Genomic DNA, 269,294 nt, shown 5'->3' on the forward strand with positions numbered 1-269,294 from the left:
TGTGTAATGTGCGGAGCGGAGCCGAGTGTGTAATGTGCGGAGCGGAGCCGAGTGTGTAATGTGCGGAGCGGAGCCGAGCGTGTAATGTGCGGAGCGGAGCCGAGCGTGTAATGTGCGGAGCGGAGCCGAGCGTGTAATGTGCGGAGAGGATCCGAGTGTGTAATGTGCGGAGCGGAGCCGAGTGTGTAATGTGCGGAGCGGAGCCGAGTGTGTAATGTGCGGAGCAGAGCCGAGTGTGTAATGTGCGGAGCAGAGCCGAGTGTGTAATGTGCGGAGCGGAGCCGAGTGTGTAATGTGCGGAGCCGAGTGTGTAATGTGCGGAGCGGAGCCGAGTGTGTAATGTGCGGAGCCGAGTGTGTAATGTGCGGAGCGGAGCCGAGTGTGTAATGTGCGGAGCGGAGCCGAGTGTGTAATGTGCGGAGCGGAGCCGAGCGTGTAATGTGCGGAGCGGAGCCGAGCGTGTAATGTGCGGAGCGGAGCCGAGCGTGTAATGTGCGGAGAGGATCCGAGTGTGTAATGTGCGGAGCGGAGCCGAGTGTGTAATGTGCGGAGCGGAGCCGAGTGTGTAATTTGCGGAGCAGAGCCGAGTGTGTAATGTGCGGAGCAGAGCCGAGTGTGTAATGTGCGGAGCGGAGCCGAGTGTGTAATGTGCGGAGCGGAGCCGAGTGTGTAATGTGCGGAGCCGAGTGTGTAATGTGCGGAGCGGAGCCGAGTGTGTAATGTGCGGAGCCGAGTGTGTAATGTGCGGAGCGGAGCCGAGTGTGTAATGTGCGGAGCGGAGCCGAGCGTGTAATGTGCGGAGCGGAGCCGAGCGTGTAATGTGCGGAGCGGAGCCGAGCGTGTAATGTGCGGAGCGGAGCCGAGCGTGTAATGTGCGGAGCGGAGCCGAGCGTGTAATGTGCGTAGCGGAGCCGAGCGTGTAATGTGCGGAGCAAAACCGAGTGTGTAATGTGCGGAGCAAAACCGAGTGTGTAATGTGCGGAGCGGAGCCGAGTGTGTAATGTGCGGAGCGGAGCCGAGTGTGTAATGTGCGGAGCGGAGCCGAGTGTGTAATGTGCGGAGCCGAGTGTGTAATGTGCGGAGCGGAGCCGAGTGTGTAATGTGCGGAGCCGAGTGCGTAATGTGCGGAGCGGAGCCGAGCGTGTAATGTGCGGAGCGGAGCCGAGCGTGTAATGTGCGGAGCGGAGCCGAGCGTGTAATGTGCGGAGCGGAGCCGAGTGTGTAATGTGCGGAGCCGAGCGTGTAATGAGCGGAGCCGAGCGTGTAATGTGCGGAGCGGAGCCGAGTGTGTAATGTGCGGAGCCGAGCGTGTAATGTGCGGAGCCGAGCGTGTAATGTGCGGACCAGAGCCGAGTGTGTAATGTGCGGAGCCGAGCGTGTAATGTGCGGAGCGGAGCCGAGCGTGTAATGTGCGGAGCGGAGCTGAGTGTGTAATGTGCGGAGCGGAGCCGAGCGTGTAATGTGCGGAGAGGAGCCGAGAGTGTTATGTGCGAAGCCGAGCCGAGCGCGTAATGTGCGGAGCCGCGCCGAGCGCGTAATGTGCGGAGCCGAGCCGAGCGCGTAATGTGCGGAGCGGAGCCGTGCGCGTAATGTGCGGAGCGGAGCCGAGTGTGTAATGTGCGGAGCAGAGCCGAGTGTGTAATGTGCGGAGAGGATCCGAGTGTGTAATGTGCGGAGCGGAGCCGAGTGTGTAATGTGCGGAGCGGAGCCGAGTGTGTAATGTGCGGAGCAGAGCCGAGTGTGTAATGTGCGGAGCAGAGCCGAGTGTGTAATGTGCGGAGCAGAGCCGAGTGTGTAATGTGCGGAGCGGAGCCGAGTGTGTAATGTGCGGAGCGGAGCCGAGTGTGTAATGTGCGGAGCCGAGTGTGTAATGTGCGGAGCGGAGCCGAGTGTGTAATGTGCGGAGCCGAGTGTGTAATGTGCGGAGCGGAGCCGAGTGTGTAATGTGCGGAGCGGAGCCGAGTGTGTAATGTGCGGAGCGGAGCCGAGCGTGTAATGTGCGGAGCGGAGCCGAGCGTGTAATGTGCGGAGCGGAGCCGAGCGTGTAATGTGCGGAGAGGATCCGAGTGTGTAATGTGCGGAGCGGAGCCGAGTGTGTAATGTGCGGAGCGGAGCCGAGTGTGTAATGTGCGGAGCAGAGCCGAGTGTGTAATGTGCGGAGCAGAGCCGAGTGTGTAATGTGCGGAGCAGAGCCGAGTGTGTAATGTGCGGAGCGGAGCCGAGTGTGTAATGTGCGGAGCGGAGCCGAGTGTGTAATGTGCGGAGCCGAGTGTGTAATGTGCGGAGCGGAGCCGAGTGTGTAATGTGCGGAGCCGAGTGTGTAATGTGCGGAGCGGAGCCGAGTGTGTAATGTGCGGAGCGGAGCCGAGTGTGTAATGTGCGGAGCGGAGCCGAGCGTGTAATGTGCGGAGCGGAGCCGAGCGTGTAATGTGCGGAGCGGAGCCGAGCGTGTAATGTGCGTAGCGGAGCCGAGCGTGTAATGTGCGGAGCAAAACCGAGTGTGTAATGTGCGGAGCAAAACCGAGTGTGTAATGTGCGGAGCGGAGCCGAGTGTGTAATGTGCGGAGCGGAGCCGAGTGTGTAATGTGCGGAGCGGAGCCGAGTGTGTAATGTGCGGAGCCGAGTGTGTAATGTGCGGAGCGGAGCCGAGTGTGTAATGTGCGGAGCCGAGTGCGTAATGTGCGGAGCGGAGCCGAGCGTGTAATGTGCGGAGCGGAGCCGAGCGTGTAATGTGCGGAGCGGAGCCGAGCGTGTAATGTGCGGAGCGGAGCCGAGTGTGTAATGTGCGGAGCCGAGCGTGTAATGAGCGGAGCCGAGCGTGTAATGTGCGGAGCGGAGCCGAGTGTGTAATGTGCGGAGCCGAGCGTGTAATGTGCGGAGCCGAGCGTGTAATGTGCGGAGCAGAGCCGAGTGTGTAATGTGCGGAGCCGAGCGTGTAATGTGCGGAGCGGAGCCGAGCGTGTAATGTGCGGAGCGGAGCTGAGTGTGTAATGTGCGGAGCGGAGCCGAGCGTGTAATGTGCGGAGAGGAGCCGAGAGTGTTATGTGCGAAGCCGAGCCGAGTGTGTAATGTGCGGAGCCGAGCCGAGTGTGTAATGTGCGGAGCCGAGTGTGTAATGTGCGGAGCCGAGTGTGTAATGTGCGGAGCGGAGCCGAGTGTGTAATGTGCGGAGCGGAGCCGAGCGTGTAATGTGCGCAGCCGAGCGTGTAATGTGCGGAGCCGAGCGTGTAATGTGCGGAGCCGAGCGTGTAATGTGCGGAGCCGAGCCGAGCGTCTAATGTGCGGAGCCGAGCCGAGCGCGTTATGTGCCGAGCCGAGCCGAGCGCGTAATGTGCGGAGCGGAGCCGAGCGCGTAATGTGCGGAGCGGAGCCGAGCGCGTAATGTGAGGAGCCGAGCGCGTAATGTGCGGAGCGGAGCCGAGTGTGTAATGTGCGGAGCAGAGCCGAGTGTGTAATGTGCGGAGCCGAGTGTGTAATGTGCGGAGCGGAGCCGAGCGTGTAATGTGCGGAGCGGAGCCGAGCGTGTAATGTGCGGAGCGGAGCCGAGCGTGTAATGTGCGGAGCCGCGCCGAGCGTGTAATGTGCGGAGCCGCGCCGAGCGTGTAATGTGCGGAGCGGAGCCGAGCGTGTAATGTGCGGAGCCGAGTGCGTAATGTGCGGAGCGGAGCCGAGCGTGTAATGTGTGGAGCCGAGTGCGTAATGTGCGGAGCGGAGCCGAGTGTGTAATGTGCGGAGCGGAGCCGAGTGTGTAATGAGCGGAGCTGTGTGTGTAATGTGCGGAGCGGAGCCGAGTGTGTAATGAGCGGAGCTGTGTGTGTAATGTGCGGAGCAGAGCCGAGTGTGTAATGTGCGGAGCCGAGTGTGTAATGTGCGGAGCGGAGCCGAGTGTGTAATGTGCGGAGCGGAGCCGAGTGTGTAATGTGCGGAGCAGAGCCGAGTGTGTAATGTGCGGAGCGGAGCCGAGTGTGTAATGTGCGGAGCGGAGTGTGTAATGTGCGGAGCGGAGCGGAGTGTGTAATGTGCGGAGCAGAGCCGAGTGTGTAATGTGCGGAGCGGAGCCGAGTGTGTAATGTGCGGAGCGGAGCTGAGTGTGTAATGTGCGGAGCCGAGCGTGTAATGAGCGGAGCGGAGCCGAGTGTGTAATATGCGGAGCGGAGCCGAGTGTGTAATGTGCGGAGCGGAGCCGAGTGTGTAATGTGCGGAGCCGAGTGTGTAATGTGCGGAGCGGAGCCGAGTGTGTAATGTGCGGAGCGGAGCCGAGTGTGTAATGTGCGGAGCGGAGCCGAGCGTGTAATGTGCGGAGCAAAACCGAGTGTGTAATGTGCGGAGCAAAACCGAGTGTGTAATGTGCGGAGCGGAGCCGAGTGTGTAATGTGCGGAGCGGAGCCGAGTGTGTAATGAGCGGAGCTGTGTGTGTAATGTGCGGAGCGGAGCCGAGTGTGTAATGAGCGGAGCTGTGTGTGTAATGTGCGGAGCAGAGCCGAGTGTGTAATGTGCGGAGCCGAGTGTGTAATGTGCGGAGCGGAGCCGAGTGTGTAATGTGCGGAGCGGAGCCGAGTGTGTAATGTGCGGAGCGGAGCCGAGTGTGTAATGTGCGGAGCGGAGCCGAGTGTGTAATGTGCGGAGCCGAGTGTGTAATGTGCGGAGCGGAGCCGAGTGTGTAATGTGCGGAGCCGAGTGTGTAATGTGCGGAGCGGAGCGGAGTGTGTAATGTGCGGAGCAGAGCCGAGTGTGTAATGTGCGGAGCGGAGCCGAGTGTGTAATGTGCGGAGCGGAGCCGAGTGTGTAATGTGCGGAGCGGAGCCGAGCGTGTAATGAGCGGAGCGGAGTCGAGTGTGTAATATGCGGAGCGGAGCCGAGTGTGTAATGTGCGGAGCGGAGCCGAGTGTGTAATGTGCGGAGCCGAGTGTGTAATGTGCGGAGCGGAGCCGAGTGTGTAATGTGCGGAGCGGAGCCGAGTGTGTAATGTGCGGAGCGGAGCCGAGTGTGTAATGTGCGGAGCCGAGTGTGTAATGTGCGGAGCGGAGCCGAGTGTGTAATGTGCGGAGCCGAGTGTGTAATGTGCGGAGCGGAGCCGAGCGTGTAATGTGCGGAGCGGAGCCGAGCGTGTAATGTGCGGAGCGGAGCCGAGCGTGTAATGAGCGGAGCGGAGCCGAGTGTGTAATATGCGGAGCGGAGCCGAGTGTGTAATGTGCGGAGCGGAGCCGAGTGTGTAATGTGCGGAGCCGAGTGTGTAATGTGCGAAGCCGAGTGTGTAATGTGCGGAGCGGAGCCGAGCGTGTAATGTGCGGAGCGGAGCCGAGCGTGTAATGTGCGGAGCGGAGCCGAGTGTGTAATGTGCGGAGCCGAGCGTGTAATGTGCGGAGCCGAGCGTGTAATGTGCGGAGCAGAGCCGAGTGTGTAATGTGCGGAGCCGAGCGTGTAATGTGCGGAGCGGAGCCGAGTGTGTAATGTGCGGAGCGGAGCCGAGCGTGTAATGTGCGGAGCGGAGCCGAGCGTGTAATGTGCGGAGCGGAGCCGAGCGTGTAATGTGCGGAGGCGAGTGTGTAATGTCCGGAGCGGAGACGAGTGTGTAATGTCCAGAGCGGAGACGAGTGTGTAATGTCCGGAGCCGAGTGTGTAATGTGCGGAGCGGAGCCGAGTGTGTAATGTGCGGAGCGGAGCCGAGTGTGTAATGAGCGGAGCGGAGCCGAGTGTGTAATGTGCGGAGCGGAGCCGAGTGTGTAATGTGCGGAGCGGAGCCGAGTGTGTAATGTGCGGAGCCGAGTGTGTAATGTGCGGAGCCGAGTGTGTAATGTGCGGAGTGGAGCCGAGTGTGTAATGTGCGGAGCGGAGCCGAGTGTGTAATGTGCAGAGCGGAGCCGAGTGTGTAATGTGCGGAGCGGAGCCGAGTGTGTAATGTGCGGAGCGGAGCCGAGCGTGTAATGTGCGGAGCGGAGCCGAGCGTGTAATGTGCGGAGCGGAGCCGAGCGTGTAATGTGCGGAGCGGAGCCGAGTGTGTAATGTGCGGAGCGGAGCCGAGCGTGTAATGTGCGGAGCGGAGCCGAGCGTGTAATGTGCGGAGCGGAGCCGAGCGTGTAATGTGCGGAGCGGAGCCGAGCGTGTAATGTGCGGAGCAAAACCGAGTGTGTAATGTGCGGAGCAAAACCGAGTGTGTAATGTGCGGAGCGGAGCCGAGTGTGTAATGTGCGGAGCGGAGCCGAGTGTGTAATGTGCGGAGCGGAGCCGAGTGTGTAATGTGCGGAGCCGAGTGTGTAATGTGCGGAGCGGAGCCGAGTGTGTAATGTGCGGAGCGGAGCCGAGTGTGTAATGTGCGGAGCGGAGCCGAGTGTGTAATGTGCGGAGCCAAGTGTGTAATGTGCGGAGCGGAGCCGAGTGTGTAATGTGCGGAGCCGAGTGCGTAATGTGCGGAGCGGAGCCGAGCGTGTAATGTGCGGAGCGGAGCCGAGCGTGTAATGTGCGGAGCGGAGCCGAGCGTGTAATGTGCGGAGCGGAGCCGAGTGTGTAATGTGCGGAGCCGAGCGTGTAATGAGCGGAGCCGAGCGTGTAATGTGCGGAGCGGAGCCGAGTGTGTAATGTGCGGAGCCGAGTGTGTAATGTGCGAAGCCGAGTGTGTAATGTGCGGAGCGGAGCCGAGCGTGCAATGTGCGGAGCGGAGCCGAGCGTGTAATGTGCGGAGCGGAGCCGAGTGTGTAATGTGCGGAGCCGAGCGTGTAATGTGCGGAGCCGAGCGTGTAATGTGCGGAGCAGAGCCGAGTGTGTAATGTGCGGAGCCGAGCGTGTAATGTGCGGAGCGGAGCCGAGTGTGTAATGTGCGGAGCGGAGCCGAGCGTGTAATGTGCGGAGCCGAGCGTGTAATGTGCGGAGCGGAGCCGAGCGTGTAATGTGCGGAGGCGAGTGTGTAATGTCCGGAGCGGAGACGAGTGTGTAATGTCCAGAGCGGAGACGAGTGTGTAATGTCCGGAGCCGAGTGTGTAATGTGCGGAGCGGAGCCGAGTGTGTAATGTGCGGAGCGGAGCCGAGCGTGCAATGTGCGCAGCCGAGCGTGTAATGTGCGCAGCCGAGCGTGTAATGTGCGCAGCCGAGCGTGTAATGTGCGGAGCCGAGCTGAGCGTGTAATGTGCGGAGCCGAGCCGAGCGTGTAATGTGCGGAGCCGAGCCGAGCGCGTTATGTGCGGAGCCGAGCCGAGCGCGTAATGTGCGGAGCCGCGCCGAGCGCGTAATGTGCGGAGCCGAGCCGAGCGCGTAATGTGCGGAGCGGAGCCGTGCGCGTAATGTGCGGAGCGGAGCCGAGTGTGTAATGTGCGGAGCAGAGCCGAGTGTGTAATGTGCGGAGAGGATCCGAGTGTGTAATGTGCGGAGCGGAGCCGAGTGTGTAATGTGCGGAGCGGAGCCGAGTGTGTAATGTGCGGAGCAGAGCCGAGTGTGTAATGTGCGGAGCAGAGCCGAGTGTGTAATGTGCGGAGCAGAGCCGAGTGTGTAATGTGCGGAGCGGAGCCGAGTGTGTAATGTGCGGAGCGGAGCCGAGTGTGTAATGTGCGGAGCCGAGTGTGTAATGTGCGGAGCGGAGCCGAGTGTGTAATGTGCGGAGCCGAGTGTGTAATGTGCGGAGCGGAGCCGAGTGTGTAATGTGCGGAGCGGAGCCGAGCGTGTAATGTGCGGAGCGGAGCCGAGCGTGTAATGTGCGGAGCGGAGCCGAGCGTGTAATGTGCGGAGCGGAGCCGAGCGTGTAATGTGCGGAGCGGAGCCGAGCGTGTAATGTGCGTAGCGGAGCCGAGCGTGTAATGTGCGGAGCAAAACCGAGTGTGTAATGTGCGGAGCAAAACCGAGTGTGTAATGTGCGGAGCGGAGCCGAGTGTGTAATGTGCGGAGCGGAGCCGAGTGTGTAATGTGCGGAGCCGAGTGCGTAATGTGCGGAGCGGAGCCGAGCGTGTAATGTGCGGAGCGGAGCCGAGCGTGTAATGTGCGGAGCGGAGCCGAGCGTGTAATGTGCGGAGCGGAGCCGAGTGTGTAATGTGCGGAGCCGAGCGTGTAATGAGCGGAGCCGAGCGTGTAATGTGCGGAGCGGAGCCGAGTGTGTAATGTGCGGAGCCGAGCGTGTAATGTGCGGAGCCGAGCGTGTAATGTGCGGAGCGGAGCCGAGCGTGTAATGTGCGGAGCGGAGCCGAGCGTGTAATGTGCGGAGCGGAGCCGAGTGTGTAATGTGCGGAGCCGAGCGTGTAATGAGCGGAGCCGAGCGTGTAATGTGCGGAGCGGAGCCGAGTGTGTAATGTGCGGAGCCGAGTGTGTAATGTGCGGAGCTGAGTGTGTAATGTGCGGAGCCGAGTGTGTAATGTGCGGAGCGGAGCCGAGCGTGTAATGTGCGGAGCAGAGCCGAGTGTGTAATGTGCGGAGCGGAGCCGAGTGTGTAATGTGCGGAGCGGAGCCGAGTGTGTAATGTGCGGAGCAGAGCCGAGTGTGTAATGTGCGGAGCAGAGCCGAGTGTGTAATGTGCGGAGCGGAGCCGAGTGTGTAATGTGCGGAGCGGAGCCGAGTGTGTAATGTGCGGAGCCGAGTGTGTAATGTGCGGAGCGGAGCCGAGTGTGTAATGTGCGGAGCCGAGTGTGTAATGTGCGGAGCGGAGCGGAGTGTGTAATGTGCGGAGCAGAGCCGAGTGTGTAATGTGCGGAGCGGAGCCGAGTGTGTAATGTGCGGAGCGGAGCAGAGTGTGTAATGTGCGGAGCGGAGCCGAGTGTGTAATGAGCGGAGCGGAGCCGAGTGTGTAATGTGCGGAGCGGAGCCGAGTGTGTAATGTGCGGAGCGGAGCCGAGTGTGTAATGTGCGGAGCCGAGTGTGTAATGTGCGGAGCCGAGTGTGTAATGTGCGGAGTGGAGCCGAGTGTGTAATGTGCGGAGCGGAGCCGAGTGTGTAATGTGCAGAGCGGAGCCGAGTGTGTAATGTGCGGAGCGGAGCCGAGCGTGTAATGTGCGGAGCGGAGCCGAGCGTGTAATGTGCGGAGCGGAGCCGAGCGTGTAATGTGCGGAGCGGAGCCGAGTGTGTAATGTGCGGAGCGGAGCCGAGCGTGTAATGTGCGGAGCGGAGCCGAGCGTGTAATGTGCGGAGCGGAGCCGAGCGTGTAATGTGCGGAGCGGAGCCGAGCGTGTAATGTGCGGAGCAAAACCGAGTGTGTAATGTGCGGAGCAAAACCGAGTGTGTAATGTGCGGAGCGGAGCCGAGTGTGTAATGTGCGGAGCGGAGCCGAGTGTGTAATGTGCGGAGCGGAGCCGAGTGTGTAATGTGCGGAGCGGAGCCGAGTGTGTAATGTGCGGAGCCGAGTGTGTAATGTGCGGAGCGGAGCCGAGTGTGTAATGTGCGGAGCGGAGCCGAGTGTGTAATGTGCGGAGCGGAGCCGAGTGTGTAATGTGCGGAGCCAAGTGTGTAATGTGCGGAGCGGAGCCGAGTGTGTAATGTGCGGAGCCGAGTGCGTAATGTGCGGAGCGGAGCCGAGCGTGTAATGTGCGGAGCGGAGCCGAGCGTGTAATGTGCGGAGCGGAGCCGAGCGTGTAATGTGCGGAGCCGAGTGTGTAATGTGCGGAGCCGAGCGTGTAATGAGCGGAGCCGAGCGTGTAATGTGCGGAGCGGAGCCGAGTGTGTAATGTGCGGAGCCGAGTGTGTAATGTGCGAAGCCGAGTGTGTAATGTGCGGAGCGGAGCCGAGCGTGTAATGTGCGGAGCGGAGCCGAGCGTGTAATGTGCGGAGCGGAGCCGAGTGTGTAATGTGCGGAGCCGAGCGTGTAATGTGCGGAGCCGAGCGTGTAATGTGCGGAGCAGAGCCGAGTGTGTAATGTGCGGAGCCGAGCGTGTAATGTGCGGAGCGGAGCCGAGTGTGTAATGTGCGGAGCGGAGCCGAGCGTGTAATGTGCGGAGCCGAGCGTGTAATGTGCGGAGCGGAGCCGAGCGTGTAATGTGCGGAGGCGAGTGTGTAATGTCCGGAGCGGAGACGAGTGTGTAATGTCCAGAGCGGAGACGAGTGTGTAATGTCCGGAGCCGAGTGTGTAATGTGCGGAGCGGAGCCGAGTGTGTAATGTGCGGAGCCGAGTGTGTAATGTGCGGAGCGGAGCCGAGTGTGTAATGTGCGGAGCGGAGCCGAGCGTGCAATGTGCGCAGCCGAGCGTGTAATGTGCGCAGCCGAGCGTGTAATGTGCGCAGCCGAGCGTGTAATGTGCGGAGCCGAGCTGAGCGTGTAATGTGCGGAGCCGAGCCGAGCGTGTAATGTGCGGAGCCGAGCCGAGCGCGTTATGTGCGGAGCCGAGCCGAGCGCGTAATGTGCGGAGCCGCGCCGAGCGCGTAATGTGCGGAGCCGAGCCGAGCGCGTAATGTGCGGAGCGGAGCCGTGCGCGTAATGTGCGGAGCGGAGCCGAGTGTGTAATGTGCGGAGCAGAGCCGAGTGTGTAATGTGCGGAGAGGATCCGAGTGTGTAATGTGCGGAGCGGAGCCGAGTGTGTAATGTGCGGAGCGGAGCCGAGTGTGTAATGTGCGGAGCAGAGCCGAGTGTGTAATGTGCGGAGCAGAGCCGAGTGTGTAATGTGCGGAGCAGAGCCGAGTGTGTAATGTGCGGAGCGGAGCCGAGTGTGTAATGTGCGGAGCGGAGCCGAGTGTGTAATGTGCGGAGCCGAGTGTGTAATGTGCGGAGCGGAGCCGAGTGTGTAATGTGCGGAGCCGAGTGTGTAATGTGCGGAGCGGAGCCGAGTGTGTAATGTGCGGAGCGGAGCCGAGGGTGTAATGTGCGGAGCGGAGCCGAGCGTGTAATGTGCGGAGTGGAGCCGAGCGTGTAATGTGCGGAGCGGAGCCGAGCGTGTAATGTGCGGAGCGGAGCCGAGCGTGTAATGTGCGGAGCGGAGCCGAGCGTGTAATGTGCGTAGCGGAGCCGAGCGTGTAATGTGCGGAGCAAAACCGAGTGTGTAATGTGCGGAGCAAAACCGAGTGTGTAATGTGCGGAGCGGAGCCGAGTGTGTAATGTGCGGAGCGGAGCCGAGTGTGTAATGTGCGGAGCCGAGTGCGTAATGTGCGGAGCGGAGCCGAGCGTGTAATGTGCGGAGCGGAGCCGAGCGTGTAATGTGCGGAGCGGAGCCGAGCGTGTAATGTGCGGAGCGGAGCCGAGTGTGTAATGTGCGGAGCCGAGCGTGTAATGAGCGGAGCCGAGCGTGTAATGTGCGGAGCGGAGCCGAGTGTGTAATGTGCGGAGCCGAGCGTGTAATGTGCGGAGCCGAGCGTGTAATGTGCGGAGCAGAGCCGAGTGTGTAATGTGCGGAGCGGAGCCGAGTGTGTAATGTGCGGAGCCGAGTGTGTAATGTGCGGAGCTGAGTGTGTAATGTGCGGAGCCGAGTGTGTAATGTGCGGAGCGGAGCCGAGCGTGTAATGTGCGGAGCAGAGCCGAGTGTGTAATGTGCGGAGCGGAGCCGAGTGTGTAATGTGCGGAGCGGAGCCGAGTGTGTAATGTGCGGAGCAGAGCCGAGTGTGTAATGTGCGGAGCAGAGCCGAGTGTGTAATGTGCGGAGCGGAGCCGAGTGTGTAATGTGCGGAGCGGAGCCGAGTGTGTAATGTGCGGAGCCGAGTGTGTAATGTGCGGAGCGGAGCCGAGTGTGTAATGTGCGGAGCCGAGTGTGTAATGTGCGGAGCGGAGCGGAGTGTGTAATGTGCGGAGGAGAGCCGAGTGTGTAATGTGCGGAGCGGAGCCGAGTGTGTAATGTGCGGAGCGGAGCCGAGTGTGTAATGTGCGGAGCGGAGCCGAGTGTGTAATGAGCGGAGCGGAGCCGAGTGTGTAATGTGCGGAGCGGAGCCGAGTGTGTAATGTGCGGAGCGGAGCCGAGTGTGTAATGTGCGGAGCCGAGTGTGTAATGTGCGGAGCCGAGTGTGTAATGTGCGGAGTGGAGCCGAGTGTGTAATGTGCGGAGCGGAGCCGAGTGTGTAATGTGCAGAGCGGAGCCGAGTGTGTAATGTGCGGAGCGGAGCCGAGCGTGTAATGTGCGGAGCGGAGCCGAGCGTGTAATGTGCGGAGCGGAGCCGAGCGTGTAATGTGCGGAGCGGAGCCGAGTGTGTAATGTGCGGAGCGGAGCCGAGCGTGTAATGTGCGGAGCGGAGCCGAGCGTGTAATGTGCGGAGCGGAGCCGAGCGTGTAATGTGCGGAGCGGAGCCGAGCGTGTAATGTGCGGAGCAAAACCGAGTGTGTAATGTGCGGAGCAAAACCGAGTGTGTAATGTGCGGAGCGGAGCCGAGTGTGTAATGTGCGGAGCGGAGCCGAGTGTGTAATGTGCGGAGCGGAGCCGAGTGTGTAATGTGCGGAGCGGAGCCGAGTGTGTAATGTGCGGAGCCGAGTGTGTAATGTGCGGAGCGGAGCCGAGTGTGTAATGTGCGGAGCGGAGCCGAGTGTGTAATGTGCGGAGCGGAGCCGAGTGTGTAATGTGCGGAGCCAAGTGTGTAATGTGCGGAGCGGAGCCGAGTGTGTAATGTGCGGAGCCGAGTGCGTAATGTGCGGAGCGGAGCCGAGCGTGTAATGTGCGGAGCGGAGCCGAGCGTGTAATGTGCGGAGCGGAGCCGAGCGTGTAATGTGCGGAGCGGAGCCGAGTGTGTAATGTGCGGAGCCGAGCGTGTAATGAGCGGAGCCGAGCGTGTAATGTGCGGAGCGGAGCCGAGTGTGTAATGTGAGGAGCCGAGTGTGTAATGTGCGAAGCCGAGTGTGTAATGTGCGGAGCGGAGCCGAGCGTGTAATGTGCGGAGCGGAGCCGAGCGTGTAATGTGCGGAGCGGAGCCGAGTGTGTAATGTGCGGAGCCGAGCGTGTAATGTGCGGAGCCGAGCGTGTAATGTGCGGAGCAGAGCCGAGTGTGTAATGTGCGGAGCCGAGCGTGTAATGTGCGGAGCGGAGCCGAGTGTGTAATGTGCGGAGCGGAGCCGAGCGTGTAATGTGCGGAGCCGAGCGTGTAATGTGCGGAGCGGAGCCGAGCGTGTAATGTGCGGAGGCGAGTGTGTAATGTCCGGAGCGGAGACGAGTGTGTAATGTCCAGAGCGGAGACGAGTGTGTAATGTCCGGAGCCGAGTGTGTAATGTGCGGAGCGGAGCCGAGTGTGTAATGTGCGGAGCCGAGTGTGTAATGTGCGGAGCGGAGCCGAGTGTGTAATGTGCGGAGCGGAGCCGAGCGTGCAATGTGCGCAGCCGAGCGTGTAATGTGCGCAGCCGAGCGTGTAATGTGCGCAGCCGAGCGTGTAATGTGCGGAGCCGAGCTGAGCGTGTAATGTGCGGAGCCGAGCCAAGCGTGTAATGTGCGGAGCCGAGCCGAGCGCGTTATGTGCGGAGCCGAGCCGAGCGCGTAATGTGCGGAGCCGCGCCGAGCGCGTAATGTGCGGAGCCGAGCCGAGCGCGTAATGTGCGGAGCGGAGCCGTGCGCGTAATGTGCGGAGCGGAGCCGAGTGTGTAATGTGCGGAGCAGAGCCGAGTGTGTAATGTGCGGAGAGGATCCGAGTGTGTAATGTGCGGAGCGGAGCCGAGTGTGTAATGTGCGGAGCGGAGCCGAGTGTGTAATGTGCGGAGCAGAGCCGAGTGTGTAATGTGCGGAGCAGAGCCGAGTGTGTAATGTGCGGAGCAGAGCCGAGTGTGTAATGTGCGGAGCGGAGCCGAGTGTGTAATGTGCGGAGCGGAGCCGAGTGTGTAATGTGCGGAGCCGAGTGTGTAATGTGCGGAGCGGAGCCGAGTGTGTAATGTGCGGAGCCGAGTGTGTAATGTGCGGAGCGGAGCCGAGTGTGTAATGTGCGGAGCGGAGCCGAGGGTGTAATGTGCGGAGCGGAGCCGAGCGTGTAATGTGCGGAGCGGAGCCGAGCGTGTAATGTGCGGAGCGGAGCCGAGCGTGTAATGTGCGGAGCGGAGCCGAGCGTGTAATGTGCGGAGCGGAGCCGAGCGTGTAATGTGCGTAGCGGAGCCGAGCGTGTAATGTGCGGAGCAAAACCGAGTGTGTAATGTGCGGAGCAAAACCGAGTGTGTAATGTGCGGAGCGGAGCCGAGTGTGTAATGTGCGGAGCGGAGCCGAGTGTGTAATGTGCGGAGCCGAGTGCGTAATGTGCGGAGCGGAGCCGAGCGTGTAATGTGCGGAGCGGAGCCGAGCGTGTAATGTGCGGAGCGGAGCCGAGCGTGTAATGAGCGGAGCCGAGCGTGTAATGTGCGGAGCGGAGCCGAGTGTGTAATGTGCGGAGCCGAGCGTGTAATGTGCGGAGCCGAGCGTGTAATGTGCGGAGCAGAGCCGAGTGTGTAATGTGCGGAGCGGAGCCGAGTGTGTAATGTGCGGAGCCGAGTGTGTAATGTGCGGAGCTGAGTGTGTAATGTGCGGAGCCGAGTGTGTAATGTGCGGAGCGGAGCCGAGCGTGTAATGTGCGGAGCAGAGCCGAGTGTGTAATGTGCGGAGCAGAGCCGAGTGTGTAATGTGCGGAGCAGAGCCGAGTGTGTAATGTGCGGAGCGGAGCCGAGTGTGTAATGTGCGGAGCGGAGCCGAGTGTGTAATGTGCGGAGCCGAGTGTGTAATGTGCGGAGCGGAGCCGAGTGTGTAATGTGCGGAGCGGAGCGGAGTGTGTAATGTGCGGAGCAGAGCCGAGTGTGTAATGTGCGGAGCGGAGCCGAGTGTGTAATGTGCGGAGCGGAGCCGAGTGTGTAATGTGCGGAGCGGAGCCGAGTGTGTAATGAGCGGAGCGGAGCCGAGTGTGTAATGTGCGGAGCGGAGCCGAGTGTGTAATGTGCGGAGCGGAGCCGAGTGTGTAATGTGCGGAGCCGAGTGTGTAATGTGCGGAGCCGAGTGTGTAATGTGCGGAGTGGAGCCGAGTGTGTAATGTGCGGAGCCGAGCGTGTAATGTGCGGAGCGGAGCCGAGTGTGTAATGTGCGGAGCGGAGCCGAGCGTGTAATGTGCGGAGCCGAGCGTGTAATGTGCGGAGCGGAGCCGAGCGTGTAATGTGCGGAGGCGAGTGTGTAATGTCCGGAGCGGAGACGAGTGTGTAATGTCCAGAGCGGAGACGAGTGTGTAATGTCCGGAGCCGAGTGTGTAATGTGCGGAGCGGAGCCGAGTGTGTAATGTGCGGAGCGGAGCCGAGCGTGCAATGTGCGCAGCCGAGCGTGTAATGTGCGCAGCCGAGCGTGTAATGTGCGCAGCCGAGCGTGTAATGTGCGGAGCCGAGCTGAGCGTGTAATGTGCGGAGCCGAGCCGAGCGTGTAATGTGCGGAGCCGAGCCGAGCGCGTTATGTGCGGAGCCGAGCCGAGCGCGTAATGTGCGGAGCCGCGCCGAGCGCGTAATGTGCGGAGCCGAGCCGAGCGCGTAATGTGCGGAGCGGAGCCGTGCGCGTAATGTGCGGAGCGGAGCCGAGTGTGTAATGTGCGGAGCAGAGCCGAGTGTGTAATGTGCGGAGAGGATCCGAGTGTGTAATGTGCGGAGCGGAGCCGAGTGTGTAATGTGCGGAGCGGAGCCGAGTGTGTAATGTGCGGAGCAGAGCCGAGTGTGTAATGTGCGGAGCAGAGCCGAGTGTGTAATGTGCGGAGCAGAGCCGAGTGTGTAATGTGCGGAGCGGAGCCGAGTGTGTAATGTGCGGAGCGGAGCCGAGTGTGTAATGTGCGGAGCCGAGTGTGTAATGTGCGGAGCGGAGCCGAGTGTGTAATGTGCGGAGCCGAGTGTGTAATGTGCGGAGCGGAGCCGAGTGTGTAATGTGCGGAGCGGAGCCGAGGGTGTAATGAGCGGAGCGGAGCCGAGCGTGTAATGTGCGGAGCGGAGCCGAGCGTGTAATGTGCGGAGCGGAGCCGAGCGTGTAATGTGCGGAGCGGAGCCGAGCGTGTAATGTGCGGAGCGGAGCCGAGCGTGTAATGTGCGTAGCGGAGCCGAGCGTGTAATGTGCGGAGCAAAACCGAGTGTGTAATGTGCGGAGCAAAACCGAGTGTGTAATGTGCGGAGCGGAGCCGAGTGTGTAATGTGCGGAGCGGAGCCGAGTGTGTAATGTGCGGAGCCGAGTGCGTAATGTGCGGAGCGGAGCCGAGCGTGTAATGTGCGGAGCGGAGCCGAGCGTGTAATGTGCGGAGCGGAGCCGAGCGTGTAATGTGCGGAGCGGAGCCGAGTGTGTAATGTGCGGAGCCGAGCGTGTAATGAGCGGAGCCGAGCGTGTAATGTGCGGAGCGGAGCCGAGTGTGTAATGTGCGGAGCCGAGCGTGTAATGTGCGGAGCCGAGCGTGTAATGTGCGGAGCGGAGCCGAGCGTGTAATGTGCGGAGCGGAGCCGAGCGTGTAATGTGCGGAGCGGAGCCGAGTGTGTAATGTGCGGAGCCGAGCGTGTAATGAGCGGAGCCGAGCGTGTAATGTGCGGAGCGGAGCCGAGTGTGTAATGTGCGGAGCCGAGTGTGTAATGTGCGGAGCTGAGTGTGTAATGTGCGGAGCCGAGTGTGTAATGTGCGGAGCGGAGCCGAGCGTGTAATGTGCGGAGCAGAGCCGAGTGTGTAATGTGCGGAGCGGAGCCGAGTGTGTAATGTGCGGAGCGGAGCCGAGTGTGTAATGTGCGGAGCAGAGCCGAGTGTGTAATGTGCGGAGCAGAGCCGAGTGTGTAATGTGCGGAGCGGAGCCGAGTGTGTAATGTGCGGAGCGGAGCCGAGTGTGTAATGTGCGGAGCCGAGTGTGTAATGTGCGGAGCGGAGCCGAGTGTGTAATGTGCGGAGCCGAGTGTGTAATGTGCGGAGCGGAGCGGAGTGTGTAATGTGCGGAGCAGAGCCGAGTGTGTAATGTGCGGAGCGGAGCCGAGTGTGTAATGTGCGGAGCGGAGCCGAGTGTGTAATGTGCGGAGCGGAGCCGAGTGTGTAATGAGCGGAGCGGAGCCGAGTGTGTAATGTGCGGAGCGGAGCCGAGTGTGTAATGTGCGGAGCGGAGCCGAGTGTGTAATGTGCGGAGCCGAGTGTGTAATGTGCGGAGCCGAGTGTGTAATGTGCGGAGTGGAGCCGAGTGTGTAATGTGCGGAGCGGAGCCGAGTGTGTAATGTGCAGAGCGGAGCCGAGTGTGTAATGTGCGGAGCGGAGCCGAGCGTGTAATGTGCGGAGCGGAGCCGAGCGTGTAATGTGCGGAGCGGAGCCGAGCGTGTAATGTGCGGAGCGGAGCCGAGTGTGTAATGTGCGGAGCGGAGCCGAGCGTGTAATGTGCGGAGCGGAGCCGAGCGTGTAATGTGCGGAGCGGAGCCGAGCGTGTAATGTGCGGAGCGGAGCCGAGCGTGTAATGTGCGGAGCAAAACCGAGTGTGTAATGTGCGGAGCAAAACCGAGTGTGTAATGTGCGGAGCGGAGCCGAGTGTGTAATGTGCGGAGCGGAGCCGAGTGTGTAATGTGCGGAGCGGAGCCGAGTGTGTAATGTGCGGAGCGGAGCCGAGTGTGTAATGTGCGGAGCCGAGTGTGTAATGTGCGGAGCGGAGCCGAGTGTGTAATGTGCGGAGCGGAGCCGAGTGTGTAATGTGCGGAGCGGAGCCGAGTGTGTAATGTGCGGAGCCAAGTGTGTAATGTGCGGAGCGGAGCCGAGTGTGTAATGTGCGGAGCCGAGTGCGTAATGTGCGGAGCGGAGCCGAGCGTGTAATGTGCGGAGCGGAGCCGAGCGTGTAATGTGCGGAGCGGAGCCGAGCGTGTAATGTGCGGAGCCGAGTGTGTAATGTGCGGAGCCGAGCGTGTAATGAGCGGAGCCGAGCGTGTAATGTGCGGAGCGGAGCCGAGTGTGTAATGTGCGGAGCCGAGTGTGTAATGTGCGAAGCCGAGTGTGTAATGTGCGGAGCGGAGCCGAGCGTGTAATGTGCGGAGCGGAGCCGAGCGTGTAATGTGCGGAGCGGAGCCGAGTGTGTAATGTGCGGAGCCGAGCGTGTAATGTGCGGAGCCGAGCGTGTAATGTGCGGAGCAGAGCCGAGTGTGTAATGTGCGGAGCCGAGCGTGTAATGTGCGGAGCGGAGCCGAGTGTGTAATGTGCGGAGCGGAGCCGAGCGTGTAATGTGCGGAGCCGAGCGTGTAATGTGCGGAGCGGAGCCGAGCGTGTAATGTGCGGAGGCGAGTGTGTAATGTCCGGAGCGGAGACGAGTGTGTAATGTCCAGAGCGGAGACGAGTGTGTAATGTCCGGAGCCGAGTGTGTAATGTGCGGAGCGGAGCCGAGTGTGTAATGTGCGGAGCCGAGTGTGTAATGTGCGGAGCGGAGCCGAGTGTGTAATGTGCGGAGCGGAGCCGAGCGTGCAATGTGCGCAGCCGAGCGTGTAATGTGCGCAGCCGAGCGTGTAATGTGCGCAGCCGAGCGTGTAATGTGCGGAGCCGAGCTGAGCGTGTAATGTGCGGAGCCGAGCCGAGCGTGTAATGTGCGGAGCCGAGCCGAGCGCGTTATGTGCGGAGCCGAGCCGAGCGCGTAATGTGCGGAGCCGCGCCGAGCGCGTAATGTGCGGAGCCGAGCCGAGCGCGTAATGTGCGGAGCGGAGCCGTGCGCGTAATGTGCGGAGCGGAGCCGAGTGTGTAATGTGCGGAGCAGAGCCGAGTGTGTAATGTGCGGAGAGGATCCGAGTGTGTAATGTGCGGAGCGGAGCCGAGTGTGTAATGTGCGGAGCGGAGCCGAGTGTGTAATGTGCGGAGCAGAGCCGAGTGTGTAATGTGCGGAGCAGAGCCGAGTGTGTAATGTGCGGATCAGAGCCGAGTGTGTAATGTGCGGAGCGGAGCCGAGTGTGTAATGTGCGGAGCGGAGCCGAGTGTGTAATGTGCGGAGCCGAGTGTGTAATGTGCGGAGCGGAGCCGAGTGTGTAATGTGCGGAGCCGAGTGTGTAATGTGCGGAGCGGAGCCGAGTGTGTAATGTGCGGAGCGGAGCCGAGGGTGTAATGTGCGGAGCGGAGCCGAGCGTGTAATGTGCGGAGCGGAGCCGAGCGTGTAATGTGCGGAGCGGAGCCGAGCGTGTAATGTGCGGAGCGGAGCCGAGCGTGTAATGTGCGGAGCGGAGCCGAGCGTGTAATGTGCGTAGCGGAGCCGAGCGTGTAATGTGCGGAGCAAAACCGAGTGTGTAATGTGCGGAGCAAAACCGAGTGTGTAATGTGCGGAGCGGAGCCGAGTGTGTAATGTGCGGAGCGGAGCCGAGTGTGTAATGTGCGGAGCCGAGTGCGTAATGTGCGGAGCGGAGCCGAGCGTGTAATGTGCGGAGCGGAGCCGAGCGTGTAATGTGCGGAGCGGAGCCGAGCGTGTAATGTGCGGAGCGGAGCCGAGTGTGTAATGTGCGGAGCCGAGCGTGTAATGTGCGGAGCGGAGCCGAGTGTGTAATGTGCGGAGCCGAGTGTGTAATGTGCGGAGCTGAGTGTGTAATGTGCGGAGCCGAGTGTGTAATGTGCGGAGCGGAGCCGAGCGTGTAATGTGCGGAGCAGAGCCGAGTGTGTAATGTGCGGAGCGGAGCCGAGTGTGTAATGTGCGGAGCGGAGCCGAGTGTGTAATGTGCGGAGCAGAGCCGAGTGTGTAATGTGCGGAGCAGAGCCGAGTGTGTAATGTGCGGAGCGGAGCCGAGTGTGTAATGTGCGGAGCGGAGCCGAGTGTGTAATGTGCGGAGCCGAGTGTGTAATGTGCGGAGCGGAGCCGAGTGTGTAATGTGCGGAGCGGAGCGGAGTGTGTAATGTGCGGAGGAGAGCCGAGTGTGTAATGTGCGGAGCGGAGCCGAGTGTGTAATGTGCGGAGCGGAGCCGAGTGTGTAATGTGCGGAGCGGAGCCGAGTGTGTAATGAGCGGAGCGGAGCCGAGTGTGTAATGTGCGGAGCGGAGCCGAGTGTGTAATGTGCGGAGCGGAGCCGAGTGTGTAATGTGCGGAGCCGAGTGTGTAATGTGCGGAGCCGAGTGTGTAATGTGCGGAGTGGAGCCGAGTGTGTAATGTGCGGAGCGGAGCCGAGTGTGTAATGTGCAGAGCGGAGCCGAGTGTGTAATGTGCGGAGCGGAGCCGAGCGTGTAATGTGCGGAGCGGAGCCGAGCGTGTAATGTGCGGAGCGGAGCCGAGCGTGTAATGTGCGGAGCGGAGCCGAGTGTGTAATGTGCGGAGCGGAGCCGAGCGTGTAATGTGCGGAGCGGAGCCGAGCGTGTAATGTGCGGAGCGGAGCCGAGCGTGTAATGTGCGGAGCGGAGCCGAGCGTGTAATGTGCGGAGCAAAACCGAGTGTGTAATGTGCGGAGCAAAACCGAGTGTGTAATGTGCGGAGCGGAGCCGAGTGTGTAATGTGCGGAGCGGAGCCGAGTGTGTAATGTGCGGAGCGGAGCCGAGTGTGTAATGTGCGGAGCGGAGCCGAGTGTGTAATGTGCGGAGCCGAGTGTGTAATGTGCGGAGCGGAGCCGAGTGTGTAATGTGCGGAGCGGAGCCGAGTGTGTAATGTGCGGAGCGGAGCCGAGTGTGTAATGTGCGGAGCCAAGTGTGTAATGTGCGGAGCGGAGCCGAGTGTGTAATGTGCGGAGCCGAGTGCGTAATGTGCGGAGCGGAGCCGAGCGTGTAATGTGCGGAGCGGAGCCGAGCGTGTAATGTGCGGAGCGGAGCCGAGCGTGTAATGTGCGGAGCGGAGCCGAGTGTGTAATGTGCGGAGCCGAGCGTGTAATGAGCGGAGCCGAGCGTGTAATGTGCGGAGCGGAGCCGAGTGTGTAATGTGAGGAGCCGAGTGTGTAATGTGCGAAGCCGAGTGTGTAATGTGCGGAGCGGAGCCGAGCGTGTAATGTGCGGAGCGGAGCCGAGCGTGTAATGTGCGGAGCGGAGCCGAGTGTGTAATGTGCGGAGCCGAGCGTGTAATGTGCGGAGCCGAGCGTGTAATGTGCGGAGCAGAGCCGAGTGTGTAATGTGCGGAGCCGAGCGTGTAATGTGCGGAGCGGAGCCGAGTGTGTAATGTGCGGAGCGGAGCCGAGCGTGTAATGTGCGGAGCCGAGCGTGTAATGTGCGGAGCGGAGCCGAGCGTGTAATGTGCGGAGGCGAGTGTGTAATGTCCGGAGCGGAGACGAGTGTGTAATGTCCAGAGCGGAGACGAGTGTGTAATGTCCGGAGCCGAGTGTGTAATGTGCGGAGCGGAGCCGAGTGTGTAATGTGCGGAGCCGAGTGTGTAATGTGCGGAGCGGAGCCGAGTGTGTAATGTGCGGAGCGGAGCCGAGCGTGCAATGTGCGCAGCCGAGCGTGTAATGTGCGCAGCCGAGCGTGTAATGTGCGCAGCCGAGCGTGTAATGTGCGGAGCCGAGCTGAGCGTGTAATGTGCGGAGCCGAGCCAAGCGTGTAATGTGCGGAGCCGAGCCGAGCGCGTTATGTGCGGAGCCGAGCCGAGCGCGTAATGTGCGGAGCCGCGCCGAGCGCGTAATGTGCGGAGCCGAGCCGAGCGCGTAATGTGCGGAGCGGAGCCGTGCGCGTAATGTGCGGAGCGGAGCCGAGTGTGTAATGTGCGGAGCAGAGCCGAGTGTGTAATGTGCGGAGAGGATCCGAGTGTGTAATGTGCGGAGCGGAGCCGAGTGTGTAATGTGCGGAGCGGAGCCGAGTGTGTAATGTGCGGAGCAGAGCCGAGTGTGTAATGTGCGGAGCAGAGCCGAGTGTGTAATGTGCGGAGCAGAGCCGAGTGTGTAATGTGCGGAGCGGAGCCGAGTGTGTAATGTGCGGAGCGGAGCCGAGTGTGTAATGTGCGGAGCCGAGTGTGTAATGTGCGGAGCGGAGCCGAGTGTGTAATGTGCGGAGCCGAGTGTGTAATGTGCGGAGCGGAGCCGAGTGTGTAATGTGCGGAGCGGAGCCGAGGGTGTAATGTGCGGAGCGGAGCCGAGCGTGTAATGTGCGGAGCGGAGCCGAGCGTGTAATGTGCGGAGCGGAGCCGAGCGTGTAATGTGCGGAGCGGAGCCGAGCGTGTAATGTGCGGAGCGGAGCCGAGCGTGTAATGTGCGTAGCGGAGCCGAGCGTGTAATGTGCGGAGCAAAACCGAGTGTGTAATGTGCGGAGCAAAACCGAGTGTGTAATGTGCGGAGCGGAGCCGAGTGTGTAATGTGCGGAGCGGAGCCGAGTGTGTAATGTGCGGAGCCGAGTGCGTAATGTGCGGAGCGGAGCCGAGCGTGTAATGTGCGGAGCGGAGCCGAGCGTGTAATGTGCGGAGCGGAGCCGAGCGTGTAATGAGCGGAGCCGAGCGTGTAATGTGCGGAGCGGAGCCGAGTGTGTAATGTGCGGAGCCGAGCGTGTAATGTGCGGAGCCGAGCGTGTAATGTGCGGAGCAGAGCCGAGTGTGTAATGTGCGGAGCGGAGCCGAGTGTGTAATGTGCGGAGCCGAGTGTGTAATGTGCGGAGCTGAGTGTGTAATGTGCGGAGCCGAGTGTGTAATGTGCGGAGCGGAGCCGAGCGTGTAATGTGCGGAGCAGAGCCGAGTGTGTAATGTGCGGAGCAGAGCCGAGTGTGTAATGTGCGGAGCAGAGCCGAGTGTGTAATGTGCGGAGCGGAGCCGAGTGTGTAATGTGCGGAGCGGAGCCGAGTGTGTAATGTGCGGAGCCGAGTGTGTAATGTGCGGAGCGGAGCCGAGTGTGTAATGTGCGGAGCGGAGCGGAGTGTGTAATGTGCGGAGCAGAGCCGAGTGTGTAATGTGCGGAGCGGAGCCGAGTGTGTAATGTGCGGAGCGGAGCCGAGTGTGTAATGAGCGGAGCGGAGCCGAGTGTGTAATGTGCGGAGCGGAGCCGAGTGTGTAATGTGCGGAGCGGAGCCGAGTGTGTAATGTGCGGAGCCGAGTGTGTAATGTGCGGAGCCGAGTGTGTAATGTGCGGAGTGGAGCCGAGTGTGTAATGTGCGGAGCGGAGCCGAGTGTGTAATGTGCAGAGCGGAGCCGAGTGTGTAATGTGCGGAGCGGAGCCGAGTGTGTAATGTGCGGAGCGGAGCCGAGCGTGTAATGTGCGGAGCGGAGCCGAGCGTGTAATGTGCGGAGCGGAGCCGAGCGTGTAATGTGCGGAGCGGAGCCGAGTGTGTAATGTGCGGAGCGGAGCCGAGCGTGTAATGTGCGGAGCGGAGCCGAGCGTGTAATGTGCGGAGCGGAGCCGAGCGTGTAATGTGCGGAGCGGAGCCGAGCGTGTAATGTGCGGAGCAAAACCGAGTGTGTAATGTGCGGAGCAAAACCGAGTGTGTAATGTGCGGAGCGGAGCCGAGTGTGTAATGTGCGGAGCGGAGCCGAGTGTGTAATGTGCGGAGCGGAGCCGAGTGTGTAATGTGCGGAGCGGAGCCGAGTGTGTAATGTGCGGAGCCGAGTGTGTAATGTGCGGAGCGGAGCCGAGTGTGTAATGTGCGGAGCGGAGCCGAGTGTGTAATGTGCGGAGCGGAGCCGAGTGTGTAATGTGCGGAGCCAAGTGTGTAATGTGCGGAGCGGAGCCGAGTGTGTAATGTGCGGAGCCGAGTGCGTAATGTGCGGAGCGGAGCCGAGCGTGTAATGTGCGGAGCGGAGCCGAGCGTGTAATGTGCGGAGCGGAGCCGAGCGTGTAATGTGCGGAGCGGAGCCGAGTGTGTAATGTGCGGAGCCGAGCGTGTAATGAGCGGAGCCGAGCGTGTAATGTGCGGAGCGGAGCCGAGTGTGTAATGTGCGGAGCCGAGTGTGTAATGTGCGAAGCCGAGTGTGTAATGTGCGGAGCGGAGCCGAGCGTGTAATGTGCGGAGCGGAGCCGAGCGTGTAATGTGCGGAGCGGAGCCGAGTGTGTAATGTGCGGAGCCGAGCGTGTAATGTGCGGAGCCGAGCGTGTAATGTGCGGAGCAGAGCCGAGTGTGTAATGTGCGGAGCCGAGCGTGTAATGTGCGGAGCGGAGCCGAGTGTGTAATGTGCGGAGCGGAGCCGAGCGTGTAATGTGCGGAGCCGAGCGTGTAATGTGCGGAGCGGAGCCGAGCGTGTAATGTGCGGAGGCGAGTGTGTAATGTCCGGAGCGGAGACGAGTGTGTAATGTCCAGAGCGGAGACGAGTGTGTAATGTGCGGAGCCGAGTGTGTAATGTGCGGAGCGGAGCCGAGTGTGTAATGTGCGGAGCCGAGTGTGTAATGTGCGGAGCGGAGCCGAGTGTGTAATGTGCGGAGCGGAGCCGAGCGTGCAATGTGCGCAGCCGAGCGTGTAATGTGCGCAGCCGAGCGTGTAATGTGCGCAGCCGAGCGTGTAATGTGCGGAGCCGAGCCGAGCGTGTAATGTGCGGAGCCGAGCCGAGCGCGTTATGTGCGGAGCCGAGCCGAGCGCGTAATGTGCGGAGCCGCGCCGAGTGCGTAATGTGCGGAGCCGAGCCGAGCGCGTAATGTGCGGAGCGGAGCCGTGCGCGTAATGTGCGGAGCGGAGCCGAGTGTGTAATGTGCGGAGCAGAGCCGAGTGTGTAATGTGCGGAGAGGATCCGAGTGTGTAATGTGCGGAGCGGAGCCGAGCGTGTAATGTGCGGAGCGGAGCCGAGCGTGTAATGTGCGGAGCGGAGCCGAGTGTGTAATGTGCGGAGCCGAGCGTGTAATGAGCGGAGCCGAGCGTGTAATGTGCGGAGCGGAGCCGAGTGTGTAATGTGCGGAGCCGAGCGTGTAATGTGCGGAGCCGAGCGTGTAATGTGCGGAGCGGAGCCGAGCGTGTAATGTGCGGAGCGGAGCCGAGCGTGTAATGTGCGGAGCGGAGCCGAGTGTGTAATGTGCGGAGCCGAGCGTGTAATGAGCGGAGCCGAGCGTGTAATGTGCGGAGCGGAGCCGAGTGTGTAATGTGCGGAGCCGAGTGTGTAATGTGCGGAGCTGAGTGTGTAATGTGCGGAGCCGAGTGTGTAATGTGCGGAGCGGAGCCGAGCGTGTAATGTGCGGAGCAGAGCCGAGTGTGTAATGTGCGGAGCGGAGCCGAGTGTGTAATGTGCGGAGCGGAGCCGAGTGTGTAATGTGCGGAGCAGAGCCGAGTGTGTAATGTGCGGAGCAGAGCCGAGTGTGTAATGTGCGGAGCGGAGCCGAGTGTGTAATGTGCGGAGCGGAGCCGAGTGTGTAATGTGCGGAGCCGAGTGTGTAATGTGCGGAGCGGAGCCGAGTGTGTAATGTGCGGAGCCGAGTGTGTAATGTGCGGAGCGGAGCGGAGTGTGTAATGTGCGGAGCAGAGCCGAGTGTGTAATGTGCGGAGCGGAGCCGAGTGTGTAATGTGCGGAGCGGAGCCGAGTGTGTAATGTGCGGAGCGGAGCCGAGTGTGTAATGAGCGGAGCGGAGCCGAGTGTGTAATGTGCGGAGCGGAGCCGAGTGTGTAATGTGCGGAGCGGAGCCGAGTGTGTAATGTGCGGAGCCGAGTGTGTAATGTGCGGAGCCGAGTGTGTAATGTGCGGAGTGGAGCCGAGTGTGTAATGTGCGGAGCGGAGCCGAGTGTGTAATGTGCAGAGCGGAGCCGAGTGTGTAATGTGCGGAGCGGAGCCGAGCGTGTAATGTGCGGAGCGGAGCCGAGCGTGTAATGTGCGGAGCGGAGCCGAGCGTGTAATGTGCGGAGCGGAGCCGAGTGTGTAATGTGCGGAGCGGAGCCGAGCGTGTAATGTGCGGAGCGGAGCCGAGCGTGTAATGTGCGGAGCGGAGCCGAGCGTGTAATGTGCGGAGCGGAGCCGAGCGTGTAATGTGCGGAGCAAAACCGAGTGTGTAATGTGCGGAGCAAAACCGAGTGTGTAATGTGCGGAGCGGAGCCGAGTGTGTAATGTGCGGAGCGGAGCCGAGTGTGTAATGTGCGGAGCGGAGCCGAGTGTGTAATGTGCGGAGCGGAGCCGAGTGTGTAATGTGCGGAGCCAAGTGTGTAATGTGCGGAGCGGAGCCGAGTGTGTAATGTGCGGAGCCGAGTGCGTAATGTGCGGAGCGGAGCCGAGCGTGTAATGTGCGGAGCGGAGCCGAGCGTGTAATGTGCGGAGCGGAGCCGAGCGTGTAATGTGCGGAGCCGAGTGTGTAATGTGCGGAGCCGAGCGTGTAATGAGCGGAGCCGAGCGTGTAATGTGCGGAGCGGAGCCGAGTGTGTAATGTGCGGAGCCGAGTGTGTAATGTGCGAAGCCGAGTGTGTAATGTGCGGAGCGGAGCCGAGCGTGTAATGTGCGGAGCGGAGCCGAGCGTGTAATGTGCGGAGCGGAGCCGAGTGTGTAATGTGCGGAGCCGAGCGTGTAATGTGCGGAGCCGAGCGTGTAATGTGCGGAGCAGAGCCGAGTGTGTAATGTGCGGAGCCGAGCGTGTAATGTGCGGAGCGGAGCCGAGTGTGTAATGTGCGGAGCGGAGCCGAGCGTGTAATGTGCGGAGCCGAGCGTGTAATGTGCGGAGCGGAGCCGAGCGTGTAATGTGCGGAGGCGAGTGTGTAATGTCCGGAGCGGAGACGAGTGTGTAATGTCCAGAGCGGAGACGAGTGTGTAATGTCCGGAGCCGAGTGTGTAATGTGCGGAGCGGAGCCGAGTGTGTAATGTGCGGAGCCGAGTGTGTAATGTGCGGAGCGGAGCCGAGTGTGTAATGTGCGGAGCGGAGCCGAGCGTGCAATGTGCGCAGCCGAGCGTGTAATGTGCGCAGCCGAGCGTGTAATGTGCGCAGCCGAGCGTGTAATGTGCGGAGCCGAGCTGAGCGTGTAATGTGCGGAGCCGAGCCGAGCGTGTAATGTGCGGAGCCGAGCCGAGCGCGTTATGTGCGGAGCCGAGCCGAGCGCGTAATGTGCGGAGCCGCGCCGAGCGCGTAATGTGCGGAGCCGAGCCGAGCGCGTAATGTGCGGAGCGGAGCCGTGCGCGTAATGTGCGGAGCGGAGCCGAGTGTGTAATGTGCGGAGCAGAGCCGAGTGTGTAATGTGCGGAGAGGATCCGAGTGTGTAATGTGCGGAGCGGAGCCGAGTGTGTAATGTGCGGAGCGGAGCCGAGTGTGTAATGTGCGGAGCAGAGCCGAGTGTGTAATGTGCGGAGCAGAGCCGAGTGTGTAATGTGCGGATCAGAGCCGAGTGTGTAATGTGCGGAGCGGAGCCGAGTGTGTAATGTGCGGAGCGGAGCCGAGTGTGTAATGTGCGGAGCCGAGTGTGTAATGTGCGGAGCGGAGCCGAGTGTGTAATGTGCGGAGCCGAGTGTGTAATGTGCGGAGCGGAGCCGAGTGTGTAATGTGCGGAGCGGAGCCGAGGGTGTAATGTGCGGAGCGGAGCCGAGCGTGTAATGTGCGGAGCGGAGCCGAGCGTGTAATGTGCGGAGCGGAGCCGAGCGTGTAATGTGCGGAGCGGAGCCGAGCGTGTAATGTGCGGAGCGGAGCCGAGCGTGTAATGTGCGTAGCGGAGCCGAGCGTGTAATGTGCGGAGCAAAACCGAGTGTGTAATGTGCGGAGCAAAACCGAGTGTGTAATGTGCGGAGCGGAGCCGAGTGTGTAATGTGCGGAGCGGAGCCGAGTGTGTAATGTGCGGAGCCGAGTGCGTAATGTGCGGAGCGGAGCCGAGCGTGTAATGTGCGGAGCGGAGCCGAGCGTGTAATGTGCGGAGCGGAGCCGAGCGTGTAATGTGCGGAGCGGAGCCGAGTGTGTAATGTGCGGAGCCGAGCGTGTAATGTGCGGAGCGGAGCCGAGTGTGTAATGTGCGGAGCCGAGTGTGTAATGTGCGGAGCTGAGTGTGTAATGTGCGGAGCCGAGTGTGTAATGTGCGGAGCGGAGCCGAGCGTGTAATGTGCGGAGCAGAGCCGAGTGTGTAATGTGCGGAGCGGAGCCGAGTGTGTAATGTGCGGAGCGGAGCCGAGTGTGTAATGTGCGGAGCAGAGCCGAGTGTGTAATGTGCGGAGCAGAGCCGAGTGTGTAATGTGCGGAGCGGAGCCGAGTGTGTAATGTGCGGAGCGGAGCCGAGTGTGTAATGTGCGGAGCCGAGTGTGTAATGTGCGGAGCGGAGCCGAGTGTGTAATGTGCGGAGCCGAGTGTGTAATGTGCGGAGCGGAGCGGAGTGTGTAATGTGCGGAGGAGAGCCGAGTGTGTAATGTGCGGAGCGGAGCCGAGTGTGTAATGTGCGGAGCGGAGCCGAGTGTGTAATGTGCGGAGCGGAGCCGAGTGTGTAATGAGCGGAGCGGAGCCGAGTGTGTAATGTGCGGAGCGGAGCCGAGTGTGTAATGTGCGGAGCGGAGCCGAGTGTGTAATGTGCGGAGCCGAGTGTGTAATGTGCGGAGCCGAGTGTGTAATGTGCGGAGTGGAGCCGAGTGTGTAATGTGCGGAGCGGAGCCGAGTGTGTAATGTGCAGAGCGGAGCCGAGTGTGTAATGTGCGGAGCGGAGCCGAGCGTGTAATGTGCGGAGCGGAGCCGAGCGTGTAATGTGCGGAGCGGAGCCGAGCGTGTAATGTGCGGAGCGGAGCCGAGTGTGTAATGTGCGGAGCGGAGCCGAGCGTGTAATGTGCGGAGCGGAGCCGAGCGTGTAATGTGCGGAGCGGAGCCGAGCGTGTAATGTGCGGAGCGGAGCCGAGCGTGTAATGTGCGGAGCAAAACCGAGTGTGTAATGTGCGGAGCAAAACCGAGTGTGTAATGTGCGGAGCGGAGCCGAGTGTGTAATGTGCGGAGCGGAGCCGAGTGTGTAATGTGCGGAGCGGAGCCGAGTGTGTAATGTGCGGAGCGGAGCCGAGTGTGTAATGTGCGGAGCCGAGTGTGTAATGTGCGGAGCGGAGCCGAGTGTGTAATGTGCGGAGCGGAGCCGAGTGTGTAATGTGCGGAGCGGAGCCGAGTGTGTAATGTGCGGAGCCAAGTGTGTAATGTGCGGAGCGGAGCCGAGTGTGTAATGTGCGGAGCCGAGTGCGTAATGTGCGGAGCGGAGCCGAGCGTGTAATGTGCGGAGCGGAGCCGAGCGTGTAATGTGCGGAGCGGAGCCGAGCGTGTAATGTGCGGAGCGGAGCCGAGTGTGTAATGTGCGGAGCCGAGCGTGTAATGAGCGGAGCCGAGCGTGTAATGTGCGGAGCGGAGCCGAGTGTGTAATGTGAGGAGCCGAGTGTGTAATGTGCGAAGCCGAGTGTGTAATGTGCGGAGCGGAGCCGAGCGTGTAATGTGCGGAGCGGAGCCGAGCGTGTAATGTGCGGAGCGGAGCCGAGTGTGTAATGTGCGGAGCCGAGCGTGTAATGTGCGGAGCCGAGCGTGTAATGTGCGGAGCAGAGCCGAGTGTGTAATGTGCGGAGCCGAGCGTGTAATGTGCGGAGCGGAGCCGAGTGTGTAATGTGCGGAGCGGAGCCGAGCGTGTAATGTGCGGAGCCGAGCGTGTAATGTGCGGAGCGGAGCCGAGCGTGTAATGTGCGGAGGCGAGTGTGTAATGTCCGGAGCGGAGACGAGTGTGTAATGTCCAGAGCGGAGACGAGTGTGTAATGTCCGGAGCCGAGTGTGTAATGTGCGGAGCGGAGCCGAGTGTGTAATGTGCGGAGCCGAGTGTGTAATGTGCGGAGCGGAGCCGAGTGTGTAATGTGCGGAGCGGAGCCGAGCGTGCAATGTGCGCAGCCGAGCGTGTAATGTGCGCAGCCGAGCGTGTAATGTGCGCAGCCGAGCGTGTAATGTGCAGAGCCGAGCTGAGCGTGTAATGTGCGGAGCCGAGCCAAGCGTGTAATGTGCGGAGCCGAGCCGAGCGCGTTATGTGCGGAGCCGAGCCGAGCGCGTAATGTGCGGAGCCGCGCCGAGCGCGTAATGTGCGGAGCCGAGCCGAGCGCGTAATGTGCGGAGCGGAGCCGTGCGCGTAATGTGCGGAGCGGAGCCGAGTGTGTAATGTGCGGAGCAGAGCCGAGTGTGTAATGTGCGGAGAGGATCCGAGTGTGTAATGTGCGGAGCGGAGCCGAGTGTGTAATGTGCGGAGCGGAGCCGAGTGTGTAATGTGCGGAGCAGAGCCGAGTGTGTAATGTGCGGAGCAGAGCCGAGTGTGTAATGTGCGGAGCAGAGCCGAGTGTGTAATGTGCGGAGCGGAGCCGAGTGTGTAATGTGCGGAGCGGAGCCGAGTGTGTAATGTGCGGAGCCGAGTGTGTAATGTGCGGAGCGGAGCCGAGTGTGTAATGTGCGGAGCCGAGTGTGTAATGTGCGGAGCGGAGCCGAGTGTGTAATGTGCGGAGCGGAGCCGAGGGTGTAATGTGCGGAGCGGAGCCGAGCGTGTAATGTGCGGAGCGGAGCCGAGCGTGTAATGTGCGGAGCGGAGCCGAGCGTGTAATGTGCGGAGCGGAGCCGAGCGTGTAATGTGCGGAGCGGAGCCGAGCGTGTAATGTGCGTAGCGGAGCCGAGCGTGTAATGTGCGGAGCAAAACCGAGTGTGTAATGTGCGGAGCAAAACCGAGTGTGTAATGTGCGGAGCGGAGCCGAGTGTGTAATGTGCGGAGCGGAGCCGAGTGTGTAATGTGCGGAGCCGAGTGCGTAATGTGCGGAGCGGAGCCGAGCGTGTAATGTGCGGAGCGGAGCCGAGCGTGTAATGTGCGGAGCGGAGCCGAGCGTGTAATGAGCGGAGCCGAGCGTGTAATGTGCGGAGCGGAGCCGAGTGTGTAATGTGCGGAGCCGAGCGTGTAATGTGCGGAGCCGAGCGTGTAATGTGCGGAGCAGAGCCGAGTGTGTAATGTGCGGAGCGGAGCCGAGTGTGTAATGTGCGGAGCCGAGTGTGTAATGTGCGGAGCTGAGTGTGTAATGTGCGGAGCCGAGTGTGTAATGTGCGGAGCGGAGCCGAGCGTGTAATGTGCGGAGCAGAGCCGAGTGTGTAATGTGCGGAGCAGAGCCGAGTGTGTAATGTGCGGAGCAGAGCCGAGTGTGTAATGTGCGGAGCGGAGCCGAGTGTGTAATGTGCGGAGCGGAGCCGAGTGTGTAATGTGCGGAGCCGAGTGTGTAATGTGCGGAGCGGAGCCGAGTGTGTAATGTGCGGAGCGGAGCGGAGTGTGTAATGTGCGGAGCAGAGCCGAGTGTGTAATGTGCGGAGCGGAGCCGAGTGTGTAATGTGCGGAGCGGAGCCGAGTGTGTAATGTGCGGAGCGGAGCCGAGTGTGTAATGAGCGGAGCGGAGCCGAGTGTGTAATGTGCGGAGCGGAGCCGAGTGTGTAATGTGCGGAGCGGAGCCGAGTGTGTAATGTGCGGAGCCGAGTGTGTAATGTGCGGAGCCGAGTGTGTAATGTGCGGAGTGGAGCCGAGTGTGTAATGTGCGGAGCGGAGCCGAGTGTGTAATGTGCAGAGCGGAGCCGAGTGTGTAATGTGCGGAGCGGAGCCGAGTGTGTAATGTGCGGAGCGGAGCCGAGCGTGTAATGTGCGGAGCGGAGCCGAGCGTGTAATGTGCGGAGCGGAGCCGAGCGTGTAATGTGCGGAGCGGAGCCGAGTGTGTAATGTGCGGAGCGGAGCCGAGCGTGTAATGTGCGGAGCGGAGCCGAGCGTGTAATGTGCGGAGCGGAGCCGAGCGTGTAATGTGCGGAGCGGAGCCGAGCGTGTAATGTGCGGAGCAAAACCGAGTGTGTAATGTGCGGAGCAAAACCGAGTGTGTAATGTGCGGAGCGGAGCCGAGTGTGTAATGTGCGGAGCGGAGCCGAGTGTGTAATGTGCGGAGCGGAGCCGAGTGTGTAATGTGCGGAGCGGAGCCGAGTGTGTAATGTGCGGAGCCGAGTGTGTAATGTGCGGAGCGGAGCCGAGTGTGTAATGTGCGGAGCGGAGCCGAGTGTGTAATGTGCGGAGCGGAGCCGAGTGTGTAATGTGCGGAGCCAAGTGTGTAATGTGCGGAGCGGAGCCGAGTGTGTAATGTGCGGAGCCGAGTGCGTAATGTGCGGAGCGGAGCCGAGCGTGTAATGTGCGGAGCGGAGCCGAGCGTGTAATGTGCGGAGCGGAGCCGAGCGTGTAATGTGCGGAGCGGAGCCGAGTGTGTAATGTGCGGAGCCGAGCGTGTAATGAGCGGAGCCGAGCGTGTAATGTGCGGAGCGGAGCCGAGTGTGTAATGTGCGGAGCCGAGTGTGTAATGTGCGAAGCCGAGTGTGTAATGTGCGGAGCGGAGCCGAGCGTGTAATGTGCGGAGCGGAGCCGAGCGTGTAATGTGCGGAGCGGAGCCGAGTGTGTAATGTGCGGAGCCGAGCGTGTAATGTGCGGAGCCGAGCGTGTAATGTGCGGAGCAGAGCCGAGTGTGTAATGTGCGGAGCCGAGCGTGTAATGTGCGGAGCGGAGCCGAGTGTGTAATGTGCGGAGCGGAGCCGAGCGTGTAATGTGCGGAGCCGAGCGTGTAATGTGCGGAGCGGAGCCGAGCGTGTAATGTGCGGAGGCGAGTGTGTAATGTCCGGAGCGGAGACGAGTGTGTAATGTCCAGAGCGGAGACGAGTGTGTAATGTGCGGAGCCGAGTGTGTAATGTGCGGAGCGGAGCCGAGTGTGTAATGTGCGGAGCCGAGTGTGTAATGTGCGGAGCGGAGCCGAGTGTGTAATGTGCGGAGCGGAGCCGAGCGTGCAATGTGCGCAGCCGAGCGTGTAATGTGCGCAGCCGAGCGTGTAATGTGCGCAGCCGAGCGTGTAATGTGCGGAGCCGAGCCGAGCGTGTAATGTGCGGAGCCGAGCCGAGCGCGTTATGTGCGGAGCCGAGCCGAGCGCGTAATGTGCGGAGCCGCGCCGAGTGCGTAATGTGCGGAGCCGAGCCGAGCGCGTAATGTGCGGAGCGGAGCCGTGCGCGTAATGTGCGGAGCGGAGCCGAGTGTGTAATGTGCGGAGCAGAGCCGAGTGTGTAATGTGCGGAGCGGAGCCGAGTGTGTAATGTGCGGAGCGGAGCCGAGTGTGTAATGTGCGGAGCCGAGTGTGTAATGTGCGGAGCGGAGCCGAGTGTGTAATGTGCGGAGCCGAGTGTGTAATGTGCGGAGCGGAGCCGAGTGTGTAATGTGCGGAGCGGAGCCGAGGGTGTAATGTGCGGAGCGGAGCCGAGCGTGTAATGTGCGGAGCGGAGCCGAGCGTGTAATGTGCGGAGCGGAGCCGAGCGTGTAATGTGCGGAGCGGAGCCGGGCGTGTAATGTGCGTAGCGGAGCCGAGCGTGTAATGTGCGTAGCGGAGCCGAGCGTGTAATGTGCGGAGCAAAACCGAGTGTGTAATGTGCGGAGCAAAACCGAGTGTGTAATGTGCGGAGCGGAGCCGAGTGTGTAATGTGCGGAGCGGAGCCGAGTGTGTAATGTGCGGAGCCGAGTGCGTAATGTGCGGAGCGGAGCCGAGCGTGTAATGTGCGGAGCGGAGCCGAGCGTGTAATGTGCGGAGCGGAGCCGAGCGTGTAATGTGCGGAGCGGAGCCGAGTGTGTAATGTGCGGAGCCGAGCGTGTAATGAGCGGAGCCGAGCGTGTAATGTGCGGAGCGGAGCCGAGTGTGTAATGTGCGGAGCCGAGCGTGTAATGTGCGGAGCCGAGCGTGTAATGTGCGGAGCAGAGCCGAGTGTGTAATGTGCGGAGCCGAGCGTGTAATGTGCGGAGCGGAGCCGAGCGTGTAATGTGCGGAGCGGAGCCGAGTGTGTAATGTGCGGAGCGGAGCCGAGCGTGTAATGTGCGGAGAGGAGCCGAGAGTGTAATGTGCGAAGCCGAGCCGAGTGTGTAATGTGCGGAGCCGAGCCGAGTGTGTAATGTGCGGAGCCGAGTGTGTAATGTGCGGAGCCGAGTGTGTAATGTGCGGAGCGGAGCCGAGTGTGTAATGTGCGGAGCGGAGCCAAGCGTGTAATGTGCGCAGCCGAGCGTGTAATGTGGGGAGCCGAGCGTGTAATGTGCGGAGCCGAGCGTGTAATGTGCGGAGCCGAGCCGAGCGTCTAATGTGCGGAGCCGAGCCGAGCGCGTTATGTGCGGAGCCGAGCCGAGCGCGTAATGTGCGGAGCGGAGCCGAGCGCGTAATGTGCGGAGCGGAGCCGAGCGCGTAATGTGAGGAGCCGAGCGCGTAATGTGCGGAGCGGAGCCGAGTGTGTAATGTGCGGAGCAGAGCCGAGTGTGTAATGTGCGGAGCCGAGTGTGTAATGTGCGGAGCGGAGCCGAGCGTGTAATGTGCGGAGCGGAGCTGAGTGTGTAATGTGCGGAGCCGAGTGTGTAATGTGCGGAGCGGAGCCGAGTGTGTAATGTGCGGAGCGGAGCCGAGTGTGTAATGTGCGGAGCGGGGCCGAGCGTGTAATGTGCGGTTGGAGCCGAGTGTGTAATGTGCGGAGCCGAGCGTGTAATGTGCGGAGCGGAGCCGAGCGTGTAATGTGCGGAGCGGAGCCGAGCGTGTAATGTGCGGAGCCGCGCCGAGCGTGTAATGTGCGGAGCCGTGCCGAGCGTGTAATGTGCGGAGCGGAGCCGAGCGTGTAATGTGCGGAGCCGAGTGCGTAATGTGCGGAGCGGAGCCGAGCGTGTAATGTGCGGAGCCGAGTGCGTAATGTGCGGAGCGGAGCCGAGTGTGTAATGTGCGGAGCGGAGCCGAGTGTGTAATGAGCGGAGCTGTGTGTGTAATGTGCGGAGCGGAGCCGAGTGTGTAATGAGCGGAGCTGTGTGTGTAATGTGCGGAGCAGAGCCGAGTGTGTAATGTGCGGAGCCGAGTGTGTAATGTGCGGAGCGGAGCCGAGTGTGTAATGTGCGGAGCGGAGCCGAGTGTGTAATGTGCGGAGCGGAGCCGAGTGTGTAATGTGCGGAGCGGAGCCGAGTGTGTAATGTGCGGAGCCGAGTGTGTAATGTGCGGAGCGGAGCCGAGTGTGTAATGTGCGGAGCCGAGTGTGTAATGTGCGGAGCGGAGCGGAGTGTGTAATGTGCGGAGCAGAGCAGAGTGTGTAATGTGCGGAGCGGAGCCGAGTGTGTAATGTGCGGAGCGGAGCCGAGTGTAATGTGCGGAGCGGAGCCGAGCGTGTAATGAGCGGAGCGGAGCCGAGTGTGTAATATGCGGAGCGGAGCCGAGTGTGTAATGTGCGGAGCGGAGCCGAGTGTGTAATGTGCGGAGCCGAGTGTGTAATGTGCGGAGCGGAGCCGAGTGTGTAATGTGCGGAGCGGAGCCGAGTGTGTAATGTGCGGAGCGGAGCCGAGTGTGTAATGTGCGGAGCCGAGTGTGTAATGTGCGGAGCGGAGCCGAGTGTGTAATGTGCGGAGCGGAGCCGAGTGTGTAATGTGCGGAGCGGAGCCGAGCGTGTAATGTGCGGAGCGGAGCCGAGCGTGTAATGTGCGGAGCGGAGCCGAGCGTGTAATGTGCGGAGCGGAGCCGAGCGTGTAATGTGCGGAGCGGAGCCGAGCGTGTAATGTGCGTAGCGGAGCCGAGCGTGTAATGTGCGGAGCAAAACCGAGTGTGTAATGTGCGGAGCAAAACCGAGTGTGTAATGTGCGGAGCGGAGCCGAGTGTGTAATGTGCGGAGCGGAGCCGAGTGTGTAATGAGCGGAGCTGTGTGTGTAATGTGCGGAGCGGAGCCGAGTGTGTAATGAGCGGAGCTGTGTGTGTAATGTGCGGAGCAGAGCCGAGTGTGTAATGTGCGGAGCCGAGTGTGTAATGTGCGGAGCGGAGCCGAGTGTGTAATGTGCGGAGCGGAGCCGAGTGTGTAATGTGCGGAGCGGAGCCGAGTGTGTAATGTGCGGAGCGGAGCCGAGTGTGTAATGTGCGGAGCCGAGTGTGTAATGTGCGGAGCGGAGCCGAGTGTGTAATTTGCGGAGCCGAGTGTGTAATGTGCGGAGCGGAGCGGAGTGTGTAATGTGCGGAGCAGAGCCGAGTGTGTAATGTGCGGAGCGGAGCCGAGTGTGTAATGTGCGGAGCGAAGCCGAGTGTGTAATGTGCGGAGCGGAGCCGAGCGTGTAATGAGCGGAGCGGAGCCGAGTGTGTAATATGCGGAGCGGAGCCGAGTGTGTAATGTGCGGAGCGGAGCCGAGTGTGTAATGTGCGGAGCCGAGTGTGTAATGTGCGGAGCGGAGCCGAGTGTGTAATGTGCGGAGCGGAGCCGAGTGTGTAATGTGCGGAGCGGAGCCGAGTGTGTAATGTGCGGAGCCGAGTGTGTAATGTGCGGAGCGGAGCCGAGTGTGTAATGTGCGGAGCCGAGTGTGTAATGTGCGGAGCGGAGCCGAGTGTGTAATGTGCGGAGCGGAGCCGAGTGTGTAATGTGCGGAGCGGAGCCGAGCGTGTAATGTGCGGAGCGGAGCCGAGCGTGTAATGTGCGGAGCGGAGCCGAGCGTGTAATGTGCGGAGCGGAGCCGAGCGTGTAATGTGCGGAGCGGAGCCGAGCGTGTAATGTGCGTAGCGGAGCCGAGCGTGTAATGTGCGGAGCAAAACCGAGTGTGTAATGTGCGGAGCAAAACCGAGTGTGTAATGTGCGGAGCGGAGCCGAGTGTGTAATGTGCGGAGCGGAGCCGAGTGTGTAATGTGCGGAGCGGAGCCGAGTGTGTAATGTGCGGAGCCGAGTGTGTAATGTGCGGAGCGGAGCCGAGTGTGTAATGTGCGGAGCCGAGTGCGTAATGTGCGGAGCGGAGCCGAGCGTGTAATGTGCGGAGCGGAGCGTGTAATGAGCGGAGCCGAGCGTGTAATGTGCGGAGCGGAGCCGAGTGTGTAATGTGCGGAGCCGAGCGTGTAATGTGCGGAGCCGAGCGTGTAATGTGCGGAGCAGAGCCGAGTGTGTAATGTGCGGAGCCGAGCGTGTAATGTGCGGAGCGGAGCCGAGCGTGTAATGGGCGGAGCGGAGCCGAGTGTGTAATGTGCGGAGCGGAGCCGAGCGTGTAATGTGCGGAGCCGAGTGTGTAATGTGCGGAGCGGAGCCGAGTGTGTAATGTGCGGAGCGGAGCCGAGTGTGTAATGTGCGGAGCCGAGTGTGTAATGTGCGGAGCGGAGCCGAGTGTGTAATGTGCGGAGCCGAGTGTGTAATGTGCGGAGCGGAGCCGAGTGTGTAATGTGCGGAGCGGAGCCGAGTGTGTAATGTGCGGAGCGGAGCCGAGCGTGTAATGTGCGGAGCGGAGCCGAGCGTGTAATGTGCGGAGCGGAGCCGAGCGTGTAAGTGCGGAGCGGAGCCGAGCGTGTAATGTGCGTAGCCGAGCCGAGCGTGTAATGTGCGGAGCAAAACCGAGTGTGTAATGTGCGGAGCAAAACCGAGTGTGTAATGTGCGGAGCGGAGGCCGAGTGTGTAATGTGCGGAGCGGAGCCGAGTGTGTAATGAGCGGAAGCTGTGTGTGTAATGTGCGGAGCGGAGCCGAGTGTGTAATGAGCGGAGCTGTGGGTGTAATGTGCGGAGCAGAGCCGAGTGTGTAATGTGCGGAGCCGAGTGTGTAATGTGCGGAGCGGAGCCGAGTGTGTAATGTGCGGAGCGGAGCCGAGTGTGTAATGTGCGGAGCGGAGCCGAGTGTGTAATGTGCGGAGCGGAGCCGAGTGTGTAATGTGCGGAGCCGAGTGTGTAATGTGCGGAGCGGAGCCGAGTGTGTAATGTGCGGAGCCGAGTGTGTAATGTGCGGAGCGGAGCGGAGTGTGTAATGTGCGGAGCAGAGCCGAGTGTGTAATGTGCGGAGCGGAGCCGAGTGTGTAATGTGCGGAGCGGAGCCGAGTGTGTAATGTGCGGAGCGGAGCCGAGCGTGTAATGAGCGGAGCGGAGCCGAGTGTGTAATATGCGGAGCGGAGCCGAGTGTGTAATGTGCGGAGCGGAGCCGAGTGTGTAATGTGCGGAGCCGAGTGTGTAATGTGCGGAGCGGAGCCGAGTGTGTAATGTGCGGAGCGGAGCCGAGTGTGTAATGTGCGGAGCGGAGCCGAGTGTGTAATGTGCGGAGCCGAGTGTGTAATGTGCGGAGCGGAGCCGAGTGTGTAATGTGCGCAGCCGAGTGTGTAATGTGCGGAGCGGAGCCGAGTGTGTAATGTGCGGAGCGGAGCCGAGCGTGTAATGTGCGGAGCGGAGCCGAGCGTGTAATGTGCGGAGCGGAGCCGAGCGTGTAATGTGCGGAGCGGAGCCGAGCGTGTAATGTGCGGAGCGGAGCCGAGCGTGTAATGTGCGTAGCGGAGCCGAGCGTGTAATGTGCGGAGCAAAACCGAGTGTGTAATGTGCGGAGCAAACCGAGTGTGTAATGTGCGGAGCGGAGCCGAGTGTGTAATGTGCGGAGCGGAGCCGAGTGTGTAATGTGCGGAGCGGAGCCGAGTGTGTAATGTGCGGAGCCGAGTGTGTAATGTGCGGAGCGGAGGCCGAGTGTGTAATGTGCGGAGCGAGTGCGTAATGTGCGGAGCGGAGCCGAGCGTGTAATGTGCGGAGCGGAGCCGAGCGTGTAATGTGCGGAGCGGAGCCGAGTGTGTAATGAGCGGAGCTGTGTGTGTATGTGCGGAGCGGAGCCGAGTGTGTAATGAGCGGAGCTGTGTGTGTAATGTGCGGAGCAGAGCCGAGTGTGTAATGTGCGGAGCCGAGTGTGTAATGTGCGGAGCGGAGCCGAGTGTGTAATGTGCGGAGCGGAGCGAGTGTGTAATGTGCGGAGCGGAGCCGAGTGTGTAATGTGCGGAGCGGAGCCGAGTGTGTAATGTGCGGAGCCGAGTGGTAATGTGCGGTGCGGAGCCGAGTGTGTAATGTGCGGAGCGGAGCCGAGTGTGTAATGTGCGGAGCCGAGTGTGTAATGTGCGGAGCGGAGCGGAGTGTGTAATGTGCGGAGCAGAGCCGAGTGTGTAATGTGCGGAGCGGAGCCGAGTGTGTAATGTGCGGAGCGGAGCCGAGCGTGTAATGTGCGGAGCGGAGCCGAGCGTGTAATGAGCGGAGCGAGCCGAGTGTGTAATATGCGGAGCGGAGCCGAGTGTGTAATGTGCGGAGCGGAGCCGAGTGTGTAATGTGCGGAGCCGTGTGTAATGTTCGGAGCGGAGCCGAGTGTGTAATGTGCGGAGCGGAGCCGAGTGTGTAATGTGCGGAGCGGAGCTGAGCGTGTAATGTGCGGAGCGGAGCCGAGCGTGTAATGTGCGGAGCGGAGCCGAGCGTGTAATGTGCGGAGCGGAGCCGAGCGTGTAATGTGCGGAGCAGAGCCGAGTGTGTAATGTGCGGAGCGGAGTGTGTAATGTGGCGGAGCGGAGCCGAGTGTGTAATGTGCGGAGCAGAGCCGAGTGTGTAATGTGCGGAGCAGAGCCGAGTGTGCAATGTGCGGAGCAGAGCCGAGTGTGTAATGTGCGGAGCGGAGCCGAGTGTGTAATGTGCGGAGCGGAGCCGAGTGTGTAATGTGCGGAGCCGAGTGTGTAATGTGCGGAGCGGAGCCGAGTGTGTAATGTGCGGAGCCGAGTGTGTAATGTGCGGAGAGGAGCGGAGTGTGTAATGTGCGGAGCGGAGCCGAGTGTGTTAATGTGCGGAGCGGAGCGGAGTGTGTAATGTGTGGAGCCGAGCGTGTAATGTGCGGAGCGGGAGCCGAGTGTGTAATGTGCGGAGAGGAGCCGAGCGTGTAATGTGCGGAGCGGAGCCGAGCGTGTAATGTGCGGAGCGGAGCCGAGCGTGTAATGTGCGGAGAGGAGCCGAGTGTGTAATGTGCGGAGCGGAGCCGAGTGTGTAATGTGCGTAGCGGAGCCGAGCGTGTAATGTGCGGAGCAAAACTGAGTGTGTAATGTGCGGAGCAAAACCGAGTGTGTAATGTGCGGAGCGGAGCCGAGTGTGTAATGTGCGGTGCTGAGCCGAGTGTGTAATGTGCGGAGCGGAGCCGAGGTGTGTAATGTGCGGAGCGGAGCCGAGTGTGTAATGTGCGGAGCCGAGTGTGTAATGTGCGGAGCGGAGCCGAGTGTGTAATGTGCGGAGCGGAGCCGAGTGTGTAATGTGCGGAGCGGAGCCGAGTGTGTAATGTGCGGAGCCAAGTGTGTAATGTGCGGAGCGGAGCCGAGTGTGTAATGTGCGGAGCCGAGTGCGTAATGTGCGGAGCGGAGCCGAGCGTGTAATGTGCGGAGCGGAGCCGAGCGTGTAATGTGCGGAGCGGAGCCGAGCGTGTAATGTGCGGAGCGGAGCCGAGTGTGTAATGTGCGGAGCCGAGCGTGTAATGAGCGGAGCCGAGCGTGTAATGTGCGGAGCGGAGCCGAGTGTGTAATGTGCGGAGCCGAGTGTGTAATGTGCGAAGCCGAGTGTGTAATGTGCGGAGCGGAGCCGAGCGTGTAATGTGCGGAGCGGAGCCGAGCGTGTAATGTGCGGAGCGGAGCCGAGTGTGTAATGTGCGGAGCCGAGCGTGTAATGTGCGGAGCCGAGCGTGTAATGTGCGGAGCGGAGCCGAGCGTGTAATGTGCGGAGAGGAGCCGAGTGTGTAATGTGCGAAGTCGAGCTGAGTGTGTAATGTGCGGAGCCGAGCCGAGTGTGTAATGTGCGGAGCCGAGTGTGTAATGTGCGAAGCCGAGTGTGTAATGTGCGGAGCGGAGCCGAGCGTGTAATGTGCGGAGCGGAGCCGAGCGTGTAATGTGCGGAGCGGAGCCGAGCGTGTAATGTGCGGAGGCGAGTGTGTAATGTCCGGAGCGGAGACGAGTGTGTAATGTCCAGAGCGGAGACGAGTGTGTAATGTCCGGAGCCGAGTGTGTAATGTGCGGAGCGGAGCCGAGTGTGTAATGTGCGGAGCCGAGTGTGTAATGTGCGGAGCGGAGCCGAGTGTGTAATGTGCGGAGCGGAGCCGAGCGTGCAATGTGCGCAGCCGAGCGTGTAATGTGCGCAGCCGAGCGTGTAATGTGCGCAGCCGAGCGTGTAATGTGCGGAGCCGAGCTGAGCGTGTAATGTGCGGAGCCGAGCCGAGCGTGTAATGTGCGGAGCCGAGCCGAGCGCGTTATGTGCGGAGCCGAGCCGAGCGCGTAATGTGCGGAGCCGCGCCGAGCGCGTAATGTGCGGAGCCGAGCCGAGCGCGTAATGTGCGGAGCGGAGCCGTGCGCGTAATGTGCGGAGCGGAGCCGAGTGTGTAATGTGCGGAGCAGAGCCGAGTGTGTAATGTGCGGAGAGGATCCGAGTGTGTAATGTGCGGAGCGGAGCCGAGTGTGTAATGTGCGGAGCGGAGCCGAGTGTGTAATGTGCGGAGCAGAGCCGAGTGTGTAATGTGCGGAGCAGAGCCGAGTGTGTAATGTGCGGAGCAGAGCCGAGTGTGTAATGTGCGGAGCGGAGCCGAGTGTGTAATGTGCGGAGCGGAGCCGAGTGTGTAATGTGCGGAGCCGAGTGTGTAATGTGCGGAGCGGAGCCGAGTGTGTAATGTGCGGAGCCGAGTGTGTAATGTGCGGAGCGGAGCCGAGTGTGTAATGTGCGGAGCGGAGCCGAGTGTGTAATGTGCGGAGCGGAGCCGAGCGTGTAATGTGCGGAGCGGAGCCGAGCGTGTAATGTGCGGAGCGGAGCCGAGCGTGTAATGTGCGGAGAGGATCCGAGTGTGTAATGTGCGGAGCGGAGCCGAGTGTGTAATGTGCGGAGCGGAGCCGAGTGTGTAATGTGCGGAGCAGAGCCGAGTGTGTAATGTGCGGAGCAGAGCCGAGTGTGTAATGTGCGGAGCGGAGCCGAGTGTGTAATGTGCGGAGCCGAGTGTGTAATGTGCGGAGCGGAGCCGAGTGTGTAATGTGCGGAGCCGAGTGTGTAATGTGCGGAGCGGAGCCGAGTGTGTAATGTGCGGAGCGGAGCCGAGTGTGTAATGTGCGGAGCGGAGCCGAGCGTGTAATGTGCGGAGCGGAGCCGAGCGTGTAATGTGCGGAGCGGAGCCGAGCGTGTAATGTGCGGAGAGGATCCGAGTGTGTAATGTGCGGAGCGGAGCCGAGTGTGTAATGTGCGGAGCGGAGCCGAGTGTGTAATGTGCGGAGCAGAGCCGAGTGTGTAATGTGCGGAGCAGAGCCGAGTGTGTAATGTGCGGAGCGGAGCCGAGTGTGTAATGTGCGGAGCGGAGCCGAGTGTGTAATGTGCGGAGCCGAGTGTGTAATGTGCGGAGCGGAGCCGAGTGTGTAATGTGCGGAGCCGAGTGTGTAATGTGCGGAGCGGAGCCGAGTGTGTAATGTGCGGAGCGGAGCCGAGCGTGTAATGTGCGGAGCGGAGCCGAGCGTGTAATGTGCGGAGCGGAGCCGAGCGTGTAATGTGCGGAGCGGAGCCGAGCGTGTAATGTGCGGAGCGGAGCCGAGCGTGTAATGTGCGGAGCGGAGCCGAGCGTGTAATGTGCGTAGCGGAGCCGAGCGTGTAATGTGCGGAGCAAAACCGAGTGTGTAATGTGCGGAGCAAAACCGAGTGTGTAATGTGCGGAGCGGAGCCGAGTGTGTAATGTGCGGAGCGGAGCCGAGTGTGTAATGTGCGGAGCGGAGCCGAGTGTGTAATGTGCGGAGCCGAGTGTGTAATGTGCGGAGCGGAGCCGAGTGTGTAATGTGCGGAGCCGAGTGCGTAATGTGCGGAGCGGAGCCGAGCGTGTAATGTGCGGAGCGGAGCCGAGCGTGTAATGTGCGGAGCGGAGCCGAGCGTGTAATGTGCGGAGCGGAGCCGAGTGTGTAATGTGCGGAGCCGAGCGTGTAATGAGCGGAGCCGAGCGTGTAATGTGCGGAGCGGAGCCGAGTGTGTAATGTGCGGAGCCGAGCGTGTAATGTGCGGAGCCGAGCGTGTAATGTGCGGACCAGAGCCGAGTGTGTAATGTGCGGAGCCGAGCGTGTAATGTGCGGAGCGGAGCCGAGCGTGTAATGTGCGGAGCGGAGCTGAGTGTGTAATGTGCGGAGCGGAGCCGAGCGTGTAATGTGCGGAGAGGAGCCGAGAGTGTTATGTGCGAAGCCGAGCCGAGCGCGTAATGTGCGGAGCCGCGCCGAGCGCGTAATGTGCGGAGCCGAGCCGAGCGCGTAATGTGCGGAGCGGAGCCGTGCGCGTAATGTGCGGAGCGGAGCCGAGTGTGTAATGTGCGGAGCAGAGCCGAGTGTGTAATGTGCGGAGAGGATCCGAGTGTGTAATGTGCGGAGCGGAGCCGAGTGTGTAATGTGCGGAGCGGAGCCGAGTGTGTAATGTGCGGAGCAGAGCCGAGTGTGTAATGTGCGGAGCAGAGCCGAGTGTGTAATGTGCGGAGCAGAGCCGAGTGTGTAATGTGCGGAGCGGAGCCGAGTGTGTAATGTGCGGAGCGGAGCCGAGTGTGTAATGTGCGGAGCCGAGTGTGTAATGTGCGGAGCGGAGCCGAGTGTGTAATGTGCGGAGCCGAGTGTGTAATGTGCGGAGCGGAGCCGAGTGTGTAATGTGCGGAGCGGAGCCGAGTGTGTAATGTGCGGAGCGGAGCCGAGCGTGTAATGTGCGGAGCGGAGCCGAGCGTGTAATGTGCGGAGCGGAGCCGAGCGTGTAATGTGCGGAGAGGATCCGAGTGTGTAATGTGCGGAGCGGAGCCGAGTGTGTAATGTGCGGAGCGGAGCCGAGTGTGTAATGTGCGGAGCAGAGCCGAGTGTGTAATGTGCGGAGCAGAGCCGAGTGTGTAATGTGCGGAGCAGAGCCGAGTGTGTAATGTGCGGAGCGGAGCCGAGTGTGTAATGTGCGGAGCGGAGCCGAGTGTGTAATGTGCGGAGCCGAGTGTGTAATGTGCGGAGCGGAGCCGAGTGTGTAATGTGCGGAGCCGAGTGTGTAATGTGCGGAGCGGAGCCGAGTGTGTAATGTGCGGAGCGGAGCCGAGTGTGTAATGTGCGGAGCGGAGCCGAGCGTGTAATGTGCGGAGCGGAGCCGAGCGTGTAATGTGCGGAGCGGAGCCGAGCGTGTAATGTGCGTAGCGGAGCCGAGCGTGTAATGTGCGGAGCAAAACCGAGTGTGTAATGTGCGGAGCAAAACCGAGTGTGTAATGTGCGGAGCGGAGCCGAGTGTGTAATGTGCGGAGCGGAGCCGAGTGTGTAATGTGCGGAGCGGAGCCGAGTGTGTAATGTGCGGAGCCGAGTGTGTAATGTGCGGAGCGGAGCCGAGTGTGTAATGTGCGGAGCCGAGTGCGTAATGTGCGGAGCGGAGCCGAGCGTGTAATGTGCGGAGCGGAGCCGAGCGTGTAATGTGCGGAGCGGAGCCGAGCGTGTAATGTGCGGAGCGGAGCCGAGTGTGTAATGTGCGGAGCCGAGCGTGTAATGAGCGGAGCCGAGCGTGTAATGTGCGGAGCGGAGCCGAGTGTGTAATGTGCGGAGCCGAGCGTGTAATGTGCGGAGCCGAGCGTGTAATGTGCGGAGCAGAGCCGAGTGTGTAATGTGCGGAGCCGAGCGTGTAATGTGCGGAGCGGAGCCGAGCGTGTAATGTGCGGAGCGGAGCTGAGTGTGTAATGTGCGGAGCGGAGCCGAGCGTGTAATGTGCGGAGAGGAGCCGAGAGTGTTATGTGCGAAGCCGAGCCGAGTGTGTAATGTGCGGAGCCGAGCCGAGTGTGTAATGTGCGGAGCCGAGTGTGTAATGTGCGGAGCCGAGTGTGTAATGTGCGGAGCGGAGCCGAGTGTGTAATGTGCGGAGCGGAGCCGAGCGTGTAATGTGCGCAGCCGAGCGTGTAATGTGCGGAGCCGAGCGTGTAATGTGCGGAGCCGAGCGTGTAATGTGCGGAGCCGAGCCGAGCGTCTAATGTGCGGAGCCGAGCCGAGCGCGTTATGTGCGGAGCCGAGCCGAGCGCGTAATGTGCGGAGCCGAGCGCGTAATGTGCGGAGCGGAGCCGAGCGCGTAATGTGAGGAGCCGAGCGCGTAATGTGCGGAGCGGAGCCGAGTGTGTAATGTGCGGAGCAGAGCCGAGTGTGTAATGTGCGGAGCCGAGTGTGTAATGTGCGGAGCGGAGCCGAGCGTGTAATGTGCGGAGCGGAGCCGAGCGTGTAATGTGCGGAGCGGAGCCGAGCGTGTAATGTGCGGAGCCGCGCCGAGCGTGTAATGTGCGGAGCCGCGCCGAGCGTGTAATGTGCGGAGCGGAGCCGAGCGTGTAATGTGCGGAGCCGAGTGCGTAATGTGCGGAGCGGAGCCGAGCGTGTAATGTGTGGAGCCGAGTGCGTAATGTGCGGAGCGGAGCCGAGTGTGTAATGTGCGGAGCGGAGCCGAGTGTGTAATGAGCGGAGCTGTGTGTGTAATGTGCGGAGCGGAGCCGAGTGTGTAATGAGCGGAGCTGTGTGTGTAATGTGCGGAGCAGAGCCGAGTGTGTAATGTGCGGAGCCGAGTGTGTAATGTGCGGAGCGGAGCCGAGTGTGTAATGTGCGGAGCGGAGCCGAGTGTGTAATGTGCGGAGCAGAGCCGAGTGTGTAATGTGCGGAGCGGAGCCGAGTGTGTAATGTGCGGAGCGGAGTGTGTAATGTGCGGAGCGGAGCGGAGTGTGTAATGTGCGGAGCAGAGCCGAGTGTGTAATGTGCGGAGCGGAGCCGAGTGTGTAATGTGCGGAGCGGAGCCGAGTGTGTAATGTGCGGAGCCGAGCGTGTAATGAGCGGAGCGGAGCCGAGTGTGTAATATGCGGAGCGGAGCCGAGTGTGTAATGTGCGGAGCGGAGCCGAGTGTGTAATGTGCGGAGTCGAGTGTGTAATGTGCGGAGCGGAGCCGAGTGTGTAATGTGCGGAGCGGAGCCGAGTGTGTAATGTGCGGAGCGGAGCCGAGCGTGTAATGTGCGGAGCAAAACCGAGTGTGTAATGTGCGGAGCAAAACCGAGTGTGTAATGTGCGGAGCGGAGCCGAGTGTGTAATGTGCGGAGCGGAGCCGAGTGTGTAATGAGCGGAGCTGTGTGTGTAATGTGCGGAGCGGAGCCGAGTGTGTAATGAGCGGAGCTGTGTGTGTAATGTGCGGAGCAGAGCCGAGTGTGTAATGTGCGGAGCCGAGTGTGTAATGTGCGGAGCGGAGCCGAGTGTGTAATGTGCGGAGCGGAGCCGAGTGTGTAATGTGCGGAGCGGAGCCGAGTGTGTAATGTGCGGAGCGGAGCCGAGTGTGTAATGTGCGGAGCCGAGTGTGTAATGTGCGGAGCGGAGCCGAGTGTGTAATGTGCGGAGCCGAGTGTGTAATGTGCGGAGCGGAGCGGAGTGTGTAATGTGCGGAGCAGAGCCGAGTGTGTAATGTGCGGAGCGGAGCCGAGTGTGTAATGTGCGGAGCGGAGCCGAGTGTGTAATGTGCGGAGCGGAGCCGAGCGTGTAATGAGCGGAGCGGAGTCGAGTGTGTAATATGCGGAGCGGAGCCGAGTGTGTAATGTGCGGAGCGGAGCCGAGTGTGTAATGTGCGGAGCCGAGTGTGTAATGTGCGGAGCGGAGCCGAGTGTGTAATGTGCGGAGCGGAGCCGAGTGTGTAATGTGCGGAGCGGAGCCGAGTGTGTAATGTGCGGAGCCGAGTGTGTAATGTGCGGAGCGGAGCCGAGTGTGTAATGTGCGGAGCCGAGTGTGTAATGTGCGGAGCGGAGCCGAGCGTGTAATGTGCGGAGCGGAGCCGAGCGTGTAATGTGCGGAGCGGAGCCGAGCGTGTAATGAGCGGAGCGGAGCCGAGTGTGTAATATGCGGAGCGGAGCCGAGTGTGTAATGTGCGGAGCGGAGCCGAGTGTGTAATGTGCGGAGCCGAGTGTGTAATGTGCGAAGCCGAGTGTGTAATGTGCGGAGCGGAGCCGAGCGTGTAATGTGCGGAGCGGAGCCGAGCGTGTAATGTGCGGAGCGGAGCCGAGTGTGTAATGTGCGGAGCCGAGCGTGTAATGTGCGGAGCCGAGCGTGTAATGTGCGGAGCAGAGCCGAGTGTGTAATGTGCGGAGCCGAGCGTGTAATGTGCGGAGCGGAGCCGAGTGTGTAATGTGCGGAGCGGAGCCGAGCGTGTAATGTGCGGAGCGGAGCCGAGCGTGTAATGTGCGGAGCGGAGCCGAGCGTGTAATGTGCGGAGGCGAGTGTGTAATGTCCGGAGCGGAGACGAGTGTGTAATGTCCAGAGCGGAGACGAGTGTGTAATGTCCGGAGCCGAGTGTGTAATGTGCGGAGCGGAGCCGAGTGTGTAATGTGCGGAGCCGAGTGTGTAATGTGCGGAGCGGAGCCGAGTGTCTAATGTGCGGAGCGGAGCCGAGCGTGCAATGTGCGCAGCCGAGCGTGTAATGTGCGCAGCCGAGCGTGTAATGTGCGCAGCCGAGCGTGTAATGTGCGGAGCCGAGCTGAGCGTGTAATGTGCGGAGCCGAGCCGAGCGTGTAATGTGCGGAGCCGAGCCGAGCGCGTTATGTGCGGAGCCGAGCCGAGCGCGTAATGTGCGGAGCCGCGCCGAGCGCGTAATGTGCGGAGCCGAGCCGAGCGCGTAATGTGCGGAGCCGAGCCGAGCGCGTAATGTGCGGAGCGGAGCCGTGCGCGTAATGTGCGGAGCGGAGCCGAGTGTGTAATGTGCGGAGCAGAGCCGAGTGTGTAATGTGCGGAGAGGATCCGAGTGTGTAATGTGCGGAGCGGAGCCGAGTGTGTAATGTGCGGAGCGGAGCCGAGTGTGTAATGTGCGGAGCGGAGCCGAGTGTGTAATGTGCGGAGCAGAGCCGAGTGTGTAATGTGCGGAGCAGAGCCGAGTGTGTAATGTGCGGAGCGGAGCCGAGTGTGTAATGTGCGGAGCGGAGCCGAGTGTGTAATGTGCGGAGCCGAGTGTGTAATGTGCGGAGCGGAGCCGAGTGTGTAATGTGCGGAGCCGAGTGTGTAATGTGCGGAGCGGAGCCGAGTGTGTAATGTGCGGAGCGGAGCCGAGGGTGTAATGTGCGGAGCGGAGCCGAGCGTGTAATGTGCGGAGCGGAGCCGAGCGTGTAATGTGCGGAGCGGAGCCGAGCGTGTAATGTGCGGAGCGGAGCCGAGCGTGTAATGTGCGTAGCGGAGCCGAGCGTGTAATGTGCGGAGCAAAACCGAGTGTGTAATGTGCGGAGCAAAACCGAGTGTGTAATGTGCGGAGCGGAGCCGAGTGTGTAATGTGCGGAGCGGAGCCGAGTGTGTAATGTGCGGAGCCGAGTGCGTAATGTGCGGAGCGGAGCCGAGCGTGTAATGTGCGGAGCGGAGCCGAGCGTGTAATGTGCGGAGCGGAGCCGAGCGTGTAATGTGCGGAGCGGAGCCGAGTGTGTAATGTGCGGAGCCGAGCGTGTAATGAGCGGAGCCGAGCGTGTAATGTGCGGAGCGGAGCCGAGTGTGTAATGTGCGGAGCCGAGCGTGTAATGTGCGGAGCCGAGCGTGTAATGTGCGGAGCAGAGCCGAGTGTGTAATGTGCGGAGCGGAGCCGAGTGTGTAATGTGCGGAGCCGAGTGTGTAATGTGCGGAGCTGAGTGTGTAATGTGCGGAGCCGAGTGTGTAATGTGCGGAGCGGAGCCGAGCGTGTAATGTGCGGAGCAGAGCCGAGTGTGTAATGTGCGGAGCAGAGCCGAGTGTGTAATGTGCGGAGCAGAGCCGAGTGTGTAATGTGCGGAGCGGAGCCGAGTGTGTAATGTGCGGAGCGGAGCCGAGTGTGTAATGTGCGGAGCCGAGTGTGTAATGTGCGGAGCGGAGCCGAGTGTGTAATGTGCGGAGCCGAGTGTGTAATGTGCGGAGCGGAGCGGAGTGTGTAATGTGCGGAGCAGAGCCGAGTGTGTAATGTGCGGAGCGGAGCCGAGTGTGTAATGTGCGGAGCGGAGCCGAGTGTGTAATGTGCGGAGCGGAGCCGAGTGTGTAATGAGCGGAGCGGAGCCGAGTGTGTAATGTGCGGAGCGGAGCCGAGTGTGTAATGTGCGGAGCGGAGCCGAGTGTGTAATGTGCGGAGCCGAGTGTGTAATGTGCGGAGCCGAGTGTGTAATGTGCGGAGTGGAGCCGAGTGTGTAATGTGCGGAGCGGAGCCGAGTGTGTAATGTGCAGAGCGGAGCCGAGTGTGTAATGTGCGGAGCGGAGCCGAGTGTGTAATGTGCGGAGCGGAGCCGAGCGTGTAATGTGCGGAGCGGAGCCGAGCGTGTAATGTGCGGAGCGGAGCCGAGCGTGTAATGTGCGGAGCGGAGCCGAGTGTGTAATGTGCGGAGCGGAGCCGAGCGTGTAATGTGCGGAGCGGAGCCGAGCGTGTAATGTGCGGAGCGGAGCCGAGCGTGTAATGTGCGGAGCGGAGCCGAGCGTGTAATGTGCGGAGCAAAACCGAGTGTGTAATGTGCGGAGCAAAACCGAGTGTGTAATGTGCGGAGCGGAGCCGAGTGTGTAATGTGCGGAGCGGAGCCGAGTGTGTAATGTGCGGAGCGGAGCCGAGTGTGTAATGTGCGGAGCGGAGCCGAGTGTGTAATGTGCGGAGCCGAGTGTGTAATGTGCGGAGCGGAGCCGAGTGTGTAATGTGCGGAGCGGAGCCGAGTGTGTAATGTGCGGAGCGGAGCCGAGTGTGTAATGTGCGGAGCCAAGTGTGTAATGTGCGGAGCGGAGCCGAGTGTGTAATGTGCGGAGCCGAGTGCGTAATGTGCGGAGCGGAGCCGAGCGTGTAATGTGCGGAGCGGAGCCGAGCGTGTAATGTGCGGAGCGGAGCCGAGCGTGTAATGTGCGGAGCGGAGCCGAGTGTGTAATGTGCGGAGCCGAGCGTGTAATGAGCGGAGCCGAGCGTGTAATGTGCGGAGCGGAGCCGAGTGTGTAATGTGCGGAGCCGAGTGTGTAATGTGCGAAGCCGAGTGTGTAATGTGCGGAGCGGAGCCGAGCGTGTAATGTGCGGAGCGGAGCCGAGCGTGTAATGTGCGGAGCGGAGCCGAGTGTGTAATGTGCGGAGCCGAGCGTGTAATGTGCGGAGCCGAGCGTGTAATGTGCGGAGCAGAGCCGAGTGTGTAATGTGCGGAGCCGAGCGTGTAATGTGCGGAGCGGAGCCGAGTGTGTAATGTGCGGAGCGGAGCCGAGCGTGTAATGTGCGGAGCCGAGCGTGTAATGTGCGGAGCGGAGCCGAGCGTGTAATGTGCGGAGGCGAGTGTGTAATGTCCGGAGCGGAGACGAGTGTGTAATGTCCAGAGCGGAGACGAGTGTGTAATGTCCGGAGCCGAGTGTGTAATGTGCGGAGCGGAGCCGAGTGTGTAATGTGCGGAGCCGAGTGTGTAATGTGCGGAGCGGAGCCGAGTGTGTAATGTGCGGAGCGGAGCCGAGCGTGCAATGTGCGCAGCCGAGCGTGTAATGTGCGCAGCCGAGCGTGTAATGTGCGCAGCCGAGCGTGTAATGTGCGGAGCCGAGCTGAGCGTGTAATGTGCGGAGCCGAGCCGAGCGTGTAATGTGCGGAGCCGAGCCGAGCGCGTTATGTGCGGAGCCGAGCCGAGCGCGTAATGTGCGGAGCCGCGCCGAGCGCGTAATGTGCGGAGCCGAGCCGAGCGCGTAATGTGCGGAGCGGAGCCGTGCGCGTAATGTGCGGAGCGGAGCCGAGTGTGTAATGTGCGGAGCAGAGCCGAGTGTGTAATGTGCGGAGAGGATCCGAGTGTGTAATGTGCGGAGCGGAGCCGAGTGTGTAATGTGCGGAGCGGAGCCGAGTGTGTAATGTGCGGAGCAGAGCCGAGTGTGTAATGTGCGGAGCAGAGCCGAGTGTGTAATGTGCGGAGCAGAGCCGAGTGTGTAATGTGCGGAGCGGAGCCGAGTGTGTAATGTGCGGAGCGGAGCCGAGTGTGTAATGTGCGGAGCCGAGTGTGTAATGTGCGGAGCGGAGCCGAGTGTGTAATGTGCGGAGCCGAGTGTGTAATGTGCGGAGCGGAGCCGAGTGTGTAATGTGCGGAGCGGAGCCGAGGGTGTAATGTGCGGAGCGGAGCCGAGCGTGTAATGTGCGGAGCGGAGCCGAGCGTGTAATGTGCGGAGCGGAGCCGAGCGTGTAATGTGCGGAGCGGAGCCGAGCGTGTAATGTGCGGAGCGGAGCCGAGCGTGTAATGTGCGTAGCGGAGCCGAGCGTGTAATGTGCGGAGCAAAACCGAGTGTGTAATGTGCGGAGCAAAACCGAGTGTGTAATGTGCGGAGCGGAGCCGAGTGTGTAATGTGCGGAGCGGAGCCGAGTGTGTAATGTGCGGAGCCGAGTGCGTAATGTGCGGAGCGGAGCCGAGCGTGTAATGTGCGGAGCGGAGCCGAGCGTGTAATGTGCGGAGCGGAGCCGAGCGTGTAATGTGCGGAGCGGAGCCGAGTGTGTAATGTGCGGAGCCGAGCGTGTAATGAGCGGAGCCGAGCGTGTAATGTGCGGAGCGGAGCCGAGTGTGTAATGTGCGGAGCCGAGCGTGTAATGTGCGGAGCCGAGCGTGTAATGTGCGGAGCAGAGCCGAGTGTGTAATGTGCGGAGCGGAGCCGAGTGTGTAATGTGCGGAGCCGAGTGTGTAATGTGCGGAGCTGAGTGTGTAATGTGCGGAGCCGAGTGTGTAATGTGCGGAGCGGAGCCGAGCGTGTAATGTGCGGAGCAGAGCCGAGTGTGTAATGTGCGGAGCGGAGCCGAGTGTGTAATGTGCGGAGCGGAGCCGAGTGTGTAATGTGCGGAGCAGAGCCGAGTGTGTAATGTGCGGAGCAGAGCCGAGTGTGTAATGTGCGGAGCGGAGCCGAGTGTGTAATGTGCGGAGCGGAGCCGAGTGTGTAATGTGCGGAGCCGAGTGTGTAATGTGCGGAGCGGAGCCGAGTGTGTAATGTGCGGAGCCGAGTGTGTAATGTGCGGAGCGGAGCGGAGTGTGTAATGTGCGGAGCAGAGCCGAGTGTGTAATGTGCGGAGCGGAGCCGAGTGTGTAATGTGCGGAGCGGAGCCGAGTGTGTAATGTGCGGAGCGGAGCCGAGTGTGTAATGAGCGGAGCGGAGCCGAGTGTGTAATGTGCGGAGCGGAGCCGAGTGTGTAATGTGCGGAGCGGAGCCGAGTGTGTAATGTGCGGAGCCGAGTGTGTAATGTGCGGAGCCGAGTGTGTAATGTGCGGAGTGGAGCCGAGTGTGTAATGTGCGGAGCGGAGCCGAGTGTGTAATGTGCAGAGCGGAGCCGAGTGTGTAATGTGCGGAGCGGAGCCGAGCGTGTAATGTGCGGAGCGGAGCCGAGCGTGTAATGTGCGGAGCGGAGCCGAGCGTGTAATGTGCGGAGCGGAGCCGAGTGTGTAATGTGCGGAGCGGAGCCGAGCGTGTAATGTGCGGAGCGGAGCCGAGCGTGTAATGTGCGGAGCGGAGCCGAGCGTGTAATGTGCGGAGCGGAGCCGAGCGTGTAATGTGCGGAGCAAAACCGAGTGTGTAATGTGCGGAGCAAAACCGAGTGTGTAATGTGCGGAGCGGAGCCGAGTGTGTAATGTGCGGAGCGGAGCCGAGTGTGTAATGTGCGGAGCGGAGCCGAGTGTGTAATGTGCGGAGCGGAGCCGAGTGTGTAATGTGCGGAGCCGAGTGTGTAATGTGCGGAGCGGAGCCGAGTGTGTAATGTGCGGAGCGGAGCCGAGTGTGTAATGTGCGGAGCGGAGCCGAGTGTGTAATGTGCGGAGCCAAGTGTGTAATGTGCGGAGCGGAGCCGAGTGTGTAATGTGCGGAGCCGAGTGCGTAATGTGCGGAGCGGAGCCGAGCGTGTAATGTGCGGAGCGGAGCCGAGCGTGTAATGTGCGGAGCGGAGCCGAGCGTGTAATGTGCGGAGCGGAGCCGAGTGTGTAATGTGCGGAGCCGAGCGTGTAATGAGCGGAGCCGAGCGTGTAATGTGCGGAGCGGAGCCGAGTGTGTAATGTGCGGAGCCGAGTGTGTAATGTGCGAAGCCGAGTGTGTAATGTGCGGAGCGGAGCCGAGCGTGTAATGTGCGGAGCGGAGCCGAGCGTGTAATGTGCGGAGCGGAGCCGAGTGTGTAATGTGCGGAGCCGAGCGTGTAATGTGCGGAGCCGAGCGTGTAATGTGCGGAGCAGAGCCGAGTGTGTAATGTGCGGAGCCGAGCGTGTAATGTGCGGAGCGGAGCCGAGTGTGTAATGTGCGGAGCGGAGCCGAGCGTGTAATGTGCGGAGCCGAGCGTGTAATGTGCGGAGCGGAGCCGAGCGTGTAATGTGCGGAGGCGAGTGTGTAATGTCCGGAGCGGAGACGAGTGTGTAATGTCCAGAGCGGAGACGAGTGTGTAATGTCCGGAGCCGAGTGTGTAATGTGCGGAGCGGAGCCGAGTGTGTAATGTGCGGAGCCGAGTGTGTAATGTGCGGAGCGGAGCCGAGTGTGTAATGTGCGGAGCGGAGCCGAGCGTGCAATGTGCGCAGCCGAGCGTGTAATGTGCGCAGCCGAGCGTGTAATGTGCGCAGCCGAGCGTGTAATGTGCGGAGCCGAGCTGAGCGTGTAATGTGCGGAGCCGAGCCGAGCGTGTAATGTGCGGAGCCGAGCCGAGCGCGTTATGTGCGGAGCCGAGCCGAGCGCGTAATGTGCGGAGCCGCGCCGAGCGCGTAATGTGCGGAGCCGAGCCGAGCGCGTAATGTGCGGAGCGGAGCCGTGCGCGTAATGTGCGGAGCGGAGCCGAGTGTGTAATGTGCGGAGCAGAGCCGAGTGTGTAATGTGCGGAGAGGATCCGAGTGTGTAATGTGCGGAGCGGAGCCGAGTGTGTAATGTGCGGAGCGGAGCCGAGTGTGTAATGTGCGGAGCAGAGCCGAGTGTGTAATGTGCGGAGCAGAGCCGAGTGTGTAATGTGCGGAGCAGAGCCGAGTGTGTAATGTGCGGAGCGGAGCCGAGTGTGTAATGTGCGGAGCGGAGCCGAGTGTGTAATGTGCGGAGCCGAGTGTGTAATGTGCGGAGCGGAGCCGAGTGTGTAATGTGCGGAGCCGAGTGTGTAATGTGCGGAGCGGAGCCGAGTGTGTAATGTGCGGAGCGGAGCCGAGGGTGTAATGTGCGGAGCGGAGCCGAGCGTGTAATGTGCGGAGCGGAGCCGAGCGTGTAATGTGCGGAGCGGAGCCGAGCGTGTAATGTGCGGAGCGGAGCCGAGCGTGTAATGTGCGTAGCGGAGCCGAGCGTGTAATGTGCGGAGCAAAACCGAGTGTGTAATGTGCGGAGCAAAACCGAGTGTGTAATGTGCGGAGCGGAGCCGAGTGTGTAATGTGCGGAGCGGAGCCGAGTGTGTAATGTGCGGAGCCGAGTGCGTAATGTGCGGAGCGGAGCCGAGCGTGTAATGTGCGGAGCGGAGCCGAGCGTGTAATGTGCGGAGCGGAGCCGAGCGTGTAATGTGCGGAGCGGAGCCGAGTGTGTAATGTGCGGAGCCGAGCGTGTAATGAGCGGAGCCGAGCGTGTAATGTGCGGAGCGGAGCCGAGTGTGTAATGTGCGGAGCCGAGCGTGTAATGTGCGGAGCCGAGCGTGTAATGTGCGGAGCAGAGCCGAGTGTGTAATGTGCGGAGCGGAGCCGAGTGTGTAATGTGCGGAGCCGAGTGTGTAATGTGCGGAGCTGAGTGTGTAATGTGCGGAGCCGAGTGTGTAATGTGCGGAGCGGAGCCGAGCGTGTAATGTGCGGAGCAGAGCCGAGTGTGTAATGTGCGGAGCGGAGCCGAGTGTGTAATGTGCGGAGCGGAGCCGAGTGTGTAATGTGCGGAGCAGAGCCGAGTGTGTAATGTGCGGAGCAGAGCCGAGTGTGTAATGTGCGGAGCGGAGCCGAGTGTGTAATGTGCGGAGCGGAGCCGAGTGTGTAATGTGCGGAGCCGAGTGTGTAATGTGCGGAGCGGAGCCGAGTGTGTAATGTGCGGAGCCGAGTGTGTAATGTGCGGAGCGGAGCGGAGTGTGTAATGTGCGGAGGAGAGCCGAGTGTGTAATGTGCGGAGCGGAGCCGAGTGTGTAATGTGCGGAGCGGAGCCGAGTGTGTAATGTGCGGAGCGGAGCCGAGTGTGTAATGAGCGGAGCGGAGCCGAGTGTGTAATGTGCGGAGCGGAGCCGAGTGTGTAATGTGCGGAGCGGAGCCGAGTGTGTAATGTGCGGAGCCGAGTGTGTAATGTGCGGAGCCGAGTGTGTAATGTGCGGAGTGGAGCCGAGTGTGTAATGTGCGGAGCGGAGCCGAGTGTGTAATGTGCAGAGCGGAGCCGAGTGTGTAATGTGCGGAGCGGAGCCGAGCGTGTAATGTGCGGAGCGGAGCCGAGCGTGTAATGTGCGGAGCGGAGCCGAGCGTGTAATGTGCGGAGCGGAGCCGAGAGTGTAATGTGCGGAGCGGAGCCGAGCGTGTAATGTGCGGAGCGGAGCCGAGCGTGTAATGTGCGGAGCGGAGCCGAGCGTGTAATGTGCGGAGCGGAGCCGAGCGTGTAATGTGCGGAGCAAAACCGAGTGTGTAATGTGCGGAGCAAAACCGAGTGTGTAATGTGCGGAGCGGAGCCGAGTGTGTAATGTGCGGAGCGGAGCCGAGTGTGTAATGTGCGGAGCGGAGCCGAGTGTGTAATGTGCGGAGCGGAGCCGAGTGTGTAATGTGCGGAGCCGAGTGTGTAATGTGCGGAGCGGAGCCGAGTGTGTAATGTGCGGAGCCGAGCGTGTAATGTGCGGAGCGGAGCCGAGTGTGTAATGTGCGGAGCGGAGCCGAGCGTGTAATGTGCGGAGCCGAGCGTGTAATGTGCGGAGCGGAGCCGAGCGTGTAATGTGCGGAGGCGAGTGTGTAATGTCCGGAGCGGAGACGAGTGTGTAATGTCCAGAGCGGAGACGAGTGTGTAATGTCCGGAGCCGAGTGTGTAATGTGCGGAGCGGAGCCGAGTGTGTAATGTGCGGAGCCGAGTGTGTAATGTGCGGAGCGGAGCCGAGTGTGTAATGTGCGGAGCGGAGCCGAGCGTGCAATGTGCGCAGCCGAGCGTGTAATGTGCGCAGCCGAGCGTGTAATGTGCGCAGCCGAGCGTGTAATGTGCGGAGCCGAGCTGAGCGTGTAATGTGCGGAGCCGAGCCGAGCGTGTAATGTGCGGAGCCGAGCCGAGCGCGTTATGTGCGGAGCCGAGCCGAGCGCGTAATGTGCGGAGCCGCGCCGAGCGCGTAATGTGCGGAGCCGAGCCGAGCGCGTAATGTGCGGAGCGGAGCCGTGCGCGTAATGTGCGGAGCGGAGCCGAGTGTGTAATGTGCGGAGCAGAGCCGAGTGTGTAATGTGCGGAGAGGATCCGAGTGTGTAATGTGCGGAGCGGAGCCGAGTGTGTAATGTGCGGAGCGGAGCCGAGTGTGTAATGTGCGGAGCAGAGCCGAGTGTGTAATGTGCGGAGCAGAGCCGAGTGTGTAATGTGCGGAGCAGAGCCGAGTGTGTAATGTGCGGAGCGGAGCCGAGTGTGTAATGTGCGGAGCGGAGCCGAGTGTGTAATGTGCGGAGCCGAGTGTGTAATGTGCGGAGCGGAGCCGAGTGTGTAATGTGCGGAGCCGAGTGTGTAATGTGCGGAGCGGAGCCGAGTGTGTAATGTGCGGAGCGGAGCCGAGGGTGTAATGTGCGGAGCGGAGCCGAGCGTGTAATGTGCGGAGCGGAGCCGAGCGTGTAATGTGCGGAGCGGAGCCGAGCGTGTAATGTGCGGAGCGGAGCCGAGCGTGTAATGTGCGTAGCGGAGCCGAGCGTGTAATGTGCGGAGCAAAACCGAGTGTGTAATGTGCGGAGCAAAACCGAGTGTGTAATGTGCGGAGCGGAGCCGAGTGTGTAATGTGCGGAGCGGAGCCGAGTGTGTAATGTGCGGAGCCGAGTGCGTAATGTGCGGAGCGGAGCCGAGCGTGTAATGTGCGGAGCGGAGCCGAGCGTGTAATGTGCGGAGCGGAGCCGAGCGTGTAATGTGCGGAGCGGAGCCGAGTGTGTAATGTGCGGAGCCGAGCGTGTAATGAGCGGAGCCGAGCGTGTAATGTGCGGAGCGGAGCCGAGTGTGTAATGTGCGGAGCCGAGCGTGTAATGTGCGGAGCCGAGCGTGTAATGTGCGGAGCAGAGCCGAGTGTGTAATGTGCGGAGCGGAGCCGAGTGTGTAATGTGCGGAGCCGAGTGTGTAATGTGCGGAGCTGAGTGTGTAATGTGCGGAGCCGAGTGTGTAATGTGCGGAGCGGAGCCGAGCGTGTAATGTGCGGAGCAGAGCCGAGTGTGTAATGTGCGGAGCGGAGCCGAGTGTGTAATGTGCGGAGCGGAGCCGAGTGTGTAATGTGCGGAGCAGAGCCGAGTGTGTAATGTGCGGAGCAGAGCCGAGTGTGTAATGTGCGGAGCGGAGCCGAGTGTGTAATGTGCGGAGCGGAGCCGAGTGTGTAATGTGCGGAGCCGAGTGTGTAATGTGCGGAGCGGAGCCGAGTGTGTAATGTGCGGAGCCGAGTGTGTAATGTGCGGAGGAGAGCCGAGTGTGTAATGTGCGGAGCGGAGCCGAGTGTGTAATGTGCGGAGCGGAGCCGAGTGTGTAATGTGCGGAGCGGAGCCGAGTGTGTAATGAGCGGAGCGGAGCCGAGTGTGTAATGTGCGGAGCGGAGCCGAGTGTGTAATGTGCGGAGCGGAGCCGAGTGTGTAATGTGCGGAGCCGAGTGTGTAATGTGCGGAGCCGAGTGTGTAATGTGCGGAGTGGAGCCGAGTGTGTAATGTGCGGAGCGGAGCCGAGTGTGTAATGTGCAGAGCGGAGCCGAGTGTGTAATGTGCGGAGCGGAGCCGAGCGTGTAATGTGCGGAGCGGAGCCGAGCGTGTAATGTGCGGAGCGGAGCCGAGCGTGTAATGTGCGGAGCGGAGCCGAGAGTGTAATGTGCGGAGCGGAGCCGAGCGTGTAATGTGCGGAGCGGAGCCGAGCGTGTAATGTGCGGAGCGGAGCCGAGCGTGTAATGTGCGGAGCGGAGCCGAGCGTGTAATGTGCGGAGCAAAACCGAGTGTGTAATGTGCGGAGCAAAACCGAGTGTGTAATGTGCGGAGCGGAGCCGAGTGTGTAATGTGCGGAGCGGAGCCGAGTGTGTAATGTGCGGAGCGGAGCCGAGTGTGTAATGTGCGGAGCGGAGCCGAGTGTGTAATGTGCGGAGCCGAGTGTGTAATGTGCGGAGCGGAGCCGAGTGTGTAATGTGCGGAGCGGAGCCGAGTGTGTAATGTGCGGAGCGGAGCCGAGTGTGTAATGTGCGGAGCCAAGTGTGTAATGTGCGGAGCGGAGCCGAGTGTGTAATGTGCGGAGCCGAGTGCGTAATGTGCGGAGCGGAGCCGAGCGTGTAATGTGCGGAGCGGAGCCGAGCGTGTAATGTGCGGAGCGGAGCCGAGCGTGTAATGTGCGGAGCGGAGCCGAGTGTGTAATGTGCGGAGCCGAGCGTGTAATGAGCGGAGCCGAGCGTGTAATGTGCGGAGCGGAGCCGAGTGTGTAATGTGCGGAGCCGAGTGTGTAATGTGCGAAGCCGAGTGTGTAATGTGCGGAGCGGAGCCGAGCGTGTAATGTGCGGAGCGGAGCCGAGCGTGTAATGTGCGGAGCGGAGCCGAGTGTGTAATGTGCGGAGCCGAGCGTGTAATGTGCGGAGCCGAGCGTGTAATGTGCGGAGCAGAGCCGAGTGTGTAATGTGCGGAGCCGAGCGTGTAATGTGCGGAGCGGAGCCGAGTGTGTAATGTGCGGAGCGGAGCCGAGCGTGTAATGTGCGGAGCCGAGCGTGTAATGTGCGGAGCGGAGCCGAGCGTGTAATGTGCGGAGGCGAGTGTGTAATGTCCGGAGCGGAGACGAGTGTGTAATGTCCAGAGCGGAGACGAGTGTGTAATGTCCGGAGCCGAGTGTGTAATGTGCGGAGCGGAGCCGAGTGTGTAATGTGCGGAGCCGAGTGTGTAATGTGCGGAGCGGAGCCGAGTGTGTAATGTGCGGAGCGGAGCCGAGCGTGCAATGTGCGCAGCCGAGCGTGTAATGTGCGCAGCCGAGCGTGTAATGTGCGCAGCCGAGCGTGTAATGTGCGGAGCCGAGCTGAGCGTGTAATGTGCGGAGCCGAGCCGAGCGTGTAATGTGCGGAGCCGAGCCGAGCGCGTTATGTGCGGAGCCGAGCCGAGCGCGTAATGTGCGGAGCCGCGCCGAGCGCGTAATGTGCGGAGCCGAGCCGAGCGCGTAATGTGCGGAGCGGAGCCGTGCGCGTAATGTGCGGAGCGGAGCCGAGTGTGTAATGTGCGGAGCAGAGCCGAGTGTGTAATGTGCGGAGAGGATCCGAGTGTGTAATGTGCGGAGCGGAGCCGAGTGTGTAATGTGCGGAGCGGAGCCGAGTGTGTAATGTGCGGAGCAGAGCCGAGTGTGTAATGTGCGGAGCAGAGCCGAGTGTGTAATGTGCGGAGCAGAGCCGAGTGTGTAATGTGCGGAGCGGAGCCGAGTGTGTAATGTGCGGAGCGGAGCCGAGTGTGTAATGTGCGGAGCCGAGTGTGTAATGTGCGGAGCGGAGCCGAGTGTGTAATGTGCGGAGCCGAGTGTGTAATGTGCGGAGCGGAGCCGAGTGTGTAATGTGCGGAGCGGAGCCGAGGGTGTAATGTGCGGAGCGGAGCCGAGCGTGTAATGTGCGGAGCGGAGCCGAGCGTGTAATGTGCGGAGCGGAGCCGAGCGTGTAATGTGCGGAGCGGAGCCGAGCGTGTAATGTGCGGAGCGGAGCCGAGCGTGTAATGTGCGTAGCGGAGCCGAGCGTGTAATGTGCGGAGCAAAACCGAGTGTGTAATGTGCGGAGCAAAACCGAGTGTGTAATGTGCGGAGCGGAGCCGAGTGTGTAATGTGCGGAGCGGAGCCGAGTGTGTAATGTGCGGAGCCGAGTGCGTAATGTGCGGAGCGGAGCCGAGCGTGTAATGTGCGGAGCGGAGCCGAGCGTGTAATGTGCGGAGCGGAGCCGAGCGTGTAATGAGCGGAGCCGAGCGTGTAATGTGCGGAGCGGAGCCGAGTGTGTAATGTGCGGAGCCGAGCGTGTAATGTGCGGAGCCGAGCGTGTAATGTGCGGAGCAGAGCCGAGTGTGTAATGTGCGGAGCGGAGCCGAGTGTGTAATGTGCGGAGCCGAGTGTGTAATGTGCGGAGCTGAGTGTGTAATGTGCGGAGCCGAGTGTGTAATGTGCGGAGCGGAGCCGAGCGTGTAATGTGCGGAGCAGAGCCGAGTGTGTAATGTGCGGAGCAGAGCCGAGTGTGTAATGTGCGGAGCAGAGCCGAGTGTGTAATGTGCGGAGCGGAGCCGAGTGTGTAATGTGCGGAGCGGAGCCGAGTGTGTAATGTGCGGAGCCGAGTGTGTAATGTGCGGAGCGGAGCCGAGTGTGTAATGTGCGGAGCGGAGCGGAGTGTGTAATGTGCGGAGCAGAGCCGAGTGTGTAATGTGCGGAGCGGAGCCGAGTGTGTAATGTGCGGAGCGGAGCCGAGTGTGTAATGTGCGGAGCGGAGCCGAGTGTGTAATGAGCGGAGCGGAGCCGAGTGTGTAATGTGCGGAGCGGAGCCGAGTGTGTAATGTGCGGAGCGGAGCCGAGTGTGTAATGTGCGGAGCCGAGTGTGTAATGTGCGGAGCCGAGTGTGTAATGTGCGGAGTGGAGCCGAGTGTGTAATGTGCGGAGCGGAGCCGAGTGTGTAATGTGCAGAGCGGAGCCGAGTGTGTAATGTGCGGAGCGGAGCCGAGTGTGTAATGTGCGGAGCGGAGCCGAGCGTGTAATGTGCGGAGCGGAGCCGAGCGTGTAATGTGCGGAGCGGAGCCGAGCGTGTAATGTGCGGAGCGGAGCCGAGTGTGTAATGTGCGGAGCGGAGCCGAGCGTGTAATGTGCGGAGCGGAGCCGAGCGTGTAATGTGCGGAGCGGAGCCGAGCGTGTAATGTGCGGAGCGGAGCCGAGCGTGTAATGTGCGGAGCAAAACCGAGTGTGTAATGTGCGGAGCAAAACCGAGTGTGTAATGTGCGGAGCGGAGCCGAGTGTGTAATGTGCGGAGCGGAGCCGAGTGTGTAATGTGCGGAGCGGAGCCGAGTGTGTAATGTGCGGAGCGGAGCCGAGTGTGTAATGTGCGGAGCCGAGTGTGTAATGTGCGGAGCGGAGCCGAGTGTGTAATGTGCGGAGCGGAGCCGAGTGTGTAATGTGCGGAGCGGAGCCGAGTGTGTAATGTGCGGAGCCAAGTGTGTAATGTGCGGAGCGGAGCCGAGTGTGTAATGTGCGGAGCCGAGTGCGTAATGTGCGGAGCGGAGCCGAGCGTGTAATGTGCGGAGCGGAGCCGAGCGTGTAATGTGCGGAGCGGAGCCGAGCGTGTAATGTGCGGAGCGGAGCCGAGTGTGTAATGTGCGGAGCCGAGCGTGTAATGAGCGGAGCCGAGCGTGTAATGTGCGGAGCGGAGCCGAGTGTGTAATGTGCGGAGCCGAGTGTGTAATGTGCGAAGCCGAGTGTGTAATGTGCGGAGCGGAGCCGAGCGTGTAATGTGCGGAGCGGAGCCGAGCGTGTAATGTGCGGAGCGGAGCCGAGTGTGTAATGTGCGGAGCCGAGCGTGTAATGTGCGGAGCCGAGCGTGTAATGTGCGGAGCAGAGCCGAGTGTGTAATGTGCGGAGCCGAGCGTGTAATGTGCGGAGCGGAGCCGAGTGTGTAATGTGCGGAGCGGAGCCGAGCGTGTAATGTGCGGAGCCGAGCGTGTAATGTGCGGAGCGGAGCCGAGCGTGTAATGTGCGGAGGCGAGTGTGTAATGTCCGGAGCGGAGACGAGTGTGTAATGTCCAGAGCGGAGACGAGTGTGTAATGTGCGGAGCCGAGTGTGTAATGTGCGGAGCGGAGCCGAGTGTGTAATGTGCGGAGCCGAGTGTGTAATGTGCGGAGCGGAGCCGAGTGTGTAATGTGCGGAGCGGAGCCGAGCGTGCAATGTGCGCAGCCGAGCGTGTAATGTGCGCAGCCGAGCGTGTAATGTGCGCAGCCGAGCGTGTAATGTGCGGAGCCGAGCCGAGCGTGTAATGTGCGGAGCCGAGCCGAGCGCGTTATGTGCGGAGCCGAGCCGAGCGCGTAATGTGCGGAGCCGCGCCGAGCGCGTAATGTGCGGAGCCGAGCCGAGCGCGTAATGTGCGGAGCGGAGCCGTGCGCGTAATGTGCGGAGCGGAGCCGAGTGTGTAATGTGCGGAGCAGAGCCGAGTGTGTAATGTGCGGAGAGGATCCGAGTGTGTAATGTGCGGAGCGGAGCCGAGTGTGTAATGTGCGGAGCGGAGCCGAGTGTGTAATGTGCGGAGCAGAGCCGAGTGTGTAATGTGCGGAGCAGAGCCGAGTGTGTAATGTGCGGAGCAGAGCCGAGTGTGTAATGTGCGGAGCGGAGCCGAGTGTGTAATGTGCGGAGCGGAGCCGAGTGTGTAATGTGCGGAGCCGAGTGTGTAATGTGCGGAGCGGAGCCGAGTGTGTAATGTGCGGAGCCGAGTGTGTAATGTGCGGAGCGGAGCCGAGTGTGTAATGTGCGGAGCGGAGCCGAGTGTGTAATGTGCGGAGCCAAGTGTGTAATGTGCGGAGCGGAGCCGAGTGTGTAATGTGCGGAGCCGAGTGCGTAATGTGCGGAGCGGAGCCGAGCGTGTAATGTGCGGAGCGGAGCCGAGCGTGTAATGTGCGGAGCGGAGCCGAGCGTGTAATGTGCGGAGCGGAGCCGAGTGTGTAATGTGCGGAGCCGAGCGTGTAATGAGCGGAGCCGAGCGTGTAATGTGCGGAGCGGAGCCGAGTGTGTAATGTGCGGAGCCGAGTGTGTAATGTGCGAAGCCGAGTGTGTAATGTGCGGAGCGGAGCCGAGCGTGTAATGTGCGGAGCGGAGCCGAGCGTGTAATGTGCGGAGCGGAGCCGAGTGTGTAATGTGCGGAGCCGAGCGTGTAATGTGCGGAGCCGAGCGTGTAATGTGCGGAGCAGAGCCGAGTGTGTAATGTGCGGAGCCGAGCGTGTAATGTGCGGAGCGGAGCCGAGTGTGTAATGTGCGGAGCGGAGCCGAGCGTGTAATGTGCGGAGCCGAGCGTGTAATGTGCGGAGCGGAGCCGAGCGTGTAATGTGCGGAGGCGAGTGTGTAATGTCCGGAGCGGAGACGAGTGTGTAATGTCCAGAGCGGAGACGAGTGTGTAATGTCCAGAGCGGAGCCGAGTGTGTAATGTGCGGAGCCGAGTGTGTAATGTGCGAAGCCGAGTGTGTAATGTGCGGAGCGGAGCCGAGCGTGTAATGTGCGGAGCGGAGCCGAGCGTGTAATGTGCGGAGCGGAGCCGAGTGTGTAATGTGCGGAGCCGAGCGTGTAATGTGCGGAGCCGAGCGTGTAATGTGCGGAGCAGAGCCGAGTGTGTAATGTGCGGAGCCGAGCGTGTAATGTGCGGAGCGGAGCCGAGTGTGTAATGTGCGGAGCGGAGCCGAGCGTGTAATGTGCGGAGCCGAGCGTGTAATGTGCGGAGCGGAGCCGAGCGTGTAATGTGCGGAGGCGAGTGTGTAATGTCCGGAGCGGAGACGAGTGTGTAATGTCCAGAGCGGAGACGAGTGTGTAATGTGCGGAGCCGAGTGTGTAATGTGCGGAGCGGAGCCGAGTGTGTAATGTGCGGAGCCGAGTGTGTAATGTGCGGAGCGGAGCCGAGTGTGTAATGTGCGGAGCGGAGCCGAGCGTGCAATGTGCGCAGCCGAGCGTGTAATGTGCGCAGCCGAGCGTGTAATGTGCGCAGCCGAGCGTGTAATGTGCGGAGCCGAGCCGAGCGTGTAATGTGCGGAGCCGAGCCGAGCGCGTTATGTGCGGAGCCGAGCCGAGCGCGTAATGTGCGGAGCCGCGCCGAGCGCGTAATGTGCGGAGCCGAGCCGAGCGCGTAATGTGCGGAGCGGAGCCGTGCGCGTAATGTGCGGAGCGGAGCCGAGTGTGTAATGTGCGGAGCAGAGCCGAGTGTGTAATGTGCGGAGAGGATCCGAGTGTGTAATGTGCGGAGCGGAGCCGAGTGTGTAATGTGCGGAGCGGAGCCGAGTGTGTAATGTGCGGAGCAGAGCCGAGTGTGTAATGTGCGGAGCAGAGCCGAGTGTGTAATGTGCGGAGCAGAGCCGAGTGTGTAATGTGCGGAGCGGAGCCGAGTGTGTAATGTGCGGAGCGGAGCCGAGTGTGTAATGTGCGGAGCCGAGTGTGTAATGTGCGGAGCGGAGCCGAGTGTGTAATGTGCGGAGCCGAGTGTGTAATGTGCGGAGCGGAGCCGAGTGTGTAATGTGCGGAGCGGAGCCGAGGGTGTAATGTGCGGAGCGGAGCCGAGCGTGTAATGTGCGGAGCGGAGCCGAGCGTGTAATGTGCGGAGCGGAGCCGAGCGTGTAATGTGCGGAGCGGAGCCGGGCGTGTAATGTGCGTAGCGGAGCCGAGCGTGTAATGTGCGTAGCGGAGCCGAGCGTGTAATGTGCGGAGCAAAACCGAGTGTGTAATGTGCGGAGCAAAACCGAGTGTGTAATGTGCGGAGCGGAGCCGAGTGTGTAATGTGCGGAGCGGAGCCGAGTGTGTAATGTGCGGAGCCGAGTGCGTAATGTGCGGAGCGGAGCCGAGCGTGTAATGTGCGGAGCGGAGCCGAGCGTGTAATGTGCGGAGCGGAGCCGAGCGTGTAATGTGCGGAGCGGAGCCGAGTGTGTAATGTGCGGAGCCGAGCGTGTAATGAGCGGAGCCGAGCGTGTAATGTGCGGAGCGGAGCCGAGTGTGTAATGTGCGGAGCCGAGCGTGTAATGTGCGGAGCCGAGCGTGTAATGTGCGGAGCAGAGCCGAGTGTGTAATGTGCGGAGCCGAGCGTGTAATGTGCGGAGCGGAGCCGAGCGTGTAATGTGCGGAGCGGAGCCGAGTGTGTAATGTGCGGAGCGGAGCCGAGCGTGTAATGTGCGGAGAGGAGCCGAGAGTGTAATGTGCGAAGCCGAGCCGAGTGTGTAATGTGCGGAGCCGAGCCGAGTGTGTAATGTGCGGAGCCGAGTGTGTAATGTGCGGAGCCGAGTGTGTAATGTGCGGAGCGGAGCCGAGTGTGTAATGTGCGGAGCGGAGCCGAGCGTGTAATGTGCGCAGCCGAGCGTGTAATGTGGGGAGCCGAGCGTGTAATGTGCGGAGCCGAGCGTGTAATGTGCGGAGCCGAGCCGAGCGTCTAATGTGCGGAGCCGAGCCGAGCGCGTTATGTGCGGAGCCGAGCCGAGCGCGTAATGTGCGGAGCGGAGCCGAGCGCGTAATGTGCGGAGCGGAGCCGAGCGCGTAATGTGAGGAGCCGAGCGCGTAATGTGCGGAGCGGAGCCGAGTGTGTAATGTGCGGAGCAGAGCCGAGTGTGTAATGTGCGGAGCCGAGTGTGTAATGTGCGGAGCGGAGCCGAGCGTGTAATGTGCGGAGCGGAGCTGAGTGTGTAATGTGCGGAGCCGAGTGTGTAATGTGCGGAGCGGAGCCGAGTGTGTAATGTGCGGAGCGGAGCCGAGTGTGTAATGTGCGGAGCGGAGCCGAGCGTGTAATGTGCGGTTGGAGCCGAGTGTGTAATGTGCGGAGCCGAGCGTGTAATGTGCGGAGCGGAGCCGAGCGTGTAATGTGCGGAGCGGAGCCGAGCGTGTAATGTGCGGAGCCGCGCCGAGCGTGTAATGTGCGGAGCCGTGCCGAGCGTGTAATGTGCGGAGCGGAGCCGAGCGTGTAATGTGCGGAGCCGAGTGCGTAATGTGCGGAGCGGAGCCGAGCGTGTAATGTGCGGAGCCGAGTGCGTAATGTGCGGAGCGGAGCCGAGTGTGTAATGTGCGGAGCGGAGCCGAGTGTGTAATGAGCGGAGCTGTGTGTGTAATGTGCGGAGCGGAGCCGAGTGTGTAATGAGCGGAGCTGTGTGTGTAATGTGCGGAGCAGAGCCGAGTGTGTAATGTGCGGAGCCGAGTGTGTAATGTGCGGAGCGGAGCCGAGTGTGTAATGTGCGGAGCGGAGCCGAGTGTGTAATGTGCGGAGCGGAGCCGAGTGTGTAATGTGCGGAGCGGAGCCGAGTGTGTAATGTGCGGAGCCGAGTGTGTAATGTGCGGAGCGGAGCCGAGTGTGTAATGTGCGGAGCCGAGTGTGTAATGTGCGGAGCGGAGCGGAGTGTGTAATGTGCGGAGCAGAGCCGAGTGTGTAATGTGCGGAGCGGAGCCGAGTGTGTAATGTGCGGAGCGGAGCCGAGTGTGTAATGTGCGGAGCGGAGCCGAGCGTGTAATGAGCGGAGCGGAGCCGAGTGTGTAATATGCGGAGCGGAGCCGAGTGTGTAATGTGCGGAGCGGAGCCGAGTGTGTAATGTGCGGAGCCGAGTGTGTAATGTGCGGAGCGGAGCCGAGTGTGTAATGTGCGGAGCGGAGCCGAGTGTGTAATGTGCGGAGCGGAGCCGAGTGTGTAATGTGCGGAGCCGAGTGTGTAATGTGCGGAGCGGAGCCGAGTGTGTAATGTGCGGAGCGGAGCCGAGTGTGTAATGTGCGGAGCGGAGCCGAGCGTGTAATGTGCGGAGCGGAGCCGAGCGTGTAATGTGCGGAGCGGAGCCGAGCGTGTAATGTGCGGAGCGGAGCCGAGCGTGTAATGTGCGGAGCGGAGCCGAGCGTGTAATGTGCGTAGCGGAGCCGAGCGTGTAATGTGCGGAGCAAAACCGAGTGTGTAATGTGCGGAGCAAAACCGAGTGTGTAATGTGCGGAGCGGAGCCGAGTGTGTAATGTGCGGAGCGGAGCCGAGTGTGTAATGAGCGGAGCTGTGTGTGTAATGTGCGGAGCGGAGCCGAGTGTGTAATGAGCGGAGCTGTGTGTGTAATGTGCGGAGCAGAGCCGAGTGTGTAATGTGCGGAGCCGAGTGTGTAATGTGCGGAGCGGAGCCGAGTGTGTAATGTGCGGAGCGGAGCCGAGTGTGTAATGTGCGGAGCGGAGCCGAGTGTGTAATGTGCGGAGCGGAGCCGAGTGTGTAATGTGCGGAGCCGAGTGTGTAATGTGCGGAGCGGAGCCGAGTGTGTAATTTGCGGAGCCGAGTGTGTAATGTGCGGAGCGGAGCGGAGTGTGTAATGTGCGGAGCAGAGCCGAGTGTGTAATGTGCGGAGCGGAGCCGAGTGTGTAATGTGCGGAGCGAAGCCGAGTGTGTAATGTGCGGAGCGGAGCCGAGCGTGTAATGAGCGGAGCGGAGCCGAGTGTGTAATATGCGGAGCGGAGCCGAGTGTGTAATGTGCGGAGCGGAGCCGAGTGTGTAATGTGCGGAGCCGAGTGTGTAATGTGCGGAGCGGAGCCGAGTGTGTAATGTGCGGAGCGGAGCCGAGTGTGTAATGTGCGGAGCGGAGCCGAGTGTGTAATGTGCGGAGCCGAGTGTGTAATGTGCGGAGCGGAGCCGAGTGTGTAATGTGCGGAGCCGAGTGTGTAATGTGCGGAGCGGAGCCGAGTGTGTAATGTGCGGAGCGGAGCCGAGTGTGTAATGTGCGGAGCGGAGCCGAGCGTGTAATGTGCGGAGCGGAGCCGAGCGTGTAATGTGCGGAGCGGAGCCGAGCGTGTAATGTGCGGAGCGGAGCCGAGCGTGTAATGTGCGGAGCGGAGCCGAGCGTGTAATGTGCGTAGCGGAGCCGAGCGTGTAATGTGCGGAGCAAAACCGAGTGTGTAATGTGCGGAGCAAAACCGAGTGTGTAATGTGCGGAGCGGAGCCGAGTGTGTAATGTGCGGAGCGGAGCCGAGTGTGTAATGTGCGGAGCGGAGCCGAGTGTGTAATGTGCGGAGCCGAGTGTGTAATGTGCGGAGCGGAGCCGAGTGTGTAATGTGCGGAGCCGAGTGCGTAATGTGCGGAGCGGAGCCGAGCGTGTAATGTGCGGAGCGGAGCGTGTAATGAGCGGAGCCGAGCGTGTAATGTGCGGAGCGGAGCCGAGTGTGTAATGTGCGGAGCCGAGCGTGTAATGTGCGGAGCCGAGCGTGTAATGTGCGGAGCAGAGCCGAGTGTGTAATGTGCGGAGCCGAGCGTGTAATGTGCGGAGCGGAGCCGAGCGTGTAGTGTGCGGAGCGGAGCCGAGTGTGTAATGTGCGGAGCGGAGCCGAGCGTGTAATGTGCGGAGAGGAGCCGAGAGTGTAATGTGCGAAGACGAGCCGAGTGTGTAATGTGCGGAGCCGAGCCGAGTGTGTAATGTGCGGAGCCGAGTGTGTAATGTGCGGAGCCGAGTGTGTAATGTGCGGAGCCGAGTGTGTAATGTGCGGAGCGGAGCCGAGTGTGTAATGTGCGGAGCGGAGCCGAGCGTGTAATGTGCGCAGCCGAGCGTGTAATGTGCGGAGCCGAGCGTGTAATGTGCGGAGCCGAGCGTGTAATGTGCGGAGCCGAGCGTGTAATGTGCGGAGCCGAGCCGAGCGTCTAATGTGCGGAGCCGAGCCGAGCGCGTTATGTGCGGAGCCGAGCCGAGCGCGTAATGTGCGGAGCGGAGCCGAGCGCGTAATGTGCGGAGCGGAGCCGAGCGCGTAATGTGCGGAGCGGAGCCGAGCGCGTAATGTGAGGAGCCGAGCGCGTAATGTGCGGAGCGGAGCCGAGTGTGTAATGTGCGGAGCAGAGCCGAGTGTGTAATGTGCGGAGCCGAGTGTGTAATGTGCGGAGCGGAGCCGAGCGTGTAATGTGCGGAGCGGAGCTGAGTGTGTAATGTGCGGAGCCGAGTGTGTAATGTGCGGAGCGGAGCCGAGTGTGTAATGTGCGGAGCGGAGCCGAGTGTGTAATGTGCGGAGCGGAGCCGAGCGTGTAATGTGCGGTTGGAGCCGAGTGTGTAATGTGCGGAGCCGAGCGTGTAATGTGCGGAGCGGAGCCGAGCGTGTAATGTGCGGAGCGGAGCCGAGCGTGTAATGTGCGGAGCCGCGCCGAGCGTGTAATGTGCGGAGCCGCGCCGAGCGTGTAATGTGCGGAGCGGAGCCGAGCGTGTAATGTGCGGAGCCGAGTGCGTAATGTGCGGAGCGGAGCCGAGCGTGTAATGTGCGGAGCCGAGTGCGTAATGTGCGGAGCGGAGCCGAGTGTGTAATGTGCGGAGCGGAGCCGAGTGTGTAATGAGCGGAGCTGTGTGTGTAATGTGCGGAGCGGAGCCGAGTGTGTAATGAGCGGAGCTGTGTGTGTAATGTGCGGAGCAGAGCCGAGTGTGTAATGTGCGGAGCCGAGTGTGTAATGTGCGGAGCGGAGCCGAGTGTGTAATGTACGGAGCGGAGCCGAGTGTGTAATGTGCGGAGCGGAGCCGAGTGTGTAATGTGCGGAGCGGAGCCGAGTGTGTAATGTGCGGAGCCGAGTGTGTAATGTGCGGAGCGGAGCCGAGTGTGTAATGTGCGGAGCCGAGTGTGTAATGTGCGGAGCGGAGCGGAGTGTGTAATGTGCGGAGCAGAGCCGAGTGTGTAATGTGCGGAGCGGAGCCGAGTGTGTAATGTGCGGAGCGGAGCCGAGTGTGTAATGTGCGGAGCGGAGCCGAGCGTGTAATGAGCGGAGCGGAGCCGAGTGTGTAATATGCGGAGCGGAGCCGAGTGTGTAATGTGCGGAGCGGAGCCGAGTGTGTAATGTGCGGAGCCGAGTGTGTAATGTGCGGAGCGGAGCCGAGTGTGTAATGTGCGGAGCGGAGCCGAGTGTGTAATGTGCGGAGCGGAGCCGAGTGTGTAATGTGCGGAGCGGAGCTGAGCGTGTAATGTGCGGAGCGGAGCCGAGCGTGTAATGTGCGGAGCGGAGCCGAGCGTGTAATGTGCGGAGCGGAGCCGAGCGTGTAATGTGCGGAGCAGAGCCGAGTGTGTAATGTGCGGAGCGGAGTGTGTAATGTGCGGAGCGGAGCCGAGTGTGTAATGTGCGGAGCGGAGCCGAGTGTGTAATGTGCGGAGCAGAGCCGAGTGTGCAATGTGCGGAGCAGAGCCGAGCGTGTAATGTGCGGAGCGGAGCCGAGCGTGTAATGTGCGTAGCGGAGCCGAGCGTGTAATGTGCGGAGCAAAACCGAGTGTGTAATGTGCGGAGCAAAACCGAGTGTGTAATGTGCGGAGCGGAGCCGAGTGTGTAATGTGCGGAGCGGAGCCGAGTGTGTAATGTGCGGAGCGGAGCCGAGTGTGTAATGTGCGGAGCCGAGTGTGTAATGTGCGGAGCGGAGCCGAGTGTGTAATGTGCGGAGCCGAGTGCGTAATGTGCGGAGCGGAGCCGAGCGTGTAATGTGCGGAGCCGAGCGTGTAATGTGCGGAGCCGAGCCGAGCGTCTAATGTGCGGAGCCGAGCCGAGCGCGTTATGTGCGGAGCCGAGCCGAGCGCGTAATGTGCGGAGCGGAGCCGAGCGCGTAATGTGCGGAGCGGAGCCGAGCGCGTAATGTGCGGAGCGGAGCCGAGCGCGTAATGTGAGGAGCCGAGCGCGTAATGTGCGGAGCGGAGCCGAGTGTGTAATGTGCGGAGCAGAGCCGAGTGTGTAATGTGCGGAGCCGAGTGTGTAATGTGCGGAGCGGAGCCGAGCGTGTAATGTGCGGAGCGGAGCTGAGTGTGTAATGTGCGGAGCCGAGTGTGTAATGTGCGGAGCGGAGCCGAGTGTGTAATGTGCGGAGCGGAGCCGAGTGTGTAATGTGCGGAGCGGAGCCGAGCGTGTAATGTGCGGTTGGAGCCGAGTGTGTAATGTGCGGAGCCGAGCGTGTAATGTGCGGAGCGGAGCCGAGCGTGTAATGTGCGGAGCGGAGCCGAGCGTGTAATGTGCGGAGCCGCGCCGAGCGTGTAATGTGCGGAGCCGCGCCGAGCGTGTAATGTGCGGAGCGGAGCCGAGCGTGTAATGTGCGGAGCCGAGTGCGTAATGTGCGGAGCGGAGCCGAGCGTGTAATGTGCGGAGCCGAGTGCGTAATGTGCGGAGCGGAGCCGAGTGTGTAATGTGCGGAGCGGAGCCGAGTGTGTAATGAGCGGAGCTGTGTGTGTAATGTGCGGAGCGGAGCCGAGTGTGTAATGAGCGGAGCTGTGTGTGTAATGTGCGGAGCAGAGCCGAGTGTGTAATGTGCGGAGCCGAGTGTGTAATGTGCGGAGCGGAGCCGAGTGTGTAATGTACGGAGCGGAGCCGAGTGTGTAATGTGCGGAGCGGAGCCGAGTGTGTAATGTGCGGAGCGGAGCCGAGTGTGTAATGTGCGGAGCCGAGTGTGTAATGTGCGGAGCGGAGCCGAGTGTGTAATGTGCGGAGCCGAGTGTGTAATGTGCGGAGCGGAGCGGAGTGTGTAATGTGCGGAGCAGAGCCGAGTGTGTAATGTGCGGAGCGGAGCCGAGTGTGTAATGTGCGGAGCGGAGCCGAGTGTGTAATGTGCGGAGCGGAGCCGAGCGTGTAATGAGCGGAGCGGAGCCGAGTGTGTAATATGCGGAGCGGAGCCGAGTGTGTAATGTGCGGAGCGGAGCCGAGTGTGTAATGTGCGGAGCCGAGTGTGTAATGTGCGGAGCGGAGCCGAGTGTGTAATGTGCGGAGCGGAGCCGAGTGTGTAATGTGCGGAGCGGAGCCGAGTGTGTAATGTGCGGAGCGGAGCTGAGCGTGTAATGTGCGGAGCGGAGCCGAGCGTGTAATGTGCGGAGCGGAGCCGAGTGTGTAATGTGCGGAGCGGAGCCGAGTGTGTAATGTGCGGAGCGGAGCTGAGCGTGTAATGTGCGGAGCGGAGCCGAGCGTGTAATGTGCGGAGCCGAGCGTGTAATGTGCGGAGCGGAGCCGAGCGTGTAATGTGCGGAGCGGAGCCGAGTGTGTAATGTGCGGAGCGGAGCCGAGCGTGTAATGTGCGGAGAGGAGCCGAGAGTGTAATGTGCGAAGACGAGCCGAGTGTGTAATGTGCGGAGCCGAGCCGAGTGTGTAATGTGCGGAGCCGAGTGTGTAATGTGCGGAGCCGAGTGTGTAATGTGCGGAGCCGAGTGTGTAATGTGCGGAGCGGAGCCGAGTGTGTAATGTGCGGAGCGGAGCCGAGCGTGTAATGTGCGCAGCCGAGCGTGTAATGTGCGGAGCCGAGCGTGTAATGTGCGGAGCCGAGCGTGTAATGTGCGGAGCCGAGCGTGTAATGTGCGGAGCCGAGCCGAGCGTCTAATGTGCGGAGCCGAGCCGAGCGCGTTATGTGCGGAGCCGAGCCGAGCGCGTAATGTGCGGAGCGGAGCCGAGCGCGTAATGTGCGGAGCGGAGCCGAGCGCGTAATGTGCGGAGCGGAGCCGAGCGCGTAATGTGAGGAGCCGAGCGCGTAATGTGCGGAGCGGAGCCGAGTGTGTAATGTGCGGAGCAGAGCCGAGTGTGTAATGTGCGGAGCCGAGTGTGTAATGTGCGGAGCGGAGCCGAGCGTGTAATGTGCGGAGCGGAGCTGAGTGTGTAATGTGCGGAGCCGAGTGTGTAATGTGCGGAGCGGAGCCGAGTGTGTAATGTGCGGAGCGGAGCCGAGTGTGTAATGTGCGGAGCGGAGCCGAGCGTGTAATGTGCGGTTGGAGCCGAGTGTGTAATGTGCGGAGCCGAGCGTGTAATGTGCGGAGCGGAGCCGAGCGTGTAATGTGCGGAGCGGAGCCGAGCGTGTAATGTGCGGAGCCGCGCCGAGCGTGTAATGTGCGGAGCCGCGCCGAGCGTGTAATGTGCGGAGCGGAGCCGAGCGTGTAATGTGCGGAGCCGAGTGCGTAATGTGCGGAGCGGAGCCGAGCGTGTAATGTGCGGAGCCGAGTGCGTAATGTGCGGAGCGGAGCCGAGTGTGTAATGTGCGGAGCGGAGCCGAGTGTGTAATGAGCGGAGCTGTGTGTGTAATGTGCGGAGCGGAGCCGAGTGTGTAATGAGCGGAGCTGTGTGTGTAATGTGCGGAGCAGAGCCGAGTGTGTAATGTGCGGAGCCGAGTGTGTAATGTGCGGAGCGGAGCCGAGTGTGTAATGTACGGAGCGGAGCCGAGTGTGTAATGTGCGGAGCGGAGCCGAGTGTGTAATGTGCGGAGCGGAGCCGAGTGTGTAATGTGCGGAGCCGAGTGTGTAATGTGCGGAGCGGAGCCGAGTGTGTAATGTGCGGAGCCGAGTGTGTAATGTGCGGAGCGGAGCGGAGTGTGTAATGTGCGGAGCAGAGCCGAGTGTGTAATGTGCGGAGCGGAGCCGAGTGTGTAATGTGCGGAGCGGAGCCGAGTGTGTAATGTGCGGAGCGGAGCCGAGCGTGTAATGAGCGGAGCGGAGCCGAGTGTGTAATATGCGGAGCGGAGCCGAGTGTGTAATGTGCGGAGCGGAGCCGAGTGTGTAATGTGCGGAGCCGAGTGTGTAATGTGCGGAGCGGAGCCGAGTGTGTAATGTGCGGAGCGGAGCCGAGTGTGTAATGTGCGGAGCGGAGCCGAGTGTGTAATGTGCGGAGCGGAGCTGAGCGTGTAATGTGCGGAGCGGAGCCGAGCGTGTAATGTGCGGAGCGGAGCCGAGCGTGTAATGTGCGGAGCGGAGCCGAGCGTGTAATGTGCGGAGCAGAGCCGAGTGTGTAATGTGCGGAGCGGAGTGTGTAATGTGCGGAGCGGAGCCGAGTGTGTAATGTGCGGAGCGGAGCCGAGTGTGTAATGTGCGGAGCAGAGCCGAGTGTGCAATGTGCGGAGCAGAGCCGAGCGTGTAATGTGCGGAGCGGAGCCGAGCGTGTAATGTGCGTAGCGGAGCCGAGCGTGTAATGTGCGGAGCAAAACCGAGTGTGTAATGTGCGGAGCAAAACCGAGTGTGTAATGTGCGGAGCGGAGCCGAGTGTGTAATGTGCGGAGCGGAGCCGAGTGTGTAATGTGCGGAGCGGAGCCGAGTGTGTAATGTGCGGAGCCGAGTGTGTAATGTGCGGAGCGGAGCCGAGTGTGTAATGTGCGGAGCCGAGTGCGTAATGTGCGGAGCGGAGCCGAGCGTGTAATGTGCGGAGCGGAGCGTGTAATGAGCGGAGCCGAGCGTGTAATGTGCGGAGCGGAGCCGAGTGTGTAATGTGCGGAGCCGAGCGTGTAATGTGCGGAGCCGAGCGTGTAATGTGCGGAGCAGAGCCGAGTGTGTAATGTGCGGAGCCGAGCGTGTAATGTGCGGAGCGGAGCCGAGCGTGTAATGTGCGGAGCGGAGCCGAGTGTGTAATGTGCGGAGCGGAGCCGAGCGTGTAATGTGCGGAGAGGAGCCGAGAGTGTAATGTGCGAAGACGAGCCGAGTGTGTAATGTGCGGAGCCGAGCCGAGTGTGTAATGTGCGGAGCCGAGTGTGTAATGTGCGGAGCCGAGTGTGTAATGTGCGGAGCCGAGTGTGTAATGTGCGGAGCGGAGCCGAGTGTGTAATGTGCGGAGCGGAGCCGAGCGTGTAATGTGCGCAGCCGAGCGTGTAATGTGCGGAGCCGAGCGTGTAATGTGCGGAGCCGAGCGTGTAATGTGCGGAGCCGAGCGTGTAATGTGCGGAGCCGAGCCGAGCGTCTAATGTGCGGAGCCGAGCGCGTTATGTGCGGAGCCGAGCCGAGCGCGTAATGTGCGGAGCGGAGCCGAGCGCGTAATGTGCGGAGCGGAGCCGAGCGCGTAATGTGCGGAGCGGAGCCGAGCGCGTAATGTGAGGAGCCGAGCGCGTAATGTGCGGAGCGGAGCCGAGTGTGTAATGTGCGGAGCAGAGCCGAGTGTGTAATGTGCGGAGCCGAGTGTGTAATGTGCGGAGCGGAGCCGAGCGTGTAATGTGCGGAGCGGAGCTGAGTGTGTAATGTGCGGAGCCGAGTGTGTAATGTGCGGAGCGGAGCCGAGTGTGTAATGTGCGGAGCGGAGCCGAGTGTGTAATGTGCGGAGCGGAGCCGAGCGTGTAATGTGCGGTTGGAGCCGAGTGTGTAATGTGCGGAGCCGAGCGTGTAATGTGCGGAGCGGAGCCGAGCGTGTAATGTGCGGAGCGGAGCCGAGCGTGTAATGTGCGGAGCCGCGCCGAGCGTGTAATGTGCGGAGCCGCGCCGAGCGTGTAATGTGCGGAGCGGAGCCGAGCGTGTAATGTGCGGAGCCGAGTGCGTAATGTGCGGAGCGGAGCCGAGCGTGTAATGTGCGGAGCCGAGTGCGTAATGTGCGGAGCGGAGCCGAGTGTGTAATGTGCGGAGCGGAGCCGAGTGTGTAATGAGCGGAGCTGTGTGTGTAATGTGCGGAGCGGAGCCGAGTGTGTAATGAGCGGAGCTGTGTGTGTAATGTGCGGAGCAGAGCCGAGTGTGTAATGTGCGGAGCCGAGTGTGTAATGTGCGGAGCGGAGCCGAGTGTGTAATGTACGGAGCGGAGCCGAGTGTGTAATGTGCGGAGCGGAGCCGAGTGTGTAATGTGCGGAGCGGAGCCGAGTGTGTAATGTGCGGAGCCGAGTGTGTAATGTGCGGAGCGGAGCCGAGTGTGTAATGTGCGGAGCCGAGTGTGTAATGTGCGGAGCGGAGCGGAGTGTGTAATGTGCGGAGCAGAGCCGAGTGTGTAATGTGCGGAGCGGAGCCGAGTGTGTAATGTGCGGAGCGGAGCCGAGTGTGTAATGTGCGGAGCGGAGCCGAGCGTGTAATGAGCGGAGCGGAGCCGAGTGTGTAATATGCGGAGCGGAGCCGAGTGTGTAATGTGCGGAGCGGAGCCGAGTGTGTAATGTGCGGAGCCGAGTGTGTAATGTGCGGAGCGGAGCCGAGTGTGTAATGTGCGGAGCCGAGTGTGTAATGTGCGGAGCGGAGCGGAGTGTGTAATGTGCGGAGCAGAGCCGAGTGTGTAATGTGCGGAGCGGAGCCGAGTGTGTAATGTGCGGAGCGGAGCCGAGTGTGTAATGTGCGGAGCGGAGCCGAGCGTGTAATGAGCGGAGCGGAGCCGAGTGTGTAATATGCGGAGCGGAGCCGAGTGTGTAATGTGCGGAGCGGAGCCGAGTGTGTAATGTGCGGAGCCGAGTGTGTAATGTGCGGAGCGGAGCCGAGTGTGTAATGTGCGGAGCGGAGCCGAGTGTGTAATGTGCGGAGCGGAGCTGAGCGTGTAATGTGCGGAGCGGAGCCGAGCGTGTAATGTGCGGAGCGGAGCCGAGCGTGTAATGTGCGGAGCGGAGCCGAGCGTGTAATGTGCGGAGCAGAGCCGAGTGTGTAATGTGCGGAGCGGAGTGTGTAATGTGCGGAGCGGAGCCGAGTGTGTAATGTGCGGAGCGGAGCCGAGTGTGTAATGTGCGGAGCAGAGCCGAGTGTGCAATGTGCGGAGCAGAGCCGAGTGTGTAATGTGCGGAGCGGAGCCGAGTGTGTAATGTGCGGAGCGGAGCCGAGTGTGTAATGTGCGGAGCCGAGTGTGTAATGTGCGGAGCGGAGCCGAGTGTGTAATGTGCGGAGCCGAGTGTGTAATGTGCGGAGAGGAGCGGAGTGTGTAATGTGCGGAGCGGAGCCGAGTGTGTAATGTGCGGAGCGGAGCGGAGTGTGTAATGTGTGGAGCCGAGCGTGTAATGTGCGGAGCGGAGCCGAGTGTGTAATGTGCGGAGCGGAGCCGAGCGTGTAATGTGCGGAGCGGAGCCGAGCGTGTAATGTGCGGAGCGGAGCCGAGCGTGTAATGTGCGGAGCAAAACTGAGTGTGTAATGTGCGGAGCAAAACCGAGTGTGTAATGTGCGGAGCGGAGCCGAGTGTGTAATGTGCGGAGCGGAGCCGAGTGTGTAATGTGCGGAGCGGAGCCGAGTGTGTAATGTGCGGAGCGGAGCCGAGTGTGTAATGTGCGGAGCCGAGTGTGTAATGTGCGGAGCGGAGCCGAGTGTGTAATGTGCGGAGCGGAGCCGAGTGTGTAATGTGCGGAGCGGAGCCGAGTGTGTAATGTGCGGAGCCAAGTGTGTAATGTGCGGAGCGGAGCCGAGTGTGTAATGTGCGGAGCCGAGTGCGTAATGTGCGGAGCGGAGCCGAGCGTGTAATGTGCGGAGCGGAGCCGAGCGTGTAATGTGCGGAGCGGAGCCGAGCGTGTAATGTGCGGAGCGGAGCCGAGTGTGTAATGTGCGGAGCCGAGCGTGTAATGAGCGGAGCCGAGCGTGTAATGTGCGGAGCGGAGCCGAGTGTGTAATGTGCGGAGCCGAGTGTGTAATGTGCGAAGCCGAGTGTGTAATGTGCGGAGCGGAGCCGAGCGTGTAATGTGCGGAGCGGAGCCGAGCGTGTAATGTGCGGAGCGGAGCCGAGTGTGTAATGTGCGGAGCCGAGCGTGTAATGTGCGGAGCAGAGCCGAGTGTGTAATGTGCGGAGCCGAGCGTGTAATGTGCGGAGCGGAGCCGAGTGTGTAATGTGCGGAGCGGAGCCGAGCGTGTAATGTGCGGAGAGGAGCCGAGTGTGTAATGTGCGAAGTCGAGCCGAGTGTGTAATGTGCGGAGCCGAGCCGAGTGTGTAATGTGCGGAGCCGAGTGTGTAATGTGCGAAGCCGAGTGTGTAATGTGCGGAGCGGAGCCGAGCGTGTAATGTGCGGAGCGGAGCCGAGCGTGTAATGTGCGGAGCGGAGCCGAGCGTGTAATGTGCGGAGGCGAGTGTGTAATGTCCGGAGCGGAGACGAGTGTGTAATGTCCAGAGCGGAGACGAGTGTGTAATGTCCGGAGCCGAGTGTGTAATGTGCGGAGCGGAGCCGAGTGTGTAATGTGCGGAGCCGAGTGTGTAATGTGCGGAGCGGAGCCGAGTGTGTAATGTGCGGAGCGGAGCCGAGCGTGCAATGTGCGCAGCCGAGCGTGTAATGTGCGCAGCCGAGCGTGTAATGTGCGCAGCCGAGCGTGTAATGTGCGGAGCCGAGCTGAGCGTGTAATGTGCGGAGCCGAGCCGAGCGTGTAATGTGCGGAACCGAGCCGAGCGCGTTATGTGCGGAGCCGATCCGGGCGCGTAATGTGCGGAGCCGAGCCGAGCGCGTAATGTGCGGAGCGGAGCCGTGCGCGTAATGTGCGGAGCGGAGCCGAGTGTGTAATGTGCGGAGCAGAGCCGAGTGTGTAATGTGCGGAGAGGATCCGAGTGTGTAATGTGCGGAGCGGAGCCGAGTGTGTAATGTGCGGAGCGGAGCCGAGTGTGTAATGTGCGGAGCAGAGCCGAGTGTGTAATGTGCGGAGCAGAGCCGAGTGTGTAATGTGCGGAGCAGAGCCGAGTGTGTAATGTGCGGAGCGGAGCCGAGTGTGTAATGTGCGGAGCCGAGTGTGTAATGTGCGGAGCCGAGTGTGTAATGTGCGGAGCGGAGCCGAGTGTGTAATGTGCGGAGCCGAGTGTGTAATGTGCGGAGCGGAGCCGAGTGTGTAATGTGCGGAGCGGAGCCGAGTGTGTAATGTGCGGAGCGGAGCCGAGCGTGTAATGTGCGGAGCGGAGCCGAGCGTGTAATGTGCGGAGCGGAGCCGAGCGTGTAATGTGCGGAGCGGAGCCGAGCGTGTAATGTGCGTAGCGGAGCCGAGCGTGTAATGTGCGTAGCGGAGCCGAGCGTGTAATGTGCGGAGCAAAACCGAGTGTGTAATGTGCGGAGCAAAACCGAGTGTGTAATGTGCGGAGCGGAGCCGAGTGTGTAATGTGCGGAGCGGAGCCGAGTGTGTAATGTGCGGAGCGGAGCCGAGTGTGTAATGTGCGGAGCCGAGTGTGTAATGTGCGGAGCGGAGCCGAGCGTGTAATGTGCGGAGCGGAGCCGAGCGTGTAATGTGCGGAGCGGAGCCGAGCGTGTAATGTGCGGAGCGGAGCCGAGTGTGTAATGTGCGGAGCCGAGCGTGTAATGAGCGGAGCCGAGCGTGTAATGTGCGGAGCGGAGCCGAGTGTGTAATGTGCGGAGCCGAGCGTGTAATGTGCGGAGCCGAGCGTGTAATGTGCGGAGCAGAGCCGAGTGTGTAATGTGCGGAGCCGAGCGTGTAATGTGCGGAGCGGAGCCGAGCGTGTAATGTGCGGAGCGGAGCTGAGTGTGTAATGTGCGGAGCGGAGCCGAGCGTGTAATGTGCGGAGAGGAGCCGAGAGTGTAATGTGCGAAGCCGAGCCGAGTGTGTAATGTGCGGAGCCGAGCCGAGTGTGTAATGTGCGGAGCCGAGTGTGTAATGTGCGGAGCCGAGTGTGTAATGTGCGGAGCGGAGCCGAGTGTGTAATGTGCGGAGCGGAGCCGAGCGTGTAATGTGCGCAGCCGAGCGTGTAATGTGCGGAGCCGAGCGTGTAATGTGCGGAGCCGAGCGTGTAATGTGCGGAGCCGAGCGTGTAATGTGCGGAGCCGAGCCGAGCGTCTAATGTGCGGAGCCGAGCCGAGCGCGTTATGTGCGGAGCCGAGCCGAGCGCGTAATGTGCGGAGCGGAGTTGAGCGCGTAATGTGCGGAGCGGAGCCGAGCGCGTAATGTGAGGAGCCGAGCGCGTAATGTGCGGAGCGGAGCCGAGTGTGTAATGTGCGGAGCAGAGCCGAGTGTGTAATGTGCGGAGCCGAGTGTGTAATGTGCGGAGCGGAGCCGAGTGTGTAATGTGCGGAGCGGAGCCGAGCGTGTAATGTGCGGAGCGGAGCCGAGCGTGTAATGTGCGGAGCGGAGCCGAGCGTGTAATGTGCGGAGCCGCGCCGAGCGTGTAATGTGCGGAGCGGAGCCGAGCGTGTAATGTGCGGAGCCGAGTGCGTAATGTGCGGAGCGGAGCCGAGCGTGTAATGTGCGGAGCCGAGTGCGTAATGTGCGGAGCGGAGCCGAGTGTGTAATGTGCGGAGCGGAGCCGAGTGTGTAATGAGCGGAGCTGTGTGTGTAATGTGCGGAGCCGAGTGTGTAATGAGCGGAGCTGTGTGTGTAATGTGCGGAGCAGAGCCGAGTGTGTAATGTGCGGAGCCGAGTGTGTAATGTGCGGAGCGGAGCCGAGTGTGTAATGTGCGGAGCGGAGCCGAGTGTGTAATGTGCGGAGCAGAGCCGAGTGTGTAATGTGCGGAGCGGAGCCGAGTGTGTAATGTGCGGAGCGGAGTGTGTAATGTGCGGAGCGGAGCCGAGTGTGTAATGTGCGGAGCCGAGTGTGTAATGTGCGGAGCGGAGCGGAGTGTGTAATGTGCGGAGCAGAGCCGAGTGTGTAATGTGCGGAGCCGAGTGTGTAATGTGCGGAGCGGAGCCGAGTGTGTAATGTGCGGAGCCGAGCGTGTAATGAGCGGAGCGGAGCCGAGTGTGTAATATGCGGAGCGGAGCCGAGTGTGTAATGTGCGGAGCGGAGCCGAGTGTGTAATGTGCGGAGCCGAGTGTGTAATGTGCGGAGCGGAGCCGAGTGTGTAATGTGCGGAGCGGAGCCGAGTGTGTAATGTGCGGAGCGGAGCCGAGTGTGTAATGTGCGGAGCGGAGCCGAGCGTGTAATGTGCGGAGCGGAGCCGAGCGTGTAATGTGCGGAGCGGAGCCGAGCGTGTAATGTGCGGAGCAGAGCCGAGTGTGTAATGTGCGGAGCGGAGTGTGTAATGTGCGGAGCGGAGCCGAGTGTGTAATGTGCGGAGCAGAGCCGAGTGTGTAATGTGCGGAGCAGAGCCGAGTGTGCAATGTGCGGAGCAGAGCCGAGTGTGTAATGTGCGGAGCGGAGCCGAGTGTGTAATGTGCGGAGCGGAGCCGAGTGTGTAATGTGCGGAGCCGAGTGTGTAATGTGCGGAGCGGAGCCGAGTGTGTAATGTGCGGAGCCGAGTGTGTAATGTGCGGAGCGGAGCGGAGTGTGTAATGTGCGGAGCAGAGCCGAGTGTGTAATGTGCGGAGCGGAGCCGAGTGTGTAATGTGCGGAGCGGAGCCGAGTGTGTAATGTGCGGAGCGGAGCCGAGTGTGTAATGAGCGGAGCGGAGCCGAGTGTGTAATGAGCGGAGCCGAGCGTGTAAGGTGCGGAGCGGAGCCGAGTGTGTAATGTGCGGAGCCGAGTGTAATGTGCGGAGCAGAGCCGAGTGTGTAATGTGCGGAGCAGAGCCGAGTGTGTAATGTGCGGAGCGGAGCCGAGTGTGTAATGTGCGGAGCCGAGTGTGTAATGTGCGGAGCGGAGCCGAGTGTGTAATGTGCGGAGCCGAGTGCGTAATGTGCGGAGCGGAGCCGAGCGTGTAATGTGCGGAGCGGAGCCGAGCGTGTAATGTGCGGAGCGGAGCCGAGCGTGTAATGTGCGGAGCGGAGCCGAGTGTGTAATGTGCGGAGCCGAGCGTGTAATGAGCGGAGCCGAGCGTGTAAGGTGCGGAGCGGAGCCGAGTGTGTAATGTGCGGAGCCGAGCGTGTAATGTGCGGAGCCGAGCGTGTAATGTGCGGAGCAGAGCCGAGTGTGTAATGTGCGGAGCCGAGCGTGTAATGTGCGGAGCGGAGCCGAGCGTGTAATGTGCGGAGCGGAGCCGAGTGTGTAATGTGCGGAGCGGAGCCGAGCGTGTAATGTGCGGAGAGGAGCCGAGTGTGTAATGTGCGAAGCCGAGCCGAGTGTGTAATGTGCGGAGCCGAGCCGAGTGTGTAATGTGCGGAGCCGAGTGTGTAATGTGCGGAGCCGAGTGTGTAATGTGCGGAGCCGAGTGTGTAATGTGCGGAGCGGAGCCGAGTGTGTAATGTGCGGAGCGGAGCCGAGCGTGTAATGTGCACAGCCGAGCGTGTAATGTGCGCAGCCGAGCGTGTAATGTGCGGAGCCGAGCGTGTAATGTGCGGAGCCGAGCCGAGCGTGTAATGTGCCGAGCCGAGCGTGTAATGTGCGGAGCCGAGCGTGTAATGTGCGGAGCCGAGCCGAGCGCGTTATGTGCGGAGCCGAGCGCGTAATGTGCGGAGCCGCGCCGAGCGCGTAATGTGCGGAGCCGAGCCGAGCGCGTAATGTGAGGAGCCGAACGCGTAATGTGCGGAGCGGAGCCGAGCGCGTAATGTGCGGAGCGGAGCCGAGCGCGTAATGTGCGGAGCGGAGCCGAGCGCGTAATGTGAGGAGCCGAGCGCGTAATGTGCGGAGCGGAGCCGAGTGTGTAATGTGCGGAGCAGAGCCGAGTGTGTAATGTGCGGAGCAGAGCCGAGTGTGTAATGTGCGGAGCAGAGCCGAGTGTGTAATGTGCGGAGCGGAGCCGAGTGTGTAATGTGCGGAGCGGAGCCGAGTGTGTAATGTGCGGAGCCGAGTGTGTAATGTGCGGAGAGGAGCCGAGTGTGTAATGTGCGGAGCCGAGTGTGTAATGTGCGGAGCGGAGCCGAGTGTGTAATGTGCGGAGCGGAGCCGAGTGTGTAATGTGCGGAGCGGAGCCGAGCGTGTAATGTGCGGAGCGGAGCCGAGCGTGTAATGTGCGGAGCGGAGCCGAGCGTGTAATGTGCGGAGCGGAGCCGAGCGTGTAATGTGCGTAGCGGAGCCGAGCGTGTAATGTGCGTAGCGGAGCCGAGCGTGTAATGTGCGGAGCAAAACCGAGTGTGTAATGTGCGGAGCAAAACCGAGTGTGTAATGTGCGGAGCGGAGCCGAGTGTGTAATGTGCGGAGCGGAGCCGAGTGTGTAATGTGCGGAGCGGAGCCGAGTGTGTAATGTGCGGAGCCGAGTGTGTAATGTGCGGAGCGGAGCCGAGCGTGTAATGTGCGGAGCGGAGCCGAGCGTGTAATGTGCGGAGCGGAGCCGAGCGTGTAATGTGCGGAGCGGAGCCGAGTGTGTAATGTGCGGAGCCGAGCGTGTAATGAGCGGAGCCGAGCGTGTAATGTGCGGAGCGGAGCCGAGTGTGTAATGTGCGGAGCCGAGCGTGTAATGTGCGGAGCCGAGCGTGTAATGTGCGGAGCAGAGCCGAGTGTGTAATGTGCGGAGCCGAGCGTGTAATGTGCGGAGCGGAGCCGAGCGTGTAATGTGCGGAGCGGAGCTGAGTGTGTAATGTGCGGAGCGGAGCCGAGCGTGTAATGTGCGGAGAGGAGCCGAGAGTGTAATGTGCGAAGCCGAGCCGAGTGTGTAATGTGCGGAGCCGAGCCGAGTGTGTAATGTGCGGAGCCGAGTGTGTAATGTGCGGAGCCGAGTGTGTAATGTGCGGAGCAGAGCCGAGTGTGTAATGTGCGGAGCGGAGCCGAGCGTGTAATGTGCGCAGCCGAGCGTGTAATGTGCGGAGCCGAGCGTGTAATGTGCGGAGCCGAGCGTGTAATGTGCGGAGCCGAGCGTGTAATGTGCGGAGCCGAGCCGAGCGTCTAATGTGCGGAGCCGAGCCGAGCGCGTTATGTGCGGAGCCGAGCCGAGCGCGTAATGTGCGGAGCGGAGCCGAGCGCGTAATGTGCGGAGCGGAGCCGAGCGCGTAATGTGAGGAGCCGAGCGCGTAATGTGCGGAGCGGAGCCGAGTGTGTAATGTGCGGAGCAGAGCCGAGTGTGTAATGTGCGGAGCCGAGTGTGTAATGTGCGGAGCGGAGCCGAGTGTGTAATGTGCGGAGCGGAGCCAAGCGTGTAATGTGCGGAGCGGAGCCGAGCGTGTAATGTGCGGAGCCGCGCCGAGCGTGTAATGTGCGGAGCGGAGCCGAGCGTGTAATGTGCGGAGCCGAGTGCGTAATGTGCGGAGCGGAGCCGAGCGTGTAATGTGCGGAGCCGAGTGCGTAATGTGCGGAGCGGAGCCGAGTGTGTAATGTGCGGAGCGGAGCCGAGTGTGTAATGAGCGGAGCTGTGTGTGTAATGTGCGGAGCCGAGTGTGTAATGAGCGGAGCTGTGTGTGTAATGTGCGGAGCAGAGCCGAGTGTGTAATGTGCGGAGCCGAGTGTGTAATGTGCGGAGCGGAGCCGAGTGTGTAATGTGCGGAGCGGAGCCGAGTGTGTAATGTGCGGAGCAGAGCCGAGTGTGTAATGTGCGGAGCGGAGCCGAGTGTGTAATGTGCGGAGCGGAGTGTGTAATGTGCGGAGCGGAGCCGAGTGTGTAATGTGCGGAGCCGAGTGTGTAATGTGCGGAGCGGAGCGGAGTGTGTAATGTGCGGAGCAGAGCCGAGTGTGTAATGTGCGGAGCCGAGTGTGTAATGTGCGGAGCGGAGCCGAGTGTGTAATGTGCGGAGCCGAGCGTGTAATGAGCGGAGCGGAGCCGATTGTGTAATATGCGGAGCGGAGCCGAGTGTGTAATGTGCGGAGCGGAGCCGAGTGTGTAATGTGCGGAGCCGAGTGTGTAATGTGCGGAGCGGAGCCGAGTGTGTAATGTGCGGAGCGGAGCCGAGTGTGTAATGTGCGGAGCGGAGCCGAGTGTGTAATGTGCGGAGCGGAGCCGAGCGTGTAATGTGCGGAGCGGAGCCGAGCGTGTAATGTGCGGAGCGGAGCCGAGCGTGTAATGTGCGGAGCAGAGCCGAGTGTGTAATGTGCGGAGCGGAGTGTGTAATGTGCGGAGCGGAGCCGAGTGTGTAATGTGCGGAGCAGAGCCGAGTGTGTAATGTGCGGAGCAGAGCCGAGTGTGCAATGTGCGGAGCAGAGCCGAGTGTGTAATGTGCGGAGCGGAGCCGAGTGTGTAATGTGCGGAGCGGAGCCGAGTGTGTAATGTGCGGAGCCGAGTGTGTAATGTGCGGAGCGGAGCCGAGTGTGTAATGTGCGGAGCGGAGCCGAGCGTGTAATGTGCGGAGCGGAGCCGAGCGTGTAATGTGCGGAGCGGAGCCGAGCGTGTAATGTGCGGAGCGGAGCCGAGTGTGTAATGTGCGGAGCCGAGCGTGTAATGAGCGGAGCCGAGCGTGTAAGGTGCGGAGCGGAGCCGAGTGTGTAATGTGCGGAGCCGAGCGTGTAATGTGCGGAGCCGAGCGTGTAATGTGCGGAGCAGAGCCGAGTGTGTAATGTGCGGAGCCGAGCGTGTAATGTGCGGAGCGGAGCCGAGCGTGTAATGTGCGGAGCGGAGCCGAGTGTGTAATGTGCGGAGCGGAGCCGAGCGTGTAATGTGCGGAGAGGAGCCGAGTGTGTAATGTGCGAAGCCGAGCCGAGTGTGTAATGTGCGGAGCCGAGCCGAGTGTGTAATGTGCGGAGCCGAGTGTGTAATGTGCGGAGCCGAGTGTGTAATGTGCGGAGCCGAGTGTGTAATGTGCGGAGCGGAGCCGAGTGTGTAATGTGCGGAGCGGAGCCGAGCGTGTAATGTGCACAGCCGAGCGTGTAATGTGCGCAGCCGAGCGTGTAATGTGCGGAGCCGAGCGTGTAATGTGCGGAGCCGAGCCGAGCGTGTAATGTGCCGAGCCGAGCGTGTAATGTGCGGAGCCGAGCGTGTAATGTGCGGAGCCGAGCCGAGCGCGTTATGTGCGGAGCCGAGCGCGTAATGTGCGGAGCCGCGCCGAGCGCGTAATGTGCGGAGCCGAGCCGAGCGCGTAATGTGAGGAGCCGAACGCGTAATGTGCGGAGCGGAGCCGAGCGCGTAATGTGCGGAGCGGAGCCGAGCGCGTAATGTGCGGAGCGGAGCCGAGCGCGTAATGTGAGGAGCCGAGCGCGTAATGTGCGGAGCGGAGCCGAGTGTGTAATGTGCGGAGCAGAGCCGAGTGTGTAATGTGCGGAGCAGAGCCGAGTGTGTAATGTGCGGAGCAGAGCCGAGTGTGTAATGTGCGGAGCGGAGCCGAGTGTGTAATGTGCGGAGCGGAGCCGAGTGTGTAATGTGCGGAGCCGAGTGTGTAATGTGCGGAGCGGAGCCGAGTGTGTAATGTGCGGAGCCGAGTGTGTAATGTGCGGAGCGGAGCCGAGTGTGTAATGTGCGGAGCGGAGCCGAGTGTGTAATGTGCGGAGCGGAGCCGAGCGTGTAATGTGCGGAGCGGAGCCGAGCGTGTAATGTGCGGAGCGGAGCCGAGCGTGTAATGTGCGGAGCGGAGCCGAGCGTGTAATGTGCGTAGCGGAGCCGAGCGTGTAATGTGCGTAGCGGAGCCGAGCGTGTAATGTGCGGAGCAAAACCGAGTGTGTAATGTGCGGAGCAAAACCGAGTGTGTAATGTGCGGAGCGGAGCCGAGTGTGTAATGTGCGGAGCGGAGCCGAGTGTGTAATGTGCGGAGCGGAGCCGAGTGTGTAATGTGCGGAGCCGAGTGTGTAATGTGCGGAGCGGAGCCGAGCGTGTAATGTGCGGAGCGGAGCCGAGCGTGTAATGTGCGGAGCGGAGCCGAGCGTGTAATGTGCGGAGCGGAGCCGAGTGTGTAATGTGCGGAGCCGAGCGTGTAATGAGCGGAGCCGAGCGTGTAATGTGCGGAGCGGAGCCGAGTGTGTAATGTGCGGAGCCGAGCGTGTAATGTGCGGAGCCGAGCGTGTAATGTGCGGAGCAGAGCCGAGTGTGTAATGTGCGGAGCCGAGCGTGTAATGTGCGGAGCGGAGCCGAGCGTGTAATGTGCGGAGCGGAGCTGAGTGTGTAATGTGCGGAGCGGAGCCGAGCGTGTAATGTGCGGAGAGGAGCCGAGAGTGTAATGTGCGAAGCCGAGCCGAGTGTGTAATGTGCGGAGCCGAGCCGAGTGTGTAATGTGCGGAGCCGAGTGTGTAATGTGCGGAGCCGAGTGTGTAATGTGCGGAGCGGAGCCGAGTGTGTAATGTGCGGAGCGGAGCCGAGCGTGTAATGTGCGCAGCCGAGCGTGTAATGTGCGGAGCCGAGCGTGTAATGTGCGGAGCCGAGCGTGTAATGTGCGGAGCCGAGCGTGTAATGTGCGGAGCCGAGCCGAGCGTCTAATGTGCGGAGCCGAGCCGAGCGCGTTATGTGCGGAGCCGAGCCGAGCGCGTAATGTGCGGAGCGGAGCCGAGCGCGTAATGTGCGGAGCGGAGCCGAGCGCGTAATGTGAGGAGCCGAGCGCGTAATGTGCGGAGCGGAGCCGAGTGTGTAATGTGCGGAGCAGAGCCGAGTGTGTAATGTGCGGAGCCGAGTGTGTAATGTGCGGAGCGGAGCCGAGTGTGTAATGTGCGGAGCGGAGCCGAGCGTGTAATGTGCGGAGCGGAGCCGAGCGTGTAATGTGCGGAGCCGCGCCGAGCGTGTAATGTGCGGAGCGGAGCCGAGCGTGTAATGTGCGGAGCCGAGTGCGTAATGTGCGGAGCGGAGCCGAGCGTGTAATGTGCGGAGCCGAGTGCGTAATGTGCGGAGCGGAGCCGAGTGTGTAATGTGCGGAGCGGAGCCGAGTGTGTAATGAGCGGAGCTGTGTGTGTAATGTGCGGAGCCGAGTGTGTAATGAGCGGAGCTGTGTGTGTAATGTGCGGAGCAGAGCCGAGTGTGTAATGTGCGGAGCCGAGTGTGTAATGTGCGGAGCGGAGCCGAGTGTGTAATGTGCGGAGCGGAGCCGAGTGTGTAATGTGCGGAGCAGAGCCGAGTGTGTAATGTGCGGAGCAGAGCCGAGTGTGTAATGTGCGGAGCCGAGTGTGTAATGTGCGGAGCGGAGCCGAGTGTGTAATGTGCGGAGCCGAGCGTGTAATGAGCGGAGCGGAGCCGATTGTGTAATATGCGGAGCGGAGCCGAGTGTGTAATGTGCGGAGCGGAGCCGAGTGTGTAATGTGCGGAGCCGAGTGTGTAATGTGCGGAGCGGAGCCGAGTGTGTAATGTGCGGAGCGGAGCCGAGTGTGTAATGTGCGGAGCGGAGCCGAGTGTGTAATGTGCGGAGCGGAGCCGAGCGTGTAATGTGCGGAGCGGAGCCGAGCGTGTAATGTGCGGAGCGGAGCCGAGCGTGTAATGTGCGGAGCAGAGCCGAGTGTGTAATGTGCGGAGCGGAGTGTGTAATGTGCGGAGCGGAGCCGAGTGTGTAATGTGCGGAGCAGAGCCGAGTGTGTAATGTGCGGAGCAGAGCCGAGTGTGCAATGTGCGGAGCAGAGCCGAGTGTGTAATGTGCGGAGCGGAGCCGAGTGTGTAATGTGCGGAGCGGAGCCGAGTGTGTAATGTGCGGAGCCGAGTGTGTAATGTGCGGAGCGGAGCCGAGTGTGTAATGTGCGGAGCCGAGTGTGTAATGTGCGGAGCGGAGCGGAGTGTGTAATGTGCGGAGCAGAGCCGAGTGTGTAATGTGCGGAGCGGAGCCGAGTGTGTAATGTGCGGAACGGAGCCGAGTGTGTAATGTGCGGAGCGGAGCCGAGTGTGTAATGAGCGGAGCGGAGCCGAGTGTGTAATGTGCGGAGCGGAGCCGAGTGTGTAATGAGCGGAGCCGAGCGTGTAAGGTGCGGAGCGGAGCCGAGTGTGTAATGTGCGGAGCCGAGTGTAATGTGCGGAGCGGAGCCGAGTGTGTAATGTGCGGAGCAGAGCCGAGTGTGTAATGTGCGGAGCGGAGCCGAGTGTGTAATGTGCGGAGCCGAGTGTGTAATGTGCGGAGCGGAGCCGAGTGTGTAATGTGCGGAGCCGAGTGCGTAATGTGCGGAGCGGAGCCGAGCGTGTAATGTGCGGAGCGGAGCCGAGCGTGTAATGTGCGGAGCGGAGCCGAGCGTGTAATGTGCGGAGCGGAGCCGAGTGTGTAATGTGCGGAGCCGAGCGTGTAATGAGCGGAGCCGAGCGTGTAAGGTGCGGAGCGGAGCCGAGTGTGTAATGTGCGGAGCCGAGCGTGTAATGTGCGGAGCCGAGCGTGTAATGTGCGGAGCAGAGCCGAGTGTGTAATGTGCGGAGCCGAGCGTGTAATGTGCGGAGCGGAGCCGAGCGTGTAATGTGCGGAGCGGAGCCGAGTGTGTAATGTGCGGAGCGGAGCCGAGCGTGTAATGTGCGGAGAGGAGCCGAGTGTGTAATGTGCGAAGCCGAGCCGAGTGTGTAATGTGCGGAGCCGAGCCGAGTGTGTAATGTGCGGAGCGGAGCCGAGCGCGTAATGTGCGGAGCGGAGCCGAGCGCGTAATGTGCGGAGCGGAGCCGAGCGCGTAATGTGAGGAGCCGAGCGCGTAATGTGCGGAGCGGAGCCGAGTGTGTAATGTGCGGAGCAGAGCCGAGTGTGTAATGTGCGGAGCCGAGTGTGTAATGTGCGGAGCGGAGCCGAGTGTGTAATGTGCGGAGCGGAGCCGAGCGTGTAATGTGCGGAGCGGAGCTGAGTGTGTAATGTGCGGAGCCGAGTGTGTAATGTGCGGAGCGGAGCCGAGTGTGTAATGTGCGGAGCGGAGCCGAGTGTGTAATGTGCGGAGCGGAGCCGAGCGTGTAATGTGCGGAGCGGAGCCGAGTGTGTAATGAGCGGAGCTGTGTGTGTAATGTGTGGAGCAGAGCCGAGCGTGTAATGTGCGGAGCCGAGTGTGTAATGTGCGGAGCGGAGCCGAGTGTGTAATGTGCGGAGCGGAGCCGAGTGTGTAATGTGCAGAGCGGAGCCGAGTGTGTAATGTGCGGAGCGGAGCCGAGTGTGTAATGTGCGGAGCCGAGTGTGTAATGTGCGGAGCCGAGTGTGTAATGTGCGGAGCGGAGCCGAGTGTGTAATGTGCGGAGCGGAGCCGAGTGTGTAATGTGCGGAGCGGAGCCGAGTGTGTAATGTGCGGAGCGGAGCCGAGTGTGTAATGTGCGGAGCCGAGTGCGTAATGTGCGGAGCGGAGCCGAGTGTGTAATGTGCGGAGCGGAGCCGATCGTGTAATGTGCGGAGCCGAGTGTGTAATGTGCGGAGCGGAGCCGAGTGTGTAATGTGCGGAGCCGAGCGCGTAATGTGCGGAGCGGAGCCGAGCGTGTAATGTGCGGAGCGGAGCCGAGCGTGTAATGTGCGGAGCGGAGCCGAGCGTGTAATGTGCGGAGCGGAGCCGAGTGTGTAATGTGTGGAGCCGAGCGTGTAATGTGCGGAGCTGAGCGTGTAATGTGCGGAGCGGAGCCGAGCGTGTAATGTGCGGAGCGGAGCCGAGCGTGTAATGTGCGGAGAGGAGCCGAGTGTGTAATGTGCGAAGTCGAGCCGAGTGTGTAATGTGCGGAGCCGAGCCAAGTGTGTAATGTGCGGAGCCGAGTGTGTAATGTGCGAAGCCGAGTGTGTAATGTGCGGAGCGGAGCCGAGCGTGTAATGAGCGGAGACGAGCGTGTAATGTGCGGAGCGGAGCCGAGCGTGTAATGTGCGGAGCGGAGCCGAGTGTGTAATGTGCGGAGCCGAGCGTGTAATGTGCGGAGCCGAGCGTGTAATGTGCGGAGCAGAGCCGAGTGTGTAATGTGCGGAGCCGAGTGTGTAATGTGCGGAGCCGAGTGTGTAATGTGCGGAGCGGAGCCGAGTGTGTAATGTGCGGAGCCGAGTGTGTAATGTGCGGAGCCGAGTGTGTAATGTGCGGAGCGTGTAATGTGCGGAGCAGAGCCGAGTGTGTAATGTGCGGAGTAGAGCCGAGTGTGTAATGTGCGGAGCGGAGCCGAGTGTGTAATGTGCGGAGCGGAGCCGAGTGTGTAATGAGCGGAGCGGAGCCGAGTGTGTAATGTGCGGAGCGGAGCCGAGTGTGTAATGTGCGGAGCCGAGTGTGTAATGTGCGGAGGGGAGCCGAGTGTGTAATGTGCGGAGCGGAGCCGAGTGTGTAATGTGCGGAGCGGAGCCGAGTGTGTAATGTGCGGAGCGGAGCCGAGTGTGTAATGTGCGGAGCGGAGCCGAGCGTGTAATGTGCGGAGCGGAGCCGAGCGTGTAATGTGCGGAGCGGAGCCGAGCGTGTAATGTGCGGAGCAGAGCCGAGCGTGTAATGTGCGGAGCGGAGCCGAGCGTGTAATGTGTGGAGCAAAACCGAGTGTGTAATGTGCGGAGCGGAGCCGAGTGTGTAATGTGCGGAGCGGAGCCGAGTGTGTAATGTGCGGAGCGGAGCCGAGTGTGTAATGTGCGGAGCGGAGCCGAGTGTGTAATGTGCGGAGCCGAGTGTGTAATGTGCGGAGCGGAGCCGAGTGTGTAATGTGCGGAGCGGAGCCGAGTGTGTAATGTGCGGAGCGGAGCCGAGTGTGTAATGTGCGGAGCCGAGTGTGTAATGTGCGGAGCGGAGCCCAGTGTGTAATGTGCGGAGCGGAGCCGAGTGTGTAATGTGCGGAGCGGAGCCGAGTGTGTAATGTGCGGAGCGGAGCCGAGTGTGTAATGTGCGGAGCCGAGTGCGTAATGTGCGGAGCGGAGCCGAGCGTGTTATGTGCGGAGCGGAGTCGAGCGTGTAATGTGCGGAGCGGAGCCGAGCGTGTAATGTGCGGAGCGGAGCCGAGTGTGTAATGTGCGGAGCCGAGCGTGTAATGAGCGGAGCCGAGCGTGTAATGTGCGGAGCGGAGCCGAGCGTGTAATGTGCGGAGCCGAGCGTGTAATGTGCGGAGCCGAGCGTGTAATGTGCGGAGCAGAGCCGAGTGTGTAATGTGTGGAGCTGAGCGTGTAATGTGCGGAGCGGAGCCGAGCGTGTAATGTGCGGAGCGGAGCCGAGTGTGTAATGTGCGGAGCGGAGCCGAGCGTGTAATGTGCGGAGAGGAGCCAAGTGTGTAATGTGCGGAGCCGAGTGCGTAATGTGCGGAGCGGAGCCGACCGTGTAATGTGCGGAGCCGAGTGCGTAATGTGCGGAGCGGAGCCGAGTGCGTAATGTGCGGAGCGGAGCCGAGTGCGTAATGTGCGTAGCGGAGCCGAGAGTGTAATGTGCGGAGCCGAGTGCGTAATGTGCGGAGCGGAGCCGAGTGTGTAATGTGCGGAGCGGAGCCGAGTGTGTAATGAGCGGAGCTGTGTGTGTAATGTGCGGAGCGGAGCCGAGTGTGTAATGAGCGGAGCTGTGTGTGTAATGTGTGGAGCAGAGCCGAGTGTGTAATGTGCGGAGCCGAGTGTGTAATGTGCGGAGCGGAGCCGAGTGTGTAATGTGCGGAGCGGAGCCGAGTGTGTAATGTGCGGAGCGGAGCCGAGTGTGTAATGTGCGGAGCGGAGCCGAGTGTGTAATGTGCGGAGCCGAGTGTGTAATGTGCGGAGCCGAGTGTGTAATGTGCGTAGCGGAGCCGAGTGTGTAATGTGCGGAGCGGAGCCGAGTGTGTAATGTGCGGAGCGGAGCCGAGTGTGTAATGTGCGGAGCGGAGCCGAGTGTGTAATGTGCGGAGCCGAGTGTGTAATGTTCGGAGCCGAGTGTGTAATGTGCGGAGCGGAGTGTGTAATGTGCGGAGCCGAGTGCGTAATGTGCGGAGCGGAGCCGAGTGTGTAATGTGCGGAGCGGAGCCGATCGTGTAATGTGCGGAGCCGAGTGTGTAATGTGCGGAGCCGAGCCGAGCGTGTAATGTGCGGAGCCGAGCCGAGCGTGTAATGTGCGGAGCCGAGCCGAGCGTGTAATGTGCGGAGCCGAGCCGAGCGCGTTATGTGCGGAGCCGAGCCGAGCGCGTAATGTGCGGAGCCGCGCCGAGCGCGTAATGTGCGGAGCCGAGCCGAGCGCGTAATGTGAGGAGCCGAACGCGTAATGGGCGGAGCGGAGCCGAGCGCGTAATGTGCGGAGCGGAGCCGAGCGCGTAATGTGCGGAGCGGAGCCGAGCGCGTAATGTGAGGAGCCGAGCGCGTAATGTGCGGAGCGGAGCCGAGTGTGTAATGTGCGGAGCGGAGCTGAGTGTGTAATGTGCGGAGCCGAGTGTGTAATGTGCGGAGCGGAGCCGAGTGTGTAATGTGCGGAGCGGAGCCGAGTGTGTAATGTGCGGAGCGGAGCCGAGCGTGTAATGTGCGGTTGGAGCCGAGTGTGTAATGTGCGGAGCCGAGCGTGTAATGTGCGGAGCGGAGCCGAGCGTGTAATGTGCGGAGCGGAGCCGAGCATGTAATGTGCGGAGCCGCGCCGAGCGTGTAATGTGCGGAGCCGCGCCGAGCGTGTAATGTGCGGAGCGGAGCCGAGCGTGTAATGTGCGGAGCGGAGCCGAGCGTGTAATGTGCGGAGCCGAGTGCGTAATGTGCGGAGCGGAGCCGAGCGTGTAATGTGCGGAGCCGAGTGCGTAATGTGCAGAGCGGAGCCGAGTGCGTAATGTGCGTAGCGGAGCCGAGAGTGTAATGTGCGGAGCCGAGTGCGTAATGTGCGGAGCGGAGCCGAGTGTGTAATGTGCTGAGCGGAGCCGAGTGTGTAATGAGCGGAGCTGTGTGTGTAATGTGCGGAGCGGAGCCGAGTGTGTAATGAGCGGAGCTGTGTGTGTAATGTGTGGAGCAGAGCCGAGTGTGTAATGTGCGGAGCCGAGTGTGTAATGTGCGGAGCGGAGCCGAGTGTGTAATGTGCGGAGCGGAGCCGAGTGTGTAATGTGCGGAGCCGAGTGTGTAATGTGCGGAGCTGAGTGTGTAATGTGCGGAGCCGAGTGTGTAATGTGCGGAGCGGAGCCGAGTGTGTAATGTGCGGAGCGGAGCCGAGTGTGTAATGTGCGGAGCGGAGCCGAGTGTGTAATGTGCGGAGCCGAGTGTGTAATGTGCGGAGCGGAGCCGAGTGTGTAATGTGCGGAGCCGAGTGCGTAATGTGCGGAGCGGAGCCGAGTGTGTAATGTGCGGAGCGGAGCCGATCGTGTAATGTGCGGAGCCGAGTGTGTAATGTGCGGAGCGGAGCCGAGTGTGTAATGTGCGGAGCCGAGTGCGTAATGTGCGGAGCGGAGCCGAGCGTGTAATGTGCGGAGCGGAGCCGAGCGTGTAATGTGCGGAGCGGAGCCGAGTGTGTAATGTGTGGAGCCGAGCGTGTAATGTGCGGAGCTGAGCGTGTAATGTGCGGAGCGGAGCCGAGCGTGTAATGTGCGGAGCGGAGCCGAGCGTGTAATGTGCGGAGAGGAGCCGAGTGTGTAATGTGTGAAGCCGAGCCGAGTGTGTAATGTGCGGAGCCGAGCCGAGTGTGTAATGTGCGGAGCCGAGTGTGTAATGTGCGGTGCCGAGTGTGTAATGTGCGGAGCGGAGCCGAGCGTGTAATGAGCGGAGCCGAGCGTGTAATGTGCGGAGCGGAGCCGAGTGTGTAATGTGCGGAGCCGAGCGTGTAATGTGCGGAGCCGAGCGTCTAATGTGCGGAGCAGAGCCGAGTGTGTAATGTGCGGAGCCGAGTGTGTAATGTGCGGAGCCGAGTGTGTAATGTGCGGAGCGGAGCCGAGTGTGTAATGTGCGGAGCCGAGTGTGTAATGTGCGGAGCGGAGCGGAGTGTGTAATGTGCGGAGCGGAGCCGAGTGTGTAATGTGCGGAGTAGAGCCGAGCGCGTAATGTGAGGAGCCGAACGCGTAATGTGCGGAGCGGAGCAGAGCGCGTAATGTGCGGAGCGGAGCCGAGCGCGTAATGTGCGGAGCGGAGCCGAGCGCGTAATGTGAGGAGCCGAGCGCGTAATGTGCGGAGCGGAGCCGAGTGTGTAATGTGCGGAGCAGAGCCGAGTGTGTAATGTGCGGAGCCGAGTGTGTAATGTGCGGAGCGGAGCCGAGTGTGTAATGTGCGGAGCGGAGCCGAGCGTGTAATGTGCGGAGCGGAGCTGAGTGTGTAATGTGCGGAGCCGAGTGTGTAATGTGCGGAGCGGAGCCGAGTGTGTAATGTGCGGAGCGGAGCCGAGTGTGTAATGTGCGGAGCGGAGCCGAGCGTGTAATGTGCGGTTGGAGCCGAGTGTGTAATGTGCGGAGCCGAGCGTGTAATGTGCGGAGCGGAGCCGAGCGTGTAATGTGCGGAGCGGAGCCGAGCATGTAATGTGCGGAGCCGCGCCGAGCGTGTAATGTGCGGAGCCGCGCCGAGTGTGTAATGTGCGGAGCGGAGCCGAGCGTGTAATGTGCGGAGCGGAGCCGAGCGTGTAATGTGCGGAGCAAAACCGAGTGTGTAATGTGCGGAGCGGAGCCGAGTGTGTAATGTGCGGAGCGGAGCCGAGTGTGTAATGTGCGGAGCGGAGCCGAGTGTGTAATGTGCGGAGCGGAGCCGAGTGTGTAATGTGCGGAGCCGAGTGTGTAATGTGCGGAGCGGAGCCGAGTGTGTAATGTGCGGAGCGGAGCCGAGTGTGTAATGTGCGGAGCGGAGCCGAGTGTGTAATGTGCGGAGCGGAGCCGAGTGTGTAATGTGCGGAGCGGAGCCGAGTGTGTAATGTGCGGAGCGGAGCCAAGTGTGTAATGTGCGGAGCGGAGCCGAGTGTGTAATGTGCGGAGCGGAGCCGAGTGTGTAATGTGCGGAGCCGAGTGCGTAATGTGCGGAGCCGAGCGTGTTATGTGCGGAGCGGAGTCGAGCGTGTAATGTGCGGAGCGGAGCCGAGCGTGTAATGTGCGGAGCCGAGCGTGTAATGAGCGGAGCGGAGCCGAGCGTGTAATGTGCGGAGCGGAGCCGAGTGTGTAATGTGCGGAGCCGAGCGTGTAATGAGCAGAGCCGAGCGTGTAATGTGCGGAGCAGAGCCGAGTGTGTAATGTGCGGAGCCGAGCGTGTAATGTGCGGAGCGGAGCCGAGCGTGTAATGTGCGGAGCGGAGCCGAGTGTGTAATGTGCGGAGCGGAGCCGAGCGTGTAATGTGCGGAGAGGAGCCGAGTGTGTAATGTGCGAAGCCGAGCCCAGTGTGTAATGTGCGGAGCCGAGCCGAGTGTGTAATGTGCGGAGCCGAGCCGAGTGTGTAATGTGCGGAGCCGAGTGTGTAATGTGCGGAGCGGAGCCGAGTGTGTAATGTGCAGAGCGGAGCCGAGTGTGTAATGTGCGGAGCCGAGCGTGTAATGTGCAGAGCGGAGCCGAGCATGTAATGTGCGGAGCCGCGCCGAGCGTGTAATGTGCGGAGCCGAGTGCGTAATGTGCGGAGCGGAGCCGACCGTGTAATGTGCGGAGCCGAGTGCGTAATGTGCGGAGCGGAGCCGAGAGCGTAATGTGCGGAGCGGAGCCGAGTGTGTAATGTGCGGAGCGGAGACGAGTGTGTAATGTGCGGAGCGGAGCCGAGTGTGTAATGTGCGGAGCCGAGTGTGTAATGTGCGGAGCTGAGTGTGTAATGTGCGGAGCCGAGTGTGTAATGTGCGGAGCGGAGCCGAGTGTGTAATGTGCGGAGCTGTGTGTGTAATGTGTGGAGCAGAGCCGAGTGTGTAATGTGCGGAGCGGAGCCGAGTGTGTAATGTGCGGAGCGGAGCCGAGTGTGTAATGTGCGGAGCGGAGACGAGTGTGTAATGTGCGGAGCGGAGCCGAGTGTGTAATGTGCGGAGCCGAGTGTGTAATGTGCGGAGCTGAGTGTGTAATGTGCGGAGCCGAGTGTGTAATGTGCGGAGCGGAGCCGAGTGTGTAATGTGCGGAGCGGAGCCGAGTGTGTAATGTGCGGAGTGGAGCCGAGTGTGTAATGTGCGGAGCCGAGTGTGTAATGTGCGGAGCGGAGCCGAGTGTGTAATGTGCGGAGCCGAGTGCGTAATGTGCGGAGCGGAACCGAGTGTGTAATGTGCGGAGCGGAGCCGATCGTGTAATGTGCGGAGCCGAGTGTGTAATGTGCGGAGCGGAGCCGAGTGTGTAATGTGCGGAGCCGAGTGCGTAATGTGCGGAGCGGAGCCGAGCGCGTAATGTGCGGAGCGGAGCCGAGCGTGTAATGTGCGGAGCGGAGCCGAGTGTGTAATGTGTGGAGCCGAGCGTGTAATGTGCGGAGCTGAGCGTGTAATGTGCGGAGCGGAGCCGAGCGTGTAATGTGCGGAGCGGAGCCGAGCGTGTAATGTGCGGAGAGGAGCCGAGTGTGTAATGTGCGAGGCCGAGCCGAGTGTGTAATGTGCGGAGCCGAGCCGAGTGTGTAATGTGCGGAGCCGAGTGTGTAATGTGCGAAGCCGAGTGTGTAATGTGCGGAGCGGAGCCGAGCGTGTAATGAGCGGAGCCGAGCGTGTAATGTGCGGAGCGGAGCCGAGCGTGTAATGTGCGGAGCAGAGCCGAGTGTGTAATGTGCGGAGCCGAGTGTGTAATGTGCGGAGCCGAGTGTGTAATGTGCGGAGCGGAGCCGAGTGTGTAATGTGCGGAGCCGAGTGTGTAATGTGCGGAGCCGAGTGTGTAATGTGCGGAGCGGAGCGGAGTGTGTAATGTGCGGAGCGGAGCCGAGTGTGTAATGTGAGGAGCAGAGCCGAGTGTGTAATGTGCGGAGCGGAGCCGAGTGTGTAATGTGCGGAGCGGAGCCGAGTGTGTAATGAGCGGAGCGGAGCCGAGTGTGTAATGTGCGGAGCGGAGCCGAGTGTGTAATGTGCGGAGCGGAGCCGAGTGTGTAATGTGCGGAGCCGAGTGTGTAATGTGCGGAGCCGAGTGTGTAATGTGCGGAGGGGAGCCGAGTGTGTAATGTGCGGAGCGGAGCCGAGTGTGTAATGTGCGGAGCGGAGCCGAGTGTGTAATGTGCGGAGCGGAGCCGAGTGTGTAATGTGCGGAGCGGAGCCGAGCGTGTAATGTGCGGAGCGGAGCCGAGCGTGTAATGTGCGGAGCGGAGCCGAGCGTGTAATGTGCGGAGCGGAGCCGAGCGTGTAATGTGCGGAGCGGAGCCGAGCATGTAATGTGCGGAGCGGAGCCGAGCGTGTAATGTGCGGAGCAAAACCGAGTGTGTAATGTGCGGAGCGGAGCCGAGTGTGTAATGTGCGGAGCGGAGCCGAGTGTGTAATGTGCGGAGCGGAGCCGAGTGTGTAATGTGCGGAGCGGAGCCGAGTGTGTAATGTGCGGAGCCGAGTGTGTAATGTGCGGAGCGGAGCCGAGTGTGTAATGTGCGGAGCGGAGCCGAGTGTGTAATGTGCGGAGCCGAGTGTGTAATGTGCGGAGCGGAGCCGAGTGTGTAATGTGCGGAGCGGAGCCGAGTGTGTAATGTGCGGAGCGGAGCCGAGTGTGTAATGTGCGGAGCGGAGCCGAGCGTGTAATGTGCGGAGCGGAGCCGAGTGTGTAATGTGCGGAGCCGAGCGTGTAATGAGCGGAGCCGAGCGTGTAATGTGCGGAGCGGAGCCGAGCGTGTAATGTGCGGAGCCGAGCGTGTAATGTGCGGAGCCGAGCGTGTAATGTGCGGAGCAGAGCCGAGTGTGTAATGTGCGGAGCCGAGCGTGTAATGTGCGGAGCGGAGCCGAGCGTGTAATGTGCGGAGCGGAGCCGAGTGTGTAATGTGCGGAGCGGAGACGAGCGTGTAATGTGCGGAGAGGAGCCGAGTGTGTAATGTGCGAAGCCGAGCCGAGTGTGTAATGTGCGGAGCCGAGCCGAGTGTGTAATGTGCGGAGCCGAGCCGAGTGTGTAATGTGCGGAGCCGAGTGTGTAATGTGCGGAGCGGAGCCGAGTGTGTAATGTGCAGAGCGGAGCCGAGTGTGTAATGAGCGGAGCTGTGTGTGTAATGTGTGGAGCAGAGCCGAGTGTGTAATGTGCGAAGCCGAGTGTGTAATGTGCGGAGCAGAGCCGAGCGTGTAATGAGCGGAGCCGAGCGTGTAATGTGCGGAGCGGAGCCGAGCGTGTAATGTGCGGAGCAGAGCCGAGTGTGTAATGTGCGGAGCCGAGTGTGTAATGTGCGGAGCCGAGTGTGTAATGTGCGGAGCGGAGCCGAGTGTGTAATGTGCGGAGCCGAGTGTGTAATGTGCGGAGCCGAGTGTGTAATGTGCGGAGCGGAGCGGAGTGTGTAATGTGCGGAGCGGAGCCGAGTGTGTAATGTGCGGAGCAGAGCCGAGTGTGTAATGTGCGGAGCGGAGCCGAGTGTGTAATGTGCGGAGCGGAGCCGAGTGTGTAATGAGCGGAGCGGAGCCGAGTGTGTAATGTGCGGAGCGGAGCCGAGTGTGTAATGTGCGGAGCGGAGCCGAGTGTGTAATGTGCGGAGCCGAGTGTGTAATGTGCGGAGGGGAGCCGAGTGTGTAATGTGCGGAGCGGAGCCGAGTGTGTAATGTGCGGAGCGGAGCCGAGTGTGTAATGTGCGGAGCGGAGCCGAGTGTGTAATGTGCGGAGCGGAGCCGAGCGTGTAATGTGCGGAGCGGAGCCGAGCGTGTAATGTGCGGAGCGGAGACGAGCGTGTAATGTGCGGAGCGGAGCCGAGCGTGTAATGTGCGGAGCGGAGCCGAGCGTGTAATGTGCGGAGCGGAGCCGAGCGTGTAATGTGCGGAGCGGAGCCGAGCGTGTAATGTGCGGAGCAAAACCGAGTGTGTAATGTGCGGAGCGGAGCCGAGTGTGTAATGTGCGGAGCGGAGCCGAGTGTGTAATGTGCGGAGCGGAGCCGAGTGTGTAATGTGCGGAGCGGAGCCGAGTGTGTAATGTGCGGAGCCGAGTGTGTAATGTGCGGAGCGGAGCCGAGTGTGTAATGTGCGGAGCGGAGCCGAGTGTGTAATGTGCGGAGCCGAGTGTGTAATGTGCGGAGCGGAGCCGAGTGTGTAATGTGCGGAGCGGAGCCGAGTGTGTAATGTGCGGAGCGGAGCCGAGCGTGTAATGTGCGGAGCGGAGCCGAGTGTGTAATGTGCGGAGCCGAGCGTGTAATGTGCGGAGCGGAGCCGAGCGTGTAATGTGCGGAGCCGAGCGTGTAATGTGCGGAGCCGAGCGTGTAATGTGCGGAGCAGAGCCGAGTGTGTAATGTGCGGAGCCGAGCGTGTAATGTGCGGAGCGGAGCCGAGCGTGTAATGTGCGGAGCGGAGCCGAGTGTGTAATGTGCGGAGCGGAGACGAGCGTGTAATGTGCGGAGAGGAGCCGAGTGTGTAATGTGCGAAGCCGAGCCGAGTGTGTAATGTGCGGAGCCGAGCCGAGTGTGTAATGTGCGGAGCCGAGCCGAGTGTGTAATGTGCGGAGCCGAGTGTGTAATGTGCGGAGCGGAGCCGAGTGTGTAATGTGCAGAGCGGAGCCGAGTGTGTAATGAGCGGAGCTATGTGTGTAATGTGTGGAGCAGAGCCGAGTGTGTAATGTGCGGAGCCGAGTGTGTAATGTGCGGAGCGGAGCCGAGTGTGTAATGTGCGGAGCGGAGACGAGTGTGTAATGTGCGGAGCGTAGCCGAGTGTGTAATGTGCGGAGCCGAGTGTGTAATGTGCGGAGCTGAGTGTGTAATGTGCGGAGCCGAGTGTGTAATGTGCGGAGCGGAGCCGAGTGTGTAATGTGCGGAGCGGAGCCGAGTGTGTAATGTGCGGAGCGGAGCCGAGTGTGTAATGTGCGGAGCCGAGTGTGTAATGTGCGGAGCGGAGCCGAGTGTGTAATGTGCGGAGCCGAGTGCGTAATGTGCGGAGCGGAGCCGAGTGTGTAATGTGCGGAGCGGAGCCGATCGTGTAATGTGCGGAGCCGAGTGTGTAATGTGCGGAGCGGAGCCGAGTGTGTAATGTGCGGAGCCGAGTGCGTAATGTGCGGAGCGGAGCCGAGCGTGTAATGTGCGGAGCGGAGCCGAGCGTGTAATGTGCGGAGCGGAGCCGAGCGTGTAATGTGCGGAGCTGAGCGTGTAATGTGCGGAGCGGAGCCGAGCGTGTAATGTGCGGAGCGGAGCCGAGCGTGTAATGTGCGGAGAGGAGCCGAGTGTGTAATGTGCGAAGCCGAGCCGAGTGTGTAATGTGCGGAGCGGAGCCGAGTGTGTAATGTGCGGAGCGGAGCCGAGCGTGTAATGAGCGGAGCGGAGCCGAGTGTGTAATATGCGGAGCGGAGCCGAGTGTGTAATGTGCGGAGCGGAGCCGAGTGTGTAATGTGCGGAGCCGAGTGTGTAATGTGCGGAGCGGAGCCGAGTGTGTAATGTGCGGAGCGGAGCCGAGTGTGTAATGTGCGGAGCGGAGCCGAGTGTGTAATGTGCGGAGCCGAGTGTGTAATGTGCGGAGCGGAGCCGAGTGTGTAATGTGCGGAGCCGAGTGTGTAATGTGCGGAGCGGAGCCGAGTGTGTAATGTGCGGAGCGGAGCCGAGTGTGTAATGTGCGGAGCGGAGCCGAGCGTGTAATGTGCGGAGCGGAGCCGAGCGTGTAATGTGCGGAGCGGAGCCGAGCGTGTAATGTGCGGAGCGGAGCCGAGCGTGTAATGTGCGGAGCGGAGCCGAGCGTGTAATGTGCGTAGCGGAGCCGAGCGTGTAATGTGCGGAGCAAAACCGAGTGTGTAATGTGCGGAGCAAAACCGAGTGTGTAATGTGCGGAGCGGAGCCGAGTGTGTAATGTGCGGAGCGGAGCCGAGTGTGTAATGTGCGGAGCGGAGCCGAGTGTGTAATGTGCGGAGCCGAGTGTGTAATGTGCGGAGCGGAGCCGAGTGTGTAATGTGCGGAGCCGAGTGCGTAATGTGCGGAGCGGAGCCGAGCGTGTAATGTGCGGAGCGGAGCGTGTAATGAGCGGAGCCGAGCGTGTAATGTGCGGAGCGGAGCCGAGTGTGTAATGTGCGGAGCCGAGCGTGTAATGTGCGGAGCCGAGCGTGTAATGTGCGGAGCAGAGCCGAGTGTGTAATGTGCGGAGCCGAGCGTGTAATGTGCGGAGCGGAGCCGAGCGTGTAATGTGCGGAGCGGAGCCGAGTGTGTAATGTGCGGAGCGGAGCCGAGCGTGTAATGTGCGGAGAGGAGCCGAGAGTGTAATGTGCGGAGCCGAGCCGAGTGTGTAATGTGCGGAGCCGAGTGTGTAATGTGCGGAGCCGAGTGTGTAATGTGCGGAGCCGAGTGTGTAATGTGCGGAGCGGAGCCGAGTGTGTAATGTGCGGAGCGGAGCCGAGCGTGTAATGTGCGCAGCCGAGCGTGTAATGTGCGGAGCCGAGCGTGTAATGTGCGGAGCCGAGCGTGTAATGTGCGGAGCCGAGCGTGTAATGTGCGGAGCCGAGCCGAGCGTCTAATGTGCGGAGCCGAGCCGAGCGCGTTATGTGCGGAGCCGAGCCGAGCGCGTAATGTGCGGAGCGGAGCCGAGCGCGTAATGTGCGGAGCGGAGCCGAGCGCGTAATGTGAGGAGCCGAGCGCGTAATGTGCGGAGCGGAGCCGAGTGTGTAATGTGCGGAGCAGAGCCGAGTGTGTAATGTGCGGAGCCGAGTGTGTAATGTGCGGAGCGGAGCCGAGCGTGTAATGTGCGGAGCGGAGCTGAGTGTGTAATGTGCGGAGCCGAGTGTGTAATGTGCGGAGCGGAGCCGAGTGTGTAATGTGCGGAGCGGAGCCGAGTGTGTAATGTGCGGAGCGGAGCCGAGCGTGTAATGTGCGGTTGGAGCCGAGTGTGTAATGTGCGGAGCCGAGCGTGTAATGTGCGGAGCGGAGCCGAGCGTGTAATGTGCGGAGCGGAGCCGAGCGTGTAATGTGCGGAGCCGCGCCGAGCGTGTAATGTGCGGAGCCGCGCCGAGCGTGTAATGTGCGGAGCGGAGCCGAGCGTGTAATGTGCGGAGCCGAGTGCGTAATGTGCGGAGCGGAGCCGAGCGTGTAATGTGCGGAGCCGAGTGCGTAATGTGCGGAGCGGAGCCGAGTGTGTAATGTGCGGAGCGGAGCCGAGTGTGTAATGAGCGGAGCTGTGTGTGTAATGTGCGGAGCGGAGCCGAGTGTGTAATGAGCGGAGCTGTGTGTGTAATGTGCGGAGCAGAGCCGAGTGTGTAATGTGCGGAGCCGAGTGTGTAATGTGCGGAGCGGAGCCGAGTGTGTAATGTGCGGAGCGGAGCCGAGTGTGTAATGTGCGGAGCGGAGCCGAGTGTGTAATGTGCGGAGCCGAGTGTGTAATGTGCGGAGCGGAGCCGAGTGTGTAATGTGCGGAGCCGAGTGTGTAATGTGCGGAGCGGAGCGGAGTGTGTAATGTGCGGAGCAGAGCCGAGTGTGTAATGTGCGGAGCGGAGCCGAGTGTGTAATGTGCGGAGCGGAGCCGAGTGTGTAATGTGCGGAGCGGAGCCGAGCGTGTAATGAGCGGAGCGGAGCCGAGTGTGTAATATGCGGAGCGGAGCCGAGTGTGTAATGTGCGGAGCGGAGCCGAGTGTGTAATGTGCGGAGCGGAGCCGAGTGTGTAATGTGCGGAGCGGAGCCGAGTGTGTAATGTGCGGAGCGGAGCTGAGCGTGTAATGTGCGGAGCGGAGCCGAGCGTGTAATGTGCGGAGCGGAGCCGAGCGTGTAATGTGCGGAGCGGAGCCGAGCGTGTAATGTGCGGAGCAGAGCCGAGTGTGTAATGTGCGGAGCGGAGTGTGTAATGTGCGGAGCGGAGCCGAGTGTGTAATGTGCGGAGCAGAGCCGAGTGTGTAATGTGCGGAGCAGAGCCGAGTGTGCAATGTGCGGAGCAGAGCCGAGTGTGTAATGTGCGGAGCGGAGCCGAGTGTGTAATGTGCGGAGCGGAGCCGAGTGTGTAATGTGCGGAGCCGAGTGTGTAATGTGCGGAGCGGAGCCGAGTGTGTAATGTGCGGAGCCGAGTGTGTAATGTGCGGAGAGGAGCGGAGTGTGTAATGTGCGGAGCGGAGCCGAGTGTGTAATGTGCGGAGCGGAGCGGAGTGTGTAATGTGTGGAGCCGAGCGTGTAATGTGCGGAGCGGAGCCGAGTGTGTAATGTGCGGAGCGGAGCCGAGCGTGTAATGTGCGGAGCGGAGCCGAGCGTGTAATGTGCGGAGCGGAGCCGAGCGTGTAATGTGCGGAGCGGAGCCGAGCGTGTAATGTGCGGAGAGGAGCCGAGTGTGTAATGTGCGGAGCGGAGCCAAGTGTGTAATGTGCGTAGCGGAGCCGAGCGTGTAATGTGCGGAGCAAAACTGAGTGTGTAATGTGCGGAGCAAAACCGAGTGTGTAATGTGCGGAGCGGAGCCGAGTGTGTAATGTGCGGAGCGGAGCCGAGTGTGTAATGTGCGGAGCGGAGCCGAGTGTGTAATGTGCGGAGCGGAGCCGAGTGTGTAATGTGCGGAGCCGAGTGTGTAATGTGCGGAGCGGAGCCGAGTGTGTAATGTGCGGAGCGGAGCCGAGTGTGTAATGTGCGGAGCGGAGCCGAGTGTGTAATGTGCGGAGCCAAGTGTGTAATGTGCGGAGCGGAGCCGAGTGTGTAATGTGCGGAGCCGAGTGCGTAATGTGCGGAGCGGAGCCGAGCGTGTAATGTGCGGAGCGGAGCCGAGCGTGTAATGTGCGGAGCGGAGCCGAGCGTGTAATGTGCGGAGCGGAGCCGAGTGTGTAATGTGCGGAGCCGAGCGTGTAATGAGCGGAGCCGAGCGTGTAATGTGCGGAGCGGAGCCGAGTGTGTAATGTGCGGAGCCGAGTGTGTAATGTGCGGAGCGGAGCCGAGCGTGTAATGTGCGGAGCGGAGCCGAGCGTGTAATGTGCGGAGCGGAGCCGAGTGTGTAATGTGCGGAGCCGAGCGTGTAATGTGCGGAGCCGAGCGTGTAATGTGCGGAGCAGAGCCGAGTGTGTAATGTGCGGAGCCGAGCGTGTAATGTGCGGAGCGGAGCCGAGTGTGTAATGTGCGGAGCGGAGCCGAGCCTGTAATGTGCGGAGAGGAGCCGAGTGTGTAATGTGCGAAGTCGAGCCGAGTGTGTAATGTGCGGAGCCGAGCCGAGTGTGTAATGTGCGGAGCCGAGTGTGTAATGTGCGAAGCCGAGTGTGTAATGTGCGGAGCGGAGCCGAGCGTGTAATGTGCGGAGCGGAGCCGAGCGTGTAATGTGCGGAGCGGAGCCGAGCGTGTAATGTGCGGAGGCGAGTGTGTAATGTCCGGAGCGGAGACGAGTGTGTAATGTCCAGAGCGGAGACGAGTGTGTAATGTCCGGAGCCGAGTGTGTAATGTGCGGAGCGGAGCCGAGTGTGTAATGTGCGGAGCCGAGTGTGTAATGTGCGGAGCGGAGCCGAGTGTGTAATGTGCGGAGCGGAGCCGAGCGTGCAATGTGCGCAGCCGAGCGTGTAATGTGCGCAGCCGAGCGTGTAATGTGCGCAGCCGAGCGTGTAATGTGCGGAGCCGAGCTGAGCGTGTAATGTGCGGAGCCGAGCCGAGCGTGTAATGTGCGGAGCCGAGCCGAGCGCGTTATGTGCGGAGCCGATCCGGGCGCGTAATGTGCGGAGCCGAGCCGAGCGCGTAATGTGCGGAGCGGAGCCGTGCGCGTAATGTGCGGAGCGGAGCCGAGTGTGTAATGTGCGGAGCAGAGCCGAGTGTGTAATGTGCGGAGAGGATCCGAGTGTGTAATGTGCGGAGCGGAGCCGAGTGTGTAATGTGCGGAGCGGAGCCGAGTGTGTAATGTGCGGAGCAGAGCCGAGTGTGTAATGTGCGGAGCAGAGCCGAGTGTGTAATGTGCGGAGCAGAGCCGAGTGTGTAATGTGCGGAGCGGAGCCGAGCGTGTAATGTGCGGAGCCGAGTGCGTAATGTGCGGAGCGGAGCCGAGCGTGTAATGTGCGGAGCCGAGTGCGTAATGTGCGGAGCGGAGCCGAGTGTGTAATGTGCGGAGCGGAGCCGAGTGTGTAATGAGCGGAGCTGTGTGTGTAATGTGCGGAGCGGAGCCGAGTGTGTAATGAGCGGAGCTGTGTGTGTAATGTGCGGAGCAGAGCCGAGTGTGTAATGTGCGGAGCCGAGTGTGTAATGTGCGGAGCGGAGCGGAGTGTGTAATGTGCGGAGCAGAGCCGAGTGTGTAATGTGCGGAGCGGAGCCGAGTGTGTAATGTGCGGAGCAGAGCCGAGTGTGTAATGTGCGGAGCGGAGCCGAGTGTGTAATGTGCGGAGCGGAGTGTGTAATGTGCGGAGCGGAGCCGAGTGTGTAATGTGCGGAGCCGAGTGTGTAATGTGCGGAGCGGAGCGGAGTGTGTAATGTGCGGAGCAGAGCCGAGTGTGTAATGTGCGGAGCGGAGCCGAGTGTGTAATGTGCGGAGCGGAGCCGAGTGTGTAATGTGCGGAGCCGAGCGTGTAATGAGCGGAGCGGAGCCGAGTGTGTAATATGCGGAGCGGAGCCGAGTGTGTAATGTGCGGAGCGGAGCCGAGTGTGTAATGTGCGGAGCCGAGTGTGTAATGTGCGGAGCGGAGCCGAGTGTGTAATGTGCGGAGCGGAGCCGAGTGTGTAATGTGCGGAGCGGAGCCGAGTGTGTAATGTGCGGAGCGGAGCCGAGCGTGTAATGTGCGGAGCGGAGCCGAGCGTGTAATGTGCGGAGCAGAGCCGAGTGTGTAATGTGCGGAGCGGAGTGTGTAATGTGCGGAGCGGAGCCGAGTGTGTAATGTGCGGAGCAGAGCCGAGTGTGCAATGTGCGGAGCAGAGCCGAGTGTGTAATGTGCGGAGCGGAGCCGAGTGTGTAATGTGCGGAGCGGAGCCGAGTGTGTAATGTGCGGAGCCGAGTGTGTAATGTGCGGAGCGGAGCCGAGTGTGTAATGTGCGGAGCCGAGTGTGTAATGTGCGGAGCGGAGCGGAGTGTGTAATGTGCGGAGCAGAGCCGAGTGTGTAATGTGCGGAGCGGAGCCGAGTGTGTAATGTGCGGAGCGGAGCCGAGTGTGTAATGTGCGGAGCGGAGCCGAGTGTGTTATGAGCGGAGCGGAGCCGAGTGTGTAATGTGCGGAGCGGAGCCGAGTGTGTAATGTGCGGAGCGGAGCCGAGTGTGTAATGTGCGGAGCCGAGTGTGTAATGTGCGGAGCGGAGCCGAGTGTGTAATGTGCGGAGCGGAGCCGAGTGTGTAATGTGCGGAGCCGAGTGTGTAATGTGCGGAGCGGAGCCGAGTGTGTAATGTGCGGAGCGGAGCCCAGTGTGTAATGTGCGGAGCCGAGTGTAATGTGCGGAGCGGAGCCGAGTGTGTAATGTGCGGAGCCGAGTGTGTAATGTGCGGAGCGGAGCCGAGTGTGTAATGTGCGGAGCCGAGTGTGTAATGTGCGGAGCGGAGCCGAGTGTGTAATGTGCGGAGCCGAGTGCGTAATGTGCGGAGCGGAGCCGAGCGTGTAATGTGCGGAGCGGAGCCGAGCGTGTAATGTGCGGAGCGGAGCCGAGCGTGTAATGTGCGGAGCGGAGCCGAGTGTGTAATGTGCGGAGCCGAGCGTGTAATGAGCGGAGCCGAGCGTGTAAGGTGCGGAGCGGAGCCGAGTGTGTAATGTGCGGAGCCGAGCGTGTAATGTGCGGAGCCGAGCGTGTAATGTGCGGAGCAGAGCCGAGTGTGTAATGTGCGGAGCCGAGCGTGTAATGTGCGGAGCGGAGCCGAGCGTGTAATGTGCGGAGCGGAGCCGAGTGTGTAATGTGCGGAGCGGAGCCGAGCGTGTAATGTGCGGAGAGGAGCCGAGTGTGTAATGTGCGAAGCCGAGCCGAGTGTGTAATGTGCGGAGCCGAGCCGAGTGTGTAATGTGCGGAGCCGAGTGTGTAATGTGCGGAGCCGAGTGTGTAATGTGCGGAGCCGAGTGTGTAATGTGCGGAGCGGAGCCGAGTGTGTAATGTGCGGAGCGGAGCCGAGCGTGTAATGTGCACAGCCGAGCGTGTAATGTGCGCAGCCGAGCGTGTAATGTGCGGAGCCGAGCATGTAATGTGCGGAGCCGAGCCGAGCGTGTAATGTGCCGAGCCGAGCGTGTAATGTGCGGAGCCGAGCGTGTAATGTGCGGAGCCGAGCCGAGCGCGTTATGTGCGGAGCCGAGCGCGTAATGTGCGGAGCCACGCCGAGCGCGTAATGTGCGGAGCCGAGCCGAGCGCGTAATGTGAGGAGCCGAACGCGTAATGTGCGGAGCGGAGCCGAGCGCGTAATGTGCGGAGCGGAGCCGAGCGCGTAATGTGCGGAGCGGAGCCGAGCGCGTAATGTGAGGAGCCGAGCGCGTAATGTGCGGAGCGGAGCCGAGTGTGTAATGTGCGGAGCAGAGCCGAGTGTGTAATGTGCGGAGCCGAGTGTGTAATGTGCGGAGCGGAGCCGAGTGTGTAATGTGCGGAGCGGAGCCGAGCGTGTAATGTGCGGAGCGGAGCTGAGTGTGTAATGTGCGGAGCCGAGTGTGTAATGTGCGGAGCGGAGCCGAGTGTGTAATGTGCGGAGCGGAGCCGAGTGTGTAATGTGCGGAGCGGAGCCGAGCGTGTAATGTGCGGTTGGAGCCGAGTGTGTAATGTGCGGAGCCGAGCGTGTAATGTGCGGAGCGGAGCCGAGCGTGTAATGTGCGGAGCGGAGCCGAGTGTGTAATGAGCGGAGCTGTGTGTGTAATGTGTGGAGCAGAGCCGAGCGTGTAATGTGCGGAGCCGAGTGTGTAATGTGCGGAGCGGAGCCGAGTGTGTAATGTGCGGAGCGGAGCCGAGTGTGTAATGTGCAGAGCGGAGCCGAGTGTGTAATGTGCGGAGCGGAGCCGAGTGTGTAATGTGCGGAGCCGAGTGTGTAATGTGCGGAGCCGAGTGTGTAATGTGCGGAGCGGAGCCGAGTGTGTAATGTGCGGAGCGGAGCCGAGTGTGTAATGTGCGGAGCCGAGTGTGTAATGTGCGGAGCGGAGCCGAGTGTGTAATGTGCGGAGCCGAGTGCGTAATGTGCGGAGCGGAGCCGAGTGTGTAATGTGCGGAGCGGAGCCGATCGTGTAATGTGCGGAGCCGAGTGTGTAATGTGCGGAGCGGAGCCGAGTGTGTAATGTGCGGAGGCGAGCGCGTAATGTGCGGAGCGGAGCCGAGCGTGTAATGTGCGGAGCGGAGCCGAGCGTGTAATGTGCGGAGCGGAGCCGAGCGTGTAATGTGCGAAGTCGAGCCGAGTGTGTAATGTGCGGAGCCGAGCCAAGTGTGTAATGTGCGGAGCCGAGTGTGTAATGTGCGAAGCCGAGTGTGTAATGTGCGGAGCGGAGCCGAGCGTGTAATGAGCGGAGCCGAGCGTGTAATCATGCGGAGCGGAGCCGAGCGTGTAATGTGCGGAGCGGAGCCGAGTGTGTAATGTGCGGAGCCGAGCGTGTAATGTGCGGAGCCGAGCGTGTAATGTGCGGAGCAGAGCCGAGTGTGTAATGTGCGGAGCCGAGTGTGTAATGTGCGGAGCCGAGTGTGTAATGTGCGGAGCGGAGCCGAGTGTGTAATGTGCGGAGCCGAGTGTGTAATGTGCGGAGCCGAGTGTGTAATGTGCGGAGCGTGTAATGTGCGGAGCAGAGCCGAGTGTGTAATGTGCGGAGTAGAGCCGAGTGTGTAATGTGCGGAGCGGAGCCGAGTGTGTAATGTGCGGAGCGGAGCCGAGTGTGTAATGAGCGGAGCGGAGCCGAGTGTGTAATGTGCGGAGCGGAGCCGAGTGTGTAATGTGCGGAGCCGAGTGTGTAATGTGCGGAGGGGAGCCGAGTGTGTAATGTGCGGAGCGGAGCCGAGTGTGTAATGTGCGGAGCGGAGCCGAGTGTGTAATGTGCGGAGCGGAGCCGAGCGTGTAATGTGCGGAGCGGAGCCGAGCGTGTAATGTGCGGAGCGGAGCCGAGCGTGTAATGTGCGGAGCAGAGCCGAGCGTGTAATGTGCGGAGCGGAGCCGAGCGTGTAATGTGTGGAGCAAAACCGAGTGTGTAATGTGCGGAGCGGAGCCGAGTGTGTAATGTGCGGAGCGGAGCCGAGTGTGTAATGTGCGGAGCGGAGCCGAGTGTGTAATGTGCGGAGCCGAGTGTGTAATGTGCGGAGCGGAGCCGAGTGTGTAATGTGCGGAGCGGAGCCGAGTGTGTAATGTGCGGAGCGGAGCCGAGTGTGTAATGTGCGGAGCCGAGTGTGTAATGTGCGGAGCGGAGCCGAGTGTGTAATGTGCGGAGCGGAGCCGAGTGTGTAATGTGCGGAGCGGAGCCGAGTGTGTAATGTGCGGAGCGGAGCCGAGTGTGTAATGTGCGGAGCCGAGTGCGTAATGTGCGGAGCGGAGTCGAGCGTGTAATGTGCGGAGCGGAGCCGAGCGTGTAATGTGCGGAGCGGAGCCGAGTGTGTAATGTGCGGAGCCGAGCGTGTAATGAGCGGAGCCGGGCGTGTAATGTGCGGAGCGGAGCCGAGCGTGTAATGTGCGGAGCCGAGCGTGTAATGTGCGGAGCCGAGCGTGTAATGTGCGGAGCAGAGCCGAGTGTGTAATGTGTGGAGCTGAGCGTGTAATGTGCGGAGCGGAGCCGAGCGTGTAATGTGCGGAGCGGAGCCGAGTGTGTAATGTGCGGAGCGGAGCCGAGCGTGTAATGTGCGGAGAGGAGCCAAGTGTGTAATGTGCGGAGCCGAGTGCGTAATGTGCGGAGCGGAGCCGACCGTGTAATGTGCGGAGCCGAGTGCGTAATGTGCGGAGCGGAGCCGAGTGCGTAATGTGCGGAGCCGAGTGCGTAATGTGCGTAGCGGAGCCGAGAGTGTAATGTGCGGAGCCGAGTGCGTAATGTGCGGAGCGGAGCCGAGTGTGTAATGTGCGGAGCGGAGCCGAGTGTGTAATGAGCGGAGCTGTGTGTGTAATGTGCGGAGCGGAGCCGAGTGTGTAATGAGCGGAGCTGTGTGTGTAATGTGTGGAGCAGAGCCGAGTGTGTAATGTGCGGAGCCGAGTGTGTAATGTGCGGAGCGGAGCCGAGTGTGTAATGTGCGTAGCGGAGCCGAGTGTGTAATGTGCGGAGCGGAGCCGAGTGTGTAATGTGCGGAGCGGAGCCGAGTGTGTAATGTGCGGAGCCGAGTGTGTAATGTGCGGAGCCGAGTGTGTAATGTGCGTAGCGGAGCCGAGTGTGTAATGTGCGGAGCGGAGCCGAGTGTGTAATGTGCGGAGCGGAGCCGAGTGTGTAATGTGCGGAGCGGAGCCGAGTGTGTAATGTGCGGAGCCGAGTGTGTAATGTTCGGAGCCGAGTGTGTAATGTGCGGAGCGGAGTGTGTAATGTGCGGAGCCGAGTGCGTAATGTGCGGAGCGGAGCCGAGTGTGTAATGTGCGGAGCGGAGCCGATCGTGTAATGTGCGGAGCCGAGTGTGTAATGTGCGGAGCCGAGCCGAGCGTGTAATGTGCGGAGCCGAGCCGAGCGTGTAATGTGCGGAGCCGAGCCGAGCGTGTAATGTGCGGAGCCGAGCCGAGCGCGTTATGTGCGGAGCCGAGCTGAGCGCGTAATGTGCGGAGCCGCGCCGAGCGCGTAATGTGCGGAGCCGAGCCGAGCGCGTAATGTGCGGAGCGGAGCCGAGTGTGTAATGTGCGGAGCAGAGCCGAGTGTGTAATGTGCGGAGCCGAGTGTGTAATGTGCGGAGCGGAGCCGAGTGTGTAATGTGCGGAGCGGAGCCGAGCGTGTAATGTGCGGAGCGGAGCTGAGTGTGTAATGTGCGGAGCCGAGTGTGTAATGTGCGGAGCGGAGCCGAGTGTGTAATGTGCGGAGCGGAGCCGAGTGTGTAATGTGCGGAGCGGAGCCGAGCGTGTAATGTGCGGTTGGAGCCGAGTGTGTAATGTGCGGAGCCGAGCGTGTAATGTGCGGAGCGGAGCCGAGCGTGTAATGTGCGGAGCGGAGCCGAGCATGTAATGTGCGGAGCCGCGCCGAGCGTGTAATGTGCGGAGCCGCGCCGAGCGTGTAATGTGCGGAGCGGAGCCGAGCGTGTAATGTGCGGAGCGGAGCCGAGCGTGTAATGTGCGGAGCCGAGTGCGTAATGTGCGGAGCGGAGCCGAGCGTGTAATGTGCGGAGCCGAGTGCGTAATGTGCAGAGCGGAGCCGAGTGCGTAATGTGCGTAGCGGAGCCGAGAGTGTAATGTGCGGAGCCGAGTGCGTAATGTGCGGAGCGGAGCCGAGTGTGTAATGTGCTGAGCGGAGCCGAGTGTGTAATGAGCGGAGCTGTGTGTGTAATGTGCGGAGCGGAGCCGAGTGTGTAATGAGCAGAGCTGTGTGTGTAATGTGTGGAGCAGAGCCGAGTGTGTAATGTGCGGAGCCGAGTGTGTAATGTGCGGAGCGGAGCCGAGTGTGTAATGTGCGGAGCGGAGCCGAGTGTGTAATGTGCGGAGCGGAGCCGAGTGTGTAATGTGCGGAGCCGAGTGTGTAATGTGCGGAGCTGAGTGTGTAATGTGCGGAGCCGAGTGTGTAATGTGCGGAGCGGAGCCGAGTGTGTAATGTGCGGAGCGGAGCCGAGTGTGTAATGTGCGGAGCGGAGCCGAGTGTGTAATGTGCGGAGCCGAGTGTGTAATGTGCGGAGCGGAGCCGAGTGTGTAATGTACGGAGCCGAGTGCGTAATGTGCGGAGCGGAGCCGAGTGTGTAATGTGCGGAGCGGAGCCGATCGTGTAATGTGCGGAGCCGAGTGTGTAATGTGCGGAGCGGAGCCGAGTGTGTAATGTGCGGAGCCGAGTGCGTAATGTGCGGAGCGGAGCCGAGCGTGTAATGTGCGGAGCGGAGCCGAGCGTGTAATGTGCGGAGCGGAGCCGAGTGTGTAATGTGTGGAGCCGAGCGTGTAATGTGCGGACCCGAGTGTGTAATGTGCGAAGCCGAGTGTGTAATGTGCGGAGCGGAGCCGAGCGTGTAATGAGCGGAGCCGAGCGTGTAATCATGCGGAGCGGAGCCGAGCGTGTAATGTGCGGAGCGGAGCCGAGTGTGTAATGTGCGGAGCCGAGCGTGTAATGTGCGGAGCCGAGCGTGTAATGTGCGGAGCAGAGCCGAGTGTGTAATGTGCGGAGCCGAGTGTGTAATGTGCGGAGCCGAGTGTGTAATGTGCGGAGCGTGTAATGTGCGGAGCAGAGCCGAGTGTGTAATGTGCGGAGTAGAGCCGAGTGTGTAATGTGCGGAGCGGAGCCGAGTGTGTAATGTGCGGAGCGGAGCCGAGTGTGTAATGAGCGGAGCGGAGCCGAGTGTGTAATGTGCGGAGCGGAGCCGAGTGTGTAATGTGCGGAGCCGAGTGTGTAATGTGCGGAGGGGAGCCGAGTGTGTAATGTGCGGAGCGGAGCCGAGTGTGTAATGTGCGGAGCGGAGCCGAGTGTGTAATGTGCGGAGCGGAGCCGAGCGTGTAATGTGCGGAGCGGAGCCGAGCGTGTAATGTGCGGAGCGGAGCCGAGCGTGTAATGTGCGGAGCAGAGCCGAGCGTGTAATGTGCGGAGCGGAGCCGAGCGTGTAATGTGTGGAGCAAAACCGAGTGTGTAATGTGCGGAGCGGAGCCGAGTGTGTAATGTGCGGAGCGGAGCCGAGTGTGTAATGTGCGGAGCGGAGCCGAGTGTGTAATGTGCGGAGCCGAGTGTGTAATGTGCGGAGCGGAGCCGAGTGTGTAATGTGCGGAGCGGAGCCGAGTGTGTAATGTGCGGAGCGGAGCCGAGTGTGTAATGTGCGGAGCCGAGTGTGTAATGTGCGGAGCGGAGCCGAGTGTGTAATGTGCGGAGCGGAGCCGAGTGTGTAATGTGCGGAGCGGAGCCGAGTGTGTAATGTGCGGAGCGGAGCCGAGTGTGTAATGTGCGGAGCCGAGTGCGTAATGTGCGGAGCGGAGTCGAGCGTGTAATGTGCGGAGCGGAGCCGACCGTGTAATGTGCGGAGCGGAGCCGAGTGTGTAATGTGCGGAGCCGAGCGTGTAATGAGCGGAGCCGGGCGTGTAATGTGCGGAGCGGAGCCGAGCGTGTAATGTGCGGAGCCGAGCGTGTAATGTGCGGAGCCGAGCGTGTAATGTGCGGAGCAGAGCCGAGTGTGTAATGTGTGGAGCTGAGCGTGTAATGTGCGGAGCGGAGCCGAGCGTGTAATGTGCGGAGCGGAGCCGAGTGTGTAATGTGCGGAGCGGAGCCGAGCGTGTAATGTGCGGAGAGGAGCCAAGTGTGTAATGTGCGGAGCCGAGTGCGTAATGTGCGGAGCGGAGCCGACCGTGTAATGTGCGGAGCCGAGTGCGTAATGTGCGGAGCGGAGCCGAGTGCGTAATGTGCGGAGCCGAGTGCGTAATGTGCGTAGCGGAGCCGAGAGTGTAATGTGCGGAGCCGAGTGCGTAATGTGCGGAGCGGAGCCGAGTGTGTAATGTGCGGAGCCGAGTGTGTAATGAGCGGAGCTGTGTGTGTAATGTGCGGAGCGGAGCCGAGTGTGTAATGAGCGGAGCTGTGTGTGTAATGTGTGGAGCAGAGCCGAGTGTGTAATGTGCGGAGCCGAGTGTGTAATGTGCGGAGCGGAGCCGAGTGTGTAATGTGCGTAGCGGAGCCGAGTGTGTAATGTGCGGAGCGGAGCCGAGTGTGTAATGTGCGGAGCGGAGCCGAGTGTGTAATGTGCGGAGCCGAGTGTGTAATGTGCGGAGCCGAGTGTGTAATGTGCGTAGCGGAGCCGAGTGTGTAATGTGCGGAGCGGAGCCGAGTGTGTAATGTGCGGAGCGGAGCCGAGTGTGTAATGTGCGGAGCGGAGCCGAGTGTGTAATGTGCGGAGCCGAGTGTGTAATGTTCGGAGCCGAGTGTGTAATGTGCGGAGCGGAGTGTGTAATGTGCGGAGCCGAGTGCGTAATGTGCGGAGCGGAGCCGAGTGTGTAATGTGCGGAGCGGAGCCGATCGTGTAATGTGCGGAGCCGAGTGTGTAATGTGCGGAGCCGAGCCGAGCGTGTAATGTGCGGAGCCGAGCCGAGCGTGTAATGTGCGGAGCCGAGCCGAGCGTGTAATGTGCGGAGCCGAGCCGAGCGCGTTATGTGCGGAGCCGAGCTGAGCGCGTAATGTGCGGAGCCGCGCCGAGCGCGTAATGTGCGGAGCCGAGCCGAGCGCGTAATGTGCGGAGCGGAGCCGAGTGTGTAATGTGCGGAGCAGAGCCGAGTGTGTAATGTGCGGAGCCGAGTGTGTAATGTGCGGAGCGGAGCCGAGTGTGTAATGTGCGGAGCCGAGCGTGTAATGTGCGGAGCGGAGCTGAGTGTGTAATGTGCGGAGCCGAGTGTGTAATGTGCGGAGCGGAGCCGAGTGTGTAATGTGCGGAGCGGAGCCGAGCGTGTAATGTGCGGTTGGAGCCGAGTGTGTAATGTGCGGAGCCGAGCGTGTAATGTGCGGAGCGGAGCCGAGCGTGTAATGTGCGGAGCGGAGCCGAGCATGTAATGTGCGGAGCCGCGCCGAGCGTGTAATGTGCGGAGCCGCGCCGAGCGTGTAATGTGCGGAGCGGAGCCGAGCGTGTAATGTGCGGAGCCGAGCGTGTAATGTGCGGAGCCGAGTGCGTAATGTGCGGAGCGGAGCCGAGCGTGTAATGTGCGGAGCCGAGTGCGTAATGTGCAGAGCGGAGCCGAGTGCGTAATGTGCGTAGCGGAGCCGAGAGTGTAATGTGCGGAGCCGAGTGCGTAATGTGCGGAGCGGAGCCGAGTGTGTAATGTGCTGAGCGGAGCCGAGTGTGTAATGAGCGGAGCTGTGTGTGTAATGTGCGGAGCGGAGCCGAGTGTGTAATGAGCAGAGCTGTGTGTGTAATGTGTGGAGCAGAGCCGAGTGTGTAATGTGCGGAGCCGAGTGTGTAATGTGCGGAGCGGAGCCGAGTGTGTAATGTGCGGAGCGGAGCCGAGTGTGTAATGTGCGGAGCGGAGCCGAGTGTGTAATGTGCGGAGCCGAGTGTGTAATGTGCGGAGCTGAGTGTGTAATGTGCGGAGCCGAGTGTGTAATGTGCGGAGCGGAGCCGAGTGTGTAATGTGCGGAGCGGAGCCGAGTGTGTAATGTGCGGAGCGGAGCCGAGTGTGTAATGTGCGGAGCCGAGTGTGTAATGTGCGGAGCGGAGCCGAGTGTGTAATGTACGGAGCCGAGTGCGTAATGTGCGGAGCGGAGCCGAGTGTGTAATGTGCGGAGCGGAGCCGATCGTGTAATGTGCGGAGCCGAGTGTGTAATGTGCGGAGCGGAGCCGAGTGTGTAATGTGCGGAGCCGAGTGCGTAATGTGCGGAGCGGAGCCGAGCGTGTAATGTGCGGAGCGGAGCCGAGCGTGTAATGTGCGGAGCGGAGCCGAGTGTGTAATGTGTGGAGCCGAGCGTGTAATGTGCGGAGCTGAGCGTGTAATGTGCGGAGCGGAGCCGAGCGTGTAATGTGCGGAGCGGAGCCGAGCGTGTAATGTGCGGAGAGGAGCCGAGTGTGTAATGTGCGAAGCCGAGCCGAGTGTGTAATGTGCGGAGCCGAGCCGAGTGTGTAATGTGCGGAGCCGAGTGTGTAATGTGCGAAGCCGAGTGTGTAATGTGCGGAGCGGAGCCGAGCGTGTAATGAGCGGAGCCGAGCGTGTAATGTGCGGAGCGGAGCCGAGTGTGTAATGTGCGGAGCCGAGCGTGTAATGTGCGGAGCCGAGCGTCTAATGTGCGGAGCAGAGCCGAGTGTGTAATGTGCGGAGCCGAGTGTGTAATGTGCGGAGCCGAGTGTGTAATGTGCGGAGCGGAGCCGAGTGTGTAATGTGCGGAGCCGAGTGTGTAATGTGCGGAGCGGAGCGGAGTGTGTAATGTGCGGAGCCGAGTGTGTAATGTGCGGAGTAGAGCCGAGCGCGTAATGTGAGGAGCCGAACGCGTAATGTGCGGAGCGGAGCCGAGCGCGTAATGTGCGGAGCGGAGCCGAGCGCGTAATGTGCGGAGCGGAGCCGAGCGCGTAATGTGAGGAGCCGAGCCGAGCGTGTAATGTGCGGTTGGAGCCGAGTGTGTAATGTGCGGAGCGGAGCCGAGTGTGTAATGTGCGGAGCGGAGCCGAGCGTGTAATGTGCGGTTGGAGCCGAGTGTGTAATGTGCGGAGCCGAGCGTGTAATGTGCGGAGCGGAGCCGAGCGTGTAATGTGCGGAGCGGAGCCGAGCATGTAATGTGCGGAGCCGCGCCGAGCGTGTAATGTGCGGAGCCGCGCCGAGCGTGTAATGTGCGGAGCGGAGCCGAGCGTGTAATGTGCGGAGCGGAGCCGAGCGTGTAATGTGCGGAGCAAAACCGAGTGTGTAATGTGCGGAGCGGAGCCGAGTGTGTAATGTGCTGAGCGGAGCCGAGTGTGTAATGAGCGGAGCTGTGTGTGTAATGTGCGGAGCGGAGCCGAGTGTGTAATGAGCAGAGCTGTGTGTGTAATGTGTGGAGCAGAGCCGAGTGTGTAATGTGCGGAGCCGAGTGTGTAATGTGCGGAGCGGAGCCGAGTGTGTAATGTGCGGAGCGGAGCCGAGTGTGTAATGTGCGGAGCGGAGCCGAGTGTGTAATGTGCGGAGCGGAGCCGAGTGTGTAATGTGCGGAGCCGAGTGTGTAATGTGCGGAGCTGAGTGTGTAATGTGCGGAGCCGAGTGTGTAATGTGCGGAGCGGAGCCGAGTGTGTAATGTGCGTAGCGGAGCCGAGTGTGTAATGTGCGGAGCGGAGCCGAGTGTGTAATGTGCGGAGCCGAGTGTGTAATGTGCGGAGCGGAGCCGAGTGTGTAATGTACGGAGCCGAGTGCGTAATGTGCGGAGCGGAGCCGAGTGTGTAATGTGCGGAGCGGAGCCGATCGTGTAATGTGCGGAGCCGAGTGTGTAATGTGCGGAGCGGAGCCGAGTGTGTAATGTGCGGAGCCGAGTGCGTAATGTGCGGAGCGGAGCCGAGCGTGTAATGTGCGGAGCGGAGCCGAGCGTGTAATGTGCGGAGCGGAGCCGAGTGTGTAATGTGTGGAGCCGAGCGTGTAATGTGCGGAGCTGAGCGTGTAATGTGCGGAGCGGAGCCGAGCGTGTAATGTGCGGAGCGGAGCCGAGCGTGTAATGTGCGGAGAGGAGCCGAGTGTGTAATGTGCGAAGCCGAGCCGAGTGTGTAATGTGCGGAGCCGAGCCGAGTGTGTAATGTGCGGAGCCGAGTGTGTAATGTGCGAAGCCGAGTGTGTAATGTGCGGAGCGGAGCCGAGCGTGTAATGAGCGGAGCCGAGCGTGTAATGTGCGGAGCGGAGCCGAGTGTGTAATGTGCGGAGCAGAGCCGAGTGTGTAATGTGCGGAGCCGAGTGTGTAATGTGCGGAGCCGAGTGTGTAATGTGCGGAGCGGAGCCGAGTGTGTAATGTGCGGAGCCGAGTGTGTAATGTGCGGAGCGGAGCGGAGTGTGTAATGTGCGGAGCCGAGTGTGTAATGTGCGGAGTAGAGCCGAGCGCGTAATGTGAGGAGCCGAACGCGTAATGTGCGGAGCGGAGCCGAGCGCGTAATGTGCGGAGCGGAGCCGAGCGCGTAATGTGCGGAGCGGAGCCGAGCGCGTAATGTGAGGAGCCGAGCCGAGCGTGTAATGTGCGGTTGGAGCCGAGTGTGTAATGTGCGGAGCGGAGCCGAGTGTGTAATGTGCGGAGCGGAGCCGAGCGTGTAATGTGCGGTTGGAGCCGAGTGTGTAATGTGCGGAGCCGAGCGTGTAATGTGCGGAGCGGAGCCGAGCGTGTAATGTGCGGAGCGGAGCCGAGCATGTAATGTGCGGAGCCGCGCCGAGCGTGTAATGTGCGGAGCCGCGCCGAGCGTGTAATGTGCGGAGCGGAGCCGAGCGTGTAATGTGCGGAGCGGAGCCGAGCGTGTAATGTGCGGAGCAAAACCGAGTGTGTAATGTGCGGAGCGGAGCCGAGTGTGTAATGTGCGGAGCGGAGCCGAGTGTGTAATGTGCGGAGCGGAGCCGAGTGTGTAATGTGCGGAGCGGAGCCGAGTGTGTAATGTGCGGAGCCGAGTGTGTAATGTGCGGAGCGGAGCCGAGTGTGTAATGTGCGGAGCGGAGCCGAGTGTGTAATGTGCGGAGCGGAGCCGAGTGTGTAATGTGCGGAGCGGAGCCGAGTGTGTAATGTGCGGAGCGGAGCCGAGTGTGTAATGTGCGGAGCGGAGCCAAGTGTGTAATGTGCGGAGCGGAGCCGAGTGTGTAATGTGCGGAGCGGAGCCGAGTGTGTAATGTGCGGAGCCGAGTGCGTAATGTGCGGAGCCGAGCGTGTTATGTGCGGAGCGGAGTCGAGCGTGTAATGTGCGGAGCGGAGCCGAGCGTGTAATGTGCGGAGCGGAGCCGAGTGTGTAATGTGCGGAGCCGAGCGTGTAATGAGCGGAGCGGAGCCGAGCGTGTAATGTGCGGAGCGGAGCCGAGTGTGTAATGTGCGGAGCCGAGCGTGTAATGAGCAGAGCCGAGCGTGTAATGTGCGGAGCAGAGCCGAGTGTGTAATGTGCGGAGCCGAGCGTGTAATGTGCGGAGCGGAGCCGAGCGTGTAATGTGCGGAGCGGAGCCGAGTGTGTAATGTGCGGAGCGGAGCCGAGCGTGTAATGTGCGGAGAGGAGCCGAGTGTGTAATGTGCGAAGCCGAGCCCAGTGTGTAATGTGCGGAGCCGAGCCGAGTGTGTAATGTGCGGAGCCGAGCCGAGTGTGTAATGTGCGGAGCCGAGTGTGTAATGTGCGGAGCGGAGCCGAGTGTGTAATGTGCAGAGCGGAGCCGAGTGTGTAATGTGCGGAGCCGAGCGTGTAATGTGCAGAGCGGAGCCGAGCATGTAATGTGCGGAGCCGCGCCGAGCGTGTAATGTGCGGAGCCGAGTGCGTAATGTGCGGAGCGGAGCCGACCGTGTAATGTGCGGAGCCGAGTGCGTAATGTGCGGAGCGGAGCCGAGAGCGTAATGTGCGGAGCGGAGCCGAGTGTGTAATGTGCGGAGCGGAGACGAGTGTGTAATGTGCGGAGCGGAGCCGAGTGTGTAATGTGCGGAGCCGAGTGTGTAATGTGCGGAGCTGAGTGTGTAATGTGCGGAGCCGAGTGTGTAATGTGCGGAGCGGAGCCGAGTGTGTAATGTGCGGAGCTGTGTGTGTAATGTGTGGAGCAGAGCCGAGTGTGTAATGTGCGGAGCGGAGCCGAGTGTGTAATGTGCGGAGCGGAGCCGAGTGTGTAATGTGCGGAGCGGAGACGAGTGTGTAATGTGCGGAGCGGAGCCGAGTGTGTAATGTGCGGAGCCGAGTGTGTAATGTGCGGAGCTGAGTGTGTAATGTGCGGAGCCGAGTGTGTAATGTGCGGAGCGGAGCCGAGTGTGTAATGTGCGGAGCGGAGCCGAGTGTGTAATGTGCGGAGTGGAGCCGAGTGTGTAATGTGCGGAGCCGAGTGTGTAATGTGCGGAGCGGAGCCGAGTGTGTAATGTGCGGAGCCGAGTGCGTAATGTGCGGAGCGGAACCGAGTGTGTAATGTGCGGAGCGGAGCCGATCGTGTAATGTGCGGAGCCGAGTGTGTAATGTGCGGAGCGGAGCCGAGTGTGTAATGTGCGGAGCCGAGTGCGTAATGTGCGGAGCGGAGCCGAGCGCGTAATGTGCGGAGCGGAGCCGAGCGTGTAATGTGCGGAGCGGAGCCGAGTGTGTAATGTGTGGAGCCGAGCGTGTAATGTGCGGAGCTGAGCGTGTAATGTGCGGAGCGGAGCCGAGCGTGTAATGTGCGGAGCGGAGCCGAGCGTGTAATGTGCGGAGAGGAGCCGAGTGTGTAATGTGCGAAGCCGAGCCGAGTGTGTAATGTGCGGAGCCGAGCCGAGTGTGTAATGTGCGGAGCCGAGTGTGTAATGTGCGAAGCCGAGTGTGTAATGTGCGGAGCGGAGCCGAGCGTGTAATGAGCGGAGCCGAGCGTGTAATGTGCGGAGCGGAGCCGAGCGTGTAATGTGCGGAGCAGAGCCGAGTGTGTAATGTGCGGAGCCGAGTGTGTAATGTGCGGAGCCGCGCCGAGCGTGTAATGTGCGGAGCCGCGCCGAGCGTGTAATGTGCGGAGCGGAGCCGAGCGTGTAATGTGCGGAGCGGAGCCGAGCGTGTAATGTGCGGAGCCGAGTGCGTAATGTGCGGAGCGGAGCCGAGCGTGTAATGTGCGGAGCCGAGTGCGTAATGTGCAGAGCGGAGCCGAGTGCGTAATGTGCGTAGCGGAGCCGAGAGTGTAATGTGCGGAGCCGAGTGCGTAATGTGCGGAGCGGAGCCGAGTGTGTAATGTGCTGAGCGGAGCCGAGTGTGTAATGAGCGGAGCTGTGTGTGTAATGTGCGGAGCGGAGCCGAGTGTGTAATGAGCAGAGCTGTGTGTGTAATGTGTGGAGCAGAGCCGAGTGTGTAATGTGCGGAGCCGAGTGTGTAATGTGCGGAGCGGAGCCGAGTGTGTAATGTGCGGAGCGGAGCCGAGTGTGTAATGTGCGGAGCGGAGCCGAGTGTGTAATGTGCGGAGCGGAGCCGAGTGTGTAATGTGCGGAGCCGAGTGTGTAATGTGCGGAGCTGAGTGTGTAATGTGCGGAGCCGAGTGTGTAATGTGCGGAGCGGAGCCGAGTGTGTAATGTGCGGAGCGGAGCCGAGTGTGTAATGTGCGGAGCGGAGCCGAGTGTGTAATGTGCGGAGCCGAGTGTGTAATGTGCGGAGCGGAGCCGAGTGTGTAATGTACGGAGCCGAGTGCGTAATGTGCGGAGCGGAGCCGAGTGTGTAATGTGCGGAGCGGAGCCGATCGTGTAATGTGCGGAGCCGAGTGTGTAATGTGCGGAGCGGAGCCGAGTGTGTAATGTGCGGAGCCGAGTGCGTAATGTGCGGAGCGGAGCCGAGCGTGTAATGTGCGGAGCGGAGCCGAGCGTGTAATGTGCGGAGCGGAGCCGAGTGTGTAATGTGTGGAGCCGAGCGTGTAATGTGCGGAGCTGAGCGTGTAATGTGCGGAGCGGAGCCGAGCGTGTAATGTGCGGAGCGGAGCCGAGCGTGTAATGTGCGGAGAGGAGCCGAGTGTGTAATGTGCGAAGCCGAGCCGAGTGTGTAATGTGCGGAGCCGAGCCGAGTGTGTAATGTGCGGAGCCGAGTGTGTAATGTGCGAAGCCGAGTGTGTAATGTGCGGAGCGGAGCCGAGCGTGTAATGAGCGGAGCCGAGCGTGTAATGTGCGGAGCGGAGCCGAGTGTGTAATGTGCGGAGCCGAGCGTGTAATGTGCGGAGCCGAGCGTCTAATGTGCGGAGCAGAGCCGAGTGTGTAATGTGCGGAGCCGAGTGTGTAATGTGCGGAGCCGAGTGTGTAATGTGCGGAGCGGAGCCGAGTGTGTAATGTGCGGAGCCGAGTGTGTAATGTGCGGAGCGGAGCGGAGTGTGTAATGTGCGGAGCCGAGTGTGTAATGTGCGGAGTAGAGCCGAGCGCGTAATGTGAGGAGCCGAACGCGTAATGTGCGGAGCGGAGCCGAGCGCGTAATGTGCGGAGCGGAGCCGAGCGCGTAATGTGCGGAGCGGAGCCGAGCGCGTAATGTGAGGAGCCGAGCCGAGCGTGTAATGTGCGGTTGGAGCCGAGTGTGTAATGTGCGGAGCGGAGCCGAGTGTGTAATGTGCGGAGCGGAGCCGAGCGTGTAATGTGCGGTTGGAGCCGAGTGTGTAATGTGCGGAGCCGAGCGTGTAATGTGCGGAGCGGAGCCAAGCGTGTAATGTGCGGAGCGGAGCCGAGCATGTAATGTGCGGAGCCGCGCCGAGCGTGTAATGTGCGGAGCCGCGCCGAGCGTGTAATGTGCGGAGCGGAGCCGAGCGTGTAATGTGCGGAGCGGAGCCGAGCGTGTAATGTGCGGAGCAAAACCGAGTGTGTAATGTGCGGAGCGGAGCCGAGTGTGTAATGTGCGGAGCGGAGCCGAGTGTGTAATGTGCGGAGCGGAGCCGAGTGTGTAATGTGCGGAGCGGAGCCGAGTGTGTAATGTGCGGAGCCGAGTGTGTAATGTGCGGAGCGGAGCCGAGTGTGTAATGTGCGGAGCGGAGCCGAGTGTGTAATGTGCGGAGCGGAGCCGAGTGTGTAATGTGCGGAGCGGAGCCGAGTGTGTAATGTGCGGAGCGGAGCCAAGTGTGTAATGTGCGGAGCGGAGCCGAGTGTGTAATGTGCGGAGCGGAGCCGAGTGTGTAATGTGCGGAGCCGAGTGCGTAATGTGCGGAGCCGAGCGTGTTATGTGCGGAGCGGAGTCGAGCGTGTAATGTGCGGAGCGGAGCCGAGCGTGTAATGTGCGGAGCGGAGCCGAGTGTGTAATGTGCGGAGCCGAGCGTGTAATGAGCGGAGCGGAGCCGAGCGTGTAATGTGCGGAGCGGAGCCGAGTGTGTAATGTGCGGAGCCGAGCGTGTAATGAGCAGAGCCGAGCGTGTAATGTGCGGAGCAGAGCCGAGTGTGTAATGTGCGGAGCCGAGCGTGTAATGTGCGGAGCGGAGCCGAGCGTGTAATGTGCGGAGCGGAGCCGAGTGTGTAATGTGCGGAGCGGAGCCGAGCGTGTAATGTGCGGAGAGGAGCCGAGTGTGTAATGTGCGAAGCCGAGCCCAGTGTGTAATGTGCGGAGCCGAGCCGAGTGTGTAATGTGCGGAGCCGAGCCGAGTGTGTAATGTGCGGAGCCGAGTGTGTAATGTGCGGAGCGGAGCCGAGTGTGTAATGTGCAGAGCGGAGCCGAGTGTGTAATGTGCGGAGCCGAGCGTGTAATGTGCAGAGCGGAGCCGAGCATGTAATGTGCGGAGCCGCGCCGAGCGTGTAATGTGCGGAGCCGAGTGCGTAATGTGCGGAGCGGAGCCGACCGTGTAATGTGCGGAGCCGAGTGCGTAATGTGCGGAGCGGAGCCGAGAGCGTAATGTGCGGAGCGGAGCCGAGTGTGTAATGTGCGGAGCGGAGACGAGTGTGTAATGTGCGGAGCGGAGCCGAGTGTGTAATGTGCGGAGCCGAGTGTGTAATGTGCGGAGCTGAGTGTGTAATGTGCGGAGCCGAGTGTGTAATGTGCGGAGCGGAGCCGAGTGTGTAATGTGCGGAGCTGTGTGTGTAATGTGTGGAGCAGAGCCGAGTGTGTAATGTGCGGAGCGGAGCCGAGTGTGTAATGTGCGGAGCGGAGCCGAGTGTGTAATGTGCGGAGCGGAGACGAGTGTGTAATGTGCGGAGCGGAGCCGAGTGTGTAATGTGCGGAGCCGAGTGTGTAATGTGCGGAGCTGAGTGTGTAATGTGCGGAGCCGAGTGTGTAATGTGCGGAGCGGAGCCGAGTGTGTAATGTGCGGAGCGGAGCCGAGTGTGTAATGTGCGGAGTGGAGCCGAGTGTGTAATGTGCGGAGCCGAGTGTGTAATGTGCGGAGCGGAGCCGAGTGTGTAATGTGCGGAGCCGAGTGCGTAATGTGCGGAGCGGAACCGAGTGTGTAATGTGCGGAGCGGAGCCGATCGTGTAATGTGCGGAGCCGAGTGTGTAATGTGCGGAGCGGAGCCGAGTGTGTAATGTGCGGAGCCGAGTGCGTAATGTGCGGAGCGGAGCCGAGCGCGTAATGTGCGGAGCGGAGCCGAGCGTGTAATGTGCGGAGCGGAGCCGAGTGTGTAATGTGTGGAGCCGAGCGTGTAATGTGCGGAGCTGAGCGTGTAATGTGCGGAGCGGAGCCGAGCGTGTAATGTGCGGAGCGGAGCCGAGCGTGTAATGTGCGGAGAGGAGCCGAGTGTGTAATGTGCGAAGCCGAGCCGAGTGTGTAATGTGCGGAGCGGAGCCGAGCGTGTAATGAGCGGAGCCGAGCGTGTAATGTGCGGAGCGGAGCCGAGCGTGTAATGTGCGGAGCAGAGCCGAGTGTGTAATGTGCGGAGCCGAGTGTGTAATGTGCGGAGCCGAGTGTGTAATGTGCGGAGCGGAGCCGAGTGTGTAATGTGCGGAGCCGAGTGTGTAATGTGCGGAGCCGAGTGTGTAATGTGCGGAGCGGAGCGGAGTGTGTAATGTGCGGAGCGGAGCCGAGTGTGTAATGTGCGGAGCAGAGCCGAGTGTGTAATGTGCGGAGCGGAGCCGAGTGTGTAATGTGCGGAGCGGAGCCGAGTGTGTAATGAGCGGAGCGGAGCCGAGTGTGTAATGTGCGGAGCGGAGCCGAGTGTGTAATGTGCGGAGCGGAGCCGAGTGTGTAATGTGCGGAGCCGAGTGTGTAATGTGCGGAACCGAGTGTGTAATGTGCGGAGGGGAGCCGAGTGTGTAATGTGCGGAGCGGAGCCGAGTGTGTAATGTGCGGAGCGGAGCCGAGTGTGTAATGTGCGGAGCGGAGCCGAGTGTGTAATGTGCGGAGCGGAGCCGAGCGTGTAATGTGCGGAGCGGAGCCGAGCGTGTAATGTGCGGAGCGGAGCCAAGCGTGTAATGTGCGGAGCGGAGCCGAGCGTGTAATGTGCGGAGCGGAGCCGAGCGCGTAATGTGCGGAGCGGAGCCGAGCGTGTAATGTGCGGAGCGGAGCCGAGCGTGTAATGTGCGGAGCAAAACCGAGTGTGTAATGTGCGGAGCGGAGCCGAGTGTGTAATGTGCGGAGCGGAGCCGAGTGTGTAATGTGCGGAGCGGAGCCGAGTGTGTAATGTGCGGAGCGGAGCCGAGTGTGTAATGTGCGGAGCCGAGTGTGTAATGTGCGGAGCGGAGCCGAGTGTGTAATGTGCGGAGCGGAGCCGAGTGTGTAATGTGCGGAGCCGAGTGTGTAATGTGCGGAGCGGAGCCGAGTGTGTAATGTGCGGAGCGGAGCCGAGTGTGTAATGTGCGGAGCGGAGCCGAGTGTGTAATGTGCGGAGCGGAGCCGAGTGTGTAATGTGCGGAGCGGAGCCGAGTGTGTAATGTGCGGAGCGGAGCCGAGTGTGTAATGTGCGGAGCCGAGTGCGTAATGTGCGGAGCGGAGCCGAGCGTGTTATGTGCGGAGCGGAGTCGAGCGTGTAATGTGCGGAGCGGAGCCGAGCGTGTAATGTGCGGAGCGGAGCCGAGTGTGTAATGTGCGGAGCCGAGCGTGTAATGAGCGGAGCCGAGCGTGTAATGTGCGGAGCGGAGCCGAGCGTGTAATGTGCGGAGCCGAGCGTGTAATGTGCGGAGCCGAGCGTGTAATGTGCGGAGCAGAGCCGAGTGTGTAATGTGCGGAGCCGAGCGTGTAATGTGCGGAGCGGAGCCGAGCGTGTAATGTGCGGAGCCGAGCGTGTAATGTGCGGAGCGGAGCCGAGCGTGTAATGTGCGGAGCGGAGCCGAGTGTGTAATGTGCGGAGCGGAGACGAGCGTGTAATGTGCGGAGAGGAGCCGAGTGTGTAATGTGCGAAGCCGAGCCGAGTGTGTAATGTGCGGAGCCGAGCCGAGTGTGTAATGTGCGGAGCCGAGCCGAGTGTGTAATGTGCGGAGCCGAGTGTGTAATGTGCGGAGCGGAGCCGAGTGTGTAATGTGCAGAGCGGAGCCGAGTGTGTAATGAGCGGAGCTGTGTGTGTAATGTGTGGAGCAGAGCCGAGTGTGTAATGTGCGAAGCCGAGTGTGTAATGTGCGGAGCGGAGCCGAGCGTGTAATGAGCGGAGCCGAGCGTGTAATGTGCGGAGCGGAGCCGAGCGTGTAATGTGCGGAGCAGAGCCGAGTGTGTAATGTGCGGAGCGGAGCCGAGTGTGTAATGTGCGGAGCGGAGCCGAGTGTGTAATGTGCGGAGCGGAGCCGAGTGTGTAATGAGCGGAGCGGAGCCGAGTGTGTAATGTGCGGAGCGGAGCCGAGTGTGTAATGTGCGGAGCGGAGCCGAGTGTGTAATGTGCGGAGCCGAGTGTGTAATGTGCGGAGGGGAGCCGAGTGTGTAATGTGCGGAGCGGAGCCGAGTGTGTAATGTGCGGAGCGGAGCCGAGTGTGTAATGTGAGGAGCGGAGCCGAGTGTGTAATGTGCGGAGCGGAGCCGAGCGTGTAATGTGCGGAGCGGAGCCGAGCGTGTAATGTGCGGAGCGGAGCCGAGCGTGTAATGTGCGGAGCGGAGCCGAGCGTGTAATGTGCGGAGCGGAGCCGAGCGTGTAATGTGCGGAGCGGAGCCGAGCGTGTAATGTGCGGAGCGGAGCCGAGCGTGTAATGTGCGGAGCAAAACCGAGTGTGTAATGTGCGGAGCGGAGCCGAGTGTGTAATGTGCGGAGCCGAGTGTGTAATGTGCGGAGCGGAGCCGAGTGTGTAATGTGCGGAGCGGAGCCGAGTGTGTAATGTGCGGAGCCGAGTGTGTAATGTGCGGAGCGGAGCCGAGTGTGTAATGTGCGGAGCGGAGCCGAGTGTGTAATGTGCGGAGCGGAGCCGAGTGTGTAATGTGCGGAGCGGAGCCGAGTGTGTAATGTGCGGAGCGGAGCCGAGTGTGTAATGTGCGGAGCCGAGTGCGTAATGTGCGGAGCGGAGCCGAGCGTGTTATGTGCGGAGCGGAGTCGAGCGTGTAATGTGCGGAGCGGAGCCGAGCGTGTAATGTGCGGAGCGGAGCCGAGTGTGTAATGTGCGGAGCCGAGCGTGTAATGTGCGGAGCGGAGCCGAGCGTGTAATGTGCGGAGCCGAGCGTGTAATGTGCGGAGCCGAGCGTGTAATGTGCGGAGCAGAGCCGAGTGTGTAATGTGCGGAGCCGAGCGTGTAATGTGCGGAGCGGAGCCGAGCGTGTAATGTGCGGAGCGGAGCCGAGTGTGTAATGTGCGGAGCGGAGACGAGCGTGTAATGTGCGGAGAGGAGCCGAGTGTGTAATGTGCGAAGCCGAGCCGAGTGTGTAATGTGCGGAGCCGAGCCGAGTGTGTAATGTGCGGAGCCGAGCCGAGTGTGTAATGTGCGGAGCCGAGTGTGTAATGTGCGGAGCGGAGCCGAGTGTGTAATGTGCGGAGCGGAGCCGAGTGTGTAATGTGCGGAGCCGAGTGTGTAATGTGCGGAGCGGAGCCGAGTGTGTAATGTGCGGAGCGGAGCCGAGTGTGTAATGTGCGGAGCGGAGCCGAGTGTGTAATGTGCGGAGCGGAGCCGAGTGTGTAATGTGCGGAGCGGAGCCGAGTGTGTAATGTGCGGAGCCGAGTGCGTAATGTGCGGAGCGGAGCCGAGCGTGTTATGTGCGGAGCGGAGTCGAGCGTGTAATGTGCGGAGCGGAGCCGAGCGTGTAATGTGCGGAGCGGAGCCGAGTGTGTAATGTGCGGAGCCGAGCGTGTAATGTGCGGAGCGGAGCCGAGCGTGTAATGTGCGGAGCCGAGCGTGTAATGTGCGGAGCCGAGCGTGTAATGTGCGGAGCAGAGCCGAGTGTGTAATGTGCGGAGCGGAGACGAGTGTGTAATGTGCGGAGCGGAGCCGAGTGTGTAATGTGCGGAGCCGAGTGTGTAATGTGCGGAGCTGAGTGTGTAATGTGCGGAGCCGAGTGTGTAATGTGCGGAGCGGAGCCGAGTGTGTAATGTGCGGAGCGGAGCCGAGTGTGTAATGTGCGGAGTGGAGCCGAGTGTGTAATGTGCGGAGCCGAGTGTGTAATGTGCGGAGCGGAGCCGAGTGTGTAATGTGCGGAGCGGAGCCGAGTGTGTAATGTGCGGAGTGGAGCCGAGTGTGTAATGTGCGGAGCCGAGTGTGTAATGTGCGGAGCGGAGCCGAGTGTGTAATGTGCGGAGCCGAGTGCGTAATGTGCGGAGCGGAACCGAGTGTGTAATGTGCGGAGCGGAGCCGATCGTGTAATGTGCGGAGCCGAGTGTGTAATGTGCGGAGCGGAGCCGAGTGTGTAATGTGCGGAGCCGAGTGCGTAATGTGCGGAGCGGAGCCGAGCGCGTAATGTGCGGAGCGGAGCCGAGCGTGTAATGTGCGGAGCGGAGCCGAGTGTGTAATGTGTGGAGCCGAGCGTGTAATGTGCGGAGCTGAGCGTGTAATGTGCGGAGCGGAGCCGAGCGTGTAATGTGCGGAGCGGAGCCGAGCGTGTAATGTGCGGAGAGGAGCCGAGTGTGTAATGTGCGAAGCCGAGCCGAGTGTGTAATGTGCGGAGCCGAGCCGAGTGTGTAATGTGCGGAGCCGAGTGTGTAATGTGCGAAGCCGAGTGTGTAATGTGCGGAGCGGAGCCGAGCGTGTAATGAGCGGAGCCGAGCGTGTAATGTGCGGAGCGGAGCCGAGCGTGTAATGTGCGGAGCAGAGCCGAGTGTGTAATGTGCGGAGCCGAGTGTGTAATGTGCGGAGCCGCGCCGAGCGTGTAATGTGCGGAGCCGCGCCGAGCGTGTAATGTGCGGAGCGGAGCCGAGCGTGTAATGTGCGGAGCGGAGCCGAGCGTGTAATGTGCGGAGCCGAGTGCGTAATGTGCGGAGCGGAGCCGAGCGTGTAATGTGCGGAGCCGAGTGCGTAATGTGCAGAGCGGAGCCGAGTGCGTAATGTGCGTAGCGGAGCCGAGAGTGTAATGTGCGGAGCCGAGTGCGTAATGTGCGGAGCGGAGCCGAGTGTGTAATGTGCTGAGCGGAGCCGAGTGTGTAATGAGCGGAGCTGTGTGTGTAATGTGCGGAGCGGAGCCGAGTGTGTAATGAGCAGAGCTGTGTGTGTAATGTGTGGAGCAGAGCCGAGTGTGTAATGTGCGGAGCCGAGTGTGTAATGTGCGGAGCGGAGCCGAGTGTGTAATGTGCGGAGCGGAGCCGAGTGTGTAATGTGCGGAGCGGAGCCGAGTGTGTAATGTGCGGAGCGGAGCCGAGTGTGTAATGTGCGGAGCCGAGTGTGTAATGTGCGGAGCTGAGTGTGTAATGTGCGGAGCCGAGTGTGTAATGTGCGGAGCGGAGCCGAGTGTGTAATGTGCGGAGCGGAGCCGAGTGTGTAATGTGCGGAGCGGAGCCGAGTGTGTAATGTGCGGAGCCGAGTGTGTAATGTGCGGAGCGGAGCCGAGTGTGTAATGTACGGAGCCGAGTGCGTAATGTGCGGAGCGGAGCCGAGTGTGTAATGTGCGGAGCGGAGCCGATCGTGTAATGTGCGGAGCCGAGTGTGTAATGTGCGGAGCGGAGCCGAGTGTGTAATGTGCGGAGCCGAGTGCGTAATGTGCGGAGCGGAGCCGAGCGTGTAATGTGCGGAGCGGAGCCGAGCGTGTAATGTGCGGAGCGGAGCCGAGTGTGTAATGTGTGGAGCCGAGCGTGTAATGTGCGGAGCTGAGCGTGTAATGTGCGGAGCGGAGCCGAGCGTGTAATGTGCGGAGCGGAGCCGAGCGTGTAATGTGCGGAGAGGAGCCGAGTGTGTAATGTGCGAAGCCGAGCCGAGTGTGTAATGTGCGGAGCCGAGCCGAGTGTGTAATGTGCGGAGCCGAGTGTGTAATGTGCGAAGCCGAGTGTGTAATGTGCGGAGCGGAGCCGAGCGTGTAATGAGCGGAGCCGAGCGTGTAATGTGCGGAGCGGAGCCGAGTGTGTAATGTGCGGAGCCGAGCGTGTAATGTGCGGAGCCGAGCGTCTAATGTGCGGAGCAGAGCCGAGTGTGTAATGTGCGGAGCCGAGTGTGTAATGTGCGGAGCCGAGTGTGTAATGTGCGGAGCGGAGCCGAGTGTGTAATGTGCGGAGCCGAGTGTGTAATGTGCGGAGCGGAGCGGAGTGTGTAATGTGCGGAGCCGAGTGTGTAATGTGCGGAGTAGAGCCGAGCGCGTAATGTGAGGAGCCGAACGCGTAATGTGCGGAGCGGAGCCGAGCGCGTAATGTGCGGAGCGGAGCCGAGCGCGTAATGTGCGGAGCGGAGCCGAGCGCGTAATGTGAGGAGCCGAGCCGAGCGTGTAATGTGCGGTTGGAGCCGAGTGTGTAATGTGCGGAGCGGAGCCGAGTGTGTAATGTGCGGAGCGGAGCCGAGCGTGTAATGTGCGGTTGGAGCCGAGTGTGTAATGTGCGGAGCCGAGCGTGTAATGTGCGGAGCGGAGCCGAGCGTGTAATGTGCGGAGCGGAGCCGAGCATGTAATGTGCGGAGCCGCGCCGAGCGTGTAATGTGCGGAGCCGCGCCGAGCGTGTAATGTGCGGAGCGGAGCCGAGCGTGTAATGTGCGGAGCGGAGCCGAGCGTGTAATGTGCGGAGCAAAACCGAGTGTGTAATGTGCGGAGCGGAGCCGAGTGTGTAATGTGCGGAGCGGAGCCGAGTGTGTAATGTGCGGAGCGGAGCCGAGTGTGTAATGTGCGGAGCGGAGCCGAGTGTGTAATGTGCGGAGCCGAGTGTGTAATGTGCGGAGCGGAGCCGAGTGTGTAATGTGCGGAGCGGAGCCGAGTGTGTAATGTGCGGAGCGGAGCCGAGTGTGTAATGTGCGGAGCGGAGCCGAGTGTGTAATGTGCGGAGCGGAGCCAAGTGTGTAATGTGCGGAGCGGAGCCGAGTGTGTAATGTGCGGAGCGGAGCCGAGTGTGTAATGTGCGGAGCCGAGTGCGTAATGTGCGGAGCCGAGCGTGTTATGTGCGGAGCGGAGTCGAGCGTGTAATGTGCGGAGCGGATCCGAGCGTGTAATGTGCGGAGCGGAGCCGAGTGTGTAATGTGCGGAGCCGAGCGTGTAATGAGCGGAGCGGAGCCGAGCGTGTAATGTGCGGAGCGGAGCCGAGTGTGTAATGTGCGGAGCCGAGCGTGTAATGAGCAGAGCCGAGCGTGTAATGTGCGGAGCAGAGCCGAGTGTGTAATGTGCGGAGCCGAGCGTGTAATGTGCGGAGCGGAGCCGAGCGTGTAATGTGCGGAGCGGAGCCGAGTGTGTAATGTGCGGAGCGGAGCCGAGCGTGTAATGTGCGGAGAGGAGCCGAGTGTGTAATGTGCGAAGCCGAGCCCAGTGTGTAATGTGCGGAGCCGAGCCGAGTGTGTAATGTGCGGAGCCGAGCCGAGTGTGTAATGTGCGGAGCCGAGTGTGTAATGTGCGGAGCGGAGCCGAGTGTGTAATGTGCAGAGCGGAGCCGAGTGTGTAATGTGCGGAGCCGAGCGTGTAATGTGCAGAGCGGAGCCGAGCATGTAATGTGCGGAGCCGCGCCGAGCGTGTAATGTGCGGAGCCGAGTGCGTAATGTGCGGAGCGGAGCCGACCGTGTAATGTGCGGAGCCGAGTGCGTAATGTGCGGAGCGGAGCCGAGAGCGTAATGTGCGGAGCGGAGCCGAGTGTGTAATGTGCGGAGCGGAGACGAGTGTGTAATGTGCGGAGCGGAGCCGAGTGTGTAATGTGCGGAGCCGAGTGTGTAATGTGCGGAGCTGAGTGTGTAATGTGCGGAGCCGAGTGTGTAATGTGCGGAGCGGAGCCGAGTGTGTAATGTGCGGAGCTGTGTGTGTAATGTGTGGAGCAGAGCCGAGTGTGTAATGTGCGGAGCGGAGCCGAGTGTGTAATGTGCGGAGCGGAGCCGAGTGTGTAATGTGCGGAGCGGAGACGAGTGTGTAATGTGCGGAGCGGAGCCGAGTGTGTAATGTGCGGAGCCGAGTGTGTAATGTGCGGAGCCGAGTGTGTAATGTGCGGAGCGGAGCCGAGTGTGTAATGTGCGGAGCGGAGCCGAGTGTGTAATGTGCGGAGCCGAGCGTGTAATGTGCGGAGCGGAGCCGAGCGTGTAATGTGCGGAGCCGAGCGTGTAATGTGCGGAGCCGAGCGTGTAATGTGCGGAGCAGAGCCGAGTGTGTAATGTGCGGAGCGGAGACGAGTGTGTAATGTGCGGAGCGGAGCCGAGTGTGTAATGTGCGGAGCCGAGTGTGTAATGTGCGGAGCTGAGTGTGTAATGTGCGGAGCCGAGTGTGTAATGTGCGGAGCGGAGCCGAGTGTGTAATGTGCGGAGCGGAGCCGAGTGTGTAATGTGCGGAGTGGAGCCGAGTGTGTAATGTGCGGAGCCGAGTGTGTAATGTGCGGAGCGGAGCCGAGTGTGTAATGTGCGGAGCGGAGCCGAGTGTGTAATGTGCGGAGTGGAGCCGAGTGTGTAATGTGCGGAGCCGAGTGTGTAATGTGCGGAGCGGAGCCGAGTGTGTAATGTGCGGAGCCGAGTGCGTAATGTGCGGAGCGGAACCGAGTGTGTAATGTGCGGAGCGGAGCCGATCGTGTAATGTGCGGAGCCGAGTGTGTAATGTGCGGAGCGGAGCCGAGTGTGTAATGTGCGGAGCCGAGTGCGTAATGTGCGGAGCGGAGCCGAGCGCGTAATGTGCGGAGCGGAGCCGAGCGTGTAATGTGCGGAGCGGAGCCGAGTGTGTAATGTGTGGAGCCGAGCGTGTAATGTGCGGAGCTGAGCGTGTAATGTGCGGAGCGGAGCCGAGCGTGTAATGTGCGGAGCGGAGCCGAGCGTGTAATGTGCGGAGAGGAGCCGAGTGTGTAATGTGCGAAGCCGAGCCGAGTGTGTAATGTGCGGAGCCGAGCCGAGTGTGTAATGTGCGGAGCCGAGTGTGTAATGTGCGAAGCCGAGTGTGTAATGTGCGGAGCGGAGCCGAGCGTGTAATGAGCGGAGCCGAGCGTGTAATGTGCGGAGCGGAGCCGAGCGTGTAATGTGCGGAGCAGAGCCGAGTGTGTAATGTGCGGAGCCGAGTGTGTAATGTGCGGAGCCGCGCCGAGCGTGTAATGTGCGGAGCCGCGCCGAGCGTGTAATGTGCGGAGCGGAGCCGAGCGTGTAATGTGCGGAGCGGAGCCGAGCGTGTAATGTGCGGAGCCGAGTGCGTAATGTGCGGAGCGGAGCCGAGCGTGTAATGTGCGGAGCCGAGTGCGTAATGTGCAGAGCGGAGCCGAGTGCGTAATGTGCGTAGCGGAGCCGAGAGTGTAATGTGCGGAGCCGAGTGCGTAATGTGCGGAGCGGAGCCGAGTGTGTAATGTGCTGAGCGGAGCCGAGTGTGTAATGAGCGGAGCTGTGTGTGTAATGTGCGGAGCGGAGCCGAGTGTGTAATGAGCAGAGCTGTGTGTGTAATGTGTGGAGCAGAGCCGAGTGTGTAATGTGCGGAGCCGAGTGTGTAATGTGCGGAGCGGAGCCGAGTGTGTAATGTGCGGAGCGGAGCCGAGTGTGTAATGTGCGGAGCGGAGCCGAGTGTGTAATGTGCGGAGCGGAGCCGAGTGTGTAATGTGCGGAGCCGAGTGTGTAATGTGCGGAGCTGAGTGTGTAATGTGCGGAGCCGAGTGTGTAATGTGCGGAGCGGAGCCGAGTGTGTAATGTGCGGAGCGGAGCCGAGTGTGTAATGTGCGGAGCGGAGCCGAGTGTGTAATGTGCGGAGCCGAGTGTGTAATGTGCGGAGCGGAGCCGAGTGTGTAATGTACGGAGCCGAGTGCGTAATGTGCGGAGCGGAGCCGAGTGTGTAATGTGCGGAGCGGAGCCGATCGTGTAATGTGCGGAGCCGAGTGTGTAATGTGCGGAGCGGAGCCGAGTGTGTAATGTGCGGAGCCGAGTGCGTAATGTGCGGAGCGGAGCCGAGCGTGTAATGTGCGGAGCGGAGCCGAGCGTGTAATGTGCGGAGCGGAGCCGAGTGTGTAATGTGTGGAGCCGAGCGTGTAATGTGCGGAGCTGAGCGTGTAATGTGCGGAGCGGAGCCGAGCGTGTAATGTGCGGAGCGGAGCCGAGCGTGTAATGTGCGGAGAGGAGCCGAGTGTGTAATGTGCGAAGCCGAGCCGAGTGTGTAATGTGCGGAGCCGAGCCGAGTGTGTAATGTGCGGAGCCGAGTGTGTAATGTGCGAAGCCGAGTGTGTAATGTGCGGAGCGGAGCCGAGCGTGTAATGAGCGGAGCCGAGCGTGTAATGTGCGGAGCGGAGCCGAGTGTGTAATGTGCGGAGCCGAGCGTGTAATGTGCGGAGCCGAGCGTCTAATGTGCGGAGCAGAGCCGAGTGTGTAATGTGCGGAGCCGAGTGTGTAATGTGCGGAGCCGAGTGTGTAATGTGCGGAGCGGAGCCGAGTGTGTAATGTGCGGAGCCGAGTGTGTAATGTGCGGAGCGGAGCGGAGTGTGTAATGTGCGGAGCCGAGTGTGTAATGTGCGGAGTAGAGCCGAGCGCGTAATGTGAGGAGCCGAACGCGTAATGTGCGGAGCGGAGCCGAGCGCGTAATGTGCGGAGCGGAGCCGAGCGCGTAATGTGCGGAGCGGAGCCGAGCGCGTAATGTGAGGAGCCGAGCCGAGCGTGTAATGTGCGGTTGGAGCCGAGTGTGTAATGTGCGGAGCGGAGCCGAGTGTGTAATGTGCGGAGCGGAGCCGAGCGTGTAATGTGCGGTTGGAGCCGAGTGTGTAATGTGCGGAGCCGAGCGTGTAATGTGCGGAGCGGAGCCGAGCGTGTAATGTGCGGAGCGGAGCCGAGCATGTAATGTGCGGAGCCGCGCCGAGCGTGTAATGTGCGGAGCCGCGCCGAGCGTGTAATGTGCGGAGCGGAGCCGAGCGTGTAATGTGCGGAGCGGAGCCGAGCGTGTAATGTGCGGAGCAAAACCGAGTGTGTAATGTGCGGAGCGGAGCCGAGTGTGTAATGTGCGGAGCGGAGCCGAGTGTGTAATGTGCGGAGCGGAGCCGAGTGTGTAATGTGCGGAGCGGAGCCGAGTGTGTAATGTGCGGAGCCGAGTGTGTAATGTGCGGAGCGGAGCCGAGTGTGTAATGTGCGGAGCGGAGCCGAGTGTGTAATGTGCGGAGCGGAGCCGAGTGTGTAATGTGCGGAGCGGAGCCGAGTGTGTAATGTGCGGAGCGGAGCCAAGTGTGTAATGTGCGGAGCGGAGCCGAGTGTGTAATGTGCGGAGCGGAGCCGAGTGTGTAATGTGCGGAGCCGAGTGCGTAATGTGCGGAGCCGAGCGTGTTATGTGCGGAGCGGAGTCGAGCGTGTAATGTGCGGAGCGGATCCGAGCGTGTAATGTGCGGAGCGGAGCCGAGTGTGTAATGTGCGGAGCCGAGCGTGTAATGAGCGGAGCGGAGCCGAGCGTGTAATGTGCGGAGCGGAGCCGAGTGTGTAATGTGCGGAGCCGAGCGTGTAATGAGCAGAGCCGAGCGTGTAATGTGCGGAGCAGAGCCGAGTGTGTAATGTGCGGAGCCGAGCGTGTAATGTGCGGAGCGGAGCCGAGCGTGTAATGTGCGGAGCGGAGCCGAGTGTGTAATGTGCGGAGCGGAGCCGAGCGTGTAATGTGCGGAGAGGAGCCGAGTGTGTAATGTGCGAAGCCGAGCCCAGTGTGTAATGTGCGGAGCCGAGCCGAGTGTGTAATGTGCGGAGCCGAGCCGAGTGTGTAATGTGCGGAGCCGAGTGTGTAATGTGCGGAGCGGAGCCGAGTGTGTAATGTGCAGAGCGGAGCCGAGTGTGTAATGTGCGGAGCCGAGCGTGTAATGTGCAGAGCGGAGCCGAGCATGTAATGTGCGGAGCCGCGCCGAGCGTGTAATGTGCGGAGCCGAGTGCGTAATGTGCGGAGCGGAGCCGACCGTGTAATGTGCGGAGCCGAGTGCGTAATGTGCGGAGCGGAGCCGAGAGCGTAATGTGCGGAGCGGAGCCGAGTGTGTAATGTGCGGAGCGGAGACGAGTGTGTAATGTGCGGAGCGGAGCCGAGTGTGTAATGTGCGGAGCCGAGTGTGTAATGTGCGGAGCTGAGTGTGTAATGTGCGGAGCCGAGTGTGTAATGTGCGGAGCGGAGCCGAGTGTGTAATGTGCGGAGCTGTGTGTGTAATGTGTGGAGCAGAGCCGAGTGTGTAATGTGCGGAGCGGAGCCGAGTGTGTAATGTGCGGAGCGGAGCCGAGTGTGTAATGTGCGGAGCGGAGACGAGTGTGTAATGTGCGGAGCGGAGCCGAGTGTGTAATGTGCGGAGCCGAGTGTGTAATGTGCGGAGCCGAGTGTGTAATGTGCGGAGCGGAGCCGAGTGTGTAATGTGCGGAGCGGAGCCGAGTGTGTAATGTGCGGAGTGGAGCCGAGTGTGTAATGTGCGGAGCCGAGTGTGTAATGTGCAGAGCGGAGCCGAGTGTGTAATGTGCGGAGCCGAGTGCGTAATGTGCGGAGCGGAACCGAGTGTGTAATTTGCGGAGCGGAGCCGATCGTGTAATGTGCGGAGCCGAGTGTGTAATGTGCGGAGCGGAGCCGAGTGTGTAATGTGCGGAGCCGAGTGCGTAATGTGCGGAGCGGAGCCGAGCGCGTAATGTGCGGAGCGGAGCCGAGCGTGTAATGTGCGGAGCGGAGCCGAGTGTGTAATGTGTGGAGCCGAGCGTGTAATGTGCGGAGCTGAGCGTGTAATGTGCGGAGCGGAGCCGAGCGTGTAATGTGCGGAGCGGAGCCGAGCGTGTAATGTGCGGAGAGGAGCCGAGTGTGTAATGTGCGAAGCCGAGCCGAGTGTGTAATGTGCGGAGCGGAGCCGAGCGTGTAATGAGCGGAGCCGAGCGTGTAATGTGCGGAGCGGAGCCGAGCGTGTAATGTGCGGAGCAGAGCCGAGTGTGTAATGTGCGGAGCCGAGTGTGTAATGTGCGGAGCCGAGTGTGTAATGTGCGGAGCGGAGCCGAGTGTGTAATGTGCGGAGCCGAGTGTGTAATGTGCGGAGCCGAGTGTGTAATGTGCGGAGCGGAGCGGAGTGTGTAATGTGCGGAGCGGAGCCGAGTGTGTAATGTGCGGAGCAGAGCCGAGTGTGTAATGTGCGGAGCGGAGCCGAGTGTGTAATGTGCGGAGCGGAGCCGAGTGTGTAATGAGCGGAGCGGAGCCGAGTGTGTAATGTGCGGAGCGGAGCCGAGTGTGTAATGTGCGGAGCGGAGCCGAGTGTGTAATGTGCGGAGCCGAGTGTGTAATGTGCGGAACCGAGTGTGTAATGTGCGGAGGGGAGCCGAGTGTGTAATGTGCGGAGCGGAGCCGAGTGTGTAATGTGCGGAGCGGAGCCGAGTGTGTAATGTGCGGAGCGGAGCCGAGTGTGTAATGTGCGGAGCGGAGCCGAGCGTGTAATGTGCGGAGCGGAGCCGAGCGTGTAATGTGCGGAGCGGAGCCAAGCGTGTAATGTGCGGAGCGGAGCCGAGCGTGTAATGTGCGGAGCGGAGCCGAGCGCGTAATGTGCGGAGCGGAGCCGAGCGTGTAATGTGCGGAGCGGAGCCGAGCGTGTAATGTGCGGAGCAAAACCGAGTGTGTAATGTGCGGAGCGGAGCCGAGTGTGTAATGTGCGGAGCGGAGCCGAGTGTGTAATGTGCGGAGCGGAGCCGAGTGTGTAATGTGCGGAGCGGAGCCGAGTGTGTAATGTGCGGAGCCGAGTGTGTAATGTGCGGAGCGGAGCCGAGTGTGTAATGTGCGGAGCGGAGCCGAGTGTGTAATGTGCGGAGCCGAGTGTGTAATGTGCGGAGCGGAGCCGAGTGTGTAATGTGCGGAGCGGAGCCGAGTGTGTAATGTGCGGAGCGGAGCCGAGTGTGTAATGTGCGGAGCGGAGCCGAGTGTGTAATGTGCGGAGCGGAGCCGAGTGTGTAATGTGCGGAGCGGAGCCGAGTGTGTAATGTGCGGAGCCGAGTGCGTAATGTGCGGAGCGGAGCCGAGCGTGTTATGTGCGGAGCGGAGTCGAGCGTGTAATGTGCGGAGCGGAGCCGAGCGTGTAATGTGCGGAGCGGAGCCGAGTGTGTAATGTGCGGAGCCGAGCGTGTAATGAGCGGAGCCGAGCGTGTAATGTGCGGAGCGGAGCCGAGCGTGTAATGTGCGGAGCCGAGCGTGTAATGTGCGGAGCCGAGCGTGTAATGTGCGGAGCAGAGCCGAGTGTGTAATGTGCGGAGCCGAGCGTGTAATGTGCGGAGCGGAGCCGAGCGTGTAATGTGCGGAGCCGAGCGTGTAATGTGCGGAGCGGAGCCGAGCGTGTAATGTGCGGAGCGGAGCCGAGTGTGTAATGTGCGGAGCGGAGACGAGCGTGTAATGTGCGGAGAGGAGCCGAGTGTGTAATGTGCGAAGCCGAGCCGAGTGTGTAATGTGCGGAGCCGAGCCGAGTGTGTAATGTGCGGAGCCGAGCCGAGTGTGTAATGTGCGGAGCCGAGTGTGTAATGTGCGGAGCGGAGCCGAGTGTGTAATGTGCAGAGCGGAGCCGAGTGTGTAATGAGCGGAGCTGTGTGTGTAATGTGTGGAGCAGAGCCGAGTGTGTAATGTGCGAAGCCGAGTGTGTAATGTGCGGAGCGGAGCCGAGCGTGTAATGAGCGGAGCCGAGCGTGTAATGTGCGGAGCGGAGCCGAGCGTGTAATGTGCGGAGCAGAGCCGAGTGTGTAATGTGCGGAGCGGAGCCGAGTGTGTAATGTGCGGAGCGGAGCCGAGTGTGTAATGTGCGGAGCGGAGCCGAGTGTGTAATGAGCGGAGCGGAGCCGAGTGTGTAATGTGCGGAGCGGAGCCGAGTGTGTAATGTGCGGAGCGGAGCCGAGTGTGTAATGTGCGGAGCCGAGTGTGTAATGTGCGGAGGGGAGCCGAGTGTGTAATGTGCGGAGCGGAGCCGAGTGTGTAATGTGCGGAGCGGAGCCGAGTGTGTAATGTGAGGAGCGGAGCCGAGTGTGTAATGTGCGGAGCGGAGCCGAGCGTGTAATGTGCGGAGCGGAGCCGAGCGTGTAATGTGCGGAGCGGAGCCGAGCGTGTAATGTGCGGAGCGGAGCCGAGCGTGTAATGTGCGGAGCGGAGCCGAGCGTGTAATGTGCGGAGCGGAGCCGAGCGTGTAATGTGCGGAGCGGAGCCGAGCGTGTAATGTGCGGAGCAAAACCGAGTGTGTAATGTGCGGAGCGGAGCCGAGTGTGTAATGTGCGGAGCCGAGTGTGTAATGTGCGGAGCGGAGCCGAGTGTGTAATGTGCGGAGCCGAGTGTGTAATGTGCGGAGCGGAGCCGAGTGTGTAATGTGCGGAGCGGAGCCGAGTGTGTAATGTGCGGAGCGGAGCCGAGTGTGTAATGTGCGGAGCGGAGCCGAGTGTGTAATGTGCGGAGCGGAGCCGAGTGTGTAATGTGCGGAGCCGAGTGCGTAATGTGCGGAGCGGAGCCGAGCGTGTTATGTGCGGAGCGGAGTCGAGCGTGTAATGTGCGGAGCGGAGCCGAGCGTGTAATGTGCGGAGCGGAGCCGAGTGTGTAATGTGCGGAGCCGAGCGTGTAATGTGCGGAGCGGAGCCGAGCGTGTAATGTGCGGAGCCGAGCGTGTAATGTGCGGAGCCGAGCGTGTAATGTGCGGAGCAGAGCCGAGTGTGTAATGTGCGGAGCCGAGCGTGTAATGTGCGGAGCGGAGCCGAGCGTGTAATGTGCGGAGCGGAGCCGAGTGTGTAATGTGCGGAGCGGAGACGAGCGTGTAATGTGCGGAGAGGAGCCGAGTGTGTAATGTGCGAAGCCGAGCCGAGTGTGTAATGTGCGGAGCCGAGCCGAGTGTGTAATGTGCGGAGCCGAGCCGAGTGTGTAATGTGCGGAGCCGAGTGTGTAATGTGCGGAGCGGAGCCGAGTGTGTAATGTGCAGAGCGGAGCCGAGTGTGTAATGAGCGGAGCTGTGTGTGTAATGTGTGGAGCAGAGCCGAGTGTGTAATGTGCGGAGCCGAGTGTGTAATGTGCGGAGCGGAGCCGAGTGTGTAATGTGCGGAGCGGAGCCGAGTGTGTAATGTGCGGAGCGGAGACGAGTGTGTAATGTGCGGAGCGTAGCCGAGTGTGTAATGTGCGGAGCCGAGTGTGTAATGTGCGGAGCTGAGTGTGTAATGTGCGGAGCCGAGTGTGTAATGTGCGGAGCGGAGCCGAGTGTGTAATGTGCGGAGCGGAGCCGAGTGTGTAATGTGCGGAGCGGAGCCGAGTGTGTAATGTGCGGAGCCGAGTGTGTAATGTGCGGAGCGGAGCCGAGTGTGTAATGTGCGGAGCCGAGTGCGTAATGTGCGGAGCGGAGCCGAGTGTGTAATGTGCGGAGCGGAGCCGATCGTGTAATGTGCGGAGCCGAGTGTGTAATGTGCGGAGCGGAGCCGAGTGTGTAATGTGCGGAGCCGAGTGCGTAATGTGCGGAGCGGAGCCGAGCGTGTAATGTGCGGAGCGGAGCCGAGCGTGTAATGTGCGGAGCGGAGCCGAGCGTGTAATGTGCGGAGCTGAGCGTGTAATGTGCGGAGCGGAGCCGAGCGTGTAATGTGCGGAGCGGAGCCGAGCGTGTAATGTGCGGAGCGGAGCCGAGTGTGTAATGTGCGGAGCCGAGCGTGTAATGTGCGGAGCCGAGCGTCTAATGTGCGGAGCAGAACCGAGTGTGTAATGTGCGGAGCCGAGTGTGTAATGTGCGGAGCCGAGTGTGTAATGTGCGGAGCGGAGCCGAGTGTGTAATGTGCGGAGCCGAGTGTGTAATGTGCGGAGCGGAGCGGAGTGTGTAATGTGCGGAGCGGAGCCGAGTGTGTAATGTGCGGAGCAGAGCCGAGTGTGTAATGTGCGGAGCGGAGCCGAGTGTGTAATGTGCGGAGCGGAGCCGAGTGTGTAATGAGCGGAGCGGAGCCGAGTGTGTAATGTGCGGAGCGGAGCCGAGTGTGTAATGTGCGGAGCGGAGCCGAGTGTGTAATGTGCGGAGCCGAGTGTGTAATGTGCGGAGCCGAGTGTGTAATGTGCGGAGGGGAGCCGAGTGTGTAATGTGCGGAGCGGAGCCGAGTGTGTAATGTGCGGAGCGGAGCCGAGTGTGTAATGTGCGGAGCGGAGCCGAGTGTGTAATGTGCGGAGCGGAGCCGAGCGTGTAATGTGCGGAGCGGAGCCGAGCGTGTAATGTGCGGAGCGGAGCCGAGCGTGTAATGTGCGGAGCGGAGCCGAGCGTGTAATGTGCGGAGCGGAGCCGAGCGTGTAATGTGCGGAGCGGAGCCGAGCGTGTAATGTGCGGAGCGGAGCCGAGTGTGTAATGTGCGGAGCGGAGCCGAGTGTGTAATGTGCGGAGCGGAGCCGAGTGTGTAATGTGCGGAGCGGAGCCGAGTGTGTAATGTGCGGAGCCGAGTGTGTAATGTGCGGAGCGGAGCCGAGTGTGTAATGTGCGGAGCGGAGCCGAGTGTGTAATGTGCGGAGCCGAGTGTGTAATGTGCGGAGCGGAGCCGAGTGTGTAATGTGCGGAGCGGAGCCGAGTGTGTAATGTGCGGAGCGGAGCCGAGTGTGTAATGTGCGGAGCGGAGCCGAGTGTGTAATGTGCGGAGAAGAGCCGAGTGTGTAATGTGCGGAGCGGAGCCGAGTGTGTAATGTGCGGAGCGGAGTCGGGCGTGTAATGTGCGGAGCGGAGCCGAGCGTGTAATGTGCGGAGCGGAGCCGAGTGTGTAATGTGCGGAGCCGAGCGTGTAATGAGCGGAGCCGAGCGTGTAATGTGCGGAGCGGAGCCGAGCGTGTAATGTGCGGAGCCGAGCGTGTAATGTGCGGAGCCGAGCGTGTAATGTGCGGAGCAGAGCCGAGTGTGTAATGTGCGGAGCCGAGCGTGTAATGTGCGGAGCGGAGCCGAGCGTGTAATGTGCGGAGCGGAGCCGAGTGTGTAATGTGCGGAGCGGAGCCGAGCGTGTAATGTGCGGAGAGGAGCCGAGTGTGTAATGTGCGAAGCCGAGCCGAGTGTGTAATGTGCGGAGCCGAGCCGAGTGTGTAATGTGCGGAGCCGAGCCGAGTGTGTAATGTGCGGAGCCGAGTGTGTAATGTGCGGAGCGGAGCCGAGTGTGTAATGTGCAGAGCGGAGCCGAGTGTGTAATGTGCGGAGCCGAGCGTGTAATGTGCAGAGCGGAGCCGAGCGTGTAATGTGCGGAGCGGAGCCGAGCATGTAATGTGCGGAGCCGCGCCGAGCGTGTAATGTGCGGAGCCGAGTGCGTAATGTGCGGAGCGGAGCCGACCGTGTAATGTGCGGAGCCGAGTGCGTAATGTGCGGAGCGGAGCCGAGAGCGTAATGTGCGGAGCGGAGCCGAGTGCGTAATGTGCGTAGCGGAGCCGAGGGTGTAATGTGCGGAGCCGAGTGCGTAATGTGCGGAGCGGAGCCGAGTGTGTAATGTGCGGAGCGGAGCCGAGTGTGTAATGAGCGGAGCTGTGTGTGTAATGTGCGGAGCGGAGCCGAGTGTGTAATGAGCGGAGCTGTGTGTGTAATGTGTGGAGCAGAGCCGAGTGTGTAATGTGCGGAGCCGAGTGTGTAATGTGCGGAGCGGAGCCGAGTGTGTAATGTGCGGAGCGGAGCCGAGTGTGTAATGTGCGGAGCGGAGCCGAGTGTGTAATGTGCGGAGCCGAGTGTGTAATGTGCGGAGCCGAGTGTGTAATGTGCGGAGCCGAGTGTGTAATGTGCGGAGCCGAGTGTGTAATGTGCGGAGCCGAGTGTGTAATGTGCGGAGCGGAGCCGAGTGTGTAATGTGCGGAGCCGAGTGTGTAATGTGCGGAGCCGAGTGCGTAATGTGCGGAGCGGAGCCGAGCGTGTAATGTGCGGAGCGGAGCCGAGCGTGTAATGTGCGGAGCGGAGCCGAGCGTGTAATGTGCGGAGCAAAACCGAGTGTGTAATGTGCGGAGCGGAGCCGAGTGTGTAATGTGCGGAGCGGAGCCGAGTGTGTAATGTGCGGAGCGGAGCCGAGTGTGTAATGTGCGGAGCGGAGCCGAGTGTGTAATGTGCGGAGCCGAGTGTGTAATGTGCGGAGCGGAGCCGAGTGTGTAATGTGCGGAGCGGAGCCGAGTGTGTAATGTGCGGAGCGGAGCCGAGTGTGTAATGTGCGGAGCCGAGTGTGTAATGTGCGGAGCGGAGCCGAGTGTGTAATGTGCGGAGCGGAGCCGAGTGTGTAATGTGCGGAGCGGAGCCGAGTGTGTAATGTGCGGAGCCGAGCGTGTAATGTGCGGAGCCGAGCGTCTAATGTGCGGAGCAGAGCCGAGTGTGTAATGTGCGGAGCCGAGTGTGTAATGTGCGGAGCCGAGTGTGTAATGTGCGGAGCGGAGCCGAGTGTGTAATGTGCGGAGCCGAGTGTGTAATGTGCGGCGCGGAGCGGAGTGTGTAATGTGCGGAGCGGAGCCGAGTGTGTAATGTGCGGAGTAGAGCCGAGTGTGTAATGTGCGGAGCGGAGCCGAGTGTGTAATGTGCGGAGCGGAGCCGAGTGTGTAATGAGCGGAGCGGAGCCGAGTGTGTAATGTGCGGAGCGGAGCCGAGTGTGTAATGTGCGGAGCGGAGCCGAGTGTGTAATGTGCGGAGCCGAGTGTGTAATGTGCGGAGCCGAGTGTGTAATGTGCGGAGGGGAGCCGAGTGTGTAATGTGCGGAGCGGAGCCGAGTGTGTAATGTGCGGAGCCGAGTGTGTAATGTGCGGAGCGGAGCCGAGTGTGTAATGTGCGGAGCGGAGCCGAGTGTGTAATGTGCGGAGCGGAGCCGAGTGTGTAATGTGCGGAGCGGAGCCGAGTGTGTAATGTGCGGAGCGGAGCCGAGTGTGTAATGTGCGGAGCCGAGTGCGTAATGTGCGGAGCGGAGCCGAGCGTGTTATGTGCGGAGCGGAGTCGAGCGTGTAATGTGCGGAGCGGAGCCGAGCGTGTAATGTGCGGAGCGGAGCCGAGTGTGTAATGTGCGGAGCCGAGCGTGTAATGTGCGGAGCGGAGCCGAGCGTGTAATGTGCGGAGCCGAGCGTGTAATGTGCGGAGCCGAGCGTGTAATGTGCGGAGCAGAGCCGAGTGTGTAATGTGCGGAGCCAAGCGTGTAATGTGCGGAGCGGAGCCGAGCGTGTAATGTGCGGAGCGGAGCCGAGTGTGTAATGTGCGGAGCGGAGCCGAGCGTGTAATGTGCGGAGAGGAGCCGAGTGTGTAATGTGCGAAGCCGAGCCGAGTGTGTAATGTGCGGAGCCGAGCCGAGTGTGTAATGTGCGGAGCCGAGCCGAGTGTGTAATGTGCGGAGCCGAGTGTGTAATGTGCGGAGCGGAGCCGAGTGTGTAATGTGCAGAGCGGAGCCGAGTGTGTAATGTGCGGAGCCGAGCGTGTAATGTGCAGAGCGGAGCCGAGCGTGTAATGTGCGGAGCGAAGCCGAGCATGTAATGTGCGGAGCCGCGCCGAGCGTGTAATGTGCGGAGCCGAGTGCGTAATGTGCGGAGCGGAGCCGACCGTGTAATGTGCGGAGCCGAGTGCGTAATGTGCGGAGCGGAGCCGAGAGCGTAATGTGCGGAGCCGAGTGCGTAATGTGCGGAGCGGAGCCGAGTGTGTAATGTGCGGAGCGGAGCCGAGTGTGTAATAAGCGGAGCCGAGCGCGTAATGTGAGGAGCCGAACGCGTAATGTGCGGAGCGGAGCCGAGCGCATAATGTGCGGAGCGGAGCCGAGCGCGTAATGTGAGGAGCCGAGCGCGTAATGTGCGGAGCGGAGCCGAGTGTGTAATGTGCGGAGCAGAGCCGAGTGTGTAATGTGCGGAGCCGAGTGTGTAATGTGCGGAGCGGAGCCGAGTGTGTAATGTGCGGAGCCGAGTGTGTAATGTGCGGAGCGGAGTCGAGTGTGTAATGTGCGGAGCGGAGCCGAGTGTGTAATGTGCGGAGCGGAGCCGAGCGTGTAATGAGCGGAGCCGAGCGTGTAATGTGCGGAGCCGAGCGTGTAATGTGCGGAGCGGAGCCGAGTGTGTAATGTGCGGAGCCGAGCGTGTAATGTGCGGAGCCGAGCGTGTAATGTGCGGAGCAGAGCCGAGTGTGTAATGTGCGGAGCCGAGTGTGTAATGTGCGGAGCCGAGTGTGTAATGTGCGGATCGGAGCCGAGTGTGTAATGTGCGGAGCCGAGTGTGTAATGTGCGGAGCCGAGTGTGTAATGTGCGGAGCCGAGCGGAGTGTGTAATGTGCGGAGCGGAGCCGAGTGTGTAATGTGCGGAGTAGAGCCGAGTGTGTAATGTGCGGAGCGGAGCCGAGTGTGTAATGTGCGGAGAGGAGCCGAGTGTGTAATGAGCGGAGCGTAGCCGAGTGTGTAATGTGTGGAGCGGAGCCGAGTGTGTAATGTGCGGAGCGGAGCCGAGTGTGTAATGTGCGGAGCCGAGTGTGTAATGTGCGGAGCCGAGTGTGTAATGTGCGGAGGGGAGCCGAGTGTGTAATGTGCGGAGCGGAGCCGAGTGTGCAATGTGCGGAGCGGAGCCGAGTGTGTAATGTGCGGAGTGGAGCCGAGTGTGTAATGTGCGGAGCGGAGCCGAGCGTGTAATGTGCGGAGCGGAGCCGAGAGTGTAATGTGCGGAGCGGAGCCGAGCGTGTAATGTGCGGAGCGGAGCCGAGCGTGTAATGTGCGGAGCGGAGCCGAGCGTGTAATGTGCGGAGCGGAGCCGAGCGTGTAATGTGCGGAGCGGAGCCGAGCGTGTAATGTGCGGAGCGGAGCCGAGTGTGTAATGTGCGGAGCGGAGCCGAGTGTGTAATGTGCGGAGCGGAGCCGAGTGTGTAATGTGCGGAGCGGAGCCGAGTGTGTAATGTGCGGAGCCGAGTGTGTAATGTGCGGAGCGGAGCCGAGTGTGTAATGTGCGGAGCCGAGTGTGTAATGTGCGGAGCGGAGCCGAGTGTGTAATGTGCGGAGCGGAGCCGAGTGTGTAATGTGCGGAGCGGAGCCGAGTGTGTAATGTGCGGAGCGGAGCCGAGTGTGTAATGTGCGGAGCCGAGTGCGTAATGTGCGGAGCGGAGCCGAGCGTGTTATGTGCGGAGCGGAGTCGAGCGTGTAATGTGCGGAGCGGAGCCGAGCGTGTAATGTGCGGAGCGGAGCCGAGTGTGTAATGTGCGGAGCCGAGCGTGTAATGAGCGGAGCCGAGCGTGTAATGTGCGGAGCGGAGCCGAGCGTGTAATGTGCGGAGCCGAGCGTGTAATGTGCGGAGCCGAGCGTGTAATGTGCGGAGCAGAGCCGAGTGTGTAATGTGCGGAGCCGAGCGTGTAATGTGCGGAGCGGAGCCGAGCGTGTAATGTGCGGAGCGGAGCCGAGCGTGTAATGTGCGGAGCAAAACCGAGTGTGTAATGTGCGGAGCGGAGCCGAGTGTGTAATGTGCGGAGCGGAGCCGAGTGTGTAATGTGCGGAGCGGAGCCGAGTGTGTAATGTGCGGAGCAGAGCCGAGTGTGTAATGTGCGGAGCCGAGTGTGTAATGTGCGGAGCAGAGCCGAGTGTGTAATGTGCGGAGCGGAGCCGAGTGTGTAATGTGCGGAGCCGAGTGTGTAATGTGCGGAGCGGAGCCGAGTGTGTAATGTGCGGAGCGGAGCCGAGTGTGTAATGTGCGGAGCGGAGCCGAGTGTGTAATGTGCGGAGCGGAGCCGAGTGTGTAATGTGCGGAGCGGAGCCGAGTGTGTAATGTGCGGAGCCGAGTGCGTAATGTGCGGAGCGGAGCCGAGCGTGTTATGTGCGGAGCGGAGTCGAGCGTGTAATGTGCGGAGCGGAGCCGAGCGTGTAATGTGCGGAGCGGAGCCGAGTGTGTAATGTGCGGAGCCGAGCGTGTAATGAGCGGAGCCGAGCGTGTAATGTGCGGAGCGGAGCCGAGCGTGTAATGTGCGGAGCCGAGCGTGTAATGTGCGGAGCCGAGCGTGTAATGTGCGGAGCAGAGCCGAGTGTGTAATGTGCGGAGCCGAGCGTGTAATGTGCGGAGCGGAGCCGAGCGTGTAATGTGCGGAGCGGAGCCGAGTGTGTAATGTGCGGAGCGGAGACGAGCGTGTAATGTGCGGAGAGGAGCCGAGTGTGTAATGTGCGAAGCCGAGCCGAGTGTGTAATGTGCGGAGCCGAGCCGAGTGTGTAATGTGCGGAGCCGAGCCGAGTGTGTAATGTGCGGAGCCGAGTGTGTAATGTGCGGAGCGGAGCCGAGTGTGTAATGTGCAGAGCGGAGCCGAGTGTGTAATGAGCGGAGCTGTGTGTGTAATGTGTGGAGCAGAGCCGAGTGTGTAATGTGCGAAGCCGAGTGTGTAATGTGCGGAGCGGAGCCGAGCGTGTAATGAGCGGAGCCGAGCGTGTAATGTGCGGAGCGGAGCCGAGCGTGTAATGTGCGGAGCAGAGCCGAGTGTGTAATGTGCGGAGCCGAGTGTGTAATGTGCGGAGCCGAGTGTGTAATGTGCGGAGCGGAGCCGAGTGTGTAATGTGCGGAGCCGAGTGTGTAATGTGCGGAGCCGAGTGTGTAATGTGCGGAGCGGAGCGGAGTGTGTAATGTGCGGAGCGGAGCCGAGTGTGTAATGTGCGGAGCAGAGCCGAGTGTGTAATGTGCGGAGCGGAGCCGAGTGTGTAATGTGCGGAGCGGAGCCGAGTGTGTAATGAGCGGAGCGGAGCCGAGTGTGTAATGTGCGGAGCGGAGCCGAGTGTGTAATGTGCGGAGCGGAGCCGAGTGTGTAATGTGCGGAGCCGAGTGTGTAATGTGCGGAGGGGAGCCGAGTGTGTAATGTGCGGAGCGGAGCCGAGCGTGTAATGTGCGGAGCGGAGCCGAGTGTGTAATGTGAGGAGCGGAGCCGAGTGTGTAATGTGCGGAGCGGAGCCGAGCGTGTAATGTGCGGAGCGGAGCCGAGCGTGTAATGTGCGGAGCGGAGCCGAGCGTGTAATGTGCGGAGCGGAGCCGAGCGTGTAATGTGCGGAGCGGAGCCGAGCGTGTAATGTGCGGAGCGGAGCCGAGCGTGTAATGTGCGGAGCAAAACCGAGTGTGTAATGTGCGGAGCGGAGCCGAGTGTGTAATGTGCGGAGCGGAGCCGAGTGTGTAATGTGCGTAGCGGAGCCGAGTGTGTAATGTGCGGAGCGGAGCCGAGTGTGTAATGTGCGGAGCCGAGTGTGTAATGTGCGGAGCGGAGCCGAGTGTGTAATGTGCGGAGCGGAGCCGAGTGTGTAATGTGCGGAGCCGAGTGTGTAATGTGCGGAGCGGAGCCGAGTGTGTAATGTGCGGAGCGGAGCCGAGTGTGTAATGTGCGGAGCGGAGCCGAGTGTGTAATGTGCGGAGCGGAGCCGAGTGTGTAATGTGCGGAGCGGAGCCGAGTGTGTAATGTGCGGAGCCGAGTGCGTAATGTGCGGAGCGGAGCCGAGCGTGTTATGTGCGGAGCGGAGTCGAGCGTGTAATGTGCGGAGCGGAGCCGAGCGTGTAATGTGCGGAGCGGAGCCGAGTGTGTAATGTGCGGAGCCGAGCGTGTAATGTGCGGAGCGGAGCCGAGCGTGTAATGTGCGGAGCCGAGCGTGTAATGTGCGGAGCCGAGCGTGTAATGTGCGGAGCAGAGCCGAGTGTGTAATGTGCGGAGCCGAGCGTGTAATGTGCGGAGCGGAGCCGAGCGTGTAATGTGCGGAGCGGAGCCGAGTGTGTAATGTGCGGAGCGGAGACGAGCGTGTAATGTGCGGAGAGGAGCCGAGTGTGTAATGTGCGAAGCCGAGCCGAGTGTGTAATGTGCGGAGCCGAGCCGAGTGTGTAACGTGCGGAGCCGAGCCGAGTGTGTAATGTGCGGAGCCGAGTGTGTAATGTGCGGAGCGGAGCCGAGTGTGTAATGTGCAGAGCGGAGCCGAGTGTGTAATGAGCGGAGCTGTGTGTGTAATGTGTGGAGCAGAGCCGAGTGTGTAATGTGCGGAGCCGAGTGTGTAATGTGCGGAGCGGAGCCGAGTGTGTAATGTGCGGAGCGGAGCCGAGTGTGTAATGTGCGGAGCGGAGACGAGTGTGTAATGTGCGGAGCGTAGCCGAGTGTGTAATGTGCGGAGCCGAGTGTGTAATGTGCGGAGCTGAGTGTGTAATGTGCGGAGCCGAGTGTGTAATGTGCGGAGCAGAGCCGAGTGTGTAATGTGCGGAGCGGAGCCGAGTGTGTAATGTGCGGAGCGGAGCCGAGTGTGTAATGTGCGGAGCCGAGTGCGTAATGTGCGGAGCGGAGCCGAGTGTGTAATGTGCGGAGCGGAGCCGATCGTGTAATGTGCGGAGCCGAGTGTGTAATGTGCGGAGCGGAGCCGAGTGTGTAATGTGCGGAGCCGAGTGCGTAATGTGCGGAGCGGAGCCGAGCGTGTAATGTGCGGAGCCGAGCGTGTAATGTGCGGAGCGGAGCCGAGCGTGTAATGTGCGGAGCTGAGCGTGTAATGTGCGGAGCGGAGCCGAGCGTGTAATGTGCGGAGCGGAGCCGAGCGTGTAATGTGCGGAGAGGAGCCGAGTGTGTAATGTGCGAAGCCGAGCCGAGTGTGTAATGTGCGGAGCCGAGCCGAGTGTGTAATGTGCGGAGCCGAGTGTGTAATGTGCGAAGCCGAGTGTGTAATGTGCGGAGCGGAGCCGAGCGTGTAATGAGCGGAGCCGAGCGTGTAATGTGCGGAGCGGAGCCGAGCGTGTAATGTGCGGAGCGGAGCCGAGTGTGTAATGTGCGGAGCCGAGCGTGTAATGTGCGGAGCCGAGCGTCTAATGTGCGGAGCAGAACCGAGTGTGTAATGTGCGGAGCCGAGTGTGTAATGTGCGGAGCCGAGTGTGTAATGTGCGGAGCGGAGCCGAGTGTGTAATGTGCGGAGCCGAGTGTGTAATGTGCGGAGCGGAGCGGAGTGTGTAATGTGCGGAGCGGAGCCGAGTGTGTAATGTGCGGAGCAGAGCCGAGTGTGTAATGTGCGGAGCGGAGCCGAGTGTGTAATGTGCGGAGCGGAGCCGAGTGTGTAATGAGCGGAGCGGAGCCGAGTGTGTAATGTGCGGAGCGGAGCCGAGTGTGTAATGTGCGGAGCGGAGCCGAGTGTGTAATGTGCGGAGCCGAGTGTGTAATGTGCGGAGCCGAGTGTGTAATGTGCGGAGGGGAGCCGAGTGTGTAATGTGCGGAGCGGAGCCGAGTGTGTAATGTGCGGAGCGGAGCCGAGTGTGTAATGTGCGGAGCGGAGCCGAGTGTGTAATGTGCGGAGCGGAGCCGAGCGTGTAATGTGCGGAGCGGAGCCGAGCGTGTAATGTGCGGAGCGGAGCCGAGCGTGTAATGTGCGGAGCGGAGCCGAGCGTGTAATGTGCGGAGCGGAGCCGAGCGTGTAATGTGCGGAGCGGAGCCGAGCGTGTAATGTGCGGAGCAAAACCGAGTGTGTAATGTGCGGAGCGGAGCCGAGTGTGTAATGTGCGGAGCGGAGCCGAGTGTGTAATGTGCGGAGCGGAGCCGAGTGTGTAATGTGCGGAGCGGAGCCGAGTGTGTAATGTGCGGAGCGGAGCCGAGTGTGTAATGTGCGGAGCCGAGTGTGTAATGTGCGGAGCGGAGCCGAGTGTGTAATGTGCGGAGCGGAGCCGAGTGTGTAATGTGCGGAGCCGAGTGTGTAATGTGCGGAGCGGAGCCGAGTGTGTAATGTGCGGAGCGGAGCCGAGTGTGTAATGTGCGGAGCGGAGCCGAGTGTGTAATGTGCGGAGCGGAGCCGAGTGTGTAATGTGCGGAGAAGAGCCGAGTGTGTAATGTGCGGATTGGAGCCGAGTGCGTAATGTGCGGAGCGGAGCCGAGCGTGTAATGTGCGGAGCGGAGCCGAGCGTGTAATGTGCGGAGCAAAACCGAGTGTGTAATGTGCGGAGCGGAGCCGAGTGTGTAATGTGCGGAGCGGAGCCGAGTGTGTAATGTGCGGAGCGGAGCCGAGTGTGTAATGTGCGGAGCCGAGTGTGTAATGTGCGGAGCGGAGCCGAGTGTGTAATGTGCGGAGCGGAGCCGAGTGTGTAATGTGCGGAGCCGAGTGTGTAATGTGCGGAGCGGAGCCGAGTGTGTAATGTGCGGAGCGGAGCCGAGTGTGTAATGTGCGGAGCGGAGCCGAGTGTGTAATGTGCGGAGCGGAGCCGAGTGTGTAATGTGCGGAGAAGAGCCGAGTGTGTAATGTGCGGAGCGGAGCCGAGTGTGTAATGTGCGGAGCGGAGTCGGGCGTGTAATGTGCGGAGCGGAGCCGAGCGTGTAATGTGCGGAGCGGAGCCGAGTGTGTAATGTGCGGAGCCGAGCGTGTAATGAGCGGAGCCGAGCGTGTAATGTGCGGAGCGGAGCCGAGCGTGTAATGTGCGGAGCCGAGCGTGTAATGTGCGGAGCCGAGCGTGTAATGTGCGGAGCAGAGCCGAGTGTGTAATGTGCGGAGCCGAGCGTGTAATGTGCGGAGCGGAGCCGAGCGTGTAATGTGCGGAGCGGAGCCGAGTGTGTAATGTGCGGAGCGGAGCCGAGCGTGTAATGTGCGGAGAGGAGCCGAGTGTGTAATGTGCGAAGCCGAGCCGAGTGTGTAATGTGCGGAGCCGAGCCGAGTGTGTAATGTGCGGAGCCGAGCCGAGTGTGTAATGTGCGGAGCCGAGTGTGTAATGTGCGGAGCGGAGCCGAGTGTGTAATGTGCAGAGCGGAGCCGAGTGTGTAATGTGCGGAGCCGAGCGTGTAATGTGCAGAGCGGAGCCGAGCGTGTAATGTGCGGAGCGGAGCCGAGCATGTAATGTGCGGAGCCGCGCCGAGCGTGTAATGTGCGGAGCCGAGTGCGTAATGTGCGGAGCGGAGCCGACCGTGTAATGTGCGGAGCCGAGTGCGTAATGTGCGGAGCGGAGCCGAGAGCGTAATGTGCGGAGCCGAGTGCGTAATGTGCGTAGCGGAGCCGAGGGTGTAATGTGCGGAGCCGAGTGCGTAATGTGCGGAGCGGAGCCGAGTGTGTAATGTGCGGAGCGGAGCCGAGTGTGTAATGAGCGGAGCTGTGTGTGTAATGTGCGGAGCGGAGCCGAGTGTGTAATGAGCGGAGCTGTGTGTGTAATGTGTGGAGCAGAGCCGAGTGTGTAATGTGCGGAGCCGAGTGTGTAATGTGCGGAGCGGAGCCGAGTGTGTAATGTGCGGAGCGGAGCCGAGTGTGTAATGTGCGGAGCGGAGCCGAGTGTGTAATGTGCGGAGCCGAGTGTGTAATGTGCGGAGCCGAGTGTGTAATGTGCGGAGCCGAGTGTGTAATGTGCGGAGCCGAGTGTGTAATGTGCGGAGCCGAGTGTGTAATGTGCGGAGCGGAGCCGAGTGTGTAATGTGCGGAGCCGAGTGTGTAATGTGCGGAGCCGAGTGCGTAATGTGCGGAGCGGAGCCGAGCGTGTAATGTGTGGAGCGGAGCCGAGCGTGTAATGTGCGGAGCGGAGCCGAGCGTGTAATGTGCGGAGCAAAACCGAGTGTGTAATGTGCGGAGCGGAGCCGAGTGTGTAATGTGCGGAGCGGAGCCGAGTGTGTAATGTGCGGAGCGGAGCCGAGTGTGTAATGTGCGGAGCGGAGCCGAGTGTGTAATGTGCGGAGCCGAGTGTGTAATGTGCGGAGCGGAGCCGAGTGTGTAATGTGCGGAGCGGAGCCGAGTGTGTAATGTGCGGAGCGGAGCCGAGTGTGTAATGTGCGGAGCCGAGTGTGTAATGTGCGGAGCGGAGCCGAGTGTGTAATGTGCGGAGCGGAGCCGAGTGTGTAATGTGCGGAGCGGAGCCGAGTGTGTAATGTGCGGAGCCGAGCGTGTAATGTGCGGAGCCGAGCGTCTAATGTGCGGAGCAGAGCCGAGTGTGTAATGTGCGGAGCCGAGTGTGTAATGTGCGGAGCCGAGTGTGTAATGTGCGGAGCGGAGCCGAGTGTGTAATGTGCGGAGCCGAGTGTGTAATGTGCGGCGCGGAGCGGAGTGTGTAATGTGCGGAGCGGAGCCGAGTGTGTAATGTGCGGAGTAGAGCCGAGTGTGTAATGTGCGGAGCGGAGCCGAGTGTGTAATGTGCGGAGCGGAGCCGAGTGTGTAATGAGCGGAGCGGAGCCGAGTGTGTAATGTGCGGAGCGGAGCCGAGTGTGTAATGTGCGGAGCGGAGCCGAGTGTGTAATGTGCGGAGCCGAGTGTGTAATGTGCGGAGCCGAGTGTGTAATGTGCGGAGGGGAGCCGAGTGTGTAATGTGCGGAGCGGAGCCGAGTGTGTAATGTGCGGAGCCGAGTGTGTAATGTGCGGAGCGGAGCCGAGTGTGTAATGTGCGGAGCGGAGCCGAGTGTGTAATGTGCGGAGCGGAGCCGAGTGTGTAATGTGCGGAGCGGAGCCGAGTGTGTAATGTGCGGAGCGGAGCCGAGTGTGTAATGTGCGGAGCGGAGCCGAGTGTGTAATGTGCGGAGCCGAGTGCGTAATGTGCGGAGCGGAGCCGAGCGTGTTATGTGCGGAGCGGAGTTGAGCGTGTAATGTGCGGAGCGGAGCCGAGCGTGTAATGTGCGGAGCGGAGCCGAGTGTGTAATGTGCGGAGCCGAGCGTGTAATGTGCGGAGCGGAGCCGAGTGTGTAATGTGCGGAGCCGAGTGTGTAATGTGCGGAGCCGAGTGTGTAATGTGCGGAGCCGAGCGGAGTGTGTAATGAGCGGAGCGGAGCCGAGTGTGTAATGTGCGGAGTAGAGCCGAGTGTGTAATGTGCGGAGCGGAGCCGAGTGTGTAATGTGCGGAGAGGAGCCGAGTGTGTAATGAGCGGAGCGTAGCCGAGTGTGTAATGTGTGGAGCGGAGCCGAGTGTGTAATGTGCGGAGCGGAGCCGAGTGTGTAATGTGCGGAGCCGAGTGTGTAATGTGCGGAGCCGAGTGTGTAATGTGCGGAGGGGAGCCGAGTGTGTAATGTGCGGAGCGGAGCCGAGTGTGCAATGTGCGGAGCGGAGCCGAGTGTGTAATGTGCGGAGTGGAGCCGAGTGTGTAATGTGCGGAGCGGAGCCGAGCGTGTAATGTGCGGAGCGGAGCCGAGAGTGTAATGTGCGGAGCGGAGCCGAGCGTGTAATGTGCGGAGCGGAGCCGAGCGTGTAATGTGCGGAGCGGAGCCGAGCGTGTAATGTGCGGAGCGGAGCCGAGCGTGTAATGTGCGGAGCGGAGCCGAGCGTGTAATGTGCGGAGCGGAGCCGAGCGTGTAATGTGCGGAGCAAAACCGAGTGTGTAATGTGCGGAGCGGAGCCGAGTGTGTAATGTGCGGAGCGGAGCCGAGTGTGTAATGTGCGGAGCCGAGTGTGTAATGTGCGGAGCGGAGCCGAGTGTGTAATGTGCGGAGCCGAGTGTGTAATGTGCGGAGCGGAGCCGAGTGTGTAATGTGCGGAGCGGAGCCGAGTGTGTAATGTGCGGAGCGGAGCCGAGTGTGTAATGTGCGGAGCGGAGCCGAGTGTGTAATGTGCGGAGCCGAGTGCGTAATGTGCGGAGCGGAGCCGAGCGTGTTATGTGCGGAGCGGAGTCGAGCGTGTAATGTGCGGAGCGGAGCCGAGCGTGTAATGTGCGGAGCGGAGCCGAGCGTGTAATGTGCGGAGCAAAACCGAGTGTGTAATGTGCGGAGCGGAGCCGAGTGTGTAATGTGCGGAGCGGAGCCGAGTGTGTAATGTGCGGAGCGGAGCCGAGTGTGTAATGTGCGGAGCGGAGCCGAGTGTGTAATGTGCGGAGCCGAGTGTGTAATGTGCGGAGCGGAGCCGAGTGTGTAATGTGCGGAGCGGAGCCGAGTGTGTAATGTGCGGAGCCGAGTGTGTAATGTGCGGAGCGGAGCCGAGTGTGTAATGTGCGGAGCGGAGCCGAGTGTGTAATGTGCGGAGCGGAGCCGAGTGTGTAATGTGCGGAGCGGAGCCGAGTGTGTAATGTGCGGAGCGGAGCCGAGTGTGTAATGTGCGGAGCCGAGTGCGTAATGTGCGGAGCGGAGCCGAGCGTGTTATGTGCGGAGCGGAGTCGAGCGTGTAATGTGCGGAGCGGAGCCGAGCGTGTAATGTGCGGAGCGGAGCCGAGTGTGTAATGTGCGGAGCCGAGCGTGTAATGAGCGGAGCCGAGCGTGTAATGTGCGGAGCGGAGCCGAGCGTGTAATGTGCGGAGCCGAGCGTGTAATGTGCGGAGCCGAGCGTGTAATGTGCGGAGCAGAGCCGAGTGTGTAATGTGCGGAGCCGAGCGTGTAATGTGCGGAGCGGAGCCGAGCGTGTAATGTGCGGAGCGGAGCCGAGTGTGTAATGTGCGGAGCGGAGACGAGCGTGTAATGTGCGGAGAGGAGCCGAGTGTGTAATGTGCGAAGCCGAGCCGAGTGTGTAATGTGCGGAGCCGAGCCGAGTGTGTAATGTGCGGAGCCGAGCCGAGTGTGTAATGTGCGGAGCCGAGTGTGTAATGTGCGGAGCGGAGCCGAGTGTGTAATGTGCAGAGCGGAGCCGAGTGTGTAATGAGCGGAGCTGTGTGTGTAATGTGTGGAGCAGAGCCGAGTGTGTAATGTGCGAAGCCGAGTGTGTAATGTGTGGAGCGGAGCCGAGCGTGTAATGAGCGGAGCCGAGCGTGTAATGTGCGGAGCGGAGCCGAGCGTGTAATGTGCGGAGCAGAGCCGAGTGTGTAATGTGCGGAGCCGAGTGTGTAATGTGCGGAGCCGAGTGTGTAATGTGCGGAGCGGAGCCGAGTGTGTAATGTGCGGAGCCGAGTGTGTAATGTGCGGAGCCGAGTGTGTAATGTGCGGAGCGGAGCGGAGTGTGTAATGTGCGGAGCGGAGCCGAGTGTGTAATGTGCGGAGCAGAGCCGAGTGTGTAATGTGCGGAGCGGAGCCGAGTGTGTAATGTGCGGAGCGGAGCCGAGTGTGTAATGAGCGGAGCGGAGCCGAGTGTGTAATGTGCGGAGCGGAGCCGAGTGTGTAATGTGCGGAGCGGAGCCGAGTGTGTAATGTGCGGAGCCGAGTGTGTAATGTGCGGAGGGGAGCCGAGTGTGTAATGTGCGGAGCGGAGCCGAGCGTGTAATGTGCGGAGCGGAGCCGAGTGTGTAATGTGAGGAGCGGAGCCGAGTGTGTAATGTGCGGAGCGGAGCCGAGCGTGTAATGTGCGGAGCGGAGCCGAGCGTGTAATGTGCGGAGCGGAGCCGAGCGTGTAATGTGCGGAGCGGAGCCGAGCGTGTAATGTGCGGAGCGGAGCCGAGCGTGTAATGTGCGGAGCGGAGCCGAGCGTGTAATGTGCGGAGCAAAACCGAGTGTGTAATGTGCGGAGCGGAGCCGAGTGTGTAATGTGCGGAGCGGAGCCGAGTGTGTAATGTGCGGAGCGGAGCCGAGTGTGTAATGTGCGGAGCGGAGCCGAGTGTGTAATGTGCGGAGCCGAGTGTGTAATGTGCGGAGCGGAGCCGAGTGTGTAATGTGCGGAGCCGAGTGTGTAATGTGCGGAGCGGAGCCGAGTGTGTAATGTGCGGAGCCGAGTGTGTAATGTGCGGAGCGGAGCCGAGTGTGTAATGTGCGGAGCCGAGTGTGTAATGTGCGGAGCGGAGCCGAGTGTGTAATGTGCGGAGCCGAGTGTGTAATGTGCGGAGCGGAGCCGAGTGTGTAATGTGCGGAGCCGAGTGTGTAATGTGCGGAGCGGAGCCGAGTGTGTAATGTGCGGAGCGGAGCCGAGTGTGTAATGTGCGGAGCGGAGCCGAGTGTGTAATGTGCGGAGCGGAGCCGAGTGTGTAATGTGCGGAGCCGAGTGCGTAATGTGCGGAGCGGAGCCGAGCGTGTTATGTGCGGAGCGGAGTCGAGCGTGTAATGTGCGGAGCGGAGCCGAGCGTGTAATGTGCGGAGCGGAGCCGAGTGTGTAATGTGCGGAGCCGAGCGTGTAATGTGCGGAGCGGAGCCGAGCGTGTAATGTGCGGAGCCGAGCGTGTAATGTGCGGAGCCGAGCGTGTAATGTGCGGAGCAGAGCCGAGTGTGTAATGTGCGGAGCCGAGCGTGTAATGTGCGGAGCGGAGCCGAGCGTGTAATGTGCGGAGCGGAGCCGAGTGTGTAATGTGCGGAGCGGAGACGAGCGTGTAATGTGCGGAGAGGAGCCGAGTGTGTAATGTGCGAAGCCGAGCCGAGTGTGTAATGTGCGGAGCCGAGCCGAGTGTGTAATGTGCGGAGCCGAGCCGAGTGTGTAATGTGCGGAGCCGAGTGTGTAATGTGCGGAGCGGAGCCGAGTGTGTAATGTGCGGAGCGGAGCCGAGTGTGTAATGTGCAGAGCGGAGCCGAGTGTGTAATGAGCGGAGCTGTGTGTGTAATGTGTGGAGCAGAGCCGAGTGTGTAATGTGCGGAGCCGAGTGTGTAATGTGCGGAGCGGAGCCGAGTGTGTAATGTGCGGAGCGGAGCCGAGTGTGTAATGTGCGGAGCGGAGACGAGTGTGTAATGTGCGGAGCGTAGCCGAGTGTGTAATGTGCGGAGCCGAGTGTGTAATGTGCGGAGCTGAGTGTGTAATGTGCGGAGCCGAGTGTGTAATGTGCGGAGCCGAGTGTGTAATGTGCGGAGCGGAGCCGAGTGTGTAATGTGCGGAGCGGAGCCGAGTGTGTAATGTGCGGAGCCGAGTGCGTAATGTGCGGAGCGGAGCCGAGTGTGTAATGTGCGGAGCGGAGCCGATCGTGTAATGTGCGGAGCCGAGTGTGTAATGTGCGGAGCGGAGCCGAGCGTGTAATGTGCGGAGCGGAGCCGAGCGTGTAATGTGCGGAGCGGAGCCGAGCGTGTAATGTGCGGAGCTGAGCGTGTAATGTGCGGAGCGGAGCCGAGCGTGTAATGTGCGGAGCGGAGCCGAGCGTGTAATGTGCGGAGAGGAGCCGAGTGTGTAATGTGCGAAGCCGAGCCGAGTGTGTAATGTGCGGAGCCGAGCCGAGTGTGTAATGTGCGGAGCCGAGTGTGTAATGTGCGAAGCCGAGTGTGTAATGTGCGGAGCGGAGCCGAGCGTGTAATGAGCGGAGCCGAGCGTGTAATGTGCGGAGCGGAGCCGAGCATGTAATGTGCGGAGCGGAGCCGAGTGTGTAATGTGCGGAGCCGAGCGTGTAATGTGCGGAGCCGAGCGTCTAATGTGCGGAGCAGAACCGAGTGTGTAATGTGCGGAGCCGAGTGTGTAATGTGCGGAGCCGAGTGTGTAATGTGCGGAGCGGAGCCGAGTGTGTAATGTGCGGAGCCGAGTGTGTAATGTGCGGAGCCGAGTGTGTAATGTGCGGAGCGGAGCGGAGTGTGTAATGTGCGGAGCGGAGCCGAGTGTGTAATGTGCGGAGCAGAGCCGAGTGTGTAATGTGCGGAGCGGAGCCGAGTGTGTAATGTGCGGAGCGGAGCCGAGTGTGTAATGAGCGGAGCGGAGCCGAGTGTGTAATGTGCGGAGCGGAGCCGAGTGTGTAATGTGCGGAGCGGAGCCGAGTGTGTAATGTGCGGAGCCGAGTGTGTAATGTGCGGAGCCGAGTGTGTAATGTGCGGAGGGGAGCCGAGTGTGTAATGTGCGGAGCGGAGCCGAGTGTGTAATGTGCGGAGCGGAGCCGAGTGTGTAATGTGCGGAGCGGAGCCGAGTGTGTAATGTGCGGAGCGGAGCCGAGCGTGTAATGTGCGGAGCGGAGCCGAGCGTGTAATGTGCGGAGCGGAGCCGAGCGTGTAATGTGCGGAGCGGAGCCGAGCGTGTAATGTGCGGAGCGGAGCCGAGCGTGTAATGTGCGGAGCGGAGCCGAGCGTGTAATGTGCGGAGCAAAACCGAGTGTGTAATGTGCGGAGCGGAGCCGAGTGTGTAATGTGCGGAGCGGAGCCGAGTGTGTAATGTGCGGAGCGGAGCCGAGTGTGTAATGTGCGGAGCGGAGCCGAGTGTGTAATGTGCGGAGCCGAGTGTGTAATGTGCGGAGCGGAGTCGAGTGTGTAATGTGCGGAGCGGAGCCGAGTGTGTAATGTGCGGAGCCGAGTGTGTAATGTGCGGAGCGGAGCCGAGTGTGTAATGTGCGGAGCGGAGCCGAGTGTGTAATGTGCGGAGCGGAGCCGAGTGTGTAATGTGCGGAGCGGAGCCGAGTGTGTAATGTGCGGAGAAGAGCCGAGTGTGTAATGTGCGGATTGGAGCCGAGTGTGTAATGTGCGGAGCGGAGTCGGGCGTGTAATGTGCGGAGCGGAGCCGAGCGTGTAATGTGCGGAGCGGAGCCGAGTGTGTAATGTGCGGAGCCGAGCGTGTAATGAGCGGAGCCGAGCGTGTAATGTGCGGAGCGGAGCCGAGCGTGTAATGTGCGGAGCCGAGCGTGTAATGTGCGGAGCCGAGCGTGTAATGTGCGGAGCAGAGCCGAGTGTGTAATGTGCGGAGCCGAGCGTGTAATGTGCGGAGCGGAGCCGAGCGTGTAATGTGCGGAGCGGAGCCGAGTGTGTAATGTGCGGAGCGGAGCCGAGCGTGTAATGTGCGGAGAGGAGCCGAGTGTGTAATGTGCGAAGCCGAGCCGAGTGTGTAATGTGCGGAGCCGAGCCGAGTGTGTAATGTGCGGAGCCGAGCCGAGTGTGTAATGTGCGGAGCCGAGTGTGTAATGTGCGGAGCGGAGCCGAGTGTGTAATGTGCGGAGCGGAGCCGAGTGTGTAATGTGCGGAGCGGAGCCGAGTGTGTAATGTGCGGAGCCGAGTGTGTAATGTGCGGAGCGGAGCCGAGTGTGTAATGTGCGGAGCGGAGCCGAGTGTGTAATGTGCGGAGCGGAGCCGAGTGTGTAATGTGCGGAGCCGAGCGTGTAATGTGCGGAGCCGAGCGTCTAATGTGCGGAGCAGAGCCGAGTGTGTAATGTGCGGAGCCGAGTGTGTAATGTGCGGAGCCGAGTGTGTAATGTGCGGAGCGGAGCCGAGTGTGTAATGTGCGGAGCCGAGTGTGTAATGTGCGGCGCGGAGCGGAGTGTGTAATGTGCGGAGCGGAGCCGAGTGTGTAATGTGCGGAGTAGAGCCGAGTGTGTAATGTGCGGAGCGGAGCCGAGTGTGTAATGTGCGGAGCGGAGCCGAGTGTGTAATGAGCGGAGCGGAGCCGAGTGTGTAATGTGCGGAGCGGAGCCGAGTGTGTAATGTGCGGAGCGGAGCCGAGTGTGTAATGTGCGGAGCCGAGTGTGTAATGTGCGGAGCCGAGTGTGTAATGTGCGGAGGGGAGCCGAGTGTGTAATGTGCGGAGCGGAGCCGAGTGTGTAATGTGCGGAGCCGAGTGTGTAATGTGCGGAGCGGAGCCGAGTGTGTAATGTGCGGAGCGGAGCCGAGTGTGTAATGTGCGGAGCGGAGCCGAGTGTGTAATGTGCGGAGCGGAGCCGAGTGTGTAATGTGCGGAGCGGAGCCGAGTGTGTAATGTGCGGAGCGGAGCCGAGTGTGTAATGTGCGGAGCCGAGTGCGTAATGTGCGGAGCGGAGCCGAGCGTGTTATGTGCGGAGCGGAGTTGAGCGTGTAATGTGCGGAGCGGAGCCGAGCGTGTAATGTGCGGAGCGGAGCCGAGTGTGTAATGTGCGGAGCCGAGCGTGTAATGTGCGGAGCGGAGCCGAGTGTGTAATGTGCGGAGCCGAGTGTGTAATGTGCGGAGCCGAGTGTGTAATGTGCGGAGCCGAGCGGAGTGTGTAATGAGCGGAGCGGAGCCGAGTGTGTAATGTGCGGAGTAGAGCCGAGTGTGTAATGTGCGGAGCGGAGCCGAGTGTGTAATGTGCGGAGAGGAGCCGAGTGTGTAATGAGCGGAGCGTAGCCGAGTGTGTAATGTGTGGAGCGGAGCCGAGTGTGTAATGTGCGGAGCGGAGCCGAGTGTGTAATGTGCGGAGCCGAGTGTGTAATGTGCGGAGCCGAGTGTGTAATGTGCGGAGGGGAGCCGAGTGTGTAATGTGCGGAGCGGAGCCGAGTGTGCAATGTGCGGAGCGGAGCCGAGTGTGTAATGTGCGGAGTGGAGCCGAGTGTGTAATGTGCGGAGCGGAGCCGAGCGTGTAATGTGCGGAGCGGAGCCGAGAGTGTAATGTGCGGAGCGGAGCCGAGCGTGTAATGTGCGGAGCGGAGCCGAGCGTGTAATGTGCGGAGCGGAGCCGAGCGTGTAATGTGCGGAGCGGAGCCGAGCGTGTAATGTGCGGAGCGGAGCCGAGCGTGTAATGTGCGGAGCGGAGCCGAGCGTGTAATGTGCGGAGCGGAGCCGAGTGTGTAATGTGCGGAGCGGAGCCGAGTGTGTAATGTGCGGAGCGGAGCCGAGTGTGTAATGTGCGGAGCCGAGTGTGTAATGTGCGGAGCGGAGCCGAGTGTGTAATGTGCGGAGCCGAGTGTGTAATGTGCGGAGCGGAGCCGAGTGTGTAATGTGCGGAGCGGAGCCGAGTGTGTAATGTGCGGAGCGGAGCCGAGTGTGTAATGTGCGGAGCGGAGCCGAGTGTGTAATGTGCGGAGCCGAGTGCGTAATGTGCGGAGCGGAGCCGAGCGTGTTATGTGCGGAGCGGAGTCGAGCGTGTAATGTGCGGAGCGGAGCCGAGCGTGTAATGTGCGGAGCGGAGCCGAGCGTGTAATGTGCGGAGCAAAACCGAGTGTGTAATGTGCGGAGCGGAGCCGAGTGTGTAATGTGCGGAGCGGAGCCGAGTGTGTAATGTGCGGAGCGGAGCCGAGTGTGTAATGTGCGGAGCGGAGCCGAGTGTGTAATGTGCGGAGCCGAGTGTGTAATGTGCGGAGCGGAGCCGAGTGTGTAATGTGCGGAGCGGAGCCGAGTGTGTAATGTGCGGAGCCGAGTGTGTAATGTGCGGAGCGGAGCCGAGTGTGTAATGTGCGGAGCGGAGCCGAGTGTGTAATGTGCGGAGCGGAGCCGAGTGTGTAATGTGCGGAGCGGAGCCGAGTGTGTAATGTGCGGAGCGGAGCCGAGTGTGTAATGTGCGGAGCCGAGTGCGTAATGTGCGGAGCGGAGCCGAGCGTGTTATGTGCGGAGCGGAGTCGAGCGTGTAATGTGCGGAGCGGAGCCGAGCGTGTAATGTGCGGAGCGGAGCCGAGTGTGTAATGTGCGGAGCCGAGCGTGTAATGAGCGGAGCCGAGCGTGTAATGTGCGGAGCGGAGCCGAGCGTGTAATGTGCGGAGCCGAGCGTGTAATGTGCGGAGCCGAGCGTGTAATGTGCGGAGCAGAGCCGAGTGTGTAATGTGCGGAGCCGAGCGTGTAATGTGCGGAGCGGAGCCGAGCGTGTAATGTGCGGAGCGGAGCCGAGTGTGTAATGTGCGGAGCGGAGACGAGCGTGTAATGTGCGGAGAGGAGCCGAGTGTGTAATGTGCGAAGCCGAGCCGAGTGTGTAATGTGCGGAGCCGAGCCGAGTGTGTAATGTGCGGAGCCGAGCCGAGTGTGTAATGTGCGGAGCCGAGTGTGTAATGTGCGGAGCGGAGCCGAGTGTGTAATGTGCAGAGCGGAGCCGAGTGTGTAATGAGCGGAGCTGTGTGTGTAATGTGTGGAGCAGAGCCGAGTGTGTAATGTGCGAAGCCGAGTGTGTAATGTGTGGAGCGGAGCCGAGCGTGTAATGAGCGGAGCCGAGCGTGTAATGTGCGGAGCGGAGCCGAGCGTGTAATGTGCGGAGCAGAGCCGAGTGTGTAATGTGCGGAGCCGAGTGTGTAATGTGCGGAGCCGAGTGTGTAATGTGCGGAGCGGAGCCGAGTGTGTAATGTGCGGAGCCGAGTGTGTAATGTGCGGAGCCGAGTGTGTAATGTGCGGAGCGGAGCGGAGTGTGTAATGTGCGGAGCGGAGCCGAGTGTGTAATGTGCGGAGCAGAGCCGAGTGTGTAATGTGCGGAGCGGAGCCGAGTGTGTAATGTGCGGAGCGGAGCCGAGTGTGTAATGAGCGGAGCGGAGCCGAGTGTGTAATGTGCGGAGCGGAGCCGAGTGTGTAATGTGCGGAGCGGAGCCGAGTGTGTAATGTGCGGAGCCGAGTGTGTAATGTGCGGAGGGGAGCCGAGTGTGTAATGTGCGGAGCGGAGCCGAGCGTGTAATGTGCGGAGCGGAGCCGAGTGTGTAATGTGAGGAGCGGAGCCGAGTGTGTAATGTGCGGAGCGGAGCCGAGCGTGTAATGTGCGGAGCGGAGCCGAGCGTGTAATGTGCGGAGCGGAGCCGAGCGTGTAATGTGCGGAGCGGAGCCGAGCGTGTAATGTGCGGAGCGGAGCCGAGCGTGTAATGTGCGGAGCGGAGCCGAGCGTGTAATGTGCGGAGCAAAACCGAGTGTGTAATGTGCGGAGCGGAGCCGAGTGTGTAATGTGCGGAGCGGAGCCGAGTGTGTAATGTGCGGAGCGGAGCCGAGTGTGTAATGTGCGGAGCGGAGCCGAGTGTGTAATGTGCGGAGCCGAGTGTGTAATGTGCGGAGCGGAGCCGAGTGTGTAATGTGCGGAGCCGAGTGTGTAATGTGCGGAGCGGAGCCGAGTGTGTAATGTGCGGAGCCGAGTGTGTAATGTGCGGAGCGGAGCCGAGTGTGTAATGTGCGGAGCCGAGTGTGTAATGTGCGGAGCGGAGCCGAGTGTGTAATGTGCGGAGCCGAGTGTGTAATGTGCGGAGCGGAGCCGAGTGTGTAATGTGCGGAGCCGAGTGTGTAATGTGCGGAGCGGAGCCGAGTGTGTAATGTGCGGAGCGGAGCCGAGTGTGTAATGTGCGGAGCGGAGCCGAGTGTGTAATGTGCGGAGCGGAGCCGAGTGTGTAATGTGCGGAGCCGAGTGCGTAATGTGCGGAGCGGAGCCGAGCGTGTTATGTGCGGAGCGGAGTCGAGCGTGTAATGTGCGGAGCGGAGCCGAGCGTGTAATGTGCGGAGCGGAGCCGAGTGTGTAATGTGCGGAGCCGAGCGTGTAATGTGCGGAGCGGAGCCGAGCGTGTAATGTGCGGAGCCGAGCGTGTAATGTGCGGAGCCGAGCGTGTAATGTGCGGAGCAGAGCCGAGTGTGTAATGTGCGGAGCCGAGCGTGTAATGTGCGGAGCGGAGCCGAGCGTGTAATGTGCGGAGCGGAGCCGAGTGTGTAATGTGCGGAGCGGAGACGAGCGTGTAATGTGCGGAGAGGAGCCGAGTGTGTAATGTGCGAAGCCGAGCCGAGTGTGTAATGTGCGGAGCCGAGCCGAGTGTGTAATGTGCGGAGCCGAGCCGAGTGTGTAATGTGCGGAGCCGAGTGTGTAATGTGCGGAGCGGAGCCGAGTGTGTAATGTGCAGAGCGGAGCCGAGTGTGTAATGAGCGGAGCTGTGTGTGTAATGTGTGGAGCAGAGCCGAGTGTGTAATGTGCGGAGCCGAGTGTGTAATGTGCGGAGCGGAGCCGAGTGTGTAATGTGCGGAGCGGAGCCGAGTGTGTAATGTGCGGAGCGGAGACGAGTGTGTAATGTGCGGAGCGTAGCCGAGTGTGTAATGTGCGGAGCCGAGTGTGTAATGTGCGGAGCTGAGTGTGTAATGTGCGGAGCCGAGTGTGTAATGTGCGGAGCGGAGCCGAGTGTGTAATGTGCGGAGCGGAGCCGAGTGTGTAATGTGCGGAGCGGAGCCGAGTGTGTAATGTGCGGAGCCGAGTGCGTAATGTGCGGAGCGGAGCCGAGTGTGTAATGTGCGGAGCGGAGCCGATCGTGTAATGTGCGGAGCCGAGTGTGTAATGTGCGGAGCGGAGCCGAGCGTGTAATGTGCGGAGCGGAGCCGAGCGTGTAATGTGCGGAGCGGAGCCGAGCGTGTAATGTGCGGAGCTGAGCGTGTAATGTGCGGAGCGGAGCCGAGCGTGTAATGTGCGGAGCGGAGCCGAGCGTGTAATGTGCGGAGAGGAGCCGAGTGTGTAATGTGCGAAGCCGAGCCGAGTGTGTAATGTGCGGAGCCGAGCCGAGTGTGTAATGTGCGGAGCCGAGTGTGTAATGTGCGAAGCCGAGTGTGTAATGTGCGGAGCGGAGCCGAGCGTGTAATGAGCGGAGCCGAGCGTGTAATGTGCGGAGCGGAGCCGAGCATGTAATGTGCGGAGCGGAGCCGAGTGTGTAATGTGCGGAGCCGAGCGTGTAATGTGCGGAGCCGAGCGTCTAATGTGCGGAGCAGAACCGAGTGTGTAATGTGCGGAGCCGAGTGTGTAATGTGCGGAGCCGAGTGTGTAATGTGCGGAGCGGAGCCGAGTGTGTAATGTGCGGAGCCGAGTGTGTAATGTGCGGAGCCGAGTGTGTAATGTGCGGAGCGGAGCGGAGTGTGTAATGTGCGGAGCGGAGCCGAGTGTGTAATGTGCGGAGCAGAGCCGAGTGTGTAATGTGCGGAGCGGAGCCGAGTGTGTAATGTGCGGAGCGGAGCCGAGTGTGTAATGAGCGGAGCGGAGCCGAGTGTGTAATGTGCGGAGCGGAGCCGAGTGTGTAATGTGCGGAGCGGAGCCGAGTGTGTAATGTGCGGAGCCGAGTGTGTAATGTGCGGAGCCGAGTGTGTAATGTGCGGAGGGGAGCCGAGTGTGTAATGTGCGGAGCGGAGCCGAGTGTGTAATGTGCGGAGCGGAGCCGAGTGTGTAATGTGCGGAGCGGAGCCGAGTGTGTAATGTGCGGAGCGGAGCCGAGCGTGTAATGTGCGGAGCGGAGCCGAGCGTGTAATGTGCGGAGCGGAGCCGAGCGTGTAATGTGCGGAGCGGAGCCGAGCGTGTAATGTGCGGAGCGGAGCCGAGCGTGTAATGTGCGGAGCGGAGCCGAGCGTGTAATGTGCGGAGCAAAACCGAGTGTGTAATGTGCGGAGCGGAGCCGAGTGTGTAATGTGCGGAGCGGAGCCGAGTGTGTAATGTGCGGAGCGGAGCCGAGTGTGTAATGTGCGGAGCGGAGCCGAGTGTGTAATGTGCGGAGCCGAGTGTGTAATGTGCGGAGCGGAGTCGAGTGTGTAATGTGCGGAGCGGAGCCGAGTGTGTAATGTGCGGAGCCGAGTGTGTAATGTGCGGAGCGGAGCCGAGTGTGTAATGTGCGGAGCGGAGCCGAGTGTGTAATGTGCGGAGCGGAGCCGAGTGTGTAATGTGCGGAGCGGAGCCGAGTGTGTAATGTGCGGAGAAGAGCCGAGTGTGTAATGTGCGGATTGGAGCCGAGTGTGTAATGTGCGGAGCGGAGTCGGGCGTGTAATGTGCGGAGCGGAGCCGAGCGTGTAATGTGCGGAGCGGAGCCGAGTGTGTAATGTGCGGAGCCGAGCGTGTAATGAGCGGAGCCGAGCGTGTAATGTGCGGAGCGGAGCCGAGCGTGTAATGTGCGGAGCCGAGCGTGTAATGTGCGGAGCCGAGCGTGTAATGTGCGGAGCAGAGCCGAGTGTGTAATGTGCGGAGCCGAGCGTGTAATGTGCGGAGCGGAGCCGAGCGTGTAATGTGCGGAGCGGAGCCGAGTGTGTAATGTGCGGAGCGGAGCCGAGCGTGTAATGTGCGGAGAGGAGCCGAGTGTGTAATGTGCGAAGCCGAGCCGAGTGTGTAATGTGCGGAGCCGAGCCGAGTGTGTAATGTGCGGAGCCGAGCCGAGTGTGTAATGTGCGGAGCCGAGTGTGTAATGTGCGGAGCGGAGCCGAGTGTGTAATGTGCAGAGCGGAGCCGAGTGTGTAATGTGCGGAGCCGAGCGTGTAATGTGCAGAGCGGAGCCGAGCGTGTAATGTGCGGAGCGGAGCCGAGCATGTAATGTGCGGAGCCGCGCCGAGCGTGTAATGTGCGGAGCCGAGTGCGTAATGTGCGGAGCGGAGCCGACCGTGTAATGTGCGGAGCCGAGTGCGTAATGTGCGGAGCGGAGCCGAGAGCGTAATGTGCGGAGCGGAGCCGAGTGCGTAATGTGCGTAGCGGAGCCGAGGGTGTAATGTGCGGAGCCGAGTGCGTAATGTGCGGAGCGGAGCCGAGTGTGTAATGTGCGGAGCGGAACCGAGTGTGTAATGAGCGGAGCTGTGTGTGTAATGTGCGGAGCGGAGCCGAGTGTGTAATGAGCGGAGCTGTGTGTGTAATGTGTGGAGCAGAGCCGAGTGTGTAATGTGCGGAGCCGAGTGTGTAATGTGCGGAGCGGAGCCGAGTGTGTAATGTGCGGAGCGGAGCCGAGTGTGTAATGTGCGGAGCGGAGCCGAGTGTGTAATGTGCGGAGCCGAGTGTGTAATGTGCGGAGCCGAGTGTGTAATGTGCGGAGCCGAGTGTGTAATGTGCGGAGCCGAGTGTGTAATGTGCGGAGCCGAGTGTGTAATGTGCGGAGCGGAGCCGAGTGTGTAATGTGCGGAGCCGAGTGTGTAATGTGCGGAGCCGAGTGCGTAATGTGCGGAGCGGAGCCGAGCGTGTAATGTGCGGAGCGGAGCCGAGCGTGTAATGTGCGGAGCAAAACCGAGTGTGTAATGTGCGGAGCGGAGCCGAGTGTGTAATGTGCGGAGCGGAGCCGAGTGTGTAATGTGCGGAGCGGAGCCGAGTGTGTAATGTGCGGAGCGGAGCCGAGTGTGTAATGTGCGGAGCCGAGTGTGTAATGTGCGGAGCGGAGCCGAGTGTGTAATGTGCGGAGCGGAGCCGAGTGTGTAATGTGCGGAGCCGAGTGTGTAATGTGCGGAGCGGAGCCGAGTGTGTAATGTGCGGAGCGGAGCCGAGTGTGTAATGTGCGGAGCGGAGCCGAGTGTGTAATGTGCGGAGCGGAGCCGAGTGTGTAATGTGCGGAGAAGAGCCGAGTGTGTAATGTGCGGAGCGGAGCCGAGTGTGTAATGTGCGGAGCGGAGTCGGGCGTGTAATGTGCGGAGCGGAGCCGAGCGTGTAATGTGCGGAGCGGAGCCGAGTGTGTAATGTGCGGAGCCGAGCGTGTAATGAGCGGAGCCGAGCGTGTAATGTGCGGAGCGGAGCCGAGCGTGTAATGTGCGGAGCCGAGCGTGTAATGTGCGGAGCCGAGCGTGTAATGTGCGGAGCAGAGCCGAGTGTGTAATGTGCGGAGCCGAGCGTGTAATGTGCGGAGCGGAGCCGAGCGTGTAATGTGCGGAGCGGAGCCGAGTGTGTAATGTGCGGAGCGGAGCCGAGCGTGTAATGTGCGGAGAGGAGCCGAGTGTGTAATGTGCGAAGCCGAGCCGAGTGTGTAATGTGCGGAGCCGAGCCGAGTGTGTAATGTGCGGAGCCGAGCCGAGTGTGTAATGTGCGGAGCCGAGTGTGTAATGTGCGGAGCGGAGCCGAGTGTGTAATGTGCAGAGCGGAGCCGAGTGTGTAATGTGCGGAGCCGAGCGTGTAATGTGCAGAGCGGAGCCGAGCGTGTAATGTGCGGAGCGGAGCCGAGCATGTAATGTGCGGAGCCGCGCCGAGCGTGTAATGTGCGGAGCCGAGTGCGTAATGTGCGGAGCGGAGCCGACCGTGTAATGTGCGGAGCCGAGTGCGTAATGTGCGGAGCGGAGCCGAGAGCGTAATGTGCGGAGCCGAGTGCGTAATGTGCGTAGCGGAGCCGAGGGTGTAATGTGCGGAGCCGAGTGCGTAATGTGCGGAGCGGAGCCGAGTGTGTAATGTGCGGAGCGGAGCCGAGTGTGTAATGAGCGGAGCTGTGTGTGTAATGTGCGGAGCGGAGCCGAGTGTGTAATGAGCGGAGCTGTGTGTGTAATGTGTGGAGCAGAGCCGAGTGTGTAATGTGCGGAGCCGAGTGTGTAATGTGCGGAGCGGAGCCGAGTGTGTAATGTGCGGAGCGGAGCCGAGTGTGTAATGTGCGGAGCGGAGCCGAGTGTGTAATGTGCGGAGCCGAGTGTGTAATGTGCGGAGCCGAGTGTGTAATGTGCGGAGCCGAGTGTGTAATGTGCGGAGCCGAGTGTGTAATGTGCGGAGCCGAGTGTGTAATGTGCGGAGCGGAGCCGAGTGTGTAATGTGCGGAGCCGAGTGTGTAATGTGCGGAGCCGAGTGCGTAATGTGCGGAGCGGAGCCGAGCGTGTAATGTGCGGAGCGGAGCCGAGCGTGTAATGTGCGGAGCGGAGCCGAGCGTGTAATGTGCGGAGCAAAACCGAGTGTGTAATGTGCGGAGCGGAGCCGAGTGTGTAATGTGCGGAGCGGAGCCGAGTGTGTAATGTGCGGAGCGGAGCCGAGTGTGTAATGTGCGGAGCGGAGCCGAGTGTGTAATGTGCGGAGCCGAGTGTGTAATGTGCGGAGCGGAGCCGAGTGTGTAATGTGCGGAGCGGAGCCGAGTGTGTAATGTGCGGAGCGGAGCCGAGTGTGTAATGTGCGGAGCCGAGTGTGTAATGTGCGGAGCGGAGCCGAGTGTGTAATGTGCGGAGCGGAGCCGAGTGTGTAATGTGCGGAGCGGAGCCGAGTGTGTAATGTGCGGAGCCGAGCGTGTAATGTGCGGAGCCGAGCGTCTAATGTGCGGAGCAGAGCCGAGTGTGTAATGTGCGGAGCCGAGTGTGTAATGTGCGGAGCCGAGTGTGTAATGTGCGGAGCGGAGCCGAGTGTGTAATGTGCGGAGCCGAGTGTGTAATGTGCGGCGCGGAGCGGAGTGTGTAATGTGCGGAGCGGAGCCGAGTGTGTAATGTGCGGAGTAGAGCCGAGTGTGTAATGTGCGGAGCGGAGCCGAGTGTGTAATGTGCGGAGCGGAGCCGAGTGTGTAATGAGCGGAGCGGAGCCGAGTGTGTAATGTGCGGAGCGGAGCCGAGTGTGTAATGTGCGGAGCGGAGCCGAGTGTGTAATGTGCGGAGCCGAGTGTGTAATGTGCGGAGGGGAGCCGAGTGTGTAATGTGCGGAGCGGAGCCGAGTGTGTAATGTGCGGAGCCGAGTGTGTAATGTGCGGAGCGGAGCCGAGTGTGTAATGTGCGGAGCGGAGCCGAGTGTGTAATGTGCGGAGCGGAGCCGAGTGTGTAATGTGCGGAGCGGAGCCGAGTGTGTAATGTGCGGAGCGGAGCCGAGTGTGTAATGTGCGGAGCCGAGTGCGTAATGTGCGGAGCGGAGCCGAGCGTGTTATGTGCGGAGCGGAGTCGAGCGTGTAATGTGCGGAGCGGAGCCGAGCGTGTAATGTGCGGAGCGGAGCCGAGTGTGTAATGTGCGGAGCCGAGCGTGTAATGTGCGGAGCGGAGCCGAGCGTGTAATGTGCGGAGCCGAGCGTGTAATGTGCGGAGCCGAGCGTGTAATGTGCGGAGCAGAGCCGAGTGTGTAATGTGCGGAGCCAAGCGTGTAATGTGCGGAGCCGAGCGTGTAATGTGCGGAGCGGAGCCGAGTGTGTAATGTGCGGAGCGGAGCCGAGCGTGTAATGTGCGGAGAGGAGCCGAGTGTGTAATGTGCGAAGCCGAGCCGAGTGTGTAATGTGCGGAGCCGAGCCGAGTGTGTAATGTGCGGAGCCGAGCCGAGTGTGTAATGTGCGGAGCCGAGTGTGTAATGTGCGGAGCGGAGCCGAGTGTGTAATGTGCAGAGCGGAGCCGAGTGTGTAATGTGCGGAGCCGAGCGTGTAATGTGCAGAGCGGAGCCGAGCGTGTAATGTGCGGAGCGGAGCCGAGCATGTAATGTGCGGAGCCGCGCCGAGCGTGTAATGTGCGGAGCCGAGTGCGTAATGTGCGGAGCGGAGCCGACCGTGTAATGTGCGGAGCCGAGTGCGTAATGTGCAGAGCGGAGCCGAGAGCGTAATGTGCGGAGCCGAGTGCGTAATGTGCGGAGCGGAGCCGAGTGTGTAATGTGCGGAGCGGAGCCGAGTGTGTAATGAGCGGAGCCGAGCGCGTAATGTGAGGAGCCGAACGCGTAATGTGCGGAGCGGAGCCGAGCGCATAATGTGCGGAGCGGAGCCGAGCGCGTAATGTGAGGAGCCGAGCGCGTAATGTGCGGAGCGGAGCCGAGTGTGTAATGTGCGGAGCAGAGCCGAGTGTGTAATGTGCGGAGCCGAGTGTGTAATGTGCGGAGCGGAGCCGAGTGTGTAATGTGCGGAGCCGAGTGTGTAATGTGCGGAGCGGAGTCGAGTGTGTAATGTGCGGAGCGGAGCCGAGCATGTAATGTGCGGAGCGGAGCCGAGCATGTAATGTGCGGAGCCGCGCCGAGCGTGTAATGTGCGGAGCCGCGCCGAGCGTGTAATGTGCGGAGCGGAGCCGAGCGTGTAATGTGCGGAGCGGAGCCGAGCGTGTAATGTGCGGAGCCGAGTGCGTAATGTGCGGAGCGGAGCCGAGCGTGTAATGTGCGGAGCCGAGTGCGTAATGTGCGGAGCGGAGCCGAGTGCGTAATGTGCGTAGCGGAGCCGAGAGTGTAATGTGCGGAGCCGAGTGCGTAATGTGCGGAGCGGAGCCGAGTGTGTAATGTGCGGAGCGGAGCCGAGTGTGTAATGAGCGGAGCTGTGTGTGTAATGTGCGGAGCGGAGCCGAGTGTGTAATGAGCGGAGCTGTGTGTGTAATGTGTGGAGCAGAGCCGAGTGTGTAATGTGCGGAGCCGAGTGTGTAATGTGCAGAGCGGAGCCGAGTGTGTAATGTGCGGAGCGGAGGCGAGTGTGTAATGTGCGGAGCGGAGCCGAGTGTGTAATGTGCGGAGCGGAGCCGAGTGTGTAATGTGCGGAGCCGAGTGTGTAATGTGCGGAGCTGAGTGTGTAATGTGCGGAGCCGAGTGTGTAATGTGCGGAGCGGAGCCGAGTGTGTAATGTGCGGAGCGGAGCCGAGCGTGTAATGTGCGGAGCGGAGCCGAGCGTGTAATGTGCGGAGCGGAGCCGAGCGTGTAATGTGCGGAGCGGAGCCGAGCGTGTAATGTGCGGAGCGGAGCCGAGTGTGTAATGTGTGGAGCCGAGCGTGTAATGTGCGGAGCTGAGCGTGTAATGTGCGGAGCGGAGCCGAGCGTGTAATGTGCGGAGCGGAGCCGAGCGTGTAATGTGCGGAGAGGAGCCGAGTGTGTAATGTGCGAAGCCGAGCCGAGTGTGTAATGTGCGGAGCCGAGCCGAGTGTGTAATGTGCGGAGCCGAGCGTGTAATGTGCGAAGCCGAGTGTGTAATGTGCGGAGCGGAGCCGAGCGTGTAATGAGCGGAGCCGAGCGTGTAATGTGCGGAGCCGAGCGTGTAATGTGCGGAGCGGAGCCGAGTGTGTAATGTGCGGAGCCGAGCGTGTAATGTGCGGAGCCGAGCGTGTAATGTGCGGAGCAGAGCCGAGTGTGTAATGTGCGGAGCCGAGTGTGTAATGTGCGGAGCCGAGTGTGTAATGTGCGGAGCGGAGCCGAGTGTGTAATGTGCGGAGCCGAGTGTGTAATGTGCGGAGCCGAGTGTGTAATGTGCGGAGCCGAGCGGAGTGTGTAATGTGCAGAGCGGAGCCGAGTGTGTAATGTGCGGAGTAGAGCCGAGTGTGTAATGTGCGGAGCGGAGCCGAGTGTGTAATGTGCGGAGAGGAGCCGAGTGTGTAATGAGCGGAGCGGAGCCGAGTGTGTAATGTGCGGAGCGGAGCCGAGTGTGTAATGTGCGGAGCGGAGCCGAGTGTGTAATGTGCGGAGCCGAGTGTGTAATGTGCGGAGCCGAGTGTGTAATGTGCGGAGGGGAGCCGAGTGTGTAATGTGCGGAGCGGAGCCGAGTGTGCAATGTGCGGAGCGGAGCCGAGTGTGTAATGTGCGGAGTGGAGCCGAGTGTGTAATGTGCGGAGCGGAGCCGAGCGTGTAATGTGCGGAGCGGAGCCGAGAGTATAATGTGCGGAGCGGAGCCGAGCGTGTAATGTGCGGAGCGGAGCCGAGTGTGTAATGTGCGGAGCGGAGCCGAGTGTGTAGTGTGCGGAGCGGAGCCGAGCGTGTTATGTGCGGAGCGGAGCCGAGCGTGTTATGTGCGGAGCGGAGTCGAGCGTGTAATGTGCGGAGCGGAGCCGAGCGTGTAATGTGCGGAGCGGAGCCGAGTGTGTAATGTGTGGAGTGGAGCCGAGTGTGTAATGTGCGGAGCGGAGCCGAGCGTGTAATGTGCGGAGCGGAGCCGAGTGTGTAATGTGCGGAGCGGAGCCGAGTGTGTAATGTGCGGAGCGGAGCCGAGTGTGTAATGTGCGGAGCGGAGCCGAGTGTGTAATGTGCGGAGCGGAGCCGAGCGTGTTATGTGCGGAGCGGAGCCGAGCGTGTTATGTGCGGAGCGGAGTCGAGCGTGTAATGTGCGGAGCGGAGCCGAGCGTGTAATGTGCGGAGCGGAGCCGAGTGTGTAATGTGCGGAGCCGAGCGTGTAATGAGCGGAGCCGAGCGTGTAATGTGCGGAGCGGAGCCGAGCGTGTAATGTGCGGAGCCGAGCGTGTAATGTGCGGAGCCGAGCGTGTAATGTGCGGAGCAGAGCCGAGTGTGTAATGTGCGGAGCCGAGCGTGTAATGTGCGGAGCGGAGCCGAGCGTGTAATGTGCGGAGCGGAGCCGAGTGTGTAATGTGCGGAGCGGAGCCGAGCGTTTAATGTGCGGAGAGGAGCCGAGTGTGTAATGTGCGAAGCCGAGCCGAGCGTGTAATGTGCGTAGCCGAGCCGAGTGTGTAATGTGCGGAGCCGAGCCGAGTGTGTAATGTGCGGAGCCGAGTGTGTAGTGTGCGGAGCGGAGCCGAGTGTGTAATGTGCAGAGCGGAGCCGAGTGTGTAATGTGCGGAGCCAAGCGTGTAATGTGCAGAGCGGAGCCGAGCGTGTAATGTGCGGAGCGGAGCCGAGCATGTAATGTGCGGAGCCGCGCCGAGCGTGTAATGTGCGGAGCCGAGTGCGTAATGTGCGGAGCGAAGCCGACCATGTAATGTGCGGAGCCGAGTGCGTAATGTGCGGAGCGGAGCCGAGAGCGTAATGTGCGGAGCGGAGCCGAGTGCGTAATGTGCGTAGCGGAGCCGAGAGTGTAATGTGCGGAGCCGAGTGCGTAATGTGCGGAGCGGAGCCGAGTGTGTAATGTGCGGAGCGGAGCCGAGTGTGTAATGAGCGGAGCCGAGTGTGTAATGTGCGGAGCAGAGCCGAGTGTGTAATGTGCGGAGCGGAGCCGAGTGTGTAATGTGCGGAGCGGAGCCGAGTGTGTAATGTGCGGAGCGGAGCCGAGTGTGTAATGTGCGGAGCCGAGTGTGTAATGTGCGGAGCCGAGTGTGTAATGTGCGGAGCGGAGCCGAGTGTGTAATGTGCGGAGCGGAGCCGAGTGTGCAATGTGCGGAGCGGAGCCGAGTGTGTAATGTGCGGAGTGGAGCCGAGTGTGTAATGTGCGGAGCCGAGTGTGTAATGTGCGGAGCCGAGTGTGTAATGTGCGGAGCGGAGCCGAGTGTGTAATGTGCGGAGCCGAGTGCGTAATGTGCGGAGCGGAGCCGAGTGTGTAATGTGCGGAGCGGAGCCGATCGTGTAATGTGCGGAGCCGAGTGTGTAATGTGCGGAGCGGAGCCGAGTGTGTAATGTGCGGAGCCGAGCGCGTAATGTGCGGAGCGGAGCCGAGCGTGTAATGTGAGGAGCGGAGCCGAGCGTGTAATGTGCGGAGCGGAGCCGAGCGTGTAATGTGCGGAGCCGAGTGTGTAATGTGCGGAGCCGAGCGTGTAATGTGCGGAGCCGAGCGTGTAATGTGCGGAGCGGAGCCGAGCGTGTAATGTGCGGAGCGGAGCCGAACGTGTAATGTGCGGAGCGGAGCCGAGCGTGTAATGTGCGGAGAGGAGCCGAGTGTGTAATGTGCGAAGCCGAGTGTGTAATGTGCGGAGCCGAGTGTGTAATGTGCGGAGCGGAGCCGAGTGTGTAATGTGCAGAGCGGAGCCGAGTGTGTAATGTGCAGAGCCGAGCGTGTAATGTGCGGAGCGGAGCCGAGCGTGTAATGTGCGGAGCTGCGCCGAGCGTGTAATGTGCGGAGCCGCGCCGAGCGTGTAATGTGCGGAGCGGAGTCGAGCGTGTAATGTGCGGAGCGGAGCCGAGCGTGTAATGTGCGGAGCCGAGTGCGTAATGTGCGGAGCCGAGCGTGTAATGTGCGGAGCCGAGTGCGTAATGTGCGGAGCGGAGCCGAGTGCGTAATGTGCGGAGCGGAGCCGAGTGCGTAATGTGCGTAGCGGAGCCGAGAGTGTAATGTGCGGAGCCGAGTGCGTAATGTGCGGAGCGGAGCCGAGTGTGTAATGTGCGGAGCGGAGCCGAGTGTGTAATGAGCGGAGCTGTGTGTGTAATGTGCGGAGCGGAGCCGAGTGTGTAATGAGCGGAGCTGTGTGTGTAATGTGCGGAGCCGAGTGTGTAATGTGCGGAGCGGAGCCGAGTGTGTAATGTGCGGAGCGGAGCCGAGTGTGTAATGTGCGGAGCGGAGCCGAGTGTGTAATGTGCGGAGCGGAGCCGAGTGTGTAATGTGCGGAGCCGAGTGTGTAATGTGCGGAGCGGAGCCGAGTGTGTAATGTGCGGAGCGGAGCCGAGCGTGTAATGTGCGGAGCCGAGTGCGTAATGTGCGGAGCCGAGCGTGTAATGTGCGGAGCCGAGTGCGTAATGTGCGGAGCGGAGCCGAGTGCGTAATGTGCGGAGCGGAGCCGAGTGCGTAATGTGCGTAGCGGAGCCGAGAGTGTAATGTGCGGAGCCGAGTGCGTAATGTGCGGAGCGGAGCCGAGTGTGTAATGTGCGGAGCGGAGCCGAGTGTGTAATGAGCGGAGCTGTGTGTGTAATGTGCGGAGCGGAGCCGAGTGTGTAATGAGCGGAGCTGTGTGTGTAATGTGTGGAGCAGAGCCGAGTGTGTAATGTGCGGAGCCGAGTGTGTAATGTGCGGAGCGGAGCCGAGTGTGTAATGTGCGGAGCGGAGCCGAGTGTGTAATGTGCGGAGCGGAGCCGAGTGTGTAATGTGCGGAGCCGAGTGTGTAATGTGCGGAGCGGAGCCGAGTGTGTAATGTGCGGAGCGGAGCCGAGTGTGTAATGTGCGGAGCGGAGCCGAGTGTGTAATGTGCGGAGCGGAGCCGAGTGTGTAATGTGCGGAGCCGAGTGTGTAATGTGCGGAGCGGAGCCGACTGTGTAATGTGCGGAGCCGAGTGCGTAATGTGCGGAGCGGAGCCGATCGTGTAATGTGCGGAGCGGAGCCGATCGTGTAATGTGCGGAGCGGAGCCGAGTGTGTAATGTGCGGAGCGGAGCCGAGTGTGTAATGTGCGGAGCCGAGTGCGTAATGTGCGGAGCGGAGCCGAGCGTGTAATGTGCGGAGCGGAGCCTAGCGTATAATGTGCGGAGCGGAGCCGAGCATGTAATGTGTGGAGCGGAGCCGAGCGTGTAATGTGCGGAGAGGAGCAGAGTGTGTAATGTGCGGAGCGGAGCCGAGTGTGTAATGTGCGAAGCCGAGCCGAGTGTGTAATGTGCGGAGCCGAGTGTGTAATGTGCGAAGCCGAGTATGTAATGTGCGGAGCGGAGCCGAGCGTGTAATGAGCGGAGCCGAGCGTGTAATGTGCGGAGCGGAGCCGAGCGTGTAATGTGCGGAGCCGAGCGTGTAATGTGCGGAGCCGAGTGTGTAATGTGCGGAGCAGAGCCGAGTGTGTAATGTGCGGAGCCGAGCGTGTAATGTGCGGAGCGGAGCCGAGTGTGTAATGTGCGGAGCGGAGCCGAGCGTGTAATGTGCGGAGAGGAGCCGAGTGTGTAATGTGCGAAGCCGAGCCGAGTGTGTAATGTGCGGAGCCGAGCCGAGTGTGTAATGTGCGGAGCCGAGTGTGTAATGTGCGAAGCCGAGCGTGTAATGAGCGGAGCCGAGCGTGTAATGTGCGGAGCGGAGCCGAGCGTGTAATGTGCGGAGCCGAGTGTGTAATGTGCGGAGCGGAGCCGAGTGTGTAATGTCCGGAGCGGAGCCGAGTGTGTAATGTCCGGAGCCGAGTGTGTAATGTGCGGAGCGGAGCCGAGTGTGTAATGAGCGGAGCAGAGTGTGTAATGTGCGGAGCAGAGCCGAGTGTGTAATGTGCGGAGCCGAGTGTGTAATGTGCGGAGCGGAGCCGAGCGTGTAATGTGCGGAACCAAGCGTGTAATGTGCGCAGCCGAGCGTGTAATGTGCGGAGCCGAGCGTGTAATGTGCCGAGCCGAGCGTGTAATGTGCGGAGCCGAGCGTGTAATGTGCGGAGCCGAGCCGAGCGCGTAATGTGCGGAGCCGCGCCGAGCGCGTAATGTGCGGAGCCGAGCCGAGCGCGTAATGTGAGGAACCGAGCGCGTAATGTGCGGAGCGGAGCCGAGCGCATAATGTGCGGAGCGGAGCCGAGCGTGTAATGTGCGGAGCAAAACCGAGTGTGTAATGTGCGGAGCAAAACCGAGTGTGTAATGTGCGGAGCGGAGCCGAGTGTGTAATGTGCGGAGTGGAGCCGAGTGTTTAATGTGCGGAGCGGAGCCGAGTGTGTAATGTGCGGAGCGGAGCCGAGTGTGTAATGTGCGGAGCCGAGTGTGTAATTTGCGGAGCGGAGCCGAGTGTGTAATGTGCGGAGCGGAGCCGAGTGTGTAATGTGCAGAGCCGAGTGTGTAATGTGCGGAGCGGAGCCGAGTGTGTAATGTGCGGAGCGGAGCCGAGTGTGTAATGTGCGGAGCGGAGCCGAGTGTGTAATGTGCGGAGCCGAGTGTGTAATGTGCGGAGCGGAGCCGAGTGTGTAATGTGCGGAGCCGAGTGCGTAATGTGCGGAGCGGAGCCGAGCGTGTAATGTGCGGAGCGGAGCCGAGCGTGTAATGTGCGGAGCGGAGCCGAGCGTGTAATGTGCGGAGCGGAGCCGAGTGTGTAATGTGCGGAGCCGAGCGTGTAATGAGCGGAGCCGAGCGTGTAATGTGCGGAGCGGAGCCGAGTGTGTAATGTGCGGAGCCGAGTGTGTAATGTGCGAAGCCGAGTGTGTAATGTGCGGAGCGGAGCCGAGCGTGTAATGTGCGGAGCGGAGCCGAGCGTGTAATGTGCGGAGCGGAGCCGAGTGTGTAATGTGCGGAGCCGAGCGTGTAATGTGCGGAGCCGAGCGTGTAATGTGCGGAGCAGAGACGAGTGTGTAATGTGCGGAGCCGAGCGTGTAATGTGCGGAGCGGAGCCGAGCATGTAATGTGCGGAGCGAAGCCGAGTGTGTAATGTGCGGAGCGGAGCCGAGCGTGTAATGTGCGGAGAGGAGCCGAGTGTTTAATGTGCGAAGCCGAGTGTGTAATGTGCGGAGCGGAGCCGAGCGTGTAATGTGCGGAGCGGAGCCGAGCGTGTAATGTGCGGAGCCGAGTGTGTAATGTCCGGAGCGGAGACGAGTGTGTAATGTCCAGAGCGGAGACGAGTGTGTAATGTCCGGAGCCGAGTGTGTAATGTGCGGAGCGGAGCCGAGTGTGTAATGTGCGGAGCCGAGTGTGTAATGTGCGGAGCGGAGCCGAGTGTGTAATGTGCGGAGCGGAGCCGAGCGTGCAATGTGCGCAGCCGAGCGTGTAATGTGCGCAGCCGAGCGTGTAATGTGCGCAGCCGAGCGTGTAATGTGCGGAGCCGAGCCGAGCGTGTAATGTGCGGAGCCGAGCCGAGCGTGTAATGTGCGGAGCCGAGCCGAGCGCGTTATGTGCGGAGCCGAGCCGAGCGCGTAATGTGCGGAGCCGCGCCGAGCGCGTAATGTGCGGAGCCGAGCCGAGCGCGTAATGTGCGGAGCCGAGCCAAGCGCGTAATGTGCGGAGCGGAGCCGAGCGCGTAATGTGAGGAGCCGTGCGCGTAATGTGCGGAGCGGAGCCGAGTGTGTAATGTGCGGAGCAGAGCCGAGTGTGTAATGTGCGGAGAGGATCCGAGTGTGTAATGTGCGGAGCAGAGCCGAGTGTGTAATGTGCGGAGCGGAGCCGAGTGTGTAATGTGCGGAGCAGAGCCGAGTGTGTAATGTGCGGAGCAGAGCCGAGTGTGTAATGTGCGGAGCAGAGCCGAGTGTGTAATGTGCGGAGCGGAGCCGAGTGTGTAATGTGCGGAGCGGAGCCGAGTGTGTAATGTGCGGAGCCGAGTGTGTAATGTGCGGAGCGGAGCCGAGTGTGTAATGTGCGGAGCGGAGCCGAGTGTGTAATGAGCGGAGCGGAGCCGAGTGTGTAATGTGCGGAGTGGAGCCGAGTGTGTAATGTGCGGAGCGGAGCCGAGTGTGTAATGTGCGGAGCCGAGTGTGTAATGTGCGGAGCCGAGTGTGTAATGTGCGTAGCGGAGCCGAGTGTGTAATGTGCGGAGCGGAGCCGAGCGTGTAATGTGCGGAGCGGAGCCGAGCGTGTAATGTGCGGAGCGGAGCCGAGCGTGTAATGTGCGGAGCGGAGCCGAGCGTGTAATGTGCGGAGCGGAGCCGAGCGTGTAATGTGCGGAGCGGAGCCGAGCGTGTAATGTGCGGAGCGGAGCCGAGCGTGTAATGTGCGGAGCGGAGTGTGTAATGTGCGGAGCGGAGCCGAGTGTGTAATGTGCGGAGCAGAGCCGAGTGTGTAATGTGCGGAGCAGAGCCGAGTGTGTAATGTGCGGAGCAGAGCCGAGTGTGTAATGTGCGGAGCCGAGTGTGTAATGTGCGGAGCGGAGCCGAGTGTGTAATGTGCGGAGCAGAGCCGAGTGTGTAATGTGCGGAGCAGAGCCGAGTGTGTAATGTGCGGAGCAGAGCCGAGTGTGTAATGTGCGGAGCGGAGCCGAGTGTGTAATGTGCGGAGCGGAGCCGAGTGTGTAATGTGCGGAGCCGAGTGTGTAATTTGCGGAGCGGAGCCGAGTGTGTAATGTGCGGAGCCGAGTGTGTAATGTGCGGAGCGGAGCGGAGTGTGTAATGTGCGGAGCAGAGCCGAGTGTGTAATGTGCGGAGCGGAGCCGAGTGTGTAATGTGCGGAGCGGAGCCGAGTGTGTAATGTGCGGAGCCGAGTGTGTAATGTGCGGAGCCGAGTGTGTAATGTGCGGAGTGGAGCCGAGTGTGTAATGTGCGGAGCGGAGCCGAGTGTGTAATGTGCGGAGCGGAGCCGAGTGTGTAATGTGCGGAGCGGAGCCGAGTGTGTAATGTGCGGAGCGGAGCCGAGTGTGTAATGTGCGGAGCGGAGCCGAGTGTGTAATGTGCGTAGCGGAGCCGAGCGTGTAATGTGCGGAGCAAAACCGAGTGTGTAATGTGCGGAGCAAAACCGAGTGTGTAATGTGCGGAGCGGAGCCGAGTGTGTAATGTGCGGAGCGGAGCCGAGTGTGTAATGTGCGGAGCGGAGCCGAGTGTGTAATGTGCGGAGCGGAGCCGAGTGTGTAATGTGCGGAGCCGAGTGTGTAATGTGCGGAGCGGAGCCGAGTGTGTAATGTGCGGAGCGGAGCCGAGTGTGTAATGTGCGGAGCGGAGCCGAGTGTGTAATGTGCGGAGCCAAGTGTGTAATGTGCGGAGCGGAGCCGAGTGTGTAATGTGCGGAGCGAAGCCGAGTGTGTAATGTGCGGAGCGGAGCCGAGCGTGTAATGTGCGGTTGGAGCCGAGTGTGTAATGTGCGGAGCCGAGCGTGTAATGTGCGGAGCGGAGCCGAGCGTGTAATGTGCGGAGCGGAGCCGAGTGTGTAATGAGCGGAGCCGAGTGTGTAATGTGCGGAGCGGAGCCGAGCGTGTAATGTGCGGAGCCGAGTGTGTAATGTGCGGAGCGGAGCCGAGTGTGTAATGTGCGGAGCCGAGTGTGTAATGTGCGGAGCGGAGCCGAGTGTGTAATGTGCGGAGCAGAGCCGAGTGTGTAATGTGCGGAGCAGAGCCGAGTGTGTAATGAGCGGAGCGGAGCCGAGTGTGTAATGTGCGGAGCGGAGCCGAGTGTGTAATGTGCGGAGCGGAGCCGAGTGTGTAATGTGTGGAGCCGAGTGTGTAATGTGCGGAGCCGAGTGTGTAATGTGCGGAGTGGAGCCGAGTGTGTAATGTGCGGAGCGGAGCCGAGTGTGTAATGTGCGGAGCAGAGCCGAGTGTGTAATGTGCGGAGCAGAGCCGAGTGTGTAATGTGCGGAGCGGAGCCGAGTGTGTAATGTGCGGAGCGGAGCCGAGTGTGTAATGTGCGGAGCCGAGTGTGTAATTTGCGGAGCGGAGCCGAGTGTGTAATGTGCGGAGCCGAGTGTGTAATGTGCGGAGCGGAGCGGAGTGTGTAATGTGCGGAGCAGAGCCGAGTGTGTAATGTGCGGAGCGGAGCCGAGTGTGTAATGTGCGGAGCGGAGCCGAGTGTGTAATGTGCGGAGCGGAGCCGAGTGTGTAATGAGCGGAGCGGAGCCGAGTGTGTAATGTGCGGAGCGGAGCCGAGTGTGTAATGTGCGGAGCGGAGCCGAGTGTGTAATGTGCGGAGCCGAGTGTGTAATGTGCGGAGCCGAGTGTGTAATGTGCGGAGTGGAGCCGAGTGTGTAATGTGCGGAGCGGAGCCGAGTGTGTAATGTGCGGAGCGGAGCCGAGTGTGTAATGTGCGGAGCGGAGCCGAGTGTGTAATGTGCGGAGCGGAGCCGAGTGTGTAATGTGCGGAGCGGAGCCGAGTGTGTAATGTGCGTAGCGGAGCCGAGCGTGTAATGTGCGGAGCAAAACCGAGTGTGTAATGTGCGGAGCAAAACCGAGTGTGTAATGTGCGGAGCGGAGCCGAGTGTGTAATGTGCGGAGCGGAGCCGAGTGTGTAATGTGCGGAGCGGAGCCGAGTGTGTAATGTGCGGAGCGGAGCCGAGTGTGTAATGTGCGGAGCCGAGTGTGTAATGTGCGGAGCCGAGTGTGTAATGTGCGGAGCGGAGCCGAGTGTGTAATGTGCGGAGCGGAGCCGAGTGTGTAATGTGCGGAGCCAAGTGTGTAATGTGCGGAGCGGAGCCGAGTGTGTAATGTGCGGAGCCGAGTGCGTAATGTGCGGAGCGGAGCCGAGCGTGTAATGTGCGGAGCGGAGCCGAGCGTGTAATGTGCGGAGCGGAGCCGAGCGTGTAATGTGCGGAGCGGAGCCGAGTGTGTAATGTGCGGAGCCGAGCGTGTAATGTGCGGAGCGGAGCCGAGTGTGTAATGTGCGGAGCCGAGTGTGTAATGTGCGAAGCCGAGTGTGTAATGTGCGGAGCGGAGCCGAGCGTGTAATGTGCGGAGCGGAGCCGAGCGTGTAATGTGCGGAGCGGAGCCGAGTGTGTAATGTGCGGAGCCGAGCGTGTAATGTGCGGAGCCGAGCGTGTAATGTGCGGAGCAGAGCCGAGTGTGTAATGTGCGGAGCCGAGCGTGTAATGTGCGGAGCGGAGCCGAGCGTGTAATGTGCGGAGCGGAGCCGAGTGTGTAATGTGCGGAGCGGAGCCGAGCGTGTAATGTGCGGAGAGGAGCCGAGTGTGTAATGTGCGAAGCCGAGCCGAGTGTGTAATGTGCGGAGCCGAGCCGAGTGTGTAATGTGCGGAGCCGAGTGTGTAATGTGCGAAGCCGAGTGTGTAATGTGCGGAGCGGAGCCGAGCGTGTAATGTGCGGAGCGGAGCCGAGCGTGTAATGTGCGGAGCGGAGCCGAGCGTGTAATGTGCGGAGGCGAGTGTGTAATGTCCGGAGCGGAGACGAGTGTGTAATGTCCAGAGCGGAGACGAGTGTGTAATGTCCGGAGCCGAGTGTGTAATGTGCGGAGCGGAGCCGAGTGTGTAATGTGCGGAGCCGAGTGTGTAATGTGCGGAGCGGAGCCGAGTGTGTAATGTGCGGAGCGGAGCCGAGCGTGCAATGTGCGCAGCCGAGCGTGTAATGTGCGCAGCCGAGCGTGTAATGTGCGCAGCCGAGCGTGTAATGTGCGGAGCCGAGCTGAGCGTGTAATGTGCGGAGCCGAGCCGAGTGTGTAATGTGCGGAGCGGAGCCGAGTGTGTAATGTGCGGAGCCGAGTGCGTAATGTGCGGAGCGGAGCCGAGCGTGTAATGTGCGGAGCGGAGCCGAGCGTGTAATGTGCGGAGCGGAGCCGAGCGTGTAATGTGCGGAGCGGAGCCGAGTGTGTAATGTGCGGAGCCGAGCGTGTAATGAGCGGAGCCGAGCGTGTAATGTGCGGAGCGGAGCCGAGTGTGTAATGTGCGGAGCCAAGCGTGTAATGTGCGGAGCCGAGCGTGTAATGTGCGGAGCAGAGCCGAGTGTGTAATGTGCGGAGCCGAGCGTGTAATGTGCGGAGCGGAGCCGAGCGTGTAATGTGCGGAGCGGAGCCGAGTGTGTAATGTGCGGAGCGGAGCCGAGCGTGTAATGTGCGGAGAGGAGCCGAGAGTGTAATGTGCGAAGCCGAGCCGAGTGTGTAATGTGCGGAGCCGAGCCGAGTGTGTAATGTGCGGAGCCGAGTGTGTAATGTGCGGAGCCGAGTGTGTAATGTGCGGAGCGGAGCCGAGTGTGTAATGTGCGGAGCGGAGCCGAGCGTGTAATGTGCGCAGCCGAGCGTGTAATGTGCGGAGCCGAGCGTGTAATGTGCGGAGCCGAGCGTGTAATGTGCGGAGCCGAGCGTGTAATGTGCGGAGCCGAGCCGAGCGTCTAATGTGCGGAGCCGAGCCGAGCGCGTTATGTGCGGAGCCGAGCCGAGCGCGTAATGTGCGGAGCGGAGCCGAGCGCGTAATGTGCGGAGCAGAGCCGAGCGCGTAATGTGAGGAGCCGAGCGCTTAATGTGCGGAGCGGAGCCGAGTGTGTAATGTGCGGAGCAGAGCCGAGTGTGTAATGTGCGGAGCCGAGTGTGTAATGTGCGGAGCGGAGCCGAGTGTGTAATGTGCGGAGCGGAGCCGAGCGTGTAATGTGCGGAGCGGAGCTGAGTGTGTAATGTGCGGAGCCGAGTGTGTAATGTGCGGAGCGGAGCCGAGTGTGTAATGTGCGGAGCGTAGCCGAGTGTGTAATGTGCGGAGCGGAGCCGAGCGTGTAATGTGCGGTTGGAGCCGAGTGTGTAATGTGCGGAGCCGAGCGTGTAATGTGCGGAGCGGAGCCGAGCGTGTAATGTGCGGAGCGGAGCCGAGCGTGTAATGTGCGGAGCCGCGCCGAGCGTGTAATGTGCGGAGCCGCGCCGAGCGTGTAATGTGCGGAGCGGAGCCGAGCGTGTAATGTGCGGAGCCGAGTGCGTAATGTGCGGAGCGGAGCCGAGCGTGTAATGTGCGGAGCCGAGTGCGTAATGTGCGGAGCGGAGCCGAGTGTGTAATGTGCGGAGCGGAGCCGAGTGTGTAATGAGCGGAGCTGTGTGTGTAATGTGCGGAGCGGAGCCGAGTGTGTAATGAGCGGAGCTGTGTGTGTAATGTGCGGAGCAGAGCCGAGTGTGTAATGTGCGGAGCCGAGTGTGTAATGTGCGGAGCCGAGTGTGTAATGTGCGGAGCGGAGCCGAGTGTGTAATGTGCGGAGCGGAGCCGAGTGTGTAATGTGCGGAGCCGAGTGCGTAATGTGCGGAGCGGAGCCGAGTGTGTAATGTGCGGAGCGGAGCCGATCGTGTAATGTGCGGAGCCGAGTGTGTAATGTGCGGAGCGGAGCCGAGTGTGTAATGTGCGGAGCCGAGCGCGTAATGTGCGGAGCCGAGTGTGTAATGTGCGGAGCAGAGCCGAGTGTGTAATGTGCGGAGCCGAGTGTGTAATGTGCGGAGCAGAGCCGAGTGTGTAATGTGCGGAGCCGAGTGTGTAATGTGCAGAGCCGATCGTGTAATGTGCGGAGCCGAGTGTGTAATGTGCGGAGCGGAGCCGAGTGTGTAATGTGCGGAGCCGAGCGCGTAATGTGCGGAGTCGAGTGTGTAATGTGCGGAGCAGAGCCGAGTGTGTAATGAGCGGAGCCGAGTGTGTAATGTGCGGAGCAGAGCCGAGTGTGTAATGTGCGGAGCGGAGCCGAGTGTGTAATGTGCGGAGCGGAGCCGAGTGTGTAATGTGCGGAGCGGAGCCGAGTGTGTAATGTGCGGAGCGGAGCCGAGTGTGTAATGTGCGGAGCCGAGTGTGTAATGTGCGGAGCCGAGTGTGTAATGTGCGGAGCGGAGCCGAGTGTGTAATGTGCGGAGCGGAGCCGAGTGTGCAATGTGCGGAGCGGAGCCGAGTGTGTAATGTGCGGAGTGGAGCCGAGTGTGTAATGTGCGGAGCCGAGTGTGTAATGTGCGGAGCCGAGTGTGTAATGTGCGGAGCGGAGCCGAGTGTGTAATGTGCGGAGCCGAGTGCGTAATGTGCGGAGCGGAGCCGAGTGTGTAATGTGCGGAGCGGAGCCGATCGTGTAATGTGCGGAGCCGAGTGTGTAATGTGCGGAGCGGAGCCGAGTGTGTAATGTGCGGAGCCGAGCGCGTAATGTGCGGAGCGGAGCCGAGCGTGTAATGTGAGGAGCGGAGCCGAGCGTGTAATGTGCGGAGCGGAGCCGAGCGTGTAATGTGCGGAGCCGAGTGTGTAATGTGCGGAGCCGAGCGTGTAATGTGCGGAGCCGAGCGTGTAATGTGCGGAGCGGAGCCGAGCGTGTAATGTGCGGAGCGGAGCCGAACGTGTAATGTGCGGAGCGGAGCCGAGCGTGTAATGTGCGGAGAGGAGCCGAGTGTGTAATGTGCGAAGCCGAGTGTGTAATGTGCGGAGCCGAGTGTGTAATGTGCGGAGCGGAGCCGAGTGTGTAATGTGCAGAGCGGAGCCGAGTGTGTAATGTGCAGAGCCGAGCGTGTAATGTGCGGAGCGGAGCCGAGCGTGTAATGTGCGGAGCTGCGCCGAGCGTGTAATGTGCGGAGCCGCGCCGAGCGTGTAATGTGCGGAGCGGAGTCGAGCGTGTAATGTGCGGAGCGGAGCCGAGCGTGTAATGTGCGGAGCCGAGTGCGTAATGTGCGGAGCCGAGCGTGTAATGTGCGGAGCCGAGTGCGTAATGTGCGGAGCGGAGCCGAGTGCGTAATGTGCGGAGCGGAGCCGAGTGCGTAATGTGCGTAGCGGAGCCGAGAGTGTAATGTGCGGAGCCGAGTGCGTAATGTGCGGAGCGGAGCCGAGTGTGTAATGTGCGGAGCGGAGCCGAGTGTGTAATGAGCGGAGCTGTGTGTGTAATGTGCGGAGCGGAGCCGAGTGTGTAATGAGCGGAGCTGTGTGTGTAATGTGCGGAGCCGAGTGTGTAATGTGCGGAGCGGAGCCGAGTGTGTAATGTGCGGAGCGGAGCCGAGTGTGTAATGTGCGGAGCGGAGCCGAGTGTGTAATGTGCGGAGCGGAGCCGAGTGTGTAATGTGCGGAGCCGAGTGTGTAATGTGCGGAGCGGAGCCGAGTGTGTAATGTGCGGAGCGGAGCCGAGCGTGTAATGTGCGGAGCCGAGTGCGTAATGTGCGGAGCCGAGCGTGTAATGTGCGGAGCCGAGTGCGTAATGTGCGGAGCGGAGCCGAGTGCGTAATGTGCGGAGCGGAGCCGAGTGCGTAATGTGCGTAGCGGAGCCGAGAGTGTAATGTGCGGAGCCGAGTGCGTAATGTGCGGAGCGGAGCCGAGTGTGTAATGTGCGGAGCGGAGCCGAGTGTGTAATGAGCGGAGCTGTGTGTGTAATGTGCGGAGCGGAGCCGAGTGTGTAATGAGCGGAGCTGTGTGTGTAATGTGTGGAGCAGAGCCGAGTGTGTAATGTGCGGAGCCGAGTGTGTAATGTGCGGAGCGGAGCCGAGTGTGTAATGTGCGGAGCGGAGCCGAGTGTGTAATGTGCGGAGCGGAGCCGAGTGTGTAATGTGCGGAGCCGAGTGTGTAATGTGCGGAGCGGAGCCGAGTGTGTAATGTGCGGAGCGGAGCCGAGTGTGTAATGTGCGGAGCGGAGCCGAGTGTGTAATGTGCGGAGCGGAGCCGAGTGTGTAATGTGCGGAGCCGAGTGTGTAATGTGCGGAGCGGAGCCGACTGTGTAATGTGCGGAGCCGAGTGCGTAATGTGCGGAGCGGAGCCGATCGTGTAATGTGCGGAGCGGAGCCGATCGTGTAATGTGCGGAGCGGAGCCGAGTGTGTAATGTGCGGAGCGGAGCCGAGTGTGTAATGTGCGGAGCCGAGTGCGTAATGTGCGGAGCGGAGCCGAGCGTGTAATGTGCGGAGCGGAGCCTAGCGTATAATGTGCGGAGCGGAGCCGAGCATGTAATGTGTGGAGCGGAGCCGAGCGTGTAATGTGCGGAGAGGAGCAGAGTGTGTAATGTGCGGAGCGGAGCCGAGTGTGTAATGTGCGAAGCCGAGCCGAGTGTGTAATGTGCGGAGCCGAGTGTGTAATGTGCGAAGCCGAGTATGTAATGTGCGGAGCGGAGCCGAGCGTGTAATGAGCGGAGCCGAGCGTGTAATGTGCGGAGCGGAGCCGAGCGTGTAATGTGCGGAGCCGAGCGTGTAATGTGCGGAGCCGAGTGTGTAATGTGCGGAGCAGAGCCGAGTGTGTAATGTGCGGAGCCGAGCGTGTAATGTGCGGAGCGGAGCCGAGTGTGTAATGTGCGGAGCGGAGCCGAGCGTGTAATGTGCGGAGAGGAGCCGAGTGTGTAATGTGCGAAGCCGAGCCGAGTGTGTAATGTGCGGAGCCGAGCCGAGTGTGTAATGTGCGGAGCCGAGTGTGTAATGTGCGAAGCCGAGCGTGTAATGAGCGGAGCCGAGCGTGTAATGTGCGGAGCGGAGCCGAGCGTGTAATGTGCGGAGCCGAGTGTGTAATGTGCGGAGCGGAGCCGAGTGTGTAATGTCCGGAGCGGAGCCGAGTGTGTAATGTCCGGAGCCGAGTGTGTAATGTGCGGAGCGGAGCCGAGTGTGTAATGAGCGGAGCAGAGTGTGTAATGTGCGGAGCAGAGCCGAGTGTGTAATGTGCGGAGCCGAGTGTGTAATGTGCGGAGCGGAGCCGAGCGTGTAATGTGCGGAACCAAGCGTGTAATGTGCGCAGCCGAGCGTGTAATGTGCGGAGCCGAGCGTGTAATGTGCCGAGCCGAGCGTGTAATGTGCGGAGCCGAGCGTGTAATGTGCGGAGCCGAGCCGAGCGCGTAATGTGCGGAGCCGCGCCGAGCGCGTAATGTGCGGAGCCGAGCCGAGCGCGTAATGTGAGGAACCGAGCGCGTAATGTGCGGAGCGGAGCCGAGCGCATAATGTGCGGAGCGGAGCCGAGCGTGTAATGTGCGGAGCAAAACCGAGTGTGTAATGTGCGGAGCAAAACCGAGTGTGTAATGTGCGGAGCGGAGCCGAGTGTGTAATGTGCGGAGTGGAGCCGAGTGTTTAATGTGCGGAGCGGAGCCGAGTGTGTAATGTGCGGAGCGGAGCCGAGTGTGTAATGTGCGGAGCCGAGTGTGTAATTTGCGGAGCGGAGCCGAGTGTGTAATGTGCGGAGCGGAGCCGAGTGTGTAATGTGCAGAGCCGAGTGTGTAATGTGCGGAGCGGAGCCGAGTGTGTAATGTGCGGAGCGGAGCCGAGTGTGTAATGTGCGGAGCGGAGCCGAGTGTGTAATGTGCGGAGCCGAGTGTGTAATGTGCGGAGCGGAGCCGAGTGTGTAATGTGCGGAGCCGAGTGCGTAATGTGCGGAGCGGAGCCGAGCGTGTAATGTGCGGAGCGGAGCCGAGCGTGTAATGTGCGGAGCGGAGCCGAGCGTGTAATGTGCGGAGCGGAGCCGAGTGTGTAATGTGCGGAGCCGAGCGTGTAATGAGCGGAGCCGAGCGTGTAATGTGCGGAGCGGAGCCGAGTGTGTAATGTGCGGAGCCGAGTGTGTAATGTGCGAAGCCGAGTGTGTAATGTGCGGAGCGGAGCCGAGCGTGTAATGTGCGGAGCGGAGCCGAGCGTGTAATGTGCGGAGCGGAGCCGAGTGTGTAATGTGCGGAGCCGAGCGTGTAATGTGCGGAGCCGAGCGTGTAATGTGCGGAGCAGAGACGAGTGTGTAATGTGCGGAGCCGAGCGTGTAATGTGCGGAGCGGAGCCGAGCATGTAATGTGCGGAGCGAAGCCGAGTGTGTAATGTGCGGAGCGGAGCCGAGCGTGTAATGTGCGGAGAGGAGCCGAGTGTTTAATGTGCGAAGCCGAGTGTGTAATGTGCGGAGCGGAGCCGAGCGTGTAATGTGCGGAGCGGAGCCGAGCGTGTAATGTGCGGAGCCGAGTGTGTAATGTCCGGAGCGGAGACGAGTGTGTAATGTCCAGAGCGGAGACGAGTGTGTAATGTCCGGAGCCGAGTGTGTAATGTGCGGAGCGGAGCCGAGTGTGTAATGTGCGGAGCCGAGTGTGTAATGTGCGGAGCGGAGCCGAGTGTGTAATGTGCGGAGCGGAGCCGAGCGTGCAATGTGCGCAGCCGAGCGTGTAATGTGCGCAGCCGAGCGTGTAATGTGCGCAGCCGAGCGTGTAATGTGCGGAGCCGAGCCGAGCGTGTAATGTGCGGAGCCGAGCCGAGCGTGTAATGTGCGGAGCCGAGCCGAGCGCGTTATGTGCGGAGCCGAGCCGAGCGCGTAATGTGCGGAGCCGCGCCGAGCGCGTAATGTGCGGAGCCGAGCCGAGCGCGTAATGTGCGGAGCCGAGCCAAGCGCGTAATGTGCGGAGCGGAGCCGAGCGCGTAATGTGAGGAGCCGTGCGCGTAATGTGCGGAGCGGAGCCGAGTGTGTAATGTGCGGAGCAGAGCCGAGTGTGTAATGTGCGGAGAGGATCCGAGTGTGTAATGTGCGGAGCAGAGCCGAGTGTGTAATGTGCGGAGCGGAGCCGAGTGTGTAATGTGCGGAGCAGAGCCGAGTGTGTAATGTGCGGAGCAGAGCCGAGTGTGTAATGTGCGGAGCAGAGCCGAGTGTGTAATGTGCGGAGCGGAGCCGAGTGTGTAATGTGCGGAGCGGAGCCGAGTGTGTAATGTGCGGAGCCGAGTGTGTAATGTGCGGAGCGGAGTGTGTAATGTGCGGAGCAGAGCCGAGTGTGTAATGTGCGGAGCGGAGCCGAGTGTGTAATGTGCGGAGCGGAGCCGAGTGTGTAATGTGCGGAGCGGAGCCGAGTGTGTAATGAGCGGAGCGGAGCCGAGTGTGTAATGTGCGGAGTGGAGCCGAGTGTGTAATGTGCGGAGCGGAGCCGAGTGTGTAATGTGCGGAGCCGAGTGTGTAATGTGCGGAGCCGAGTGTGTAATGTGCGTAGCGGAGCCGAGTGTGTAATGTGCGGAGCGGAGCCGAGCGTGTAATGTGCGGAGCGGAGCCGAGCGTGTAATGTGCGGAGCGGAGCCGAGCGTGTAATGTGCGGAGCGGAGCCGAGCGTGTAATGTGCGGAGCGGAGCCGAGCGTGTAATGTGCGGAGCGGAGCCGAGCGTGTAATGTGCGGAGCGGAGCCGAGCGTGTAATGTGCGGAGCGGAGTGTGTAATGTGCGGAGCGGAGCCGAGTGTGTAATGTGCGGAGCAGAGCCGAGTGTGTAATGTGCGGAGCAGAGCCGAGTGTGTAATGTGCGGAGCAGAGCCGAGTGTGTAATGTGCGGAGCCGAGTGTGTAATGTGCGGAGCGGAGCCGAGTGTGTAATGTGCGGAGCAGAGCCGAGTGTGTAATGTGCGGAGCAGAGCCGAGTGTGTAATGTGCGGAGCAGAGCCGAGTGTGTAATGTGCGGAGCGGAGCCGAGTGTGTAATGTGCGGAGCGGAGCCGAGTGTGTAATGTGCGGAGCCGAGTGTGTAATTTGCGGAGCGGAGCCGAGTGTGTAATGTGCGGAGCCGAGTGTGTAATGTGCGGAGCGGAGCGGAGTGTGTAATGTGCGGAGCAGAGCCGAGTGTGTAATGTGCGGAGCGGAGCCGAGTGTGTAATGTGCGGAGCGGAGCCGAGTGTGTAATGTGCGGAGCCGAGTGTGTAATGTGCGGAGCCGAGTGTGTAATGTGCGGAGTGGAGCCGAGTGTGTAATGTGCGGAGCGGAGCCGAGTGTGTAATGTGCGGAGCGGAGCCGAGTGTGTAATGTGCGGAGCGGAGCCGAGTGTGTAATGTGCGGAGCGGAGCCGAGTGTGTAATGTGCGGAGCGGAGCCGAGTGTGTAATGTGCGTAGCGGAGCCGAGCGTGTAATGTGCGGAGCAAAACCGAGTGTGTAATGTGCGGAGCAAAACCGAGTGTGTAATGTGCGGAGCGGAGCCGAGTGTGTAATGTGCGGAGCGGAGCCGAGTGTGTAATGTGCGGAGCGGAGCCGAGTGTGTAATGTGCGGAGCGGAGCCGAGTGTGTAATGTGCGGAGCCGAGTGTGTAATGTGCGGAGCGGAGCCGAGTGTGTAATGTGCGGAGCGGAGCCGAGTGTGTAATGTGCGGAGCGGAGCCGAGTGTGTAATGTGCGGAGCCAAGTGTGTAATGTGCGGAGCGGAGCCGAGTGTGTAATGTGCGGAGCGAAGCCGAGTGTGTAATGTGCGGAGCGGAGCCGAGCGTGTAATGTGCGGTTGGAGCCGAGTGTGTAATGTGCGGAGCCGAGCGTGTAATGTGCGGAGCGGAGCCGAGCGTGTAATGTGCGGAGCGGAGCCGAGTGTGTAATGAGCGGAGCCGAGTGTGTAATGTGCGGAGCGGAGCCGAGCGTGTAATGTGCGGAGCCGAGTGTGTAATGTGCGGAGCGGAGCCGAGTGTGTAATGTGCGGAGCCGAGTGTGTAATGTGCGGAGCGGAGCCGAGTGTGTAATGTGCGGAGCAGAGCCGAGTGTGTAATGTGCGGAGCAGAGCCGAGTGTGTAATGAGCGGAGCGGAGCCGAGTGTGTAATGTGCGGAGCGGAGCCGAGTGTGTAATGTGCGGAGCGGAGCCGAGTGTGTAATGTGTGGAGCCGAGTGTGTAATGTGCGGAGCCGAGTGTGTAATGTGCGGAGTGGAGCCGAGTGTGTAATGTGCGGAGCGGAGCCGAGTGTGTAATGTGCGGAGCAGAGCCGAGTGTGTAATGTGCGGAGCAGAGCCGAGTGTGTAATGTGCGGAGCGGAGCCGAGTGTGTAATGTGCGGAGCGGAGCCGAGTGTGTAATGTGCGGAGCCGAGTGTGTAATTTGCGGAGCGGAGCCGAGTGTGTAATGTGCGGAGCCGAGTGTGTAATGTGCGGAGCGGAGCGGAGTGTGTAATGTGCGGAGCAGAGCCGAGTGTGTAATGTGCGGAGCGGAGCCGAGTGTGTAATGTGCGGAGCGGAGCCGAGTGTGTAATGTGCGGAGCGGAGCCGAGTGTGTAATGAGCGGAGCGGAGCCGAGTGTGTAATGTGCGGAGCGGAGCCGAGTGTGTAATGTGCGGAGCGGAGCCGAGTGTGTAATGTGCGGAGCCGAGTGTGTAATGTGCGGAGCCGAGTGTGTAATGTGCGGAGTGGAGCCGAGTGTGTAATGTGCGGAGCGGAGCCGAGTGTGTAATGTGCGGAGCGGAGCCGAGTGTGTAATGTGCGGAGCGGAGCCGAGTGTGTAATGTGCGGAGCGGAGCCGAGTGTGTAATGTGCGGAGCGGAGCCGAGTGTGTAATGTGCGTAGCGGAGCCGAGCGTGTAATGTGCGGAGCAAAACCGAGTGTGTAATGTGCGGAGCAAAACCGAGTGTGTAATGTGCGGAGCGGAGCCGAGTGTGTAATGTGCGGAGCGGAGCCGAGTGTGTAATGTGCGGAGCGGAGCCGAGTGTGTAATGTGCGGAGCGGAGCCGAGTGTGTAATGTGCGGAGCCGAGTGTGTAATGTGCGGAGCCGAGTGTGTAATGTGCGGAGCGGAGCCGAGTGTGTAATGTGCGGAGCGGAGCCGAGTGTGTAATGTGCGGAGCCAAGTGTGTAATGTGCGGAGCGGAGCCGAGTGTGTAATGTGCGGAGCCGAGTGCGTAATGTGCGGAGCGGAGCCGAGCGTGTAATGTGCGGAGCGGAGCCGAGCGTGTAATGTGCGGAGCGGAGCCGAGCGTGTAATGTGCGGAGCGGAGCCGAGTGTGTAATGTGCGGAGCCGAGCGTGTAATGTGCGGAGCGGAGCCGAGTGTGTAATGTGCGGAGCCGAGTGTGTAATGTGCGAAGCCGAGTGTGTAATGTGCGGAGCGGAGCCGAGCGTGTAATGTGCGGAGCGGAGCCGAGCGTGTAATGTGCGGAGCGGAGCCGAGTGTGTAATGTGCGGAGCCGAGCGTGTAATGTGCGGAGCCGAGCGTGTAATGTGCGGAGCAGAGCCGAGTGTGTAATGTGCGGAGCCGAGCGTGTAATGTGCGGAGCGGAGCCGAGCGTGTAATGTGCGGAGCGGAGCCGAGTGTGTAATGTGCGGAGCGGAGCCGAGCGTGTAATGTGCGGAGAGGAGCCGAGTGTGTAATGTGCGAAGCCGAGCCGAGTGTGTAATGTGCGGAGCCGAGCCGAGTGTGTAATGTGCGGAGCCGAGTGTGTAATGTGCGAAGCCGAGTGTGTAATGTGCGGAGCGGAGCCGAGCGTGTAATGTGCGGAGCGGAGCCGAGCGTGTAATGTGCGGAGCGGAGCCGAGCGTGTAATGTGCGGAGGCGAGTGTGTAATGTCCGGAGCGGAGACGAGTGTGTAATGTCCAGAGCGGAGACGAGTGTGTAATGTCCGGAGCCGAGTGTGTAATGTGCGGAGCGGAGCCGAGTGTGTAATGTGCGGAGCCGAGTGTGTAATGTGCGGAGCGGAGCCGAGTGTGTAATGTGCGGAGCGGAGCCGAGCGTGCAATGTGCGCAGCCGAGCGTGTAATGTGCGCAGCCGAGCGTGTAATGTGCGCAGCCGAGCGTGTAATGTGCGGAGCCGAGCTGAGCGTGTAATGTGCGGAGCCGAGCCGAGTGTGTAATGTGCGGAGCGGAGCCGAGTGTGTAATGTGCGGAGCCGAGTGCGTAATGTGCGGAGCGGAGCCGAGCGTGTAATGTGCGGAGCGGAGCCGAGCGTGTAATGTGCGGAGCGGAGCCGAGCGTGTAATGTGCGGAGCGGAGCCGAGTGTGTAATGTGCGGAGCCGAGCGTGTAATGAGCGGAGCCGAGCGTGTAATGTGCGGAGCGGAGCCGAGTGTGTAATGTGCGGAGCCAAGCGTGTAATGTGCGGAGCCGAGCGTGTAATGTGCGGAGCAGAGCCGAGTGTGTAATGTGCGGAGCCGAGCGTGTAATGTGCGGAGCGGAGCCGAGCGTGTAATGTGCGGAGCGGAGCCGAGTGTGTAATGTGCGGAGCGGAGCCGAGCGTGTAATGTGCGGAGAGGAGCCGAGAGTGTAATGTGCGAAGCCGAGCCGAGTGTGTAATGTGCGGAGCCGAGCCGAGTGTGTAATGTGCGGAGCCGAGTGTGTAATGTGCGGAGCCGAGTGTGTAATGTGCGGAGCGGAGCCGAGTGTGTAATGTGCGGAGCGGAGCCGAGCGTGTAATGTGCGGAGCCGAGCCGAGCGTCTAATGTGCGGAGCGGAGCTGAGTGTGTAATGTGCGGAGCCGAGTGTGTAATGTGCGGAGCGGAGCCGAGTGTGTAATGTGCGGAGCGTAGCCGAGTGTGTAATGTGCGGAGCGGAGCCGAGCGTGTAATGTGCGGTTGGAGCCGAGTGTGTAATGTGCGGAGCCGAGCGTGTAATGTGCGGAGCGGAGCCGAGCGTGTAATGTGCGGAGCGGAGCCGAGCGTGTAATGTGCGGAGCCGCGCCGAGCGTGTAATGTGCGGAGCCGCGCCGAGCGTGTAATGTGCGGAGCGGAGCCGAGCGTGTAATGTGCGGAGCCGAGTGCGTAATGTGCGGAGCGGAGCCGAGCGTGTAATGTGCGGAGCCGAGTGCGTAATGTGCGGAGCGGAGCCGAGTGTGTAATGTGCGGAGCGGAGCCGAGTGTGTAATGAGCGGAGCTGTGTGTGTAATGTGCGGAGCGGAGCCGAGTGTGTAATGAGCGGAGCTGTGTGTGTAATGTGCGGAGCAGAGCCGAGTGTGTAATGTGCGGAGCCGAGTGTGTAATGTGCGGAGCCGAGTGTGTAATGTGCGGAGCGGAGCCGAGTGTGTAATGTGCGGAGCGGAGCCGAGTGTGTAATGTGCGGAGCCGAGTGCGTAATGTGCGGAGCGGAGCCGAGTGTGTAATGTGCGGAGCGGAGCCGATCGTGTAATGTGCGGAGCCGAGTGTGTAATGTGCGGAGCGGAGCCGAGTGTGTAATGTGCGGAGCCGAGCGCGTAATGTGCGGAGCGGAGCCGAGCGTGTAATGTGAGGAGCGGAGCCGAGCGTGTAATGTGCGGAGCGGAGCCGAGCGTGTAATGTGCGGAGCCGAGTGTGTAATGTGCGGAGCCGAGCGTGTAATGTGCGGAGCCGAGCGTGTAATGTGCGGAGCGGAGCCGAGCGTGTAATGTGCGGAGCGGAGCCGAACGTGTAATGTGCGGAGCGGAGCCGAGCGTGTAATGTGCGGAGAGGAGCCGAGTGTGTAATGTGCGAAGCCGAGCCGAGTGTGTAATGTGCGGAGCCGAGCCGAGTGTGTAATGTGCGGAGCCGAGTGTGTAATGTGCGAAGCCGAGCCGATCGTGTAATGTGCGGAGCGGAGCCGAGTGTGTAATGTGCGGAGCGGAGCCGAGTGTGTAATGTGCGGAGCCGAGTGCGTAATGTGCGGAGCGGAGCCGAGCGTGTAATGTGCGGAGCGGAGCCGAGCGTGTAATGTGCGGAGCGGAGCCGAGCGCGTAATGTGCGGAGCGGAGCCGAGTGTGTAATGTGCGGAGCCGAGTGTGTAATGTGCGGAGCCGTGCGTGTAATGTGCGGAGCGGAGCCGAGCGTGTAATGTGCGGAGCAGAGCCGAACGTGTAATGTGCGGAGCGGAGCCGAGCGTGTAATGTGCGGAGAGGAGCCGAGTGTGTAATGTGCGGAGCGGAGCTGAGTGTGTAATGTGCGGAGCGGAGCCGAGCGTGTAATGTGCGGTTGGAGCCGAGTGTGTAATGTGCGGAGCCGAGTGTGTAATGTGCGGAGCGGAGCCGAGTGTGTAATGTGCAGAGCGGAGCCGAGTGTGTAATGTGCGGAGCCGAGCGTGTAATGTGTGGAGCGGAGCCGAGCGTGTAATGTGCGGAGCGGAGCCGAGCATGTAATGTGCGGAGCCGCGCCGAGCGTGTAATGTGCGGAGCCGCGCCGAGCGTGTAATTTGCGGAGCGGAGTCGAGCGTGTAATGTGCGGAGCGGAGCCGAGCGTGTATGTGCGGAGCCGAGTGCGTAATGTGCGGAGCCGAGCGTGTAATGTGCGGAGCCGAGTGCGTAATGTGCGGAGCGGAGCCGAGTGCGTAATGTGCGGAGCGGAGCCGAGTGTGTAATGTGCGGAGCGGAGCTGAGTGTGTAATGAGCGGAGCTGTGTGTGTAATTTGCGGAGCGGAGCCGAGTGTGTAATGAGCGGAGCTGTGTGTGTAATGTGTGGAGCAGAGCCGAGTGTGTAATGTGCGGAGCCGAGTGTGTAATGTGCGGAGCGGAGCCGAGTGTGTAATGTGCGGAGCGGAGCCGAGTGTGTAATGTGCGGAGCGGAGCCGAGTGTGTAATGTGCGGAGCCGAGTGCGTAATGTGCGGAGCGGAGCCGATCGTGTAATGTGCGGAGCGGAGCCGATCGTGTAATGTGCGGAGCGGAGCCGAGTGTGTAATGTGCGGAGCGGAGCCGAGTGTGTAATGTGCGGAGCGGAGCCGAGCGTGTAATGTGCGGAGCGGAGCCGAGCGTGTAATGTGCGGAGCGGAGCCGAGCGTGTAATGTGCGGAGCCGAGCGTGTAATGTGCGGAGCCGAGCGTGTAATGTGCGGAGCCGAGCGTGTAATGTGCGGAGCGGAGCCTAGCGTATAATGTGCGGAGCGGAGCCGAGCGTGTAATGTGCGGAGCGGAGCCGAGCGTGTAATGTGCGCAGCCGAGCGTGTAATGTGCGCAGCCGAGCGTGTAATGTGCGGAGCCGAGCGTGTAATGTGCGGAGCCGAGCCGAGCGTGTAATGTGCGGAGCCGAGCCGAGCGCGTTATGTGCGGAGCCGAGCCGAGCGCGTAATGTGCGGAGCCGAGCGCGTAATGTGCGGAGCCGAGCCGAGCGCGTAATGTGAGGAGCCGAGCGCGTAATGTGCGGAGCGGAGCCGAGCGCGTAATGTGAGGAGCCGAGCGCGTAATGTGCGGAGCGGAGCCGAGTGTGTAATGTGCGGAGCAGAGCCGAGTGTGTAATGTGCGGAGCCGAGTGTGTAATGTGCGGAGCGGAGCCGAGTGTGTAATGTGCGGAGCGGAGCCGAGTGTGTAATGTGCGGAGCGGAGCCGAGCGTGTAATGTGCGGAGCGGAGCTGAGTGTGTAATGTGCGGAGCCGAGTGTGTAATGTGCGGAGCGGAGCCGAGTGTGTAATGTGCGGAGCGGAGCTGAGTGTGTAATGTGCGGAGCGGAGCCGAGCGTGTAATGTGCGGTTGGAGCCGAGTGTGTAATGTGCGGAGCCGAGTGTGTAATGTGCGGAGCGGAACCGAGTGTGTAATGTGCAGAGCGGAGCCGAGTGTGTAATGTGCGGAGCCGAGCGTGTAATGTGCGGAGCGGAGCCGAGCGTGTAATGTGCGGAGCGGAGCCGAGCATGTAATGTGCGGAGCTGCGCCGAGCGTGTAATGTGCGGAGCCGCGCCGAGCGTGTAATGTGCGGAGCGGAGCCGAGCGTGTAATGTGCGGAGCCGAGTGCGTAATGTGCGGAGCCGAGCGTGTAATGTGCGGAGCCGAGTGCGTAATGTGCGGAGCGGAGCCGAGTGCGTAATGTGCGGAGCGGAGCCGAGTGCGTAATGTGCGTAGCGGAGCCGAGAGTGTAATGTGCGGAGCCGAGTGCGTAATGTGCGGAGCGGAGCCGAGTGTGTAATGTGCGGAGCGGAGCCGAGTGTGTAATGAGCGGAGCTGTGTGTGTAATGTGCGGAGCGGAGCCGAGTGTGTAATGAGCGGAGCTGTGTGTGTAATGTGTGGAGCAGAGCCGAGTGTGTAATGTGCGGAGCCGAGTGTGTAATGTGCGGAGCCGAGTGTGTAATGTGCGGAGCGGAGCCGAGTGTGTAATGTGCGGAGCGGAGCTGAGTGTGTAATGTGCGGAGCGGAGCTGAGTGTGTAATGTGCGGAGCGGAGCCGAGTGTGTAATGTGCGGAGACGAGTGTGTAATGTGCGGAGCGGAGCCGAGTGTGTAATGTGCGGAGCGGAGCCGAGTGTGTAATGTGCGGAGCGGAGCCGACTGTGTAATGTGCGGAGCCGAGTGCGTAATGTGCGGAGCGGAGCCGATCGTGTAATGTGCGGAGCGGAGCCGATCGTGTAATGTGCGGAGCGGAGCCGAGTGTGTAATGTGCGGAGCGGAGCCGAGTGTGTAATGTGCGGAGCCGAGTGCGTAATGTGCGGAGCGGAGCCGAGCGTGTAATGTGCGGAGCGGAGCCGAGCGTGTAATGTGCGGAGCGGAGCCGAGTGTGTAATGTGCGGAGCCGAGCGTGTAATGTGCGGAGCCGAGCGTGTAATGTGCGGAGCGGAGCCTAGCGTATAATGTGCGGAGCGGAGCCGAGCATGTAATGTGCGGAGCGGAGCCGAGCGTGTAATGTGCGGAGAGGAGCCGAGTGTGTAATGTGCGGAGCGGAGCCGAGTGTGTAATGTGCGAAGCCGAGCCGAGTGTGTAATGTGCGGAGCCGAGCCGAGTGTGTAATGTGCGGAGCCGAGTGTGTAATGTGCGAAGCCGAGTGTGTAATGTGCGGAGCGGAGCCGAGCGTGTAATGAGCGGAGCCGAGCGTGTAATGTGCGGAGCGGAGCCGAGCGTGTAATGTGCGGAGCGGAGCCGAGTGTGTAATGTGCGGAGCCGAGCGTGTAATGTGCGGAGCCGAGTGTGTAATGTGCGGAGCAGAGCCGAGTGTGTAATGTGCGGAGCCGAGCGTGTAATGTGCGGAGCGGAGCCGAGCGTGTAATGTGCGGAGCGGAGCCGAGTGTGTAATGTGCGGAGCGGAGCCGAGCGTGTAATGTGCGGAGAGGAGCCGAGTGTGTAATGTGCGAAGCCGAGCCGAGTGTGTAATGTGCGGAGCCGAGCCGAGTGTGTAATGTGCGGAGCCGAGTGTGTAATGTGCGAAGCCGAGCGTGTAATGAGCGGAGCCGAGCGTGTAATGTGCTGAGCGGAGCCGAGCGTGTAATGTGCGGAGCGGAGCCGAGCGTGTAATGTGCGGAGCCGAGTGTGTAATGTGTGGAGCGGAGCCGAGTGTGTAATGTGCGGAGCGGAGCCGAGTGTGTAATGTCCGGAGCGGAGCCGAGTGTGTAATGTGCGGAGCGGAGCCGAGTGTGTAATGTCCGGAGCGGAGCCGAGTGTGTAATGTCCGGAGCCGAGTGTGTAATGTGCGGAGCGGAGCCGAGTGTGTAATGAGCGGAGCAGAGTGTGTAATGTGCGGAGCAGAGCCGAGTGTGTAATGTGCGGAGCCGAGTGTGTAATGTGCGGAGCGGAGCCAAGCGTGTAATGTGCGCAGCCGAGCGTGTAATGTGCGGAGCCGAGCGTGTAATGTGCCGAGCCGAGCGTGTAATGTGCGGAGCCGAGCGTGTAATGTGCGGAGCCGAGCCGAGCGCGTAATGTGCGGAGCCGCGCCGAGCGCGTAATGTGCGGAGCCGAGCCGAGCGCGTAATGTGAGGAGCCGAGCGCGTAATGTGCGGAGCGGAGCCGAGCGCGTAATGTGCGGAGCGGAGCCGAGCGCGTAATGTGAGGAGCCGAGCGCGTAATGTGCGGAGCGGAGCCGAGTGTGTAATGTGCGGAGCAGAGCCGAGTGTGTAATGTGCGGAGCCGAGTGTGTAATGTGCGGAGCGGAGCCGAGTGTGTAATGTGCGGAGCGGAGCCGAGTGTGTAATGTGCGGAGCGGAGCCGAGCGTGTAATGTGCGGAGCGGAGCTGAGTGTGTAATGTGCGGAGCCGAGTGTGTAATGTGCGGAGCGGAGCCGAGTGTGTAATGTGCGGAGCGGAGCTGAGTGTGTAATGTGCGGAGCGGAGCCGAGCGTGTAATGTGCGGTTGGAGCCGAGTGTGTAATGTGCGGAGCCGAGTGTGTAATGTGCGGAGCGGAGCCGAGTGTGTAATGTGCAGAGCGGAGCCGAGTGTGTAATGTGCAGAGCCGAGCGTGTAATGTGCGGAGCGGAGCCGAGCGTGTAATGTGCGGAGCTGCGCCGAGCGTGTAATGTGCGGAGCCGCGCCGAGCGTGTAATGTGCGGAGCGGAGTCGAGCGTGTAATGTGCGGAGCGGAGCCGAGCGTGTAATGTGCGGAGCCGAGTGCGTAATGTGCGGAGCCGAGCGTGTAATGTGCGGAGCCGAGTGCGTAATGTGCGGAGCGGAGCCGAGTGCGTAATGTGCGGAGCGGAGCCGAGTGCGTAATGTGCGTAGCGGAGCCGAGAGTGTAATGTGCGGAGCCGAGTGCGTAATGTGCGGAGCGGAGCCGAGTGTGTAATGTGCGGAGCGGAGCCGAGTGTGTAATGAGCGGAGCTGTGTGTGTAATGTGCGGAGCAGAGCCGAGTGTGTAATGAGCGGAGCTGTGTGTGTAATGTGCGGAGCCGAGTGTGTAATGTGCGGAGCGGAGCCGAGTGTGTAATGTGCGGAGCGGAGCCGAGTGTGTAATGTGCGGAGCGGAGCCGAGTGTGTAATGTGCGGAGCGGAGCCGAGTGTGTAATGTGCGGAGCCGAGTGTGTAATGTGCGGAGCGGAGCCGAGTGTGTAATGTGCGGAGCGGAGCCGAGCGTGTAATGTGCGGAGCCGAGTGCGTAATGTGCGGAGCCGAGCGTGTAATGTGCGGAGCCGAGTGCGTAATGTGCGGAGCGGAGCCGAGTGCGTAATGTGCGGAGCGGAGCCGAGTGCGTAATGTGCGTAGCGGAGCCGAGAGTGTAATGTGCGGAGCCGAGTGCGTAATGTGCGGAGCGGAGCCGAGTGTGTAATGTGCGGAGCGGAGCCGAGTGTGTAATGAGCGGAGCTGTGTGTGTAATGTGCGGAGCGGAGCCGAGTGTGTAATGAGCGGAGCTGTGTGTGTAATGTGTGGAGCAGAGCCGAGTGTGTAATGTGCGGAGCCGAGTGTGTAATGTGCGGAGCGGAGCCGAGTGTGTAATGTGCGGAGCGGAGCCGAGTGTGTAATGTGCGGAGCGGAGCCGAGTGTGTAATGTGCGGAGCCGAGTGTGTAATGTGCGGAGCGGAGCCGAGTGTGTAATGTGCGGAGCGGAGCCGAGTGTGTAATGTGCGGAGCGGAGCCGAGTGTGTAATGTGCGGAGCGGAGCCGAGTGTGTAATGTGCGGAGCCGAGTGTGTAATGTGCGGAGCGGAGCCGACTGTGTAATGTGCGGAGCCGAGTGCGTAATGTGCGGAGCGGAGCCGATCGTGTAATGTGCGGAGCGGAGCCGATCGTGTAATGTGCGGAGCGGAGCCGAGTGTGTAATGTGCGGAGCGGAGCCGAGTGTGTAATGTGCGGAGCCGAGTGCGTAATGTGCGGAGCGGAGCCGAGCGTGTAATGTGCGGAGCGGAGCCTAGCGTATAATGTGCGGAGCGGAGCCGAGCATGTAATGTGTGGAGCGGAGCCGAGCGTGTAATGTGCGGAGAGGAGCAGAGTGTGTAATGTGCGGAGCGGAGCCGAGTGTGTAATGTGCGAAGCCGAGCCGAGTGTGTAATGTGCGGAGCCGAGTGTGTAATGTGCGAAGCCGAGTATGTAATGTGCGGAGCGGAGCCGAGCGTGTAATGAGCGGAGCCAAGCGTGTAATGTGCGGAGCGGAGCCGAGCGTGTAATGTGCGGAGCCGAGCGTGTAATGTGCGGAGCCGAGTGTGTAATGTGCGGAGCAGAGCCGAGTGTGTAATGTGCGGAGCCGAGCGTGTAATGTGCGGAGCGGAGCCGAGTGTGTAATGTGCGGAGCGGAGCCGAGCGTGTAATGTGCGGAGAGGAGCCGAGTGTGTAATGTGCGAAGCCGAGCCGAGTGTGTAATGTGCGGAGCCGAGCCGAGTGTGTAATGTGCGGAGCCGAGTGTGTAATGTGCGAAGCCGAGCGTGTAATGAGCGGAGCCGAGCGTGTAATGTGCGGAGCGGAGCCGAGCGTGTAATGTGCGGAGCCGAGTGTGTAATGTGCGGAGCGGAGCCGAGTGTGTAATGTCCGGAGCGGAGCCGAGTGTGTAATGTCCGGAGCCGAGTGTGTAATGTGCGGAGCGGAGCCGAGTGTGTAATGAGCGGAGCAGAGTGTGTAATGTGCGGAGCAGAGCCGAGTGTGTAATGTGCGGAGCCGAGTGTGTAATGTGCGGAGCGGAGCCGAGCGTGTAATGTGCGGAACCAAGCGTGTAATGTGCGCAGCCGAGCGTGTAATGTGCGGAGCCGAGCGTGTAATGTGCCGAGCCGAGCGTGTAATGTGCGGAGCCGAGCGTGTAATGTGCGGAGCCGAGCCGAGCGCGTAATGTGCGGAGCCGCGCCGAGCGCGTAATGTGCGGAGCCGAGCCGAGCGCGTAATGTGAGGAACCGAGCGCGTAATGTGCGGAGCGGAGCCGAGCGCATAATGTGCGGAGCGGAGCCGAGCGTGTAATGTGCGGAGCAAAACCGAGTGTGTAATGTGCGGAGCAAAACCGAGTGTGTAATGTGCGGAGCGGAGCCGAGTGTGTAATGTGCGGAGTGGAGCCGAGTGTTTAATGTGCGGAGCGGAGCCGAGTGTGTAATGTGCGGAGCGGAGCCGAGTGTGTAATGTGCGGAGCCGAGTGTGTAATTTGCGGAGCGGAGCCGAGTGTGTAATGTGCGGAGCGGAGCCGAGTGTGTAATGTGCAGAGCCGAGTGTGTAATGTGCGGAGCGGAGCCGAGTGTGTAATGTGCGGAGCGGAGCCGAGTGTGTAATGTGCGGAGCGGAGCCGAGTGTGTAATGTGCGGAGCCGAGTGTGTAATGTGCGGAGCGGAGCCGAGTGTGTAATGTGCGGAGCCGAGTGCGTAATGTGCGGAGCGGAGCCGAGCGTGTAATGTGCGGAGCGGAGCCGAGCGTGTAATGTGCGGAGCGGAGCCGAGCGTGTAATGTGCGGAGCGGAGCCGAGTGTGTAATGTGCGGAGCCGAGCGTGTAATGAGCGGAGCCGAGCGTGTAATGTGCGGAGCGGAGCCGAGTGTGTAATGTGCGGAGCCGAGTGTGTAATGTGCGAAGCCGAGTGTGTAATGTGCGGAGCGGAGCCGAGCGTGTAATGTGCGGAGCGGAGCCGAGCGTGTAATGTGCGGAGCGGAGCCGAGTGTGTAATGTGCGGAGCCGAGCGTGTAATGTGCGGAGCCGAGCGTGTAATGTGCGGAGCAGAGACGAGTGTGTAATGTGCGGAGCCGAGCGTGTAATGTGCGGAGCGGAGCCGAGCATGTAATGTGCGGAGCGAAGCCGAGTGTGTAATGTGCGGAGCGGAGCCGAGCGTGTAATGTGCGGAGAGGAGCCGAGTGTTTAATGTGCGAAGCCGAGTGTGTAATGTGCGGAGCGGAGCCGAGCGTGTAATGTGCGGAGCGGAGCCGAGCGTGTAATGTGCGGAGCCGAGTGTGTAATGTCCGGAGCGGAGACGAGTGTGTAATGTCCAGAGCGGAGACGAGTGTGTAATGTCCGGAGCCGAGTGTGTAATGTGCGGAGCGGAGCCGAGTGTGTAATGTGCGGAGCCGAGTGTGTAATGTGCGGAGCGGAGCCGAGTGTGTAATGTGCGGAGCGGAGCCGAGCGTGCAATGTGCGCAACCGAGCGTGTAATGTGCGCAGCCGAGCGTGTAATGTGCGCAGCCGAGCGTGTAATGTGCGGAGCCGAGCCGAGCGTGTAATGTGCGGAGCCGAGCCGAGCGTGTAATGTGCGGAGCCGAGCCGAGCGCGTTATGTGCGGAGCCGAGCCGAGCGCGTAATGTGCGGAGCCGCGCCGAGCGCGTAATGTGCGGAGCCGAGCCGAGCGCGTAATGTGCGGAGCCGAGCCAAGCGCGTAATGTGCGGAGCGGAGCCGAGCGCGTAATGTGAGGAGCCGTGCGCGTAATGTGCGGAGCGGAGCCGAGTGTGTAATGTGCGGAGCAGAGCCGAGTGTGTAATGTGCGGAGAGGATCCGAGTGTGTAATGTGCGGAGCGGAGCCGAGTGTGTAATGTGCGGAGCGGAGCCGAGTGTGTAATGTGCGGAGCAGAGCCGAGTGTGTAATGTGCGGAGCAGAGCCGAGTGTGTAATGTGCGGAGCAGAGCCGAGTGTGTAATGTGCGGAGCGGAGCCGAGTGTGTAATGTGCGGAGCGGAGCCGAGTGTGTAATGTGCGGAGCCGAGTGTGTAATGTGCGGAGCGGAGCCGAGTGTGTAATGTGCGGAGCCGAGTGTGTAATGTGCGGAGCGGAGTGTGTAATGTGCGGAGCAGAGCCGAGTGTGTAATGTGCGGAGCGGAGCCGAGTGTGTAATGTGCGGAGCGGAGCCGAGTGTGTAATGTGCGGAGCGGAGCCGAGTGTGTAATGAGCGGAGCGGAGCCGAGTGTGTAATGTGCGGAGTGGAGCCGAGTGTGTAATGTGCGGAGCGGAGCCGAGTGTGTAATGTGCGGAGCCGAGTGTGTAATGTGCGGAGCCGAGTGTGTAATGTGCGTAGCGGAGCCGAGTGTGTAATGTGCGGAGCGGAGCCGAGCGTGTAATGTGCGGAGCGGAGCCGAGCGTGTAATGTGCGGAGCGGAGCCGAGCGTGTAATGTGCGGAGCGGAGCCGAGCGTGTAATGTGCGGAGCGGAGCCGAGCGTGTAATGTGCGGAGCGGAGCCGAGCGTGTAATGTGCGGAGCGGAGCCGAGCGTGTAATGTGCGGAGCGGAGCCGAGCGTGTAATGTGCGGAGCGGAGCCGAGCGTGTAATGTGCGGAGCGGAGCCGAGCGTGTAATGTGCGGAGCGGAGTGTGTAATGTGCGGAGCGGAGCCGAGTGTGTAATGTGCGGAGCAGAGCCGAGTGTGTAATGTGCGGAGCAGAGCCGAGTGTGTAATGTGCGGAGCAGAGCCGAGTGTGTAATGTGCGGAGCCGAGTGTGTAATGTGCGGAGCGGAGCCGAGTGTGTAATGTGCGGAGCAGAGCCGAGTGTGTAATGTGCGGAGCAGAGCCGAGTGTGTAATGTGCGGAGCAGAGCCGAGTGTGTAATGTGCGGAGCGGAGCCGAGTGTGTAATGTGCGGAGCGGAGCCGAGTGTGTAATGTGCGGAGCCGAGTGTGTAATTTGCGGAGCGGAGCCGAGTGTGTAATGTGCGGAGCCGAGTGTGTAATGTGCGGAGCGGAGCGGAGTGTGTAATGTGCGGAGCAGAGCCGAGTGTGTAATGTGCGGAGCGGAGCCGAGTGTGTAATGTGCGGAGCGGAGCCGAGTGTGTAATGTGCGGAGCCGAGTGTGTAATGTGCGGAGCCGAGTGTGTAATGTGCGGAGCGGAGCCGAGTGTGTAATGTGCGGAGCGGAGCCGAGTGTGTAATGTGCGGAGCGGAGCCGAGTGTGTAATGTGCGGAGCGGAGCCGAGTGTGTAATGTGCGGAGCGGAGCCGAGTGTGTAATGTGCGGAGCGGAGCCGAGTGTGTAATGTGCGTAGCGGAGCCGAGCGTGTAATGTGCGGAGCAAAAACCGAGTGTGTAATGTGCGGAGCAAAACCGAGTGTGTAATGTGCGGAGCGGAGCCGAGTGTGTAATGTGCGGAGCGGAGCCGAGTGTGTAATGTGCGGAGCGGAGCCGAGTGTGTAATGTGCGGAGCGGAGCCGAGTGTGTAATGTGCGGAGCCGAGTGTGTAATGTGCGGAGCGGAGCCGAGTGTGTAATGTGCGGAGCGGAGCCGAGTGTGTAATGTGCGGAGCCAAGTGTGTAATGTGCGGAGCGGAGCCGAGTGTGTAATGTGCGGAGCGAAGCCGAGTGTGTAATGTGCGGAGCGGAGCCGAGCGTGTAATGTGCGGTTGGAGCCGAGTGTGTAATGTGCGGAGCCGAGCGTGTAATGTGCGGAGCGGAGCCGAGCGTGTAATGTGCGGAGCGGAGCCGAGTGTGTAATGAGCGGAGCCGAGTGTGTAATGTGCGGAGCGGAGCCGAGCGTGTAATGTGCGGAGCCGAGTGTGTAATGTGCGGAGCGGAGCCGAGTGTGTAATGTGCGGAGCCGAGTGTGTAATGTGCGGAGCGGAGCCGAGTGTGTAATGTGCGGAGCAGAGCCGAGTGTGTAATGTGCGGAGCAGAGCCGAGTGTGTAATGAGCGGAGCGGAGCCGAGTGTGTAATGTGCGGAGCGGAGCCGAGTGTGTAATGTGCGGAGCCGAGTGTGTAATGTGCGAAGCCGAGCCGATCGTGTAATGTGCGGTGCGGAGCCGAGTGTGTAATGTGCGGAGCGGAGCCGAGTGTGTAATGTGCGGAGCCGAGTGCGTAATGTGCGGAGCGGAGCCGAGCGTGTAATGTGCGGAGCGGAGCCGAGCGTGTAATGTGCGGAGCGGAGCCGAGCGCGTAATGTGCGGAGCGGAGCCGAGTGTGTAATGTGCGGAGCCGAGTGTGTAATGTGCGGAGCCGTGCGTGTAATGTGCGGAGCGGAGCCGAGCGTGTAATGTGCGGAGCAGAGCCGAACGTGTAATGTGCGGAGCGGAGCCGAGCGTGTAATGTGCGGAGAGGAGCCGAGTGTGTAATGTGCGGAGCGGAGCTGAGTGTGTAATGTGCGGAGCGGAGCCGAGCGTGTAATGTGCGGTTGGAGCCGAGTGTGTAATGTGCGGAGCCGAGTGTGTAATGTGCGGAGCGGAGCCGAGTGTGTAATGTGCAGAGCGGAGCCGAGTGTGTAATGTGCGGAGCCGAGCGTGTAATGTGTGGAGCGGAGCCGAGCGTGTAATGTGCGGAGCGGAGCCGAGCATGTAATGTGCGGAGCCGCGCCGAGCGTGTAATGTGCGGAGCCGCGCCGAGCGTGTAATTTGCGGAGCGGAGTCGAGCGTGTAATGTGCGGAGCGGAGCCGAGCGTGTAATGTGCGGAGCCGAGTGCGTAATGTGCGGAGCCGAGCGTGTAATGTGCGGAGCCGAGTGCGTAATGTGCGGAGCGGAGCCGAGTGCGTAATGTGCGGAGCGGAGCCGAGTGTGTAATGTGCGGAGCGGAGCTGAGTGTGTAATGAGCGGAGCTGTGTGTGTAATTTGCGGAGCGGAGCCGAGTGTGTAATGAGCGGAGCTGTGTGTGTAATGTGTGGAGCAGAGCCGAGTGTGTAATGTGCGGAGCCGAGTGTGTAATGTGCGGAGCGGAGCCGAGTGTGTAATGTGCGGAGCGGAGCCGAGTGTGTAATGTGCGGAGCGGAGCCGAGTGTGTAATGTGCGGAGCCGAGTGCGTAATGTGCGGAGCGGAGCCGATCGTGTAATGTGCGGAGCGGAGCCGATCGTGTAATGTGCGGAGCGGAGCCGAGTGTGTAATGTGCGGAGCGGAGCCGAGTGTGTAATGTGCGGAGCGGAGCCGAGCGTGTAATGTGCGGAGCGGAGCCGAGCGTGTAATGTGCGGAGCGGAGCCGAGCGTGTAATGTGCGGAGCCGAGCGTGTAATGTGCGGAGCCGAGCGTGTAATGTGCGGAGCCGAGCGTGTAATGTGCGGAGCGGAGCCTAGCGTATAATGTGCGGAGCGGAGCCGAGCGTGTAATGTGCGGAGCGGAGCCGAGCGTGTAATGTGCGCAGCCGAGCGTGTAATGTGCGCAGCCGAGCGTGTAATGTGCGGAGCCGAGCGTGTAATGTGCGGAGCCGAGCCGAGCGTGTAATGTGCGGAGCCGAGCCGAGCGCGTTATGTGCGGAGCCGAGCCGAGCGCGTAATGTGCGGAGCCGAGCGCGTAATGTGCGGAGCCGAGCCGAGCGCGTAATGTGAGGAGCCGAGCGCGTAATGTGCGGAGCGGAGCCGAGCGCGTAATGTGAGGAGCCGAGCGCGTAATGTGCGGAGCGGAGCCGAGTGTGTAATGTGCGGAGCAGAGCCGAGTGTGTAATGTGCGGAGCCGAGTGTGTAATGTGCGGAGCGGAGCCGAGTGTGTAATGTGCGGAGCGGAGCCGAGTGTGTAATGTGCGGAGCGGAGCCGAGCGTGTAATGTGCGGAGCGGAGCTGAGTGTGTAATGTGCGGAGCCGAGTGTGTAATGTGCGGAGCGGAGCCGAGTGTGTAATGTGCGGAGCGGAGCTGAGTGTGTAATGTGCGGAGCGGAGCCGAGCGTGTAATGTGCGGTTGGAGCCGAGTGTGTAATGTGCGGAGCCGAGTGTGTAATGTGCGGAGCGGAACCGAGTGTGTAATGTGCAGAGCGGAGCCGAGTGTGTAATGTGCGGAGCCGAGCGTGTAATGTGCGGAGCGGAGCCGAGCGTGTAATGTGCGGAGCGGAGCCGAGCATGTAATGTGCGGAGCTGCGCCGAGCGTGTAATGTGCGGAGCCGCGCCGAGCGTGTAATGTGCGGAGCGGAGCCGAGCGTGTAATGTGCGGAGCCGAGTGCGTAATGTGCGGAGCCGAGCGTGTAATGTGCGGAGCCGAGTGCGTAATGTGCGGAGCGGAGCCGAGTGCGTAATGTGCGGAGCGGAGCCGAGTGCGTAATGTGCGTAGCGGAGCCGAGAGTGTAATGTGCGGAGCCGAGTGCGTAATGTGCGGAGCGGAGCCGAGTGTGTAATGTGCGGAGCGGAGCCGAGTGTGTAATGAGCGGAGCTGTGTGTGTAATGTGCGGAGCGGAGCCGAGTGTGTAATGAGCGGAGCTGTGTGTGTAATGTGTGGAGCAGAGCCGAGTGTGTAATGTGCGGAGCCGAGTGTGTAATGTGCGGAGCCGAGTGTGTAATGTGCGGAGCGGAGCCGAGTGTGTAATGTGCGGAGCGGAGCTGAGTGTGTAATGTGCGGAGCGGAGCTGAGTGTGTAATGTGCGGAGCGGAGCCGAGTGTGTAATGTGCGGAGACGAGTGTGTAATGTGCGGAGCGGAGCCGAGTGTGTAATGTGCGGAGCGGAGCCGAGTGTGTAATGTGCGGAGCGGAGCCGACTGTGTAATGTGCGGAGCCGAGTGCGTAATGTGCGGAGCGGAGCCGATCGTGTAATGTGCGGAGCGGAGCCGATCGTGTAATGTGCGGAGCGGAGCCGAGTGTGTAATGTGCGGAGCGGAGCCGAGTGTGTAATGTGCGGAGCCGAGTGCGTAATGTGCGGAGCGGAGCCGAGCGTGTAATGTGCGGAGCGGAGCCGAGCGTGTAATGTGCGGAGCGGAGCCGAGTGTGTAATGTGCGGAGCCGAGCGTGTAATGTGCGGAGCCGAGCGTGTAATGTGCGGAGCGGAGCCTAGCGTATAATGTGCGGAGCGGAGCCGAGCATGTAATGTGCGGAGCGGAGCCGAGCGTGTAATGTGCGGAGAGGAGCCGAGTGTGTAATGTGCGGAGCGGAGCCGAGTGTGTAATGTGCGAAGCCGAGCCGAGTGTGTAATGTGCGGAGCCGAGCCGAGTGTGTAATGTGCGGAGCCGAGTGTGTAATGTGCGAAGCCGAGTGTGTAATGTGCGGAGCGGAGCCGAGCGTGTAATGAGCGGAGCCGAGCGTGTAATGTGCGGAGCGGAGCCGAGCGTGTAATGTGCGGAGCGGAGCCGAGTGTGTAATGTGCGGAGCCGAGCGTGTAATGTGCGGAGCCGAGTGTGTAATGTGCGGAGCAGAGCCGAGTGTGTAATGTGCGGAGCCGAGCGTGTAATGTGCGGAGCGGAGCCGAGCGTGTAATGTGCGGAGCGGAGCCGAGTGTGTAATGTGCGGAGCGGAGCCGAGCGTGTAATGTGCGGAGAGGAGCCGAGTGTGTAATGTGCGAAGCCGAGCCGAGTGTGTAATGTGCGGAGCCGAGCCGAGTGTGTAATGTGCGGAGCCGAGTGTGTAATGTGCGAAGCCGAGCGTGTAATGAGCGGAGCCGAGCGTGTAATGTGCTGAGCGGAGCCGAGCGTGTAATGTGCGGAGCGGAGCCGAGCGTGTAATGTGCGGAGCCGAGTGTGTAATGTGCGGAGCGGAGCCGAGTGTGTAATGTCCGGAGCGGAGCCGAGTGTGTAATGTCCGGAGCCGAGTGTGTAATGTGCGGAGCGGAGCCGAGTGTGTAATGAGCGGAGCAGAGTGTGTAATGTGCGGAGCAGAGCCGAGTGTGTAATGTGCGGAGCCGAGTGTGTAATGTGCGGAGCGGAGCCAAGCGTGTAATGTGCGCAGCCGAGCGTGTAATGTGCGGAGCCGAGCGTGTAATGTGCCGAGCCGAGCGTGTAATGTGCGGAGCCGAGCGTGTAATGTGCGGAGCCGAGCCGAGCGCGTAATGTGCGGAGCCGCGCCGAGCGCGTAATGTGCGGAGCCGAGCCGAGCGCGTAATGTGAGGAGCCGAGCGCGTAATGTGCGGAGCGGAGCCGAGCGCGTAATGTGCGGAGCGGAGCCGAGCGCGTAATGTGAGGAGCCGAGCGCGTAATGTGCGGAGCGGAGCCGAGTGTGTAATGTGCGGAGCAGAGCCGAGTGTGTAATGTGCGGAGCCGAGTGTGTAATGTGCGGAGCGGAGCCGAGTGTGTAATGTGCGGAGCGGAGCCGAGTGTGTAATGTGCGGAGCGGAGCCGAGCGTGTAATGTGCGGAGCGGAGCTGAGTGTGTAATGTGCGGAGCCGAGTGTGTAATGTGCGGAGCGGAGCCGAGTGTGTAATGTGCGGAGCGGAGCTGAGTGTGTAATGTGCGGAGCGGAGCCGAGCGTGTAATGTGCGGTTGGAGCCGAGTGTGTAATGTGCGGAGCCGAGTGTGTAATGTGCGGAGCGGAGCCGAGTGTGTAATGTGCAGAGCGGAGCCGAGTGTGTAATGTGCAGAGCCGAGCGTGTAATGTGCGGAGCGGAGCCGAGCGTGTAATGTGCGGAGCTGCGCCGAGCGTGTAATGTGCGGAGCCGCGCCGAGCGTGTAATGTGCGGAGCGGAGTCGAGCGTGTAATGTGCGGAGCGGAGCCGAGCGTGTAATGTGCGGAGCCGAGTGCGTAATGTGCGGAGCCGAGCGTGTAATGTGCGGAGCCGAGTGCGTAATGTGCGGAGCGGAGCCGAGTGCGTAATGTGCGGAGCGGAGCCGAGTGCGTAATGTGCGTAGCGGAGCCGAGAGTGTAATGTGCGGAGCCGAGTGCGTAATGTGCGGAGCGGAGCCGAGTGTGTAATGTGCGGAGCGGAGCCGAGTGTGTAATGAGCGGAGCTGTGTGTGTAATGTGCGGAGCGGAGCCGAGTGTGTAATGAGCGGAGCTGTGTGTGTAATGTGCGGAGCCGAGTGTGTAATGTGCGGAGCGGAGCCGAGTGTGTAATGTGCGGAGCGGAGCCGAGTGTGTAATGTGCGGAGCGGAGCCGAGTGTGTAATGTGCGGAGCGGAGCCGAGTGTGTAATGTGCGGAGCCGAGTGTGTAATGTGCGGAGCGGAGCCGAGTGTGTAATGTGCGGAGCGGAGCCGAGCGTGTAATGTGCGGAGCCGAGTGCGTAATGTGCGGAGCCGAGCGTGTAATGTGCGGAGCCGAGTGCGTAATGTGCGGAGCGGAGCCGAGTGCGTAATGTGCGGAGCGGAGCCGAGTGCGTAATGTGCGTAGCGGAGCCGAGAGTGTAATGTGCGGAGCCGAGTGCGTAATGTGCGGAGCGGAGCCGAGTGTGTAATGTGCGGAGCGGAGCCGAGTGTGTAATGAGCGGAGCTGTGTGTGTAATGTGCGGAGCGGAGCCGAGTGTGTAATGAGCGGAGCTGTGTGTGTAATGTGTGGAGCAGAGCCGAGTGTGTAATGTGCGGAGCCGAGTGTGTAATGTGCGGAGCGGAGCCGAGTGTGTAATGTGCGGAGCGGAGCCGAGTGTGTAATGTGCGGAGCGGAGCCGAGTGTGTAATGTGCGGAGCCGAGTGTGTAATGTGCGGAGCGGAGCCGAGTGTGTAATGTGCGGAGCGGAGCCGAGTGTGTAATGTGCGGAGCGGAGCCGAGTGTGTAATGTGCGGAGCGGAGCCGAGTGTGTAATGTGCGGAGCCGAGTGTGTAATGTGCGGAGCGGAGCCGACTGTGTAATGTGCGGAGCCGAGTGCGTAATGTGCGGAGCGGAGCCGATCGTGTAATGTGCGGAGCGGAGCCGATCGTGTAATGTGCGGAGCGGAGCCGAGTGTGTAATGTGCGGAGCGGAGCCGAGTGTGTAATGTGCGGAGCCGAGTGCGTAATGTGCGGAGCGGAGCCGAGCGTGTAATGTGCGGAGCGGAGCCTAGCGTATAATGTGCGGAGCGGAGCCGAGCATGTAATGTGTGGAGCGGAGCCGAGCGTGTAATGTGCGGAGAGGAGCAGAGTGTGTAATGTGCGGAGCGGAGCCGAGTGTGTAATGTGCGAAGCCGAGCCGAGTGTGTAATGTGCGGAGCCGAGTGTGTAATGTGCGAAGCCGAGTATGTAATGTGCGGAGCGGAGCCGAGCGTGTAATGAGCGGAGCCGAGCGTGTAATGTGCGGAGCGGAGCCGAGCGTGTAATGTGCGGAGCCGAGCGTGTAATGTGCGGAGCCGAGTGTGTAATGTGCGGAGCAGAGCCGAGTGTGTAATGTGCGGAGCCGAGCGTGTAATGTGCGGAGCGGAGCCGAGTGTGTAATGTGCGGAGCGGAGCCGAGCGTGTAATGTGCGGAGAGGAGCCGAGTGTGTAATGTGCGAAGCCGAGCCGAGTGTGTAATGTGCGGAGCCGAGCCGAGTGTGTAATGTGCGGAGCCGAGTGTGTAATGTGCGAAGCCGAGCGTGTAATGAGCGGAGCCGAGCGTGTAATGTGCGGAGCGGAGCCGAGCGTGTAATGTGCGGAGCCGAGTGTGTAATGTGCGGAGCGGAGCCGAGTGTGTAATGTCCGGAGCGGAGCCGAGTGTGTAATGTCCGGAGCCGAGTGTGTAATGTGCGGAGCGGAGCCGAGTGTGTAATGAGCGGAGCAGAGTGTGTAATGTGCGGAGCAGAGCCGAGTGTGTAATGTGCGGAGCCGAGTGTGTAATGTGCGGAGCGGAGCCGAGCGTGTAATGTGCGGAACCAAGCGTGTAATGTGCGCAGCCGAGCGTGTAATGTGCGGAGCCGAGCGTGTAATGTGCCGAGCCGAGCGTGTAATGTGCGGAGCCGAGCGTGTAATGTGCGGAGCCGAGCCGAGCGCGTAATGTGCGGAGCCGCGCCGAGCGCGTAATGTGCGGAGCCGAGCCGAGCGCGTAATGTGAGGAACCGAGCGCGTAATGTGCGGAGCGGAGCCGAGCGCATAATGTGCGGAGCGGAGCCGAGCGTGTAATGTGCGGAGCAAAACCGAGTGTGTAATGTGCGGAGCAAAACCGAGTGTGTAATGTGCGGAGCGGAGCCGAGTGTGTAATGTGCGGAGTGGAGCCGAGTGTTTAATGTGCGGAGCGGAGCCGAGTGTGTAATGTGCGGAGCGGAGCCGAGTGTGTAATGTGCGGAGCCGAGTGTGTAATTTGCGGAGCGGAGCCGAGTGTGTAATGTGCGGAGCGGAGCCGAGTGTGTAATGTGCAGAGCCGAGTGTGTAATGTGCGGAGCGGAGCCGAGTGTGTAATGTGCGGAGCGGAGCCGAGTGTGTAATGTGCGGAGCGGAGCCGAGTGTGTAATGTGCGGAGCCGAGTGTGTAATGTGCGGAGCGGAGCCGAGTGTGTAATGTGCGGAGCCGAGTGCGTAATGTGCGGAGCGGAGCCGAGCGTGTAATGTGCGGAGCGGAGCCGAGCGTGTAATGTGCGGAGCGGAGCCGAGCGTGTAATGTGCGGAGCGGAGCCGAGTGTGTAATGTGCGGAGCCGAGCGTGTAATGAGCGGAGCCGAGCGTGTAATGTGCGGAGCGGAGCCGAGTGTGTAATGTGCGGAGCCGAGTGTGTAATGTGCGAAGCCGAGTGTGTAATGTGCGGAGCGGAGCCGAGCGTGTAATGTGCGGAGCGGAGCCGAGCGTGTAATGTGCGGAGCGGAGCCGAGTGTGTAATGTGCGGAGCCGAGCGTGTAATGTGCGGAGCCGAGCGTGTAATGTGCGGAGCAGAGACGAGTGTGTAATGTGCGGAGCCGAGCGTGTAATGTGCGGAGCGGAGCCGAGCATGTAATGTGCGGAGCGAAGCCGAGTGTGTAATGTGCGGAGCGGAGCCGAGCGTGTAATGTGCGGAGAGGAGCCGAGTGTTTAATGTGCGAAGCCGAGTGTGTAATGTGCGGAGCGGAGCCGAGCGTGTAATGTGCGGAGCGGAGCCGAGCGTGTAATGTGCGGAGCCGAGTGTGTAATGTCCGGAGCGGAGACGAGTGTGTAATGTCCAGAGCGGAGACGAGTGTGTAATGTCCGGAGCCGAGTGTGTAATGTGCGGAGCGGAGCCGAGTGTGTAATGTGCGGAGCCGAGTGTGTAATGTGCGGAGCGGAGCCGAGTGTGTAATGTGCGGAGCGGAGCCGAGCGTGCAATGTGCGCAGCCGAGCGTGTAATGTGCGCAGCCGAGCGTGTAATGTGCGCAGCCGAGCGTGTAATGTGCGGAGCCGAGCCGAGCGTGTAATGTGCGGAGCCGAGCCGAGCGTGTAATGTGCGGAGCCGAGCCGAGCGCGTTATGTGCGGAGCCGAGCCGAGCGCGTAATGTGCGGAGCCGCGCCGAGCGCGTAATGTGCGGAGCCGAGCCGAGCGCGTAATGTGCGGAGCCGAGCCAAGCGCGTAATGTGCGGAGCGGAGCCGAGCGCGTAATGTGAGGAGCCGTGCGCGTAATGTGCGGAGCGGAGCCGAGTGTGTAATGTGCGGAGCAGAGCCGAGTGTGTAATGTGCGGAGAGGATCCGAGTGTGTAATGTGCGGAGCGGAGCCGAGTGTGTAATGTGCGGAGCGGAGCCGAGTGTGTAATGTGCGGAGCAGAGCCGAGTGTGTAATGTGCGGAGCAGAGCCGAGTGTGTAATGTGCGGAGCAGAGCCGAGTGTGTAATGTGCGGAGCGGAGCCGAGTGTGTAATGTGCGGAGCGGAGCCGAGTGTGTAATGTGCGGAGCCGAGTGTGTAATGTGCGGAGCGGAGCCGAGTGTGTAATGTGCGGAGCCGAGTGTGTAATGTGCGGAGCGGAGTGTGTAATGTGCGGAGCAGAGCCGAGTGTGTAATGTGCGGAGCGGAGCCGAGTGTGTAATGTGCGGAGCGGAGCCGAGTGTGTAATGTGCGGAGCGGAGCCGAGTGTGTAATGAGCGGAGCGGAGCCGAGTGTGTAATGTGCGGAGTGGAGCCGAGTGTGTAATGTGCGGAGCGGAGCCGAGTGTGTAATGTGCGGAGCCGAGTGTGTAATGTGCGGAGCCGAGTGTGTAATGTGCGTAGCGGAGCCGAGTGTGTAATGTGCGGAGCGGAGCCGAGCGTGTAATGTGCGGAGCGGAGCCGAGCGTGTAATGTGCGGAGCGGAGCCGAGCGTGTAATGTGCGGAGCGGAGCCGAGCGTGTAATGTGCGGAGCGGAGCCGAGCGTGTAATGTGCGGAGCGGAGCCGAGCGTGTAATGTGCGGAGCGGAGCCGAGCGTGTAATGTGCGGAGCGGAGCCGAGCGTGTAATGTGCGGAGCGGAGCCGAGCGTGTAATGTGCGGAGCGGAGCCGAGCGTGTAATGTGCGGAGCGGAGTGTGTAATGTGCGGAGCGGAGCCGAGTGTGTAATGTGCGGAGCAGAGCCGAGTGTGTAATGTGCGGAGCAGAGCCGAGTGTGTAATGTGCGGAGCAGAGCCGAGTGTGTAATGTGCGGAGCCGAGTGTGTAATGTGCGGAGCGGAGCCGAGTGTGTAATGTGCGGAGCAGAGCCGAGTGTGTAATGTGCGGAGCAGAGCCGAGTGTGTAATGTGCGGAGCAGAGCCGAGTGTGTAATGTGCGGAGCGGAGCCGAGTGTGTAATGTGCGGAGCGGAGCCGAGTGTGTAATGTGCGGAGCCGAGTGTGTAATTTGCGGAGCGGAGCCGAGAGTGTAATGTGCGGAGCCGAGTGTGTAATGTGCGGAGCGGAGCGGAGTGTGTAATGTGCGGAGCAGAGCCGAGTGTGTAATGTGCGGAGCGGAGCCGAGTGTGTAATGTGCGGAGCGGAGCCGAGTGTGTAATGTGCGGAGCCGAGTGTGTAATGTGCGGAGCCGAGTGTGTAATGTGCGGAGCGGAGCCGAGTGTGTAATGTGCGGAGCGGAGCCGAGTGTGTAATGTGCGGAGCGGAGCCGAGTGTGTAATGTGCGGAGCGGAGCCGAGTGTGTAATGTGCGGAGCGGAGCCGAGTGTCTAATGTGCGGAGCGGAGCCGAGTGTGTAATGTGCGTAGCGGAGCCGAGCGTGTAATGTGCGGAGCAAAAACCGAGTGTGTAATGTGCGGAGCAAAACCGAGTGTGTAATGTGCGGAGCGGAGCCGAGTGTGTAATGTGCGGAGCGGAGCCGAGTGTGTAATGTGCGGAGCGGAGCCGAGTGTGTAATGTGCGGAGCGGAGCCGAGTGTGTAATGTGCGGAGCCGAGTGTGTAATGTGCGGAGCGGAGCCGAGTGTGTAATGTGCGGAGCGGAGCCGAGTGTGTAATGTGCGGAGCGGAGCCGAGTGTGTAATGTGCGGAGCCAAGTGTGTAATGTGCGGAGCGGAGCCGAGTGTGTAATGTGCGGAGCGAAGCCGAGTGTGTAATGTGCGGAGCGGAGCCGAGCGTGTAATGTGCGGTTGGAGCCGAGTGTGTAATGTGCGGAGCCGAGCGTGTAATGTGCGGAGCGGAGCCGAGCGTGTAATGTGCGGAGCGGAGCCGAGTGTGTAATGAGCGGAGCCGAGTGTGTAATGTGCGGAGCGGAGCCGAGCGTGTAATGTGCGGAGCCGAGTGTGTAATGTGCGGAGCGGAGCCGAGTGTGTAATGTGCGGAGCCGAGTGTGTAATGTGCGGAGCGGAGCCGAGTGTGTAATGTGCGGAGCAGAGCCGAGTGTGTAATGTGCGGAGCAGAGCCGAGTGTGTAATGAGCGGAGCGGAGCCGAGTGTGTAATGTGCGGAGCGGAGCCGAGTGTGTAATGTGCGGAGCGGAGCCGAGTGTGTAATGTGTGGAGCCGAGTGTGTAATGTGCGGAGCCGAGTGTGTAATGTGCGGAGTGGAGCCGAGTGTGTAATGTGCGGAGCGGAGCCGAGTGTGTAATGTGCGGAGCGGAGCCGAGTGTGTAATGTGCGGAGCGGAGCCGAGCGTGTAATGTGCGGAGCGGAGCCGAGCGTGTAATGTGCGGAGCGGAGCCGAGCGTGTAATGTGCGGAGCGGAGCCGAGCGTGTAATGTGCGGAGCGGAGCCGAGCGTGTAATGTGCGGAGCGGAGTGTGTAATGTGCGGAGCGGAGCCGAGTGTGTAATGTGCGGAGCAGAGCCGAGTGTGTAATGTGCGGAGCAGAGCCGAGTGTGTAATGTGCGGAGCAGAGCCGAGTGTGTAATGTGCGGAGCAGAGCCGAGTGTGTAATGTGCGGAGCGGAGCCGAGTGTGTAATGTGCGGAGCGGAGCCGAGTGTGTAATGTGCGGAGCCGAGTGTGTAATTTGCGGAGCGGAGCCGAGTGTGTAATGTGCGGAGCCGAGTGTGTAATGTGCGGAGCGGAGCGGAGTGTGTAATGTGCGGAGCAGAGCCGAGTGTGTAATGTGCGGAGCGGAGCCGAGTGTGTAATGTGCGGAGCGGAGCCGAGTGTGTAATGTGCGGAGCGGAGCCGAGTGTGTAATGAGCGGAGCGGAGCCGAGTGTGTAATGTGCGGAGCGGAGCCGAGTGTGTAATGTGCGGAGCGGAGCCGAGTGTGTAATGTGCGGAGCCGAGTGTGTAATGTGCGGAGCCGAGTGTGTAATGTGCGGAGTGGAGCCGAGTGTGTAATGTGCGGAGCGGAGCCGAGTGTGTAATGTGCGGAGCGGAGCCGAGTGTGTAATGTGCGGAGCGGAGCCGAGTGTGTAATGTGCGGAGCGGAGCCGAGTGTGTAATGTGCGGAGCGGAGCCGAGTGTGTAATGTGCGTAGCGGAGCCGAGCGTGTAATGTGCGGAGCAAAACCGAGTGTGTAATGTGCGGAGCAAAACCGAGTGTGTAATGTGCGGAGCGGAGCCGAGTGTGTAATGTGCGGAGCGGAGCCGAGTGTGTAATGTGCGGAGCGGAGCCGAGTGTGTAATGTGCGGAGCGGAGCCGAGTGTGTAATGTGCGGAGCCGAGTGTGTAATGTGCGGAGCCGAGTGTGTAATGTGCGGAGCGGAGCCGAGTGTGTAATGTGCGGAGCGGAGCCGAGTGTGTAATGTGCGGAGCCAAGTGTGTAATGTGCGGAGCGGAGCCGAGTGTGTAATGTGCGGAGCCGAGTGCGTAATGTGCGGAGCGGAGCCGAGCGTGTAATGTGCGGAGCGGAGCCGAGCGTGTAATGTGCGGAGCGGAGCCGAGCGTGTAATGTGCGGAGCGGAGCCGAGTGTGTAATGTGCGGAGCCGAGCGTGTAATGTGCGGAGCGGAGCCGAGTGTGTAATGTGCGGAGCCGAGTGTGTAATGTGCGAAGCCGAGTGTGTAATGTGCGGAGCGGAGCCGAGCGTGTAATGTGCGGAGCGGAGCCGAGCGTGTAATGTGCGGAGCGGAGCCGAGTGTGTAATGTGCGGAGCCGAGCGTGTAATGTGCGGAGCCGAGCGTGTAATGTGCGGAGCAGAGCCGAGTGTGTAATGTGCGGAGCCGAGCGTGTAATGTGCGGAGCGGAGCCGAGCGTGTAATGTGCGGAGCGGAGCCGAGTGTGTAATGTGCGGAGCGGAGCCGAGCGTGTAATGTGCGGAGAGGAGCCGAGTGTGTAATGTGCGAAGCCGAGCCGAGTGTGTAATGTGCGGAGCCGAGCCGAGTGTGTAATGTGCGGAGCCGAGTGTGTAATGTGCGAAGCCGAGTGTGTAATGTGCGGAGCGGAGCCGAGCGTGTAATGTGCGGAGCGGAGCCGAGCGTGTAATGTGCGGAGCGGAGCCGAGCGTGTAATGTGCGGAGGCGAGTGTGTAATGTCCGGAGCGGAGACGAGTGTGTAATGTCCAGAGCGGAGACGAGTGTGTAATGTCCGGAGCCGAGTGTGTAATGTGCGGAGCGGAGCCGAGTGTGTAATGTGCGGAGCCGAGTGTGTAATGTGCGGAGCGGAGCCGAGTGTGTAATGTGCGGAGCGGAGCCGAGCGTGCAATGTGCGCAGCCGAGCGTGTAATGTGCGCAGCCGAGCGTGTAATGTGCGCAGCCGAGCGTGTAATGTGCGGAGCCGAGCTGAGCGTGTAATGTGCGGAGCCGAGCCGAGTGTGTAATGTGCGGAGCGGAGCCGAGTGTGTAATGTGCGGAGCCGAGTGCGTAATGTGCGGAGCGGAGCCGAGCGTGTAATGTGCGGAGCGGAGCCGAGCGTGTAATGTGCGGAGCGGAGCCGAGCGTGTAATGTGCGGAGCGGAGCCGAGTGTGTAATGTGCGGAGCCGAGCGTGTAATGAGCGGAGCCGAGCGTGTAATGTGCGGAGCGGAGCCGAGTGTGTAATGTGCGGAGCCAAGCGTGTAATGTGCGGAGCCGAGCGTGTAATGTGCGGAGCAGAGCCGAGTGTGTAATGTGCGGAGCCGAGCGTGTAATGTGCGGAGCGGAGCCGAGCGTGTAATGTGCGGAGCGGAGCCGAGTGTGTAATGTGCGGAGCGGAGCCGAGCGTGTAATGTGCGGAGAGGAGCCGAGAGTGTAATGTGCGAAGCCGAGCCGAGTGTGTAATGTGCGGAGCCGAGCCGAGTGTGTAATGTGCGGAGCCGAGTGTGTAATGTGCGGAGCCGAGTGTGTAATGTGCGGAGCGGAGCCGAGTGTGTAATGTGCGGAGCGGAGCCGAGCGTGTAATGTGCGCAGCCGAGCGTGTAATGTGCGGAGCCGAGCGTGTAATGTGCGGAGCCGAGCGTGTAATGTGCGGAGCCGAGCGTGTAATGTGCGGAGCCGAGCCGAGCGTCTAATGTGCGGAGCCGAGCCGAGCGCGTTATGTGCGGAGCCGAGCCGAGCGCGTAATGTGCGGAGCGGAGCCGAGCGCGTAATGTGCGGAGCGGAGCCGAGCGCGTAATGTGAGGAGCCGAGCGCGTAATGTGCGGAGCGGAGCCGAGTGTGTAATGTGCGGAGCAGAGCCGAGTGTGTAATGTGCGGAGCCGAGTGTGTAATGTGCGGAGCGGAGCCGAGTGTGTAATGTGCGGAGCGGAGCCGAGCGTGTAATGTGCGGAGCGGAGCTGAGTGTGTAATGTGCGGAGCCGAGTGTGTAATGTGCGGAGCGGAGCCGAGTGTGTAATGTGCGGAGCGTAGCCGAGTGTGTAATGTGCGGAGCGGAGCCGAGCGTGTAATGTGCGGTTGGAGCCGAGTGTGTAATGTGCGGAGCCGAGCGTGTAATGTGCGGAGCGGAGCCGAGCGTGTAATGTGCGGAGCGGAGCCGAGCGTGTAATGTGCGGAGCCGCGCCGAGCGTGTAATGTGCGGAGCCGCGCCGAGCGTGTAATGTGCGGAGCGGAGCCGAGCGTGTAATGTGCGGAGCCGAGTGCGTAATGTGCGGAGCGGAGCCGAGCGTGTAATGTGCGGAGCCGAGTGCGTAATGTGCGGAGCGGAGCCGAGTGTGTAATGTGCGGAGCGGAGCCGAGTGTGTAATGAGCGGAGCTGTGTGTGTAATGTGCGGAGCGGAGCCGAGTGTGTAATGAGCGGAGCTGTGTGTGTAATGTGCGGAGCAGAGCCGAGTGTGTAATGTGCGGAGCCGAGTGTGTAATGTGCGGAGCCGAGTGTGTAATGTGCGGAGCGGAGCCGAGTGTGTAATGTGCGGAGCGGAGCCGAGCGTGCAATGTGCGCAGCCGAGCGTGTAATGTGCGCAGCCGAGCGTGTAATGTGCGCAGCCGAGCGTGTAATGTGCGGAGCCGAGCCGAGCGTGTAATGTGCGGAGCCGAGCCGAGCGTGTAATGTGCGGAGCCGAGCGCGTTATGTGCGGAGCCGAGCCGAGCGCGTAATGTGCGGAGCCGCGCCGAGCGCGTAATGTGCGGAGCCGAGCGCGTAATGTGCGGAGCCGAGCCAAGCGCGTAATGTGCGGAGCGGAGCCGAGCGCGTAATGTGAGGAGCCGTGCGCGTAATGTGCGGAGCGGAGCCGAGTGTGTAATGTGCGGAGCAGAGCCGAGTGTGTAATGTGCGGAGAGGATCCGAGTGTGTAATGTGCGGAGCGGAGCCGAGTGTGTAATGTGCGGAGCGGAGCCGAGTGTGTAATGTGCGGAGCAGAGCCGAGTGTGTAATGTGCGGAGCAGAGCCGAGTGTGTAATGTGCGGAGCAGAGCCGAGTGTGTAATGTGCGGAGCGGAGCCGAGTGTGTAATGTGCGGAGCGGAGCCGAGTGTGTAATGTGCGGAGCCGAGTGTGTAATGTGCGGAGCGGAGCCGAGTGTGTAATGTGCGGAGCCGAGTGTGTAATGTGCGGAGCGGAGTGTGTAATGTGCGGAGCAGAGCCGAGTGTGTAATGTGCGGAGCGGAGCCGAGTGTGTAATGTGCGGAGCGGAGCCGAGTGTGTAATGTGCGGAGCGGAGCCGAGTGTGTAATGAGCGGAGCGGAGCCGAGTGTGTAATGTGCGGAGCAGAGCCGAGTGTGTAATGAGCGGAGCCGAGTGTGTAATGTGCGGAGCCGAGTGTGTAATGTGCGTAGCGGAGCCGAGTGTGTAATGTGCGGAGCGGAGCCGAGCGTGTAATGTGCGGAGCGGAGCCGAGTGTGTAATGTGCGGAGCAGAGCCGAGTGTGTAATGTGCGGAGCAGAGCCGAGTGTGTAATGAGCGGAGCGGAGCCGAGTGTGTAATGTGCGGAGCGGAGCCGAGTGTGTAATGTGCGGAGCGGAGCCGAGTGTGTAATGTGCGGAGCCGAGTGTGTAATGTGCGGAGCCGAGTGTGTAATGTGCGGAGTGGAGCCGAGTGTGTAATGTGCGGAGCGGAGCCGAGTGTGTAATGTGCGGAGCGGAGCCGAGTGTGTAATGTGCGGAGCGGAGCCGAGCGTGTAATGTGCGGAGCGGAGCCGAGCGTGTAATGTGCGGAGCGGAGCCGAGCGTGTAATGTGCGGAGCGGAGCCGAGTGTGTAATGTGCGGAGCCGAGTGTGTAATTTGCGGAGCGGAGCCGAGTGTGTAATGTGCGGAGCCGAGTGTGTAATGTGCGGAGCGGAGCCGAGTGTGTAATGTGCGGAGCCGAGTGTGTAATTTGCGGAGCGGAGCCGAGTGTGTAATGTGCGGAGCCGAGTGTGTAATGTGCGGAGCGGAGCGGAGTGTGTAATGTGCGGAGCAGAGCCGAGTGTGTAATGTGCGGAGCGGAGCCGAGTGTGTAATGTGCGGAGCGGAGCCGAGTGTGTAATGTGCGGAGCGGAGCCGAGTGTGTAATGAGCGGAGCGGAGCCGAGTGTGTAATGTGCGGAGCGGAGCCGAGTGTGTAATGTGCGGAGCGGAGCCGAGTGTGTAATGAGCGGAGCGGAGCCGAGTGTGTAATGTGCGGAGCGGAGCCGAGTGTGTAATGTGCGGAGCGGAGCCGAGTGTGTAATGTGCGGAGCCGAGTGTGTAATGTGCGGAGCCGAGTGTGTAATGTGCGGAGTGGAGCCGAGTGTGTAATGTGCGGAGCGGAGCCGAGTGTGTAATGTGCGGAGCGGAGCCGAGTGTGTAATGTGCGGAGCGGAGCCGAGTGTGTAATGTGCGGAGCGGAGCCGAGTGTGTAATGTGCGGAGCGGAGCCGAGTGTGTAATGTGCGTAGCGGAGCCGAGCGTGTAATGTGCGGAGAAAAACCGAGTGTGTAATGTGCGGAGCAAAACCGAGTGTGTAATGTGCGGAGCGGAGCCGAGTGTGTAATGTGCGGAGCGGAGCCGAGTGTGTAATGTGCGGAGCAGAGCCGAGTGTGTAATGTGCGGAGCGGAGCCGAGTGTGTAATGTGCGGAGCCGAGTGTGTAATGTGCGGAGCGGAGCCGAGTGTGTAATGTGCGGAGCGGAGCCGAGTGTGTAATGTGCGGAGCGGAGCCGAGTGTGTAATGTGCGGAGCCAAGTGTGTAATGTGCGGAGCGGAGCCGAGTGTGTAATGTGCGGAGCGAAGCCGAGTGTGTAATGTGCGGAGCGGAGCCGAGCGTGTAATGTGCGGTTGGAGCCGAGTGTGTAATGTGCGGAGCCGAGCGTGTAATGTGCGGAGCGGAGCCGAGCGTGTAATGTGCGGAGCGGAGCCGAGCGTGTAATGTGCGGAGCGGAGCCGAGTGTGTAATGAGCGGAGCCGAGTGTGTAATGTGCGGAGCGGAGCCGAGCGTGTAATGTGCGGAGCCGAGTGTGTAATGTGCGGAGCGGAGCCGAGTGTGTAATGTGCGGAGCCGAGTGTGTAATGTGCGGAGCGGAGCCGAGTGTGTAATGTGCGGAGCAGAGCCGAGTGTGTAATGTGCGGAGCAGAGCCGAGTGTGTAATGAGCGGAGCGGAGCCGAGTGTGTAATGTGCGGAGCGGAGCCGAGTGTGTAATGTGCAGAGCGGAGCCGAGTGTGTAATGTGTGGAGCCGAGTGTGTAATGTGCGGAGCCGAGTGTGTAATGTGCGGAGTGGAGCCGAGTGTGTAATGTGCGGAGCGGAGCCGAGTGTGTAATGTGCGGAGCGGAGCCGAGTGTGTAATGTGCGGAGCGGAGCCGAGCGTGTAATGTGCGGAGCGGAGCCGAGCGTGTAATGTGCGGAGCGGAGCCGAGCGTGTAATGTGCGGAGCGGAGCCGAGCGTGTAATGTGCGGAGCGGAGTGTGTAATGTGCGGAGCGGAGCCGAGTGTGTAATGTGCGGAGCAGAGCCGAGTGTGTAATGTGCGGAGCAGAGCCGAGTGTGTAATGTGCGGAGCAGAGCCGAGTGTGTAATGTGCGGAGCAGAGCCGAGTGTGTAATGTGCGGAGCGGAGCCGAGTGTGTAATGTGCGGAGCGGAGCCGAGTGTGTAATGTGCGGAGCCGAGTGTGTAATTTGCGGAGCGGAGCCGAGTGTGTAATGTGCGGAGCCGAGTGTGTAATGTGCGGAGCGGAGCGGAGTGTGTAATGTGCGGAGCAGAGCCGAGTGTGTAATGTGCGGAGCGGAGCCGAGTGTGTAATGTGCGGAGCGGAGCCGAGTGTGTAATGTGCGGAGCGGAGCCGAGTGTGTAATGAGCGGAGCGGAGCCGAGTGTGTAATGTGCGGAGCGGAGCCGAGTGTGTAATGTGCGGAGCGGAGCCGAGTGTGTAATGTGCGGAGCCGAGTGTGTAATGTGCGGAGCCGAGTGTGTAATGTGCGGAGTGGAGCCGAGTGTGTAATGTGCGGAGCGGAGCCGAGTGTGTAATGTGCGGAGCGGAGCCGAGTGTGTAATGTGCGGAGCGGAGCCGAGTGTGTAATGTGCGGAGCGGAGCCGAGTGTGTAATGTGCGGAGCGGAGCCGAGTGTGTAATGTGCGTAGCGGAGCCGAGCGTGTAATGTGCGGAGCAAAACCGAGTGTGTAATGTGCGGAGCAAAACCGAGTGTGTAATGTGCGGAGCGGAGCCGAGTGTGTAATGTGCGGAGCCAAGTGTGTAATGTGCGGAGCGGAGCCGAGTGTGTAATGTGCGGAGCCGAGTGCGTAATGTGCGGAGCGGAGCCGAGCGTGTAATGTGCGGAGCGGAGCCGAGCGTGTAATGTGCGGAGCGGAGCCGAGCGTGTAATGTGCGGAGCGGAGCCGAGTGTGTAATGTGCGGAGCCGAGCGTGTAATGTGCGGAGCGGAGCCGAGTGTGTAATGTGCGGAGCCGAGTGTGTAATGTGCGAAGCCGAGTGTGTAATGTGCGGAGCGGAGCCGAGCGTGTAATGTGCGGAGCGGAGCCGAGCGTGTAATGTGCGGAGCGGAGCCGAGTGTGTAATGTGCGGAGCCGAGCGTGTAATGTGCGGAGCCGAGCGTGTAATGTGCGGAGCAGAGCCGAGTGTGTAATGTGCGGAGCCGAGCGTGTAATGTGCGGAGCGGAGCCGAGCGTGTAATGTGCGGAGCGGAGCCGAGTGTGTAATGTGCGGAGCGGAGCCGAGCGTGTAATGTGCGGAGAGGAGCCGAGTGTGTAATGTGCGAAGCCGAGCCGAGTGTGTAATGTGCGGAGCCGAGCCGAGTGTGTAATGTGCGGAGCCGAGTGTGTAATGTGCGAAGCCGAGTGTGTAATGTGCGGAGCGGAGCCGAGCGTGTAATGTGCGGAGCGGAGCCGAGCGTGTAATGTGCGGAGCGGAGCCGAGCGTGTAATGTGCGGAGGCGAGTGTGTAATGTCCGGAGCGGAGACGAGTGTGTAATGTCCAGAGCGGAGACGAGTGTGTAATGTCCGGAGCCGAGTGTGTAATGTGCGGAGCGGAGCCGAGTGTGTAATGTGCGGAGCCGAGTGTGTAATGTGCGGAGCGGAGCCGAGTGTGTAATGTGCGGAGCGGAGCCGAGCGTGCAATGTGCGCAGCCGAGCGTGTAATGTGCGCAGCCGAGCGTGTAATGTGCGCAGCCGAGCGTGTAATGTGCGGAGCCGAGCTGAGCGTGTAATGTGCGGAGCCGAGCCGAGTGTGTAATGTGCGGAGCGGAGCCGAGTGTGTAATGTGCGGAGCCGAGTGCGTAATGTGCGGAGCGGAGCCGAGCGTGTAATGTGCGGAGCGGAGCCGAGCGTGTAATGTGCGGAGCGGAGCCGAGCGTGTAATGTGCGGAGCGGAGCCGAGTGTGTAATGTGCGGAGCCGAGCGTGTAATGAGCGGAGCCGAGCGTGTAATGTGCGGAGCGGAGCCGAGTGTGTAATGTGCGGAGCCAAGCGTGTAATGTGCGGAGCCGAGCGTGTAATGTGCGGAGCAGAGCCGAGTGTGTAATGTGCGGAGCCGAGCGTGTAATGTGCGGAGCGGAGCCGAGCGTGTAATGTGCGGAGCGGAGCCGAGTGTGTAATATGCGGAGCGGAGCCGAGCGTGTAATGTGCGGAGAGGAGCCGAGAGTGTAATGTGCGAAGCCGAGCCGAGTGTGTAATGTGCGGAGCCGAGCCGAGTGTGTAATGTGCGGAGCCGAGTGTGTAATGTGCGGAGCCGAGTGTGTAATGTGCGGAGCCGAGTGTGTAATGTGCGGAGCGGAGCCGAGTGTGTAATGTGCGGAGCGGAGCCGAGCGTGTAATGTGCGCAGCCGAGCGTGTAATGTGCGGAGCCGAGCGTGTAATGTGCGGAGCCGAGCGTGTAATGTGCGGAGCCGAGCGTGTAATGTGCGGAGCCGAGCCGAGCGTCTAATGTGCGGAGCCGAGCCGAGCGCGTTATGTGCGGAGCCGAGCCGAGCGCGTAATGTGCGGAGCGGAGCCGAGCGCGTAATGTGCGGAGCGGAGCCGAGCGCGTAATGTGAGGAGCCGAGCGCGTAATGTGCGGAGCGGAGCCGAGTGTGTAATGTGCGGAGCAGAGCCGAGTGTGTAATGTGCGGAGCCGAGTGTGTAATGTGCGGAGCGGAGCCGAGTGTGTAATGTGCGGAGCGGAGCCGAGCGTGTAATGTGCGGAGCGGAGCTGAGTGTGTAATGTGCGGAGCCGAGTGTGTAATGTGCGGAGCGGAGCCGAGTGTGTAATGTGCGGAGCGTAGCCGAGTGTGTAATGTGCGGAGCGGAGCCGAGCGTGTAATGTGCGGTTGGAGCCGAGTGTGTAATGTGCGGAGCCGAGCGTGTAATGTGCGGAGCGGAGCCGAGCGTGTAATGTGCGGAGCGGAGCCGAGCGTGTAATGTGCGGAGCCGCGCCGAGCGTGTAATGTGCGGAGCCGCGCCGAGCGTGTAATGTGCGGAGCGGAGCCGAGCGTGTAATGTGCGGAGCCGAGTGCGTAATGTGCGGAGCCGAGCGTGTAATGTGCGGAGCCGAGTGCGTAATGTGCGGAGCGGAGCCGAGTGTGTAATGTGCGGAGCGGAGCCGAGTGTGTAATGAGCGGAGCTGTGTGTGTAATGTGCGGAGCGGAGCCGAGTGTGTAATGAGCGGAGCTGTGTGTGTAATGTGCGGAGCAGAGCCGAGTGTGTAATGTTCGGAGCCGAGTGTGTAATGTGCGGAGCCGAGTGTGTAATGTGCGGAGCGGAGCCGAGTGTGTAATGTGCGGAGCGGAGCCGAGCGTGCAATGTGCGCAGCCGAGCGTGTAATGTGCGCAGCCGAGCGTGTAATGTGCGCAGCCGAGCGTGTAATGTGCGGAGCCGAGCCGAGCGTGTAATGTGCGGAGCCGAGCCGAGCGTGTAATGTGCGGAGCCGAGCCGAGCGCGTTATGTGCGGAGCCGAGCCGAGCGCGTAATGTGCGGAGCCGCGCCGAGCGCGTAATGTGCGGAGCCGAGCGCGTAATGTGCGGAGCCGAGCCAAGCGCGTAATGTGCGGAGCGGAGCCGAGCGCGTAATGTGAGGAGCCGTGCGCGTAATGTGCGGAGCGGAGCCGAGTGTGTAATGTGCGGAGCAGAGCCGAGTGTGTAATGTGCGGAGAGGATCCGAGTGTGTAATGTGCGGAGCGGAGCCGAGTGTGTAATGTGCGGAGCGGAGCCGAGTGTGTAATGTGCGGAGCAGAGCCGAGTGTGTAATGTGCGGAGCAGAGCCGAGTGTGTAATGTGCGGAGCAGAGCCGAGTGTGTAATGTGCGGAGCGGAGCCGAGTGTGTAATGTGCGGAGCGGAGCCGAGTGTGTAATGTGCGGAGCCGAGTGTGTAATGTGCGGAGCGGAGCCGAGTGTGTAATGTGCGGAGCCGAGTGTGTAATGTGCGGAGCGGAGTGTGTAATGTGCGGAGCAGAGCCGAGTGTGTAATGTGCGGAGCGGAGCCGAGTGTGTAATGTGCGGAGCGGAGCCGAGTGTGTAATGTGCGGAGCGGAGCCGAGTGTGTAATGAGCGGAGCGGAGCCGAGTGTGTAATGTGCGGAGTGGAGCCGAGTGTGTAATGTGCGGAGCGGAGCCGAGTGTGTAATGTGCGGAGCCGAGTGTGTAATGTGCGGAGCCGAGTGTGTAATGTGCGTAGCGGAGCCGAGTGTGTAATGTGCGGAGCGGAGCCGAGCGTGTAATGTGCGGAGCGGAGCCGAGTGTGTAATGTGCGGAGCAGAGCCGAGTGTGTAATGTGCGGAGCAGAGCCGAGTGTGTAATGAGCGGAGCGGAGCCGAGTGTGTAATGTGCGGAGCGGAGCCGAGTGTGTAATGTGCGGAGCGGAGCCGAGTGTGTAATGTGCGGAGCCGAGTGTGTAATGTGCGGAGCCGAGTGTGTAATGTGCGGAGTGGAGCCGAGTGTGTAATGTGCGGAGCGGAGCCGAGTGTGTAATGTGCGGAGCGGAGCCGAGTGTGTAATGTGCGGAGCGGAGCCGAGCGTGTAATGTGCGGAGCGGAGCCGAGCGTGTAATGTGCGGAGCGGAGCCGAGCGTGTAATGTGCGGAGCGGAGCCGAGCGTGTAATGTGCGGAGCGGAGTGTGTAATGTGCGGAGCGGAGCCGAGTGTGTAATGTGCGGAGCAGAGCCGAGTGTGTAATGTGCGGAGCAGAGCCGAGTGTGTAATGTGCGGAGCAGAGCCGAGTGTGTAATGTGCGGAGCCGAGTGTGTAATGTGCGGAGCGGAGCCGAGTGTGTAATGTGCGGAGCAGAGCCGAGTGTGTAATGTGCGGAGCAGAGCCGAGTGTGTAATGTGCGGAGCAGAGCCGAGTGTGTAATGTGCGGAGCGGAGCCGAGTGTGTAATGTGCGGAGCGGAGCCGAGTGTGTAATGTGCGGAGCCGAGTGTGTAATTTGCGGAGCGGAGCCGAGTGTGTAATGTGCGGAGCCGAGTGTGTAATGTGCGGAGCGGAGCGGAGTGTGTAATGTGCGGAGCAGAGCCGAGTGTGTAATGTGCGGAGCGGAGCCGAGTGTGTAATGTGCGGAGCGGAGCCGAGTGTGTAATGTGCGGAGCGGAGCCGAGTGTGTAATGAGCGGAGCGGAGCCGAGTGTGTAATGTGCGGAGCGGAGCCGAGTGTGTAATGTGCGGAGCGGAGCCGAGTGTGTAATGTGCGGAGCCGAGTGTGTAATGTGCGGAGCCGAGTGTGTAATGTGCGGAGCGGAGCCGAGTGTGTAATGTGCGGAGCGGAGCCGAGTGTGTAATGTGCGGAGCGGAGCCGAGTGTGTAATGTGCGGAGCGGAGCCGAGTGTGTAATGTGCGGAGCGGAGCCGAGTGTGTAATGTGCGGAGCGGAGCCGAGTGTGTAATGTGCGTAGCGGAGCCGAGCGTGTAATGTGCGGAGCAAAACCGAGTGTGTAATGTGCGGAGCAAAACCGAGTGTGTAATGTGCGGAGCGGAGCCGAGTGTGTAATGTGCGGAGCGGAGCCGAGTGTGTAATGTGCGGAGCCGAGTGTGTAATGTGCGGAGCGGAGCCGAGTGTGTAATGTGCGGAGCGGAGCCGAGTGTGTAATGTGCGGAGCGGAGCCGAGTGTGTAATGTGCGGAGCCAAGTGTGTAATGTGCGGAGCGGAGCCGAGTGTGTAATGTGCGGAGCGAAGCCGAGTGTGTAATGTGCGGAGCGGAGCCGAGCGTGTAATGTGCGGTTGGAGCCGAGTGTGTAATGTGCGGAGCCGAGCGTGTAATGTGCGGAGCGGAGCCGAGCGTGTAATGTGCGGAGCGGAGCCGAGCGTGTAATGTGCGGAGCGGAGCCGAGTGTGTAATGAGCGGAGCCGAGTGTGTAATGTGCGGAGCGGAGCCGAGCGTGTAATGTGCGGAGCCGAGTGTGTAATGTGCGGAGCGGAGCCGAGTGTGTAATGTGCGGAGCCGAGTGTGTAATGTGCGGAGCGGAGCCGAGTGTGTAATGTGCGGAGCAGAGCCGAGTGTGTAATGTGCGGAGCAGAGCCGAGTGTGTAATGAGCGGAGCGGAGCCGAGTGTGTAATGTGCGGAGCGGAGCCGAGTGTGTAATGTGCGGAGCGGAGCCGAGTGTGTAATGTGTGGAGCCGAGTGTGTAATGTGCGGAGCCGAGTGTGTAATGTGCGGAGTGGAGCCGAGTGTGTAATGTGCGGAGCGGAGCCGAGTGTGTAATGTGCGGAGCGGAGCCGAGTGTGTAATGTGCGGAGCGGAGCCGAGCGTGTAATGTGCGGAGCGGAGCCGAGCGTGTAATGTGCGGAGCGGAGCCGAGCGTGTAATGTGCGGAGCGGAGCCGAGCGTGTAATGTGCGGAGCGGAGCCGAGCGTGTAATGTGCGGAGCGGAGTGTGTAATGTGCGGAGCGGAGCCGAGTGTGTAATGTGCGGAGCAGAGCCGAGTGTGTAATGTGCGGAGCAGAGCCGAGTGTGTAATGTGCGGAGCAGAGCCGAGTGTGTAATGTGCGGAGCAGAGCCGAGTGTGTAATGTGCGGAGCGGAGCCGAGTGTGTAATGTGCGGAGCGGAGCCGAGTGTGTAATGTGCGGAGCCGAGTGTGTAATTTGCGGAGCGGAGCCGAGTGTGTAATGTGCGGAGCCGAGTGTGTAATGTGCGGAGCGGAGCGGAGTGTGTAATGTGCGGAGCAGAGCCGAGTGTGTAATGTGCGGAGCGGAGCCGAGTGTGTAATGTGCGGAGCGGAGCCGAGTGTGTAATGTGCGGAGCGGAGCCGAGTGTGTAATGAGCGGAGCGGAGCCGAGTGTGTAATGTGCGGAGCGGAGCCGAGTGTGTAATGTGCGGAGCGGAGCCGAGTGTGTAATGTGCGGAGCCGAGTGTGTAATGTGCGGAGCCGAGTGTGTAATGTGCGGAGTGGAGCCGAGTGTGTAATGTGCGGAGCGGAGCCGAGTGTGTAATGTGCGGAGCGGAGCCGAGTGTGTAATGTGCGGAGCGGAGCCGAGTGTGTAATGTGCGGAGCGGAGCCGAGTGTGTAATGTGCGGAGCGGAGCCGAGTGTGTAATGTGCGTAGCGGAGCCGAGCGTGTAATGTGCGGAGCAAAACCGAGTGTGTAATGTGCGGAGCAAAACCGAGTGTGTAATGTGCGGAGCGGAGCCGAGTGTGTAATGTGCGGAGCGGAGCCGAGTGTGTAATGTGCGGAGCGGAGCCGAGTGTGTAATGTGCGGAGCGGAGCCGAGTGTGTAATGTGCGGAGCCGAGTGTGTAATGTGCGGAGCCGAGTGTGTAATGTGCGGAGCGGAGCCGAGTGTGTAATGTGCGGAGCGGAGCCGAGTGTGTAATGTGCGGAGCCAAGTGTGTAATGTGCGGAGCGGAGCCGAGTGTGTAATGTGCGGAGCCGAGTGCGTAATGTGCGGAGCGGAGCCGAGCGTGTAATGTGCGGAGCGGAGCCGAGCGTGTAATGTGCGGAGCGGAGCCGAGCGTGTAATGTGCGGAGCGGAGCCGAGTGTGTAATGTGCGGAGCCGAGCGTGTAATGTGCGGAGCGGAGCCGAGTGTGTAATGTGCGGAGCCGAGTGTGTAATGTGCGAAGCCGAGTGTGTAATGTGCGGAGCGGAGCCGAGCGTGTAATGTGCGGAGCGGAGCCGAGCGTGTAATGTGCGGAGCGGAGCCGAGTGTGTAATGTGCGGAGCCGAGCGTGTAATGTGCGGAGCCGAGCGTGTAATGTGCGGAGCAGAGCCGAGTGTGTAATGTGCGGAGCCGAGCGTGTAATGTGCGGAGCGGAGCCGAGCGTGTAATGTGCGGAGCGGAGCCGAGTGTGTAATGTGCGGAGCGGAGCCGAGCGTGTAATGTGCGGAGAGGAGCCGAGTGTGTAATGTGCGAAGCCGAGCCGAGTGTGTAATGTGCGGAGCCGAGCCGAGTGTGTAATGTGCGGAGCCGAGTGTGTAATGTGCGAAGCCGAGTGTGTAATGTGCGGAGCGGAGCCGAGCGTGTAATGTGCGGAGCGGAGCCGAGCGTGTAATGTGCGGAGCGGAGCCGAGCGTGTAATGTGCGGAGGCGAGTGTGTAATGTCCGGAGCGGAGACGAGTGTGTAATGTCCAGAGCGGAGACGAGTGTGTAATGTCCGGAGCCGAGTGTGTAATGTGCGGAGCGGAGCCGAGTGTGTAATGTGCGGAGCCGAGTGTGTAATGTGCGGAGCGGAGCCGAGTGTGTAATGTGCGGAGCGGAGCCGAGCGTGCAATGTGCGCAGCCGAGCGTGTAATGTGCGCAGCCGAGCGTGTAATGTGCGCAGCCGAGCGTGTAATGTGCGGAGCCGAGCTGAGCGTGTAATGTGCGGAGCCGAGCCGAGTGTGTAATGTGCGGAGCGGAGCCGAGTGTGTAATGTGCGGAGCCGAGTGCGTAATGTGCGGAGCGGAGCCGAGCGTGTAATGTGCGGAGCGGAGCCGAGCGTGTAATGTGCGGAGCGGAGCCGAGCGTGTAATGTGCGGAGCGGAGCCGAGTGTGTAATGTGCGGAGCCGAGCGTGTAATGAGCGGAGCCGAGCGTGTAATGTGCGGAGCGGAGCCGAGTGTGTAATGTGCGGAGCCAAGCGTGTAATGTGCGGAGCCGAGCGTGTAATGTGCGGAGCAGAGCCGAGTGTGTAATGTGCGGAGCCGAGCGTGTAATGTGCGGAGCGGAGCCGAGCGTGTAATGTGCGGAGCGGAGCCGAGTGTGTAATGTGCGGAGCGGAGCCGAGCGTGTAATGTGCGGAGAGGAGCCGAGAGTGTAATGTGCGAAGCCGAGCCGAGTGTGTAATGTGCGGAGCCGAGCCGAGTGTGTAATGTGCGGAGCCGAGTGTGTAATGTGCGGAGCCGAGTGTGTAATGTGCGGAGCCGAGTGTGTAATGTGCGGAGCGGAGCCGAGTGTGTAATGTGCGGAGCGGAGCCGAGCGTGTAATGTGCGCAGCCGAGCGTGTAATGTGCGGAGCCGAGCGTGTAATGTGCGGAGCCGAGCGTGTAATGTGCGGAGCCGAGCGTGTAATGTGCGGAGCCGAGCCGAGCGTCTAATGTGCGGAGCCGAGCCGAGCGCGTTATGTGCGGAGCCGAGCCGAGCGCGTAATGTGCGGAGCGGAGCCGAGCGCGTAATGTGCGGAGCGGAGCCGAGCGCGTAATGTGAGGAGCCGAGCGCGTAATGTGCGGAGCGGAGCCGAGTGTGTAATGTGCGGAGCCAAGTGTGTAATGTGCGGAGCGGAGCCGAGTGTGTAATGTGCGGAGCGGAGCCGAGCGTGTAATGTGCGGAGCGGAGCTGAGTGTGTAATGTGCGGAGCCGAGTGTGTAATGTGCGGAGCGGAGCCGAGTGTGTAATGTGCGGAGCGTAGCCGAGTGTGTAATGTGCGGAGCGGAGCCGAGCGTGTAATGTGCGGTTGGAGCCGAGTGTGTAATGTGCGGAGCCGAGCGTGTAATGTGCGGAGCGGAGCCGAGCGTGTAATGTGCGGAGCGGAGCCGAGCGTGTAATGTGCGGAGCCGCGCCGAGCGTGTAATGTGCGGAGCCGCGCCGAGCGTGTAATGTGCGGAGCGGAGCCGAGCGTGTAATGTGCGGAGCCGAGTGCGTAATGTGCGGAGCGGAGCCGAGCGTGTAATGTGCGGAGCCGAGTGCGTAATGTGCGGAGCGGAGCCGAGTGTGTAATGTGCGGAGCGGAGCCGAGTGTGTAATGAGCGGAGCTGTGTGTGTAATGTGCGGAGCGGAGCCGAGTGTGTAATGAGCGGAGCTGTGTGTGTAATGTGCGGAGCAGAGCCGAGTGTGTAATGTGCGGAGCCGAGTGTGTAATGTGCGGAGCCGAGTGTGTAATGTGCGGAGCGGAGCCGAGTGTGTAATGTGCGGAGCGGAGCCGAGCGTGCAATGTGCGCAGCCGAGCGTGTAATGTGCGCAGCCGAGCGTGTAATGTGCGCAGCCGAGCGTGTAATGTGCGGAGCCGAGCCGAGCGTGTAATGTGCGGAGCCGAGCCGAGCGTGTAATGTGCGGAGCCGAGCCGAGCGCGTTATGTGCGGAGCCGAGCCGAGCGCGTAATGTGCGGAGCCGCGCCGAGCGCGTAATGTGCGGAGCCGAGCGCGTAATGTGCGGAGCCGAGCCAAGCGCGTAATGTGCGGAGCGGAGCCGAGCGCGTAATGTGAGGAGCCGTGCGCGTAATGTGCGGAGCGGAGCCGAGTGTGTAATGTGCGGAGCAGAGCCGAGTGTGTAATGTGCGGAGAGGATCCGAGTGTGTAATGTGCGGAGCGGAGCCGAGTGTGTAATGTGCGGAGCGGAGCCGAGTGTGTAATGTGCGGAGCAGAGCCGAGTGTGTAATGTGCGGAGCAGAGCCGAGTGTGTAATGTGCGGAGCAGAGCCGAGTGTGTAATGTGCGGAGCGGAGCCGAGTGTGTAATGTGCGGAGCGGAGCCGAGTGTGTAATGTGCGGAGCCGAGTGTGTAATGTGCGGAGCGGAGCCGAGTGTGTAATGTGCGGAGCCGAGTGTGTAATGTGCGGAGCGGAGTGTGTAATGTGCGGAGCAGAGCCGAGTGTGTAATGTGCGGAGCGGAGCCGAGTGTGTAATGTGCGGAGCGGAGCCGAGTGTGTAATGTGCGGAGCGGAGCCGAGTGTGTAATGAGCGGAGCGGAGCCGAGTGTGTAATGTGCGGAGTGGAGCCGAGTGTGTAATGTGCGGAGCGGAGCCGAGTGTGTAATGTGCGGAGCCGAGTGTGTAATGTGCGGAGCCGAGTGTGTAATGTGCGTAGCGGAGCCGAGTGTGTAATGTGCGGAGCGGAGCCGAGCGTGTAATGTGCGGAGCGGAGCCGAGCGTGTAATGTGCGGAGCGGAGCCGAGCGTGTAATGTGCGGAGCGGAGCCGAGCGTGTAATGTGCGGAGCGGAGCCGAGCGTGTAATGTGCGGAGCGGAGCCGAGCGTGTAATGTGCGGAGCGGAGCCGAGCGTGTAATGTGCGGAGCGGAGCCGAGCGTGTAATGTGCGGAGCGGAGCCGAGCGTGTAATGTGCGGAGCGGAGCCGAGCGTGTAATGTGCGGAGCGGAGCCGAGTGTGTAATGTGCGGAGAGGAGCCGAGTGTGTAATGTGCGGAGCGGAGCCGAGTGTGTAATGTGCGTAGCGGAGCCGAGCGTGTAATGTGCGGAGCAAAACCGAGTGTGTAATGTGCGGAGCAAAACCGAGTGTGTAATGTGCGGAGCGGAGCCGAGTGTGTAATGTGCGGAGCGGAGCCGAGTGTGTAATGTGCGGAGCGGAGCCGAGTGTGTAATGTGCGGAGCGGAGCCGAGTGTGTAATGTGCGGAGCCGAGTGTGTAATGTGCGGAGCCGAGTGTGTAATGTGCGGAGCGGAGCCGAGTGTGTAATGTGCGGAGCCGAGTGTGTAATGTGCGGAGCGGAGCCGAGTGTGTAATGTGCGGAGCGGAGCCGAGTGTGTAATGTGCGGAGCGGAGCCGAGTGTGTAATGTGCGGAGCCGAGTGTGTAATGTGCGGAGCGGAGTTGAGTGTGTAATGTGCGGAGCCGAGTGCGTAATGTGCGGAGCGGAGCCGAGCGTGTAATGTGCGGAGCGGAGCCGAGCGTGTAATGTGCGGAGCGGAGCCGAGCGTGTAATGTGCGGAGCGGAGCCGAGTGTGTAATGTGCGGAGCCGAGCGTGTAATGAGCGGAGCCGAGCGTGTAATGTGCGGAGCGGAGCCGAGTGTGTAATGTGCGGAGCCGAGCGTGTAATGTGCGGAGCCGAGCGTGTAATGTGCGGAGCAGAGCCGAGTGTGTAATGTGCGGAGCCGAGCGTGTAATGTGCGGAGCGGAGCCGAGCGTGTAATGTGCAGAGCGGAGCCGAGTGTGTAATGTGCGGAGCGGAGCCGAGCGAGTAATGTGCGGAGAGGAGCCGAGTGTGTAATGTGCGAAGCCGAGCCGAGTGTGTAATGTGCGGAGCCGAGCCGAGTGTGTAATGTGCGGAGCCGAGTGTGTAATGTGCGGAGCCGAGTGTGTAATGTGCGGAGCGGAGCCGAGTGTGTAATGTGCGGAGCGGAGCCGAGCGTGTAATGTGCGCAGCCGAGCGTGTAATGTGCGGAGCCGAGCGTGTAATATGCGGAGCCGAGCGTGTAATGTGCGGAGCCGAGCCGAGCGTGTAATGTGCGGAGCCGAGCCGAGCGTGTAATGTGCGGAGCCGAGCCGAGCGCGTTATGTGCGGAGCCGAGCCGAGCGCGTAATGTGCGGAGCGGAGCCGAGCGCGTAATGTGCGGAGCGGAGCCGAGCGCGTAATGTGAGGAGCCGAGCGCGTAATGTGCGGAGCGGAGCCGAGTGTGTAATGTGCGGAGCAGAGCCGAGTGTGTAATGTGCGGAGCCGAGTGTGTAATGTGCGGAGCGGAGCCGAGTGTGTAATGTGCGGAGCGGAGCCGAGCGTGTAATGTGCGGAGCGGAGCTGAGTGTGTAATGTGCGGAGCCGAGTGTGTAATGTGCGGAGCGGAGCCGAGTGTGTAATGTGCGGAGCGAAGCCGAGTGTGTAATGTGCGGAGCGGAGCCGAGCGTGTAATGTGCGGTTGGAGCCGAGTGTGTAATGTGCGGAGCCGAGCGTGTAATGTGCGGAGCGGAGCCGAGCGTGTAATGTGCGGAGCGGAGCCGAGCGTGTAATGTGCGGAGCGGAGCCGAGTGTGTAATGAGCGGAGCCGAGTGTGTAATGTGCGGAGCGGAGCCGAGCGTGTAATGTGCGGAGCCGAGTGTGTAATGTGCGGAGCGGAGCCGAGTGTGTAATGTGCGGAGCCGAGTGTGTAATGTGCGGAGCGGAGCCGAGTGTGTAATGTGCGGAGCGGAGCCGAGTGTGTAATTTGCGGAGCGGAGCCGAGTGTGTAATGTGCGGAGCCGAGTGTGTAATGTGCGGAGCGGAGCCGAGTGTGTAATGTGCGGAGCCGAGTGCGTAATGTGCGGAGCGGAGCCGAGCGTGTAATGTGCGGAGCGGAGCCGAGCGTGTAATGTGCGGAGCGGAGCCGAGCGTGTAATGTGCGGAGCGGAGCCGAGTGTGTAATGTGCGGAGCCGAGCGTGTAATGAGCGGAGCCGAGCGTGTAATGTGCGGAGCGGAGCCGAGTGTGTAATGTGCGGAGCCGAGCGTGTAATGTGCGGAGCCGAGCGTGTAATGTGCGGAGCAGAGCCGAGTGTGTAATGTGCGGAGCCGAGCGTGTAATGTGCGGAGCGGAGCCGAGCGTGTAATGTGCAGAGCGGAGCCGAGTGTGTAATGTGCGGAGCGGAGCCGAGCGAGTAATGTGCGGAGAGGAGCCGAGTGTGTAATGTGCGAAGCCGAGCCGAGTGTGTAATGTGCGGAGCCGAGCCGAGTGTGTAATGTGCGGAGCCGAGTGTGTAATGTGCGGAGCCGAGTGTGTAATGTGCGGAGCGGAGCCGAGTGTGTAATGTGCGGAGCGGAGCCGAGCGTGTAATGTGCGCAGCCGAGCGTGTAATGTGCGGAGCCGAGCGTGTAATATGCGGAGCCGAGCGTGTAATGTGCGGAGCCGAGCCGAGCGTGTAATGTGCGGAGCCGAGCCGAGCGTGTAATGTGCGGAGCCGAGCCGAGCGCGTTATGTGCGGAGCCGAGCCGAGCGCGTAATGTGCGGAGCGGAGCCGAGCGCGTAATGTGCGGAGCGGAGCCGAGCGCGTAATGTGAGGAGCCGAGCGCGTAATGTGCGGAGCGGAGCCGAGTGTGTAATGTGCGGAGCAGAGCCGAGTGTGTAATGTGCGGAGCCGAGTGTGTAATGTGCGGAGCGGAGCCGAGTGTGTAATGTGCGGAGCGGAGCCGAGCGTGTAATGTGCGGAGCGGAGCTGAGTGTGTAATGTGCGGAGCCGAGTGTGTAATGTGCGGAGCGGAGCCGAGTGTGTAATGTGCGGAGCGAAGCCGAGTGTGTAATGTGCGGAGCGGAGCCGAGCGTGTAATGTGCGGTTGGAGCCGAGTGTGTAATGTGCGGAGCCGAGCGTGTAATGTGCGGAGCGGAGCCGAGCGTGTAATGTGCGGAGCGGAGCCGAGCGTGTAATGTGCGGAGCGGAGCCGAGTGTGTAATGAGCGGAGCCGAGTGTGTAATGTGCGGAGCGGAGCCGAGCGTGTAATGTGCGGAGCCGAGTGTGTAATGTGCGGAGCGGAGCCGAGTGTGTAATGTGCGGAGCCGAGTGTGTAATGTGCGGAGCGGAGCCGCGTGTGTAATGTGCGGAGCAGAGCCGAGTGTGTAATGTGCGGAGCAGAGCCGAGTGTGTAATGAGCGGAGCGGAGCCGAGTGTGTAATGTGCGGAGCGGAGCCGAGTGTGTAATGTGCGGAGCGGAGCCGAGTGTGTAATGTGCGGAGCCGAGTGTGTAATGTGCGGAGCCGAGTGTGTAATGTGCGGAGTGGAGCCGAGTGTGTAATGTGCGGAGCGGAGCCGAGTGTGTAATGTGCGGAGCGGAGCCGAGTGTGTAATGTGCGGAGCGGAGCCGAGCGTGTAATGTGCGGAGCGGAGCCGAGCGTGTAATGTGCGGAGCGGAGCCGAGCGTGTAATGTGCGGAGCGGAGCCGAGCGTGTAATGTGCGGAGCGGAGCCGAGCGTGTAATGTGCGGAGCGGAGTGTGTAATGTGCGGAGCGGAGCCGAGTGTGTAATGTGCGGAGCAGAGCCGAGTGTGTAATGTGCGGAGCAGAGCCGAGTGTGTAATGTGCGGAGCAGAGCCGAGTGTGTAATGTGCGGAGCCGAGTGTGTAATGTGCGGAGCGGAGCCGAGTGTGTAATGTGCGGAGCAGAGCCGAGTGTGTAATGTGCGGAGCAGAGCCGAGTGTGTAATGTGCGGAGCAGAGCCGAGTGTGTAATGTGCGGAGCGGAGCCGAGTGTGTAATGTGCGGAGCGGAGCCGAGTGTGTAATGTGCGGAGCCGAGTGTGTAATTTGCGGAGCGGAGCCGAGTGTGTAATGTGCGGAGCCGAGTGTGTAATGTGCGGAGCGGAGCGGAGTGTGTAATGTGCGGAGCAGAGCCGAGTGTGTAATGTGCGGAGCGGAGCCGAGTGTGTAATGTGCGGAGCGGAGCCGAGTGTGTAATGTGCGGAGCGGAGCCGAGTGTGTAATGAGCGGAGCGGAGCCGAGTGTGTAATGTGCGGAGCGGAGCCGAGTGTGTAATGTGCGGAGCCGAGTGTGTAATGTGCGGAGCCGAGTGTGTAATGTGCGGAGTGGAGCCGAGTGTGTAATGTGCGGAGCGGAGCCGAGTGTGTAATGTGCGGAGCGGAGCCGAGTGTGTAATGTGCGGAGCGGAGCCGAGTGTGTAATGTGCGGAGCGGAGCCGAGTGTGTAATGTGCGGAGCGGAGCCGAGTGTGTAATGTGCGTAGCGGAGCCGAGCGTGTAATGTGCGGAGCAAAACCGAGTGTGTAATGTGCGGAGCGAAGCCGAGTGTGTAATGTGCGGAGCGGAGCCGAGCGTGTAATGTGCGGTTGGAGCCGAGTGTGTAATGTGCGGAGCCGAGCGTGTAATGTGCGGAGCGGAGCCGAGCGTGTAATGTGCGGAGCGGAGCCGAGCGTGTAATGTGCGGAGCGGAGCCGAGTGTGTAATGAGCGGAGCCGAGTGTGTAATGTGCGGAGCGGAGCCGAGCGTGTAATGTGCGGAGCCGAGTGTGTAATGTGCGGAGCGGAGCCGAGTGTGTAATGTGCGGAGCCGAGTGTGTAATGTGCGGAGCGGAGCCGAGTGTGTAATGTGCGGAGCAGAGCCGAGTGTGTAATGTGCGGAGCAGAGCCGAGTGTGTAATGAGCGGAGCGGAGCCGAGTGTGTAATGTGCGGAGCGGAGCCGAGTGTGTAATGTGCGGAGCGGAGCCGAGTGTGTAATGTGTGGAGCCGAGTGTGTAATGTGCGGAGCCGAGTGTGTAATGTGCGGAGTGGAGCCGAGTGTGTAATGTGCGGAGCCGAGTGTGTAATGTGCGGAGCGGAGCGGAGTGTGTAATGTGCGGAGCAGAGCCGAGTGTGTAATGTGCGGAGCAGAGCCGAGTGTGTAATGTGCGGAGCCGAGTGTGTAATGTGCGGAGCGGAGCCGAGTGTGTAATGTGCGGAGCAGAGCCGAGTGTGTAATGTGCGGAGCAGAGCCGAGTGTGTAATGTGCGGAGCAGAGCCGAGTGTGTAATGTGCGGAGCGGAGCCGAGTGTGTAATGTGCGGAGCGGAGCCGAGTGTGTAATGTGCGGAGCAGAGCCGAGTGTGTAATGTGCGGAGCCGAGTGTGTAATGTGCGGAGCGGAGCCGAGTGTGTAATGTGCGGAGCAGAGCCGAGTGTGTAATGTGCGGAGCAGAGCCGAGTGTGTAATGTGCGGAGCAGAGCCGAGTGTGTAATGTGCGGAGCGGAGCCGAGTGTGTAATGTGCGGAGCGGAGCCGAGTGTGTAATGTGCGGAGCCGAGTGTGTAATTTGCGGAGCGGAGCCGAGTGTGTAATGTGCGGAGCCGAGTGTGTAATGTGCGGAGCGGAGCGGAGTGTGTAATGTGCGGAGCAGAGCCGAGTGTGTAATGTGCGGAGCGGAGCCGAGTGTGTAATGTGCGGAGCGGAGCCGAGTGTGTAATGTGCGGAGCGGAGCCGAGTGTGTAATGAGCGGAGCGGAGCCGAGTGTGTAATGTGCGGAGCGGAGCCGAGTGTGTAATGTGCGGAGCGGAGCCGAGTGTGTAATGTGCGGAGCCGAGTGTGTAATGTGCGGAGCCGAGTGTGTAATGTGCGGAGTGGAGCCGAGTGTGTAATGTGCGGAGCGGAGCCGAGTGTGTAATGTGCGGAGCGGAGCCGAGTGTGTAATGTGCGGAGCGGAGCCGAGTGTGTAATGTGCGGAGCGGAGCCGAGTGTGTAATGTGCGGAGCGGAGCCGAGTGTGTAATGTGCGTAGCGGAGCCGAGCGTGTAATGTGCGGAGCAAAACCGAGTGTGTAATGTGCGGAGCAAAACCGAGTGTGTAATGTGCGGAGCGGAGCCGAGTGTGTAATGTGCGGAGCGGAGCCGAGTGTGTAATGTGCGGAGCGGAGCCGAGTGTGTAATGTGCGGAGCGGAGCCGAGTGTGTAATGTGCGGAGACGAGTGTGTAATGTGCGGAGCGGAGCCGAGTGTGTAATGTGCGGAGCGGAGCCGAGTGTGTAATGTGCGGAGCGGAGCCGAGTGTGTAATGTGCGGAGCCAAGTGTGTAATGTGCGGAGCGGAGCCGAGTGTGTAATGTGCGGAGCCGAGTGCGTAATGTGCGGAGCGGAGCCGAGCGTGTAATGTGCGGAGCCGAGCCGAGCGTGTAATGTGCGGAGCGGAGCCGAGCGTGTAATGTGCGGAGCGGAGCCGAGTGTGTAATGTGCGGAGCCGAGCGTGTAATGTGCGGAGCGGAGCCGAGTGTGTAATGTGCGGAGCCGAGTGTGTAATGTGCGAAGCCGAGTGTGTAATGTGCGGAGCGGAGCCGAGCGTGTAATGTGCGGAGCGGAGCCGAGCGTGTAATGTGCGGAGCGGAGCCGAGTGTGTAATGTGCGGAGCCGAGCGTGTAATGTGCGGAGCCGAGCGTGTAATGTGCGGAGCAGAGCCGAGTGTGTAATGTGCGGAGCCGAGCGTGTAATGTGCGGAGCGGAGCCGAGCGTGTAATGTGCGGAGCGGAGCCGAGTGTGTAATGTGCGGAGCGGAGCCGAGCGTGTAATGTGCGGAGAGGAGCCGAGTGTGTAATGTGCGAAGCCGAGCCGAGTGTGTAATGTGCGGAGCCGAGCCGAGTGTGTAATGTGCGGAGCCGAGTGTGTAATGTGCGAAGCCGAGCGTGTAATGTGCGGAGCGGAGCCGAGCGTGTAATGTGCGGAGCGGAGCCGAGCGTGTAATGTGCGGAGCGGAGCCGAGCGTGTAATGTGCGGAGGCGAGTGTGTAATGTCCGGAGCGGAGACGAGTGTGTAATGTCCAGAGCGGAGACGAGTGTGTAATGTCCGGAGCCGAGTGTGTAATGTGCGGAGCGGAGCCGAGTGTGTAATGTGCGGAGCCGAGTGTGTAATGTGCGGAGCGGAGCCGAGTGTGTAATGTGCGGAGCGGAGCCGAGCGTGCAATGTGCGCAGCCGAGCGTGTAATGTGCGCAGCCGAGCGTGTAATGTGCGCAGCCGAGCGTGTAATGTGCGGAGCCGAGCTGAGCGTGTAATGTGCGGAGCCGAGCCGAGTGTGTAATGTGCGGAGCGGAGCCGAGTGTGTAATGTGCGGAGCCGAGTGCGTAATGTGCGGAGCGGAGCCGAGCGTGTAATGTGCGGAGCGGAGCCGAGCGTGTAATGTGCGGAGCGGAGCCGAGCGTGTAATGTGCGGAGCGGAGCCGAGTGTGTAATGTGCGGAGCCGAGCGTGTAATGAGCGGAGCCGAGCGTGTAATGTGCGGAGCGGAGCCGAGTGTGTAATGTGCGGAGCCAAGCGTGTAATGTGCGGAGCCGAGCGTGTAATGTGCGGAGCAGAGCCGAGTGTGTAATGTGCGGAGCCGAGCGTGTAATGTGCGGAGCGGAGCCGAGCGTGTAATGTGCGGAGCGGAGCCGAGTGTGTAATGTGCGGAGCGGAGCCGAGCGTGTAATGTGCGGAGAGGAGCCGAGAGTGTAATGTGCGAAGCCGAGCCGAGTGTGTAATGTGCGGAGCCGAGCCGAGTGTGTAATGTGCGGAGCCGAGTGTGTAATGTGCGGAGCCGAGTGTGTAATGTGCGGAGCCGAGTGTGTAATGTGCGGAGCGGAGCCGAGTGTGTAATGTGCGGAGCGGAGCCGAGCGTGTAATGTGCGCAGCCGAGCGTGTAATGTGCGGAGCCGAGCGTGTAATGTGCGGAGCCGAGCGTGTAATGTGCGGAGCCGAGCCGAGCGTCTAATGTGCGGAGCCGAGCCGAGCGCGTTATGTGCGGAGCCGAGCCGAGCGCGTAATGTGCGGAGCGGAGCCGAGCGCGTAATGTGCGGAGCGGAGCCGAGCGCGTAATGTGAGGAGCCGAGCGCGTAATGTGCGGAGCGGAGCCGAGTGTGTAATGTGCGGAGCAGAGCCGAGTGTGTAATGTGCGGAGGCGAGTGTGTAATGTGCGGAGCGGAGCCGAGTGTGTAATGTGCGGAGCGGAGCCGAGCGTGTAATGTGCGGAGCGGAGCTGAGTGTGTAATGTGCGGAGCCGAGTGTGTAATGTGCGGAGCGGAGCCGAGTGTGTAATGTGCGGAGCGTAGCCGAGTGTGTAATGTGCGGAGCGGAGCCGAGCGTGTAATGTGCGGTTGGAGCCGAGTGTGTAATGTGCGGAGCGGAGCCGAGTGTGTAATGTGTGGAGCCGAGTGTGTAATGTGCGGAGCCGAGTGTGTAATGTGCGGAGTGGAGCCGAGTGTGTAATGTGCGGAGCGGAGCCGAGTGTGTAATGTGCGGAGCGGAGCCGAGTGTGTAATGTGCGGAGCGGAGCCGAGCGTGTAATGTGCGGAGCGGAGCCGAGCGTGTAATGTGCGGAGCGGAGCCGAGCGTGTAATGTGCGGAGCGGAGCCGAGCGTGTAATGTGCGGAGCGGAGCCGAGCGTGTAATGTGCGGAGCGGAGTGTGTAATGTGCGGAGCCGAGTGTGTAATGTGCGGAGCAGAGCCGAGTGTGTAATGTGCGGAGCAGAGCCGAGTGTGTAATGTGCGGAGCAGAGCCGAGTGTGTAATGTGCGGAGCCGAGTGTGTAATGTGCGGAGCGGAGCCGAGTGTGTAATGTGCGGAGCAGAGCCGAGTGTGTAATGTGCGGAGCAGAGCCGAGTGTGTAATGTGCGGAGCAGAGCCGAGTGTGTAATGTGCGGAGCCGAGTGTGTAATGTGCGGAGCGGAGCGGAGTGTGTAATGTGCGGAGCAGAGCCGAGTGTGTAATGTGCGGAGCGGAGCCGAGTGTGTAATGTGCGGAGCGGAGCCGAGTGTGTAATGTGCGGAGCGGAGCCGAGTGTGTAATGAGCGGAGCGGAGCCGAGTGTGTAATGTGCGGAGCGGAGCCGAGTGTGTAATGTGCGGAGCGGAGCCGAGTGTGTAATGTGCGGAGCCGAGTGTGTAATGTGCGGAGCCGAGTGTGTAATGTGCGGAGTGGAGCCGAGTGTGTAATGTGCGGAGCGGAGCCGAGTGTGTAATGTGCGGAGCGGAGCCGAGTGTGTAATGTGTGGAGCGGAGCCGAGTGTGTAATGTGCGGAGCGGAGCCGAGTGTGTAATGTGCGGAGCGGAGCCGAGTGTGTAATGTGCGTAGCGGAGCCGAGCGTGTAATGTGCGGAGCAAAACCGAGTGTGTAATGTGCGGAGCAAAACCGAGTGTGTAATGTGCGGAGCGGAGCCGAGTGTGTAATGTGCGGAGCGGAGCCGAGTGTGTAATGTGCGGAGCGGAGCCGAGTGTGTAATGTGCGGAGCGGAGCCGAGTGTGTAATGTGCGGAGCCGAGTGTGTAATGTGCGGAGCGGAGCCGAGTGTGTAATGTGCGGAGCGGAGCCGAGTGTGTAATGTGCGGAGCGGAGCCGAGTGTGTAATGTGCGGAGCCAAGTGTGTAATGTGCGGAGCGGAGCCGAGTGTGTAATGTGCGGAGCCGAGTGCGTAATGTGCGGAGCGGAGCCGAGCGTGTAATGTGCGGAGCCGAGCCGAGCGTGTAATGTGCGGAGCGGAGCCGAGCGTGTAATGTGCGAAACGGAGCCGAGTGTGTAATGTGCGGAGCCGAGCGTGTAATGTGCGGAGCGGAGCCGAGTGTGTAATGTGCGGAGCCGAGTGTGTAATGTGCGAAGCCGAGTGTGTAATGTGCGGAGCGGAGCCGAGCGTGTAATGTGCGGAGCGGAGCCGAGCGTGTAATGTGCGGAGCGGAGCCGAGTGTGTAATGTGCGGAGCCGAGCGTGTAATGTGCGGAGCCGAGCGTGTAATGTGCGGAGCAGAGCCGAGTGTGTAATGTGCGGAGCCGAGCGTGTAATGTGCGGAGCGGAGCCGAGCGTGTAATGTGCGGAGCGGAGCCGAGTGTGTAATGTGCGGAGCGGAGCCGAGCGTGTAATGTGCGGAGAGGAGCCGAGTGTGTAATGTGCGAAGCCGAGCCGAGTGTGTAATGTGCGGAGCCGAGCCGAGTGTGTAATGTGCGGAGCCGAGTGTGTAATGTGCGAAGCCGAGCGTGTAATGTGCGGAGCGGAGCCGAGCGTGTAATGTGCGGAGCGGAGCCGAGCGTGTAATGTGCGGAGCGGAGCCGAGCGTGTAATGTGCGGAGGCGAGTGTGTAATGTCCGGAGCGGAGACGAGTGTGTAATGTCCAGAGCGGAGACGAGTGTGTAATGTCCGGAGCCGAGTGTGTAATGTGCGGAGCGGAGCCGAGTGTGTAATGTGCGGAGCCGAGTGTGTAATGTGCGGAGCGGAGCCGAGTGTGTAATGTGCGGAGCGGAGCCGAGCGTGCAATGTGCGCAGCCGAGCGTGTAATGTGCGCAGCCGAGCGTGTAATGTGCGCAGCCGAGCGTGTAATGTGCGGAGCCGAGCTGAGCGTGTAATGTGCGGAGCCGAGCCGAGTGTGTAATGTGCGGAGCGGAGCCGAGCGTGTAATGTGCGGAGCAGAGCCGAGTGTGTAATGTGCGGAGCCGAGTGCGTAATGTGCGGAGCGGAGCCGAGCGTGTAATGTGCGGAGCGGAGCCGAGCGTGTAATGTGCGGAGCGGAGCCGAGCGTGTAATGTGCGGAGCGGAGCCGAGTGTGTAATGTGCGGAGCCGAGCGTGTAATGAGCGAAGCCGAGCGTGTAATGTGCGGAGCGGAGCCGAGTGTGTAATGTGCGGAGCCAAGCGTGTAATGTGCGGAGCCGAGCGTGTAATGTGCGGAGCAGAGCCGAGTGTGTAATGTGCGGAGCCGAGCGTGTAATGTGCGGAGCGGAGCCGAGCGTGTAATGTGCGGAGCGGAGCCGAGTGTGTAATGTGCGGAGCGGAGCCGAGCGTGTAATGTGCGGAGAGGAGCCGAGAGTGTAATGTGCGAAGCCGAGCCGAGTGTGTAATGTGCGGAGCCGAGCCGAGTGTGTAATGTGCGGAGCCGAGTGTGTAATGTGCGGAGCCGAGTGTGTAATGTGCGGAGCCGAGTGTGTAATGTGCGGAGCGGAGCCGAGTGTGTAATGTGCGGAGCGGAGCCGAGCGTGTAATGTGCGCAGCCGAGCGTGTAATGTGCGGAGCCGAGCGTGTAATGTGCGGAGCCGAGCGTGTAATGTGCGGAGCCGAGCGTGTAATGTGCGGAGCCGAGCCGAGCGTCTAATGTGCGGAGCCGAGCCGAGCGCGTAATGTGCGGAGCGGAGCCGAGCGCGTAATGTGCGGAGCGGAGCCGAGCGCGTAATGTGAGGAGCCGAGCGCGTAATGTGCGGAGCGGAGCCGAGTGTGTAATGTGCGGAGCAGAGCCGAGTGTGTAATGTGCGGAGCCGAGTGTGTAATGTGCGGAGCGGAGCCGAGTGTGTAATGTGCGGAGCGGAGCCGAGCGTGTAATGAGCGGAGCGGAGCTGAGTGTGTAATGTGCGGAGCCGAGTGTGTAATGTGCGGAGCGGAGCCGAGTGTGTAATGTGCGGAGCGTAGCCGAGTGTGTAATGTGCGGAGCGGAGCCGAGCGTGTAATGTGCGGTTGGAGCCGAATGTGTAATGTGCGGAGCCGAGCGTGTAATGTGCGGAGCGGAGCCGAGCGTGTAATGTGCGGAGCGGAGCCGAGCGTGTAATGTGCGGAGCCGCGCCGAGCGTGTAATGTGCGGAGCCGCGCCGAGCGTGTAATGTGCGGAGCGGAGCCGAGCGTGTAATGTGCGGAGCCGAGTGCGTAATGTGCGGAGCGGAGCCGAGCGTGTAATGTGCGGAGCCGAGTGCGTAATGTGCGGAGCGTAGCCGAGTGTGTAATGTGCGGAGCGGAGCCGAGTGTGTAATGAGCGGAGCGGAGCCGAGTGTGTAATGTGCGGAGCGGAGCCGAGTGTGTAATGTGCGGAGCAGAGCCGAGTGTGTAATGAGCGGAGCGGAGCCGAGTGTGTAATGTGCGGAGCGGAGCCGAGTGTGTAATGTGCGGAGCGGAGCCGAGTGTGTAATGTGTGGAGCCGAGTGTGTAATGTGCGGAGCCGAGTGTGTAATGTGCGGAGTGGAGCCGAGTGTGTAATGTGCGGAGCGGAGCCGAGTGTGTAATGTGCGGAGCGGAGCCGAGTGTGTAATGTGCGGAGCGGAGCCGAGCGTGTAATGTGCGGAGCGGAGCCGAGCGTGTAATGTGCGGAGCGGAGCCGAGCGTGTAATGTGCGGAGCGGAGCCGAGCGTGTAATGTGCGGAGCGGAGCCGAGCGTGTAATGTGCGGAGCGGAGTGTGTAATGTGCGGAGCGGAGCCGAGTGTGTAATGTGCGGAGCAGAGCCGAGTGTGTAATGTGCGGAGCAGAGCCGAGTGTGTAATGTGCGGAGCAGAGCCGAGTGTGTAATGTGCGGAGCAGAGCCGAGTGTGTAATGTGCGGAGCGGAGCCGAGTGTGTAATGTGCGGAGCGGAGCCGAGTGTGTAATGTGCGGAGCCGAGTGTGTAATTTGCGGAGCGGAGCCGAGTGTGTAATGTGCGGAGCCGAGTGTGTAATGTGCGGAGCGGAGCGGAGTGTGTAATGTGCGGAGCAGAGCCGAGTGTGTAATGTGCGGAGCGGAGCCGAGTGTGTAATGTGCGGAGCGGAGCCGAGTGTGTAATGTGCGGAGCGGAGCCGAGTGTGTAATGAGCGGAGCGGAGCCGAGTGTGTAATGTGCGGAGCGGAGCCGAGTGTGTAATGTGCGGAGCGGAGCCGAGTGTGTAATGTGCGGAGCCGAGTGTGTAATGTGCGGAGCCGAGTGTGTAATGTGCGGAGTGGAGCCGAGTGTGTAATGTGCGGAGCGGAGCCGAGTGTGTAATGTGCGGAGCGGAGCCGAGTGTGTAATGTGCGGAGCAGAGCCGAGTGTGTAATGTGCGGAGCGGAGCCGAGTGTGTAATGTGCGGAGCGGAGCCGAGTGTGTAATGTGCGTAGCGGAGCCGAGCGTGTAATGTGCGGAGCAAAACCGAGTGTGTAATGTGCGGAGCAAAACCGAGTGTGTAATGTGCGGAGCGGAGCCGAGTGTGTAATGTGCGGAGCGGAGCCGAGTGTGTAATGTGCGGAGCGGAGCCGAGTGTGTAATGTGCGGAGCGGAGCCGAGTGTGTAATGTGCGGAGCCGAGTGTGTAATGTGCGGAGCCGAGTGTGTAATGTGCGGAGCGGAGCCGAGTGTGTAATGTGCGGAGTGGAGCCGAGTGTGTAATGTGCGGAGCCAAGTGTGTAATGTGCGGAGCGGAGCCGAGTGTGTAATGTGCGGAGCCGAGTGCGTAATGTGCGGAGCGGAGCCGAGCGTGTAATGTGCGGAGCGGAGCCGAGCGTGTAATGTGCGGAGCGGAGCCGAGCGTGTAATGTGCGGAGCGGAGCCGAGTGTGTAATGTGCGGAGCCGAGCGTGTAATGTGCGGAGCGGAGCCGAGTGTGTAATGTGCGGAGCCGAGTGTGTAATGTGCGAAGCCGAGTGTGTAATGTGCGGAGCGGAGCCGAGCGTGTAATGTGCGGAGCGGAGCCGAGCGTGTAATGTGCGGAGCGGAGCCGAGTGTGTAATGTGCGGAGCCGAGCGTGTAATGTGCGGAGCCGAGCGTGTAATGTGCGGAGCAGAGCCGAGTGTGTAATGTGCGGAGCCGAGCGTGTAATGTGCGGAGCGGAGCCGAGCGTGTAATGTGCGGAGCGGAGCCGAGTGTGTAATGTGCGGAGCGGAGCCGAGCGTGTAATGTGCGGAGAGGAGCCGAGTGTGTAATGTGCGAAGCCGAGCCGAGTGTGTAATGTGCGGAGCCGAGCCGAGTGTGTAATGTGCGGAGCCGAGTGTGTAATGTGCGAAGCCGAGTGTGTAATGTGCGGAGCGGAGCCGAGCGTGTAATGTGCGGAGCGGAGCCGAGCGTGTAATGTGCGGAGCGGAGCCGAGCGTGTAATGTGCGGAGGCGAGTGTGTAATGTCCGGAGCGGAGACGAGTGTGTAATGTCCAGAGCGGAGACGAGTGTGTAATGTCCGGAGCCGAGTGTGTAATGTGCGGAGCGGAGCCGAGTGTGTAATGTGCGGAGCCGAGTGTGTAATGTGCGGAGCGGAGCCGAGTGTGTAATGTGCGGAGCGGAGCCGAGCGTGCAATGTGCGCAGCCGAGCGTGTAATGTGCGCAGCCGAGCGTGTAATGTGCGCAGCCGAGCGTGTAATGTGCGGAGCCGAGCTGAGCGTGTAATGTGCGGAGCCGAGCCGAGTGTGTAATGTGCGGAGCGGAGCCGAGTGTGTAATGTGCGGAGCCGAGTGCGTAATGTGCGGAGCGGAGCCGAGCGTGTAATGTGCGGAGCGGAGCCGAGCGTGTAATGTGCGGAGCGGAGCCGAGCGTGTAATGTGCGGAGCGGAGCCGAGTGTGTAATGTGCGGAGCCGAGCGTGTAATGAGCGGAGCCGAGCGTGTAATGTGCGGAGCGGAGCCGAGTGTGTAATGTGCGGAGCCAAGCGTGTAATGTGCGGAGCCGAGCGTGTAATGTGCGGAGCAGAGCCGAGTGTGTAATGTGCGGAGCCGAGCGTGTAATGTGCGGAGCGGAGCCGAGCGTGTAATGTGCGGAGCGGAGCCGAGTGTGTAATGTGCGGAGCGGAGCCGAGCGTGTAATGTGCGGAGAGGAGCCGAGAGTGTAATGTGCGAAGCCGAGCCGAGTGTGTAATGTGCGGAGCCGAGCCGAGTGTGTAATGTGCGGAGCCGAGTGTGTAATGTGCGGAGCCGAGTGTGTAATGTGCGGAGCCGAGTGTGTAATGTGCGGAGCGGAGCCGAGTGTGTAATGTGCGGAGCGGAGCCGAGCGTGTAATGTGCGCAGCCGAGCGTGTAATGTGCGGAGCCGAGCGTGTAATGTGCGGAGCCGAGCGTGTAATGTGCGGAGCCGAGCGTGTAATGTGCGGAGCCGAGCCGAGCGTCTAATGTGCGGAGCCGAGCCGAGCGCGTTATGTGCGGAGCCGAGCCGAGCGCGTAATGTGCGGAGCGGAGCCGAGCGCGTAATGTGCGGAGCGGAGCCGAGCGCGTAATGTGAGGAGCCGAGCGCGTAATGTGCGGAGCGGAGCCGAGTGTGTAATGTGCGGAGCAGAGCCGAGTGTGTAATGTGCGGAGCCGAGTGTGTAATGTGCGGAGCGGAGCCGAGTGTGTAATGTGCGGAGCGGAGCCGAGCGTGTAATGTGCGGAGCGGAGCTGAGTGTGTAATGTGCGGAGCCGAGTGTGTAATGTGCGGAGCGGAGCCGAGTGTGTAATGTGCGGAGCGTAGCCGAGTGTGTAATGTGCGGAGCGGAGCCGAGCGTGTAATGTGCGGTTGGAGCCGAGTGTGTAATGTGCGGAGCCGAGCGTGTAATGTGCGGAGCGGAGCCGAGCGTGTAATGTGCGGAGCGGAGCCGAGCGTGTAATGTGCGGAGCCGCGCCGAGCGTGTAATGTGCGGAGCCGCGCCGAGCGTGTAATGTGCGGAGCGGAGCCGAGCGTGTAATGTGCGGAGCCGAGTGCGTAATGTGCGGAGCGGAGCCGAGCGTGTAATGTGCGGAGCCGAGTGCGTAATGTGCGGAGCGGAGCCGAGTGTGTAATGTGCGGAGCGGAGCCGAGTGTGTAATGAGCGGAGCTGTGTGTGTAATGTGCGGAGCGGAGCCGAGTGTGTAATGAGCGGAGCTGTGTGTGTAATGTGCGGAGCAGAGCCGAGTGTGTAATGTGCGGAGCCGAGTGTGTAATGTGCGGAGCCGAGTGTGTAATGTGCGGAGCGGAGCCGAGTGTGTAATGTGCGGAGCGGAGCCGAGCGTGCAATGTGCGCAGCCGAGCGTGTAATGTGCGCAGCCGAGCGTGTAATGTGCGCAGCCGAGCGTGTAATGTGCGGAGCCGAGCCGAGCGTGTAATGTGCGGAGCCGAGCCGAGCGTGTAATGTGCGGAGCCGAGCCGAGCGCGTTATGTGCGGAGCCGAGCCGAGCGCGTAATGTGCGGAGCCGCGCCGAGCGCGTAATGTGCGGAGCCGAGCGCGTAATGTGCGGAGCCGAGCCAAGCGCGTAATGTGCGGAGCGGAGCCGAGCGCGTAATGTGAGGAGCCGTGCGCGTAATGTGCGGAGCGGAGCCGAGTGTGTAATGTGCGGAGCAGAGCCGAGTGTGTAATGTGCGGAGAGGATCCGAGTGTGTAATGTGCGGAGCGGAGCCGAGTGTGTAATGTGCGGAGCGGAGCCGAGTGTGTAATGTGCGGAGCAGAGCCGAGTGTGTAATGTGCGGAGCAGAGCCGAGTGTGTAATGTGCGGAGCAGAGCCGAGTGTGTAATGTGCGGAGCGGAGCCGAGTGTGTAATGTGCGGAGCGGAGCCGAGTGTGTAATGTGCGGAGCCGAGTGTGTAATGTGCGGAGCGGAGCCGAGTGTGTAATGTGCGGAGCCGAGTGTGTAATGTGCGGAGCGGAGTGTGTAATGTGCGGAGCAGAGCCGAGTGTGTAATGTGCGGAGCGGAGCCGAGTGTGTAATGTGCGGAGCGGAGCCGAGTGTGTAATGTGCGGAGCGGAGCCGAGTGTGTAATGAGCGGAGCGGAGCCGAGTGTGTAATGTGCGGAGTGGAGCCGAGTGTGTAATGTGCGGAGCGGAGCCGAGTGTGTAATGTGCGGAGCCGAGTGTGTAATGTGCGGAGCCGAGTGTGTAATGTGCGTAGCGGAGCCGAGCGTGTAATGTGCGGAGCGGAGCCGAGCGTGTAATGTGCGGAGCGGAGCCGAGCGTGTAATGTGCGGAGCGGAGCCGAGCGTGTAATGTGCGGAGCGGAGCCGAGCGTGTAATGTGCGGAGCGGAGCCGAGCGTGTAATGTGCGGAGCGGAGCCGAGCGTGTAATGTGCGGAGCGGAGCCGAGCGTGTAATGTGCGGAGCGGAGCCGAGCGTGTAATGTGCGGAGCGGAGCCGAGCGTGTAATGTGCGGAGCGGAGCCGAGTGTGTAATGTGCGGAGAGGAGCCGAGCGTGTAATGTGCGGAGCGGAGCCGAGCGTGTAATGTGCGGAGCGGAGCCGAGTGTGTAATGTGCGGAGCGGAGCCGAGCGTGTAATGTGCGGAGCGGAGCCGAGTGTGTAATGTGCGGAGCCGAGCGTGTAATGAGCGGAGCCGAGCGTGTAATGTGCGGAGCGGAGCCGAGTGTGTAATGTGCGGAGCCGAGCGTGTAATGTGCGGAGCGGAGCCGAGTGTGTAATGTGCGGAGCCGAGCGTGTAATGAGCGGAGCCGAGCGTGTAATGTGCGGAGCGGAGCCGAGTGTGTAATGTGCGGAGCCGAGCGTGTAATGTGCGGAGCCGAGCGTGTAATGTGCGGAGCAGAGCCGAGTGTGTAATGTGCGGAGCCGAGCGTGTAATGTGCGGAGCGGAGCCGAGCGTGTAATGTGCAGAGCGGAGCCGAGTGTGTAATGTGCGGAGCGGAGCCGAGCGAGTAATGTGCGGAGAGGAGCCGAGTGTGTAATGTGCGAAGCCGAGCCGAGTGTGTAATGTGCGGAGCCGAGCCGAGTGTGTAATGTGCGGAGCCGAGTGTGTAATGTGCGGAGCCGAGTGTGTAATGTGCGGAGCGGAGCCGAGTGTGTAATGTGCGGAGCGGAGCCGAGCGTGTAATGTGCGCAGCCGAGCGTGTAATGTGCGGAGCCGAGCGTGTAATATGCGGAGCCGAGCGTGTAATGTGCGGAGCCGAGCCGAGCGTGTAATGTGCGGAGCCGAGCCGAGCGTGTAATGTGCGGAGCCGAGCCGAGCGCGTTATGTGCGGAGCCGAGCCGAGCGCGTAATGTGCGGAGCGGAGCCGAGCGCGTAATGTGCGGAGCGGAGCCGAGCGCGTAATGTGAGGAGCCGAGCGCGTAATGTGCGGAGCGGAGCCGAGTGTGTAATGTGCGGAGCAGAGCCGAGTGTGTAATGTGCGGAGCCGAGTGTGTAATGTGCGGAGCGGAGCCGAGTGTGTAATGTGCGGAGCGGAGCCGAGCGTGTAATGTGCGGAGCGGAGCTGAGTGTGTAATGTGCGGAGCCGAGTGTGTAATGTGCGGAGCGGAGCCGAGTGTGTAATGTGCGGAGCGAAGCCGAGTGTGTAATGTGCGGAGCGGAGCCGAGCGTGTAATGTGCGGTTGGAGCCGAGTGTGTAATGTGCGGAGCCGAGCGTGTAATGTGCGGAGCGGAGCCGAGCGTGTAATGTGCGGAGCGGAGCCGAGCGTGTAATGTGCGGAGCGGAGCCGAGTGTGTAATGAGCGGAGCCGAGTGTGTAATGTGCGGAGCGGAGCCGAGCGTGTAATGTGCGGAGCCGAGTGTGTAATGTGCGGAGCGGAGCCGAGTGTGTAATGTGCGGAGCCGAGTGTGTAATGTGCGGAGCGGAGCCGCGTGTGTAATGTGCGGAGCAGAGCCGAGTGTGTAATGTGCGGAGCAGAGCCGAGTGTGTAATGAGCGGAGCGGAGCCGAGTGTGTAATGTGCGGAGCGGAGCCGAGTGTGTAATGTGCGGAGCGGAGCCGAGTGTGTAATGTGCGGAGCCGAGTGTGTAATGTGCGGAGCCGAGTGTGTAATGTGCGGAGTGGAGCCGAGTGTGTAATGTGCGGAGCGGAGCCGAGTGTGTAATGTGCGGAGCGGAGCCGAGTGTGTAATGTGCGGAGCGGAGCCGAGCGTGTAATGTGCGGAGCGGAGCCGAGCGTGTAATGTGCGGAGCGGAGCCGAGCGTGTAATGTGCGGAGCGGAGCCGAGCGTGTAATGTGCGGAGCGGAGCCGAGCGTGTAATGTGCGGAGCAGAGTGTGTAATGTGCGGAGCGGAGCCGAGTGTGTAATGTGCGGAGCAGAGCCGAGTGTGTAATGTGCGGAGCAGAGCCGAGTGTGTAATGTGCGGAGCAGAGCCGAGTGTGTAATGTGCGGAGCCGAGTGTGTAATGTGCGGAGCGGAGCCGAGTGTGTAATGTGCGGAGCAGAGCCGAGTGTGTAATGTGCGGAGCAGAGCCGAGTGTGTAATGTGCGGAGCAGAGCCGAGTGTGTAATGTGCGGAGCGGAGCCGAGTGTGTAATGTGCGGAGCGGAGCCGAGTGTGTAATGTGCGGAGCCGAGTGTGTAATTTGCGGAGCGGAGCCGAGTGTGTAATGTGCGGAGCCGAGTGTGTAATGTGCGGAGCGGAGCGGAGTGTGTAATGTGCGGAGCAGAGCCGAGTGTGTAATGTGCGGAGCGGAGCCGAGTGTGTAATGTGCGGAGCGGAGCCGAGTGTGTAATGTGCGGAGCGGAGCCGAGTGTGTAATGAGCGGAGCGGAGCCGAGTGTGTAATGTGCGGAGCGGAGCCGAGTGTGTAATGTGCGGAGCCGAGTGTGTAATGTGCGGAGCCGAGTGTGTAATGTGCGGAGTGGAGCCGAGTGTGTAATGTGCGGAGCGGAGCCGAGTGTGTAATGTGCGGAGCGGAGCCGAGTGTGTAATGTGCGGAGCGGAGCCGAGTGTGTAATGTGCGGAGCGGAGCCGAGTGTGTAATGTGCGGAGCGGAGCCGAGTGTGTAATGTGCGGAGCCGAGTGTGTAATGTGCGGAGCGGAGCCGAGTGTGTAATGTGCGGAGCGGAGCCGAGTGTGTAATGTGCGGAGCGGAGCCGAGTGTGTAATGTGCGGAGCCAAGTGTGTAATGTGCGGAGCGGAGCCGAGTGTGTAATGTGCGGAGCGAAGCCGAGTGTGTAATGTGCGGAGCGGAGCCGAGCGTGTAATGTGCGGTTGGAGCCGAGTGTGTAATGTGCGGAGCCGAGCGTGTAATGTGCGGAGCGGAGCCGAGCGTGTAATGTGCGGAGCGGAGCCGAGCGTGTAATGTGCGGAGCGGAGCCGAGTGTGTAATGAGCGGAGCCGAGTGTGTAATGTGCGGAGCGGAGCCGAGCGTGTAATGTGCGGAGCCGAGTGTGTAATGTGCGGAGCGGAGCCGAGTGTGTAATGTGCGGAGCAGAGCCGAGTGTGTAATGTGCGGAGCAGAGCCGAGTGTGTAATGAGCGGAGCGGAGCCGAGTGTGTAATGTGCGGAGCGGAGCCGAGTGTGTAATGTGCGGAGCGGAGCCGAGTGTGTAATGTGTGGAGCCGAGTGTGTAATGTGCGGAGCCGAGTGTGTAATGTGCGGAGTGGAGCCGAGTGTGTAATGTGCGGAGCGGAGCCGAGTGTGTAATGTGCGGAGCGGAGCCGAGTGTGTAATGTGCGGAGCGGAGCCGAGCGTGTAATGTGCGGAGCGGAGCCGAGCGTGTAATGTGCGGAGCGGAGCCGAGCGTGTAATGTGCGGAGCGGAGCCGAGCGTGTAATGTGCGGAGCGGAGCCGAGCGTGTAATGTGCGGAGCGGAGTGTGTAATGTGCGGAGCCGAGTGTGTAATGTGCGGAGCAGAGCCGAGTGTGTAATATGCGGAGCAGAGCCGAGTGTGTAATGTGCGGAGCAGAGCCGAGTGTGTAATGTGCGGAGCCGAGTGTGTAATGTGCGGAGCGGAGCCGAGTGTGTAATGTGCGGAGCAGAGCCGAGTGTGTAATGTGCGGAGCAGAGCCGAGTGTGTAATGTGCGGAGCAGAGCCGAGTGTGTAATGTGCGGAGCGGAGCCGAGTGTGTAATGTGCGGAGCGGAGCCGAGTGTGTAATGTGCGGAGCCGAGTGTGTAATTTGCGGAGCGGAGCCGAGTGTGTAATGTGCGGAGCCGAGTGTGTAATGTGCGGAGCGGAGCGGAGTGTGTAATGTGCGGAGCAGAGCCGAGTGTGTAATGTGCGGAGCGGAGCCGAGTGTGTAATGTGCGGAGCGGAGCCGAGTGTGTAATGTGCGGAGCGGAGCCGAGTGTGTAATGAGCGGAGCGGAGCCGAGTGTGTAATGTGCGGAGCGGAGCCGAGTGTGTAATGTGCGGAGCGGAGCCGAGTGTGTAATGTGCGGAGCCGAGTGTGTAATGTGCGGAGCCGAGTGTGTAATGTGCGGAGTGGAGCCGAGTGTGTAATGTGCGGAGCGGAGCCGAGTGTGTAATGTGCGGAGCGGAGCCGAGTGTGTAATGTGCGGAGCGGAGCCGAGTGTGTAATGTGCGGAGCGGAGCCGAGTGTGTAATGTGCGGAGCGGAGCCGAGTGTGTAATGTGCGGAGCGGAGCCGAGTGTGTAATGTGCGTAGCGGAGCCGAGCGTGTAATGTGCGGAGCAAAACCGAGTGTGTAATGTGCGGAGCAAAACCGAGTGTGTAATGTGCGGAGCGGAGCCGAGTGTGTAATGTGCGGAGCGGAGCCGAGTGTGTAATGTGCGGAGCGGAGCCGAGTGTGTAATGTGCGGAGCGGAGCCGAGTGTGTAATGTGCGGAGCCGAGTGTGTAATGTGCGGAGCGGAGCCGAGTGTGTAATGTGCGGAGCGGAGCCGAGTGTGTAATGTGCGGAGCGGAGCCGAGTGTGTAATGTGCGGAGCCAAGTGTGTAATGTGCGGAGCGGAGCCGAGTGTGTAATGTGCGGAGCCGAGTGCGTAATGTGCGGAGCGGAGCCGAGCGTGTAATGTGCGGAGCCGAGCCGAGCGTGTAATGTGCGGAGCGGAGCCGAGCGTGTAATGTGCGGAGCGGAGCCGAGTGTGTAATGTGCGGAGCCGAGCGTGTAATGTGCGGAGCGGAGCCGAGTGTGTAATGTGCGGAGCCGAGTGTGTAATGTGCGAAGCCGAGTGTGTAATGTGCGGAGCGGAGCCGAGCGTGTAATGTGCGGAGCGGAGCCGAGCGTGTAATGTGCGGAGCGGAGCCGAGTGTGTAATGTGCGGAGCCGAGCGTGTAATGTGCGGAGCGGAGCCGAGCGTGTAATGTGCGGAGCGGAGCCGAGTGTGTAATGTGCGGAGCGGAGCCGAGCGTGTAATGTGCGGAGAGGAGCCGAGTGTGTAATGTGCGAAGCCGAGCCGAGTGTGTAATGTGCGGAGCCGAGCCGAGTGTGTAATGTGCGGAGCCGAGTGTGTAATGTGCGAAGCCGAGCGTGTAATGTGCGGAGCGGAGCCGAGCGTGTAATGTGCGGAGCGGAGCCGAGCGTGTAATGTGCGGAGCGGAGCCGAGCGTGTAATGTGCGGAGGCGAGTGTGTAATGTCCGGAGCGGAGACGAGTGTGTAATGTCCAGAGCGGAGACGAGTGTGTAATGTCCGGAGCCGAGTGTGTAATGTGCGGAGCGGAGCCGAGTGTGTAATGTGCGGAGCCGAGTGTGTAATGTGCGGAGCGGAGCCGAGTGTGTAATGTGCGGAGCGGAGCCGAGCGTGCAATGTGCGCAGCCGAGCGTGTAATGTGCGCAGCCGAGCGTGTAATGTGCGCAGCCGAGCGTGTAATGTGCGGAGCCGAGCTGAGCGTGTAATGTGCGGAGCCGAGCCGAGTGTGTAATGTGCGGAGCGGAGCCGAGTGTGTAATGTGCGGAGCCGAGTGCGTAATGTGCGGAGCGGAGCCGAGCGTGTAATGTGCGGAGCGGAGCCGAGCGTGTAATGTGCGGAGCGGAGCCGAGCGTGTAATGTGCGGAGCGGAGCCGAGTGTGTAATGTGCGGAGCCGAGCGTGTAATGAGCGGAGCCGAGCGTGTAATGTGCGGAGCGGAGCCGAGTGTGTAATGTGCGGAGCCAAGCGTGTAATGTGCGGAGCCGAGCGTGTAATGTGCGGAGCAGAGCCGAGTGTGTAATGTGCGGAGCCGAGCGTGTAATGTGCGGAGCGGAGCCGAGCGTGTAATGTGCGGAGCCGAGTGTGTAATGTGCGGAGCGGAGCCGAGCGTGTAATGTGCGGAGAGGAGCCGAGAGTGTAATGTGCGAAGCCGAGCCGAGTGTGTAATGTGCGGAGCCGAGCCGAGTGTGTAATGTGCGGAGCCGAGTGTGTAATGTGCGGAGCCGAGTGTGTAATGTGCGGAGCCGAGTGTGTAATGTGCGGAGCGGAGCCGAGTGTGTAATGTGCGGAGCGGAGCCGAGCGTGTAATGTGCGCAGCCGAGCGTGTAATGTGCGGAGCCGAGCGTGTAATGTGCGGAGCCGAGCGTGTAATGTGCGGAGCCGAGCGTGTAATGTGCGGAGCCGAGCCGAGCGTCTAATGTGCGGAGCCGAGCCGAGCGCGTTATGTGCGGAGCCGAGCCGAGCGCGTAATGTGCGGAGCGGAGCCGAGCGCGTAATGTGCGGAGCGGAGCCGAGCGCGTAATGTGAGGAGCCGAGCGCGTAATGTGCGGAGCGGAGCCGAGTGTGTAATGTGCGGAGCAGAGCCGAGTGTGTAATGTGCGGAGCCGAGTGTGTAATGTGCGGAGCGGAGCCGAGTGTGTAATGTGCGGAGCGGAGCCGAGCGTGTAATGTGCGGAGCGGAGCTGAGTGTGTAATGTGCGGAGCCGAGTGTGTAATGTGCGGAGCGGAGCCGAGTGTGTAATGTGCGGAGCGTAACCGAGTGTGTAATGTGCGGAGCGGAGCCGAGCGTGTAATGTGCGGTTGGAGCCGAGTGTGTAATGTGCGGAGCGGAGCCGAGTGTGTAATGTGTGGAGCCGAGTGTGTAATGTGCGGAGCCGAGTGTGTAATGTGCGGAGTGGAGCCGAGTGTGTAATGTGCGGAGCGGAGCCGAGTGTGTAATGTGCGGAGCGGAGCCGAGTGTGTAATGTGCGGAGCGGAGCCGAGCGTGTAATGTGCGGAGCGGAGCCGAGCGTGTAATGTGCGGAGCGGAGCCGAGCGTGTAATGTGCGGAGCGGAGCCGAGCGTGTAATGTGCGGAGCGGAGCCGAGCGCGTAATGTGAGGAGCCGAGCGCGTAATGTGCGGAGCGGAGCCGAGTGTGTAATGTGCGGAGCAGAGCCGAGTGTGTAATGTGCGGAGCCGAGTGTGTAATGTGCGGAGCGGAGCCGAGTGTGTAATGTGCGGAGCGGAGCCGAGCGTGTAATGAGCGGAGCGGAGCTGAGTGTGTAATGTGCGGAGCCGAGTGTGTAATGTGCGGAGCGGAGCCGAGTGTGTAATGTGCGGAGCGTAGCCGAGTGTGTAATGTGCGGAGCGGAGCCGAGCGTGTAATGTGCGGTTGGAGCCGAGTGTGTAATGTGCGGAGCCGAGCGTGTAATGTGCGGAGCGGAGCCGAGCGTGTAATGTGCGGAGCGGAGCCGAGCGTGTAATGTGCGGAGCCGCGCCGAGCGTGTAATGTGCGGAGCCGCGCCGAGCGTGTAATGTGCGGAGCGGAGCCGAGCGTGTAATGTGCGGAGCCGAGTGCGTAATGTGCGGAGCGGAGCCGAGCGTGTAATGTGCGGAGCCGAGTGCGTAATGTGCGGAGCGTAGCCGAGTGTGTAATGTGCGGAGCGGAGCCGAGTGTGTAATGAGCGGAGCTGTGTGTGTAATGTGCGGAGCGGAGCCGAGTGTGTAATGAGCGGAGCTGTGTGTGTAATGTGCGGAGCAGAGCCGAGTGTGTAATGTGCGGAGCCGAGTGTGTAATGTGCGGAGCGGAGCCGAGTGTGTAATGTGCGGAGCGGAGCCGAGTGTGTAATGTGCGGAGCAGAGCCGAGTGTGTAATGTGCGGAGCGGAGCCGAGTGTGTAATGTGCGGAGCGGAGCCGAGTGTGTAATGTGCGGAGCCGAGTGTGTAATGTGCGGAGCGGAGCCGAGTGTGTAATGTGCGGAGCCGAGTGTGTAATGTGCGGAGCGGAGCGGAGTGTGTAATGTGCGGAGCAGAGCCGAGTGTGTAATGTGCGGAGCGGAGCCGAGTGTGTAATGTGCGGAGCGGAGCCGAGCGTGTAATGTGCGGAGCGGAGCCGAGCGTGTAATGAGCGGAGCGTAGCCGAGTGTGTAATATGCGGAGCGGAGCCGAGTGTGTAATGTGCGGAGCGGAGCCGAGTGTGTAATGTGCGGAGCCGAGTGTGTAATGTGCGGAGCGGAGCCGAGTGTGTAATGTGCGGAGCGGAGCCGAGTGTGTAATGTGCGGAGCGGAGCCGAGCGTGTAATGTGCGGAGCGGAGCCGAGCGTGTAATGTGCGGAGCGGAGCCGAGCGTGTAATGTGCGGAGCGGAGCCGAGCGTGTAATGTGCGGAGCAGAGCCGAGTGTGTAATGTGCGGAGCGGAGTGTGTAATGTGCGGAGCGGAGCCGAGTGTGTAATGTGCGGAGCAGAGCCGAGTGTGTAATGTGCGGAGCAGAGCCGAGTGTGCAATGTGCGGAGCAGAGCCGAGTGTGTAATGTGCGGAGCGGAGCCGAGTGTGTAATGTGCGGAGCGGAGCCGAGTGTGTAATGTGCGGAGCCGAGTGTGTAATGTGCGGAGCGGAGCCGAGTGTGTAATGTGCGGAGCCGAGTGTGTAATGTGCGACGCGGAGCGGAGTGTATAATGTGCGGAGCAGAGCCGAGTGTGTAATGTGCGGAGCGGAGCCGAGTGTGTAATGTGCGGAGCGGAGCCGAGTGTGTAATGTGCGGAGCGGAGCCGAGTGTGTAATGAGCGGAGCGGAGCCGAGTGTGTAATGTGCGGAGCGGAGCCGAGTGTGTAATGTGCGGAGCGGAGCCGAGTGTGTAATGTGCGGAGCCGAGTGTGTAATGTGCGGAGCGGAGCCGAGTGTGTAATGTGCGGAGCGGAGCCGAGTGTGTAATGTGCGGAGCCGAGTGTGTAATGTGCGGAGCGGAGCCGAGTGTGTAATGTGCGGAGCGGAGCCGAGTGTGTAATGTGCGGAGCCGAGTGTAATGTGCGGAGCGGAGCCGAGTGTGTAATGTGCGGAGCGGAGCCGAGTGTGTAATGTGCGGAGCGGAGCCGAGTGTGTAATGTGCGGAGCCGAGTGTGTAATGTGCGGAGCGGAGCCGAGTGTGTAATGTGCGGAGCCGAGTGCGTAATGTGCGGAGCGGAGCCGAGCGTGTAATGTGCGGAGCGGAGCCGAGCGTGTAATGTGCGGAGCGGAGCCGAGCGTGTAATGTGCGGAGCGGAGCCGAGTGTGTAATGTGCGGAGCCGAGCGTGTAATGAGCGGAGCCGAGCGTGTAATGTGCGGAGCGGAGCCGAGTGTGTAATGTGCGGAGCCGAGCGTGTAATGTGCGGAGCCGAGCGTGTAATGTGCGGAGCAGAGCCGAGTGTGTAATGTGCGGAGCCGAGCGTGTAATGTGCGGAGCGGAGCCGAGCGTGTAATGTGCGGAGCGGAGCCGAGTGTGTAATGTGCGGAGCGGAGCCGAGCGTGTAATGTGCGGAGAGGAGCCGAGTGTGTAATGTGCGAAGCCGAGCCGAGTGTGTAATGTGCGGAGCCGAGCCGAGTGTGTAATGTGCGGAGCCGAGTGTGTAATGTGCGGAGCCGAGTGTGTAATGTGCGGAGCCGAGTGTGTAATGTGCGGAGCCGAGTGTGTAATGTGCGGAGCGGAGCCGAGCGTGTAATGTGCACAGCCGAGCGTGTAATGTGCGCAGCCGAGCGTGTAATGTGCGGAGCCGAGCGTGTAATGTGCGGAGCCGAGCCGAGCGTGTAATTTGCCGAGCCGAGCGTGTAATGTGCGGAGCTGAGCCGAGCGTGTAATGTGCGGAGCCGAGCCGAACGCGTTATGTGCGGAGCCGAGCGCGTAATGTGCGGAGCCGCGCCGAGCGCGTAATGTGCGGAGCCGAGCGCGTAATGTGAGGAGCCGAACTCGTAATGTGCGGAGCGGAGCCGAGCGCGTAATGTGCGGAGCGGAGCCGAGCGCGTAATGTGCGGAGCGGAGCCGAGCGCGTAATGTGAGGAGCCGAGCGCGTAATGTGCGGAGCGGAGCCGAGTGTGTAATGTGCGGAGCAGAGCCGAGTGTGTAATGTGCGGAGCCGAGTGTGTAATGTGCGGAGCGGAGCCGAGTGTGTAATGTGCGGAGCGGAGCCGAGCGTGTAATGTGCGGAGCGGAGCTGAGTGTGTAATGTGCGGAGCCGAGTGTGTAATGTGCGGAGCGGAGCCGAGTGTGTAATGTGCGGAGCGGAGCCGAGTGTGTAATGTGCGGAGCGGAGCCGAGCGTGTAATGTGCGGTTGGAGCCGAGTGTGTAATGTGCGGAGCCGAGCGTGTAATGTGCGGAGCGGAGCCGAGCGTGTAATGTGCGGAGCGGAGCCGAGTGTGTAATGAGCGGAGCTGTGTGTGTAATGTGTGGAGCAGAGCCGAGTGTGTAATGTGCGGAGCCGAGTGTGTAATGTGCGGAGCGGAGCCGAGTGTGTAATGTGCGGAGCGGAGCCGAGTGCGTAATGTGCAGAGCGGAGCCGAGTGTGTAATGTGCGGAGCGGAGCCGAGTGTGTAATGTGCGGAGCCGAGTGTGTAATGTGCGGAGCCGAGTGTGTAATGTGCGGAGCGGAGCCGAGTGTGTAATGTGCGGAGCGGAGCCGAGTGTGTAATGTGCGGAGCGGAGCCGAGTGTGTAATGTGCGGAGCCGAGTGTGTAATGTGCGGAGCGGAGCCGAGTGTGTAATCTGCGGAGCCGAGTGCGTAATGTGCGGAGCGGAGCCGAGTGTGTAATGTGCGGAGCGGAGCCGATCGTGTAATGTGCGGAGCCGAGTGTGTAATGTGTGGAGCCGAGCGTGTAATGTGCGGAGCTGAGCGTGTAGTGTGCGGAGCGGAGCCGAGCGTGTAATGTGCGGAGCGGAGCCGAGCGTGTAATGTGCGGAGAGGAGCCGAGTGTGTAATGTGCGAAGTCGAGCCGAGTGTGTAATGTGCGGAGCCGAGCCGAGTGTGTAATGTGCGGAGCCGAGTGTGTAATGTGCGAAGCCGAGTGTGTAATGTGCGGAGCGGAGCCGAGTGTGTAATGTGCGGAGCCGAGCGTGTAATGTGCGGAGCCGAGCGTGTAATGTGCGGAGCAGAGCCGAGTGTGTAATGTGCGGAGCCGAGTGTGTAATGTGCGGAGCCGAGTGTGTAATGTGCGGAGCGGAGCCGAGTGTGTAATGTGCGGAGCAGAGCCGAGTGTGTAATGTGCGGAGTAGAGCCGAGTGTGTAATGTGCGGAGCGGAGCCGAGTGTGTAATGAGCGGAGCCGAGTGTGTAATGAGCGGAGCGGAGCCGAGTGTGTAATGTGCGGAGCGGAGCCGAGTGTGTAATGTGCGGAGCCGAGTGTGTAATGTGCGGAGCCGAGTGTGTAATGTGCGGAGGGGAGCCGAGTGTGTAATGTGCGGAGCGGAGCCGAGTGTGTAATGTGCGGAGCGGAGCCGAGTGTGTAATGTGCGGAGCGGAGCCGAGTGTGTAATGTGCGGAGCGGAGCCGAGTGTGTAATGTGCGGAGCGGAGCCGAGCGTGTAATGTGCGGAGCGGAGCCGAGCGTGTAATGTGCGGAGCGGAGCCGAGTGTGTAATGTGCGGAGCGGAGCCGAGCGTGTAATGTGCGGAGCGGAGCCGAGCGTGTAATGTGCGGAGCGGAGCCGAGCGTGTAATGTGCGGAGCAGAGCCGAGCGTGTAATGTGCGGAGCGGAGCCGAGCGTGTAATGTGCGGAGCAAAACCGAGTGTGTAATGTGCGGAGCGGAGCCGAGTGTGTAATGTGCGGAGCGGAGCCGAGTGTGTAATGTGCGGAGCGGAGCCGAGTGTGTAATGTGCGGAGCCGAGTGTGTAATGTGCGGAGCGGAGCCGAGTGTGTAATGTGCGGAGCGGAGCCGAGTGTGTAATGTGCGGAGCCGAGCGCGTAATGTGAGGAGCCGAACTCGTAATGTGCGGAGCGGAGCCGAGCGCGTAATGTGCGGAGCGGAGCCGAGCGCGTAATGTGCGGAGCGGAGCCGAGCGCGTAATGTGCGGAGCGGAGCCGAGCGCGTAATGTGAGGAGCCGAGCGCGTAATGTGCGGAGCGGAGCCGAGTGTGTAATGTGCGGAGCAGAGCCGAGTGTGTAATGTGCGGAGCCGAGTGTGTAATGTGCGGAGCGGAGCCGAGTGTGTAATGTGCGGAGCGGAGCCGAGCGTGTAATGTGCGGAGCGGAGCTGAGTGTGTAATGTGCGGAGCCGAGTGTGTAATGTGCGGAGCGGAGCCGAGTGTGTAATGTGCGGAGCGGAGCCGAGTGTGTAATGTGCGGAGCGGAGCCGAGCGTGTAATGTGCGGTTGGAGCCGAGTGTGTAATGTGCGGAGCCGAGCGTGTAATGTGCGGAGCGGAGCCGAGCGTGTAATGTGCGGAGCGGAGCCGAGTGTGTAATGAGCGGAGCTGTGTGTGTAATGTGTGGAGCAGAGCCGAGTGTGTAATGTGCGGAGCCGAGTGTGTAATGTGCGGAGCGGAGCCGAGTGTGTAATGTGCGGAGCGGAGCCGAGTGTGTAATGTGCAGAGCGGAGCCGAGTGTGTAATGTGCGGAGCGGAGTCGAGTGTGTAATGTGCGGAGCCGAGTGTGTAATGTGCGGAGCCGAGTGTGTAATGTGCGGAGCGGAGCCGAGTGTGTAATGTGCGGAGCGGAGCCGAGTGTGTAATGTGCGGAGCGGAGCCGAGTGTGTAATGTGCGGAGCCGAGTGTGTAATGTGCGGAGCGGAGCCGAGTGTGTAATGTGCGGAGCCGAGTGCGTAATGTGCGGAGCGGAGCCGAGTGTGTAATGTGCGGAGCGGAGCCGATCGTGTAATGTGCGGAGCCGAGTGTGTAATGTGTGGAGCCGAGCGTGTAATGTGCGGAGCTGAGCGTGTAATGTGCGGAGCGGAGCCGAGCGTGTAATGTGCGGAGCGGAGCCGAGCGTGTAATGTGCGGAGAGGAGCCGAGTGTGTAATGTGCGAAGTCGAGCCGAGTGTGTAATGTGCGGAGCCGAGCCGAGTGTGTAATGTGAGGAGCCGAGTGTGTAATGTGCGAAGCCGAGTGTGTAATGTGCGGAGCGGAGCCGAGCGTGTAATGTGCGGAGCGGAGCCGAGCGTGTAATGTGCGGAGCGGAGCCGAGTGTGTAATGTGCGGAGCCGAGCGTGTAATGTGCGGAGCCGAGCGTGTAATGTGCGGAGCAGAGCCGAGTGTGTAATGTGCGGAGCCGAGTGTGTAATGTGCGGAGCCGAGTGTGTAATGTGCGGAGCGGAGCCGAGTGTGTAATGTGCGGAGCCGAGTGTGTAATGTGCGGAGCCGAGTGTGTAATGTGCGGAGCGGAGCGGAGTGTGTAATGTGCGGAGCGGAGCGGAGTGTGTAATGTGCGGAGCAGAGCCGAGTGTGTAATGTGCGGAGTAGAGCCGAGTGTGTAATGTGCGGAGCGGAGCCGAGTGTGTAATGAGCGGAGCCGAGTGTGTAATGAGCGGAGCGGAGCCGAGTGTGTAATGTGCGGAGCGGAGCCGAGTGTGTAATGTGCGGAGCCGAGTGTGTAATGTGCGGAGCCGAGTGTGTAATGTGCGGAGGGGAGCCGAGTGTGTAATGTGCGGAGCGGAGCCGAGTGTGTAATGTGCGGAGCGGAGCCGAGTGTGTAATGTGCGGAGCGGAGCCGAGTGTGTAATGTGCGGAGCGGAGCCGAGTGTGTAATGTGCGGAGCGGAGCCGAGCGTGTAATGTGCGGAGCGGAGCCGAGCGTGTAATGTGCGGAGCGGAGCCGAGCGTGTAATGTGCGGAGCGGAGCCGAGCGTGTAATGTGCGGAGCGGAGCCGAGCGTGTAATGTGCGGAGCAAAACCGAGTGTGTAATGTGCGGAGCGGAGCCGAGTGTGTAATGTGCGGAGCGGAGCCGAGTGTGTAATGTGCGGAGCGGAGCCGAGTGTGTAATGTGCGGAGCGGAGCCGAGTGTGTAATGTGCGGAGCCGAGTGTGTAATGTGCGGAGCGGAGCCGAGTGTGTAATGTGCGGAGCGGAGCCGAGTGTGTAATGTGCGGAGCGGAGCCGAGTGTGTAATGTGCGGAGCCGAGTGTGTAATGTGCGGAGCGGAGCCGAGTGTGTAATGTGCGGAGCGGAGCCGAGTGTGTAATGTGCGGAGCGGAGCCGAGTGTGTAATGTGCGGAGCGGAGCCGAGTGTGTAATGTGCGGAGCCGAGTGCGTAATGTGCGGAGCGGAGCCGAGCGTGTTATGTGCGGAGCGGAGTCGAGCGTGTAATGTGCGGAGCGGAGCCGAGCGTGTAATGTGCGGAGCGGAGCCGAGTGTGTAATGTGCGGAGCCGAGCGTGTAATGTGCGGAGCGGAGCCGAGCGTGTAATGTGCGGAGCCGAGCGTGTAATGTGCGGAGCCGAGCGTGTAATGTGCGGAGCAGAGCCGAGTGTGTAATGTGTGGAGCCGAGCGTGTAATGTGCGGAGCGGAGCCGAGCGTGTAATGTGCGGAGCGGAGCCGAGTGTGTAATGTGCGGAGCGGAGCCGAGCGTGTAATGTGCGGAGAGGAGCCAAGTGTGTAATGTGCGGAGCCGAGTGCGTAATGTGCGGAGCGGAGCCGACCGTGTAATGTGCGGAGCCGAGTGCGTAATGTGCGGAGCGGAGCCGAGTGCGTAATGAGCGGAGCGGAGCCGAGTGCGTAATGTGCGTAGCGGAGCCGAGAGTGTAATGTGCGGAGCCGAGTGCGTAATGTGCGGAGCGGAATCGAGTGTGTAATGTGAGGAGCGGAGCCGAGTGTGTAATGAGCGGAGCTGTGTGTGTAATGTGCGGAGCGGAGCCGAGTGTGTAATGAGCGGAGCTGTGTGTGTAATGTGTGGAGCAGAGCCGAGTGTGTAATGTGCGGAGCCGAGTGTGTAATGTGCGGAGCGGAGCCGAGTGTGTAATGTGCGGAGCGGAGCCGAGTGTGTAATGTGCGGAGCGGAGCCGAGTGTGTAATGTGCGGAGCGGAGCCGAGTGTGTAATGTGCGGAGCCGAGTGTGTAATGTGCGGAGCCGAGTGTGTAATGTGCGGAGCGGAGCCGAGTGTGTAATGTGCGGAGCGGAGCCGAGTGTGTAATGTGCGGAGCGGAGCCGAGTGTGTAATGTGCGGAGCGGAGCCGAGTGTGTAATGTGCGGAGCCGAGTGTGTAATGTGCGGAGCGGAGCCGAGTGTGTAATGTGCGGAGCCGAGTGCGTAATGTGCGGAGCGGAGCCGAGTGTGTAATGTGCGGAGCGGAGCCGATCGTGTAATGTGCGGAGCCGAGTGTGTAATGTGCGGAGCCGAGCCGAGCGTGTAATGTGCGGAGCCGAGCAGAGCGTGTAATGTGCGGAGCCGAGCCGAGCGCGTAATGTGCGGAGCCGAGCCGAGCGCGTTATGTGCGGAGCCGAGCCGAGCGCGTAATGTGCGGAGCCGCGCCGAGCGCGTAATGTGCGGAGCCGAGCCGAGCGCGTAATGTGAGGAGCCGAACGCGTAATGTGCGGAGCGGAGCCGAGCGCGTAATGTGCGGAGCGGAGCCGAGCGCGTAATGTGAGGAGCCGAGCGCGTAATGTGCGGAGCGGAGCCGAGTGTGTAATGTGCGGAGCAGAGCCGAGTGTGTAATGTGCGGAGCCGAGTGTGTAATGTGCGGAGCGGAGCCGAGTGTGTAATGTGCGGAGCGGAGCCGAGCGTGTAATGTGCGGAGCGGAGCTGAGTGTGTAATGTGCGGAGCCGAGTGTGTAATGTGCGGAGCGGAGCCGAGTGTGTAATGTGCGGAGCGGAGCCGAGTGTGTAATGTGCGGAGCGGAGCCGAGCGTGTAATGTGCGGTTGGAGCCGAGTGTGTAATGTGCGGAGCCGAGCGTGTAATGTGCGGAGCGGAGCCGAGCGTGTAATGTGCGGAGCGGAGCCGAGCATGTAATGTGCGGAGCCGCGCCGAGCGTGTAATGTGCGGAGCCGCGCCGAGCGTGTAATGTGCGGAGCGGAGCCGAGCGTGTAATGTGCGGAGCGGAGCCGAGCGTGTAATGTGCGGAGCCGAGTGCGTAATGTGCGGAGCGGAGCCGAGCGTGTAATGTGCGGAGCCGAGTGCGTAATGTGCGGAGCGGAGCCGAGTGCGTAATGTGCGTAGCGGAGCCGAGAGTGTAATGTGCGGAGCCGAGTACGTAATGTGCGGAGCGGAGCCGAGTGTGTAATGTGCTGATCGGAGCCGAGTGTGTAATGAGCGGAGCTGTGTGTGTAATGTGCGGAGCGGAGCCGAGTGTGTAATGAGCGGAGCTGTGTGTGTAATGTGTGGAGCAGAGCCGAGTGTGTAATGTGCGGAGCCGAGTGTGTAATGTGCGGAGCGGAGCCGAGTGTGTAATGTGCGGAGCGGAGCCGAGTGTGTAATGTGCGGAGCGGAGCCGAGTGTGTAATGTGCGGAGCGGAGCCGAGTGTGTAATGTGCGGAGCCGAGTGTGTAATGTGCGGAGCTGAGTGTGTAATGTGCGGAGCCGAGTGTGTAATGTGCGGAGCGGAGCCGAGTGTGTAATGTGCGGAGCGGAGCCGAGTGTGTAATGTGCGGAGCGGAGCCGAGTGTGTAATGTGCGGAGCCGAGTGTGTAATGTGCGGAGCGGAGCCGAGTGTGTAATGTGCGGAGCCGAGTGCGTAATGTGCGGAGCGGAGCCGAGTGTGTAATGTGCGGAGCGGAGCCGATCGTGTAATGTGCGGAGCCGAGTGTGTAATGTGCGGAGCGGAGCCGAGTGTGTAATGTGCGGAGCCGAGTGCGTAATGTGCGGAGCGGAGCCGAGCGTGTAATGTGCGGAGCGGAGCCGAGCGTGTAATGTGCGGAGCGGAGCCGAGTGTGTAATGTGTGGAGCCGAGCGTGTAATGTGCGGAGCTGAGCGTGTAATGTGCGGAGCGGAGCCGAGCGTGTAATGTGCGGAGCGGAGCCAAACGTGTAATGTGCGGAGAGGAGCCGAGTGTGTAATGTGCGAAGCCGAGCCGAGTGTGTAATGTGCGGAGCCGAGCCGAGTGTGTAATGTGCGGAGCCGAGTGTGTAATGTGCGAAGCCGAGTGTGTAATGTGCGGAGCGGAGCCGAGCGTGTAATGAGCGGAGCCGAGCGTGTAATGTGCGGAGCGGAGCCGAGTGTGTAATGTGCGGAGCCGAGCGTGTAATGTGCGGAGCCGAGCGTCTAATGTGCGGAGCAGAGCCGAGTGTGTAATGTGCGGAGCCGAGTGTGTAATGTGCGGAGCGGAGCCGAGTGTGTAATGTGCGGAGCCGAGTGTGTAATGTGCGGAGCCGAGTGTGTAATGTGCGGAGCGGAGCGGAGTGTGTAATGTGCGGAGCGGAGCCGAGTGTGTAATGTGCGGAGCCGAGTGTGTAATGTGCGGAGCGGAGCCGAGTGTGTAATGTGCGGAGCCGAGTGTGTAATGTGCGGAGCCGAGTGTGTAATGTGCGGAGCGGAGCGGAGTGTGTAATGTGCGGAGCGGAGCCGAGTGTGTAATGTGCGGAGTAGAGCCGAGCGCGTAATGTGAGGAGCCGAAAGCGTAATGTGCGGAGCGGAGCCGAGCGCGTAATGTGAGGAGCCGAGCGCGTAATGTGCGGAGCGGAGCCGAGTGTGTAATGTGCGGAGCAGAGCCGAGTGTGTAATGTGCGGAGCCGAGTGTGTAATGTGCGGAGCGGAGCCGAGTGTGTAATGTGCGGAGCGGAGCCGAGCGTGTAATGTGCGGAGCGGAGCTGAGTGTGTAATGTGCGGAGCCGAGTGTGTAATGTGCGGAGCGGAGCCGAGTGTGTAATGTGCGGAGCGGAGCCGAGTGTGTAATGTGCGGAGCGGAGCCGAGCGTGTAATGTGCGGTTGGAGCCGAGTGTGTAATGTGCGGAGCCGAGCGTGTAATGTGCGGAGCGGAGCCGAGCGTGTAATGTGCGGAGCGGAGCCGAGCATGTAATGTGCGGAGCCGCGCCGAGCGTGTAATGTGCGGAGCCGCGCCGAGCGTGTAATGTGCGGAGCGGAGCCGAGCGTGTAATGTGCGGAGCGGAGCCGAGCGTGTAATGTGCGGAGCCGAGTGCGTAATGTGCGGAGCGGAGCCGAGCGTGTAATGTGCGGAGCCGAGTGCGTAATGTGCGGAGCGGAGCCGAGTGCGTAATGTGCGTAGCGGAGCCGAGAGTGTAATGTGCGGAGCCGAGTGCGTAATGTGCGGAGCGGAGCCGAGTGTGTAATGTGCTGAGCGGAGCCGAGTGTGTAATGAGCGGAGCTGTGTGTGTAATGTGCGGAGCGGAGCCGAGTGTGTAATGAGCGGAGCTGTGTGTGTAATGTGTGGAGCAGAGCCGAGTGTGTAATGTGCGGAGCCGAGTGTGTAATGTGTGGAGCGGAGCCGAGTGTGTAATGTGCGGAGCGGAGCCGAGTGTGTAATGTGCGGAGCGGAGCCGAGTGTGTAATGTGCGGAGCTGAGTGTGTAATGTGCGGAGCCGAGTGTGTAATGTGCGGAGCGGAGCCGAGTGTGTAATGTGCGGAGCGGAGCCGAGTGTGTAATGTGCGGAGCCGAGTGTGTAATGTGCGGAGCGGAGCCGAGTGTGTAATGTGCGGAGCCGAGTGCGTAATGTGCGGAGCGGAGCCGAGTGTGTAATGTGCGGAGCGGAGCCGATCGTGTAATGTGCGGAGCCGAGTGTGTAATGTGCGGAGCGGAGCCGAGTGTGTAATGTGCGGAGCCGAGTGCGTAATGTGCGGAGCGGAGCCGAGCGTGTAATGTGCGGAGCGGAGCCGTGCGTGTAATGTGCGGAGCGGAGCCGAGTGTGTAATGTGTGGAGCCGAGCGTGTAATGTGCGGAGCTGAGCGTGTAATGTGCGGAGCGGAGCCGAGCGTGTAATGTGCGGAGCGGAGCCGAGCGTGTAATGTGCGGAGAGGAGCCGAGTGTGTAATGTGCGAAGCCGAGCCGAGTGTGTAATGTGCGGAGCCGAGCCGAGTGTGTAATGTGCGGAGCCGAGTGTGTAATGTGCGAAGCCGAGTGTGTAATGTGCGGAGCGGAGCCGAGCGTGTAATGAGCGGAGCCGAGCGTGTAATGTGCGGAGCGGAGCCGAGCGTGTAATGTGCGGAGCGGAGCCGAGTGTGTAATGTGCGGAGCCGAGCGTCTAATGTGCGGAGCAGAGCCCAGTGTGTAATGTGCGGAGCCGAGTGTGTAATGTGCGGAGCCGAGTGTGTAATGTGCGGAGCGGAGCCGAGTGTGTAATGTGCGGAGCCGAGTGTGTAATGTGCGGAGCCGAGTGTGTAATGTGCGGAGCGGAGTGTGTAATGTGCGGAGCGGAGCCGAGTGTGTAATGTGCGGAGTAGAGCCGAGTGTGTAATGTGCGGAGCGGAGCCGAGTGTGTAATGTGCGGAGCGGAGCCGAGTGTGTAATGAGCGGAGCGGAGCCGAGTGTGTAATGTGCGGAGCGGAGCCGAGTGTGTAATGTGCGGAGCGGAGACGAGTGTGTAATGTGCGGAGCCGAGTGTGTAATGTGCGGAGCCGAGTGTGTAATGTGCGGAGGGGAGCCGAGTGTGTAATGTGCGGAGCGGAGCCGAGTGTGTAATGTGCGGAGCGGAGCCGAGTGTGTAATGTGCGGAGCGGAGCCGAGTGTGTAATGTGCGGAGCGGAGCCGAGCGTGTAATGTGCGGAGCGGAGCCGAGTGTGTAATGTGCGGAGCGGAGCCGAGTGTGTAATGTGCGGAGCCGAGTGCGTAATGTGCGGAGCGGAGCCGAGCGTGTAATGTGCGGAGCGGAGCCGAGCGTGTAATGTGCGGAGCGGAGCCGAGTGTGTAATGTGTGGAGCCGAGCGTGTAATGTGCGGAGCTGAGCGTGTAATGTGCGGAGCGGAGCCGAGCGTGTAATGTGCGGAGCGGAGCCAAACGTGTAATGTGCGGAGAGGAGCCGAGTGTGTAATGTGCGAAGCCGAGCCGAGTGTGTAATGTGCGGAGCCGAGCCGAGTGTGTAATGTGCGGAGCCGAGTGTGTAATGTGCGAAGCCGAGTGTGTAATGTGCGGAGCGGAGCCGAGCGTGTAATGAGCGGAGCCGAGCGTGTAATGTGCGGAGCGGAGCCGAGTGTGTAATGTGCGGAGCCGAGCGTGTAATGTGCGGAGCCGAGCGTCTAATGTGCGGAGCAGAGCCGAGTGTGTAATGTGCGGAGCCGAGTGTGTAATGTGCGGAGCGGAGCCGAGTGTGTAATGTGCGGAGCCGAGTGTGTAATGTGCGGAGCCGAGTGTGTAATGTGCGGAGCGGAGCGGAGTGTGTAATGTGCGGAGCGGAGCCGAGTGTGTAATGTGCGGAGCCGAGTGTGTAATGTGCGGAGCGGAGCCGAGTGTGTAATGTGCGGAGCCGAGTGTGTAATGTGCGGAGCCGAGTGTGTAATGTGCGGAGCGGAGCGGAGTGTGTAATGTGCGGAGCGGAGCCGAGTGTGTAATGTGCGGAGTAGAGCCGAGCGCGTAATGTGAGGAGCCGAAAGCGTAATGTGCGGAGCGGAGCCGAGCGCGTAATGTGAGGAGCCGAGCGTGTAATGTGCGGAGCGGAGCCGAGTGTGTAATGTGCGGAGCAGAGCCGAGTGTGTAATGTGCGGAGCCGAGTGTGTAATGTGCGGAGCGGAGCCGAGTGTGTAATGTGCGGAGCGGAGCCGAGCGTGTAATGTGCGGAGCGGAGCTGAGTGTGTAATGTGCGGAGCCGAGTGTGTAATGTGCGGAGCGGAGCCGAGTGTGTAATGTGCGGAGCGGAGCCGAGTGTGTAATGTGCGGAGCGGAGCCGA

The sequence above is a fragment of the Phyllobates terribilis genome, unplaced genomic scaffold (genome assembly GCF_046119375.1).
Source record: "Phyllobates terribilis strain yellow unplaced genomic scaffold, ASM4611937v1 Scaffold_1__5_contigs__length_1240528914, whole genome shotgun sequence".
Lineage (NCBI taxonomy): Eukaryota > Metazoa > Chordata > Amphibia > Anura > Dendrobatidae > Phyllobates > Phyllobates terribilis.